The sequence below is a fragment of the Gopherus evgoodei genome, chromosome 5, assembly GCF_007399415.2.
Source record: "Gopherus evgoodei ecotype Sinaloan lineage chromosome 5, rGopEvg1_v1.p, whole genome shotgun sequence".
NCBI lineage: Eukaryota > Metazoa > Chordata > Testudines > Testudinidae > Gopherus > Gopherus evgoodei.
The window spans coordinates 68054878-68343235 of NC_044326.1; the positions used below are offsets into that span (position 1 = coordinate 68054878).

A 288358-nucleotide genomic window follows, 5' to 3' on the forward strand; every position below is an offset into this window, starting at 1 on the left:
ACCAATTTGGCCTAGTTTCTGATACACCAATTCTGATTTCTGGTTCCACATATTTCTTGTTTAACAGGCATGATCTTAATATAGTCCTTAAGTTATATCTGTAGGCCTTTTTGTTTGTACTGATTCAGTCTGTCTAACTCACTTTGGAAAAGGTACAACATTTGTTGTTTTAGGTTATTGTGACATTTTATGGACTTACAGTCACTTTCTACAGTTGAGCTCACAGCCTGGGTAAATTTGTAGGCTCAATTATTACAACAGGTCCCCCAGGTAGAGAAGTCTCAGAACGGCAGGAGGCAGAGAAATGTTACTGCTTGGTAAAGACAGTTAACAGGAAATGGATGGCAACTCTTTTATCTTAGAAGTGAAGAAAAAATAAGTAAAGTCTGGGTCTGAGCAGGCAGGGAGAGAATTTACATTTTTGTGTGCATTAAAGGTTGACTTTTCAATCTGAAATTATCATAAATACATTCACAGAGAGAAATTTAAAAGTCCAAAGACAGACTCTGGTGCAAACCTACTTTAGCAATGAGTATGTTATCAGTACAGTGGTATACAGAGATTGGTGAAATGTGCCTTGGAAATAAATAAGGTTCATATTCAAAACAAAAAGATGTGTCAGGAACTCAAGCTGTTGAGTTCTGTCTGCCACAAAATGCAAATAGCTATATGCTTTCAACCTTAATGAAGTGTGTGGTTCAAAATTTTGTGAAAACATAGACAAATGTCTCAAGTAATCTAACAAACAACTGGGAGGAAGATGGGTATGTTTAAGTTAGGGTGATATGAGCTAAAGCTGACACATAAATAAGTTGCAAATTTAACAATGTGCTTGTTTTGCATTTGTTCTGTTTTTATACTAGTTGCTTAATATTTTCTTCCAGCAGTTACTATTGCTTCATATGACTTTATAGATTATACCCGGGCAATAGTACAGGCTTGCAGATAGTACTCAGTATATTCTTTTCAGGAACCGGGTATAAATTTCCAGCAACGTGCAGCTTTGTATTAGCTGGTTTGCCCAGAGCCTAGCCTCTTCCATTGGTTGTGGTTATGAAACACTAATTTTCTTTTAGTAAGAAAACAAATGACTAATTAGCCACTCTTACTGCCTGAGCCAACACACCCGTGGTTTCTCACCGTTTAAGAGAAATATTTTTGTGGGAGCCATTTGTTGAAATACTGGCAGCATCTCACTCAATTCTTGGCTCTGTTCGTCCTGATCTAAATACAGAATACAAATTCTTTATTTATAAAAGAGAGCATTTTTTGTAACAATAGAGCAAACCTCCAATGTGCCTGATCATGTGTAACCTTACATTAAACTTCCATTCCTACAGAATGAAGAATTTTAAAGTCATGGTGTTGAGTTGTGCCAACTTTGAAAATAAAAAAGCATTACCATTACTCTCCATACAGGATTGAACTTGATGGAGAATCAGGAGTACGCCTTGGTGTTATAACCTTATTCCCAGATTTGGACCTTAGCGTCCAAAATTTGGGGGTTAGCATGAAAACCTCCAAGCTTAGTTACCAGCTTGGACCTGGTACCTGCTGCCACCACCCAAAAAATTAGAGTGTTTTGGGGCACTCTGGTCCCCCTGAAAAACCTTCCCTGGGGACCCCAAGACCCAAATCCCTTGAGTCTCACAACAAAGGGAAATAATCCTTTTTCCCTTCCCCCCTCCAGGTGCTCCTGGAGAGATACTCAGACACAAACTCTGTGAAACTACCCAGAGTGAGTCCCCCTCTCCGTTCCCAATCCTGGAACAAAAGCACTTTCCTCTTCACCCAGAGGAAATGCAAAATCAGGCTAGCAATCCAACACACAGCTCTCCCCTTGATTTCTTCCTCCCACCCATTCCCTGGTGAGTACAGACTCAATTTCCCTGAAGTAAAGAAAAACTCCAACAGGTCTTAAAAGAAAACTTTATATAAAAAAGAAAGAAAAAATACAAATGTTCTCTCTGTATTAAGATGATACAACACAGGGTCAATTGCTTAAAAGAATATTGAATAAACAGCCTTATTCAAAAAGAATACAAATTAAAGCACTCCAGCACTCATATTCATGCAAATACCAAAGAAAAGAAACCATAGAACTTACTATCTGATCTCTTTGTCCTTACACTTAGAAACAGAAGACTAGAAAGTAGAAAGTACTTCTCCAAAGCTCAGAGGAAACAGGCAGACAGACAAAAGACTCAGACACCCACTTCCCTCCACCCAAAGTTGAAAAAATCCGGTTTCCTGATTGGTTCTCTGGTCAGGTGTTTCAGGTGAAAGAGACATTAACCCTTAGCTATCTGTTTATGACACTTGGTAATACCAGAGATGGAACTTTCTTGCTGTTTTGCATGGGCTATTTATAATTTAATATAAAAAAATCACATGCAGAACAGAAATCCTTTATACAAAATCTATATCCAAATTGTAAGAAAATTCTTGATTACCTCACTTTTTGCTTAAGAAGCAAAACACATATCGTGAAATTCTGGCCTTACTGAAATCAGTGGGAGTTTTGCCACTGACTTTCAATACAGCCAGGATTTCACCAATTGTAATTTTTTTAAATCTGATTTTGATTACACCATAAAAACCTCAATATGTGTAGCGGTCTTCAAAGTACACCCCAAGTGGAAAATGTGCAATCTCCTTGACTTCAGTGGACTTACACAAGTGTAACCAATTGATTGAAACTTAGCAAATATTTCTCTTGATAAAGCATAACATAGAAGGTAGTCCTAACAGTGATGCACAATGTGGATTCTCATTCACCTTCAACTGTTTAGTTCTGAAGTGAAAGCAGTAATATCTCATTTTGATTACTAAAGGAATCAGATAAAACTCAATTACACAGAGAGCAGATCTGTTGAGTAGCATGGTGCCATTTTTGCCTAGTTATATTTCAGACTACTTTCACTGCATTTTAAATATCTGAACACTATTGATTATTGCAAATGATATTTCATCTTTAACAGAAAAAGAACCTTATCTCTTCCAGTATTTTTGGAAAGTTCATATTTCTCATAATTTAGTAGCTAGTTCCACAATTTAAAAAGAATAATCTCTTTTGACAACTAAACTAATTGTAACCATAAGGTTTGCTTATTTAAGCTTTAGTATTCTGGTAGCATGCCTGTGACTGATTGAGCAGCAGGACACCACTTGTATACAAGTTAAAATGTTCACCAGACATTAATGAAACTCAGCCCTGCCAATCTTATATTTAAACATAAGCCAAACTTAGTTGGCTACAATAACTTGTAGACCATCACAAAATACTTCCAAATAAAGGGCTGTTGCTTTTTCCCCCCTTTCAGGATATGTAGTTAATATGTAGCCATTTAAATGTATGTAAAAGTCAGAAACTGAAAATTTCTAAAATTAAAATGAGTAAAAATGTTCATAAAGTGTAAGTTTCCTGTAAGGGTATTAATGACAGCCTCTGGGATTTCAATAGATGTCTTACAGTCTCTTTTTTTTTTAATCTAGCTTTTGGAAACAATAACTATGACACTGATTTATTCAGTTCTATTGTGCTTGTCACACTTCAAAAAAAGACACTTTAGAATAAGATATTCTATTTAAGATACATTTAAACAAACCAGGGGGTAAAGCTGCCTGGGAAAATGGGATTTAAGTGTCTAGAAAACAAGATTAGCCTTCTCCACTTGATCTTTAGTGAAATAAAGTTGAACTGAGATGTTTCAAAGCTGACAGGTCCTAGTGCATTCCACTTTTTCTTTGCATTACTGAATCAGAGAGCAGAGGCTATAGGCTTTTGCTGCCCTTTTATTGTTGCTTGGTTCCGTTGAGCTGATTCCCATGTGACAACTTCTATTACGTAGCTCTATAGAGCAGCTAAGGCTTCACTAATAGCTCTGCACTTTATAATGGCTCTCTAGCCAATCCTATAGACTCCTTGTAGTTGTTGGATAGACTCAAATCTCTATGATTGATAGTATGTGGCATATGATACATTTTTTAAAAGGTTCAGTGAAGTAGGACAAACACTGTCACAAAACAGTTTAAGTACATACTCCATTTCAGTTGTTTGAACATCTTACAAGTACTACATCATGTAAAAGTTATAAAATGTGCAGGAAAAAATGGTAGACATCAATGTTGTTTTTACTGATTTTCATTATTGTCTTAAATTAAAACTTGGTGTGCCTTTATAGCAGATAATAAAAAAAAAGCAGCCTGGTGTGTGTTAGTGTCTAGTCATTTTTGTAATGCAGAGGACCTCAATTAAACACAGTATAGTAGATGAAAATATCAGTGTGGTTACTGAATTCACTGCAAGATTTTATAACTAAATTCAGAAAAAATACCTCTCCAATGAAATTTTGCTTCCGATGATTTAGTGACCAAAAGTACTTCAGCATTCCAAATGTATCCTGTAAACGTACAGTGCTTCGGGTGTACAATATCACAGTATCATTACCTTCATTTTTCTGCTCTGCTTTTATTTCAGCCTATCATCTTGTTTTCCTCTTTTTCTACAGTTGTGTACTGAAAGCATATTTTTCACCTTCCCCTCCCGCCCCCCACAAAAGTCTCCTGATGGATGGGTGTAGCCTTTGGTTTTCCAGTTGCACAAACTGATTGAAATAAAAGCTCAACGTTTGCAATAAGTCTGTATGTAGAAACAAATATAACATAACCAACATTTTCAAAATTGGATGTCAAAAGTTAGGCACCTAAATTCATATTTAGGCAGCTAAGTGCCCTGACTTTTTTTCAAATGTGCTTTTCAAATTTGAACTGTGGCACCTCTGAAAAATCAGGCCACTTATTTGCAAGGATAGTTGCAAATGCTTAAATTTTAGATTTAGATTGGAAACTGTTTCGGGCAGACAACCTGTTTACATGCTTGTGTGTGCTCAACCAATAATAATTAAAAAAAAAAGTACCCATGTTTGAAAATTGGTCTATAGCTATATTTTTGGCAGTGATGGAATATTGTTTTAGTGATGAGCAAATTAAAAATAATAATAATAATAATGTGTGTAAGTGTTTGCAGAATCTAGACCAAATATGACCACCACTTTTCATATTTAAAATCTAATTTTGCAATGAAACAGATGTATATGAATGTTATGCTCATAGTTATCTTTCAGTGGAAAAAAAGTTCAGTTATGTTCATAAATTCATGGGTGGAATACATCCTGCTCCACAGATCTTCAAATATCACTACCATAACTTCAATGAGGTGCGATTAGCAGCTCCCAGATCTTTAAAGAGGACAGTACTCTAAATGTCAACTGTCGGGGGAAAATGATGTGGTTTTCGTGTCAGCTATTTTTAACAGCTCTGGTGTCATCTTATTGAAATACTAGTCTTATTGAAATACCCTTCATATCTGCAATGAAATCATAGTTGTGAAATGTAGTTTTTTCTCTTTTCTATCTGACAAGGGTTTTGGCCATGTACATTAAATGTAATCTAATACAGCATGTTGTATGTTCTACTGTAAATATGATATTATAAAAAGATGTCTGTTTGGCAAACGTATTCCAGGAATTTTAAATGCTGCATAAAATGTTTATGTAGTTCTATAGAAATTCCACTCAAAAATCTTTCAAGACCCTTATGATTCCACAAACTCCAATAAGCCAGACATCCACATTATAAGTATTGTAAATGGATGTTCTAAACATTATGGGTATCTGTAGGTTGGGCTTTTAGCAGGCAGTAAAACCATAAAATGAAGTAGAAAAGAAGACTAATTGTTTCTTTGCCTGCCATAAAAAAAGACATGTAAAAATGTCATCTTTTTCCTTGACAGAACTGCTCCCTGTGTGTATTGCAAGTCATAGCTGCTCACTTTGACAAAAATATCTTTTTACTGTGTTTTACTCATGTTAGTCCTGCAGAAGATAGAGCCATGGGAGAATGAACTGGTCTTTTATGAGAGTCATGAATCATCAACAGAATTGTAGCAAAGTTCCACTTGCAAAATCTTTAGCAGGACTGATTCTTGGACTAGAAGTAGCCCAGCTTGACTTTTAGATTCCAGTCTAAGTTTACAGTGCTGGCAGTTAGAAAAGGCATATATTTTTCTTGTAAAATGAGAAACTTTGATCTGGAGTGACTGAGAAACAATAAACATGGGTCCAGGATGACATTTTTAAAGTGACTTTTTGGAGCATAATTATACTTTAAGGCCACTTTCTGTAGCATGAACTGTTGGATTCCCTAGGAGAAATTACTACACGATGCTCAACCCTTATCCATGTTCCATGGCCAAAAAAACCCCAAAAAACAAAAAAACAGCATTTTGGATTATACGTCTTTAAATTATAAATCATTGAGACCACATAAATACATTATAACAGAGAGGTTTTTTTTTAAGTTTTTTTTAAAAATCCATTCAAAGGTCAGTGTCCTTTCTTTCCTTTATTTATTTATTTTTTGGTAACATATCCCTCATCCTTCCTCGCCCCATCACCTTCTGATGCTAGATCAGTATCATGTCATATCTAAAATTTAACTTTGGGAGCTCTGTAAACCAGGTGTCACAGAGTGCAGGGAGTGAACCGGTGAACCTGCACTCTGATCACTTAGATGCTATTTAGTTCCCCTGAGGAAGCTGATTGGGGTAATTATCTAATCAGGATGGTGGGCATAAAGATCCAATTAGCCCATGAGCCCATAGCTGATAAAGAGGCACAAAAAAGGAAGTGCCGGGTGGGAGAGATGCCTCAGACAAGGGAGAATTCGATTCCCCTCAGGTCCTGATGAGAGAGCAAAAAGCACTGTAGATCTTATAACTAGACTGTTGCATGGGGAGTGTAGTGATATTGGTGGAGAGAACTTGAAATAAAAGGTCAGTGAGTGCACACCTGGTGGAGTTGGTGCAGTTTCTGAGGGAAGAAGACAGGAGTTACACCATGTCCTGTTAGACCAGGTGACTCTTAGGGCATTGTAAAATATGTATTAATTTACTAATAAATGTTAAACTGATCAGAATGAAGTCATTTCCTGCTGGTGACTGTACTGGTTATTAACCACTAGGAAAATAAAGTGCTGTAAACAAAACGCTGTATCCATAACAATGACCACTATTTAACTTTCCAGCCCATTAAAAGGTAATTATTTAATTTTCTTTATTACTCTTTGACACTTCCAAAGGTTTATAACAACAGACTCCACCTCAGGACCTCACCTCTGCCAACTCATCATTAACTGCCAAAAATGTCCTCCCTGTCGGTCATTGTTCCTTAAACAGATGATATTATTGTTAAAAAGGAGTAATACATCCAGCTGAGCTTCAAAATACTGATATGTTGTTTACATTCCTACTTTGATTTACAGTCCTGGAGCTTTAACATCCTACCTATCCTGTAGGAAGGATGTGATTTTTTTTTAGTAGAACTCAGTGCAATTTAACAGAATTCTCCCTATAGACTGGAAATTCGCTGCAGGAAAACTAGAAGTGCAGACTTCAGGATTGAATATTTGATGCATCAAGTGGAGATGCTATCTGGAACTCTCCCCTGTTTGGGACTAGATCAGAACATTCTCACTGATACAATACCCAATGACCTAGTGGAATCTTTTACTACTGCAATGGTCATCACTGCTAGCAGTGTTAGGCTCTAGTTGTGTTCAGATCTCCGCTTGGATATACATTTGTAACTGCCCTGTTTACAATGATCTAGACTTTGTACATTATTCCCAGGAATTTCTCTGAATTTGGATACACAAGAAGAATGTATATTCAAGGTTAAATCTGGATCTATTGAAATCAATGGCAAAACTCCCATTAATTTCAGTAGGGCCAGGATTTCACACTCTCTTGTCATCCACTCTAAAAACTGGTGCAATTGCTCCCACTGAAAAGTAAAGAGGAAACTATATTCACTCAGTCCATGAGGAAGGCCATACTACCATTTGTTGCAGTGGGCTTGATGTAAAGGATGCCCATCTTTGAGGTTTTGGCCCTTTAATGCCTCCAGAAATTTTAAATGTAAGGAAAAAACCAAACAAATACCGCTGCAGCCTGGAAAAATGGGAAATGATCAAGGAGGCGGGAATTTTCTCCCAATATTCACCTCAAAAAGAGGGATTTGGGGGACTGCAGAGTAGAAAAAGGATAAAACCCCTCTCCAAGTCTGTATATCCAGGGGATTTACAGGGTAGGAAGCCCAAGAGATCCATAAATGTAGGAACCATGTGGACCACTCCTGCCTTCCCATTGCTCTGCTTCCTGTGCCCCTACCTGTGGCACCAAAGCTCCTGTCCCTTGGCTGGGTTGCCCTGACCTGCTCATTAGTATTCAAAATGAGTTATATTTGTACAATGCCCAGCTCTATTTACCCTGCAAGTTTTGGGGATTTGGAGAAATGGAGTACGATGATGCCAATATGGAGAGATCTACCCTCAGTGTCCCTTCTGTGAATATTCATGGCAAGCATGCTTCAGACCAGGATAAGGGTATTGAAAGCTGGTTCCTGGTTAATATAGCTTTTAATGTAAACATAAATTATTTGAAAAAAAAATATATAATTTTGGACTATTTCTTTTGGACTATATTTTTTGTTGCTGCTATAATTGTCATGTTCTATGGGAGGCAGCAGATCATGTAGACAAGGAGAGATTCCATGACTTTTTCCAGTCACAGAATGGAGGATTAATGAATCACAGAAATTAATCCATTCACTGGTCAATGCATATTTGGTCTCTTGATTGCATTTTTATTGCTTTGTCCAGACTAGTTTAATTGTCCCATTCTGCAGCCTACTGCATCTCTCTCTCTCTCAGAAAATTTTTCCTTTTCTTCATTTGATCGTCTTACTTCCCATGAAATCTTCTTATACCACCATAAGGAACTCTTCTCTGTCCTTAGTGTTTCTAATCTACAAATAACAAGATGATTATTAGTCCCCCAGAATGATCAGAAATAAACCCCTTTGTATTTCTCTGTTCTCACTGAATCTCAAATCCTCTATTTAATATTAATTTTTCAAAATTTAGAGTTAATCAACATGTTGTTTACTTTAATTGCAAAACACTGATTAAGACAGTAAATAAAACTAGAATGGAGCCAGAACCTTGCAGCAACTCACTAGATATCTCCCAGGTTGATAACTTGCAATATATCATAATCCTTTATTTATGATCTAGTGGCCAGTTTTCAACTTTGTATAGTATATTTGCTGTATTATCTTCATCCACTGATTTGGTCATTCCTTCACTAAAATCTATCAAGTTTCTCTTTTGGCCTTTTTCATAGGAATTGTAGTTTATTGTGCCTTTATTTTCAGGTTTGTTTGAGTTTTTTAGGTACATGCCTATCTAAACAGAATGGAGTCAGAGAAAAATCTAAGCTATAAAAGGGTAAGTAACTCAACCAGCAGGTCCAAAAATTTGCTACCTTTGATTGGGTGCTACAATCAGACGTTCCTGTTGTTTGATGGGTAAGGGAATGACTAGCATAAGTGAACCTGGATAAAAATGTAGCTTCTAATACCAAGTTACCTGCTAGCTTCCACTGTGTGGAGCAAATGGTAGCAAAATGCGCCAAACTAGGGGCCAATCCCATGACTCTGCTACATTCTTTCCCTGACCTCCATATTTCATGACCACTCCTTCACAGCACTGAGACTCCGTGGCTGGGAGTGGGTGGAACGGAGAGAAGTCTGGATGCAGACACTGGATATGGCTTGCTTTCCATGGGTGTGGCAGATAATCTATTTGAAAACCCGCCCACATGTCACTGCTGCTTGGAACAATACTTAATTCTTCCTGGTTGCAACCCTCAGGTTCTCCAAGAGGCACTGCATGCAGACATGGGTTTGGAAGGGTATCAAGGCAACTGCTCTCTGGAAGCATCCTGACATTTGTGGGATTTCCATAGATTTCAGAGTCTGGAATCACTGTCATTTCCATGGGTGGAACAAATACTGCTCCAACTACTGAACTGGGATAGAAATTCAATGACCAGAAACTTTCTGAATTTCCAAATCCATGCATGGTAAAACCCACGTAATTGTAGCCCTTTGTTTGTTTTTAACACAAGCTGCCCTACTCCTTCAAAGAAGGGTAAAGGTTAAATATGCCCTGAAATATTTAATTGCCAGCTCTTTGTTTTGTCATGGTTGATAAACCAAAAGCTGATTTAGCTAAAATTACAATGTTTAGTTTTGCACCTTAGAAAAGGAGTTTACATCTAAGGTCAAGTGTTCAAGTCAACCTGAAAGAATGAGCAGGTTATAATACTCCTTGTGCTGTGAAAACATGAAGCTGACTAACTGTTGAAATGCTGAAACTTTCACCTCAAGTATGCGCTGCAGTAGTGTGTGTGCAGGACGAGGGAGTGGGAGGGACTTGACTTGCAGCTCTCTGTTTGACCTTGACTGCAAATGAACTGAAGTTCTGATTACCCCCCTCCCCCGCCCCCTTGACTGGCATTCAGCAGGGTTTTTTAATGAGGCCTCTGCAACACGGTTTTACCAGACAATGTGTCATGTGAAAGACACCCTAATAAACACAAAACCTGTTATACTTTAAGTTCTGTTCTGTAGCCTTCTATGCATTTTTATATCTAAAATGTAAATCCTGTCTGGCAGGAAAGAGAATAGCCTCCTTCATCCCATTCTTATAATCTAAGTAACTAATTTTCAAAGTATATTCCTAGGTAATGAGAGAGACTTCATTGTTGCCTTTTGGGGGAAAATTTCCAAATACAGGTATACACCTAAGTAAGGAAAGAAAAGGAGCAGTCTGGCATACATTTAACTTTCAATATTTTCTTTAGTTTAAAGGGCTTTGATTAATGCTTAGGCTCCTTTGAATATCCTAGCCTAAGAAAGCTAGGTGTTCAGCTCCTATTGAAATTCAATGGGATATAGGTGCCTAGCTCCCTTGGGCTGCTTTGAAGATCCTAGACTTAAATGGTGGACGGTAACAGTCTGAAAGAAACAGTAGTCTGTCACATTAAACAACACCCCTTACAGAATGGTCTGTACACAAGACTGCTGGACAAAGTTGTTAGAGGTGTCTTATTACTATGTATTTTTAAAATTGTGCATGTCTATAATTTATCAGGTGGCAAAACAGTGGTTCCAAAGAGCTGTACAGTAAATAACGTATGTATAACTTCAAAGACATGTCCGGGGTGTGCTGTGGGAAGGTGCAGCGCAGTAGAGCTCTACTCTGCCTAATCCTTCACTGGCATAAGACCAGTGGTGTAAGTTCGAGCTGCTCTCTTCTAGCTTTAGCTTGAACCTGGGCCACACAATTCAGAATCAGTGAGCCTCAACCAGCTCCGTGACAGCCTCACTACCACCACTGTGCTTGAGTGCAGCTCAGACGCAGCTGAGAATCCACTAGCATTTCAACCCACTGCCTCCCAAGACTAGCGCACATCTGCCTTTGACAATAACTATATTCACATATAGTAATGTTTACATCTTATCCCTCTGATGTAAGTGGCAAAGTCATAGGGAGAACTTACTGCATTCTGATTTTTTCAAAAATGATGCCAAATTATTAAACAGAAATCTTAAACTAAAGAAAAACCAGTATTGGAGAACCCAACAGTTAAAACAAGCACCATGACACACCGTAGAAGGAAAGTGGAATGAAAAAACAAAGGTAATCAGAGTTGCACCTACTCACATCAGGACTGAATTTGGCCATCTGTTGAACAATTATACAGGAATTTGTTTTCAGTTATTCTGGGGCTTGTTTTCCTCTGTTACATTCCAAATACATTTTATAAATGCTAGCAGGAAAAAGATTCTGAATGCATTCTCTCTCTCTCTCTCTCTCTCTCTCTCAGTAAATTGTCAGTTTGAAGAGTAACACACTGTTGGATATGTAATGTGATGTGTGCGGTAGTCATGTGCTATTGACTACTAATATTTTTCTGTTGATTTTGAAGTTATTTATATAACAACATGGCTTTGATTATACACAGACTGTACAGAATGTTCAGCTAAGGAGCAATACAAACTCAAGAGCAGTACTATTTATTGCTTAGACTTAAGGTTATGACTACAACCAGCATTACATGCAGAGATAGTCAGTTTAAAGGAAATCAACCCAATATTGCCCACATACCAATGCTTGTGCAAGGCTTATGACACCTTTAGAGAGAAGCTACATTAAAGGGAAGCCTCCACTCCTGTGGACAACTGAAGACAACCCAAGGCCAAAGACACAGCTCTGGGAAAATATGGGTATCAGTGTCTGCATTGCTGCCCTCCCCCAGGGATTCCAGCTCAGGAACAACTTTAAAGATTTGTAGTGGCCCCATGAGTGGAGACTACCCAAGTGTCCTACAGCATAAGTACTTCCCTTAATGCAGCTCAGTGGTTTGAGCATTGGCCTGCTAAACCCAGGGTTATGAGTTCAATCCTTCAGGGGGCCATTTGGGGATTGGTCCTGCTTTGAGCAGGGGGTTAGACTAGATGATCTCCTGAGGTCCCTTCCCACCCTAAGGATCTATGCTGGCCAGTGCTGCCTATTTGTGGGTTGCTCCAGTCCTTCAGTAAGGCAAGGATTCAGGTGCCTTTAGTCCTCTGACCCTCACCATTCACTGGGAATTTCCCCTGCAAGAGGTGTTTTGACAGCTTCAGAAAGAGGAAAACTAGGACTGAACTGAATCTAAAGAGAATGATGTAATTCAAAGCATCACTCACATCAAGGGCTTGCAGGATCAGAACCTTAATGATCATCACTGTGGTGATTTTAAACAAGTACAAGTTTCCAAAAGAAAACAAAAATAAATAAAATTCCCAGATATTATAGACCAAGTCATCAGTCTAAATATCTTAGATACCACTTCTGCAAAATAATTTTCTTTCTCATTGAATTAAAAGGCTCATTCATCCTGGCAATTTCTTCTTTAGAGGGGAGTAATGGATAAATCTACATTCTAGAGTCCATGACTAGCACAGATGCATAGTGCAGTTTCTCCCTGGGCATGATTTACTTCACACCATCCTCATCCAAAGCCCACTGAAGTCAGTAGAAGACTCCCAGTGACTTCAAAGGGTTTGAGATCAGGTCTCAAATGACTAGGCTCAGGATGCTAACTTGGAACAGGCAAGGCAACACTAAATACTGAGCCAGCCAAAAAAACTACCCTTTTAAATCAGAGAGCGTGAAGAATGAAAGAGAGTGCATTAAGCACACAAGCAGTAAAATGGTGCGGTACGTTTAAATACTTCCTTTCTATAAAATACACAAAAGAGATAATGGGGGAACAAAGAAGTACACACTGAACATCAGACTGCACCTTTAACTTTGCTGTTGTAACAGCATCTCAGGTGTTTTCCCCTGTGTAATAGGTATGTTTCTCAAAGTGGCAAAGAAGCACAGAGAAACATGAAAGGAAAGAATTTCATGTTTCTCTGTGCTTCTTTGCCCACTTTGGGGCATTCAAACACAAAGGGAAAGATACTGTGAAACGACAAGTAATTTTCAGTGTCTTGATTTTGGGGTGCCCAACTTGAGGTGCTTTTTAAAAAGGTCTTCCCCCCCTCTCAGAAGTTGGGTGCTCAGCACTTTCTGAAAATCAGGCTTCTTTGAGGCACCTCAAGATAGGCCTCTGAGAAAGGAGGCACTCAAAATCATTAACGACTTATGAAAATCTTGGCTAACATCCAGATTTTTTTTTTAAATGCTTTGCATAGACACAAAGGAAAAGAGTGGCTGGAGGGCGAGGGAAGAGAAGTGAGTCTTACAAAAACACTTTCACCTTTTGGAACAACTCCAGAAAAACACCCCAAGGTTCTTTTGATTTGCAGAGCTCAGGAATTGGACTGTCTGTTTTTTTGTTGAGCTGTACATTATATATAAACTAAATGAAACTTGCTACTGAGAAATAAAGATCTTGTGTATTAGAACAAAAGCAAAACAGCACTATTTGTCTTTTTTATCTCTTGGAAATACCTCTTAATTTATAAAATATGCGAGTCTATTCAGAGACAGCATGCAATTTAATTTTGAATCTAAATAAAAACTCAGTGACTAGTTGAGACTTAAACACAAGGAAAAATGAAAATCACAAAAGAAAATTTGACCACATAAGATTCTTAGTTCTATAAGTTCCAGAACCACAATCATAAAACCAAGTTATAATAACAAGCTACTGACTTTACTGCTACTGTTGTAGATAGACTTCCTCAAATCCCACCCTTTAAGCTCATGTTTCCTTATTGCAGTTCCCATATGACATTTCCTATCATTGAGGCATCCTGCTTCTGAAATGTGCATATGTTTCCACAACTGTTTTCTATCTCCATTCATTCAGATGGTACATGTGGACATATCAGGTATGTCTAGACACAGTAAGGGAATGTGCTTGACAGATGTACCTGGTATATTAAAACACCAAGATGGTTGACATTTGGGTGTTTTTAATACTTCTTAAAACAACACATTGAGAAAATTGCTTGAAATTGGTTCATATAAGATTCTGTTTGTTTGCTAATCATAGTTAGTATTGCAGCTACAGAGTAGTGGTGGGCAGACTGAAAAATGGCCATGTATACCTTCATTTATATCTTACTATATATTATATGAAACTCACTTCTGTATGGAAGGCCAGTACAAGGCCTATGTGCTATTAAGTCCAACTGAAGGCATTAAAAGAAATCAGCTACTGGCCTTGCACTGGTCCACTCTATAGGAGTGAAATTCATCCTTACTTACTATGCAGATATCCTACTAATGTTATAATATTTTTTTTTGCTTGATTGAGGGTGAGGGGAGGAGTAAATACTTTTAAATACTCAATAGCAACAAAAAATATTCAAAATAAGCAATTCTATGTTTTAAGATTTTGTGAATTTTCACGGCAGATTTAATGCCAGGCAAAAACAGGGTTATTCTGATGTTTACTAGACATCAGTATCTGTTGCCAGGTTTGGGCAAAAAGCCCATAGCCAAGATCCAAGTCCGACTTTCTTGACCAGCTCAAAGTAAACCAAATATCGATCACTGACTCTGAAATCTCTGGATACTTGGTTGTAATGCATCCTTCTCAGATGATAAGATGAAAAGATTTCCTTGGGTTTGCTGAAAATATAACTTTTTAATGGTTTTCGGTTATATTATTCATGCTATAGCATGATATATGATTGTACATAATACTGTATATAATTGTTAGCTAAAAAGGACAGTATTTTAAGATTTTCTTATTAATTTAGCTGTTTAAAAGTTTGTATGTTAACTTACAAATAACAGAAAATGGTCTCTAGTTCAGCTGAAAAAAATATAGCGTGAATTGAAAAAAGGTCTTGAGAAAGAACGGTTCAGCAGCCAGTCCAAATCACCTGTGGCGTATCTCATTATCTGCATAGAAAGGATACAAAGCAGGGGTTCTCAAACTGGGGGTTGGGACCCCTTAGGGGGTCACAAGGATATTACATGTGGGGTCGCGAGATGTCAGCCTCCACCCCAAACCCCGCTTTGCATCCATCATATATAATGGTGTTATAAATGAAAAACACTTTTTAATATATTTAAGGGGGGGAGGTCACACTCAGAGGCTTGTTGTGTGAAATGAGTCATCAGTACAAAAGTTTGAGAACTACTGATACAAAGCATCTACAGTTGGGGATGAGAAGACATGTAAGATTTAGAACTGGTGGACTCTGCAAGGTCCAGGAATTTTGGCCTCTATCTTGCACAGTTAAGCATGTGATTAACTTTACACTCTGAAGTCATCCCATTTAACTCAACTGTACTACTCACATGCATTAACTTAAGCACAAGTGTATGTCTTTGGAGGACTGGAGTCCTGATTGCAAAGTCAAAGTACAGACAGAGAATGAGACTGTAAAGGGAGCCGGGAAAATTCTAAAGCTGGGAACTTAGAATAACATGGGTTGTGTTGTGTCCTGACTTAGTTTTAGGGAATTAAGAGTTGGTCCTTGCCTGAGACTCAGAGATTGGAATAGCTGGATCTAAATATATGTCAACAAAGTAAATTTATGGTAACCATGGAAGGCCTGGTCTGTTCCCACATAAGTTATTATGATTTGGAACCCTGGAATTTTTAACTGTGTAAATTTCAGCTCTTTCCAATTATTAAAGCTCAAGTTTAAGGTACAGCTTGGGGGGAGGGAGGAAGGCGGAGGGCATTTGCTTTTATTAACAAAGGATGCTAGAACACTACTAGAAAATCCTTTACCTACAGATGGATTATATTTACATAAACATATTCCTTTCAATTATTTTCAAAACTTGTCATATGTCAGTAGCTCTTCAATAACACTGTTGACATCAAGGGAAAAGTAGTATGTAAGGAATACAACCCTTTCCTTTCACGCACCCAAGACTTAAGCAAAGTATGTATCACCTTACTTTCATTAGAAATGTGTGGTTTTAAAAAGGCATTATTTTTTAACCACAGCTTCAGTGAAATACAGTACCAATACCCTTCCGATTGAAGGCAGCTTCAGTTCAAGGATTGCTCCAATTGTGTCTGAGGAAGCACAGCACTGAAGTAAGATATTGGTGAGTGCCTCTTCTCAAGGTGGCAAAATCTTGCTTGGGCCATTGGTTTAAAAAGAAAAAAAAGAAAAACAAACAGCGCCCTCAATCCTCCTCATCTTACTTAGGCAAAAACGCCCAGTGACTCCTTTCTAATAATGGATCTGAAGTCAATGGGACTTTTGCCTAAGGCCTTCGGGATTTGTCAATTAGTGATGTAAACAACTCTATGCACTGACATGACTGCTGCTGAAGGCTGAATAAAATACAATACATAAACTTCCTAACAGTTTGGTCCTGCAGCCAGTGGTACTTTGGCCTATGAAGAAAGGTAGGGTTGAGGCTACAGTAGTGCGGGCTGTTTAATAGGTGTTTGCAAAGCGCTTTGAGATCCCGGCACGGGGCTTAGCAGCTGGCATCAGTTTGAGACTTAGCACCAGTTGTCCCCATGCAGTTGGCTTGGTCTGCGGATCAGAAAGGTGCGACACTGCCAGCCGCGTGAGGCAGGTCCCGGCTCCAGGCAGAGGCCGGCGCAGCGTGTGGCCCCATCTCGCCGGCTTGCCCGGAGCAGGAACGCGTCTCCCGTCTCACATTTCCTCAGCCTCGGGAACAGGCGTTGCACGGCGAGTGGCTACTTGTGGGAAGCGCAGGAGCCGGGGGGGCGGCCTCACACCCTTTCCTCCCCGCCCTCCCGCCGCCAGCCAGTCGCTCAGCCTCAGAAGCGCAGGCAGAGGGCGCCTGAGCCATGTCCGCCCCCTGCGGCCGCTCAGCTCCACGCGTTGGGGAGGCTCCCGCACCCCGGACCCCGCAGCTGCTGACAGGCGTCCTGCGAGCCAAGGCAGGAGACTGAGTAGAGCGGCTCTCTCCCCCCGCCCCGGCTTCGCCTAGTCCATGGGGCTGCGCTGCGTGTGTGCAGGCAGGGGGCTGGTGTGAGCAGCTGTGCTCTCCCTCGCCGCTCTGCCCTGCCTCACCTCCCTGCTCCAGCGCGAGCCCGGCTCGGATGTCCGGTTTCCTGGTGGCTTTTCACCTGGCAAACTCCAGCTAACTTCGGTGAGCAATTGCAAAGCGTCCGGGCACGTTGCGAGCTCCCTTGCAGGCAGCTGGTGCTGCTGCATCTTCTCCATCCCAGGGATTCTGCCGCCTTGGATATTGGGGGGAGGCAACCAACAAAGCCAAGGAGCCTCACGATTCCCCGTACACTCCTCAAGCTCCCCCCGCCCCGCCACGCCACGCACCCACCCTGCCATCCTTGCACAATGCACTTGCTGGGATTATTCTCTCTGATTTTCTATCTGGCTGCTGTTGCTCTGCTGCTGGGACCCAGGGAGCCGGCCACCGCCGCTGCCTATGAATCCGGGCAGGGCTACTACGAGGAGAAGCTCGATTTGGGGGAAGCAAAGGTAGGTGCAACTTCTGTGCCCTTGCCGCAGATGGGACACCCCTTTCTGAGGCATGTGACTCCTGGATCACTTTGTTTGCAAGTCCTTTTACGGGAGGGGAAAATATTTTAGGGAAATCTTCTAATGTTGTGGTTCTTCACTAGGCTTTTTGGGGCGGGGGAGGGTTTGAAATTTACAAATTGGTGGATTGTTGCAGGTGATAACAGATCTCTTTAAAATAAACGGAGACACCTGATATTAAGAATTAAACCCAGAGGCTCAGCTCACTTAATAAGTGAATGTAACAATCACACTTTTTATTGTTGCTTTTGTATATGGGCTGTACAGTGTCCTCAGTCGTGTATAGCGGAGAAGTATCCCCACTTCTTGCCCCCCAAGGAATTGACAATCTAGTTCAGTCACTAGCAAACCAAAATCTTCTGTTATGCAGTTGGCTTGGTGTTGGTAGTGAGGTGGATCACTGATATATTTGAGGTTTCTTCGTCAAGGGCAAAGCTGCAGGGTGCCATGTGGATTTGTGTCCTTGGAGTGGATGCATGTGGATTCTTGAAACTTTCTGATTTGGATCTGAGTAAAGTTTTTTGGGTGCATTTCGAGAAGCTGGTGTGTTTGGAAATCATATGATGGGAGGCAAATACCTAGGAATAATAACAAAACCTCATATTGTTTCTATCTTCTGGAGGTCTGTTTTGTAGTTTCTGAAATCTGTAATGATTTACTGAAGGACAACATGGTTTGCGACGGTGTAACTTGACCCTTGAATATGAAAGGTCTGCCCAGACATACAGTTAAAATTTCAGAGAAATTCTCGGTTTCCCCTGCAGAAGATCTTACATTTGTATTCATTTGTATTAGTATCTTCAGATCCTTAGAATGTAAGTACCTTGGAACTAGCATTATGTCTTCTATGTCTTGTGCAGCTAGCTCCCAGCATTCTGTCAATGCAGAAAAAGGACATACAATATATGATTGTGTAAGCATGTGACATTGCTATGAAGGCTTCAGTTTCTAAACTTTTTACTAGATTACCTTTAAGTAGTGCAGTGTTCAAGTTGTGACACACGTATCAATAGCAATAATGACACTATATTTTTAATTCATTCCAGTGTGGAAAACTAGACCAAAATATATTAGTTAACATACAGAATATATAACTTCACTTTGAAGTTTGTTGTTGTTTTTGATCTGTTTGACACAATTAGCTTTATTGAACATATACTCTAATACTGTTTATACAGGTTTAATAAGGTCATATCAGGCTTATAAAACATGTTACAGTGTTGACACAGAAAAAACATGGTTATGTATATTTGGTTTATAATGCATATTAGTTACTTACTAATATTATGTTCAAGCTCTAGACTCCATGTATTGCATGCATTCTTTGTTTTGCATTTCTAAATATATATCCTAAATTCTGTATGAAAGAAGTTACTGTGCATGCTGTACCACTTTAACGAAGTCTGGATGTTTTTATAACCCCTTGGAATTTAGAAATTTATATTCTTTTAATTTTAAATCCTAAAAATTAGTCAAACTCTATTATGAGCTAAATGCTTGTTAAATATTTTTAAATCCAAGTAATATGAACACAAATTCAATCAACTGGTTTTATCACTAACACTATTTCTAAAACTTTTTGATACAGGGGAAATGCAGTCCTTCCTAGTTAAACAGTATAAACCAGTTATTAGCTCAGAGTTGAATTGATTACCTCATGATAAACCCATGAAAGAACTTTATCATAGTTACATTGAAAATGCTGAAATAAGCATGTTGGTTTCTAAAAGTGCTGGAGCAACATACATCTGGTAGAAGAGTGAAGAAATACTCTTGAAAGTTGAATATTGCTATATGTATACATGCCCATGTTATAGGTTATCCATTCTATTTCTTACAAGTTTTAAAGTGATTTCAGAATCTTAAATAGTCACCATTGTGCTGCAGTTTGCAAAAGTACCAGGGCTTAGTGGAAAACTTGGAGCAATGAGGAAACTGAAGGAAGAAAGAATCAGAAATGGGAAGCGGGTAGGAAAGCAGGTGTCAGGTTGATCATATTAACAGCAAAGATTTTTGTATCTGACTAGAGGTGAGGGGTATAGGAATAGATGCTGTGTTTGTGCCTCGATCTTTAGGGTTTAATCTGGCAAGTTTTAGGCACCTTAGATGTTCTTACTCATGAGTAATCATGTTCATTTCAGTTGGACTACTCTGGTGAGAAAAGTCTGCAGGATTGGGTCCCCCATTAACTGTTTCTCCGTGTGAGATGAGAGAAGGTTTCAGTGAATCTGAAGGAATTAAAAAGAATACATAAATAAACTGTGCATAATTATTTCAAGGAAAATATGATTATGTTGTCATCATATGCGTTGTTTACTTTAACTTTCTCAACTCATGGAAAATGACTGCCTCTTGTCTTCATAGGTAATACTTAGTCCTGCCATGAGTGCAGGGGACTGGACTAGATGACCTCTCGAGATCCTTTCCAGTCCTATGATTCTATGATTTGTGTGGGTTAACTGAAATCATTTTAATTTTACATTACATATCCTTTACTATTACATAGGAAGTTGAGATGAGCACATAAACTACACCGTCTTTTTCAAAAACTTTTACTGTGATAGTTTTGTTCTCATTGATATAAAAGTATACAGAGGTCTATACTGTTTTCAATGTAGATGACAGTGAAAGTTGGAACTTGTCCTAGACATTTGCAGTTAACTGAATGTCAGTTATAGATAAATAAGTTATTTTTCATATATTGCTGCCTCAAGCACATGTGGTGCAGCAAGTAGACACTGATAAACTAGAGCAATAGTGTCCAACCTTTTCAGCCTGAGAGGACTGTACTTTTGAGACAGATTCTCTTAGCATCACAAAAACAGAATCAACCTGCAAGTCCCCTGCTACGGATTCCCCCCTCCCCTCCCCTGAAGGTGTAGAGCTAGTGTAACTAGCCTCTGTGCTTCCCTCTCCACAGCCCTGGCACAGGGGGAGCGACTGAGGGTATGTCTACACTACGGGATTATGCCGATTTTACATAAACCGGTTTTGTAAAACAGATTGTATAAAGTCGAGTGTGCACGCGGCCACACTAAGCACATTAATTTGGCGGTGTGCATCCAGGTACTGAGGCTAGCTTCGATTTCCGGAGCGTTGCACTGTGGGTAGCTATCCCATAGTTCCCGCGTTCTCCCCCGTCCATTGGAATTCTGGGTTGAGATCCCAATGCAAAAACAGTGTGGCGGGTGATTCTGGGTAAATGCCGTCACTCAATCCTTCCTCCGTGAAAGCAATAGCAGACAAGCATTTCACACCCTTTTTCCCTGGATTGCCCTGGCAGACGCCATAGCATGGCAACCATGGAGCCCATTTTGCCTTGTCACTGTCACTGTATGTGTATTGGATGCTGCTGACAGATGCAGTACTGCAGTGCTACATAGCAGCATCCATTTGCCTTTGCAAGGTAGCAGAGATGGTTACCATTCCTATTGCACCATCTGCCATTGTAAATTGGCGATGAAATGACGGTTATCAGTTGTTCTGAACCGTCTGCTGGTGTTATGGGTGCTCCTGGCTGGCCTCGCTGAGGTCGGCTGGGGGCTCATGGACAAAAATGGGAATGACTCCACGGGTCATTCCCTTCTTTATGTTTTGTCTAAAAATGGAGTCAGTCTTGCCTAGAATATGGGGCAAATGTACTAGAGAACCAGAGAGCACAGCCACTCCGAGTCAGAGCCCCAGAGATCCCGCAGAAATGATGATCTGCATGCCATTCTAGGGGGTGCTCCTGCAACAACCCCACCCATTGTTTCCCTCCTCCCCCAGTCCTCCTGGGCTACCGTGGCAGTGTCCCTCCATTTGTATGATGAAGTAATAAAGAATGCAGGAATAAGAAACACTGACTTGTTAGTGAGATAAAATGAGGGGGAGGAAGCCTCCAGCTGCTATGATAGTCCAGGCAGGACATTAAAGGGTGAGGGGGGAAGAGGAGCACAGCCTCCTGCTGCTATGATAGTCCAGGCAGTACAGAATCTTTTCTTTAGACATGAAAGGGGGGGGGCTGATAGAGCTCAGCTATGATGAGGATGTTTACCAACCATTCTATACCATCTGCTGGGAATGACCGGGAGTCATTTCCATTTTTACCCAGGCACCCCCGGCCGACCTCACCGAGGCCAGCCAGGAGCACTCATGGGATGATGATGATGATGATGGATAGCAGTCATATTGTACCGTCTGCCACCGGGAAGGGTATGCTGGTGTTCAGCGCTGCAGCACCGCGTCTACCAGCAGCATGCAGTAGACATAGGGTGACCTTGAAAAAAGGTGAGAAACGTTTTTTTTCCCTTTTCTTTCGGGGAGGGGAGGGTGTAAATTGACGACATATACCCTGAAACACCTGGGAAAATGTTTTTGACCCTTCAGGCATTGGGAGCTCAGCCAAGAATGCAAATGCTTTTCGGAGACCGTGGGGACTGTGGGATAGCTGGAGTCCTCAGTACCCCCTCCCTCCCTCCATGAGCGTCCATTTGATTCTTTGACTTTCCGTTACGCTTGTCACACAGCACTGTGCTGTGGACTCTGTATCATAGCCTGGAAATTTTTTCAAATGTTTTGGCATTTTGTCTTCTGTAACGGAGCTCTGATAAAACAGATTTGTCTCCCCAAACAGTGATCAGATCCAGTATCTCCTATACGGTCCATGCTGGAGCTCTTTTTGGATTTGGGACTGCATCGCCACCCGTCCTGATCAGAGCTCCACGCTGGGCAAACAGGAAATGAAATTCAAAAGTTCGTGGGGCTTTTCCTGTCTACCTGGCCAGTGCATCCAAGTTCAGATTGCTTTCCAGAGCAGTCACAATGGTGCACTGTGGGATACCACCCGGAGGCCAATACCGTCGATTTGCGGCCACACTAACCCTAATCCGACATGGCAATAGCAATTTCAGCGCTACTCCCCTTGTCGGGGAGGAGTACAGAAATCGGTTTAAAGTGCCCTTTATATCGATATAAAGGGCTTTGTTGTGTGGACGGGTGCAGGGTTAAATCGGTTTAACGCTGCTAAATTCGGTTTAAACGCATACTGTAGACCAGGCCTGAGGCATGTTATGCTTCAAGTAAACCACAGCTGACTCATGGTCCCTTGGGAACCACTGCCAGCTGGGATAAGCTAGAACAGCCACTAGACTGCTCTAGTGGCAGAAAATCAGGGAACTGTAACTGGTGATTGATTCTTAGTTTCTCCACTTTCCCTCTTTTGTGGGGCTGTGTGGGGAAGGCACACCATTCTTTGCTAAGTGCTGCCCTAGGTTAAGGCAAAACAAGTTTTCCTCCTATCCTACTTCTCCTGGGGCTCCCACAATCCTTTAGAGAAGCAGACAGTGGAGCAGCCTGTGCACCACTCCTCACTCCCCTGCGATCCAGCAGGCTGTCTACAGGGGAGCTGCTGAGCAGTAGTAGCAAGAAAGGGGCAGCTATTGCTCAGAGCCCTTTCAGATTACGTCAGAATTGATCCTGAAACATCAAAAAAAGTGGTGAGAGGCTGCTGGGAAGTCAGAACCCCTTACTACTTTCCAAGCTGATTCAAGTACTTCCGATTAAAATCACAGGCTCTGGCTCAGGAAACATATTTTCAATTCATAATCAAATAATTTTCTTTCTAACACAGGGACCACAATTTAGAGTCTTGATATTCAAAAGTGGCCCTGGCCTACAGGTGTCACACCATGGAGCAAAAGAGAGTTTAAAAAAAGAAAAAGAAAAGTCTCTTGGTGAAAAATATGATCTAAAACTGTAGAGAAAGAGGTATTGATAGAACTGAACTCTAGGGGTGTGTCTACACTACAAAATTAGGTTGATTTAATATGTCAGTTTTTTTAGAAATCGATTTGATACAGTTGATTGTGTCCCCATTAAGCGCGTTAAGTTGGCAGTGTGCGTCCACAGTATCAAGGCTAGCGTTGACTTTCGGAGATTGCACTGAGTAGCTATCCTACAGTTCCCGCAGTCTCCGCCACCCACTGGAATTCTGGGTTGAGCTCCCAATGCCTGATGGGGCAAAAACATTGTTGTGGGTAGTTCTGGGTACATGTCATCACACCTCTCCCTCCCCCGAAAGCAACGGCAAAAAATTGCTTCTCACCTTTTTTCCTGGGTTACTCATGCAGACGACATACCATGGCAAGCATGGAGCCCACTCAGCTCACTGTAACCGTATGTCTCCTGGGAGCTGCTGTCAGACACGGTACTGCAGTGCTATGCAGCAGCATCCCCTTGCCTTGCCTTGTGGATGGTAGACGGTGCAATACGACTGCTGTCATCGTTATCCCGTGGGTGCTCCTGGCTGACCTTGGTTAGGGTGGTCGGGGGCAGCTAGACAAAAACAGGAATGACTCCAGGTCATTCTCTTCTTTAAGTTTCATCTGATGGAGATTAGTCCTGCCTGGAATATCATGACAGCTGGAGGCTTCTGCCTCAGGCTGCTCTCCCAGTTGGCAGCACCGTGCGGTCACACCTACCGCAGCCTACCCCTTGCTGCCATGGCTCATGAAGCCTGGACAGTAGTAAGGAGCAGTTCAACTATAGGCTGAGCAAGTGCAGAATGGTGGTAGAATGTGTCTTTTTGGACATTTAAAAGCTCACTGGTGCAATTTACTGACTTAGTTAGAGCTCAGCAAAACCAATATTTCCATCGTTATTACTGCTTGCTGTGTGCTCCACAATATCTGTGAGAGTAAGGGGGAGAGGTTTATGGCAGGGTGGGAGGTTGAGACAAATCGCATGGCCGCTGATTACGCACAGCCCAACACCAGGACGGTTAGAAGAGCACAACAGGGCGCACTGTGCATCAGAGAAGCTTTGAAAACCAGTTTCATGACTGGCCAGGCTATGGTGTGACACTTCTGTTTGTTTCTCCTTGATAAAAACCCGCTCTCTTGGTTCACTCTACTTCCCTGTAAGGCAACTGAGACCTCCCTGCTTTGATCTCCACTTGCAGAGGCAATAAAGTCATTGTTGTTTCAAATTCATGCATTCTTAATTCATCACACAAATGAGGGGATAACTGCCAAGGTAGCCTGGAGGGGTGAGGGAGGAGGGAAGCACAGGAGTGGGGTAGATGTAGGGGCACCCCATAGAATGACATGCAGCTCATCATAGAAGCGGCATGTCTGGGGCTCTGACTCGGAGCAGTCTTAGGTCTCTCTGGTTCTTTGGTAGGCTTACCTGAGCTCCTTAAGTTTCACGCAGCACTGCTGCGGGTCCCTGTTATAACCTCTGTCCTTCATGCCCTTGGAGATTTTTTTTCAAATATTCCGGCATTTCGTCTTTTGGAACGGAGTTCAGATAGCACAGATTCGTCTCCCCATACAGCGATAAGATGCAGTACCTCCCATTTGGTCCATGCTGGAGCTCTTCTGCAATTCTGGGACTCCATGGTTACCTGTGCTGATGAGCTCTGCATGGTCACCTGTGCTGATCAGCTCGCTACGCTAGCCAAACAGGAAATGAAATTCAAAAGTTTGCGGGGCTTTTCCAGTTTACCTGGCCAGTGCATCTGAATTGAGAGTGCTGTCCAGAGCGGTCATAATGGAGCACTCTGGGATAGATCCCGGAAGTCAATACTATCAAATTGTGTCCACACTATCCCAAATTTGACCCAGCAGGGTCTATTTCAGTGCTAATCCCGTCGTCAGGGAAGAGTACAGAATTCGATTTTAAGAGCCTTTTAAGTCAATAAAAATGGCTTCATCATGTGGATGGGTGCAGTGTTAAATTGATCTAATGCTGCTAAATTCGACCTAAACTTGTAGTGTAGACCAGGGCTCAAAGTATGTCTACACTGGCAGAGTTACATTGCCGGCAATTACATCACTGCTCAGAGAGCACTGAAGGGAAACCACTGTTGTGTTCACACTGTCAGCTGCCTTTGCAATAGCATATTCGCACTTCTGGTACTTGCGTTGGTATTTGGAGCGGTGCACTCTGGGCAGCTATCCCACAGAGCATCTCTTCCTCTTCTGCCGCTAAGAGTTGTGGAAAGGCGGAGGGGGTTGTGGGGCTTCCTGGGTCTAGTCCCAATGCCCTGTGATGCGTTGCTTCGCATCCCAGCAATCCCTTTGCTTCCGTCCACATTTGGCGCCACCTTTCAACGGTTTGTGTACTGCACTCTCTGCGTCTTCGTTCTGCAGGAATGGATCCAGCACTGTTGACCAATATGCTGCTCGCTCTCACTAACACATCATGAGTGGCAGTGGAGTTATTCCTTAAACTACAAAGGCAAGAGGAGTTCAGCATTGATCTTGCCAAGCGTAGTAGTTATGACACGAGATTGTGGCATTCATGGAGAGGCTGACCATAGTGGAACGCCGCTTTTGGGCTCTGGAAACAAGCACTGTGTGGTGGGATCACATCGTCATGCACATCTGGGATGACTAGCAGTGGTTGCAGAACTTTTGGATGTGGAAAGCAATATTCATGGGACTGTGTGATGAGCTCACCCCAGCCCTGTGGCACAAGGACACAAGAATGAGAGCTCCCCTGTCGTTGGAGAAGCATGTGGCAATTGCACTGTGGAAGCTGGCTACCCCAGACTGCTACTGATCAGTTGCTAACCAGTTTGGAGTGGGAAAGTCGACTGTTGAACTCATGTTGACAGAAGTCTGCAGGGCCATTAATTGCATCCTGCTCTGAAAGACCATGACTCTGAGCAATGTGCGTGACATTGTGGTTGGCTTTGCACAAATGGGCTTTCCTAACTGCGGAGGGGTGATAGATGGCACGCATATTCCAATTCTGGCACCAGACCACTTAGCCACCGATTACATTAATCAGAAGGGTGTATTTCTCTATGATTTTCCAGATGCTTATGGATCACTGTGAGTGTTTCATGGACATTACCACAGGCTGGTCTGGAAAGGTGCATGACGCACATATCTTTTGGAATGCTAGCCTGTTCAGGAAATTGTAAGCAAAGACTTTCTTCCTGGATCAGAAGATCACTATAGGGGAAGTCGAAATGCCCATTCTGATCCTGGGAGACCCTGCTTACTCCTTAATGCCATGGCTTATGAAGCCATACATGGAGAACCTTGACAGCAGCAGGGAGCGGTTCAACAACAGGATGAGCAAGTGCAAAATGACTGAGTGTACTTTTGGCCGTTTAAAGGCTTGATGGCGCTGCCTATATGGGAGGCTGGACCTGATCGATGACCATATTCACATGCTTATCATCGTGTGCTGTATGCTCCATAATATCTGTGAAGGGAAGAGTGAAAGCTTCACTCAGGGCTGGACCGCTGAGGCTCAGTGCCTGGAGGCTGAATTTGAACAGCGAGAGACCAGGACTATTAGAGGAGTGCAGCATGGGGCCATAAGGATCAGGGATGCCTTGAGACAGCAATTTGAAGTTGAAAGCCACTAATATTTGTTGCTATGCTTGGGAGTGCAGTGCTTATAATGCCAGGCGGTGATTGTGATTGGTGCAAACTGTGTGCTGTGAAGGTTTAAGAAAATTGCCTGTTGCTTTGCAGGGCTCTGTTTGTTTGCTTTCAATTAATGGAATAAAGATTGCTTTAAAACAAAAACAATTCTTTTATTTAAAAACAACAACCAGAGGGAAGAGAGAAACAAAAAAACACATCTGCACCATGGGGGAAGGGAGCATCCCAGGAGGAGGTGGGGTCCCAGGATGGTTAAAGATTTGTGTATATGCGGGTATCTCATGCAACCTTGTCCTTTGGAGTACAGTGCAGCGGGTACTTTACTTCAGCAGGGCTAAACTGTAGAGGGACGGATGTGTTATAACACCAGGCCTGCTTCTGCATGTCTGCCCTGGCCTCCATGCTTAGATGCAAAGCCAGCACGTACACCGAGCTGTTTCCTGTTATTGTCTTTGCCAGTAAAGGCTGAGGGTTGACCATTCCAGTAAGGCTGAGGCTGAAGTTTGACCGCTCTGTTGCAACTTTACAGATACTTTACAGATATTTTGCAAACAGCTTGCAACAGAATATCCCCCGCTCTTTGGGGAAACTCGGCAAAACCCTATCTATAGTTAATTTTACCTTATTTGGTAGATGAGAAGCCCCATATAGCTGTCAGCGATTTCTTCACTAGATCTTGGGGGAGGGGGGGCGGGCGGCGTCACTTTGGGTATATGTGTCCTGCCCACAGTTTGGTAGGCAGAGAGGAGAACGCACCTGAGTCACTTGCACCCTGAGTGCACCCGTAACCGAGCCTGATCACCTCGAAGCCTCTCTCAGCTCTCGTGTTCCAGTGGAGCTTACGCGTCTGCCGGCCGTAATGTTTTTGCATTGATTTGTATTAGTAAGTATGCTTTGTAATTAATTACTTTTGGAAGTTAACAAGATTTTCTTTTGGGGTTAACTGTATATCGTGTCTTTCTTTGTATGAGTATATTGTGTGTTTCCTTGTATAAATAGAGTTGTTAGTCAATATTGTTTCTGTATCACTAATAAACCATTAAGGTAAAGCCATACGTCTCAGTGCCTGCACACTGTGCCACAACTGTTCCCCCTCTAAACATCCAAAAACGAACCTTTATCGTTTGGTCACCCCTGCAACCTGGTAGATAACAGGTGTGCATCTGACTACTTGGGTCCTCGCATACTATCGGGTGACTAACAGGATGTTGAGGGCAGTGGGTACTGGGAGTCCGCAGGGCTGGACTGTGATGTGGCAGGAGTGGAATACAGCGGGTACAGACTGGAGCCAGGAGGTTGATAAGAGTCTGTTGGTGGTGTCTGGATGGCACATGGGAAACGTTTAAGAGCCCCTTCGTGGCTTTGTTCTGGCGTGCCACATTCTCCTTTTGGTCCTTCTTCTCACTGTTCTGTCACTCCTTCAATTCTTGTTTTTCGGCCACAGAGTGCATCATTTCATCATGCAGAAAGTCCTCTTTAGTTTTTTGTGGCCGCTTTCTAATTCTGTGCAGCTGTTCAGCCGGCAATAACAAAAAGGGAGGCTGGGCTCCTAAGGTCATATCTGTAAAGCCAAAATGCAACGTTTTACAGAAGCAGTATTATTTGTAACACAGAGACCACTGATTCAGTGATTTAAAACACAGCCACTATTCACATACCTGTCACTAACTGGCTGACCCCAAGCAAGCACGTATGAACCATGAGACCCCCAAAATGGTGAGTAACCACAGGGACAGGGGACGTCAGTGTTCCAGGACCATACTGTACACTGGGCACGTGGTTCTTGGGGAGAGCCAGCACTGTGTGTGGGGTGGGGGCTTATAATCATTACTGTCCCCACATTTTCCCCAGGCTGTGTTCATTGTGGAAGATATCTCACTGCAGAGGGTGAGCAGGGAATCAAGAGAGGGTCTTCTACAAGACTGCCGCTTCCACCCTGGCCCTTATGCGGCTTGCCTATGTGCAGCAATGGTCACCTCTCCTCTCCCTTCCCCCCTCCTGCCCGTGATGACAGAGTGGTGCAGGAAAGTTACCCATAATGGGGCAAGAAACAAAGCAGCTCTGCCAAAGAACCTGCTGCAATAGATTGCCCAGTATCTCCATGAGAGTTTCATGGAGATTGCTGAGGTAGATTCCCGTGAAGTGAGGGAGTCAATCAACACCCTGTTCCACTGCTCAGATTAGGCATGTGGTGGTATGTACATCACACAGACACAAGCCTACTTTCTGCAATCCCCTGCCTCCAACAACTTGCTTCAGTGATTCCCAAATCAAAACCACTTACCAGGGGCCTCCTCTCCTGTTTGTGCTTCGCTAAGCTTTGCCAGCTGTGTCTAGCTAGCCTCCTCTGGGATAGAGAAGAGTTCTGGGCTGCATGCATCTCTGACCTCTGAGTTGGCCTCTGCCTCTGGGTCCCCCCTCCCACTCCAGATCCTCGTCCAAGATTTCCTCCTCCTGGCTTGGTCCACTCTCAACTGGCATGCGAGCCACTAAGTATCCACAGTGGACTATTCTCAGTGGAGGTGGAGTCACCATTGAGTATCACGTCCAGCTCTTTGTAGAACCGCCAGCTTGTGGGCGCAGCACCAGAGCAGCAGTTTGCCTCTCATGCCTTGTGACAGGCATTCTGCAGCTCCTTCACTTTAACCCTGTACTGCAGTGTGTCCCGATCATGGCCCCTTTCTGTCATGTATCGTGAAATCTGTCTGTAGGTATCATATTTCCTATAGCTGGAGCACAGCTGGGACTGGACAGCCTCCTCTCACCAAATGCTGATGAGGTCCAGCAGCTTGGCATTGCTCCAAGCAGGGGATTGCCAGGTCCATGGAGCAGGCATGGTCACCTGGAAAGATGCACTGAGACTACCGCACACATCACCGAGCAAACAGGAAGGGGACTTTCAAAATTCCCAAGGAATTTAAGGGGTGGGGCTCACAGTTGATCACCTGAGGGCAGGGCAGTAGAGTTCAAACCGATGACCAGAGAGGCAAGAACGGAACACCTCCCAGAGGCCAATTGCAGCTCTCTAATCGACTAGAGTGTCTACACTGACACCACAGCGTTGTAGCCTCAGCACAGAAAGCTGTATGCTTCTTGTTGGGGTGGGTTTTTTTTACTGTGCTGCAACTACGCAGTTTCTGTGCACTAAGTGGCTTGGCAGTGTGTACACCTTGGGAGTTACACTGCAGAAAGCTGCTTTACTGCACAGAAACTTGCCAGTGTAGACAAGGCCTAATAAAATAATACTTAGTTTATTGCAAATCCCATGAGACCAGATTCTCTTTACGTTAGAGCAACCCCATTGAAGCCACTGGAGTTGCAGTGGTGTAACTGAGAGGAAAATTTGACCCATGTATATTAATGTTACTTTCATTAAAGCAAATTTTGAAAATTTGCACTTGATTTTACTAGAACGGTTTTTGTAGTGTTTTCCGACTTCTCTGTATGTTATACCTGTTTTAGTTATTTTATGGCTTCTAGGTTTATCTGACAAAATCATTCCCATATGTTCTCTGAAACCTACAGTAAACTCTATTCACTGAAACAAAACCTATTGATACATACAGACTTGTTCTCCATCAACCATGCACTCATGGAATCCAGCAGATATTACTAGAGATTTTCTTTTTCAAAGAACTATAAGCATTCCATTTCCCATAGGAGTGAAGTAAACAAATGTGAGCTTTAGCAATTGACCTCTTCTTAGCAGAGGGGGAAACAGTTGACTAGCATCAAATGTCTTGAAACTTTGGCTTCCTACAGGAAGGAATACAATAGCACCTGTCAGGAAGATCTTGTGTGATTTTAATTTTATTACGGAATTACTCCTGTTCAGTACATAGCAAAAGAATCCATAATGTACAGTGAATCTATACTATACACACAAGAAGAAGGATAGAGAACCAAATTCTTCTTTAAAATTATACCTATTCAAATCCATTTCTATCTGCAAAATAAACAGGAAATACTACAATTTCAAAGCAAGAACACTATGACTGTGTTCTATGAGCATAAATACATAAAACTACACTATGATATTTGGTAAAATTAGATTCTGTGAAGGTGCTGAAATCAGTATGTGGGTGTTTTCTTTGTATAAGAAAAGGTTTAAAAAGGCTTTTTAAACTCTGTCCATTCTTGCAGTGTCATAATATAGTATGTTTCTAGGAATCAACCTGTGATGAGAACACTCCAAATCTAGTAATGCTGGTCTTGGGATACTTTCTGCAAATACGATGTAGGTTGACATAATTTGAATTTAGCTGGTAGCAAGTTAAAATGAATGTGTACTATGGCTGTCGATTAATCACAGTTAACTCACACAATTAACTAAAAAAAAATTGCAATTGAAAAAAATTAATCGTGATTAATTACAGTTTTAATCACAATGTTAAACAGAATACCATTTGAAATTTAGTAAATATTGTGGATGTTTTTCTACATTTTCAAATGTATTGATTTTAATTACAACACAGAATACAAAGTGTACAGTGCAGACCAACACATGTTCATTTTCATCATCTAAGTCAGATGTCACAAGCAGAAGGTTGATTTTATTTTTTGGTGGTTTGGGTTCTGTAGTTTCCTGCTTGGATCGTTATCGAGCAGAGAACCCATCATCAGCATGGACACGTCCTCTGGAATGGTGGTTTGAAGCATGAATGGATATATGAATCTTTAGCGCATCTGGCATGTAAATATCTTGCAATGCCAGCTACAGCAGTGCCATGTGAACACTTGTTCTCACTTTCAGGTGACATTGTAGACAAGAAGCAGGCAGCATTATCTCCTGCAAATGTAAACAAACTTGTTTGTCTGAGAGATTGGCTAACAAGAAGTGGACTAAGTAGACTTGTAGGCTCTAAAGCTTTACTTTGTTTTATTTTTGAATGTAGTTATTTTTTGTACATAACACTACATTTGTAAGTTGAACTTTAATGATAGAATGCACTACAGTACTTGCATTGTGAACTAAAAAATACTATTTTTTCAGTGCAAATATTTATTTTTATATAAATGTGAGCACTGTACACGTTGTATTCTGTGTTGTAATTGAAGTCAATATATTTGAAAATGTGGAAAACATCCAAAATGTTTATATAAATGGTATTCTGTTATTGTTTAACAGTGTGATAATCCCGATTAATATTTTTAATGACATGATTAAAAACATTAATCGTGATTCATCACTTGACAACCCTAATATGTATCATACACACCTTAACCATCCATACTTTTGAAGCGTTTAACTAAGTCCTAGCTTTTACCTGTGAATATTTAGCTCCCTTTGATTGTAACCACTCCTAGAAACTCTTAAGTCATATCTTCTTCTGTTTACGCATATCCCTTTATGCATGAATGAAAGTTCTTACAAAAGGCTCTGCAGCCACAACCACCACCATGTTGGTTGACAGTTCCAAAAGAGTGATATGACCGTTCCCCTTTCTTCGAAGAAGTCTGACTCTGGAAGTATGATGGTACATTCTCTCTTACTATTCCCAAGTCCCCCACATCCAGTCAAAGGGAAATGTTCTCTTGTCCTATCTCTGATTAAACCTCTTTCTAGTGTGGCAGCTCCACATGATGTAACCCCATCATTGCTATAGTTCTCTGTGGAGCTTTCACAGGGAAGAATCTAGAAAAGGATATGTGGAAGCCTGAACTGTCCTCTCCCTCACCTGCCTCTCCCCCTTCTCACTCCTATGACACATGAGCTTCCCACTGCCATCCTCAGATCCACAGGATGTAACCATGGAGGTACCGCATACTATTTTGCACTCCTTCCACTCTGGCCTAATCGGCCTTACTACTGAATTGGTCAGGTTGGGAAGAAGGGTTATCTGTATGGCACTAAGGGCCTGTACATACCTTACTCCTGCGTATAATGAGGGCAGTATTTGTCCATCTACCGATACAAGTCCCTCAGCTCTGAGATGAATTTTGCCCTTTAAATGTTTAAAAAAGTTTCACAACAGTTACGCAACAATTCTTAGCCTCATCCTTAGAGTGGAATAAATACATTCAAGTTTGTCACTTGTTGCCAATTCTAAAGTTCATACTCAAAGGTAGCAATACGATCTCTTTACCCAGACAGGATTAGATTGATAAAGTACAGGACATTCTCTCTCCCCGCCCCCAAGTCTCTTTTTGCCATGGAAAACTTGAGTTCCCTTTCTCTTGTCCTAGTTTTAATCCCAGTTGAGACAAATCTTTCCTAATAACAGCTTATCCTAAAGAGCTGCCAATTTACATATAACGCAAAGTAGCTTTAACTACTTCTAGTGCATGGTCAGGATTAAAAATAGTGTGGACAATGTGGATTTCAACTGCTATTTCACTCTATCCCTACTCCAGCTTTCTCTGGGTTTCTAATCTATGGGAAAAAATATAGATTTGGTGGCAATATATGCTATGCTACTTCTTTTTGTAAACTGCTTTATTGTTTATCTTTACACTTCAAAAGATCTAGCCAGGTTTCTTAGTCCAGACTGTAGTCATCAGACTCAAACCAGTGCTTCTTCAGGCACATAGAGGTAGCTTTATTTTCCTCGTGACTGTGATTTGATTTGATTTTTGTCAGCTGTATCTTGTCTTTGTTTATGCTATTTTTTAAATTTATCTTAACTTGTGCTTTGTGTCAGCATGACCTGATCAGCATTAGCGATGTATTATATAAGGTACGTTTTGAAGGCCCAATTCAATGCCCTTATTCAAGCAAAACTTAGTCCAACATTTTGTTTGAGTAAAGATTGCAGTTCATGGCTCTGTCCAGGTCTTGGTATGAGACTATATTCTCCTGTATGTCTTCTGAAACATAATTGCAATGCATATTGAGTAGCTCATTTCACAGGAGAATCAATGATGAACACCTGTACTTCTGAGGGCAGAATGAAGCTTCCCACAGTCCCCATTGGCCTGGGATGGCGAAACACGGCCAGTGGGAGCCATGGTTGGCCAAACCCGCCGATGCAGCAGGTAAACAAACTGGCCCAGCCCTCCAGGGTGCTTACTCTGGTGAGCCACGTGCCGGAGGTTGCCGACCCCTGGTTTAGATGTTAATTTGCAGTATTATTTCTATAGTACTTTATTTGCACTATTATCCTATTACTTTTATATTAAATGTATCCTTTTAATATTTTAATATTCATCATTTGGGAAAAATGCAGAAACAAAAACTCAAGCCTAGAAAGAAAATCCTTTTGACAGGAGTCGTTCTAAAGAAGAAATAAGTTTATGGAAGCAGAGTTTTTGTAAAAGCTATCTGAAGAGAATTGCTTCTCCTGAAAGAAGGGTAATTTCTTAATTTATCCATGAGAAAGTTGTGTGTGTGCTGGAATAGCTCAGTCTATATCTGGTTACTGTGCAGCCAAATCTTCGTTTATTTTAAAGTTATGTGAAGAGCCAGGTTGTAGCTGCCCCTGAATGGGCCCGGGGGTGGGAAGGATAAGTAGTTTCTAAACCTACCCACCCACCCCCGGGCACTCAGCAGTGGCCGAGAGATGTAGGCCTTGCTCCTTCCTAGCACTTTTTTTGGATGCTAGCTGACAAAAAGGGGATGGGAAGAGGTGGCCTGAGAGATGGGATCATGGCTTTGCTTTCTCTATGCACCACCCAGTGACAGGAGCCTGTATCATTCTGATCAGGAGCTGTGGAAATGATCTGGGTCTTTATTACAACTAATAAGAATCTTGTCAGTTTCACTCTGCTGCTGATTTGACCAGCAATAAAGGCACTTAGGATCCAGAAGAGAGGAGGACCTAAAAAAAACGGTGAAAGGGGGGAAAGGGATAGAGTGAAATAGCAAATATCTTCTTTTCCCAAGCATCCAGGAACAGAGTAGTAGGATAGTAAGAGAGTATTCTCTTGACGCTCACAACAGCCTCTCAGCAACAGGAACATTAGGGCCGGCCCACAACATTTTGGCACCTGAGGCGAGGAGCTCAAATGATGCCCCCATACCCTCTTGCTTGGGCCAAAACTTTGAAAGGTCTCAATTCTGCCTTCTTCCTGTCCTGTTCCTCTCATGATACTGCTACTTACCCCAATAAAGGAGAACTAACAACTTAAAATGCCTTATTCAAAAATTTTAAGTAACACTTAACTTTCAGATGCCTGAACTGCAAATGTTACTTTCCTTGTCTGCATAGTAAACACTGGCATTTTTAACTGTTTGAATAATCAAAGTGGTGCTTTCCGTGTCTTCTTGGCTGCAAAGATTTGAACTGCTTCCTGAAGGTCCACCAGTCTGGGCCAGCTCATGCTCTATTGAGATGGTTGCAGGGCCAACCAGCCACTCCTGTGTCATTGTGGAAGTGTAGATGTGTTTTTATTAACTTCAGCTTGGAGAAGTTGCGTTCTCTACTAGCAACTGTTACAGAAAGTGTTAGATGTATGCGCAGAGCAACAAAAGCATTTGGAAAGAGGGTCATCTTATTTGTGCACGTATATTCCAGAACAGCCTTTGAAGTTGATCCTGCTGAAATGTATCTTGAAAGGGCTTTAAGTTCATCACCTAAATCACTCGCATCAATATCACACATGTGTCAACACTGACTCTAGTGCCCTGCATTGCTGGTGTAGGTCTTCTTCAGGTATAGTGAGGAGTTTTGAAATATCATACAACATCCCAAATATATTGCTGTGTTCCTTGAGTTGCATGAAACTTTCTTCAGCTGACTGTATTGCACAATCTAGCACCTGGTTAAAGGATTCAACTTTGAATTGTTGTTTGGGGTCTCTTATGGGATTATCCCGTGCCTTATAATCAAAATGTCGTCTTCTTCGGTGACTCTCTTGAATGGGTGGGAAAATAGCTTCAGTGTGAAGTTCCTCTGCCAACTTCTGTACACTATTCAGAACATTTTGAAATCCCTCATCTGACTGGTAAAACTGTAGGTGTGACTTTGCTTTGTTCAATTGTTCCATTGCTCCAGATATATCAAGGTCAACACCTTGGAGTCTCTTGCTTACAACATTTATTTCAAACGGTATGTCATGCCATAACACTAAGCCACACAGAAATTGGAAGTTATGTATTTTTCTGGTGACTCCATTTCCCTCTGCCACTGTTCTCCCACGAACAGTTCCTGTCATAATATTATCCTCCATAATGGCAACTATGGCATCATCTATCTTCCCAATTTGATGTTTGATAGGCTTTATCGCCTATCCACTCAACTTTCCCATTGTGTGGCACTCAGTGGTTTCAGTGTCGGAGAGAATGTTCACAGATGTTGCTTCAAAATTTGCCATTGATAAGTTGATGCAGAGAAAAATATATAGATGCTTTGAATTACATTAAAAAATTGAGCAGCCTCACTAGAAGCTGATGCTGCATCACTGACCACCAAGTTCAATGAATGAGAACTCCATGGGACAAAAAAAGCTCAAGGGTTTAACTCTCAGATCCGTGTCTGCACTCCTCTGTTCTTTCCTCTCATGTTGGCACCATTATCGTAGCCCTGACCTCTCATGTTGGCTATCGCAATTCCTGTATCTTCCAGCTTTTTAAAAAGCACATTTGTCATACTAGCTCCTGTAGTATCATCAATGTCAATAAATTCTAGAAAATGCGCTCTGACAGTCACCATTGCAGGGACATTTTCACTAGGTTCTGTCGTTACAGAACGCACCATTAAAGTCATTTGATCCCTATGGCTGATGTCAGGTGTGCAATCCAGAATAATAAAGTAATATCTTGCTGACTCTAAATCTGCCACAATCTTCTGTTTGACTTCTGTTGCCAGTAACTGTATAATCTCCATTTTGAATTGTTTTTCCAAGGTAGTGGTTTGTGTACATTTCTTGGTTAGTGACTCATCCTGGAGTACAGCATCAAATTCAGCCATCAGCTCCACAATTTTAAGGCAATTTCCATTGTTTGGCACATACAGCTGATCTGAAGTGCCACGCAGTGCTAGGTTATAAATAGCAAACATTCTCACAAAGGCAATGAGCCTTTTCAGAACATTTTGCCAGTAAAGAGACTCTGATGCAATCTTCTCTTGATGCTGATCATCTATGATGGCCTTTAACTTTAGTCTCATCTCAAGCTCTTTCCACCTATGGAATGCTCTCTGGTGATTTGCTGCCTTCTCGTGGCATGCCAGATTTCTAGCCAGATTTTTCCAGTCCTTTGTTCCTGTAGAACCCAATGTGGCTGGAACATTAGACTGGAAGAGTTTGCAACAAAAACAGTATGCAGCATTCTAGGTTTTTGAGTACATAAGCCATGGCCTCTCCACTCTGTCACCATTGAGGATTTCATGCCAGCAATGTGTTGGATGGAAACTTCTATTTTCATTGTCTTTGGGGAACATGAAGTTTTTCACTTGCTGTGGCCCATGCAGTACAAGGATGTCCCTCAGGCTACTGCTCGGGTGGGTCAACAGTCCTGGATCATCTAGCCTTAAGGAACTAACTCAGCAGCAGCTGATTCTTGTGCTTCCACCACACTCTGATCTATACTTTTTCTTCAGGACTGTGCATGGTTACATCCATTTGAGATGGAGATATGAATGCTGCAGTAGCTGCTAGGTCACCTGCACTCTGACTAACTGGAAGATCTGGCATCTCCTCACCACTCAGTTCCTCACTGGGGCTGGAAGGCTCACTGTGAACATTTATGTCTATGTATCTCAGGAGAGCTTCCTGCTTAGATAGAAAAGCTTCATTTGCTTGCTTTCTTTTTCTGAATGCTGCCCCAGAGGGGCGTTTTCTTCTTTCACTCATGACTGCTGTTCTCTGCCAGCTATAGTGGCTCTCAACACTCAATTGAAGGGGACAAATAAGCAGGCTGGTAACAGGTCCTGAGAGAGGGAAGATATCAGCATCTTAAGGGCCTAACTAGCTCCTACTGCTTCAGTTGACAGCCTCTTCTCCTCAAGTGGGTTCAGAGAAGCAGCTGGAAACAGGAAGCTCCCTGAGAAGCTGGTGTTAATCTGTCCAGGCTCATGGGGGTGCTAGAGAGGTACATAAGAAGCTTCTCCTCCTCTCTCTTCCTGCAGCTCCTGTTGCTTTCTGTTATTCCCTCTCACCTTTTCTCCTGCCTGCCTGTTATGTCTCTTGTGCCCTCCTTCCTCCAACATAGCACTCCACCATCTCTGTGCATCTAGAGCAGAGAGAGTACATATGCACCAGCAGCAGACACAATTTTCTACACTCTGGGTCATAGTGGTGCCCCCGCCCCCAGTCTGGCACCTGAGGTGGCCGTCTCAGTTCGCCTCATGGTAATGCCAGCCCTGAGGAACAGGGTTGGAGGAGGGAGAGAGGAGTCTCCTCGCTCACATCAGAAAGGGATTGTAGAGGCAGGACCATTCCTAGAAAGGGAAGAAAGAGAGAAGCTATCTCTTACAGCAGCCAGGAGGTAAGGCATGGAGAGTCCCACATTAATTGGACAGAATTAGTAATAGCACAGAAGGTGGTGTCCTTGAGCAGGTATGAAGGAAAGCAACCTATTAGAAATACCAGAGGACATGGGGTTATGACAATGAGTGTATTTCTCATCAGGTCACTGCTTATATCCTAAACTCTAATGGCAGAAAGAGAGAAGATACATGTTTTTTCATATAAGCCTTTAGAGAATTGGTTTAGTACCTTCACTAGTTGGTGTCTGGTATTTGTTTCAAGCCCTGCAGTACTTTATTTGAGTGTGTAGTGAGGCGGCCTGGCTCCCAGCTGCTCCAGATGACGAAGAGCCCAGCCGGAGGCCGGACTGGGTGGAGCTAAAGAACTCTGAGCCCGCCCCGCAAAGGGTCAGGCGCCGACCCAGAACTATAAAGGTGAGCCCTCAGAGCTCAGTCAAGCCCCAGCAGCCGGAGCGAGCAGACGTCTCCCAGGGAGCTCGGGACTGGGAGACCCCTGTGACCCAGGGTAGCCACCCAGAGTGGCCCGAGCTCCCCCGTGCCCACTACCTAGAGGAGCTACTGGAGCTCCCCTGCGCTGGCTACCTGGAAGAGCAGCCTGAGCTCCCCAGTGCCTGCTACCTGGAGGAGCCGCTGGAGCTACTCTGGGCTGACTTTCCGGAGGAGTTGCTGGACCTACTACCCAGCCCTGGCCGGGACGAACCCATTCATCTGGACCCTGCAGAGGACGACCCCAGGATCAAGGTAAGCCCCGAGGGGGAGTCTGGAAGTAGCCTGGGGACAGTTGACCCTAGTCTGGCTGCAGCACAACCAGAGCCAATGTCAGTGTGTTGCGGCTAGGATCCCCACTGGCACAGCAGCAGGCGGCCTGCATGGGCAGGCCTGCGTCCCCCCTGTCACCCACTCACAGGTGGCAGTCTCCCCCTCGCCCCGACGCTCAGGCCAAGGAGCCTGTGCTTCTTACCATGCTCCATTAACAACGTGTTAACCCTTGAGGGCTCAGCCAAGTGCTAGTTCATTATTTAGCAGTAAGACATTCCCTGGGAAATATTCCACCCTCTGACTCCACCACCTCAACCAACCTACACAATCATCATTGCTGTGTACAGTATTAAATTATTTTAAAAAAATTTCCCTGGAACCTAAACCCTGCTATTTACATTAATTCTTACGGGGAAATTGGATTTGCTTAACATCATTTCCCTTAAAGTAGCATTTTTCAGGAACATAACTACAATGTTAAGCGAGGAGTTACTGTACCAGAAAACAATTGCCAGGTTAAAAAAATGTTCAAATTCTGAACATTTTGATTTTTGCTTTTGCTTTTATCCAGCACAGCTACTACTGTATAGTGGATACTGAAACAAATGGTGCTTCAGCTTGACTTTGCTGGTTTTGAACTAGTCACATTCCTTTTACACTGAAAAGGTCTATACTCTGTGTGTAATAAAATCAACATGATACGGTGGGGGTAATCTTAGTCTCGCGAGTTAGAGGATCCCATATTTTCTTAAGATCGACAAAAAAAATTGGTTTTGTTTTAACTCAGTCTTTGTGGCAATGTATTAATTTGTGCCACTATTTAGAATGTTCTGTACTAGAGTTTTGTAAATTGTACATAGAACAAGGATTTTGGATTCAAACCTTTTTTCTGTGAACATCATGTCTCCAATTAATTCCCCGCAACTGCCATTTTATTCCTGATAAATTCTCATGCTATTCATTCAGCAGTTGCTCATGCAAAGGTTTATCATGCTTTTAGACAATCTGTTCACGTGTTTTAACTTAACTGCCTCACAAGAGAGCTATAAAAAAGACTTTAATGGTGATGTCTAGTAAGGTGTGTTCATTAACTGTCTGGTATAATTTGGTTGGGGATTTCCCTTTCTCAATTTATAAATTTACAGTGTTGAGGGATTTAATATGTGAAAATGAAATCTTATTACCATGTTGATTTGATGGCCGATCTTATGGCAGAAATTCTAAAGCCAATGGCTGTGTGCTGTGCAGGAATCTTTGAAAGAGAGAAAAATAACAAACTAACATTTTTATAATCATTAACTTGCCAAAGCAGATTTTAAACTCCTTACTAGCCAGAGCTAGTAATATGCCAAATTCTTTTAAAAATCCACATTTTATGATGACCATTCTGAAATCGAAAAGCATTCCTGTTAGCAGAACCACCACAGTGGCTGCACAGACCTCTGGGGATAAGCATCCTGGTTGTCTCCATTAAGTGACAGAGCTGAATGTTTTACAGTGTGAGAAATTTAGTCTACATTTTGGATAAGGTTACTATGCTTAAGACCAGATTGTTGGTCCTTGTGGTCGCATAACTGGGTCTGCGAAGAACAAATGCAACATTTTCTCTGGTTGAGTTTCAGCCAGTTTTACTTAGGGGCTGTCTGCATATGGAAATTTACCAACATAATTATACATATTATAGTGTCGTAACTCCCCATGTGGACATCCTTATTCCAGCATAAGTGTGGCTTTGTTTAGTTTAATTTGTGTCACTTTGAAAGTGGTATAAACTAAACTGGAAAAAGGCACTAATTCTTGAATAAGACTGGGAACTTTGGGCTTGTATAGTCTTAAAACACTACAGCATAGATGCTGCCTACACCAATAAGAGGGATTCTCCTATCAGTGTAGGTAATCCACCTCCTTGAATAACGGTAGCTAGGTCGATGGAAGAATTCTTCTGATGGCCTAGCGCTATCTACACAGGGACTTAGGTTGACTTAATTACACTGCTCAGATGTGTGGATTTTGCTCAGATGTGTGGTAGTATAATGGCTGGTCTACACTAGTTATAACTATAGTGAAATAAGTATGCCAGTAAATTTCCTTGTGCAGACAAGCCCTTACTAAATTACGTTATGTTTGGGAATCTTTGGGTGCTTTAGCATTCTCTCCAATAGAATTTTCTCTATTCTCTCACTTCTATTTAATATGTATACATAGGATTTATTGAGAAAATAGGGGTTGCTTGTTGAATAAAATAAGTCTTTGTAGCCTCCAACGATATGAAATCAAATATGCCTTGGGAATTATCATTGTTTATGGTCTCTGCAAGGTGCCACAATGGATAAAAGTAGAGAGAGGGGAAGAGAAAGAAGACTTACATACAAATATACACTTACTTCCTATTTCAGTGTAATGGGGCATTCCCTTTATACTTTACCCTTTGTCGTCTTATATACTGATACAATCTGGTGTTAATAAATCACAGATCCTAGTAACTGCCATACTAGATCATACCATTGGTTTACCTCAGTGGTTCCCAAACTGGGGTTCGCAAAATGTTACAGGGGGATCTCGGGAGGAAAAAAAATTCTTAATGGCAGACAGAACTGTCCCTGGGGACCCTGGGCAGCACGGGGCCAGCGGCCTGAAGCCCCTGGACTTCCAAGAGCTAAGCAGGTCAAATCAAGCATATCTATCACACTGAGGAGATTTAAACTTTAAGACTCCTTATAAGAAATGGAAAGGGAGATGGATATTTTTTGCTGCATTTAAATAAGCAGCTAGTATTATTTTTAAAATTATTATGAAGAACAAGTTTAAGCTTTGTTGTAATGTTGTGCGTTGTTTGTCTGGACTGCTCAAGACCTGAATGCTTCTGTAGGAGGAACTCTTCGAGTTGGCTTCTTTAATACCTTCATGCTGTTTCACATCTGATACTCCTTGATGAAACATAGGAGCCTTGTCTTATAACAGGCTTATTCAAAGTGACACAAGCTACGAAAGTGAGATCTTGGAAGAGTGTTGCCGTTTTCATATTGTAATAAAATTATTGTAATGATAAATAATAATTAATAATAAATAGTGTGTAAAAAAAAAAAGTCATAAAAACAAATTTCCAACATCACTGCTTTTATAATTTATACTAGGGTAAAGGAGAAAATCCCTGAAAATATTCATTTTCAGAAGGGGGTTCGTGAGACTTGACATTTTAGTGAAAGGGGTTCACAGGTTGTTAAAGTTTGGGAACCTCTGGTTTAGCTAATCAGGTATCCTGCTTCCAGGAGTGATTCATGATGATTTATTAAGCTTCATGTTGGCTTCCTTGTAGTGAGTATTACTGTATGTGTGTGTGATTTGATTAATGACATACTTTTAATAAACAAGGATAATTACTGTAACAAAATCCATGCATAGTTTGTAAACATCTAAAAATAAGCTGACAATTACTACACCTTTCCTTTGAGCAATTATTGCTAATTATTTTAACATATGGGATGGGAGGTAATTGGCCAAAAAGTGTTTGTTTTATGTAAGAGTATTGGTGCATGAAAAGAATTCTAAAATGGAGGTGATCTACATTAAATTATTAAAATAATAATTATTGGTTACTTTTTATTTTCATCTCTGTTCCTGCTGTTTGAATTAAGCTTGTTCTCAATTAAGTGAATTCAGTAGCTGAGAATCCCCTCAACACTGTTCAGATCTATGAACTGTGTTGTGTCCTCATTTTACATGGATGATGTGGTCCCAAGGGCTAAGTTTTCCCTTGCACAAAAATTCCTTACATGAGAATGAAGAAGGTCCATAAGTTTCAACACGCAGAGGTTGAAGTTTTTTCCTCAACATTCCACCATCAGGATGAATAGGACCGATTTTTCCATATTAAACTAATTGCTAGTGCTGGTATATATTAAACCAGTTTCTGGTTCTGAGAATACCTCCACCATGTACATCTACCTTCCCTTCCTCCCTGGCAGTGCAGTGCATCAGATGCCTGTAACTCTCTGTCCTGCCACAGTAACCGCTGCAGTGAGCTAATTTTCTTGGAGCAACATTAATGATTGGGGTTTGTCTTCACTGAAATGGTCACAGCTGCAGCAGTGCAGCTCAGCACTGTAGCGCTTCAATATAGACTCTACCTATACTGAGAGGAGGGGTCAGGATAAGTAATCCATCTCCCCAAGAGGTGGTAGCTAGATTGACAGAAAAATTTGTCCATTGACCTAATGCTGCCTACACTGGCTCAGCCTAACTTTTTAGTACAGACCAGAACTTGATCAGTATCTGTAGTATCTGGAACGGAGCAGCCCACAGGAAAGGCAACTCATTGACTACACCCATCCTGTAATCTTTGCACAGTCTGATACGATAGAGTACTTCCCAAGAGGGCCTTATGAAAGATTGGGGGGCAGAGTGAAAGCATGCTGTGGATTAGGCCTGTCCTGCCAGGCCTAGAATGTCAGGTGGGGGCGCGGGATATTGTCTATGTGTAGTTATAACCAGGGCTTTGGAGCTGTGCTCCGGCTCTACTCCAGCTCCAGGCAAAAACCTGCAGCTCCACTGCTCTGGAGCTGCTCCGTCCTCCAGCTCTGGGCTCCACTCCAAAGCACTGGCTATAACGCCAGATTTTTTGTCCAGCAACAAAAAGTGATTGTGTAAATTTTCATGCTGTGGGGTCATTCTTCTGTGGAGCAATTCTTTCAGGTAAATTAAAATTCAAAATAGTTGCTGTTGTGATGGTCTAAGGCATTTCTCTGTATTCTGCTTGTTCTGTTTTGGACATTTGTGAGAGGTTGTTTATTTTTACTCGTTTTTTAGTTTGTCTGATGACTCTCACTTGGATTTATGTTTTATTTTGTCCTCTCTTGCCATAAGTCTGAACTGAGGATTTCTCTCAAATTCAAGCAAAAATTCTAATCGGTAATGCCGATCTAGTATACATACATACATATATATATATATGATCATATGGAATAGCATTAGCCTCATCCTCCACTATTGTTGTCTGTTGCTGCTGTTGAGTGACCATCTGTGTACATTGCTTGGTTCCTATCCATTTTTTAACATAGGGCTTTTTGTGTGTAATTTTCAGAATTTTTATAAAAGCAAACTGAAACAGTGTTTTTATCATGTGGTGGCATATTGACACTCACATGCGTCAGTAGCAGGGTTGGAACATTTAGATCCACTACACTGATATCTGCCACTTGAGCTGACAAAGTAACCGATAACAATAGTAGGTTGTCATCCTCTGTGTGGACCAGTGGGGGATGAGATACACACTTTGCCAGTAGTTTCACAGATATTTGCTGACAGCAGAAGAATGGTGAGACTCTGGGATCTTGGGTTCAATTCCAGACTCTAGTGGGCCCAGACAGTTGTACACATTCCCTCTAAGTGTAACCTCTTTTGCCTTGTCCACTATAACTTGTCCCAGTCCTGTCTCTTCTCCAAACTTTTTAAAATTCCAGTCCCATTCTCCTCATTTAGCCAGACCCAGTCTCCGCTTCTGTGGCTTTTCAGCCCAGTCCCATTCTCCTTGCCCAGCCAATCCTATTTCCACCACAATGGATTCCCAGTACCGGTTTCCTCCTCTTCCAGCTCCTCATCTTATTTGTCTGTCTCCACTCTGGCCTCCAGTTAGATGCCCAGACCCGATACAGCCTGCAGCATCCCAGGGATGCAATTGCAGAGAAAATCTTGCTTAGTCCCAGGCTTGAGCATGTTTATTGTGAATGGAATCTTCAGGGAATTTAATTGCTAAAATCTAAGTCAAACCTTAATTCAGCTTCCTTGTGTGTGTGTGTGTGTGTGTGTGTGTGTGTGTATATATATATATATATATATATATATATATATATATATATATATATATATATATATGTGTGTGTATGTATTACGATAGCATGTGATCATATGTTTGGAGGCTAAGTTTTCCACAGGACCCTGCCTCATTCAGGAGACGTTCTGCTCCCAGGCTGTTTGGGCATTTCCTAAACTATAAGTACCTGATTTTCCAACTTTTAATTAGTGGGTTTTTTAAATATACTATTATATATATTACTTCAACAATTCTGTTCAGTTGCAGTCACCACTGCTGAACTAGAAATTGCTGAAACAACTGTGCTTAACATAAAAAATGTCCCTGTGTCCTCAGACCAAGGATGAGAAGTTAAATGTTACAATCCTGCATAAAGTTACAGCCCCATTACTGAGAGATGAGTTACAAATAAGACAGTTTGAGGGAGGAGATGGAAAGGATAAGGAAAAGAGTGAGGAGAAAGAAAGTGAGAAGACAGGAGATCAGTGTATCTCTTGTCCTGCTTGCTGGAAGGAGGAGAGGAGCCACAGGATGAGGTATAATTAAAGGTCACAACTTTATTCCTAAATGTCTGGGAGTACCTGGCAGATACAATTGTACAGTGCAGATAATATATACTGGGGGTGCGGGAAGGCCTGGTCCCCAGCCAACCCATTCAGGAGCCCTGAATCTGTCCCCACGCCCCCATTTCCACTCCTTGAGAGCAGGAGTGGGAAAACTACGGCCCGCAGGCTGGATCTGGTTCCTCAGGGCTTTGGATACGGCCCGCGGGATTGCCCCCCATGGCGCAACGGGCCCCGCACCACTCTCAGCAGTGGCCGCCCCGACGTCTCTGCAGCCCCTAGACCCTTGCCTCCAGGCACCGCCCCCCCACAACTCCCATTGGCCGGGAACGGGGAACTGTGGCTAATGGTAGCTTCAGGGAAGGTAAGTGGAGGCACGGCAAGGGCAGCGCACACGGAGCCCTTCTTCTCCTTTCCCCCAAGGGCTGCAGTGCTTCCTGGAGCGGCGCAGGGCTGGGGAGGGCACAGGTAGGCAGGGACCCCGCTCTGGCCCTGGTGTGCGCCGCTGCCACCCTGGAGCCTGAACCCCTCCTGCACCCGGCCCCCCAACTCCCTGGCCTAAGCCCCCTGCTTGCACTGCACACCCTGCCTGCACTGAGCCCCCTGCCATACCCTCTCACACCCCAAGCCCCTGGCCTGGCCCTGCATACAATTTCCCTACCCAGATGAGGCCCTCGGACCAAAAAGTTTGCCCACCCCTGCTTTAGAGAATACCCCCTTTAAATCCTTTACAAGTCCATTTTATCTGACCATTGTATCCCTTCCTTACAGAGTACCTACACCAGACATCCACCCCAAGGAGGCACCAGCAGTTAGCTTGGCTGCCTCTCCCCCTTACTCAGCCAGGTTCCAGACATCTGCTGATGGCTTCTTTAATATTGGCCAAAAACATATCCGCTCCCAAGTCTGACAAGTGGACTGCCCTGGATAAGAAATTACAAGCCCCTCTGTGCCATCTATGAATTTGGCCACCTCCCTATTCACATTCCTCGTAGCTTTGTCATCCCATGGGTGATCAGCTGGTTTGGATGGCTAGAAGATTGAACTGACATTGCCTGAAATTAATGTGGCTGTTCTTGTTTAATAAATTTAGTATATATAGTGTTAGCTTACCTTTAGAAAACATCCTTGTATGTGTACTATCAGAAGAGTTGATAACAATACACCATTCTTCCTGTCATCGAGGCTCATAACTTGTGTGTCAACTTCGTTTCCTCTCTCTCATACCCCCACAGGCACTAAGATCATTTTCTAGTCCTTTGTGCCATGATCCTGCAAAGACTATAGCACATACATAATTTTACAAACATGACTAGTCCCATAGACTTCAATGGGATTACTCTTATATGTAATGTTATGCACATGCTTAATTCTTTGCAGGATTGAGACCTTATTGGATAAAGTCCCTAATCTATTTGCCCCATCAGTGTTACCAGCCTTGATGCTCCCTTTATCTTTTCTCTTTTTTTTTAATATCAACGGCTCCACTCTTTTTAATGAGAGGGGGAGACCCTTTTGCATAGAATGCCTGCCTTACCTCATTTAAATCCCCCATAATAACTCAATCAAGAGCATCCAGTGTTGCATGTCTTGTCTTTCAGTTTTTATATTTGTTTAAAAACTTCAAAACATTAACTGAGTTCATTTAATTGACTCTTAAATAGAAAAGTTACATTTAACTTGCCCAAGATTACACGTTAAGTAGTAGACCTGTGATTTGAAACTAAGTCTTCTGACTGCTAGTCCCGTGCTCAATTTACTAGTTGTCCTTGCAATAAAAAATTATTTGCAAAAAAAACCCTGACATGGTCTGTCTTCTGATTCTGTGAGGGAAGTCAACTACCACAAACTCATCAAATCACTAGAAGTAACATTTCGTAGTTAATTTCCATTTCAGAGCAAGTAGGAGTCAGAACATATTGGGCCAACTTCTCTTCTCTTTGGTCTTTTTTTTTGTTTTTGTTCTAAAAAACTAGTGACTATGAAATTAATATCAAATTTTATGGTGATGGAATAGCAGATATTTAAAAAATACATATGTTTTAAAAGGATCTAGGAAACTTTCCCCATTAGATTATAAGAACTTTAAGATAGACTGATTTTTGACCTTCAGACATTGACTGTGTTCCTCTTAATTGCTTGTGGAATCTGCACTGCAGCATAAGTAAAGAACACATTAGAGATCTTCTCACTAATTTGAATGACTTGGACTGCGCCCCCCCCCCAAGCACTCGTGGCCCCTGCCCAAGTTTTAGTCACAGGTATTTTTAGTAAAAGTCAAGGACAGGTCACAGGCAATGAATTTTTGTTTACTGCCGGTGATCTGTCCATGACTTTTACTAAAAATACCTGTGACTAAAACATAGTATTACACATGACAAATCCTGCATCTTGGAAGGAGTTAGAGTAAATGACCCTTGAGGTCCTGTCTAACCTCATGAATCTATAAAGATATTTTAAGGGTACAAAATATCATATTTTAATGTAAAATGTTCACATATCTGTTGTCTATTTTGCTTTTATCCTCTATGTGTGCATATTTAATATTAAAACTGAACTGCACACATTATAGTTTATTAACCTTACTTTTATTACTGGTCCAGTCCTGCCCCTGAAACTCCTGGAACTTAAACATCTGGTATATGTCCTTCATTGTCTACATTCTCTCAGGATACTCTTTCAAAATGCTTCATTAAAGGAAATATCAATTACAGGCATTTAGATTCAGCAAATATAATTATCAAGAACAATAAGCAGAGGTTAACTAAGAAATTAGTGGCAGTTGATGGTAGATGTTTAAATGACAAATCAGCATCCTACTTATTTTAACTCTTCCTGCGGTTAAGATTTCTATCAGTGTCGGAACACAGAAAGAAGTCTGGGTTCTCTTAAGTCTATTTCCTCTTATAAGGAGAGAACCCCAAGGAGTGTTAAACTCAGTCACTACCGGTGTACTGTACAAAGAAAATTGTTGATAGTTTGCTATAGTTACTTGCTAAGTATAGGGAGTAGTTGTCCATATGTGGTCAAACTTCATCTGTTACATTTTTCATAAAATATTATCTACATCTCATAGATCAGTGTTTTTCAAATGTGGGTCATGACCCAGTACCGGGTCGCAGCATGTAAGGCACTGGGTCGCTTTGCTCTGGTCAGCACCACCAACCGGGACATTAAAAGTCCCGTCGGTGGTAATGCCCAGCTAAGGCAGCCTAGTGCCTACCTTTTCTGACATCGTGCTGCGCCCAGGAAGTGGCCAGCAGCGGATCTGATTTTTTTTAGGCGGGGGGGGGCCTGCAGGGTTTCCGCGTGCTGCCCCTGCCTGAGCACTGGCTCTGCTCTCCCATTGGCCAGTTTCCGGCCAATGGGAGCTGGGGGGGGCAGTGCCTGCGGGCAAGAGTCGTGCGAAGCCACTTGTGTGCCTCCACCTAGGAGCCAGACCTGCTGCTGGCCACTTCCAAGGCACAGCATGGTCCGCAGTGCCAGGACAAGTGGGAAGCAGCTGTGCCTGCACCCTGGCTGCGCCACTGACTGGGATCCACTGAAGGAAAGTCCACACCACAATGCCCTGCTCTAGCCCTGAGCCTCCCCTAACCTGGAACCCCTTCCTGCACCGCAAACCCCCTCATCCCTGGCCCCACCCCAGAGCCTGCACCCCCAGCCCAGAGCCCTGACCCCCTCCTGTACCCTAATCACCTGCCCCAGCCTTGAGCCCCCCAAACTCAGAGCCCCTCCTGCACTCCAAACCCCTCATCTCTGGCCCCACCCCCGAGCCAGCACCCTCAGCCCAGAGCTTTGACCTCTTCCCGCACCCCAACCCTCTGCCCCAGTCCTGAGCCCCTCCCATACCCCAAACCCCTCATCCCCAGCTCCGTTGAGTCACGGGCATCAACAATTTCTTCAACTGGGTCCCCAGAAAAAAATTTGAAAACCACTGTCATTGATGATTCCATAATATGTACTTTCAGATAATATTTTTGAACATTATTTAGCCCCCACTATTATAGCATTTTTCCTTTCCAAATTACTTTAAAAAAGCTTCTTCTGGGAAGTAGGTAGGCAAAGATTCTTAATCCATAGGTGCATGCAAACTGCCTTTCTGAAATCATTCCCAGATACTCTGGTACAGAGGAAACATCATTCCCTGGGCAAGAGGAAAAGTTAGGTGGCTATGTACCTTTTGAGATGACACATGTACAACAGGAATGGGCCCTATTTGAATAATTTCTGTAAGAATTTAGGAGTATTTAGGATCTAGAGTTTCTAGGAGAAATTAATGAAAAGTCTTGTTTTTCTAGAAAATATGGCACATTCAGTTGTTTTCTCTGGGAAAAGGCTGCAGCTTTATTAGGAGACAAAACTGAAATGAGGTACTGAAAATACTTATCTGGATTTAAGATTGTAAATCAATAAGTGTCATTATCCACATCAAGGATGAAAATGTTGCTTCTGTGCCACACATTTCCCATCCTCACTGGGCATTGGAGGAAATCAGACTGGGTAAAATGTCTTCTTAGAACCCTGGGTATGATGGTTACCTTTTAAAGAGACTAGCCCAAGTATCAGAGCATGCTTACTTTTATGGCCTCTGTAATAAAGTACATTAGCATTTAATATGGCCTAATAATGGCAACAGAGAACAAAACTTTGAATAGAAGATACACATTGGATTTTGTTTGCCTGCCTTCTCATTTTGAATGTGCTTCGTGCTACAGAATGGGGAACAGTATCTTGGAAAGCCATGAGTGAAAAAGATTTAGGAGTCATAGTGAACAACTCAGCATGAACTTCCAGTGTGATGCTGTGGATGTATGAAGAGCGGAGTAGTGAGTAGGAACAGGGAAGTGATTTTTACCTCTATGTATAGCACTGATAAGAGTGATACTGGAATACTGTGTCAAGTTCTGGTGTGTGCATTTTTAAAAGGCTGTTGAAAAATTTGAGAGAGTACCAGAACTCATCCCAAAGATCAAGAGGTGACTTGATTACAATGTATAACTATCTTCATGGGAAGAAAATATCAGCTACCAAAAGGGTTCTTAAATACAGTTGAGAAAGGTGCCTAACAAAACAAATGGCTGGATGTTAAAGCCAGATACATTCACATTAGAAATACGGTATACATTTTTAATAATGAGGGTGATAATTTCAGTAGTTAAACTGCCAAGGAAAATGGTGGATTCTCCATCTCTTGAAGTTTTCAGTTTAAGATTGGATGCCTTTCAGAAGATGTGTGTAGTTGGAAGAGAGTCTGAGACATAAGCCCTTGAATTAGAAACCTGGTATGAGTCAGGAGCTGCTCACAGAATCTGGCAAGAACAGGGCTAATATTGCAAAAATACACATTCGTCAAAAGTGCTAGTTACAGAGCACTCATGCAAACACATCCCAATATCAAGTGGGTACCAGAACATTACAGTATGAAGGCTGGTACAAAAACATTCCCCAAGGATAACAGGAACACTCTGACCCTTCCTAAATGATAAGGTCAGAATAACAGTACATAATAGAGATATTTTGATCAAACCAACATGTACAAGGTAATGAGTAACAACTAGCCACGTCAAGGGGAAGTAACTACAGTAACTATGTCAGAGGGGCACTACTAACTTGTTTGTATCAGAGTATAAAGATATATCTCAAAGACAGTATCTTTGTCCAGCCTAGGGAGGAATGGAAAGTCCCGCCATTCACTGAGCTGGTCCATTGTTGTGGGCATACATGTATTAGTGGTCCAGTAGAGTCTGCGAGATACTAATACCGTGCTTTGTCGACATTAAACATGGCTTGGGTGCCTTCATCCTTAACAGATCTTGTGGGTCATTGAGTGGTTCACTCAAGCTATGCCATGCCAGCTGTCTGTGCAGAGCTGGAGTAGCACACAGAGGGAATACACTCACCCAGCCAAACATCTATCAACATCTAACCACAATGTGCTGTAGTCAAACACAAGTTATTAGCCTCAGTATAAGGGTATCTGAGTGAAATCCTATGACCTCTGATGTGCAGGACGTCAGACTAGATGATATAATTATCCTTTATGGCCTTAGAATATATAACTCTAACTTAGTTACTATTTTAAAGCTTTTCTCTGCAAATGTAAGGGTTAGAAACATACATTGGTCTTGTTTTTTAAAAAGGAAAGCTGAGATTCTTACGAAATCAGCTGTCTCCAAGAGCTGGGGCTTTAAGTAAAATAACTACTGTTTTGAGACTTGAGATAAAATCACAAGAGTTGGCAACATTAATAACAGTAAAATGTGTCGTTCAGTCATTTTTGCAGCAAAGTCCAGAACACAGGAGCATAAAAGACATATACTATACTTTAGTTTTTAGTTTTCTGAATCTAATCGTTCTTCTCAAATTCAGAGCAATCCAGAATATAATTTGCATATTAAAAATACATCATTTATTATTTTTGTGATTTGTTCTAACAGTATTAAAGACACACACAACTCTGAAAAACATAGCTTTTTAGTCAGCTAGGGCCAAATTCTCTTCTCACTCCATTGTACATCCAGATTAATTCCATTGAAGTCAATACTCACTTCATATTTACATTAGAATGAAAACAGAATTTGGTCCTTAATGTCTACATATAGGTTTCACACTCTGTTAACTTGTAGTGTTGAATGTGTACCAGACATATAATCAGAAAGGAAGCTGTTGCTCTTTATTTTATGGTAAGGATCAAGGGCCTGATCCTGCTGGAACAGGAAATGGGTCTAAATATAGTAAACCCAGTTGGGGTTGCAAGCTTGGATTTCCAGTTTAGAGCTACTTAAAGTTTTCAAACTGATTTGCCCATCTTTAAGGTTACCAGGCACTCCAGTAGCATGGGAACACTCAATTAGCCATGATGGGCACTGTATAAAAAACACAGATAAAGTTCATTTTATCTTGTCACATAGATTAAAAATTTCCAGATGTGTACATATTTGCACATGGAGCATAATGCAGACATATAAGGGTAGGAATATCCCTAAAATTGTATCAGCTTTTTCCTCTGTAGGTCAGGAAACAGGCCTCTGGTGGCAGAAAGTCTGGGATAGATTCAGTGTTAAGTTTCTCAGGAGAGACAGAACAGAAGATTCAGCCTCTGGAAAGGTGACTTTAAACTATTGTACTGTGCCTGCTTTGGATGTTGGTGTGGCCTACAGCATAAGTTAGAGCACCAGAATAGCTGTAGCTGTTATGGCCCCTGCCCCCCCCCCATCTTTGGCATGTGCCTAAACTGTGAGGGGCAGAGGAAGATAGAGGGAGGGAAGGAAAGTGCAGAGGTGGAGGCATCAGCCCTATCTGTGGCTAGGACAGGAGAATTCTCCCTAGTGCCATTGTGGCTTCTTTATGGTACCTATATCCCACTGGAGCAGCCTATAGAAGAGGCCAGAGCAGGGCCCGGAATCTAACTTTCCAGATGGAGGGGGTTGCAGCAGTACAAAGCACCCACAACTTCCTCTGCAAAGGATATTCAGTTAGAGACTGAGAAGTTGGCATTGCTGGCCAGGAGAAAACATGAGCAGACTGATGTGATTCAGCACAAACTTTTTTTTATTCAGTTAATTCAATTTAAATATTTTTCTTTTGTTTAGTTATGTTATGTGCATGCAGCACTGTTAATGACCACAGAAATTTGGCTCCAAAAAACATTTTTTATTTGCCTAAGTAGTAATCAACAAGATGTCAATGTTCCTCGCACTTTTTTGTAAAAATATATAAACTGTACAGTATGTTTTATGTGCAGAATATTTTGAAGTTGTAATAGAGATATCATAAAAACATTTATGGTTTAATGTATAGCCATATCTTGTAGGCTAAAATAGAGTAATATTGTCTTCACTTTGTAGATATTTTTGACCTTTAAATTAATATTTAGGTTAAAAATTTCAGAATGGCCTAAGTGTCTTGGGATCCTAAATCCTCACTGACTTTCCCTTCTGAAAATTTTTTTCCTAATTCTTTAATAATATGTACCAGCCAGCTGCAGCTGGATTAATATTGTACAAGCAAATTGAAATACTGTACAAATTAATGTCCATTTAGAATAGTACTTAACTGCCTGGGCATGACTTCAGTGTAGTACCGTGTTAATAAATGATTAATATATGTTTAAATGTGTAGCCATATATTGACAAATGAAAAGAGCAAAAATACTTGGTAATGTACAGTTAGAAATTGAGGAAAAGGGAGTTTCTCTTAAGCTGTTTGGAGCTATAGATTCAAATAGGATTCACAAACTCAGAGGAAAGAACATAGAACTATGTGGTTTGAATCTGTGATTCTGATCATGTAAGGAAGGGTATTTTCAATACCTCAGAAATTCATACATTGGCCTATTCTGTATATATGAAAAATTGGTTTTAAACAGAAGCCACAATGCATCTTGAACTATGGAGCTTCCTGTCCCCTATAGTTAGCCAATTCTGTAAATTTTGGGAAAGTTCATTACAGCTACTTGGACAAGGATCACAATGTGGAAATGAGCTGGTGTCTTAAGGTACTTAGCTGCCATGAACATTGGTGCCATATGAGGACCTAGATCAGGGATTGGCAACCTTTGGCATGCAGCCTGCCAGGGTAAGCACCTTGGCGGGCTGGGCTGGTTTGTTTACCTGCCATGTCTGTAGGTTCGTCTGATCGCGGCTCTCACTGGCTGCGGTTCGCTGCTCCAGGCCAATGGGGGCTGCAGGAAGCAGTGACCAGCATGTCCCTTGGCCCGCGCCACTTCCCACAGCCCACATTGGCCTGGAGCGGTGAATCGCGGCCAGTGAGAGATGCGATTGGCCATACCTGTGGATGCGGCAGGTAAACAAACCAGCCGGGCCTGCCAGGGTGCTTACCCTGGCAAGCCGCGTACCAAAGGTTGCCGATCCCTGACCTAGATAAATAAACTGAAGAAATATGCTCATATGCTCTGATCCTGCAATTGCCAATGAAAGTCATGAGTCTGCGAATATAAGTATATATATAACTAGTGGTGCCTAATGTTAAGCATGCAGGTTTGAATGTTTTGGCTTTGGGTCACAGCTAATGTGTACTTTCAGAATTACAGTAAAAAGGTTTATGTAAATACACAGTATGTCTAAATGTACATCTTTTGGTCTCTATATATTGATGTAGTACATAGAGATTGTGGGATTTTTGGCCTGATACAAAACCTACTTAAGTTAGTGAAAAACTTGCCTAGAGAAGTTGTGGAATCTCCATCGCTGGAGATATTTAAGAGTAGGTTAGATAAATGTCTATTAGGGATGGTTTAGACAGTATTTGGTCCTGCCATGAGGGCAGGGGACTGGACTCGATGATCTCTCGAGGTCCCTTCCAGTCCTAGAGTCTATGAGTCTATGAGTCTATGAGACTTCAATGGGCTTTGTGTTAGCTGCTCTGTGTGTGTGTGTGTGTGTGTGTAACTCTGATTAACTTTAATGAGAGAATACATGTGTGTTTCAACAGAACATAAAAATCACAAATTAAAATTAAAAAATTTTGCCAGCAAATTCTTTTATCATGACATCTGAGAGAAAATAAAAGGCTGAAATACAATAAAATTGTTAGACATTGCACACATACAGAGAGATGTGACCATGGAAGGTTTTGTGGGGGGTTGGTTTGTTTTAGCAGCCAATGTAATGTCTGCTTACAAGTGATGCAAAAACATATAGATGGAAATCCATCTTCCTAATGTCTTAGGAAATCTTTGGAAAGTGGAGGCTGTGTAAAATTCAGGGAACAGGATAAAACCTTCGTTCCGCAGGTCATTCAGACAAATTGGTTTGTATATGTTCAACTTTACAAAGCAGATTTTGTTACAGAATCTGCCTTCTGTGTTCAACTCCAAATTATTTTCCATACCTTTCTTATTGAAGATAAGTTTTTAAAAGACGTTCAGTATCCTGGACTTTTTTCCAGTCATGACTTTTATCTGCTTTCTCATTCATTAATGGACCTACTTTCTGTACAGTACAACTTTTTCTCGATCGACTTAATTTGTAAAAGCTCCTCTTAACTCCATTGGTTAGCCAAAAAGCAAAATAATGTTATCTTAATCTTATCCCTGCAAACCTTGAGTATTGCCATCCACTAGTGTTCAAAAATAATGAGCCAGGCCCAAAAAATCATGATTGGTGTGAAAATGAGATTTTATAAATGATGAGATTTTAAAATAATAAATGTTGAGTACTTTTTATTTGCCGTCTGTTATTGGAGCCTTTAGGGTTCAAGTTACCAAGTTTTTCTCTGCGACCATGAGGGTTAGAAACTTACTTTTTTGTTTAGTGAAAGCTGAAATTCTCATGTAATAACAAGATCCTAAAAACTGGAGCATCCTACTATCACAAAACTTGCAATAAAATGAGGAGAATTGGATACACTAATTATGATTCTGAGTGTTCTTGCTTGCTCTTCTCTCTCTTTTTCCATTTCTGTTATAGATATTCTTGTATCCTCAGATTTTTGAGCACCTCTTTCTGAAGCCACGTTGAGTCAGTCTATTTTGTCTCATCTTATCTACATACAGTAGAACCTCCAAGTTATGGACACCTTGGAAATGGAGGTTGTCCATATCTCTGAAATGTTCTGTAACTCTGAACAAGAGGTTATGGACTTCAGCTTTGGAGGGAGGGCTGTTTGCAGCTTCCGGGGATGGGGGGTTCTGTGCGTGGGGCTCAGGGCTTCTTCCCCTTGGGAGCACCTGGGCTCAGGGCTTTAGATCTGGGGGAGCGCTGGGGCTCAGGGTTTCAGCTCCATTCCTGGTTTCAGCCTCGCAGGGGGCACCGGGGCTCGGGAATGGGGCCATGGGGCTAAAGCCCTGAGACCCAGTGCTTCTGAGGGTCAGAAGCCCCAAGGGAGCCTCACCCCTCGTTGGCTGAAGCCCTGAGTTCCAGGGCTAACGCCTCGAGGCAGTACAGTATTTGCTGAGGGGGGCTGTGTGGTTTTTTGTGTGTGCGCTGCTGTCTAACTGATTACTTTCAGTTCCACAGGTGTCTGGTTGGCCAGTAAGTCTGTAACTCTGGCATTTGTATCTTTCAGGTTCTACTGTAGTTATTTATATGGCTCCCATCACCATAGCATCTGACTGTTTTGTTGTTTTGCATTTGTCTTTTTCAGATTAACTGTATTTTGTAACTAATGTACTGTGCAGATGCATTTTACATGTCTTCAAACATTCTGACAACTTTACATCTCCCTAAAGAATTTTTGTACTACGATCATATAAAGATTATTCATTAAAGGCTCAATCAAACTTCTGAGCTAGGTGCTGAGCATTTTCAACTCTTACAGACATCAGTGGGACTTGAACCTAAGGGGACACCAAGAGCCCTCAAGTTCTAGATTTGTCCTGAAATTGTGAAAATATGTGAAAATATTTTTCATGCGTTTTTCTGAAGTTTTACACCAACACAAACAAGCTTTTTAAAACAGTTCATCCTAAGGATATCCCTAGAAGCAAGTATTTCCACAGAATTTGATGTGCTGATCTGACTTGTGGAGGAGTACTAAAACAGCATCAAGGTTTTCAGCTTAATGGCATGATATTTTCCAAAGTCTAAAAGTCATCACTTCTGCCAAGCAAATGGCAGCAAAGAGGTGGCATAAATCATAGTCTGGTTGACTCAAATTTGTTTTCTTGGTAATAGAGATTTCCTTGCTTTGCAGTCAAAATGTATTGTCATGTCTCTATTTGAGTGCAATACAAAAAAAGATGAATACACATCAGTCAGCAGGTTATGGATATAGATCTTTAAAGAGAAATATTTTCAGTGTGAAAAATTTTTATTTTGGCAAATGTTTAAAGCTTCTCAATGTATATATTTTTGTACGTGTGTTTTATTCAGCACCCATAGTATCAGAAAGCGCAGTAACTGCCAAGAACTAATAAGTCTAACCCTTTTAAAATTTGTATTTTTGTTATGAGTGCAAGATCTCTCTGTTACTAAAATGAAAAATATTTATATATGTATTACAGTAGAGCCTAGAGACCCCAATAGAGATTGTGGTGCACACTATACCAACATATAGTAAGAAACAGACCCTGCCTCAAAGGGTTTACAGACTAAATAGACCAAATAGACCGCCGGGATCTGATTTGGATATGAATAGAGACCTCTTTAATGTCTTTAATGAAGTAAAAACAAAGGGGAAATGTGTGATTATGGGAGACTTCAACTTCCCGGATATAGACTGGAGGACGAGTGCTTGCGAGAGTAATAGGGGTCAGATTTTTCTGGATGTGATAGCGGATGGATTTCTTCATCAAGTAGTTGAAGTACCTACGAGAGGGGATGCCATTTTAGATTTGGTTTTCGTGAGCAGTGAGGACCTCGTAGAAGAAATGATGGTAGGGGATAACCTTGGTTTGAGTGATCATGAGCTGATTCAGTTCAAACTAGATGGAAGGATAAACAAATGTAGATCTCGGATTAGAGTTTTCGATTTCTCGAGGGCTAATTTTAAAGAGTTAAGGAAATTAGTTAGGGAAGTGGATTGGACGGAGGAACTTGCGGATTTAAATGCGGAGGAGGCCTGGAATTACTTTAAGTCGCAGCTGCGGAAATTGTCGGAAGCCTGCATCCCAAGAAAGGGGGAAAAAACCATGGGCAGGAGTTGTAGGCCAAGCTGGATGAGCAAGCAACTCAGAGAGGGGATTAGGAGAAAGCAGAAAACTTACAGGGAGTGGAAGAAAGGCGGGATTAGCAAGGGAAGCTACCTTGGTGAGGTCAGAACATGTAGGGATAAAGTGAGGAAGGCTAAAAGCCGCATTGAACTGGACCTTGCAAAGGGAATCAAAACCAATAGTAAAAGGTTCTACAGCCACATAAATAAGAAGAAAACAAAGAAAGAAGAAGTGGGGCCGCTATACACTGAGGATGGAATGGAGGTTAAGGACAACCTAGGCATGGCCCAATATCTAAATAAGTACTTTGCCTCAGTTTTTAATAAGACTAGTGAGGAGTTTAGCGATGATGGAGGGCTGATAAGCGGGAATGTGGATATGGAGGTGGATATTACCGCAACTGAGGTAGAGGCCAAACTTGAATAGCTTGATGGGACAAAATTGGAGGGCCCGGACAGTCTCCATCCGAGGATATTAAAGGAACTGGCGCGTGAAATTGCGAGCCCGTTAGCGAAAATTTTTAAGCAATCGATAAACTCAGGGGTTGTGCCGTACGACTGGAGGATTGCTAACGTAGTTCCTATTTTTAAGAAAGGGAATATAAGTGATCTGGGTAATTATAGGCCTGTTAGCTTGACGTCTGTAGTATGTAAGGTCTTGGAAAAAATTTTAAGGGAGAAAGTAGTCAAGGACATAGAGGTCAATGGTAATTGGGACGAATTGCAACATGGATTTACTAAAGGTAGATCGTGCCAAACCAATCTGATCTCCTTCTTTGAGAAGGTGACGGATTACTTAGATAAAGGAAATGCGGTAGATCTAATTTACCTCGATTTCAGTAAGGCGTTTGACACGGTTCCGCATGGGGAACTGTTAGTTAAATTGGAAAAGATGGGGATGAATATGAAGTTGTAAGGTGGATAAGGAACTGGTTAAAGGGGAGACTCCAGCGGGTCGTATTGAAGGGTGAACTGTCAGGCTGGAAGGAGGTTACTAGTGGAGTCCCTCAAGGATCGGTTTTGGGACCGATCTTATTTAACCTTTTTATTACTGACCTTGGCACAAAGAGTGGGAATGTGCTAATAAAGTTTGAGGATGACACAAAGTTGGGGGGTATTGCTAACACGGAGAAGGACAGGGATACTATTCAGGAAGATCTGGACCACCTTGTAATCTGGAGTAAGAGTAATAGGATGAAATACAATAGTGAAAAGTGCAAGGTCATGCACTTAGGGATTAATAATAAGAATTTTAGATATACGTTGGGGACGCATCAGTTGGAAGCGACAGAGGAGGAGAAGGACCTTGGGGTATTGGTCGATAGCAGGATGACTATGAGCCGCCAATGTGATACGGCTGTTAAAAAAGCAAATGCGATCTTAGGATGCATTAGGCGAGGTATTTCCAGCAAGGATAAGGAGGTGTTAGTACCGTTATATAAGGCGCTGGGAAGACCCCATCTGGAATATTGTGTGCAGTTCTGGTGTCCCATGTTCAAGAAGGATGAATTCAAACTGGAACAGGTCCAGAGACGGGCTACTAGGATGATCCGAGGAATGGAAAACCTGCCTTATGAAAGGAGACTCAAAGAGCTTGGCTTGTTTAGCCTGGCCAAAAGAAGGCTGCGGGGGGATATGCTTGCTCTATATAAATATATCAGGTGGGTTAAAGTTAGGGAGGGAGAGGAATTATTTAAGTTTAGTTCGAATGTAGGCACGAGGACGAATGGGTACAAACTGGATATTAGGAAGTTTAGACTTGAAATTAGACGAAGGTTTCTAACCATTAGGGGAGTGAAGTTTTGGAACACCCTTCCGAGGGAAGTAGTGGGGGCAAAAGACTTATCTGGCTTCAAGACTAAGCTTGATAAGTATATGGAGGGGATGTTATGATAGGATAGTTTAATTTGGGCAATTGATCTTGGATTATCACCAGATAAGTCTGCTCAGTGGTCTGCGGGGAGATGTTGGATGGGATGGGAACTGAGTTACTGCAGAGAATTCCTTCTTGGGTGCTGGCTGGTGAGTCTTGCCCATATGCTCAGGGTTTAGCTGATCGCCATATTTGGGGTCGGGAAGGAATTTTCCTCCAGGGCGGATTGGCAGGGGCCCTGGAGGTTTTTCGCCTTCCTCTGCAGCATGGGGCATGGGTCGCTTGCTGGTGGATTCTCTGCAGTTTGAGGTCTTCAAACCACTTTTGAGGATTTCAATAACTCAGTCCTGGATTAGGGGTTGTATAAAAGTGGATGGGTAGGGTTCTGTGGCCTGCCTTGTGCAGGAGGTCAGACTAGATGATCATATTGGTCCCTTCTGACCTATGAGTCTATGAGTCTAAATAGACAAATGTTGGGAGGTAAAACAGAGACAGAGAGCAACGTGTAAGTTTCTCAAGATGACGCAGCAGTTCAGTGTCAGAGCCAAGAATGGAATCCAAGTCTCCTAAGTTCCAGTACATTATCCACTGAACTAGAATCTCTTAAACAAAATAATTGATATTGTATAAAAAGATTATGTAAATAGGATTCAAATTAGCTTATTGATTATTATTATTTTTGGTACTGGCTAAAGCCCCAAAACTACACAATTAGACAGTTACTTATTTTTACACACTGATTATTCCCTTAAAAATACCTTCTGAGAGATACCATGGCCTGGAAAGGCTCACATATACTGGATGTGGATTGTCTAGAGACCAACGGAAAAAGAGAGGACATTTTGGGTAAGTAGCCTGAGTTTAAACTGACTTGGGGCCAGCTTTCTGCTCTAAAATGAATGTGACCTTCTGTCCAAGGCAGAGTTTCAATCCTTCCTGGGAAGAATTGGAAGGACTTCAACCTTCCACTTGAGGCCTTCTGATGGGTGACTTTTGGTAAGCTTTTAGCACTCACATAGGACCTTTTTAATTTTGTTTTGTGTTTTCTCTGCAATGCTTTCACCTTAAGAGTAAATGTGCTTGCTTATAAAGAGCTGTGGGGTAACAGCTGGCAATTACACTATTCATAAATAAGGCTAGGATTTTGTCAGGGTTATTTTTAGTAAAAGTCATGGACAGGTCACGGGCACTAAACAAAAATTCATGGAAGCCAGTGACCTGTCCCCGACTTTTACTAAAAATAACTGTAACAAATAACTGTGGCTCCAGGTGTCTCTGCTGCCCATGGTGGCTGAGAGCACCGAGGTCCCCCTCACACCCATTGCCTGCAGCTGTTTGGAGCTCCGGGGCCTGTCTGTGGTGGTTGGGAGCTATGGAGCTCCCGCTGGCTGACAGCTCCAACCCCAATGTTCCGGGGCTGAAGCGGAAAATATAACGATGGTCTCTGAAAGACATGGTTTCTGTGACTTCCATGACATAATCTTAGCACATGCTGGTTGGCTGGGAATATCACAGCATAGGCAGGAACTGTGAAGCCTGGAAAAATCACTCAGGAACGGGAGAGATCTTGGTCTCCACCCAAGGGAGGTGACAGTTGAGGAACCAGGAGTCTACAGTGGGTGCCCTTGGTGGACCGTAGAGGGAAAGTACAGATGTAGTTGTCCTGAACTATGACATAACTAACAGTGCATAAAATTAGGCATGTATGTAAACCTTTGTAGTATTGAGGCCTGTTTCTTTTCATGCATTTAAAATATTAACATTTGAATTCATTATGGCTCTAATTCAGCCAAGCATGTAAGTATGTGCTTAAGAGCTTTACTGAAGTTCATCCCCTTTCAGTAAGTGCCTAAAGTTAAGCATGAGCTTAAGTGCTTTGTGGTATTAGAGTCTATATGGTTTAGTCTGAATAAAAGGAAAATCATTTATTTTTATAAAATTGAAGTCAATTGCTTTACCTTATTAATCTCAGCCAGAACTGCACAGATGCTCTGGCCTTATTATAAGGACGAATTATCTTCAGAAGTCAAGTGTTTCTAAGCTTTATGTTAAAGATGTTTATTATAAGGTTAAAGTGTGATGGAGCTCAAATAGAGTATCATGAGTTAAGTTCAGGAATCATCTTACAGATCAAAGACTTAACATGAAGCTGAGATATTTCAGAATGTTTTGTTATAATAGGTCATAATAATGATAGAAAAATATTAATTAAATTCCAATTGGACTCGTGTGTCTCACTCTTGAAGCACTTTTGCTGTGGTTCAGACACTATGATTTAAAATGCTAAAAATGAACACATTATTGTTAAACACTAATTCAATCCTTTTTAAAAAAAATTATGAACTTATGTTGGAGGGGAAAGAAAGCTGTTAAATCCAGACTTCTTTACTCCTGTTTTAAACTACTAATCTGGAGTAAACAGTTAATTTGTTAATTTAAATGCCTGATGGTGAGTCTCACTTTCAGTGATTGACGGCTTTCACACACACACCCCCATGCCCTATCATTTGTGTGTGCTGGAACATTGATGTTGAAAAGGAAAAATAGGTATAGGTGTGATAGAACTTCCATAGAAGTCAGTGGGAACTTTTCAGTTGATTTCAATGCGAGTTAAATCAGTCCCTAAATTCTGTTTGTTTGGTTTTCTTTTTTTGTCAACCTTCTTAACTAGAAGCATTTTCAAAATCAGTGATAGGATTCCTCTGTTGATGGTAAGGTCTCTGTGAAAAAGAGACATGACTTAAAGCTGACAGCAAGAGAGTGGTGGCATTATTTCATACATACACGCAGAATTTCTATAATAAAAGAGAGGCATGGGCACTGGCTTTTAATCATTTAAACTTGATGGGACACAAATTTGGATTCTCTGTGATCTCTCTTCTGCAGTTTCTGTACTTAATTTAAATAGATATTCAGAATGAAGATTTTTTTTATCAATAGTTTTGGTTTTTCCCTTTGAAAAAAATACAGAGAGATAATCTGTGGTAACATGCCATTAGTATCCCATAGTTAAATTTCCTGAATAAGTACCAACAGCAATTGCAAATATGCTTATAATATTTTGTATACCCACATCCTCTGAACTTTAAATAAACTCAGGTAAACATCTTTTAACATTTTAAGGAAGCCCTAAGGCTGTTTTACTGATTTTTAGCATATGTCAATAATTGTAGTGGGCTTTCTTTTTTTAGAAACCTAGACCAAACAGCTGTAGAAAGTAGTTGTCATGCAACAAACTAAAGGATTTTTCAGTTTTGATGTATGTAGTATTATATAAAATGCATTATGTATACATAATTATATATGCTGAAAATCTAATACCTTTTTCTTCAATTGTTAGCTGACCTCTTCTACTGCAAGTCCTTCTCTAATCCATACAAGACTCCATAGCTCTCCAGCTGTATTGTTGTTCTTGGTGCAGGGACCTCCAGATATAAAACACAGAGGTAGCTGAGAAAGGATACCTGTGCTTAAATTGCACTGTGTACTCTTCCATATATAGATTTGGCATGTTCACAGCCTTCAGCTGATCTAAAAGAGCTATTGGTCATCTCCAGAACTTTTGCTTGTTGTCAGCTATCATGGGTAACTGTTGGCCAGCATGAGACTCATCTGTTTCTATAATCCAATACTATTTTTTTTATGTAGTAAAATGTGCTTTGTTCTGTCTTCTGATTTGTCTCAGCAGCTTTAATGAAATTTATATAGAGATGAAAAGTGTGGGTTTTTACTCTGTGTGATACTTTCAACATGTATTTTTGTACAGCATCATTGTAATGGGGCCAGCACCTACCTCTTGTGAGTGCCCCCTCTGGTTGGATGTGTCTGTGTTTTTTAAACCAGTCCAGCCCTGGCATGGGGCCGTATCTCCAGGGCTTCCTCCCTGGAGACACTATCTTCCTGCAGCCCTCCCCAGGCTCAGTCCCTACTAGGGATGTAAAATATTAAACGGTTAACCAGTAAGCATTAGTCTCTGATGTGTGAGCTATCTCCCTTTGTGGACATAAATACTGGGGAAAGAAAGAAGTCTAAGACTGAGAAACCTCTGAAATATTGTTGAGGTATTGGAGATGAGAATATTGATTCCTAAGAGGCACTTCTTATACCAACTTTCTGGGTGTGGATGTGGATGAAGATCCTGGAAAATGAGTGAGATGTATTTCGTTTTTTTTATTTCCAGTATGTAAGAAAGTAAGCAACTGCATGTTGGACCAATTTAAATTTGAGAGCACAAACAAGGGAATATTTTGGGAGATGAATAGTTAAAACATGATTTGATGTGGGCTGTGTTGTGGAGATATTAGGAATTGGGACATGTAGGAAGCAAAAGAGAGTTCAGAGTCAATGTGAACACTTAAGTCCTGCCAGTTGTGCTAAATCAAAAAGGGAGGCCAAAATAGTGGATGAATGATATTATCCTGGTGAAGCCAGGCAAAAAGAAGGTAAAATGGATGTAGATTTTCATGTCAACTGCATAGCAGTGAGAAGATTGAATTCAGACAGGAAATGGCCACTGGGGATGACACAGAGGAGCATGCCAGGGACTGAACTCTGAAGGACATTATATTCGTGGTCACTGATGGAAGAGGAATATTGCCATTGTAAATTGTGAGATTCTGTTGTTCTCCCACCCCACATATATATAGCAATTATATACTAGACACTGTGCAGATGTACAATAGTAGACAATACGGAGGAGGATCGGAATGCCATACAAGATGATCTTGTAAACTGGAGTAATAGAAATGGGATGAAATGCTGATAGTGCAAAATGCAAGGTCATGCATTTAGGGAGTAACCACAAGAATTTTTGCTATAAGATGGGGATGTATCACTTGGAAGTGACAGAAGAGCAGAAAGACCTGACTGTATTGGTTGATTATAGGATGTCTGTGAGCTGCCAGTGTAATGAGGTTGTGAAAAAAGGCTAATGCAATCCGAGGAGGCAGATAAGGTTTTTCCAGCAGAGAGAAGGAAGTGTTGGTACCATTATACAAAGCACTGGTGAGACTTCATCTGAAATACTATGCACAATTCTGGTCTCCCATGTTTTAAAAAAGATTAATTCAAACTAACAAGTGCAAAGAAGGGCTACTAAGATGATCTGAGGAATGGAAAACTGACTATATGAGGGAAGACTCAGGGTGCTTGGCTTGTCTAACCAAAAGATATGATTGCTCTCTAAAAATACATCAGGGAGAAACATCAGGGACGGAGAGGAGTTGGTTAAGTGCCAGTGTGGACGCAAGAACATCAGAGGAGTGAAGTTCTGGAACAGCCTTCCAAGGGGAGCAGAGGGGGGCAAGAAACCTAACTGGCTTCAACTGAGCTTGATAAATTTATGAAGGGGATCATATGATGAGACTGCCTATAATGGCGTGTAGCCAATCTGCAACTGCTAGCAGCAAATATCTTCATGGCTGGTGATGGAACACTAGTTGGGGAGGGCTCTGAATTACTACAGAGAATTCTTTCCCAGGTATCTGCCTGGTGGATCTTGCCCACATGTTTACGGTCTAACTTATTACCATATTTGGGGTCAGGAAGGAATTTTTACCACAGGTCAGACTGGCAGAGACCCTGCTGGTTTTTGCTGTCCTCTGCAGCCTGGAGCATGGTTTAAACTTGTAGGTTTAAACTAGTGTAAATGATTCTCTGTAACTTGCAGTCTTTAAATGATGATGACTTGAGGACTTCAGTAACTCACCCAGAGGTTATGGGTCTGTTACATGAGTGAATGGTTGAGGTTCTGTGGCCTGCAATGTGCAGGAGGTCAGACTAGATGATCATGATGGAGTCTGAGTCTATGAGCACCTACTACTATGATCTTACAATCAGAAAGGACAAGATCGGCAAAGTGTGGCAGAGAGTATTGTACAGGTAGGAAACTGAGATAGCAAGAAGTAAAATGACTTTGTAAGTCACACAAAGTCTGTAGAAGAGCCGGGAACTGGAGCAGCTCTCGAGTTCCACACTAGTGCTTTACCCTGAGATCATCCTTTCTGTGTCATTTCTATGTTAAATATGGTAAACATTGATCTCATGAAACATGCACAAAGCAACTAAAATGATTTCCGTTGATAATGACTGAAATGTACAGATAGGGAAACTAAGAAAAATGCTACTCAAGAACTTATTAGAGTTCGATTTAAGGATATTTACTACTACTACTTTATGTTTTGAGATGTGATGTTTACAATTTCTGTTTTAACAGTTAAAGCTTTGACTTTTTATATCTCAATGTCTATTTTCCTCAACTGTGAACATTTTAATAGATGAAAACAGAAAAGTTGCTTAAAATAAATATCAATATTGTCCATCAAAAATTATTTTTAAAGTTGAATTCTGCCAAGCCTATGTGTAAGACATACACAAAAAGGAACACAGAATATCAGAAAGAAAAGAGGAAATTTTATTGTATAAATGTCTATAATCTCGAGACCTACCTGTAAGAAAATATTTACACATGTTGTCTTTCCCAAATGTTTCTGCTAATAGTTGTGAATGAACATATTAATATTCTACACACACTGAAAGTAGAAACTCAAAGTTTAAGTTTTTCAGTGGTGATGTTCATGTTGTTTGTGAGAACCAGCTACTTCTAAGCCATATTTTAGTGAGATTTCAGTTTTTTTAAACTGATAGAAGTCCAAGGTTTTCAGTGCACACGTACCACATTATCATAAAATAATATAGCTCAGTACAGAAAATAAAGAAATTATAGCCAATCTTTGTCACATTTTGTAGAACAAATGTTTTTGGTTTTCCTCAGGAGATGCTTAAAGGTCATTTTAAATGAGAAATTTTTCTTTAAGAAAGATCACTAAACATTATTTAGCTTATCCTTTGACAGACATGCTTATCTCCGGGTGTACATATGACATGAAGACACCCTGTTTGGGGACATCTTTCATCCCTGATGTGGAGCATTACCACACATGGGCTGTGCTCTGGGTCACCTCGCTGAGCTGCTGCACAGGGAACTGGTAGCTCTGCACCAGTCTAGGTGGTGTCATCATGCAAGATAATTTTAGGGAAAAGCAGCAGGTCTGCATTTGTGCAGACCTAGGGCACCCATGCAATCAGTTCTGACTGCTCTTTCTGCCCATGGACAGGAAAATAAACCACTGGATGTGAAGATGGGATTATGCAGCAGCTCCTCACTTTGATTCTGAGCTTAGGCATTGTTCTCCATCTGCTTAGATTCAAAATACATTTATGCTGCTTCTTCAATTGCTTATCCATATGAGTGGTCCACTTCAAATGTGCATCCTCGTATACATGCTTATACATATTGCTTTATGTGTGGAGGGGATTTCATGCCTTGGGCTCTAATAACAAACTCTGCAAACTTAATTTGTATGATGTTACAAAGTTCATAATTTATATAAATATCCATTATGAGTGTGATCTTCTATAATTAAGGATTTTAGACTATCTCTGTTAATTGAGTTTATAACAGAGCTGTAAAAATAATGTAATATTATATACATAGTGTAATAGTCTTGAACCAACCTACAAGCATCTCTATTAGACTGATTTTTTACTGGAATACAAAAAAAAATGTTTGGTGGTTTAGAGAATATTTATGGACTTCTGTAGATTACAAATACTCATTATTAAAAAGGAGATTATGCTGGCTAGCCATATCTAATGTGGATTTAATGAAAAATCAGTCTATTGTATCTATTCTCATACATATCAAATGCAGTTTTGTTTTCCTTTTTTGTCTTTTTAATAAAACAGTTACACCTACCACATCTAAGTAAATTAAATGACAAAAAGTAGCAATTGTTTGAAATATTTATCCAGTTATGGTAGCAGGTGCGACACGCCATCCAGTTAGTTGGAGTTGTCTGCATATTTCAAAGCAGATTTGGGTCCAGTGAATCTGGTTTAAGCCTCAAAATCAAGGAAATTTAGTTAAAAGCCATATACCATATGTGATCAAAACTGTTTTTGGACAGCAGATCCAGGGCGATGGCTATGCTACAGAGCATGTAGTGGTACAGTTGAAGTGATGCGGCTCTGCCACTGTAGCACTGCTAGTGCAGACGCTCTAAGCCAAAGGAAGAGGATTCTCCCATCGACTTAATTATTCCAGCCCCCATGAGTAGACGTAGTTATGTTGGTGGGAGAAGCTCTCCTGCCAGCATAGCGCTGTCCACACCAGCGGTTAGGTCGCTGTTAGTTACATCACTCAGGAGGGTGGTTTAGTCACCCCTCTGAGCAACATCACTTATACCAGCGTAAGGTGTAGTGAGTACATAGGCTTCAAGTTTGTCAGTTGAGAGAACAAAGACCTTTGGCTGGATTGAAAAGGGTTTCCTCAAGGACAGCTGTCTGAGAGACTTCGGGGGAATAGACTGAGATCTGCAGGTTTGGGTTCTGGTGTACAATAGTCAAGCATGAGGACCTATTATTAGTATTATTAAATAAAACTTTTTTCTCAAATTATCCTTTTTCCTACTGTTAAGATTAAACAATACTTTGTTTTAAGAGGCTGTTTTGGGTCACCGTATTCACTGTTTGTCAAAAGCCCTGATGGGGAAGTATCACAGTATCATACCCAGTCAGACCTGCTGGGCAAGCACAAGTTGACACACAGGGTACTAGAGCCTCGGACCCTGTCTAAGGATGAGAGAATTACAGAATTCCACCCAATAAAAGGTAAGGGTACAAGGACTGCACCTGTGCAGATACGCTCAGAGGCACCAGAGAAAGGGTTGGAAGTACAGCTAGCTCTGGGATACTTCCTTCAATATGCCTTGGTTTCCCGCTAGCACTCATCACTAGAGCTGGTTTGGGATTTTCCATTAGAATGATTTTCTGACAGAAAATGTAGTTAGCCAAATCAAAATCTTATGCAGGAAAATTTCAATTTTGCTAAATGTTTCTCTCCAGAAAATCAAAAAGATATATTTTATTTAGGGTCAGTTTGATCCAAATCAGACTATTTTGTTTGTTAAATTGGCAAACATTTTGTTTCATATCAGTTCCACAAAACATTAAACCACACTTCTCTGTTAGCATGATGTTGTCTCATGAGATTTCTAGTTCGGACCCCTATGCTTTCTTATGGGCTAGGCTGTTTGGAGAACTACATCTCCCAGAATGCAACATGAATTTCCCTCTGACCAAGCTGTGTGGTGCATCAGGGAAAATGGGAGTCTGGTGAATAGGAGAGAGTTGGGGTATCAGGCTCTTGAACTCATAACAGTTGTAGTTTATGTGCCACAATTGGGAAATGCAGTTTAATGATGAACTGATTCTAAAGAAAGCATTTGGGTTCAGTTCAGCAAACTGAAACAAAACATTTTTGATTTTGATGATATAAAAATGTTTAATTTCAGTCAAAAATGTCTAAACAAAACATTTTGCCATTTCCAAATTGAAATTTGTGTCATGAAAAATTGCAGCTTTTTATCCCAATTCACAACCAGAACAGATGTTGAAACATCAGAATTTCTCACTGGATGGAAATTCCAAATTTCACTCAGCTCTACTCATCACCATAATATCTGAGCTTATTAAACAACTGAGAGTTAGGAAAGTATTATTGCTATTTTACAGATGGTGGTATTAAGGTATACAGAGGTTAGCTGGTTCCCCAAAATCACATAAGATATCTGTGGCAGATCCATGGATATAACATGGATCTTGTGAGTCCTAGGTTAGCACCTTAATCACAACAGTACCTTTCCTACTATATGCATATTTCCATTTCAAAGGAGTAAACAATCATACAGTTTATAGAACTTCCTCATTTTTATGGTATTATGTCAAGTATTTAATGTTATTTCAGTGCATACATTTTGTGCTCTGTTTTTAAAACATAAATTTGGCATTAGTCCATGATAAAGTATTGTTTTTCCTCTTTATTCAAATTGTAGTGCATTAACTTTAGCTATAAACTCATACTATGTTTGAGTAACACCTATAGTTATTCACAAATTTGAGTTTATTATTATATCGGCAATGGTCAACATATACAATTACTGCTAATATTAGTAAAAACAATATTTTGTTGTAACATGGCTATTTCCCTGTAAGGATAACTAGTTTAGAACTCCATAATTAAAAAAAGGAAATACAGTTTAAAGGTAGAGATGGATGTATTTCTGGGATATAAATTTTTTCAGCTGATCAGAAGAAAGTAGGCCAGATCTGAAGCCACACCAATTTGCATCCACTTGAAAAATTGGACTAACAATAAGGTTTTTTTATTATAGGAATCCAAGGAAGATTTATAACCATTTCTTTCCAAAATGATTGTTGTAATATCTTGAACATAGTATGTACCAGATGCTTCTTCCATTGAAATTAACAACAAAATTCCCATTTGATTTCACTGCTAGTAGGATTACAGCTGGTGTCTTTTTGAAGAGAGAACTTTTTAAACAGTTATGATGATGTAATAAAAATATATGGATTATGACCACATTGAGACAACATCATAATTATATGGTGCCAAAGTTTACTACAGTCTGACACAGTAACATCAGCTTTATTTGAGCTAATATCAGTCAATGTTTGCTTATTTATGTTTCTAGTTTAGAAATGCATATTTGCTATACTTTATTCATGGCTTCACACTACAGCTGCTACTGAAACAGACTGCAGATATGGCAAGTACAGCAACTTCTACTATGTTGTTATTGGTATTTTACTCTGTTGAATGGCTCAGAGATCAGTTTGTTCTTCCTTTCTGCTCCTCCCTGTTTTCGGGGCTCCTTGTTTGACTCCAGGTCTCAAATAAGGGATTTATGTTTCTAGCACAGAAAAGCAGTGATGTGATGGTAGTACCTTATAAATCTAATGAGCTGCATCCGAGAAACATTTCCGTCTCATAATCATGATTTATATCTGCCCTATTTAGCCCTTAAACGTATCTCATTTCCTTATTGTCTTTTCACTTTCTGTACCTAAATAACTATGCTGTTAAATTTCATGCATGGCTTAACAGGATCTAAAACCTTATGTATTTGCATAATGTAAGTAATTCGGATTATGTAACATGGAGGGAAAGTAAAGCAGAATTGAACCACTTATTCAGTATGCAGGGTCATGCAGTGCAACAAGCATATTTCTGCATCTGGTTAATAAATTCAGTAAGTAAGAATTTATCAGCATCTGTTATCTGCCTTTTTTGTTCCTCCAAATGAACAACTGGTGCATGGTGACCTTTGGTATTTTTTTTCGTGGTTGTTTGGAATTCTCACAGTGGTTTTACGCTTAGTTAGGATAAAATGCTGTTGCTGGCATACTCTTGTACATGCTTATATTTTAATCTGCTTCTTGAACTTGTTTTTTTTATGCATACTACAAAACCATACACATTGCTGTTCATAAAGGAGGACAAAGCTACTCTGTTCATGCATCGCAAAGCAACTTACTTAATACAGCACTTCAGTAAGGTTAGGCCCCAATTCTGTAAATGCTTATTGCCTTATCTTTACACATGAGTAGTCCCACTGAAGTCTCAACTGCAGAATCAACTGTGGGCCGCAAAGAACATACAAAACGTAGGCTTTGTGTAATGAAAAGTTGTCTTTGCCTGAAAATGTGATTTAATGGTTTATTTAAATATTGCTCCCTTCACAGTTCTTTAAGTTTACAATTAACATTTTTTTTTTCAATATGGAAAAATAAATGAATGCTCTTTCTTTTCTAGCTGGTAGAGTGTGTTTTGAAGTTCCTAGAAATAAGCAGTTAAAATATTTTTGGATTTGAGGGAACATAGTTAGCTTAAACTGTGTCTTCAAGCGTAGTACACTGTCTGTTCAGCTACTGATTTATTTTTTCAAGTAGAATACATCTTTTTGCTCATTTTAAAAGACTACTACTGGTGACAAGGCAGAGATGTAGGCAGTTCACAACATCTGGAAGTGAGCTAAAGCTTCATCATTGCATTTCCAAATTTGTGGTTTGCTGGAAATGTGCCTGTGGATTTTGCCCTGAAAACCATTGAAAAACCTTATGAAACAATGTGCCAAGTGCTTTACAGCGCTTCATCAGACATTAGTTATTTATAAATTACTATGATGTAAATATATTTTAGGCTACAGTGGCCTCTGGGTCCAATTTACATCCCATGTAATCCCATTGATGTCAATGGAATTGCACAGGACAAAGTCAGAGCAGAACTCGAATTGGAGGACCAGATCTCAGCTGCTACAAATGGTCATAGCTCTTTTAAAATCAATAGAATTATATTCACAATTGCCAGTGCAGAATTTTTCCTTATACTATGTTCTCCATTGCGTTTTCTGGTCCCCAAAAGTCTCCAGCAAGGGAACTTCTCTAGGGAGGTTACAGGTCAGTAGATCTCATTGTTAGAAATGTTGTCCTAATATTATATTAGTCTTGTTATAATGTTCAGTGTGATATGACCTAGTGTCTGAATATTGAAAGACGGATTCATGATAACTCAATAATGGAATGATTTGTATACTAAAACACACATCAAAAAAATAGAGCCAACCCGGACCCCCAGCCTGCTACCATGGATGTGCTTAACTTTAAGCATGTGGAATCTAATGCTTAAAGTTAGGCATGTGCATAAGCATTGGATTGTATTATACCATGTGAAGAAGCAGTAGCTATGTATAAGGCTATGCCCACACAGGGATAAAAAAAGCTAAGCTTGCGGGGCTCGGGCTCCGGGCCTGAGAAATTTCTTTGTAGGTGTTCTGGCTCAAGCTGGAGCCTGAGCTTTCGGACATTGTGAGGGTGGAGGGTCCAAGAGCTTGGGATCCAGCCCGAGCCTGAATATGTGCACAGCAATTTTTAGCTCCACAGCCTGCGCCCAGGGCAGCAGTTTCCACAGATCTTTTACCTCTGTGTAAACGTACCCTGAGAGGCCACATAACTTGCCTTTGCTGTTGCCTTTGCTAGACATGCACAGAGAAGATATTGCAGCATGAGTGATTCACAGATGGGTATTCAACATGTTTTTTCAAACCATATTATTTTGCAGTCTTGTCACTTAGTAGCTAATAATGCAAACTACTGAATGTAATAGATAAACCTGAATAAGTATCTTCCATGTCCCCTCCAAGGGCACCTCTGATCCCTAAGGGACTCCATCATCCTTGTTCCTTCCTCCTCCCTGACACCTTTAGGACCAATCAGCCCTGTGCTTATAGCGACCAGCGTTCCAGCTAGTGACTGGGTGTACAAAGGACTAACAACCTGATTACCACTTGGATATTACCAAACTGCTACAGCATCCACATAAAAATAAAGTTTTATTCCCTGGGCAAGAGAGGGATAAAATAAAAGTATACAGGAACAGGCAGTGGTCTTAGGGATGATAACTAAACAAGGCCCCAACCAATCTTGCAACAACTGATAGCCCACAACAAGATCAATATCATAAACTCTCACCTCTCCTCAGAGTCATAGTTTCAAGAGTTAACTGCACCTTCCCCTCACCTCCCTCCCCCATGTCTTCCTTGAGGGCACCCTTAGCTTTCACCTTTCCAGGCAGAGACCCGTATCTCTCTCCCATTCCAGACCAGGGGTTTAGGTTTACTGTCCTGCTGCACCTGACTCTCCTCAGCAGATGTGACCGGGATTCAGTACCTGTGATTATCCTCTGTCCAGGGGCTCTAATAGTGTACACCAGTTAGCAACCAGCCTTCACAAAGAAGCTGCATTTATTCTTAGGCTCTGGTAGGTGTCAGACTTTCAAACCTCCCAACTGGGTTTACCCTGTTGGTACAAATCCATGTCAATTTTCAGATCAAAAACAAGAACCCAGACTGGATAGTTCAAGCATTTCTTTATATGGCATGAATCTTTGATCTTACCTGCAGATGGGTAATAATCACCAGTCAAAGTCCCTTTCTTCAGGATTGAGGTTTTGGGTTTTTTTGTTTTGTTTCGCAGAGTTGTGGAATTTGCATTAACCATTCCCCAGGGATTCCCCCACTTAACACTTACTGTCCCAAAAATTCATGTTTGTCTGGCACATCCCAATATAGTCTTTTGAGTTCCTCATGCTTCCCAGGACTCACATCTATCACTATCCTCACGCAGAGCTAATCCGAGTGGAACCGGAGGTCAGGATGTGGGGCAGGCAGCTCAGTGTAGATGGCAGCTCTTGTGTCCAGCTGGATGGTGTCCACAGTAGAATCAAGCCCTGGCTTGCAGTTGAGGGGGCCTAGGTTTCTACTAGTTTTCAGCCCTTATTTGTGCCACAGTTCTTTGGAGCTTGGACTGTCTGTAGAGGAGCAGGGGGCTCTGGATCTGTGTCAGGACCTCTTGACTGGGAAAAATTGCTGCTCCTCCAGTTCTCCCAACAGAGTGAGTCAAAACAGCTGCTCCTCCCAAAGCTGCAGAGATCAACCCAGTAGTATAATTGAGGGTAAAAGTGAGTAAATGGAGTTTTCCCAATTCTCATTTAGGGAATATGGAGTTTAGTTTATCTTAGTTTACCCACTTGTTTTTTTAAAGCCTAGAACAGTTCATATGCAGGTAATAGTTCTACTGGTTTTAATCCATCGGTGGTACGAGGGAGACTGAAGACATGTCAAGAGTTCTCATTGGTAGATTTCCTAGTAAACAATATTTACTACAGAAAATAAAAAGCCCACTGTGGGCTATTGTCAAAATCCATTCACCTGCTGTTTAAATTACCATATGATTAGGATTTCTAATTTTTTGTTTTAACTGTAAACTCTGATAAAACACCCAGATAGGGAAAAACAGTGAAATTGGTGTTCATCTGGAAAACACCTGAAAAACATGGGAGATGGGTTACTTGTATCTAAGGCCTTGTCTACATGCAGAATAATGTGGACTTAGGGGTGAGGGGAAGAGGATTTCTGAAACTCAGTATTATGTTGCACATTAAGTGGTCTGCTCTGTGTAGACCCTGCTTGGTTCGCACCAAAGGTTTTCTAGTGTGCCTAATGTAGTGCTGTTTGAGAGACCCCTGAAAATGACCAAGTTTTGGACAACTACATAAAACTCAAAAATTGCTAACAAAATAAACTCAGAAAAATGAAATTAATAACCCCCCCAAAATAGAAATTCTACATATGATACAAATCAAGTACAGAATCTTTTTCTGTCATGGCTGTTTTTGTAATCAGGATGCCTCTTTTGAGCTCTATGGGTTTAAATTTACTGATCACTGCTATCTCATGTACATTTATATCAGTGTCTCTGATCACTATTTGGATACTATCTTGCTGCCTGAAGCACAGATATGGAAACATTTTTCACAGCCAGATTTTCACACTGCCTAAACAAACAAACCAGCAGAATAGTGAATAGGTTGCACAGCCATTATAGCATACTGAGATACACATGCTCCGTAGCGAGAAAGATAGGAATAGTATACTTTTATCTATTGATAAATTATGGTCAATTTTATATGATATTTCTCTGCTGCTTTTCATCGTATGTAACATGCAAAATCACAAAATTGAAGAGACCTCGTTCATAAAAGCATTTTACAGTTTTAGGATCTCAAAAGATAAAAATCCTAATCAGTATTCAGGTGTAAATCTTTTTTCTTGATAAATGACTGAGTCATTCACAAAACTCTTTCAGTATGAACTGATATAATAATAATTAAGGCCAGGACCCTGCAACTGTGTTCTTTAGCAGGGGAATTCTTATACAGTTGCACTCTATGAATGATCGGGTGTTTGTGAATGGATCGTGTTACAGAAATCAGATAAGTCATGATATGGTACATTAACTCTGAAATGATGATTTAAAGCAATTTATAGTTAGTAGTTTTACTGATCTACATTTTTAATATAACTTTTTAAAAACACTACATTGTGCAGATGAAGTATGCTTGTCTAACTTACATTTTTTAAAAAAAATCAAACTAATTTTGTGGTGGTAAATAATAAATATACTTTTTTTAAACACTCACATTTTCACTTTTGAAAATCAGTTTTCAAGCTTCCATAGGTCTGTAATTACATTGTTTCATTATTTTCATTTATATTCATACCAAAGTGTTTTAATATTATTATATATGATATTAATAACATTCCTTAAATGTGGACATTAGAGAGCTGATAGAGGATGAGAGGCACATGGGAGCTGAGAAAGTCTGAGAGTTGCTAATATTCAGCTTTTTCACCAGGCCAATTTTCATTACATTTCTGGTATTTTGCTTTAAATTTTTTCAATGGCAAAAGGCTAACTTTCTTACTGTAAACTATTTCACCTGTTAACACTCTTCCATATCACCCAGCAGAAAAAATAATTAAGGCCCATTCAGGATTGTCCTGGAGCTATGGATCCTGGAAGCCTTGGAATCCCCAACTTCAATGTAGTCTCAATGGCAGGGCTGCCCTGTAGTCATGGGCCCTGGGGGAGTCTGCTGGGCAGGGCTGCCCCAGAGTGGCAGACCCTGGTGCCCTGGCTCCCCAGCAACCCCATCAGGTGAGCTGCAGGAAACCAAGCAGCTTTCTGACTGAACCCTGCCTATTTTTTACTGGAAGTTCATCAAAACTTGTTTGTTTGTTTTTTGAGAAACATCTCAGTTACAACAAACCGCACTTTCCAATGTTTCATCACAAAGTTCTTGACCAGCTTTACTGAAAATGGATAATAGAGGCACAAGCAGAGGTGAAAGTAAGTCAGTACGCCCCGGTACGGCTTCCTCAGGAGGCAATTTAAATGCTAACATTTCAAAATTTCATTTTGTCACAGATCTGAACAAAAAGACTAACTTTTGAGATTCCCCTCAAAATGAAATTCTGAGCAATTTTGTTTCAGAAATATCTAAACAATCTTATCAAAGTGCTTCATTGTGTTAAGGTTGAAGTACTTCATTTAATTAAGGTTGAAGAGCTTTGTTTCAATTTTTATAATATATCATATATGTGATGTTTGCAAGGTTCATGCTCGTGCCTTTACTTTCCTAGAAATCTGCCATTCTCCCGTTCTTAGACCAGGTGCCAAGATACAGCACCTAGTGTACCAACCAGGCTTACCCCAACAGGGCTAACTGGGTTTAGATACCTGCAGTTCTTCCCATTGGGAGCTTGTGACCAGTGATGAATCACAAGACAACTTCTTAAAACAAAGTATTGTTTAATCATAACAACATGAACAAAGCATGACACAAAAGCTTTTAAACACAACAAAAGGCCTACACACAAGTCTATCTTATCTGGAGTCTAACCATCCTCTCAATAGGTCTAACTTGCCCCAGAACTTCAACCTCTAGAGTCTGGGTTCCCATTCTCTGGTCCTCTTTATCCAGTCTTATTGTTCTGTGTTTTCTGAGCCTAGTTAAACCAGTTCCGAGAGCTCAGCATGATCTTGGATGTGGCCCTTCAAAACAGAAGGCTCTTGAGTTATGACTTAAGTGTTTGCTAGGAAATGCATAGAAGGCACGACCCTCCTTTCTGGGTGCATTTCCTGACAACTCTCTGACAAGTTAACTCAGTATATGCATACAGTAAACATCCTTTCAACAATCAGACAAATAGATATATAATATTAACAGGTTATTATAGGCAGCTCAAAACTCATCATAATAAGACATACTACAATAGTTGAACCAATAAAGTGGAAGCAAAGTGCCTTGACTTTATCAAAAACAAAGTGCTTTGTTGAAGTTTTTAGTGATAAATTATCAAAATTGATAAAAAAACGATGATGGACTAGATTCAGCTCTGGGTTCTGCCAGTGTAACTCAGGAGCCAAAGATTCCCTAAAAGATTCCATTCACAATTTCTCCTGGCTTCTAGTCAGCAGAAATTCATCTTATATTTGATACCACTGATGCACTAGTCTATCCCAAACCACTTTTCAAAAATTAACATTATATTAATGAATGCTAATTATGAGCTAGCTTGTGAAGTTACCATGAGTTTTGAGTAAGGTGCAGCATATAGCTATGCTGACTCAGGTGCACAGCGGAAGGCAAATTGGTCCTTGGATCCCTCTTTCTCCAAGAGTCTCCCTTTACATCCAGTAAGTTGTACCAGCCCTTTACATGGCACAAGTTATTTTTTTCTTTGTACTGGCTAAGCTGTATTGATGGTATATTGGGGAGGCAGCGAAGGTTCTTCCAAGTTCTCATTCACATGTGCTGAAAGGGGACAGCAGACCTGTGGCAGCTTCTTTCTCCTTCACGTTGTGACATGCAATGTAGATAGCCTACACAAATGGAGTAAGGGGTTGGTACTTACTTCCCTGTCAGGTGCATAGTATGAACCACTGATTGACCCTCCTGAATGCATACAGATGAGATAGACTAATCCAGGAGTGGGCAAACTATGGCCTGGGGGCCGTATCCAGCCCTCCAGACATTTTAATCCAGCCCTCGAGCTCCCGCCAGGCAGTGAGATCCAGGGTGTGGATCCCACTGGCACCCCAGCTGGGGAGCAGGGTTGGGGGCTTGTCCTTCTCCGTGTGGCACCCAGAAGCAGAGGCATGTCCCCCCTCCAGCTGTTACACATAGGGTAAGCCAGGGGTCTCCACATGCTGCCCCCGCAGCTCCCATTGGCCAGGAACTGTGGCCAGTGGGAGCTGCAGGGATGGCACCTGTGGACAGGGCAGCGTGTAGAGTCGCCTGGCCGCGACTCCATGTAGGAGCCAGAGGGGGGACATACAGCTGCTTCTGGGGACTGCTTGAGGTAAGCGCCGCCCGAAGCCTCCACCCCAAGCCCTTTCCCCAGCCCTGATCCCCCTCCCACCCTCCGAATCCCTCCATCCCAGCCCGGAGCAACCTTCTGCACTCCCAACCCCTCAGTCCTAGCCCCACCCTAGAGCCTACACCTCCAGCCGGAGCCCTCCCCCTCCCCCTCCCCCGCACCCCACCCCTCTGCCCCAGCCCAGAGCCTCCTCCCACACCCTGAAATCCTCATTTCTGGCACCACCCCAGAGCCTGCACTCCCAGCCAGAGCCCATACCCCTCCTGCACCCCAACACCCAATTTTGTGAGCATTCATGGTCCACCATACAATTTCTATACCCAGATGTGGCCCTTGGGCCAAAAATTTGCCCACCCCTGGACTAATCAAACAACCAAGAGAGAAATTGAAATATATCATTCCAACTCAGACTTTTCCACTGTGCTTAGAACATTAGTTTAATGCAGTTAGTTACATTTTATAATTTGCCTTTAATCAAATTTCTTCTGCTTTTGTTTTGTGTTCCCTTCATTTGCAATATTCTCCTTAGATGCTTGAAATTAAAACTTCTTTCTCTGTTGCGTCACTGTATATGGAAAACTTACTTTTTTTTCCTTTTGCTTCAGTACATAGCTTATATTATTCACTTTTTTCTTGTCATCCACTTTAGTCTAGTTTGGGGTTTACGGTTAGATAGTTAACTTGTGTTTTTCCTCTACTGACTGGCTGTCTTTGCAGCATAAAGCAAAAATACTGCAGGGTCAAGGTATACACAGTGGTCTTTATTTTTTGTTTAATTTCTTTGCAGCAGATGGTAGATTTACAAAGTCAAAGGAGATCCAAATAATGTTCCTCATCATAACAATTTAGGGCAGGCCAAATTATCCCATCCCACCCCCAAAATTTTTGTTTTGTTTTTAACCAAGGAAAAACAACACTGCAGGATGGCAAGTACCCTGCTCTCTATGTCCACCACATTCTGTCTACATTCAAAATATCTTTTAATTATACCGATTTTAAACTAATGACGAAGCTTTTTATAAAGTGTTTGGGTAAGATCCCAATTTTTGACATCACAAATACTAAAGCTTTTCCAGCTTTTTATTTCTTAATGGAATCTTCAGTCAGAAGTAAAAAATTGAGGTATCAGTGGTATAGTCATGTGATTTGTTATTCAGTCCAGTGTGCTGCTTAAGAATACAATAGAGATTTTTTTTTAATAAGACTTTTAGCAAGTAGACTCAATCTTGGGCATTTGTATCAAAAAGAATCAGAGAATAACATTTTTTACTGGAACATCCATAGACACTCTTGAGATTTTAATAAGTATTTACATTTCTATTCTCAATTATCATTTGTAGGAAACTGCCTAGAATTATTTAAAGCAATTGTTTTGTTAATAAATTCACTGTGTTATAATTGGACCATTAACTTACTCTTTAGCTTTTCATGAATTTTTTTTAATTGGTGAATAATGTTTATCATTGAAATATTTGTTAGAATAGGCAATGTGACAAGGTAGGTGGTCTTCTAATTAATATTACAGTTCAGATCTGTAAACTATACAAGGATTGTTTAACAGTTCAGAATTCATGCCCTATTATGTTAAGACATTTGTTTAGGAATAAAGTTCAACATTTGCCTTGAAACCCAATTGCTGTCATTTCATGGTCTATGGAAATGATTTTTTTTTCAAGAATTGCTTTAAATGTATAATTAGTTGAAGTAATTTCTGTAACCTGCTGCTAAATATTTAGACTGTACCTTACTTCTGTTTGTGCAGAATTTTATAACTAGTACTGTAATTCTTAAACAGTTGCCAAAAAAGAAGATTTATTAGCAATATGAGGGACATTATAAACAATAATAAGCGAGATGTGTTTAAATAATAATGTCCATCATAAAAACATCCGAGTTATCAAAAATGCAACAACTGAGTTGAGTATAAAACTAAATGTTGTCTAAAACCAGGATTGAATTTTTCTTACGATAAACCTGTTTGAGTTTTTTCCTTCAAGTCTCAACCAAATTTCCTTTAGTTGCAGAATCATGTAAATAGTTATACAGTACATAGGGTTATCAAGTTGTTTAAAGTAGAATATTTCAGTGTAGCTTTTCAGATTAAGCTAAAAGTCCTAATTTTGATTTATTATTTTTGACCAAAGACACACACTTCAGGAATATTTTTTTTCAGAATATGCAACTACTAATTAATTCACCTGTTACATAAGCTTTTATGTAATAATTTTGCAACATTGACTGACTATAGATATAACACTCTACAGTTTCAACTTTGGAGAGGTACCAGCTAAACTATAGGTCGTGCTCTATCATAATCCATCTTTTGATGGATGGCCAGAACTTTTATTTTTAACCCTACTAATTACAGTCTGGCATATCTTCACATAGTACATAGTCTGTCCTGAAACAATATCCAAGAGTGAGCTGGCATGCAGATTGAAATAATAGAATTATCTCTTACATTTAGAGATTGCAAACACTTGAGTTAACTGTTGAGAACATTGATGGGAGAATCTGAAGGAGCATCTTGCATTGTGGTCACCTGTGTTGCAGCTGGTCAAATGATAATAGGTGATTCCAATTTTCAGCATATTAATGGTTCATTTCATGAGTATAGTTATTCACAACATTAATTTGTCTCCGTATTTGTTTGCTTTTAGCTGTGGAGCAGCTGGCAATTGCTAACAGAAATAATGATAGTATCAAGGGAATTCAACTAGGGATGGTAATATTGCAACATGAATACAAATAATAATAGTTTACTCTTGTATGCTGATTCTATTAGTCATTTCTGACAGTCGTAAAGAAAATACAAGCTGGATAACATTGCATGTTATTGAAAAGTGTTCAGAATTTAAACTAATAAAAGGAAATCCTAATTACTAAGGTTCTCTTAGGGCTTATCTACACAGCACTGGCAATGCACGCTAGAGGGGTGTGCTTTGCACAGTGCTCTAATGTGCTGCACTCTAATTGCCCTGTGTGTAGACCCTACTGGCGTGCTTTAAAAGGCACTTAGTTCACATTAACATAGTTGTAGCTGGACTATGTTAGGACTGCATTAACACAAACTAGGTATCTTTTAGAGCATACCAGGAGGGTCTACCCAGGTTAGAGTGCAGCATGTTAGTTAGCATGCCACACCATGTAGACAAACCCTTAATTTACAAGAGAATAAGATTTTATAAGCACAGCACTACAGTGATTCTCATCTTTCCTGTCTAGCAGAACTCTGAGAATGGTGATGGAATGTCCCTGACAGTTACATTGCTTTAAAACAGTGCAGATCACAAAGACCAGACAGAAGTGCCTAAGAGCTGGGACGAAACAGCTTCAGTCAGGGGGGTCAATATGGGAGGAACTTCCAGAGAGTTGAAACAAATCCAGAGACTGACCATCTTTAGGAAATGCTGCAGAACCTACCTTTTTTAATGAAGGCTTTTCAGCATGCCCAGAATGACACTCACAACACTGATACCCTTTCTACCTCCATCCGATAGACCCGGTCAACGAAACAGAAACTAACAGTAACAAAAAATTACCCCAAGCGGAGCTTTTACCCTGAGAAGGGAAAAGACGCAGAAATTCTGTGACATCCACTAGGGACTCTCTACTATTAATCAGTTTTACATGAGAGATGGTCAGATACTGCACTAATGGAGATGATATAAAACCATGAAATCTTAGGATTGTACTATCATTGCTTTCTTATGGGAAATCCCCTCTCATAGCCTCCAGCAAACAACTCAGAGAGGGGATTAGACAAAAGCAGAAAGCTTACAGGGAGTGGAAGAAAGGCAGGATCAGTAAGGAAAGCTACTTTGGTGAGGTCAGAACATGTAGGGATAAAGTGAGGAAGGCTAAAAGCCGCATTGAACTGGACCTTGCAAAGGGAATCAAAACCAATAGTAAAAGGTTCTACAGCCACATAAATAAGAAGAAAACAAAGAAAGAAGAAGTGGGGCCGCTATACACTGAGGATGGAATGGAGGTTAAGGATAACCTAGGCATGGCCCAACATCTAAACAAGTACTTTGCTTCAGTTTTTAATAAGACTAGTGAGGAACCTTGCGATGATGGAGGGATGATAAACGGGAATGTGGACATGGAAGTGGATATTACCGCAACTGAGGTAGAGGCCGTACTTGAACAGCTCGATGGGACGAAGTCGGAGGGCCCGGACAATCTCCATCCGAGGATATTAAAGGAACTGGCGCGTGAAATTGCGAGCCCATTAGCGAGAATTTTTAAGCAATCGATAAACTCGGGGGTTGTGCCGTATGACTGGAGGATTGCTAACGTAGTTCCTATTTTTAAGAAAGGGAATAAAAGTGATCCGGGTAATTATAGGCCTGTTAGCTTGACGTCTGTAGTATGCAAGGTCTTGGAAAAAATTTTAAGGGAGAAAGTAGTTAAGGACATAGAGGTCAATGGTAATTGGGACGAATTGCAACACGGATTTAGTAAAGGTAGATCGTGTCAAACCAATCTGATCTCCTTCTTTGAGAAGATGACGGATTACTTAGATAAAGGAAATGCGGTAGATATAATTTACCTAGATTTCAGTAAGGCATTCGACACGGTTCCGCAGGGGGAACTGTTAGTCAAATTGGAAAAGATGGGAATGAATATGAAAGTTGTAAGTTGGATAAGGAACTGGTTAAAGGGGAGACTCCAGAGGGTTGTATTGAAAGGTGAATTGTCAGGCTGGAAGGAGGTCACTAGTGGAGTCCCTCAAGGATCGGTTTTGGGACCGATCTTATTTAACCTTTTTATTACTGACCTTGGCACAAAGAGCGGGAATGTGCTAATAAAGTTTGCGGATGACACGAAGCTGGGGGGTATTGCTAACACGGAGAAGGACAGGGATACTATTCAGGAAGATCTGAACCACCTTGTAAACTGGAGTAATAGAAATAGGATGAAATACAATAGTGAAAAGTGCAAGGTTATGCATTTAGGAATTAATAATAAGAATTTTGGATATACGTTGGGGGCGCATCAGTTGGAAGCGACGGAGGAGGAGAAGGACCTTGGGGTACTGGTTGATAGCAGGATGACTATGAGTCGCCAATGTGATACGGCTGTTAAAAAAGCAAATGCGATTTTGGGATGCATCAGGCGGGGTATTTCCTGCAAGGATAAGGAGGTGTTAATACCGTTATACAAGGCGTTGGTGAGACCCCATCTGGAATACTGTGTGCAGTTCTGGTGTCCCATGTTCAAGAAGGATGAATTCAAACTGGAACAGGTTCAGAGACGGGCTACAAGGATGATCCGAGGAATGGAAAACCTGCCTTATGAAAGGAGACTCAAAGAGCTTGGCTTGTTTAGCCTGGCCAAAAGAAGGCTGCGGGGGGATATGCTTGCTCTATATAAATATATCAGGGGGGTTAACGTTAGGGAGGGAGAGGAATTATTTAAGTTTAGTACTAATGTAGGCACGAGGACGAATGGGTATAAACGGGATATTAGGAAGTTTAGACTTGAAATTAGACGAAGGTTTCTAACCATTAGGGGAGTGAAGTTCTGGAACAGTCTTCCGAGGGAAGTAGTGGGGGCAAAAGACTTTCCTGGCTTTAAGACAAAGCTTGATAAGTATATGGAGGGGATGTTATGATAGGATTGTTAATTTGGGCAATTGATCTTGGATTACCACCAGATAGGTCTGCTCAATGGTCTGCAGGGAGATGTTGGATGGAATGGGAACTGAGTTACTGCAGAGAATTCCTTCTTGGGTGCTGGCTGGTGACTCTTGCCCACATGCTCAGGGTTTAGCTGATCGCCATATTTGGGGTCGGGAAGGAATTTTCCTCCAGGGCGGATTGGCAAGGGCCCTGGAGGTTTTTCGCCTTCCCCTGCAGCGTGGGACACGGGTCGCTTGCTGGTGGTTTCTCTGCAGCTTGAGGTCTTCAAACCAATTTTGAGGATTTCAATAACTCGGTCCTGGGATAGGGGTTGTTATAAAATTGGATGGGTGGGGTTCTGTGGCCTGCCTTGTGCAGGAGGTCAGACTAGATGATCAGATTGGTCCCTTCTGACCTATGAGTCTATGAGTCTATAAGCTTTCTCCCGTGAGAATGTACGGATTAGCTAAGATCTAGGAAAATTAAAATTTTGTTTCCTTGAAATGTTTGGTCTCCTTTTTTTCCCCCTCGCTGTAACTAAGAGTCTCTCTGTCTCTGTAATCTAAAATTGTAGCAATACTGTAATTGTATTTTCTGGTGTAGCAGACCATTTGGCAGGACTATTATAGAATTTAGCTACTTCAGTTCATCTTGTGCTTCCAAATCAATATGGAAGGAATTCACTTCAGGACCTTTCTTTTTTGTAGGAATTCCAAGGGTTTAGGTATTTTCCACACACAGATTTGGTTTCTTATCTTTTTTTATAAGCCTGTCACATACTGTGCAGTATTTTACAAGAGTGGATTAAATTCTTCCACTCACTGTTTGCTCTCATTGTTCACATTATCCAGTCACCCTTCTATCTTGGTAACACATTCATCTAGAGAATTTATTCTTATAAATAAAATATCAAGTTTGTCTCCCATAAAAGACTTTGTGTGAGTCCATCTGTATTGGTAACTAATGATTCTCAAAGTTCTCAGAACTTTTCTTGTTTACTAAAGTAGAGGAGGGAAAAGATGGCTGCTGCAATGAGTCCTACATTAGAAAAAAACTGAAATAGATAGATTTCAAAGTGATTCACAAAGGAGGGGGGAAACTGAAGTACTGAGAAGTTAAGTTGCTTGCCCAAGATTACTTAATACACCTGCATGTGGGATATATACATACTTCTCTGTCAAAGTTATTTGATCCAAACATTCACCCTTAAAGCACTGTTGGATAATTAGAATAACATGAAGCAACAGAAAGCTATAACTTCAGACAGTACCTAAATTAAAATATTATAGGTGATAAAATGATTTATCGGTAAATATTGACAGAAAGCATAACTGTCAACAATAGATAAATAAACAAAAAAAGCTTACAATATGTCATTTTCAAAGACGTATTTTAAGTATGATTTCAATAAATCTGGTTTTGGTAAAATCTCAACCTACAATGTTGCATACAGGAGTACAAATTTAGTTCTCATTTAGTCAGTCTTAACTGCACAGTAAATTTAGATCAGATTTACACTGATGTAAATAGGAGTAGAATTTGTCTCAGGGTCATAAGCTGGGGGTCAGTGTTCTGAGGAGAACTGAGATCAGTCTGCATTCAAGCACTGTGACAACACTTCTTCAGTTTGTTAATACTTCTTTATATCACTTATATAGCTAAATTTAAAACAAATTCTGGTTTTGATGATTGATAATTTCCTATCCTCAGAATCAGACTACATCTAGACTGTGATGAAAACAGCACCGTATGAGAAAATAATACATAACTATAAAATAAACCAGATATCTTTCAAGGGCATTTGGATGCTATTATTGATAACATTCACAGACTATGATAACTCTTCCGTAGAGATGGCTGAAAATTTTCCAGTGGAACAGTTTGCTTTTAGGAAATGCCAATTTGAAATATTTAATGGGGACATATCTATTTTGTCAAAAATTTTGGTAGGAAATTATCAAAATATTTTGTTTTGATTTTATCATTTTGGGGGGGGGTGTGCGCGCGTGCCATTTAGGGATCTGGGGGAAAAATCTGGGGGATTGATCCTGCTTTGACAGGGGCGGCTCTAGACATTTTGCCGCCCCAAGCAGGGCAGCATGCCGATGGACCTCCCGCAGGCGTGCCTGTGGAGGGTCCGCTGGTCCCGCAGCTTTGGTGGACCACTGGAGCTGCGGGACCAGCGGACCCTCCGCAGGCATGCCTGCGAAAAGTCCACCAGAGCCGCCTGCCGCCCTCCAGGCGACCAGCAGAGCGCCACTCGCGGCATGCCGCCCCAAGCACGCGCTTGGCGGCCTGGAGCCGCCACTGTGCTTTGAGCAGGGGGTTGGACTAGATGACTTCCTGAGGTCCCTTGCAACCCTGATATTCTATTGCCGCGCGCGCGTGTGTGTGTGTGTGTGACAAAATTATTACATTTAAACAAAACATTTAACCTTATTGAAACAAAATGTTTAGGTCATTTCAATGTTGCCAAAACAAAATATTTCAGAACTTCCATTCTGCAGTAAATTAAAAAAATTCTAATATTTGTTCTTCTTAGGGACAAAAGAAATGTCAAAATATCAGAATTTTATGTGAAAGGAAAATTCTATTTCTCAACCAGCCGTATTCTTCAGATACTTAATTATGTAGAATAAGTAAAACATGTGGATAAATTAAATAACTGAGGATAGGATTAGTTTCGTGCAGGATTATCAGCTATCTCCTTGGTTTGTTTTAAATTAAAGCATTTGTGTACTTTTTCATTTAGAAATAAAACTTCTGCAGCCCTTTACATTTTGTTTTATCCTCCCTTTACATGATGTTATAGCCTTCTTCCTGTGTGTCAGACTTTCACTCTCTCTTTCTTCAGATCCCTTCTCAAATTCATTTATTTTGCTTTTCTTTCCACCTTTAACTTCTATTCATTTCCCTTTTCTCTCCCTCATTCTCAGTGTTTACAATATCAGAATGTATAAAGCTCATTTGCAGTATAATTCATATCATATCGTATTTATTTTATCCTTTTTTGACTTCCTTTTCTATCATTTCCTTTGTCTGTTTTCTGTTTTCTTGTTTGTCTAGTGTAGTTTAAAGCTTTTTGGTGCAGGGACAGTGGGTCTGGTACTGATCTCACTCATATCAGCTGTACAGTATAGTCCAATTGACTTCAGTAGTGTTATTCCTGATTTAAATTAGCATGAGACCTGAATCAGGGTCAGTGTCATCTTCCAATTTCTGTAAAGAACCATGCAAAATTACAGTGTTCTGTAAATATTTAAAATTAATAAAAAGGAGTTTTACAATTTTGGAAATCAGTTAAATTATACTAGTGCTAAACAGATGAGATCAAAATCAGGCGTATCATATTCAGATTGAATGTAAGTGGAATATAGCAAAGTTGATGTTTAATCATACTATATGGTTCAGATTTTTCTTCATTGGAATTATAATATTTTCATTTAATTGACATTAATCACATCAGTATCCTAGAGGAAGATACATATAAATTACAATAATTCTAAAAGATTATGCAAGAAAAATGTTTACGCGCAGCTTTCTTTAGCAATATTTCCACACTACCTATGTTTGCTTCCTTATGCTAAATTAATTACATGATTTTTTAATATATTTCGATTGGTCAATAAATGTGGTATACAAGTACATTAAAATGGATTGCTTTAGAGCCAGAATTTTCCTATTAAGAAAATCCTTTAAAATCTAATGTGCTGAAAACTATAATCACAGCAAATGCATTAATTATTATTATTGCATATTGAACCATCAGTTATGTGTAAGAGTCTCTGCCAAATATTAAGTATGTTGACCTTTGACATTAATAGAGAAGGATATAAGGGATACTTAAAATAAACTGTAAATGTAAAGAATAAGGAAACATTATAAACTTCATTTTATTCCTAGATGGTTTTTAACCTTCCAGATATTGTTTTTCTGTTAACTATAATTTTATGAAATACTTAACATACTACAGAGTTGGAATACCACATTATGAAATACATCTATTTTACAGAACAAAGTTTTCCAAAATTTATGTAATTATATAATAGCTTTGGAATAAGAAAATCAAGCCATATACTTCCTTGTTTCACAATGCCACTAAGATAACAGAGTGATAAGAACTATAGAAATATAGATAGGTAGGTCTGTAAGTAATTTAGTGTGTCGGATAGTTATTTACTACGTCCTTGTTACTTTATTTAGAAGGAGAGGATTTGTCACTTGATTCATTTAGGGCCCTTTTCTCCCATGCTCCTCAATAAACTGTGTAGATGAAAAGAAATGAAGTGAGTGTCTTCTTGTGGGATTTCCTGCTCACACTTCTGTCTTTTGAGGAGTTGTTCCACTCCACACAGTCATTCCTAACCTTGTAAAGATTGGTCAGTGAAAGAATTGTTCAGGCTTTTCCTCCAAAATGTAACCAACTCCTACTCAGTGTGATCACACAACTATGTCCAGGGTTGGCCTGAGTATTTTAGGACGGGTCAGTGAAATGTTTCCTTGGACTTAACTGACTCATTTACATAATAGAAGGAGAAAGGAAAGCATGGTGTATATAGGTAGCATTCTCCCCTCCTATCTAGAAGCTAGGGCTGGGCTCTACCCTCTGTTGCATGCAAGTGTCTCCCATTGAAATCAGCAGACTGCTTAATTAATCAGAAGTCACCGTCTGGCCCTCATTGTTTTAGAATTGCTATTATCTAAATAGCTTAATAATGTTATGTTGTTTTATGGCACCATAACAGTTGTCAGGTTTAATGCAATGGTTTTATTTTAAATTTAGGATTACATCCAAAAGTTCATTTGAGAATAACTAGCATGGTGTTAGTAATCAAATATTCAAACCGTAATCACTTCCAAACCTTGTTAATCTGATCTAGCATAACACTGTTAAATATAAGGGCTCTATTCATTAATTTACAGTACATTTCTATTCTTGTTTGGTTTCTTTTTGTTTTTTTCATGTTATGCTTTTCTGAACAGTTGTTACGATGTTGATTTTCATGAAGCCAAACAACTTAGAGATTTAAAAGTATCATTTCTGGTATGCACTATGCTACAAGCAGATGTACAACCAAAAGTAGAACAAGGAGCCTAGATTAAAAAAAGAGTAAGCTAGTTTGATTAGATTAATTAACCAAAACCACTATATGTAGTAGATTTTTGCAAATATCCAGACATCAGTTAGAACTGCTTTTACAGTTCTGGGTCTAAAGAATTCATTTATTTATTTATTTTTATACTGAGTACTTTTTCCTTTATCAGATGTTGCTGGCAATTTATTCCAGCACAAGGTTCCTTGGCCAACTCAATTACTGTTAGAAATGCAGTTAACACCCTCATTCAATCAAGTGGAAATTAAGATTTAGTTGTGTGGACAATTTGGCAGTAGTGTCTGTTGGATTTCTGCGCTGGAATTAAATTTCTACATAGGTCACTAATGCCTCTAATTGTCTCATTCAACCTGAACCAGTTATAAATACTTGCCTAATTTGCCACAGTTGAAAATTCATGCCTACAGGTTAATGATGACTACAGCAAGTAGAGGTCAACACATTTTGAAATACATTTGTAGACATATACTGGCAATAAATAGACAACTTTCCTTTTCTTTCTCCTCTAAATCTTTAATGGTGCTTAGGAGGGCTCTGGTTACAATTAGGGTGATCAGATGTCCCGATTTTATAGGGACAGTACTGATTTTTGGGTCTTTTTCTTATATAGGCTCCTATTACCCCCTACCTCCGTCCCGATTTTTCACACTTGCTGTCTGGTCACCCTAGTTGCAATACTTAGTACTACGTGTACCTTGCTATTCACTCTTGCTTCCATTCTTTCTTCCCTTGTCAGGCTGAAGAGAAGAAATAGCAAAAGCCCTCTAGTGACTGAATAGGCACCCTGCATTGTACTTATAAACCTGACTTAAAACATCAGTTGCTTTTAAGGGAAGTGTGTTCATTAATTAAGCTCAATAGCAAGTGATTGTTAAGAACAAAAATTGCGATTTTGTGATCATTCCAATTATTCACTTGTAACTAGGACAATTATAGGCCTAGTTTCATGGGTTATTTATAGAATAAACTAGGTATAGTGCATTAGAAAACTTTCCTCTGCTATACTGAAAATGATTAAATACTCCCTGTGAATCTATTTTAATCAGTCTCCTAGAATTTGAGCAGCTATAATGAAATAATCTTGTTGCACTTCCTTAGAAAACATCAAGATAGTTTTCTTCTCCACCAAGACTTCACTTTGCAGAAAATATGTGCTGTATCTTATAAATATATTGTGTTTTCCTTTTGCCCACATTTGAAAAAATGTGTTCATGCTTATTATGTTCTCCTCTAAATGAATACTTTAAATTGTAAACACTGTTACATTAACAGTACACATGGCCTTCTGGAAAATCCGTGAGGAAATGTGTTTTTAAAACAATATTTCACAACATTATCTTAGATCAGGACTTGAAAATTATACTTATCAGAAGTGAATATACAACTTTCTCTGACAAGTGGAGCTGGAATATTAAGCCATCAATTTCTGTAGATTTTAAGCTTCAGACACGCATTGCACGTCTAGCTCTTAACAGAATCATAGAAATGTAGGGCTGAAAGGGACCTCAAGAGGTCATCTAGTCCAGCCACCTGTGCTGCCGCAGGACCAAGTTACCTAGAACATCCCTGACAGGTATTTGTCATGGCTGCTCTTAAAAACAATTAAGAGGATTCCATAGCAGCTCTTGGATGCCTGTTCTAGTTCTTAACTACCCCTATAGTTAGAAATTTTCTCCGATATCTAACGTAAATTCCCTTGCCACAGATTAAGTCCGTTGCTTCTTGTCCTACCTTCAGTGAATTTGGAGAACAGTTGGTTACCATCCTCTTTATAAGAGTCTTGAAATATGTTAAAGGCTGTTATCAGGTTCCCCTTCAGGTTCTTTTCTGAGATGAACTTCTGAATGGGAGTGAACCAAGGTGATTTCCTCAGGGTATGTCTATGCTACAATCCTAAGTCAACTTACATTTGGTCGACTTACAACCACTACAGTAATTACTGCACTGGTGCATGTCTATGCTACCCTCCTGGGGTCATTTGTGTGTGTCCTCACCAGGAGCACTTCCACTGACTTAAGAGGGGCACTGCGGGAAGCTGAGAGCCCGGTCTCTCACTTCACTGGCAGCTCTATTACAAGATGAGAACAGTAGAGGAGATTTGCAAATGAAGAAATAATGTAATGTAAGGAGAATATGTTTGACTTTTTAACTGTTCTTAGTACTATTGCTTTTTTATAAATGCTTCTGATCTTATCACAAATAAATAAAACTTCAGCACTTTAAAATTTATGACCAAACACTTGTTTCTAAAGCCACCTCCTCAACTGTGTTGAATATCTGAAATATAATATCTCCAATCTCATTTGAAGATGAAGCTTTTTACTCAGTGGTATGGCCATGAAGAAATTCAATTTGCAACATAGATCTAAAATGCTATACAAGTGCCTAATTTATGACTTATCTCATAAGAAAAACGGTTTAGTAGAGTTTAAGGAAATCCACTTGTCTAGGTTACCAGAAGACTAAACATACTAGCTTGAGATCAGTACTGAAGATGAGGGATGGGGAACCTTAGCAGCATAGTCCAGGATCAACTTTCTGATGAGCAGCTCTTTTGATGGGAAGGGCAAGGATTCCTATTGAGGTGCTTGGCCTTGCACCCTAATTTCTGGCTACATCTTTCATATCAGCCTCTGGCTACTAGGTATCTGGTAAATTTGAAGCCCCCACCCTTTCACAACAAGGTTTTAGTTAGCTCCTTTTTGAATCCTTTGGTCTTTGGTGGTCTGTGAATGAACAAAATAATCTGTTTTGGCTCTGGTTTCTGCTGCTAGACTAGAGGTGGGCCAAACTATGGCCCGGGAGCTGCATCCGGACCTTCAGACATTTCAATCTGGCCCTCAAGCTTCCGCGAGGAAGCGGAGTCTGGGGCCTGTCCCGCTCCAGTGCTGCAGCCAGGGAGCGGGGTTGGCAGCTTGTCCCACTCTGCACATGCCATGGCTCTGCGTGGCTCCTGGATGCAGCTGCATGTCCTCCCTCTGTCTTCTACGCATAGGACCCTGCACGCAGGGGGCTCTGCACGCTGTCCCTGCTCCAAGTGCCACCCCGGCATCTTCCATTGGCCATGAACTACAGCCAATGGGAGCTGCAGGGGAGGTGCCTGCAGACAGGGCAGTGCATAGAGTCACCTGGCTGTGCCTCCACATAGGAGACAGAGGGGGGACATGCTGCTTCTTCCAGGCGCTGCTTTAAGTTAAGTGCCACCCGGAGGCTGCATCCCTGAACCCCTGCCATGCCCCAACCCCCTGCCCCAATCCTGATCCCTCCTCCTGCCCTCTGAACTCTTCAGTCCCAGCCTGGAGCACCCTCATGCACTCCCAACCCCTCATCCCCACCCCAGAGTTCGCAACCCCAGCAGGAGACCTCACATACACACCCACCCACACCGCTGCCCCAGCCCAGAACCCCTTCCCACACCCTGAACTCCTCATTTCTGGCCCCACCCCAGAGCCCGCACCCCCAGCCAAAGCCCTCACCCCCCCCACATCCCAACCCCCAGTTTCAAGAGCATTCATGGCCCCCATACAATTTCCATACCTAGATGTGGCCCTTGGGCCAAAAAATTTGCCCACCCCAGGCCAGACAAATGAATTTAGAAGACATTTTATTACCTGAGGCGACTTTTTCCGATTTGATGTTTGATGTAGTGCTTCCTGTTTCGTCTTGGTATATGATAGACGAAGTAATGGGAGAAAGTGGGGAGGAGGCGGGCTAGCACAGGGCTTGTAGTTTCATAGAGCCAAGTCTCCAGGATGCAGGCCATCTTGGGTACTTCATCACTGATTGTTTGTTGGTGACATCTTGTACTGATCATGAGAACATCATAACGCCCATACTGGGTCAGACCAATGGTCTATTCATCCCAGTATCCTGTTTTCTGACAGTAACCAGTGCCAGGTGCTTTGGTGGGAATGAACAAAACAGGCAATCATTAAGTGAGCCATCCCCTGTTGTCCACTCCCAGCTTCTGACAATCAGAGGCTAGGGATACCCAGAACATGGGGTTGTATCCCTGACCATCTTGGGTAATAGCCATTGATAGACATGTCGTCTATGAACTTCTCATTCCTTTTTGAACATCACTGTAGTTTTGGCCTTCACAACATCCGCTGGCAACAAATACCACAAATTGACTGTGTGTTGTGTGATAAAGTACTTCCTTTTGTTTTAAACCTACTGCCTATTAATTTCAGTGGCCCTCTGGTTCTGGTGTTATCGTGAAGGAGTGAATAACAGTTCCTTATTCACTTGCTCCACACCATTCATGATTTTATAGACCACTATCATATGCCTTCTTAGTTGTTTCTTTTCCAAGCTGAAAAGTTCCAGTCTTTTTAATCTCTCCTCATATGGAGTTGTTCCATACCCTTAATCATTTTTGTTGCCTTTCTGTGTACCTTTTCCAATTCTAATATATTTTTTTCAGATGGGGTGAACAGAACTGCACACAGGTGTGGGCATACCATAAATGTATATAGTGGCATTATGATATTTTCTGTCTTCTTATCTATCCTTTTCCTAATGGTTCTCAACATTGTTAGCTTTTTTTGACTGCTTCTGTACACTGAATGGATGTTTTCAGACAACTATCCACAATGAATCCAAGATCACTTTCTCGAGTGCTAACAGCTTATTTAGACACCATCATTTTTGTATGTATTGTTAGGATTATGTTTTCCAATGTGCATTACTTTGCATTTATCAACACTGAATTTCATCTGCCATTTTGTTTCCCAGTCACGCAGTTTTGCAAGATCCCTTTGTAACTCTTCACAGTCTGCTTTGGATTAAACTATCTTGAATAATTTTGTATTATCTGTAAATTTTGCCACCTCACTGTTTATCCCTCTTTCCAGATCACTTATGAATATATTGAATAGCAGTAGTCCCAGTACAGATCTCTGCAGGACACCACTATTTACCTCTGTCCATTCTGAAAACTGACCATTTAGTCTTATCCTTTTTTTCCTGTCTTTTAAAAAGTTTCTGATCCATGAGAGGACTTCTCCTCTTATCCCATGACTGCTTACTTTCGTTTAGAGCCTTTGATGAAAGACCTTGTCAAAAGCTTTTGGGAAATCCAAGTACACTATATCCAGTGGATCATCCTTGTCCACATATTTGTGTACCCCCTCAAAGAATTGTAACGGATACGTGAGGCATGATTTCCCTTTACAAAGCCTTGTTGACTTTCTTCCCCAACAAGTTGTGTTAATCTATGTGTCTGTTAATTCTGTTCTTTACTGTAGTTTCAACCAATTTGCCTGGTACTGAAGTTAGCCTTACCTGCCGTTAGTTGGCCTGATTGCCTCTGGACCCTTCTTTTAAAAATTGGTATCACATTTTCCGGTGAACTGGCTATCATCCAGATATCCTTCAGTCATCTGGTACAGAAGCTGATTGAAAAGTTACATGTCACTCATTGTTAGTAGTTCTACAATTTCATACTTGAGTTCCTTCAGAACAGCATCCATTTTATTTCAGGTAACTTTGGGTATGTCTATACTGCAGATACCCAAGGCTGTCCCACATCAGCTGACTTGGGCTCACACTAAGGAGCTGTTTAATTGCTAAGTAAACATTTGGGCTCAGTCTGGAGCCTGGACTCTAGGATCCTGCGAGGTCCAAAATGTCTACATTATAGGAGAAGCAGGGTCCCAACCCCTTTAAGGGCACTCAGGCTTCTCTGCTGCTCCTATGGGGCTGGTGGCATGTGGCAATTAGAGCTGGTCCCTGCTGCTGTGTCCCCGATGGAGGGAAGAAAGGGGGAGAATACGTCATATCTCTTGTAATGAAGAATAAATAAGATGAACATGTTATCGTTCATTCAGCTACAAAGGGTTTTTCAGTATAGATGAAATCTTTGTATCATTTGTATTTGTTCTGGTAGTAATTGTATAGGACAGTCTTGCCAACTCCAGTCATTCAAAAATCATGAGTCAGGCCTCCAAAAAAATCATAAGATTTTAAAAAAGGGTTCTTTTATTGGACTTCTTGATTTCTGAGCCCTTAGATTGTGCTCGTTTCTCTGCTGCCTGGAAGACTAGAAGCTTCTGTTTTGTTTTTAATGGAAGATGAGTTTGTCAGCTTCAGGACTTGGGGTTTTAAGTAAAGCAATAAATATTGCAAGACTGACAATAAAATCATGAGAGTTGGCAACATTGAGAGCAATATTTTGGAACTGTGCACAGAATAAAATATTTCTTATTATGTAATAGTTTTTATTTTGTTTACATATAGAAATTAATTCATGACTAAATCTTGCAACCAATTTATGTAAGCCATATTCATTGCTAAAATTAATACTACTTCTTGTCACAGACACCTAAAAGCATCCATATCAAAATATTTGAAAATTTAAAAATACACTATTGTGCAGATTAGGATAAAAAATAAATTTGACCTGCTTAAAATTGTTAGACTCTGATAAGCCTATATTATTTTTAAACCACCTGTTTTGTCACCAGTATTTTTTTTAATGTGGCCATTTCTTTCTGGGATACAGAAGACAATAGTTACTGTATGTGTATGTGTTTATATGTACAGAAGCAATAGTTAATGAATACTGCTTACGTTGTCTATAATATTGCCATTGAAAGGTCACACTCTGTCCATTCCTGCATGCACATGCATGAGGAGTTGTATCCCTTCTCTGCACTGGATATCCATACTGTGGGTAGTTGCATCTGGGGAGACAGCAACTTCCAGAGAACCATTATGTGTGGTTTTCTCCACCATCACTGCACATCTGGGTAAGAGTTGGCAGGGAATGGATGGAGTGTTAACCAGGTATTTTCTGCGTGATGTATGGTAGTGGGGTACATGTTCCACTGGCAACACAGGGGAATCACAAGGCAGAATGTAATTTATAGTCATCATCTCTTTCACAATCTGCATTTGAGACAATGGAAAACCACCCTGGCTCCTACATGGAGCTTGTGGCATAGTCATGATTGACCCTAAACAAGATTTTTTTTTTAAATACCTCTGTTCATATCTCATTTATATTTGAGATGGGAGAAACTGATATTTAACAAATAAAGAACTACAGTAAAGGGCTGGTCCTACAATAACTTATTACCAAATATAGTGCTTACTACTATGAATAGTTTCATTGGCTTAAATTGAACTATTCACAATAGTAAACACTATGCTCTATAGCGAGTGTCTTCAGGATTGGTCCCTAACAATGAACAAAATTATAAAAACAGTTTTCAAAAATTCTCTAATTTCATTTTCACCCATTTTTGCACTTTCATCATTTTTTGCTTTCATGAAATTTTGGGAAAACATGCACAATTTTACTTGATCTCATCCTTTTTAATGTTACATGATGATAGGCAATATGCATATAATTATAAACTCTGTCTGATTTTGTTTGAAAAAATAAAAATGTTATTTAAAAATCATTCGGTTATCCATAATACAAAATGTAGTACATCGCCTTTACCTCCAAATTGTATCGTGCAAGGGTTTACTTCTGCAACTCTTTTCTCACATGAATAATACTTATCTTGAGAAACATGTTTGAGTAAGAATTAGTGATGAGAGAAAGGCATTGCAGTATCAGATGTTACAGAACAACATCAGTGTAGACTTTTTCGCAAGAAGATTCTTAAGTGAGAGACTTGATTTTTACAAAAGCTTAGCTGGTTCAACAAACTAATTTACAGCAAAACTTATGCAATGCAGAAAGTAATTAATCTTGCATGTTTCTTTAACAGGCTCATGCAAGCAAAGAGCTGGAAGAGCAGTTGCGGTCTGTGTCCAGTGTGGATGAACTCATGACAGTACTTTACCCAGAGTACTGGAAAATGTTCAAATGTCAGTTGAGGAAAGGGGGCTGGCAACACAACAGGGAACACTCCAGCTTCGACACAAGATCAGATGATTCAGTAAAATTTGCAGCAGCACATTATAATGCAGAGATCTTGAAAAGTAAGTTCAGGAAATAAAAGGTGTACTAAATACTGTAAATCAAAATCTGAAGAAATGTCAGTTGTGTCAAAAACACTTTAAAATCTAAGCACTGAAAATAAAAACGGCTAAGGCCTTTGCTTTGTATTAATGCATAAGTTAGGACCTTTAAACCAGTGCGTAATTTGTAATTAAAGAGGTGCGAGGGCTCAGCAATTTTTCTTATTTTCATAACTGACGTGGCAAGTCCAGAGGTGCCAGGGCTATGAACTGCCAAAACTACAGGTGCCGAGGCTCAGCCCTGGCAAGCTCTGGCACAAATTAAGCACCGCTTTAGACACTTCCATAATGAAGGAAACTAATCCTTATGACTATTTTTTTTCTGATATATGTTCTGTGAACTCAGTGGGATGCACAAGGTGTACACTGATGCAGAAGGAAGTGTTTGCACCAGCAGATATTTGAAATTAAATCCAGAAGTCCTTAGCTGGAAAGAATATCTGCTACGCTGGGACTTTGAAGTCTTTGCAGGAAGTAAGAAGGCAGTAATAGGTGACTCCCAAAGAATATCCCCACTGAGGGGAGAAAAAAGAAAATATTTGTCCCCCCCACCGATTTTCTTCAATTAAGCAATAACTCAGAATAATGCATGCATTATTCAGCTATTGATGCATGCCTCAGGTGCACTGGGAGGCTCATGGCAAAGGATCTTCAACCATCTGGAGTAGCCAAGTAATGCACACCTTGGTGTGACTTATTTTGATTGTGTAAAGTATGTTTATAATATCACAACAGACCAATTGAAGCATTAATGAACGTTAACATAATTTTTTTATCATTCTGCCTGAAAATAAATTACTCCATGGTAGGGCTGTCAAACAATTTAAAAAATTAATCCCGCTGTGAAGCAATAATAGAATACCATTTATTTAAATATTTTTGGATGTTTTCTATATTTTCAAATATGTTGATTTCAATTACAACACAGAGTACAAACTGTATAGTGCTCACTTTATATTTAATTTTGATTACAAGTATTTGCACTGTAAAAAAAAAAGAAATAGTATTTTTCAGTTCACCTAATACAAATACTGTAGTGCGATCTCTTGTAAGTTGAACTTACAAATGCAGAATTATGTACAAAAAACCCTGCATTTTTTAATAAAACATTGTAAAATTTTAGAGCCTGAAGGCCACTCAGTCCTACTTCTTGTTCAGCCAATCGCTCAGACAAACAAGTTTGTTTACATTTGTAGGAGATAATGCTGCCCACATCTTATTTACAATGTCACCTGAAAGTGAGAACAGGCATTTGCATGGCACTTTTGTAGCATGACACTTCTGCAAGGTATTTTATGTGCCAGATATGCTAAACTTTTGTGTGCCCCTTCATGCTTCAGCCATCATTCTAGAGAACATGCTTCCATACTGATGACACTCATTTAAAAAAAAATGAGTAAATTTAAATTTGTGACTGAACTCCTTGGGGGAGAATTGTACGTCCCCTGCTCTGTTTTACCTGCATTCTTCCATGTTATAGCAGTCTCGGGATGATGACCCAGCATGTTGTGAAAGTTTTCTTAAAATGAACGCTTTCACTGCAGATTTGATAAAATACAAAGTAGGTTCCAATGTGAGATTTCTAAAGATAGCTACAGCACTCGACCCAAAGTTTAAGAATGTGAAGTGCCTTCCAAAATCTGAGAGGGACGAGGCGTGGAGCATGTTTTCAGAAGTCTTTAAAAGAGCAACACTCTGATGCGGAAACTACAGAACCTGAACCACCAAAAAAGAAAATCTGCAGGTGGCATCTGACTCATGATGATGAAATGAACATGCATAGGTCCACTCTGCTTTGGATTGTTATCGAGCAGAACCAGTCATCAGCATGGACATATGTTGCCTGGAATGGATGTTGAAGCATAAAGGGACATACGAATCTTTAGAGCATCTGACTTGTAAATATCTTGCAACGCCAACTACAATAGTGCCATGAGAATGCCTGTTCTCACTTTCAGGAGACACTGTAAATAAGAAGCAGGCAGCATTATCTCCTACAAATGTAAACAAACTTGTTTGTCTGAGCGATTGGCTGAATAAGAAGTAGGGCTGAGTGGACTTGCAGGCTCTAAAATTTAATGTCACTTTATTTTTTAGTACAGTTATGTAACAAAAAAATGTACATTTGTATGTTGCACTTTCATGACAAAGATTTCACTACAGTACTTGTATGAGGTGAATTGAAAAATACTATTTAGTTTGTCATTTTACAGTGCAAATATTTATAATAAAAAATAATATACACTTTGATTTCAGTTACAACATAGATGAAAATGTAAACAAACATCCAAAATATTTAAGAAATTTCAGTTGATATTCTATTGTTTAACAGTGCAGTTAAAACTGTTATTAATTGTGATTAATTTTTTTGATGTAATCGCATCAGTTAACTGCAATTAATCGACAGCCCTACTTTATAGATTTTTTTTTTTTGGTGGGAAGATGTAGAACTTATAAGAGGAAGAGTAAAATTTACAATAGAGTAGGTGGGTTTGAATTAAACTGTTACAGGAGGAATTGATTATATAACAGGTGTAATGTTAGTGCTTCTTTGAGCCAGAAAGCAGCCTAACAGAAGTTGGCTCCAAGACAGAGGAGCGGGGCTGTGGTGAGGGAAGTTGCATCACTTTTTAGTGATGAGGTCTCAGCTCTACACAATTGCAATTTAGCAGAAATGCCAAGCCAGAAAATCAATGTCTAAGGTCCTAGCCTAATTAGAATTTAAGTTTAATGAAGAAGGTATAAAACATTGCTCTGTAACTTGTTTTTTTGCTTGCATCAGAAAAGCATAGATAGAGCACCCTGTATTTAATGAACGTAAATGAACATCCAATTAAATATTTGTCACCTTAATAGTACAGGACACAAATCAAACATGCTTTTTAACATACAGTGTGGTCCAAATCCTGAAGTGTTTGTTACCTAAGGCCAGATGATTCTCCTCTGCAGATATTGCTACATAGGGATAGGAAACTCTACATGGAAATCTCTGAAATCTTTGGATATCCTGAGATCTGCCTAGACTTTGGAGATGTTTACTAGGATCCCAGTGGTTCCACTACAGCTCTGTCCCCACTGCGGCTCTGCTCCCTGGCAGCACTGCCATGGAATTCTGGAAAGTTACTGCAGAGAGAATTCAGTTTCTCTAAAGAAATGTGTATTTAATTGAATCACGAATCTAAATACACGAAGTCACATGCTAGTCTGATTCCAAACATAAGCAAGTTGCTGTTAATCTATGGTGCGGTGTTGTTCTTCTTTTAACTAGCTGCATTATAATGTATGAACTTCCCTATAACTTGGCAGGTATTGATAATGAATGGAGGAAAACTCAGTGCATGCCACGTGAGGTGTGTGTAGATGTGGGGAAAGAGTTTGGAGCAACAACAAACACCTTCTTTAAACCCCCATGTGTATCCATCTACAGATGTGGAGGTTGCTGTAATAGTGAGGGGCTGCAATGTATGAATATCAGCACAAGTTACGTCAGCAAAACGGTAGGTTCTTATTCCAGTTATATTCTGAGTTGTCTTTACATTTCAAGTAAATGGATAGTTGTGCATTTTAATGTATTGCTACATGAAAAACATATCCCAGAATCTACTTCTATTTCAATTTATTATTCATTTGAACACACATTGTTTCCAGAACTGCGTTACCTTTATATACCATGCAGCTAACAATAATTAAAGACATAAGGAGGGGGGAGACACTGTGCTAAAAAAAATTTAGGTTGCAAAGTCAAGCACTTGAAAGTTTTGAAATGCCAGATTTGCAATTGTCCATGCAACCTTAATCCTATTCTCAGGTGTGTCCCTGTATGAGATAGGAGTGCTGTAGAAAAAATAGTATGTGATCATCTCAATACATGCAAGAGGGCAGAAATGAAATTGCATGGACACAACTTTCAAGTGCTTAACTTTCCAACAGAAATGACATTTGTTTAACATAGTTGGGTTTTTACTTTTAATTTCTAGGGTTTTTAAAGGAAAAAAAGCTAAAATTAAATACTGTTATGTGCAATTATAACAATCACACATTCCGTCATTGAGCAGCATAGTTAAGCAGCCTCCCAAATAGTCATTCACTATTGTCACTGTCTGCGTTTTCCTTTGGTAGTCTGTTTTTTCCTCTCTCTTTTCTTGCTGGATGCTCTAAATGAAGATGATCTAATTTTAGTGTCAGTATAATTTCCTTTATCACCTAGTTCCCTTTTTGGTGAAATACTGCACAATTGGAGCCCCAACACAGCAGAAGCAGCTGTGCAGTGGCAGCTGATGCGAGTAGGATTCCTTACTATGAAACTGCTTAGTGTACCGCCCAGCTAAGGAAAGGATTAGGGAAGGGGAGAGAAGATGAGTCAGTGAAGAAAAGATAAATGTTCCTAATCTTATCCAGTCCTGAAAGCCATTTTTCAAACATACTCATCTGAAACTGCATCCTACCAAGGATTTCCAATGCAGAATGTGAGCTACTCTAGCGTTTTAGACAGCCACACTTGGATGGTACAAGTCAAACAGTTTAAAAAAAGAAAACAACTGTTATTTCAAAGCCACAGTTCTTCTAGCTGGTTGAGAGATACAAGTGATATATCTTCACCTTGCTATAACTTCAGAAACATGTGCTTCACTCTTTCAGTAGCTACTGTCTCAAATATGTACTTTTGTCAAGTCCTGCTTACCTGAATAAGAGCTTACCTAATGCAGATGTAGTCATGGCATATAGCTCAGATTTCCAGATTCAGGGTCAGATTCTCAGCTGCAATACATAGGCACCAGTCCATTGATGTCAGTGGAGATACATCAGTTTGACATCATTTATATTTCTGATACTGGTAGTGACCTCATTCTTCAAGATCTTAAGAAAGTAGTCTTTTAAGAGGTGATAAATGTCTTTGGAGGGAGCTGACATGAACAGTTAAGAAAATATCAGAACTAAAAACAGAAGGCTCTTGGGGGGTAGGCTCCCAAGAACTAAACAAAGCCTTGCTTAGACAAAAGAGGTAGCACTATATGGTGGTAGGTGGACCTGGGTTTTCTTTTTCTTTTTCTTTTTTTTTTGGTTACCTATTCCACAAAGCCAACGAACATCTTCATTTAGGTTCCTATCTTCCTCCTATTGAATGAAGTCATTGGCAAAATTCCTTAGAAATGGTACTGTGACTTCCAGAACCAGCGAGTTTCAGAAGACTTCCTTTTAAAGGGAGAGACCTTAACACAGCTTATTTTTTTTCATTTTTGCGCACTTGAAAATTATTGTATCAAAGCTATGCAGCCGTGGTTCAATATTGTTGTTATATTGCAATGGAATGAGCAAAGAGAACATCAGACAAAAGGATGTCGGGTCTAATTTCAAAGGACCACACTGTAAAATTTCAGATGCCAGTCTCATTTTTTTCACTCCTCTTTCCTTCTTAATGCTGGTGATGGTTAGCTGGAACTTGCTCGCTCTCGCAGCAAGCCTAGCAGTGTCTCTATTAAGTGTATATAGTTTTTTTTTTCTCATAGTTTAGAGTTAGTGTTAGTTGTAAGATGGTTAATAGCTGTTGGGGGGCTTCCCTCTCCTTGTAATTGTCATCCTGTCCTGGGGCATCCCTGGGTCCCCAGGGTTTAAACTCTGCGTGGACCGTGGGAAGTTTATGCTGAAGAGTGACCTGCAGTCTTCCTGCTTGAAGTGCCCTGGGAGAGCCACCAAAGGGACTAGCGCAGTATCTGCAAGGGGTTTCATCCCAGGACTCTTAAGGACAGAGAGCAGAGACTTAGAGTGCTCCTGATGGAGGCGGCCTTACGGCCACACTTGGATCCCGAGCCTGCCGACCTGGCACCCAGCACCTCATCCTCGGTGCGCAGCGCTCTGGCACCATTAGCAAGAGAGGATGCCCGGTCTAAGAACTCTAAGTCCTGGCATCAGAGACAATCGGGATGTAGAAAATCAGCCTCCATGCGGCACCGATCACCATCACCAGTGCCTGCGAAAAAGAAGAGGCCGGTGAGGAGCCAATCACTGCACCTTAAAAGGCCGGAGGTGTCCACAAGTGTGATGGAACAAGCTGTGCCACAGCCGCATCCTCCCAAGGTCCCGTTGTCTCCTGTCCCCGTGGGGGTGCAGTCATGTCCAGAGTTTTGGTCCCCGGACCGCAGCAAGGAAGCGTGCATCTCATCGACGCCGGAGGCGTTTGAGGCGGCCTCAGACTTATTAAGCCTCCCGGTACTGGCCTCCCCGCGCCAGAGGGAAGAGCCGCCAGGGACGGCCCGACCCCCAATCCAATCAAGGGGCAAGCCAGCCATGATGATGCCACAGTCCCCGCCCCACCCCGCTCAAGCAGTAACGGTGCAAAGAGAGCATTCCCCAGCCTTGCAGCACCACTCGCTGGCAACAATGGGTACTGCTCCTCTTCGGTCTTCGTATTCAGAAACCTCGGAGTCGGAGGTGGAATCCTACCGCTCCAGTAGATCAAGGAGCAGGAGGTCGGCTTCACAGGCAAGCCAACGACCTTACCTGGCACCGTGGCAGCAGCAGTGGCAACCGCCCTCCCAGTGGCCGTTCTGGACTCCCTGGGCCTACCATCAGTCCCTGGGATAGGTGCACGGTCCATGCTCCAGGTCTGCGTCTGTCTCCTCAATGTGGGTGGCTCCAGCACAAATGCCTCCACCACCAGCACCGCCGTCTGACAGGAGTGTGCCACAACAGAATCCAGCACTGCCTAGTCAGACTTCGCACTTAGGGGGGCCATGTTTTCAAAGCCACAGATACCGCCCAGCACACCTCGTCGTTCGGCATTGACCCCGGAACCAGTTGTGGTACCACATCCTACATCTGCACCAGCCACGCAACCAGAGTACCATGTGCTGCAGGACCCTACAGAGGCTGAGGGTAGTGAGGAAGGTCCCCTGCAAGTAATCTCCTCTTCCTCACCGGATGAGGCGGTCGCGGGTACTTCAGCAGCATCGGCTCTAGAGGACAACTGGGTGCTTCAGCAACTACTTAAATGTGCCACACAGAGCCTGGCGATCCAGGCGAAGGAGGTCGAGGTGGATGTAGATCCGATAGTGGACATCCTTCCTCCCTCGGGCCCATCTAGGGTCGCCCTGCCGTTGATCAAAACAATAGCTGACACATCCCGCATCCTTTGGCAGACACCAGTTTCTTTGGCCCCTAAGGACAAAAGGACAGAGAGGCACTACTTTGTACCCTCCAAGGGCCATGAGCACCTATACGCTCCCCTCCCCGGGACTGTCTGGTTGTAGATGTGGCCAACCAAAGGGAGCGTCAGGGGTTTCAAGGCTCTACACCAAAGAACAGGGAAGCCAAGAAGTTGGACCTCTTTGGTAGAAAGGTGTACTCAACAGGGGGTCTGCAACTACGCATAGCCAATCAACAGGCTATAGTGAACCAGTATGGCCATAACACTTGCTCAGCTTTGTCCAAGTTTGCTGAACTCCTTCTCCAGGAATTGCGAATGGAATTCTCCACTCGGGCGGAGGAGGGGAAACTGATTTCACGTGCATCCCTGCAAGCGGCCCTGAATGTGGTGGATACAGCCTCCCACCTGCTGGCCACTCAGCTGGTGATGCGGCGGGAGGTCCTGGCTTCAGGTCTCAGGTCTCTCCACATGAGGTCCAGCAGACCATTCAGGACCTCCCCTTTGAGGAGCCATAGCCTAAAGGACTCAAGGGCTACCTTACGCTCGCTGGGCCTGCACACTCCAGCCACCCAGCACAGGCAATTCAGGCACAGCCGGCCCCACAGCCATACCAGCCCCAGAACCACCCAGAGCCCTCACGTAGCTGGAGCAGAAGTGGCAGGAGGAGGCAACAACAGCCCTCCTACCAGTCAGGACTTTGGATCCTACCAATCCTACTTTTTCATCCCGTCTGTCCCCTTTCTATTGTGCCTGGTCCCAAATCACATTGGACAGTTGGGTGCTCTGCATGGTAGAGAGGGGATATTCTATCCAATTCTTCTCCCTCCCACCCCACCAGCCCCCCTCCCCATCCTTCTTCAGGGAGCCCTCTCATGAGCAACTTCTAATTTAGGAAGTGCAGTTCCTCCTCATTGTAGGGGCAGTGGAGGAAGTTACTCAGGGGCAGGGGGTTCTACTCCCGGTATTTCCTAATACTGAAGGCGAAAGGGGGCCTCAGACCTATTCTGGACTTGCGGCATCTAAACAAGTTTGTGGAGAAACTCAAGTTCCGTATGGTCTCCCTGTCCTCCATCGTTCCCTCCATGGATCCAGGAGACTGATACGCCACCCTTGACTTGAAGGACGCATATTTCTATATCGTGACAATCCCTTGACACAGATGTTACTTCAGATTCGTAGTGGGCAACACTCCAGTTCGCAGTCTTGCCTTTCGGCCTGTCAACAGCCCAAAGGGTCTTCGTAAAGTGCATGGCAGTCATAGCAGCCTTCCTGCGCAAGAACAAAATTCAAGTGGACGATTGGCTCATCAAGGGCCACTCCCAAGCATAGGTGGAGGCTCAGGTGGTCTTTATCAGACAGACCTTCGTCGAGCTCGGCCTCCTGCTGAACGAGGCCAAGTCTACCCTGTCTCGCATCCGGCGGATAGAGTTCATAGGGGCAGTTCTAGACTCGAGGCAAGCAGAGCGTACCTGCCAGAGTCCAGGTTTCGGTCCATGCCCGACATCATTCTCGGTCTCTGGCATTTCTCAACCACCACAGCAAGGAACTGCCTCAAGTTGCTGGGGCATATGGCTGCGTGCACTTATGTGATGAGCCATGCCAGGCTCAGGCTGCGCTCTCTTCAGTCCTGGTTAGTGACTGTGTTCCGACCAGCCAGGGATGTGCTGGACTCTGTGGTGATGCTTCCCCTAACGAAGTTAGATTCCCTCCGGTGGTGGCTCGACCCGCGGGAGGTCTGCATGGGAGTACCCTTCGCCAGCCCCCAGCCGTCCCTATCCTTGGTAGCAGACGTGCACCGCTCCCCCCCCCCCCCGATCCAACGCATCTGGAGAATCTTAGGACCCAAGGCATTTGGTCCCCAGAGGACCTCTCCTTGCACATCAATGTCAGGGAGCTATGGGTGGTGCGTCTCGCCTGCCTGACTTTCAGATTTCACTTGGCGGGCAGGTGTGTTGCAGTCCTCATGGACAATACTTCAGCAGTGTTCTATATCAACAAACAGGGTGCACGCTCCTCTCCCCTGTGCCAGGAAGCCCTCGCATTATGGGACTTTTGCATACAGAATGCAATTCATCTAATGGCATCCTACCTTCCAGGGGTGCAGAACAGCCTAGCGGACACTCTCAGCAACTCATTCCATGGTCACGAGTGGTCTCTTCGCCTGGACGTGGCATGTTCAACCTTCCGTCTCTGGGGCTATCCCCAGATAGACCTGTTTGCCTCACGGGACAACAGGAAGTGCCAACGGTTCTGCTCCCTCATGGGGTGCAGTCCAGGGTCTCTCACGGAGGCCTTCCTCCTCTCGTGGGAAGGTGGCCTGCCTTATGCCTTCCCTATGATTCTGATGGTCCACAGGGTACTCAAGATTCGCAGGGATCACGTTCGAGTCATACTGATAATGCCGGCATGGCTGTGCCAGCATTGATTCATGTCGGTACTGCAGACGTCTATACACGCGCCCCTTGCATTTCCCCTGCTCCCGGACCTGATCACACAGGATCGAGGCCATCTCCAGCACCTGAACCTGGAGTCGCTCCACCTCGCAGCCTGGATGCTCCATGGCTAAACCCAAATGCAATGCTCACAGCAGGTTAGACAAGTCCTCCTTGGTAGCAGGAAACCCTCCACCAGAACCACATACATGGCCAAGTGGAAACAGTTTCGCATCTGGGTAGAACAGCAGGGACAGGCCCCATTGCTCACCCCGATCCCACTCATCCTTGACTACCTACTTCATTTGAAACAGCAGGGTCTTTCCCTGTCTTCAGTTTGGGTCCACTTGGCGGCCATATCCGCGTTCCACCCAGGAGCTGACAGAGGTTCAGTCTTTGCAAACCCACTGGTTGGTCACTTCCTCAGGGGCCTAGATAGGCTTTTCCCACATACTCAACAACCTGTCCCAGCCTGGGACCTTAATTTGGTCCTTTCTGCCCTCACAGGGCCTCCCTTCGAATTCCTGGCTATGTGGTCATTACTGTATGTCTCCTATAAGGTCGCATTCCTTGTGGCTATCACCTCAGCCAGGAGGGTATCAGAGCTCAGAGCCCTGATGTCCGAACCTCCATACGCTGTTTTTCACAAAGACAAAGTCCAACTCAGGCCACACCTCGTGTTCCTTCCCAAGGTAGTCTCCTAATTCCACATGGGTCAGGACATTTTTCTCTCTGTGTTCTATCCTAAACCACACTCCTCCAGCATGGAGCGTAGGCTGCATTCCCTAGACATTCGCAGGACCCTGGCATTCTATATTGAAAGAACCAAACCGTTCAGGAAATCGATCCAACTCTTTGCTGCTGTGGCCAACAGGATGAAGGGGCTCCCTGTCTCATCACAGCGTATCTCCTCATGGATCATGGCCTGCATCCACGAATACTACGATCGGGCTAAGGTGCCTGCCCCGCCGATCACAGCCCACTCCACAAGGGCACAGGCCTCCTCCGCAGCGTTCCTGGCTCAGGTCCTGACACAGGAAATATGCAGAGCTGCTATGTGGTCTTCAATTCATACATTCACATCGCACTAGGCCAGAGACGATGCAGCCTGTGGCCGTGCAGTGCTCCAATCCACAGTGAACTCCGACCCCACCGCCTAAACTCAGGCTTGTGAGTCACCTGCTTGGAATGATCATGAATAATCACTCAAAAAAGAAAAAATGGTTACTCACCTTTTTGTAACTGTTGTTCTTCGAGATGTGTTGTTCATGTCCGTTCCAATACCCACTCTCCTGCCCCTCTGTTGGAGTGCCGGCAAGAAGGAATTGAGGGGGTGGAGGGTCGGCGGGCCCCCATACAGGGCGCCATGGAGGTGCCACTCCAGGGGGAGGACAGGCCGACCCTATGGTGCTGCTAGGGGGAAATCTACCGGCTGGCGTGTACGCAGCGCGCACACACTTGGTTTGAATGGACATGAACAACACATCTCAAAGAACAGCAGTTACAAAAAGATGAGTAACTGTTTTTTCTATTTGCTATACATTGTTTGATTTCCATAAAAGCTATCACACCAGTTGCCATAGTAGATCCCCATTGGTATTCCTGATGATAAACTAGCATTACCACTCAGGAAATGCGTGAGAAAACAGATTAGTCATACAGACCAATGCAAAATGAATTCCAGTGTTTAGGGCCAATAACTGGACACTGAAGACTAAAAGACAGCTAAAGATACGCATATGCTTTCCTGATATCACTTTCCCCACAAAAGTAATTGATGTAGTTGGCACAGGGAGATTATACAAATGGGAGGGGAGATGTACACAAAACAATTTTTTTATTCAGATGTGGTCCACAACATGAAAATGGGTGAGAGCCCCTGGACTAGGTAACTTAATACAGCAGACCTTTTCCTTCTCTGATTTCTGTCTTTCAGTAACATCTTAAGTTTGGTGGTGGTGGCTTGTCCAGTGAAGAAACTGACTTTGTATTAATTTATGCATTTTATAAAGTATTTATTTCCATAGCATCTGGGTGATGCAACAGCAATTAAATTGCTGTACTCCCTAGACTGAGATAGCAGAATCTGGTGGAAAAGGAACCAGTTCCTAGTTCTATGCTGCCTTCATCTCAGCTACAATGCTCATAAAGGCACTTCTTCAAGGAAGGTTGAGACCATGCCTTACTGACATCTTTCCCCATTTTGTGCCTTTGCTGGCAAGACCCACAGTTCTTGTTTTCTCTCTGATCATTGAAGTGGAAGTGAGCATAACGTTCTAAATCAGTTCATTTCATGACTACAGTAATAATCTCTCAAGGGAAAACATTTCTCAAAATAGTTTGAAATATGTTTTAGAGGAACTGTTCTCACAGGAAACATGCTACCAGCTTAAAATTGCTTGCAATATTTGAGATTTATATTGTGTTCATATGCACAGTTTGGAGATGTATGGGTCAGAAGAATGCTTGCGTCATTTATGAACTATGGGCCTGTTTTTCCCATGTATTTTTTTCTGTTTAATCTGACAAAAATAATGATTTAGGAAGTAATGTTAATATTGGCTGTTGTATCAATACAGAGTCAATAAGTTTTCTTTTGGTAATGTTAGTTTTCTTTTGATAATGTTTGATAATGTTAGTTTACAGTGTAAGATGATTTAAATTGCAGAAGGTGGCATAATAAAAGCTAATATATTAACAGAAGTTAAATGCATCATTTGACTTGATTTTTTTCACTGTTATCAGTTTATATATTACCCACAAAATTCAATGTAATTTTTCAAAAGAGAGGGATGTGACGTAAAGGCAATTTAGGTAATCATAAAAGGATGCACTATATTTCACCAGCTATCAAATTACAATTTATTTTCCTCATTTGTAGTGTAGAAAGGGTTTGGGTTGTTTTTTTTTCTTTTTTCTTTTTTTGAACCAAACAAACTTTTGTCCTCTTGCTGGAAAGCTTTCTAGCCAAATTCTACTCTCGGTTACACTGGAATACTTGGCCTGTACTTTACCCTATAGTGTCAGTTTAGGAAGTGTACAGATCACAAGTCATGGAAACCAAGAGTCAATTACTTGGCATGAAAGCTGCCAAAATAAACCACAGTACATCAGAAAAACATAGTACAGATAATACAAATTGGGATGTGGGGAGGCAAATTACATAAATATGGTGCTTCACGCAAGAGGGAAAGGATAAGTTTACACAAAGCATTGCCTTAAGGTGAGGTCCTCATCTGTTTGTATCAGAAATTACTGGTCATAATGTTAATTTGTATGTACCAGACAGAATGGCATTATCTCAAGGTAGTCTGTATATAAAGAATTGACCAGACAGTGACTCAGAAATACAAGATTTAAATAAAGATGGATGTGTAAAAAATATGTTAATCATTGCCTTTATTTGGATTTTGATAGCTTTTCTGGAGAGTTGGGGATTCTTTTTATTAATGTACTTTACCCTGCCCTACCTCAGCTGCACCTTCTCAAGAGATGCAGGTACAGAATCTACTCCCTTGTTTTCAAGGATTTCAAAAACTATACAGATAGGGGTAACCTGTGTTCCTTGAAAAGCATTTCTGTTATAATCACATGGATGGTTATACAGACTCTCTGATTATAGTCTTACCCTTGTTCTCATCCAAAAGTTCTTTATTGTAATTTCAGACCTGCAAGAGTTAAGTATTATTAAAAATAGTATGTCATTTGGTGACTCTGGACGTGTGTGTTGTGGCTTGATGTTGTCTTTTCATAGCTCTCCACATGCTTTACAAAAGAGACCAGTGTCATCATTCCAGTTTAACAGATGAGGAAACTGAGGCACAGAGCAGTGATGTGACTTGTCCAAGGTCACCAGGGGTATGTCTACACTGTAGCTGGGAGCGATCCTCCCATCTTGGGTAGATAAACTCTCACTAGCAGGGCTTGATCTATTGTTAGCAGGGCTCAAGCGATCGTGCTAAAAATAGCAGTGTGGACATTGCAGTTTAGGCTGGAGCTTTGGGCTCTGAAGCCCACCTGATCCCCAAGATTAGAGTTCTCAAGCTACAACATCACACTGCTATTTTTAGCATGTGTATGGGATGGGAGGCCGGTGTCTGCTGCAGTGTAGACATACCCTAACAGGCCAATAGCAGAGCTGGGAATAGAAATTAGGTCTCCTGAATCCCAGTTCAGTACTTTATCCACTAAGCCATACTATCTTGAATGATTGATAAAATGATGGTTTAAAAAGAGAAAAGTGTTTGTGTTTTTGTATCAGATACCTACAGGATCTGAGAATTCTGGAGGGTAAAACTTTTGAGTATATAGTAAAGTTTTTACTTTCATGTGTGAATTTATACTTTGGAAAAGTTTCTTCAGAGTCTTTTTGTACAGGATCATTCAGCCACACCTTGGTTTTGAACTTATTTGAGCTTTTAAATTAAATTAAATTGAACCATCCATATTTTTATGTTTGTATCTTTTAAAGTTAATAGGCCCAATTATGGCTTCTCCAATGCAAATGTGCAGGAAAGGAAAAGATGCAAGAATCCTCTTTCCAACTGTAAAACACACAGCAGAATCTGCCATAATTTGACTGCTTGCACTCCAGGAGTGCAAGGGTTAGGTGAAGGCAAACCAGTGCTGCCAGCTTTGGCTGTGAGGATTGCATTTGGGTTATGGCACAGAATACACATTACCAATTATGCTTGAGGTAAACATACTTGCTATTCAAATTAGAGCTATCTCCAAATTCTTTGAAAGAAATCTCTGATTTGTTTATCTGGTTGTTATGCTTTGGAAGTAAAGTGTAGTTTGACATATTCAGCTGTTCTGTTTATTTTCTTTACATATGTAAATAAGATAACAGAAGTTAAAGATGGAAGAGACTATGAAATCTATTCACTGCCATTGCAGGATATAGCAGATGTATCAAATATTAAACTTATTCTTCACTTGATCTCAATCAAGTGAGGGGGGAGAGGGATATCTCAGTGGTTTGATCATTGGTCTGCTAAACCCAGGGTTGTGAGTTCAGTCCTTGAGGGGGCCATTTAGGGATCTGGGGCAAATCTTTGTCTGGGGGTTGGGCTAGATGACATCCTGAGGTCCCTTCCAACTCTGATATTCTATGATTCTATGAAAAAGACCAGCATCTAGAGACCTCCTACTATTCACAGGAATTGATTTCAGTCAGTTGAATATACACCACTATGATGATGTATTCTTTAATTGTAGGCTTTAAAATAAGCATATGAGAATATAATATAACAAAAGACAAACATTGAAAATTAAGCCAGATATTTTTTGTCCAACTGTACATAAAGTACCAGCCTATCAAAAATACCAGAATAAATATGTTGTACCATCTATTAACTTTAAAAGCTTTTATACATATGCTTTGAGCCCAGATATTAAAATGGAGATTTTAATCTCAGATTTACAAAAATGGAGAAATATGGAAAATGGATAATATTATGAAATAGAGGATCCATTCTGTGCTATCCGCTTTTGTTTTATTAGCAATGATGTGGGTAGTATTTCAAAAGTGAGAGAACTCACATTCCAAGGCTTCCTGAAGCATGTCATAGGGCAAACCTCTCAAAATTGAAATGGTTCCTTTATGAATTTACATAAAATGTCTAACAGCACCTCATAGCAGCCTTGGGTGGCTTTTTATGAGCTTTAGCATGAGTGCTGTTCAGTCCTTTCTGTTGCATGTATTTCCAGTGATGTAAGACAGCTAAGAAGGAAGACCCAGCAGTTTAATTGAGGGAAAAGTTAGGTACCAGCTTAGTCCAGCATTCCAGTTACCTATTTCTTGACTCAGATATATTTAATAAACAGAAACAAAGGAAGCCAGATTCAAAAAAAAACAACAAATAAAGAAAGCAGAAACAAACCCAATTCGTACTTTCCTCCTTGTCGTGGTCTTTAGATTTTCATACAGGATATATCAACTTATTGTATATCTGAACATTCCTCTACAAAAAAAGAGGAGTCTCTCTCCTGTTTGACGGCATAAGTTCTAGGCTTGAATAGATTGGGACAGGTAAATATTCCCCCATGTTAAAGTTTTTTACAATCAAGAACTATTGGTATATTTGGAGGTGGGGGTGTGCGTACGCTCACGTGAGCATGTCACATTCAGGTATGTCCCACGCTGACAAGAAGATGGTAAGGAGAGCCTGTGGACCCAGTTAGCCCCACCACATACATCTACAGTAAATGTGAGGCACGGCAAGAGGAGCTAAAAGGAGGAGAACTTAATGCAGTTCAGGGCTGACAAGGAAGGAGAACAGCGGCAGCTTCTCTTGATGAGAGAGGAGCCTGATTGCAGGCCAGAGTGTGAGCTAGCTTGCCAGCAGGGTAAACCCCTGCCAGAAGGGACAGCCAGGCCCAGGGGGAACAGCTGAACATGTAGAGTATAGAGACAAGCCCTGAACAGAAGGAAGGGATCCCACCAAAAGCTTCTTGGATTCACCCTGTTTTGAATTGTGGTATTTTAGTTCCTGGTTTCCCTTAAATCTTAACATGCTCTAAAAGGTAGGACTGAAGTGTTCTTTGGCCACTACCTCGGACCTCCCACAGACAGCAATGTACTGACAGAGACCTGTACCTAGGGACGGCAACCCTGGTCAGCCAAATATAGATCTTTGTTCTTTATCTGGTAGAGTCCTGGATTAAATGACTCAATGATCTGCTCTGGTGTGACAGTCCCTATGTTTCACTTTTTTGTTTGTTTATATGTTTTAAAATATTTGGTTAAGTTTTTGTTGATTTTTGTACTCTTCTACCAGTTCTTTTGGCAATAATGACTGTAAAAATGAGAGACAATGAGGGTTTACTATAAACTACATTTGTACAGATCTTAGTTGTAAATTCTTGTAAATATAGCTATAAATATTGAGCATTTGTCTGGCACTTTTGAAAGCTTTCCATAATGATAATGAAATAATTTATCAATGGCTAATTCAGCTGATTTCCTAGAAATCTTAATATAGTCAGCCAGATAACATTTTATACACAGCTTTGTTTTCTATTTAAAAAATTAAGAGTCCTAGTGCTGAAACATTAGGATTTTATTTTTAAAAGGTGAAAAATTAAGTGTTATGACACACTATACGTGTTATCTTACACACATATTTGATTTGTAGTGGTGTGCAATAGGTATCTGGATTGAAAAAAACAATTTTGATAAGCAGTTATCAGCCAGTCTGTTTGCTTCCACCCAAAAATAATTAACATATATTATAAATTACAAAGACGAATGTGTATGGTTACTCATGAAAAGCTAGTTTATAGAAATCTTCTTAGAAATATTTAGACAATAAAGTTCAACAAAGTGCACATTATAATAATGTGTCTGTAAACAAAGCCTTCTTTTCAAAGTAAAACTTCATGCACTTAACATACCAAGAAAGTCAGCTATCTGATAATGAATGCTTCAAAGTACTATATCTAGTTGCTATTATTAACTATTTTATCTAAATGCTTTGAGAAGTAAAATATAAAAATAACACTTACTGTCTGAAGTATGCAAGATAGGAAAATGCAACCAGAAGAACAAATATCATTTTGGTGGTGAAACACATTTATCAGTAGTTTTACAAAACAGCAAGTTACATTTTATTCTAATTAAAATAAATTTGTTTATTGTACGTGATCTCTAGCTGGGAGCAGAAAAAAATGCTTGTCTCTATCAGCATCTGTACTGGAAAATGAGCAAACTTCTACCTTAAATATACACTGAAAAGAGAAAATAAATTTGAAAATAATTATTTTTATTATTTAAAAAATAATGGTCAGTCATGGAGACCTTCATTAGGAACTTTAAAGAAAAAATATATCCTTCTAGCTTACAGATGGAACTAAACTTTGAACTCACTTATACTATGCAACTCCCCCATGCATAGGAATTGAGGCAAAATTTGGACTATGTTTTCAATGTTATAAGCAGGATTTGGATTTTACTCAAATCAGAGACCTTGCTATTTTTTTTATTCTCCAGGACATCTCCAAGGCATCAGGGATGAGGAAATTATTTCATTTATGATAAAGTTGTACATGAATTTCATTAAGATACAGTATACGTAGTGCTGGTAGCAATGCCTGTTGTTACAACTTTGCCAAGATTAGGACAAGGAGCTTGTGGGTGGAGACTGGGACTGAAGGCTGGTTACAGGGAGGGAAACTGGGACTGACTGGGCCTAGGGTGACCAGACAGCAAATGTGAAAAATCAGGACTGAGGTGGGGGGTAATGGGAGCCTATATAAGAAAAAGACCCAAAAATCGGGTCTGTCCCTATAAAATCGGGATATCTGGTCACCCTAACTGGGCCTGAGAGCTGGGGAGGAATACAATAGAGACTGTGTGTCTGTAGGAGTGGGGAGATTGGGACTGGCTGGTCAGGGATGGGAGATAGATCTGATGAGGAATTATAATGAGTGGGACAAAACCTGGGACTGGCTGGGCAAAGAGACTGGGTGCAAGGGATGGAATTCTTGCCTGCAGAATCCAACTATATTAAATTTGGTCTTGATGTGGGGGTGGAGGGTCAATTTGGCCTTATGTGAATAAAATAAAAGTAACCTTTAGCTAAACAAGACAGTTCAGACAGTCTATCAGCTGCCTGACCTCTGGCCAGTCCCAGAGGTAATTTCATGTCCATGAGATAGCCAGCAGTAGTGCCAGAAAAGAAGCCAGCCAACGAGCTAGTCATAAATATATGCTGCATTTCTGCTTGGAAAATCCATACTAGAGATTGATAGCTGGCTGTTACACTGCCAAACATGCCCCAGAGTGGCCACAGATGTTGGGTTCATTGCTGGATCAGATGGAGTGCAAGGACTAACAGGAAATGAATTAAAGATGCAAACAAAAGAGAGGAGACATTACTAAGAGTCAAACCTTATTTAATTGAATTGATTCATAGCGAGAACAATGTGAGACCAGATCCTGCTTCCACTTCAGCTCCATTGATTTCATTGGTGCTGCTGTGAGCAGAATTTGGACCTTGATCTATTTTAAATTTTCAAAAATTAATACACAAAATAATTATTTGATTAAACACAATTTCCAGTACAGGTTGAACCTCTCTAATCCGGCACTCCCTGGTCCGGCCACATCTGTGGTCCAGCACAGGCACCAACTCCATGGGTGCTCCGGGGCTAGAGCACCCACAGGGAAAAATTAGTGGGAGCGGAGCATCCACCGGCACTAAACTCCCCTCTCTGCCCCCCTTCCCCCGCACTTCTTGTGCACTGGCAACCCCATGCTTACTATCTCCTCCTCCTCCCTCCCAGCACTTCCAGAGTGCCACAAACAGCTGATTCATGGCGTTCAAGCTCTGGGAGGACGGATGAGGACCTGGAGCTGGTGGCTGGGATCCCGGGTAGCAGTGGGGCCTCAGGGTGAGGGGCCATACTGGCCACAAAGCCTGGGGATGCTGCAGCACACACACACACACCTCCACCTCTACTTCCTGCGCCTAAGGAGACCCACTGGCACTCTGCATTCTCTGGTTTGGCGTCAGTCAGGTCCCAAGGGTGCCAGACTAAAGAGGGTTCAACCTGTAGTAATATTTCCTGTAGTAGTAGGTTATGCTTCAGAAATTTGATTATAATTAAGTGGTTGAATGACACGCTTCTAGAAGAAGAAATAGGTACAAATATGAACTCTTCCTGTATATTCAGAGCTCTTAGTAGCCTATTCTGACACAAATAGAGAGAGGAAGACAAAATATCTTCAGTAAGGCAGATGATGGTATCCCTTCCAGTCAGGAGAATTGGTGTTCTGTGTTTGGTTTTTTTACAGCCTGTGGCATTTAACAAAAACGAGGAATAGAAATTTAATAACTAATATAATATAGTTTGTGACATAGATTAGTATACTGTGTTATTTTGACTTTTCCTATGCATAGCATCTGCTTGTAGGTAATATGAAATACTCCGCTAAATTTTGTTTAGTTAATAGCAGTATACATTCGAGAGAGTTCACAGAAGTCAAAGGATTTAGTCTAGTTTTATACTGGTGTAACTGAGGCCTTGTTTACATGATAAAATGGTACTACTAATGACAACAGTTAACATTTGCTGCTGAACTGGTACTAAATATGGTTTAAATGTAAATGTAGACAAGGACAAACTGTATTCATCTCCATTTCAGCTAAATGTTGTTAAACCCTACTTTTAGATGTTTGCTGAGATGTGTTTTTTCCAGAGTGTTTACGCTGTTCCAGCAGCATGAATAGGGCAGAAGTAGCTCTTGGGGAATAATTGAGGCAGAGAGGATTTCTGCAGGTGGCCTAGTGCTGCAAGAATAGTCCTGTACTGCTCTCCCTAGCAATCCTGAGTGTAGTCTTGTTACCCAGGGTTTTCAGAACCTTTGCTTCTGAAAGCCTGTTTTTAAATTAACAATTATATGGTGTTTGTTTTATTAATTTAGGGTGGCTGAATGCACGTAATATGGTTGCAATTGGCTTCATTACATTCTGGGGTATACACACCCCTTAAATCCAAGGCAACAGTCTAATTTACATCATGGGTAGAAGTGGCAGCCAGATGGCCTAAAAATACAGGAGGTACAAAAATGTGTTGAACCCAACTTTGTCCCTCATCCTTGTGCCTGCATGAATCACAGCTTGGCTGCAGCCGAGACTTGGTCTCAGATATTAGAAATCAGATATTAAATAGTGTTCAGATAATAGATTTTGCCAGTTCTACCTATAGCACTGTTTCATTTAGGGCTTGGGGGTGGTGTGCATGTTCATAAATGAGAATAGGGAAAACAGAAAAATGTCTGTGTGATTGTAATATAAAATGAAGAAAACCTCCTTTGTCTTATTCCAAAAGTTCACATGTGTATAGGAGAGTCAATGTGATAAACCTGTTTTCACATCTGTAAATCCTTTTATGTCGTCCTTATTTTCATCCTGGCCTTTGTTTTTTGTGTGCACAACTTGGTGTACACAAGTGCTGGAATTTGCATCAAACCCACTGGGTTTCGTGTGTGAATTATATCACAGACACAAAGAGGAGCTAATATGTGTATGTATGTGTGTTTGTGCAAGCACATGCATAGGTCTTCTCGTGTGGCTCTATGTGCACAAATAAAAGTCACTTTTGAAAATTTGTTCCTTTGTGTCTATTAAACTAAAGCAAGCAAACTAATGAAAACCAAACATGAACAATCTTCCAACTAGTTTGCACATGTAGTGTATTGTAGCAAAAACAAATACCGTGGTCTGCGGTTGGTGAATGTCTTTTAGACAAATAAATAGGCACTTAGCACGATAGCCATATAAAAACGAGATTAGTTAAAAAACCTACATCTCTTCTTTATTTGTGTACTTACAATTACTTTTTACATGCTTTTTTTGGACGTGACATACTGGTAAGAATGTGTGTAGTCATGAATTTGACAGTACTGCTATAATAGGCAGGATAAGGAAGGGGCCAGCAGTGGATCGTAAGGCAAAGGGGATTATAAATCTAATAAAAAGTTGATAAGAAGCCTCCTTTTAGGGGTCTGTGTTGAACTCTTAGTGAAGACACAGGAGGTCTCTATGGTGATAACTATGCTTGAGAGAGGCAGACATCAGTTTAGAATTCATTTTAATAGCACGAATCTTTAAACTAAAAATGGACTTGTCCTTTGACTTGACCTATTCTGCTAATCCCTGTGTGAACCAAATCTTAGAGTTATTTTTCCCAACTGAAGCAAGAGTCTAAATGTTAATACAGTTTGGCTAGTTTGCACTGAATTAGATGACATCATTCTTCCTATGGCAGCTCCCTAGATAGATGACCATTTCGTCAGGTTGGACGATCAGTGAATCTGCTTTCTGATTGTTTGTTTATTTTTAATCCACAACAGTAGACAAATCTATTTACAATCTTTAGAAACTCTATTGCAAATGATCACTTCTCTAATAGAAAAAAAGAATCCCTTTGCTCATTCAGTCCTTGGTTTCTAATGAGACTGCCAACAAAAGGCCCCATTACTGCCAAATATCTTTAAAGGGACACTGTCATCAAAATTTGGACAAAATTCACATTGTAAAAACTAACTTCCTTAAAACCTGAGATCACTAGTACTATTTCTACAATTTTTAAATCATTAACTAACATCACGTTGAAGTGTTTGAAACATAAACACTGCAGCACTAACAGCCTGAAACTGAAATTGAATACACATAAAGGTTAACTGACATTACTGCATTTCACTAGCCAATCTAAGAGAAATGCAGGAAGTAAATACCATTATGCACCAGAAATAAGTAGTAAATTGAATTTTTAAAATTCTTAACTTTAAGGATGGCATTGTTACTATAATTAATGACCGTGTTTGTTTATAACAGATGTTTGAAGTTGAAAATGTCTAATAAATGGTAGAAAGCTGAACTTTGCTTTTCTTATTAATTTAATAAAACAGTATATTTCTAGGCTTACCTTAGACTGCTACTTAATAACATTAGTGAAGATAAAGCACAGGCTGTTTTATTTACTGCAACTTTACTCCCATTTTACATTGTATTGTTACGTACTTTGGAGTAGCACCAATGTTGTTACGCCAGCATAAAACATAAAAGCCGTGGAATCAAGCGCAGTTAATTTAGGAGCAGAATCAGACCTTTCCTGTGCTTGGAACTAGTTAATAAATTTTCCCTATTCTCCATATGTCTTAAGTGTTTTCAAACTTTAAAATAAAACCTGTAAATGTTAAGTGGTAACTACATTTCACATTACTTGTATGTTAGGAGTATAAAACAGTTTAACATAAAAGATCATAGGGTTAGCAAGTGTATGCCAGCACAGTGTTAATTCATTGTTACATTGCACAATCCCATCGGTGGAAACTATTGGAGTTTAAAAACTAAGGACCTAATGACTTCTCCTGATTTTATTCTGCATCCAGAGGAAAAGTCTTGGATTAGGTAATTGAAATGATTTTCCCTTCTTTCCTGTTATTCATCCCAACGTCACTCATTCCACCCTGTATCATTTTTAAGAGTCTTGCTCAGTATTGTTGCTTGTTTTACAGAAAAACAGAAATGTTTTGTGTCCAAGTGGGACATCAGGTTTTATTGTCCAATATTACTATAATCACAATAACAAATATGAATAATACAGATGGGACTTTAAAGGTTACCATAAAACCGATCCAAAGTGAACAACACTACCAAAAAAAAATCATGCTGCAGAACACAATAAATATGCTCCCTTCATACAGAAGTGTTTTGACTGAAATCCAGTATTACTGTTTTACACGTCTTTGTAATTGCATAGCCAATATTCCACATTGTAAAAGTACCACTTTTTAAACTATTCTTAATACACAACCTTTTGATGAGGATAGTACCTTGCAAATATTTATTTTTGATTTTAAAAATAGCAAGTCTGCAAATCATTTTCTCTGGAACAATGTGTTCTTCATACACTCTCTGCTTTTTAACTTTCTCCTTACCTCCCAAATACTCTAGTATGCAAATGATAGAGACGTGAAGGACTTTGTAATGCAGGAAAAAGTGCTATTTTAATGGAAGGTATAATTACCTAATTGTTATACTCATCAGGTGCATAATGGTAATTTTAAGTCATTAATACTGAATAGGGATGTAGAACAAGAATCAAGATTTTATCTTGTTTACATTTCATTTTGTACACACAGTTTTTCTTTTCAAGTATACTCTGATGTATAAGTGGTTCTTTTCTCTTTTGCCTTTCTGTAGTTATTTGAGATTACTGTGCCGCTGTCTCATGGCCCTAAACCTGTAACAGTCAGTTTTGCTAATCATACATCCTGCCGATGCATGTCTAAACTGGATGTTTACAGACAAGTTCATTCAATCATTAGACGTTCCTTGCCAGCGACGCAACCACAGTAAGTATATGAGTTGCATATTTCCTTATGCCTTATCATAAAGCCTGCGTACAGTAGCTTACTATTTGTTGTGGTAACTCAGGCAATAGAACTCGGTTACCTGTGAATACTAATATGCATTTCCCTGAAGAACAGCTTTAGGAAATATACTAATAAGGAAAATATATTGTTCTTCATTGTTATGCATGGGAGGAACCCTATTGGTGTTAGCACTGTACATTTAAGCAATGATGTAATCTAGGGGGCTGAACCAATTGTCATTCAAATCAAAGGGAGTTTTGCCATTGACTTCCATGTAGGGTGACCAGATGTCCCGATTTTATAGGGACGGTCCCTATTTTGGGTCTTTTTCTTATATAGGCGCCTATTGCCCTCCACCCTCATCCCGATTTTTCACATTTGCTGTCTGGTCACCCTACTTCCATGAGAGGAGGATTGCAGTGCAGTGTTGTAGTGCAGCTATTGATTTTTAAAATAAAACTGGTATATAAAATGACTGGATGTGATCAAATAATAAAGTATTGTACCACACAGTTTGGGTTATGACTAGTTCCTAATCAACCAAATCATGGACTTGCTTATTCATTTTAATAATCATTATAATTTTCTTTATAAAGCATTGAGCTGCAAAAGCAGTCAGGTTGCTGAACAACAGTCAAAACTATTTTTCATTCATTAGTAACAGAACAATCTACCTCATCAAAATTACAGACATGGTGGGTAAACAAAAACAAAACAATGAATTTCACTCACTTTTTTCTCAGGCAAACTCCCGCTGATTCCAGTGAGAGTTTGTCTAAGTGTAGACTGAGCATAGACCTCAGAATTTAGCAGAATACAATTGTTGTACCTGAAAACAGTGGTATCATGCTGATCAACTCCAGAAATGATTTGAACCATAAAAGGAATATAAAATAGCCTATTTAAGAAGAATTAAATAAAAAAGAACACAAAAACCAAGACACCCATTTAACATAGCTCTATAAGTACCAGTCAACGTTTCTATTACAACTTCTTGGTGTCTATGTTCCTTTGCTGTGATGCCTACAAAAAAATTGACCATGGGTAGGCTGCTGGCATGCTGAGACCACAGCCTCTTATGCTGACCAGTACTATCTCATTGTTTATTTGTATCCCCCCAAGTGGCTGTATCCATCTGTCATATCTTGCTTATACTTAGTTCATAAGCTCTTTGGGGCAAGGACTGTCTTTTTGTTTTGTGTTTGTACAGAGCTCAATGGAGTCCTGGTCCATGATTGAGGCTCTTGGTTGCTATGACAATACAAATTATTAATTATATAATTTGTGGATTATAAGGCCAGGAGGGACCACTGAGATCATCTAGTCTGACCTCCTGCATAACACAGGCCCTAGGACTTCCTGTTTGGATGTTTTTGTAAAAGATTATGCTCTAGAGTCTAGTTCAGTCTTGAATTAAAAATTGCAGTAATAGAGAATCCGACACAGTGCTTGGTAAATTGTCCCAATGACTGATTACCCTCACTGTTCAAAATATTGCTTGTTATTTCCAGTCTAAATTTCTCTAGCTTCAGCATCCAACCATTGGATCTTGTTATATACCTTTCTCTGCTAGATTAAAGAGCTATCTATTATCAAACTTCTGTTCCCTATGTAGGTACTTGCAGACTATGAGCAAATTATCCTTTAACCTCCTCTTTGATAAACTAATCAGATTTCGCTCTCTCACTAGGGATAAATCTACACTGCAGTTGAAGAAAGTGATTACATCTCAGGTAGATATATGCGCTAGCTTTAATCTAGCTAGCATAGCTAAAAATAGCAGTGAAGCCACACCGGTGCAGACTAGGAATGCAAGCACTTACCTAGGCTTCCAAGCGGGCTTGTACAGCCCATGCTGAAGTCCACACCGCATGGCTCCACTGCTGTTTTTAGCTGTGTTGGCTAAACTTAAGCTAGCATGGGTGAGTTGCAATCACACCTTTTATTGTAGTGTTTTCCAATTATTTAATCATTCTTGTGGCTCTTTTCTAAATCTTCTCCAGTTTGTCAACCTCTTTCTTGAATTCTAGACACAGTACTCCAGCAGCAATCGCACTACTGCCAAATAAAGAGGTGTATAAGCTCTGCTCTCACTTGATATTCCCCGGTTTATACATCCAAGGATCACATTGAGCCCAAAACCTTTTTCAGTATTGCTTCCCAGGATAGTCCCCCGTCCAGTAAGTATGGCCTATATTCTTTCAATCTAGATGTATGATTTTATATTTGACCATACTGAAACACACATTGTTTGCTTGGACCCAGCTTATCAGGTGATCCAGATGGCTCTGTATACATCACTTGTCCTCTTCGTTATTTATCACTTCCCCAATCTTTGTATCATCATCTTAATGATTTTGTTTTCTTCCAGGTAATTGATTATAAGTCTGAAATAGTGCAGGGCTAAGACCCAATCCCAACAGGACCTCCCAAACTACACTCACCTAATGATGATTCCTCATTCACAATTGCATTTTGATAGCTATCAGTTAGCCAGTTTTAATGTGTGTTATGTTGATTTTATATCATTCTAGTTTTTTTTATTCAAAGTGTTACAAGGTACCAAGTCAAATGCCTTTCAAAAGTTTAAGCATATTACATCATCACTGTTGTCTTTGTCAATCAAACTTGTAATTTCATAAAAATACCAAGTTAGCTTCACCAGATCTGTTTTTCATAAACTCATGTTGATTGTCATTAATTATTACATTGCTTTAATTCTTTATTAATCAAGTCCCATGTCAGCCATTCCATTATTTTGCCAAGGACGAGCTTATAATTACCTGGGTTATCCTGTTTAGCCTTTTTAAATATTCCATGAAGCAGTTGCTTTCTTCCAATCTTCTGGAACTTCCCCAAGACATATAGATAATCAACATTAATGGCCCAGAGAGCTCCTCAGCCAGCTCTTTTTAATGCTCTGATTAAAGTTATCTAAACCTGATGATTTAAAATTGTCTAACTTCAGCAGCTGTGTATAACATCCTTCTGAATTACTATTGGAATGGAAAGAGTTTCATCATCACCACATGAATACTTCATCTGGCTTTCCAATACAGAAGAGAAATATATATTGAACCCTTCTGCATTTTTATTAACAATTCTAGCATTTCCATCTAGTAATGGACTATACCATTGTTAGGATTACTTTTGTTCCTAATATTTTTTTTAAAACTCCTTCTTATTGTCCTTAACTCTGATGGTCAGTGATTTCACCTTGGATCTTTTTGCTTCTCTGATCAGTTTTCTACAGTTGCATTCTCTTAATTTATATTCATCATTAAGGCTAAGATTTTGCCAGGGATATTTTTTTAGTAAAAGTCGCGGACAGCTCACGGAGAAAACAGAAAAATTCGCAGAAGCTGTGACCTGTCCCTAGCTTTTACTAAAAATATCCCTGACAAAATGGGGATCTGTGGATCCCCACCCTATTTCAAGGGGGGCAGCTGCAGCAAATCTAGGAGCTTCCTGTAGCAGCTTGGGGCTTTCCTTGCAGCCTCCCACAGGGGCCAGGAGCTGCTGCAGCGCCAGGGAGCTTGGGGCTTCTCTCACTGCCTCCCACAGGGGCCAGGAGCTGCTGCAGCCCAAGGGAGCTCGGGGCTTCCCTCTCTGCCTCCCACTGGAGCCAGGAGCCGCTGCAGCCCAAGGGAGCTCGGGGCTTCCCTCCCTGCCTCCCACTGGGGCCAGGAGCCGCTGCAGCACCAGGGAGCTTGAGGCTTTCCTCACTGCCTCCCACTGGTTCACCCCCACAGCATCAACCCTGATGGCAGGGAGCTAAGGGGCGGTTTCCCTGCCACCACTCACTAGGAGCTGGGGGGGGTCCCCCACTTCCCCCAGTGGCAGGGAGATTGAGGGGTTTCCCTGACAGGGTCACCAGGGAGCTGTGGGAGCCACCAGAGGCAGTGAGGGTACCCCACAGCTTCCTGCCCCAGAAGGCAGCGGGGGACCCTGCCACTCCTGACCACCACGGCTGAAGTCACTGAAGCTGCTGGAAGTCACAGATTCCGTGACCTCCGTGACTAAATCACAGCCTTATTCATCACTATCAACTTCCTTTTCCTTCCACTTGTTATATATTATTTCTATAGCTACTTGCCTCTAAACTTTTTTTTTAAACCAGTGTAGCCTTCTTTCTTAGTTGTGGCTTTTTGGGTATCTAGTAAAATATTCTTAGAATTTAAACAGGAAAAAAAGTGAATGATAGTTGGGAATTGTCTTTCTCCTACTTGGTTTGGCTCCTGATTGTAATTGTGAGAGAGAGAGAGAGAGCGCGCGCGATGGATTACTAGTTTGGACTTGATTACGTTTGTTCTGTGCAAACAGATCAAAAGTCATGATCACTTGCACCTAAGCAAGCACTAAGTTATAGTTCTGTGATCAATCTCTGTGTCTCTCCAGCTGATATCCGATACAAAATTCCTCCATAATGGGTGCAATACTTTTTGAGATGGGAAATTGTTATCTATACATTTTAGAAATTCAGAGGATATTTTAGTGTTGGCAGAATGAGATCTCCAGGATGCATCACTTAGAATGAAGTCCATAATGATAACACATCTTTTTTTTTCCTTTACACATCATAGATAGGGGCTTGTTCCCTCTCATGAGTTGGTGGTCTGTAGGAGACACCAGCTAGTACTCATCTTGTGCTTTGTCTGATAAACACTGAAGTATTCAAGATCATTTGCTTCTGAGTTGTCTGCAACTCAAAACAGGTAATATCATTTATGACAGACTGACACCTCCTCCTCCCATTTTGCCAACTTGATCTTTCCTAAAGAGGTTATAGCTTTTGATTTTAACATGAAAATCACCACTAGGTTTCAATAATACCAACTTAGGTTACATAAGAATAGCCATACTGGATCAGACCAAAGGTCCATCTAGCCCAGTATCCTGTCTTTTGACAGTGGCCAATGCCAGTTGCCCCAGAAGGAATGAACAGAACAGGTATTCATCTGGTGATCTACTCCCTGTTACTCATTCCCAGCTTCTGGCAAACAGAGGCTAGGGACACCATCCCTGCCCATCTTGGCTAATAGCCACTGATGAACCTATCATCCATGAACTTATCTAGTTTTTTTTTTTTAACCCTGTAATAGTCTTGGCCTTCACAACATCCTTTGGCAAAGGGTTCCACGGGTTGACTGTGCGTTGTGTGAAGAAATACTTCCTTTTGTTTTAAACCTGCTGCCTATTAATTTAATTTGGTGACCCTTAATTCTTGTCTTCCTTATTTGCTTTCTCCACACCAATCATGATTTTATAGACCTCAATCATATTCCCCCTTAGTCATCTCTTTTCCAAGCTGAAAAGTCCCAGTCTTATTAATCTCTCTTCATGCAGAAGCCATTCCATACCCCTAATCATTTTGTTGCCCTTTTCTGAACTCTTTCCAATTCCAATATATCTTTTTTGAGATGGAGCGACCATATCTGAATGCAGTATTCAAGATGTGGGTGTTCCATGGATTTATATAGAGGCAATATATTTTTTGTCTTATTATCTATCCCTTTCTTAATGATTCCCAGAATTCACATTGAGTGAGTGGATGTTTTCAGAGAACTATCCACAGTGATTCCAAGGTCGCTTTTTTGAGTGGTAACAGCTAATTTAGACTATCATTTTATATGTATAGTTGGGATTCTGTTTTCCAATGTGCATTACTTTGCATTTATCTACACTGAATTTCATCTGCCATTTTGTTGACCAATCACTCAGTTTTGAGAGATCCTTTTGTAGCTCTTCACAGACTGCCTGGGACTTAACTATCTTGAGTGGTTTTGTATCATCTGCAAATTTTGCCACCTCAATGTTTACCCCTTTTTCCAGATCATTTATGAATATGTTGAATAAGATTGGTCCCCAGTACAGAGCCTGGAGGATACCACTAGGTTGAATTTATGCTCATAAATAATCTATTTAAATTTCTCTTGCTAATTACTGAGGGTCCTAGCATGGGTGGATAGGTAAGTAAGAATTCATTATTAAGAATAAAAATCCTTAATTACCTATCCGCCCATGCTAGGACCCTTCCTCTTCTTTTGGTGCCTTGATTAATTTTGTTATCAACATCCTGATCTTGTTCTAAATGAATGGTCATTAGCTCCTCCTTTTCATCCTCTCCTTTTGTTATTGGTTTATTTCTCTCCTGACTAATCCACCCATCCTGGCTCCTACAAGATTGGAATGGGTTTTAAAAAGCAGTTGGAAAAAAGAAGATAGCAATTTTTATTAATTTGGATGGGAGTTTTTCCTCATGCTGTGGAGGATGAGTGGGGGAGAGAGGACATGGAAGAAAGTACAAAGGTGCCTGAGGGAGAGGCAGACAAGCATCTGATCAAGCAGTATTGGCAAAGTGAAGGTGGGGATTCACACCTGGATAAACTAGTGGACGTGATAGGGTGGTGCTAAATGATGGGAGGCCCTAAAGACAAAGACAAGGAGTTTGTGTTCAGTGCAGTGGAGGAGGATGAGCCCACTGGAGGCTGGTGATGTGTTAGGATTGCTGAGCTAGGATGATGATCCTAGCAGCAGCATTTCTGAATGGACTTGCAGGAGCAATGAAGTTGGCATCAAGGTAAAAAAGAATGAGATAAATATTTGAGGGATGAGATGGTGAGCATGAACAAAGGCCCTGGCAGTCTTCATAGTTAGAAAAGTTGGAACATTACAATTATTATATAGGTAGAAACAGCAAGTAGTTGATACAACCTGTATAGGTGGATGTAGAGAGAGGCTAAATCTAAGATGGTGCCCAGAGTGCCTATGAAAATCTGCAAAGACAAAGAAATTGCAGGAGAGGGGAAGATCAAATTATGTGGTTGACAGTGATTTGTTTTTCTGTTGTAGACTGTATTTGTTGCAGGCATACTGGCAGAGTTCAGTCAACCATGACAAAGAGCCTGGCTGGCTCTGTTTCCTTTGTCTCACTCTTGCTCAGGCTCCGAATATTTGAGGGAGCAGCAGAGGCTATCTGTTGAACCATTAGAAGTGTCTCATATCATTGATCTCTGCAGTTTATTAAGGAGCAGTGCTGATAACATCCAAGGGAAACCCTGTCTTCTTTAGATGTAAAAATGGTGATTGAGAAGTGAGTGGTAGATTGGGGGCGAGGGGAGAATCAGACTGATTTAGCACTTGCTTGTAAGTAGAAAAACTGGTCTTGTGATATTTGAAGTTATGTTTCTCTCTAAAGCTATAATATTTGCTTTGTATCAAAATATCTTTTGATAGCAATATGCCTTATTAAAAACAAGCATGTATTATGTTGCAAAACATCTATGGTATTTTATAATTGATGACACCTGTGTTTCATTCTGCAAGCAGCTAATCATTAGAACTCACTCATTGTAGCTCCCTTTTACATAAGGAGTAATGTACATTTGAGAGTCAGAACCATGACCAGAACTACACTGGGAGAAGTGTCGCACTATCAGTAAACATACTTAAATGGGTTGAAGAAGGAAGATAATTAGGGCAGATCCCAGCCTGCACAAAGGGGTCTTGTAGCTTCCTTAAGCAGTTGACTGAGGATTTCTCTGGTGTGTGCAGGGATATACAGAGGTTTAGCTGGAGCATAATGTGCTTCTGTGATCCCTAGGAGCTAGTTACAAGTTGGTGCAACTTAGAGCTGCAACCTTTGTTCATATACCCTTGTCCAACAAGATGTGCTAAATGCAGCTCCTGAGCATGTATGGATAATGTCTTTAAATTATCAAGAACTGGAATTTGATTCCTTTTGGGATTTTATACAGGACACCATTAAGATGCTTTTTTGGGAGGAATTTATAGTCAAAGGCTGAATTGTCAAAGGAGTCAGGTGCTAAACTCCCAGCCAAAATGTAGGTCAATTCTCCATCTCACATGTTCAGTGAAGAAGCAAATCATACACTGGCTTAACTCTAATTTTCAGGAAATTTTGCATTACTGTACACTTCAGTATGAATAAAAGAATGGACTTGACTTCTCAAGCACTTTCTATTGAATATGTTGTCAGCCTATAGCCTTAGGTGCAGCAAAGAATTGAGCCCTGGGTGTTTTAATTTCTCAGAACAGAGGTGGTGTTTTATTATTTTATTATTAACTAAATATTTACAATTTGAACAATATTCTTTACTAGGTAATGAAAGTTTAGGAGAAGTCAGAGTTGGAGTCTCAAATCTGTTTCATACTTCCTATTTAAAGCTTAGAAAACAGCTTTCCACTCAGTATACAGAGCTTCTATTTTTGTTTTGAATTTTACTGAAACAGATACAACAATAATACACATCAATAGCAGTAGGTTTTTATATTCAGCGACACCTTCCCGAACCTCATTCTTATTTAGACACTTCTACTCTCATCCCCTAAGTCTTTTGCTATATTGGCTGTTTCAAGCTGTTTTCAAGATATTCATCCCCAAATATAAACATTTCTTTAGCTAATTTGGTTCATACTGTCCCATAATTGCCACTTACTTCAGGACGCTTTTTGTGAATATTTCTTGTGAAAAACTATGCTTTAGGCTGCATTTTTCTTCATATTGTGATTTTCCCAAGTTTCATAGTTTAGTCATTCTTATAAGTGGGTGTGTCTGCACTGCAGTCTGAAGTATGATTGTAGCTCAGGCAGACATAGCTGCTAAATAGTGTAGATGCGGTGGGCTGGGCTTCAGCACAGGCTGTACATGTATGCTGAGCACTCTGGGTCTGCATTCGCATCACTCGCCTCCACTGAAGCCCAAGCCCCCACATCTGCACTACTGTGCCAGTGTGGGTGTGTGTACCCAAGATGCAGGCAGACCCCCAGTTGCAGTGTAGACATAGCTGGTGGCATGAAAGCCCCTCTACAGCATAGTCTTGATACTTAATGCTGTCCAAAGGGGATCCATTTGTCCGTGACCCTGGAGACCATGTTCTTTGGACTCATTCCACCTGCATTGCAGGCCATTTCCATCTGTGGGCTATCACATTTTTCTCTTAAGTGATCAGATAAGTCATCTTAATAGTTCATCCTTGGCAGTTTGAAATAATGTCAAAGGGGAAATTTATTCTGTATTGTGGGCTTTCAAACTTAATGGTCACCAGAATTTACCATTTTCCAAAGTCTTTGATGTGTGGGCACTCAAACCCATGTACATCATTTCCAACCTTCATTAGGCATCATCCGAGAAGTGAATATCCCCTTCTGATTTCTTATACATTTTAAGCATTTCTTTTGTAAATTCCAAGGCCAGAAGGGACCACTGTGATCATCAAGTCAGGGCCCCCTATATAATGCAGGCCATAGAACTTCCATGAAATAAGTTCTAGAGCAGATCTTTTAGAAAAACATCCACTCTTGGTTTTAAAATGGTCAGTGATGGAGAATCCACCATGACTATTGGTAAATTGTTCCAATGATTAATTACTCTTATTTAAATAAGTACACCTTATTTCCAGTCTGAATTTGTCTAGCTTCAACATCCAGCCATAGGATCTTTCTCTGCTAGAGTGATCAGCCCATTATCAAATAGTTCTGCATGTAGATATTTCTAGATTGTAATCAAGTCACCTTTTAACCTACTCTTTGTGAAGCAAAATAAGAGTGAGCTCTTTGAGTCTATCACTATAAAGCATTGTAACAGGGTTCTAGCTGGGTCTAGGGATCAGCTCTCACCTGGTCTAGCATCCCCCTCTATCACTCCCTTTCCCCACAGTTCCTCTCATGCTCCAGGTCATTATATAGTTTTCCCCTTCTCAGGTAACGAATTCCCACTGGACAAACTGTCCATATGCTGTGTTCTATTCCAATTCACCAGATCCTGTGCCACTTTCCCAGTGACTGGCCAAGGAACCAAGGCCCTCCTTCTACACTGGGTTCCAGCCCAGAGACCCTATAACCAGCAGCCAAGAACTGCACAGTCCCACTCTTCTCTGCTGTTTTTCTTGGCTTCTTCCTACCCATTTCTCAGGTCTTCATTTCCCAATGTCTCTAGCTTGACCCTTTTTTGGGGGCTAGGATCCAAGGGCTCATTCTCCCCTGTAGGCTTCCTCTTCACCACCTCTCTGCTCCAGTCTCTCCCTGCACCTCCATACTGCTCTCAACTTCCAAGCTTTATACAAACCAGCCTGCTCCTGCCCAGCTAAACTTCATGGTTGGTTAAGCCTGGCTGTCCCTCCAGGTGCAGCCTGTCATCGGACTAATTAGCTCTTTTTTTTTTACCTACTCAGGCCTTGTGGCAGGTAGACACCCCTCACAGGCATGTTTTTCTAATACTTTACCCATTCTCGTGGCTCTTCTCTAAACCTTCTCCAATTTATCAACATTCTTCTTGAATTATGGGCATCAGAATTGGACAGTGTTCCAGCAGCAATTACACCAATACTAAATACAGAGGTAAAATAACCTCTCTACTCCTACTTGAGATTCCCCTATATATGCATCCAAAGCTCACAATAACTCTTACTGGTCACAGTACCATACTGGGAGTTCATGTTCTGCTGTTTATCCACCCTCTACCCCCCAAAAAAATCTTTTTTCAGAGTCATTGCTTCCTAGGATAGAGTACCCCATCCTGTAAGTATGGCCTATATTCTTTGTTCCTAAATGTGTACATTTACATTTAGTCTTTAAAAAAAAATTTGCTTGTTGTCAGTTTACCAAGTGATCCTTATCACACTGAAACAGTGACCTGTCCTCTTCATTATTTACCACTTCCTCAATTTTTGTATCCTCTGCAATCTTCATCAGTGATGTTTTTTTGTTTTCTTACAGGTCACTGATAAAAATGTTAAACTGTATAGGCCCAAGAACTGTTTCCTGCAAGACCCCACTGGACACACACCCACTTGATGGCTATTCCCCATTTACAGTTACATTTTAAAACCTATCAGTTAGCACAGACATTGAATGGATTAAAAACTGACATTTATATCATTCTATTCTTTTAATCAAAATGTCATGCTGTACCAAGTCAAATGCCTTACAGAAGTCTAAGTATATTACATCAACACTATAACTTTTATTCATCAGACTTGTAATCTCAAAAAAATCTAGTTAGTTTGATTTGCATTAATTACATTAGCCTTTAAACATATTAGAATATTACCATTTGTGTATATAATCCCAGAGTTTGGATTCTCTGGGAGTAACATAGGGCCACCTGGGTGGGGCGGGGGGGGAGACAAGTGGGGCAATTTGCCCTAGGCCCCGCAGGGGCCCCCACGAGAGCTTTTCGGGGCCCCTGGAGCAGGGTCCTTCACTTGCTCTGGGGACCCTGGAAAACTCTCATGGGGCCTGGGCCCCCGGAGCTTCTTCCGCTCCGGGTCTTCGGAAGCAATTCGGCAGCGGGGAGGTCCTTCCGCCCTGGGACTCGCCGCCAAAGTGCCCCGAAGACCTGCGGCGGGGGGTCCTTCTGCCCCGGGACCCACCACCAAAGTGCTGGGTCTTCGGCAGCGGGGGCACCCCAGGCCCCCTGAATCCTCTGGGTGGCCCTGCAATAACATGTTCAAATCTTTTTTGTCAATAGATCAGATACTTTTTGCTGTTTTGTCACAAGATCAGAATAGTCTTCTATGCAGAGAGACCAACTCTTTGTAAAAAGTGGTTGGAATTTGTTTTCCCCTATATCAGAAGTGGAGTTTATGTTGAGTAATCGTAGAAGTGCTGCCTTATCTTATAACTTGTAAGTGCTCCACTGACATTTTTGCCTCCTTAAAAAGCTGTGCTATTCTAATTATATCAGCCATTAGCAAATGCTGAATGAGCTTCATTTTATCTTTAGTGGTCTAATGACAAGTACTGAATGTGAAATATTTCAATTCAGTTTTGCAGCCTGTTGTTTAGGAAACCAAGAAAATGTTTTTCATTCTCAAATACATGAATATATTCTTTTACATTTTAAGAGGCCCAGTTCCCAATTTAAAACATCCTTTTCTGACTTAACAAATCTAGTTTTCTAAAGAAATTAGAGATGTCACAAAAATATCACAAATAGTCATGTATTTTCAGTTCAGGGATGGATTTCAATTCAAGGAAGTTTTCCAAAACAGAAAAACATTTCCAGCCTCAACTAGGATTAAGTGAATTCTGAACCTGTTAAAGACAGAGCTGGACCAGACTTGCTGAAAACTTTTCATCAGTCATTCCAGTGCTAATTACTCACACCTTTCTCTCTTAATACTATAATACTTTAAATGAGTCAAACTGTACTTGTCCTTGAACCTGTCTTCCCAATTGGCAGCCTTCTAGTGAAGCAGAGCATCATGACATTTTTATTACGTGTACTGCACTAAATCATAACTTATGTGTAGTAGTATATACATGCTTAGATGAAATTGGATCACAAAACGCAGTATGTTTTATAATCGGTTTTTCATATATGGAAAAGAGAATAACGTATAAAGTGCAATATGCTGGTGACAATGTGAATGAAATCAAAGCTTTCAACAGTTACATTTCTAACAGGAGAATGCCTGTCATCTTCTGTATTTTTATGCCAATAAACAAACAGTCTATGTCATCCATAGGTGTCACATGGCAAACAAAACTTGTCCAAAGAATCTTATCTGGAATAATCAGATTTGCAGATGTCTGGCGCAGCATGACTTCAGTTTCTCTTCCCATCATGGAGATACTGGTAAGCAGTTATATTTTATAGGATTAAATGTAGTTGTTCTATGCTGATTTACAGAAAAAGAAAACAATACACACCGTGCAAATTAAACAGTTTGAATCTTTGCAATTCTTTGTTTACAGAATGGCATTTTAGATTATTAACATGCATCCTGAGTGTTGGATTATATTTTCACTATTTTAAAATTGGATTTATCATAATTCCTTAATAAAAAAGTAATGTGTGGATTCCAAATTTTTTATGTTTGCTGTATTCCTAGACACTGCTGACGAATTCCATGATATCTGTGGACCTAACAAAGAGCTTGATGAAGAAACTTGTCAATGTGTCTGCAAAGGGGGTGTACGGCCTTCAAGCTGTGGACCCCAAAAAGAATTAGATAGAACATCCTGCCAGTGTACATGTAAAAACAAACTTTTGCCTAGTTCCTGTGGTCCCAACAAAGAATTTGATGAAGACAAGTGCCAGTGTGTATGTAGAAGAACCTGCCCCAAACATCAGCCACTAAATTCTGCAAAATGTATCTGTGAATGTATAGAATCTCCAAATAAATGCTTCTTAAAAGGAAAAAGGTTTCATCACCAGACATGCAGGTGAGTTAAATGACTAAAAGATTCTGTAATCCAATTGTTATAGCACTGGACAGGGACTAAAAATGTTGGATTACCTTTGCCATGTGTGAGAGTTTACGCCCCCGGTAGCAGGGCAGTATGGCCTAATGGCCAGAGTCTATAGACTCGCCCCTGGTTGCAGGGCAGTATGTCTCCCACTCCTCCGGGCCCTGGCCCGCGGCCCTAACAGCGACGTAGGACCTTGCCACTGGCTCAGTGGGGGAGTCCTACCGAAACACGCTGAGGCTTACCGGGGCAAAGTACCAATCCGTCACCCCCAACCCCAGGTCACTTCCTACCGGCTTGAGAGTTGGGGTCTCCCATGAGTCCTTAGGTTCTCCGTGGGTCTCTGGGTCACCTCCTCGGGCTCCTCCCAGAGTAGGGCTTCACGCCAGTCTGGAGAAGCTTCAGTTCCCAGCAACTGCCAGGCTGGTGGCTGGTTCTCGACAGGAGCTTCCCAGTTAGGTCCTTCCCCTGCAGCTGCCAGCCCAGACTGAGCCGAGTTCCCTCCTTTTATACTCCCTGAGCATTTGGAGCATGCCCAGTACGGCTGGAGCGGGACTTCTACCGTCACAGCTACAGGTCTGACACTGCTGGGGCTAGTGCGAGGTGGGGCTGCCCTGTCACACCATGGAATTACGTTATGACTGAGAACTTTATGGTTTGCCTATCTGTAAAAGGACAGTCTGAGAGTTAATGAGTATTTGAAAACCACATTGAGATTCTTGGATCCTATAGATGTTCACTGTGATTTCAGGTAGAGAAAACAACATGAATTGACACTCTTTTAGTAGGTCTTTTGGCTGAGACATACTGTAAAACCAAATTCTAGACTATTTGTGGTCCTTAAAAATCCCAGTGTACTTTTCACTAGAGCTGGAATATTCACAGTGTCCTAGCCAATATCCAGCCTATTTGCCCAAATTATCTTTTAAAACGTGATTCTGGTCAGCAAGCAGACTGTAAATTTGATGATGATCATGTTCATATTGCATACAAGATTTTTCTCTTGGCTAACCACTAAATTTGGAAATATTTCACAATTCTGAAAATAATTTTTTCTTCTGCTTCCTACATCATCACTATCAATTAAAGTGCAGTGATCTGTCATGTAATTTTGTTGAGGTAATTAATTATTGCAGGTGTATATATAAGGCACCTGTCACTATCGTATCTTGTTTGGCTGCTTTGCTGAAACACTCTTTAATTCTGCAGTGTTGAAAACGGTGAAGTCTTGTTTCTTTTTTGAGTGATTACACATGTGTATTCCACAGTAGATGTGCATGCTTGCCCTTTGCACCGGTACCGGAAGTTTTTCCCTTAGCAGTACCCATACTGAGGGAGCACCACTGCAACCCCTGGAGCTGCACGTCCCCCCCCCCACCCTCAGTTCCTTCTTGCCGCCACTGAAGGTGGTCAGAACTTTGTGCTTCAGCTCTGCTGCAGCCTTTCTGTTCCTTAGTCGTACCGTTCACTACAGTTAGCTGTTTTCAGCTGATTACAGTTAGCTACTGTTCACTACAGTTAACTGTTTTCAGTTGTTAGAGTGGGCTTGGTGCATGCCCCGTGCCCCAGGTTTCAAGTTGTGCAACTTCTGTCGCCATTCCATGCCAAGGAGTGATCTGCATGCTGAGTGTCTCCGCTGCTTGAGCGAAACTCATGTGAGTGAACGCTGCAAGATCTGAAGGTCATTCAAACCACAGACTAAGAAGGAGAGGGACATCAGGCTTCGAGCTCTCCTTATGAAATCAGCACTGGCCCCCAACTCCGGTGCATTGAGCAGACTTGGCGCCCGGCACAGCTCCCCCTCCAAGAAGCAAGGAAGGGGCTCCGCCTCATAGTGGCTCCAAGAGAAGGAAAGGGGAGAGGCTGGTCCCGAGTTGAGCAGCCCTCGGTCCCCCCGGGCCCAAAATCTTCGACTCATGCTGAGTGGAGCAGCCCGGCACCATCCACACATGCGTCTCCTGCGGCCAGGATGCCATTGACACCGGAGGCTCTACAGGCTGCACGAGACATTCTGAGCCTACCAGTACCCAAGGTGGCGCCAGTGATGGGCCCTCGGTCCCATGGCAAGCTGCCACTGGGTGATCGTCAGACCTCCCCAGCACTGCACAGCTCCCACTCCGAGGACTGCTCCCTCATTCGAAACACTGCGGCCAATCAACTCAAGCCCACCCTCGACACCAACCAGGCTAACCGGTTTGCCGCCCGGGCAGGACTCTTGGGGTCCCTCCATGCCATGCAGTAGTGGGCACAGGCACTGAGACAGGCGCTGGTGACGCTGCTTCTCCTCCTCCTCGCGGCGCAGTTACCATAGCCGATCTCAGCGCGACCAACGTCGATGCTTCCGCTCAAGTTCCCACTCTGCCAGACGTTGCACACGGGAGTCTCCCTGCGATTCTCCAACATCGGAGCATCAGAGCTCCCGGCACCGAGGCGAGTACCGAAGCAGCACTTCTGATGGGTACTGGTCCTTGACTCCGAGGTCCCAGTCCCGTGGAAGACGGCGTCGCAAGCACCATCTTTCCTACCGCTCCTATGGGACCGTGGGCTCGATGGTGACCTCAGCCTCGGCACCCAGCCCCCCATCTCCGGGCTGAGCCAAACCAGCCAGCGCCACCGGGCCCTCAACTTGGACAGTGGCAAGGGGCCCCGTGGCAGGTCATCGTGGCCACCAATGCCCACCCAGACAGGAACCCACCTCGGCCTAGGGACAAATTGGCAGGTCACGAGTTGACAGCCCTGTGCCCAGACTCCGACCTGGAGGTCAATCCCCTGGGCAAAAGGAGGCCCATGGCCCTGTGTCAGCTCTCTCTCCAGTGCCGGTTGACACCATAACAGCACTCCCGCCCTCTCTCTCGCAAGAGGATTTTAAGGTGCATCAAGACCTGATAAAGCGGGTGGCATCCAGCCTCCAACTGCAGACCGTAATGACGGAGAGCCCATCCAACTCCTTCTTAAATGTACTGTCTTCCTCGGCCCCGGGCCGCATGGCACTACCCCTCTACCAGGGGATAGCCAACATCTCCAACACCTTGTGGCAAACTCCTGTCTCCTTGGTGCGGATTTCCAAGAAGGCTGAGAGGAAGTACCTCGTGCCAACCAAGGCCTATTCTCACCCAGCACCTAACTCGCTAGTGGTGGAATCTGTGAACCACCAAGAGTGACATGGCCAGCCCACACCCACTCCCAAGAACAAAGACGCCTGAAGACTGGACTCCTTTGGTAAGAAATTTTATTCCTCTGAAAGTTTCCAGCTCAGGGTTGCCAATCATCAGGCCTTGCTGAGCTAGGATGACTTTAACCTATGGGCTTCCCTGCCAAAGTTCCAACCACTTATCCCAGAGCGGGAGAGAAAGGACTTTAAGGCTCTGGTGGATGAGGGGGTGACGGCAGCTAAAGCGGCCCTTCAGGCAGCATCGGACGTGGCCGCCCATTCGGTGGCGTCCGCGATATCTGTGCGCAAGGTGTCATGGCTCCTCCTGTCCAGGCTATCGGCGGAGGCCCAGTCCCTCATGCAGGACATGCCATTTGATGGAAAAGCTCTGTTCGCAGATCAGATAGACATCAGGCTGCACAGGATGAAAGATTCCCGTACCACTTTACATCCCTCCAGCTAAGGACAAGGCAAAACCGCAACCGTTGGCTCAACCAGCAAGGAGCAGATATAAACCCCCGGTACAAGAGGCCAAGAGACCAGAAGTTACAGTCCCGTTCTGCCCCGCAGCCAGGGCCCTCAAAGGGCAAGAGGCAGGGAAAGAGGCAGTTTTGACTATTTGCAGGGGGGCACCAGAGGGGAGGACCCCTCCCCATTAATAAAATTTGCGTTCTGCAACCAATTGTCTGCCTTCCACATGGCATGGTCCTGTATAACTTCAGACCAATGGATCCTCCACACCATTTCCAGGGGCTACACGCTGCAGTTCAGCTCACGCCCACCCAACCACCCCCCTCCCTGATGGGCCCAGGGGACCCAGAGCATGCCCACCTCCTAGGGCAGGAGGTGGAGTGAGTACCAGTAGAATTCCAGGGCAAGGGTTTTTACTCCCAATATTTCCTGATCCCAAAGGCAAAAGGGGACCTCAGGCCCATCCTGGACCTGCGGGATCTCAACCAGTTTCTGGTCCACTCCAAGTTTTGCATGATGTCCCTGGCCTCTGTTATCTTCTCCCTGGACCCAGGGGATTGGTACTCGGCCCTGGACTTTCAGGACGTGTATTCTCACATTCATATTTTTGAGGGGCACAGGCACTTCCTCTGCTTCCTAGTGGAGTTAGATCACTACCAGTTCACGGGCCTCCCGTTTGGCCTATCCACAGCGCCCAGGGTTTTCACAAATTTCATGGCTGTGGTGGCGGCCTACCTCAGACGGGAGGGGGTACAGATCTTTCCATACCTGGATGATTGGCTCTCAATGACAACTCTTGGTCCCAGGGGAACTGCTCCTGTCCACGTGTCGATCTTGGCCTAGTGGTGAACGAGACCAAGTCAAGGTTAGTTCCAGTGCAGTGCATAGAGTTCACTGGGGTGTTTCTGGACTCCTCAAGGGCCACAGCCTCTCTCCTGCTGAGCAGGTTCAAGGCCCTAAAAGATCTCATCACCTCAGTCACGGCTTTCCTGGTGACAATGGCAAGAGCGTGCTTTTGGATCCTAGGGCACATGGCGGCATGCACATAAGTGGTCTGCCCCACCAGGCTCTGGATGAGGCCCCGCCAGACTCTGTCTAGCCTCCCAGTTCTCCCAGACCTGGGATGGGCTAGATAAGGTTCTCACAGTGCCGTCCCCGATACTTACCTATCTACAATAGTGGTCTTACCTGCGCAATATGATGCAAGGGATTCCCTTTCAGGAGGTGACCCTATCTTTAGACCTGGTGTCCAATGCATCAGCCTGGGCTGGGGAGCTCACACAGGGAACATGCAAACCCAGGGGACGTGGTTGACCTCTGACTTGTCCCTCCACATAAATGTCAAGGCGCTCAGGGCGATATGGTTGGCATGTGTTGCCTTCAACATGCACCTTCACAGCAAAGTGGTCAGAGTCCTGACCGACAACAGCGCCGCGATGTACTACATCAACAGGTGAGGCGGGACTCGTTCCTCGGCCCTCTGCCAGGAAGCCCTGAGCCTATGGGAGTTTTGTATAGCCCACGATATCTCCCTGAGAGGATTCCACTTATCAGGCATCCGCAATACGCCAGCCGATCACCTCAGCAGGGTTTTCTCCCCCCCCCAGTACGAGTGGTCGCTCCATTTGGAGGTCACTCACCGTCTCTTCCAAGAGTGAGGAGCTCCCCAGGTTGACCTCTTCACAACCCGCCAGAACTGGCGTTGCCCTCGGTTGTTCTCCGGGGAGGAGTAGGGAGGGACGTGATCTCAGTTGCCTTCCTCCTGCAGTGATCGGGACAGCTTTTTTATGTTTTCCCACCATTTCCCCTCATCAGGAAAGTCCTGCAAAAAGTAAAGACAGATAAAGCGCATGTCATCCTTATGCCCCAACATGGCCCTGCCAACACTGGTACGGGACCCTCCTGCACCTCTTGGCAGCCCCTCTGAGGAGGCTGCCACTTCACTCGGACCTCCTCCATCCCAATCTGGCCACGCTCCACATGACAGCATGGCTGCTCAGTGGCTAGACGAGGAGGGGAGGTGTTCAGAGGAGGTCAGGCGGGTCCTCCTGGAAAGTAGGAAGCTGTCCACGTGCTGGACATACCTGGCAAAGTTGTCCAGATTCTCCAGGTGGGTGGGGGATTGGGGTGACTCCCCATTGTCCGCACCACTCCAGCTCAACCTTGAGTATCTTCTGTCCCTTAGGACCCAAGGGTTAGAACCTGCCTCTGTCAGGGTACACTTGGTGGCTGTATCAGCCTTCCACCCGCCAGTGCAAGGGCACTCTGTTTTCTCTCATTCTATGACCTCCCACTTCCTGAGGGGCCTTAAACATTCATTCCCGTATGCTAGACCCCCTGTGCCGCAATGGGACCTAAAGCTGGTGATGTCTCACCTCACGGGGCCTCCCTTTGAGTCCTGGGCTACATGTTCCTGGTCTCATCTCTCATGGAAGGTAGCCTTCCTTGTAGCAATCACTTCGGCCCATCGTGTCTCGGAACTCAGGGCCCTGACCTCGGAACCCCCATATACGGTCTTCCATAGGGATAAAGTCCAGCTTTGCCGTCATCCGGCATTTCTCCTGAAGATGGTCTCCACCTTCCATATGGAACAGAACATCTTTCTTCCCATGCTCTGTCCTAAGCCTTATTCCTCCAATGAGGAACACTGCCTTCACACGCTCAGTGTGCATAGGGCTCTGGCCTTTTATCTGAATCGGACGAAGCCGTTCAGGAAATCCTCGCAACTTTTTGTTCCCTCAGCCGAGCGTGTGAAGGTGCAATCAGTCTCCATCCAGCGTCTTTCCCGCTAGATCACCTTGTGCATTCGCACGTGCTATGATCTGGCAGGGGTTCCACCCCGCCACTGACCATCAGGGCGCACTCTATGAGGGCTCAGACCTCATTGGTTGCCTACGTAGCCCATGTCCCTATCCAGGACATCTATAGGGCAGCTACTTGGGCCTAAGTTCACAAGTTTACTTCGCATTATGCGATGGTCTCCCAAACTAGGAATGACACCAGGTTCGGCAGGGCGGTTCTGTATCCTGGGAACTCGTAACTCCTGCCCACCTCCAATACATATAGCTTGAAATCACCTACTGTGGAATACACATGAGCAATCACTCGAAGAAGAAAAGACAGTTACCTGTTCCGTAACAGGTGTTCTTCGAAATGTGTTGCTCATATCTGTTCCACGTTCCGCCCTCCTTCCCCTCTGTCGGAGTTGTCTGGCAAGAAGGAACCGAGGGTTGGGGGGAGCGCACAGCTCCCCTTACAGTGCGATATAGAGGTGCCTGTCCAGGGGTCACAGCGGTGCTCCCCCCGTACAGGTACTGCTAAGGGAAAAACTTTGGGCAGCGGTGCACGTGGCGAGCATGCACACCTACTGTGGAATAGACATAAGCAACACATCTCGAAGAACGCCCGTTATGGAACAGGTAAATGTCTTTGTTTTTAAGTAAAGCTAAGCAGATATAACTCAGATAACACTGCTTGGGGAAACAAGACCACAAAGTTCATTAATAGTAGTAATAATAGTAAATATTCATAGTATGAGATACATATTTGTTCAGTTACCTAAAACCATTGAAATGGTTACAAAATTAACATTGTAATTTATTTATAAATATTCTGGCAGCACCTAAAAGGCCCCAAACAGCACTGGCGGACATAGAACAGAATATGGATCCTGCCCTGAAGATTTTAATATCTAAAATGACAAGACACACAATCAAATATAGACAAACTTATTAAAATACAGTTCACATGGTACATCTCTACTCCCTCCATTTTATGTTCAGCAACAGCTCCTGGCCACTCCTTGTCCCTGACTTAATAGGAAATAAGGGCAATTACCACCAGGCATTTGGCACCCTGTAGGATGGGAGATAGAGGTCATCAGTGTCTAGTATAAATTCCTTCTGGGGTACAGTGCAAATTACACTTTTGAGTTGTGGTCCATGCACCACAGGAATAATGTTCACTGGTAAAAGATACATTTAGTGATCTTCTCCAGCCACAGAATGTGCCTCTTTAGTAGTGTTATGCACCAGAAAACAACATTAAAGGATTAAGGTTGGAAAGTCAAGTACTCAAAAGTTAGGAAATGCCAGAATTAAGTTTGCCTGTGCAACCCCTTTGTGCATGTGCATTATGATACAGTCTTTAATTGTAGAGTCACATACTGTATTTTCCAGAGGACTCCTGCCCTGTTCAGTGCACAAGCTGGACAGTGCTCAGTTAATGAGCAGCGATTTAATATTTTGTTTTCTTCCCATTGTCTAGTGCCTTATTTACTGCATACCATTCAAACTCTTCTCTGAAAACAGTTATTCACTTCCTCATGTACTTTTCTATGGTGTTCTTCACTATAGTATTCTAGTGCTTCTGAACATTTCTGTAAGGAGAGGAGCGGGAGGTGGTATCCCTACACTATCAGAGTCCCAATTACCAGTCTCTCTCCTCCACATCTGCAGTCCTTGTCACCTTGCCCAGCTAGTCCCAGTTCCCCACTCCTGGCTTCTCACCTGATATTTCTTTTCTCACCTCCACTCCCTGGCCCAGTCTCTTTGTCCAATCAGTCCCAGTTCTCCCCCCTACACCTCCTTGTCACATCTGTCTTCCTACCCCTCCCCAATCTCAGTATTCCCCCAGCCAACTGTCTCCCAGTATCCCTCTGTTTCCCTTCCCAGCTCTGTCCCCACCAGCTCCCAGTTCCTAATCTGCCTCTTTGCCCAACAAGTCCTATTTGCAGCCTCTTCCTCCCAGCTCCAGTCTCCTTGCCCACTCAGTCCCACCTTGCCTCCCCTCTCCAGTCCCAGTCTCACGAGATTCCTTGTCCCAATTTACTCCTTTCCCTTCCCCCTGCTTCAGCTTTGGGCCCCTCTGCACTTTAACCAGACCCCTCCTCTATGCTGCCTGGTACAGGAAATTTGGCTTCCTTCTCTTAATTCCACAGCTTAGGCCCAATCTCCCAGCTCAGAGAAGCTGGAAGCAGCATTTACAGGGAAAATCTGACTTTGCCCTTGTAAAAATGTAGACTGGAGCAGGCCTGGTCACTCTGTGGAGATGGTGGCACATGAGCAGTCTGGTCAGCACTGGCAGTTGTGAAAGGACCAAACATGCTCCATGAGGACAGAATCTTCTGAGATTTTAGTTGTGCTCTTCTGGCAAGACTCTACCTGCTATGATTTTTCTAAGGCTTGTAACTTGGAATGATATAGGCAGAATATAATGGGGATGGCAAAAGGCACATCCTTGACACAAGGTGATTCCCTTGGCAAATTGCTAGGACGGGTCGGCAACCTACGACACACGTGCCACCTTTGGGGCCACCGGAATGAGGTGGGGAGGGCTCATGGGGGGGGTTGTGCACCCTCCAGGGGAGTTCAGGGGACGGGAGGGGGGAACCTGGTCTGAGAAGCAGCCCCTGGGCATGGCTGGCCCCCAGGTCTATAAAGGCTCGCTGGGATTTGCCCCTCAATGAACCGAGGTGCAAAGGCGGGGGGAGGGAGCACAAGGTGGAAGTTTTGCCTAGGGCGCAAAATATCCTTGCACCAGCCCTGCCCCAGGGGGTGTGTGTACCCCAGGTTAAGAACCACTGCATTAAACTGATTAAGATCTGCATTTTAATTAAATTTTAAATGAAGTTTCTTAAACATTTAAAAAAACGTGTTTACTTTACATACAACAATAGTTTATAGACTTATAGAAAGAGACCTTCTAAAAACGTTAAAATGTATTACAGTCACGTGAAACCTTAAATTAGAGTGAATAAATGAAGACTCGGCGCACCACTTCTGAAAGGTTGCCGACCCATGTGCTAGGACCTGCTCCAAAGCATGGAGATATGTAGAGCTGCTTGAAAGAGAAGTCCCCAGAATTTTTTTTTTTAACGTGGGGAAAAGTTTTTTGCCTCTAGTCTCATTCTCAGAAATGGCTGAAGCATTTTGGCTGAATTTTTCTGAAAGAGTCAGGCTGAGGCAGACACTTGACACATAAAATCAGTCCAGATGGTTAAAGTTTGACAGAGTTATAAGCAACTGAAAGCACCATCTTAGAATGAGAAGTATTGCTCAACCTTAACAACAGGTAACAGTATCAACCCCATCTATAATTAACTGTTCTTCCCTCACACTCTTACCTATACAGAGTATCAGCATAGAGAGGTTCCCGTAGTTACGCCAGAAACCACATAGTTTAGACACTGCCAACAATGATGGTGTCCCTGCCCGCAGGTATATGGGATCTTGGGGAGCAATTACCACACAGGTGGGGAGCCAATTAATTTCTTTATTAAAGGAAAATGGAAGTGGTGGGAATTTAACAATGAAATACGATGAGATGGGGTGTATAGGGTGTTTACAATAGACAATGATGGAGGGGGTTCTTATTGAACAGTGTAGGGAGTGGGGTGCAGTAAGTCGGGTTCAGCACAATGGGATACAGTACAGTCAATAAGCAACTCAACTTTATATAGGAACAACTCTAGATACAGTGTGGAATGCAAAATGTACCAAAAAGAAATGCAAAGTAAAATGGTAGCTTCTATATGAAATGGTCAACAATCTCAGATAGAATGTATTAAGTGGTTAATAGCTATATATATATATATATATATAAGGTAACACAGTGGCATCAATGCAAATACAAAGTATATTAGAAAAGTGGAGGTGACCAATGGGGTGTTATAACCACAAGTAAGATGTGAATCACAGTGCAATGATACAATATGGGTGATAAGTGAAATTATGCAATGTAACAGCATAGAAGAAAATTAATGACTTAATTTGTGAGGTTGTAATAGCAGATAATCTGCAAGAGTGTACCTAAAGGCTGAGTCAAGAAACAGGAGTGGGGAGGGGAGTGAATGATCAGTGGCAACTGATGAGAGGAGAGTGCAGCTGCAAGCAGTGAGAGACTCTGAAGCCCTGCAGGGTGAAGCCCAGAGCAGTTTGCAGGAGCCTGCGGGCTGGACGTACGGGAGACAAGAGCAGCTGGAGCGCACTTAAGGGGAGTCTGGGAGCAGCAAGAGGGGAGGGCGCTGAACGTGCAAGCGATGGGAAGGCACGTGGAGAATGGGGGAGATGGCTGAGGGAAGAAACAGGTTGCAGCAGCGGAGAGCACTTCAGGGAAGTTGCGGAGCGAAGACAAACGGAGCAGTGTGATGGTGATCTTTGGTAGTGGAGGGGCAGCGGAGAAGCGGGAGCACGAACACAGGGGATACAGGGAGAGGCTGCAGAGAGGTGTAAGGAAGGGCTGGAGGGACACCCAAAAAAAAAGGGAGAGAAGCGGCAAAGGGTTTGGGAGGTTACACAGGGGGAGAAGCAGCAAGGGGTTACAACAGGGAGACAAGGAGAAGTACACAGAGGGGGAGATTGGAGCGGGGGAAAAACAGACACGGGAAAGTTCAGGGAGAGATTGGGACAGCGGGAAGACGAATTCAAACAGCAAAAACCTTATCTATCGTCTAACTTAATCAAATTTATATAAAATGACAAGCAGCTTATACAAAGTAACAAAACAGGTACAGAATACAACCAGGCAATGGCTTTTTTAAATCTATCTTAACCAACGACTAGGCAAAACAACAAATATCACAATTCTAAGCAAACTATAACAAGCAACTATAGCAAGGCTACAATCTTAGCAAACTATGACTTATTAAACTAAAAAGCAAAACCTATGGTGCTCCTTATGCTATGGGGAAGTCATAGAGGTCAGAGTAGTATGTGCCCAGGATACAGCTCCCAAGGAAGCCAAGGGATGGTGGCTGGTGCAGTGGATATGGCTGAAAGCAGTGAGCCCCGAAGCAAAGCCCACAGGAACAGAGCTTAGCGGCGGCACAAACTTATTTTTAGCGGCAAAGTGCCATGGAGTTTAAGAGAGGTTTTAAGACACAGACCAAGGTTTAGCTTGAGTCTGTGTGCTGGGGAAACAGAGCCAGCAGCTAAAATAATAAAATAAAAGTATAGAAAGTTTCACAGAGGGTTTCTTATCAGTCCCCAAGGTAGCAGCAAAGGCAGAAGCAGCAGCAACATCAGAAGAAGCAAGGAGGGCTCGGTATGGTCTTGATAATCAGGAGATCTCTCAGGCAGCAATTCGTTCTTCATGGGAGGGGAGTTTTTTTTTTTAAAAAAACGAGGGTACACTCAAAAATAAAACGAGAGCAGAGAAAGGACCCCCCAGAGCCCCTGGCTGATCAGACCAGGCAGCAATGCAGGAACCTTTCCGATGTTTGTTTTGAAAATGCCTGTTTTTAAAGGCAGACTCAGGCAGTTTCCCGCCAGTAATCCTGATAGGCTCCCTCTGTCACAGGGGAGGAGACACAGGGAAAAACTGCAGGTGAGCACAGAGACGTGCCTGGGCAGAGTCCTGTAGAATAGGTGTCAAAAGCACATGAGGCCTATGACTCATGCCCAGGATCTTAAAAACACATTAGGTCTTGCAGCTCTGGACATTGCCTACCCTACACAAAGCCCAGGTTTAACAAGGTGATAACAGGACCAACACTTTGAACAGGTCAGTGGTCCCAGTTAGCACGCAGCACAAGTGGCCATCCCTTTGAGAAGGGCAATGGCTCTTGGTAAACAACTTAAGGCGCCCTCCCTTTGAGAAAGGCAGTGGCCCTGGTAAACAACTTAACAGCCAGGGAGGGGCGGCCACAGGAGGAGAACAAAAACAAACTGGAGTATGGGGACAGCTGTAAGAAACAAAATGGAGTAGGGGGATAGCTGTAACAGACAGATGGAAGGGGTTTTTCCATTGGGGTAGGAACACTACATCACTAACCAATAGTAGCTACACCAATGGAAGAATTCTTCCATCCATATTGGAGGTTAGGTCACTATAGCTATATTGGTCACGGTTGTGGATTTTTCACACCCCTGACTGACTATGTTGGCCTAACTTTTAAGTGTAGACCAGGCCTAATGACAGATTGTTTTGATGAGAGCAGAGAGATCTGTGGGTCATATGAAAGCATCCAGATGGCAGTATCCAGTCTGTTTGACAACCCTTATCTACTTCTTTTTTTTATTTATGTTGCCTAACTGCTTTGCTAGAGTTAGGCATCCTGGGAAATACAACATCCAAATAGGTAAGTTTTTTGGCTTTGCCTTAAAGATCAATGCCTCAGATGGTATGACCTTCTAGTGGGATTCAGATAAAAGCTTTGAAATCTTTAAATGAAAGGCACTATAGAAGGACAAACATCATTGTAACATACAGCTCCGAAGGAAATTCTACATCCACTCCACCCCCATTTTTGTATCCACAGAAGATTAATTTTCCAAGTCCAAACTTACTCCTGATTCTTTTTTTGCTGGCACTATCAGGGATAGTATGCAGGAGAATAGGTGCATTTCTATCAAAGAGCCACATTATTTTGGTTAGGGGTCAGCTCTGCCTCTTTCTTGCTTCAGCAAGATATACAACACCTTTCCAACACTAACACCCCCACCCCAAACTGCAGGTGTTGTATATTTTATAAAATGTTTAGCATTAGGCAAAAAGGATCAATGTGATCTTTTACAGAAATTCCATGAAAGTTGTTACATTTTTCCAAGATAGCTCTAGAGTTTGTCCTAAGTGACATGATATAACATGAATCTTGGAATTACATAAAACCTGCTAATGAATCAGACCACTGTGACAAATTACATAGAAATATCTGAACAAGATATGGCTAGTCAATAACTACCATTACTGCAGGGTCTTCCTCATTCTTTACTGATTTCTTCATATTCATGTTCATTGGTTTAATTAATTGGCTTGCATTAATGTAACTGTAATCCAAGATCTCATTTTATAAACACATTACTGTAAAGTGGCAAGTCAATGTCCAAAATAAGCATGCGATGTGCTAAACCATCTGCAATGATAATTAGAGTACGCATAGTTTAAAAACAGAAAAAAATTGCCTGGGGAAGAGAATATTAAAAGTACCTCAATAGTATATCGTGTAGTATCTGTAAACAGAAATATATAGCAAGAATTATTACAATAGAACATTATACCAGTATGTTTCATAAAACAGAGACACATTATTTAAAGACAAGTTTAAAATATAACTGTTGAAACTTGAAACATATACTTTTCCCTCTTGAGTCGCTGCCAATGTCTGAAAAAGCCACAGACTAGTACTTTGTCTCCATTACACACCAGAGGTTATTTGGCATTGTTATTGTAAGGTTATTTTAGGTCAAACCGTTAAAAAAAAATGAGGTGGGGGGAGAGAAGCCAAGGAATTAGCTTTGTACAACTCCTTGTACAAACAAATATCCACTAATGAGGAACATCTTGTTTATAAATGTAATCTGTAGTTTAATGATCTATTTGCATTAAAGTTATTTCAGTTAATATTATTGTTATTGTTACCCTTTCTTCTCCTTTAAAATTTACCATACACTTATGGGCCTGGATCCTACAATAAAAATCACACAGTGCAATATGGCAAACAGACTCCCACTGAACTCACTGGGGATCTGTGGAAGTATATGGGTTTTCCCTGTGCAGTTCTCAGTGCAGGATCAGGGTCATAGTATAGAAAATCTATCTTTTCTATTATGCAAATAGCTGATAAATATACAGAAAAAAAGTAAGCATTCTGGCCTGTAACATCAACTCGTTAGGGAATGCTGGCTCAAGCTAGGAGACATTCAGTAGTGGCATTCTAAACAGGGTTGCCTACTAGAAAAAAATGTTAGAAGTATTTGCCAGAATAATATACCAACGTGTACTCTAGCTTAGAATGTAATTAGAGCTAGTAAGTATTTCAAGAGAGTATTAATGAATATTCATATGAATAAAACCACAGAGTCACCTCAGCAGTATTTGTAAGCCTATTTATTTGCTTTTCATTGCAAGACAGTTCACAGAAATGGAAGATAAGAAATATTCATGCACATATGTAATACGTTATATATCTTTATAGGATTTAAGTGTTCACTGGTATAAGTGCAGCATAATTGTACATAGTCAGATGTATATTTCTCTTTGATTCATGTGCCTGCCCCATTTTACCAATGGCTTTTTTGTTTCCTTCCTCCAGCTGCTACAGACCACCGTGTACAGTTAGAACGAAACGCTGTGAGCCTGGATTTTATTATAGTGAAGAAGTGTGTCGTTGCGTACCCACATATTGGAAAAGACCGCTTATTAATTAGTGAAGAAAGCACTACTTTTCATTTTGGTGTACATTTTTCCATTAAAAAAACAACTGCGTTAACATTGGAATTAACTGTGCACCAGAGACCCTGTGGGATTCACAGAGACAAACACATTGTGCTTTTCCCCCAAGAAATGTGGAAAGCACATGTAGACAATAATGGGGCTCATGTTGTGTAAAGAACTTACTAAGGACTTGTTTTCTGCCAATGACAAAACAGTCTTGGTTTTCCTCTTTGTGATTTTTTTTTAAAAGAGATAATGACTATATAATTTATTTCCACTAAAAACATTGTGCAGCATTCCTGTTTATAGCAGTAACAATTGTTAAAGCTCACTGTGATCAATATTTTTATATTATGCAAAATATGTTTAAATAAAATGAAAATTGTATTATATACTGGTGAGAATGTTTAATTGATTATTTTATGACCCAGTCTGTACAAACCAACCACAGCTCAACAACGTGAATGGTGGTTCTTAAAATAGTTTCTTGAAATCCAGAGCTAGAATTCCTATCCAATAAAAATAAGTGATTTTATGAAAGAAAGTGTAAGAAAGACAGCAGTGAACTTTTTGTATCTGCTTAAAATATCTAGGCTGAGCTATTAAAAAAAAGTTATATTTACAACATTTATGTCCAGTGATATTTTACTATGTAGACCAACTAGCTAAGCATGGGTGATATTTCATAAAAACTATTATGAGTCCTCTCTATTGCACAGGAACAAAGCTTGTTCAAAGGAGAGCAGCAGCTATTAGTAGTCACATACATGCATGCCAATATATATTCAAAATATTTTAAATGGTAAGTGTTTATGCAGGTATAATAATTAAAATCAAATTAAAATATTTACATATGGAAATATCAATTATGCTGTTTTATTTAGTTTTAAAGATTGTGCCCTAAAATTCAAAACAAAATAGTTTAAAATTATTTGATGTTTTACTATTTCATATTGTAAGCCAAATTATTATGATCTAAAGTCTCTTGTATGCCAGATGCTTTTAAGAGAAAATAAGGTATTTTTCTTTCCACTGGGTACCAGAAAAGACTTTCAACAAGCCAGTCTGGATTTACAAGGTAATCTCTGTACAAACAATTGTTACAGAGCATTTTTACATGGAAAGTCTCCAATCTAACATCTACAAACTCTAGAAAAAGAAGTAAGCTTTTAACTTGGATAAAATAATAATATGAATGAGATAGTCTAATTGTAATCAAGAAATCATTTCATTTCCACTTCTGGTTATGCATGCACTCAATATGTCTGAGATAGAGAAGTTTTCACTGGTAGCATCTGCTGGCCTGCATATGAGGCCCTACCCCACCTTAATGCTCCCTACTGAGGGTATAAAGGGTGCTGCTGGCCACCTGCCACTCCAGTTCCTTCTCTACCACTTAACCTTGAAAAAGGGTCTCTGAGCAGAGGGGAAGTAGGGCAGGTAGTAAAATATATAGACAACTCAAGTTACTGTACAAGGTAAGTAACTTCTTTCTTCAGGTGTTTGTCCCTATGTGAATTCCACTACTGGTGACTTCTAAGCAATAATTTCAGTCAGGAGATGGGTGCTTGGAGTACCCACAGCATCATTTGAAGCACATGCTTGTACTAATGTGTAGTGCTGAGAGAAGTTATTTTATAGAACCCTATGTTGCAGCTTTGCAGATATCTAGGATGGAGACATTATCGAGCACAGCCACAGATGCTGTCTGGAGTCTTTTTGAATGTGCCTCCACAAGAACTGAAACCTTATTTGGTTATGCATCCTGAAATCCATTTGGATAGTCTTTGGGTAGAAACAGCATTACCTTTCATTAAAAGAAATGAACAGTTTGGGAGACCGTCTGAACAGTTCAGCCTTGTCTAGATAGAAAGTCAATGCTCTTCATATATTTAACAAGTATAGCTTAAATTCTTGTCTGTTCTTATGTGATTTTGGATAAAACGCAGGAAGATGAATGACCTGATTCAAATAGAACCCAAAGACAACCTTCAGAATGAACTTAGGGTTGAGCCTCAAGGACACTTTATCATGATGAAAGACAGTATATGGTGGATCCACCATGAGACCTCTCTGATCAACAGCCCAGGGATGCACCGACACCTGAAATGGAGCACCCCCAGTGACATCACTTGAAGTAGTAGCATTCCCTTGCAGTGATGGAATTCGTTGAATCAAGACCAGATTCAATCTTCTGTGTCAGGGCTAAAACGGACTTTTGCTGTGTGTTAATCTGAGGCTGAGATGTTGAAAGACTCCTCACCATGTGTGTGTCCTCTTGTACACTCTGGTATTATTGACCATTGATGAGCCAGTTGTCCAGGTAAGCAAGACTGCAATGCCCTGAGGTCATAGATGGGCTACCACAACCATTAACACCTTATGAATACACTCGGTGCTGTCCAAATGGAAAAATTCTGTGTTGATGATGGTTTATACCTGCGACAAACATCAAGAATCCCCTGTATGTTGAATGAATGTCTTTATGAAAATAGCATTTTTTAGATCAAGAGTTGTAAACCAGTTGCCTTGATCCCTGGATGGAATTATTAAAGAGTGAGTGACCATCCTGAAGGTTAGATTTTGAATGTAAGAGTTTAGAAGCCTTAGGTCCAGGATAAGCCTTTTGTCTTTGGGATAAGGAACTATCTTGAATAGAAGCCTCTCTAGATGTGCTGAGTGGGGCCTGGTTCTGTAGCGCCTGGGTCGGGAAGTGATTCCACCTTTTGTATAAGAACCTTCTCTTGATGGCATGCTGGTTTTCCCCGTAGTATTTGACACCATCTGTGTCTTCAGTTTGGACAGAGTGCTGGCCCCTTAGCGGTACCATCTGTACTTCTCATCGCCAGGGACACGGCCTCCAAAGTTTTAGAGTGGGATGTAGATAGTCCTCTTCTCTTTGAAGACAACAATGACATGGTGGGAGATCTATCCTTAATATTTGGGAGTGGGGGATATCTAGATCCCATCTCCTCACTCTTTCCCAGCTTCTTACAGGAATCTAAGTGCTTGATGTTGAAGGCTCTGGAACCAACTGAAGCTGACCTCAGTAGGGCACTCCTGGACTCCTAAAGCCAATGTAGTGGGGGATCCCCTGGGTCTGAATCAGCCTTTACTTTTATGGTTCTGTCCACGGGGAACATTTTCAGACAGACCTCCCTCTCCTGACAGATCTCCCTCTCCTGTCTGGTCCATCACTAAAAGGAATGGCAGATGCTGCACTTGGAGGTGATGTGAGTCTCTCCAACGTAGTGTAAACAAGCATCATAGTTGTCACTGAAAGGCAGTGGCCTCAGACAGACCTCACATTTTTTTAAACCAGGGGTCTTGGGTGTAATCCACAGGCTCATGGTGGCAGGAAGCAGGAGGGAGACGGGATATAACCGCCATACCTGAGACTCCTCTACCAAACTAAACTATTTCTAATTAACTATGAAAAGGTTAAAACTATAGTAAACTACAATAACACTAAATACGTACAAGAAAAAAGGAGCTATCCAAGAGTACAGCTAGGTGTGGACATGAGCGCACTGTCTTCGGCCAAAGGTGTGAGAAGGAACTAGAGTGACAATTGGCCAGCAACAGACACGGCTACCAAAAACCTTTCAGTCTCAGGTTTGTTGACCACACGTGCTACCAAATATGGAATACACATAGGAACAAGCACTCCTTGAAATGATAATCTATCATGTAGCAATACATACATTTTACACTTAAATGGCTCCATTTCAGGTTGTTTCTTTTGTTGTTGTTGTTTTGTTTTGTTTGTGTGTTTTAATATTACGATCTCCATGTTCCTTAGAAAGTCAATGCATGTTTTTAAAATGTTACTGTACTTTCCCTAGACCATGGGATGCTCAGATATCAGAGTTCACAAAATGGAATGAAAGCACCTTGTACTCATTCAATCCATGGGGCAATATGAAGCTAGTGTAATATTTAGGCAAGAGGGATGATAGGTTGATGTTTCTTGGAAAAATGATAAGCTGTGGAATTTGTGAGTTCTAGTGTTCCCAAAGTTCTTCCTACGAGGCCAGCTGTAATCACCCAAATTGGATAGAAATCAAGCATACAAATACTAAGGAGATGAAGTAACATAATAAAACAATGAATCTCATCTCAGATTGAGGTGGAGAACCGTTGATGACAGATCAGCATCAAAGTGCACCCTTGATCCAGTATGACACACAACTTCCTGTCAATTGGACTAATGGTGATTTTAAGTCACCAAGGTCTAATTTGTCAAAGTCAATCACATCTAATGTAATTTTGATAATATAGGTATTGCTAAAAAAGTTGGAGAGAACTGGGTACCCATTTAGGAATATCAGGCAATCAGTCATACAGGCAGAAAATATCGTTAGAAATGAATTATGATGAAATACAATTTTACTTGACTGATTTGTGTAAAACAAAATTTTACACAGTGTTACAATATAAATTTCCCAGTTCTTATACAGGTCAAAAAAACTAGAATAGAGGCTGCGGTGAGCCAAAACGTAATAGATTTTAATTCTACCCTTGAGGTGAAATGTGATTATCATCAAAAGCTTGGAAATACGGAAGACGACAAAGCAGTGCCAGGAATTCCAACGATCAACTCTATATGGGTCATAACAGTCCCATTGTACACTGCTAAGGGATACCAGTAAAGAAGGTCAACTGAAATCATAGCTATACAAATACTCATTTTGCACATGAACAAGTGCAGCACTGTGAACATGTCAAAGCCAGATAAAAAGGTTTAACTAGAATAGTAATCAAGCAGACATTTTGAGTTCCAATTGGACATACTGTATATACAGTGATCACCATTTTCCAGTACATAGTCCTCACAGATTGGGAAAGTGAGAAAATGAGAATACAGAACTTTAAAACAAACATTAATAGTCAAAAATAAAACATTTATTGCAAGCAATTTTTCAAGTTGTTTAGCTTCTCAAATATATTGTGGTTCACTATCTGTGAGCAAGTGCCAAATCTCCTTTTCAACTAAAAATATTAAAATGCAGTTTTTAAAATTTTGACAAAAGCAAGGGCCTGATTTTTTAAAAGATCTGGCACCTAAATACATATATGCTTAATTTGCATGTGCAATTAGCATTACTATGTACACAAATTAGGTATTTGTATATGCAAATGAATAAGTGGCCATTCTCCCAGATATGCATATGTGCAGATAAATCAGCATTACTATGTTCTAGCACCAGAATGCAACTTTTGGAAGTCAGGTCCTAAATGTGTTTTTTTGTTTCAAACAAAATATTTTTTCATTTACTATAATTATAGGCTTGCAGTAATTACTTGAATTAGCATTAGCCTGCTGATCTCCATTCTTTCTTATAAATTGTAATTTCGTATATCCCAGTGTTTCAAGAGTTTACGGTAGCTGTTTACTTAAGGATGCAAAATTTGGAGTGTGTGCTTTTTTTGTTTTTGTTTTTAGTTGAGCGGCACAAGCTATATAAAAGTTGACATATTCCTCTTGCTGTGTGAAGGTGATATATATGGATTACAGTTGGCTTTCGTGCATTTTTTATAGCGTTGTTTAAATATAAACTATACATTCTAATCTTACTACTTACTGTTAAAAATGAAATGTGCAGTGTTCGGGGTGGACAGAGATGAGTTTGTAGGCCAATGCAGATTTTATTCCAAGTGGTTCAGCACCATCAAGCACAGGTCAGACTGTTTTGGCAACTCCAGGCCCAAACAAAAAGGTCACAACCATCTATGTAAAGTGTTTCCACACTAATGTCAAACATAGGCTAACTGAAAATGTTAAAATAGTGATGCAGACAGAAAAGTGATGGCGCTCAAGCACCAAACGATAAATTTGATTTATGGAAATAATGCTAAGGGAAAATGCAGCTTGGTTTAAGCTTATGTCACGTTACATCAGGAATGTACAGAGAATGAGAGTATAAGTTTCTACCTAGTGCAGCTATCATCATGCTGTGTAGACACCTGGAATTGTGAATAAACTTCTCTTCATGAGGAGACAGATTTTGTACAGTATCATGTGTCCTTAGCTCCTTTGTTGTCTACACATAGTTATGCTTATAAATTCATACTGAACAAACTGGTATATCAATTCCCTTATCTCCACATCAAAGAGCAGCATAAAAGCTTATGGTTCCCCTCTTGGATTATGTTACTTTGACTGGCCCTCCTTATATAACTTTTATTTTGGGGGCTTTTGATCCTCCAAATGATCTTTATGATTTTTCTAGCCTGTATTTTAGTGACAGCTTCAAGTGCCCTTCAACTCCATGTTTTCCTTTCCTCATTTTCATGGAGATTTGTCTTGTTTTGTTTCCAAAACAGGTATAATTAAGTGCAATAAATCATGTAACGGGACATTCTTTGCAAAGCCTTTACAATACACTTTCCCTTGCAGAGTTATTCATATAAGAGTTCATATAAGACCACTGTTTTCATACCTGTACCTAAATCTGAATAATTTGTGTGGCTACTGTGCTCTATAGACAGACTGGCCAGTCTTCCTGTCTAGAAACTATTATGGACATATTGCAGCATTTGGAGGAAGGAGAGGTTATTCCTAGCTGGGGAAGTTTGAAATCTATCAATTGAGATAAGGGTACATATATCTGAAGTAGCTCTTAGTTGTAGTAATTTACTACTTGACCTCAGTGAATCAACTGAAAAACTGCAGTAGTGCATAGAGGTTCCTTAATAATTTCCTATCTTCTTCTCCTCTATCTCGGATAACCTGCTGATAATCCAAAAGAATCTTCCACTGCCCAGCTGAATTTGCCAAAATCAGATTGGCTAGCTATAGAAATCCCGTCTATCACTTTCTTTGGATGCACAAAACGCTAATAAAAATAAATAAATTTAGTGCATGTGAAAGGCTCAAGTTTGACAACCCTGTAAGCTAGGGTTCTCTAAAGATGCAGGATGGGTTTAAAAAAAAACTGATAAAAATCAAGTTTTCTAGTTTTAAATTCTAATTTAGTTCATTGATAAACTTTTAAAGCTTCTCTATAATATCATGTATAGTGATTTATTTCATATGTATTCCTACCTCCAAATGTAGGAAATGGAATATGAACAATAGTGGTTACCAATCTGATTGTGGTATGACTCATAATATTTCAGTAATTTATCATAATAACGATGTATATTATTTTATCCAGTGCCTGAAGCTACAAAATGAACTTAAATTTAGCTTGGGGATATGTTAGAAAATTGCAGTGGTTTACAGTATATGAAAAGTTTTACATCATAAAACATAACGCTTTGCTGCTTGCATAAGCATTCATTTGGCAAACCTCTATGGAAATTTCTGTAAGTCATTTTATTGCACTATTACCTTGTTTCAGCATACAGTATTGCGCTATTGTCTTGTTTCAGCAAAGTACTCCCCATCTAAACCACAGTGTATATGTTCATATTTTTATTCTGGGTGAAAGTTCTGTATCCATTCTCGACACACACTGACCTTTCATCTCAATTTCAATAACATCTCTATTCCAGTTTCTACATTTGGATCAGCATCTATGGCCATGCCACATTGATTTGATAACTTTCTCAGTGTGTGTTAAATCATGCAAACAAACTAATTTTAAACAACATATGCACAAATTCCACTCTTTCCTCTTCTCTTCCCTTTGTCCCTTTGAATGAGATGACTCTCTAGTTGGATTGGATTTTTATATAAATCTAGATGGCCAAATTTCCATTTGTATCATCCTAGCGATGTGGAAAAGACACTAATCTGTTTCTATTCTTCATCTGTCTGCTGCCTTTGCCATCATTAATCACTAATCTTCTCTTACACTTCCTCTCTGCTCTAAGCTTCTATAACCAGAGCTTTCCAAGTTCCACTCCTAACTTTCTGACAGCACCTTCAGCATGTCCCCATCCTTCTCTCCTCGTATAAGGGTGAAGTTGACCTCTATACGGAGCACTGATCCCACTGAAGTCCTATTTTAACAGCTTGTGCTGGACTTCTGCTACGGGTGTATTTCATCCTAGATTAATTTATCCTGTCCCATGATTTCACTCATTCCTACTCTATAGATGATTCCCAAATCTCTCTCTCCAGCCCTGACCTCTCCCTCTTGTCCAGGGTTTACAACTTTAAAAGTCTTTCTCTTGGACATCTGGCCACTGTCTCAAATTCAGTTTTTCTGTAAGAGAGCATCTTGTCTCCTTTCAGTTGTCCCTCTTTCCTCTCCTTCTACCTTTCTCATATCAATGCTAACTTGCTTTAGTCTTGACTCCTCATTCTTCTTTTCTCCTTGCATCAAAGCTCTTGCTAAACCCTGTCATTTTTTCCTGCATATTATTACCAAAATCCACTCTATCCACCTGCTACCACCTGGGCAGCCATAAGCCACCCCCACACTGTGCACAGTCTAGCTTTAAGTGATTAGTAATAATTTAAACTGTATATAAAAGCAACATCTAAAAGTACTGGCTCAAAACCTCGCATTGTATATGTACAAAGCCCATCAGCCCCTACAGATACAGTGTATATGCAAAAATTAGTTTCTGCCTATGCAAACCTTGCAATCAAAAACCCTGCCCAAAAAATGGCTATGGAAAATGGCTCTGAAATATTAGAGGCCAGTTTATGACCTCTTTGAAGTTCAGGAGCTGAATCCTGCCTGGTGATGACCACTCTGGCGCCAATCCAGGATTGCACTTAAATAGTGCTACTGACTTCAATCATTCAAATCAGTTCCTTAAACTCAGACATTTTTGTTGCAGCAAATTATCTGTGTTTCTAAAACACCAAACATAAGTCTTTAATAACTTACATCACATGCTTTTTTTATCTTCAGAAAATTGAAGAAATCTCTCTGTTTAAAGGGACGTAACAGCAAAACCATACCAAATTGCTTTGCTGCTTAAAAATGCATACACCTGCAAAATTTGTCAATGTTTAACCCTCTTATATTACCATGCTAAACTGCAGAGTGCAACTTTGCTAACTCCACAAAGAGACAAATTTTGAATTTTTTTCTGAAATAAAACCAAGCTAATTACTTTTACTAAGATAAAATTTAGGAAGTAAAATATTGATTTCACTACTGTCTCCTGTACTATTATTAGGTTTCCCTGGTGAGAATAATAAATGAATAAGAGAATTAAATGGAGTTTAGGTACCTAGTAGAGTAAGTACCAAAAACGGAAGAACAAGGCATCCTGGGGTGCATTTTATATTAAGGCTAATAACTAACATTTCCCAAAAAAGCATATTTTATATAAGGAAAATAAGTTGTGTAGGGTAGCATCACTGTATGTTGGACACATTATAAATATGAAGAGATATTCTAATCACATTTCTATAATACTTCCATGTATTAGATCACTTTCAGTAGGCTATAGACAGCACTGTGATAGCAGAAAAACCAATATTGAAGGTAAATAGAAATAGATGAGATTTATCCTTGCCCTGATACACAAATAAATTCCATTAACATTATGCACACTTTGATGAAACAGTAAATAGATACCTCAAGGTCCCTGAAAATGCAGATTTGATAGCTCATTCATTCTCCAGCTACTGCAGGATAGTACCTCAGGACTGTCTTTCCCCTGAATAGAAATCTGATCTCATTTTTCCACCACATTCTCTTCCTTAGATCCCACTAACTATTATTTTTCTCTGCAGTAAAAGTTCCTCAAACTAATTTTGACAAATTTCAGACTCTAATTAAAAAAAAAAACCTTGTACATTTAGAACATACTAATGATGTACAAAAAACAAAACTGTAAGACTAATGATAGATCACAGCCTACCCTTTAAAGAATAGCAGCATTCAAACTTACCGATTCACCTAAAACAATATGCTTGTACTATGTAATTTAGAATTTATGGAAAACTTTTTATTAAATCTACAAATATTCAGATTTTGGATACCTCTGAGACTATTGCTATTGAGAATCTCTTAATTAAAAGTTCACTTTGTTTCTTTAAATATACTGGAACTATCTCCCGTACCCTTTTGCAAAATACTTCTATTATAACTTGTAGGATTGTAGTTGTTTTCACAACATAATAGAAGAAAAACTGAAATGCAGTTTTTTTCATAATATCTTTAACAACAACTCATAATCCCCATTAGAAAATTATTAGCATTGCCCACCTAAATTATTACATGGGTCCTGATCCTGCAATTCACTGCACAGGTGGCCTCCTGCGCTAATGGATTCTTATTGACTTAAATGAAACTCCACGCAAGTGCAGAAGTACGCTCATATGCTTCTAGTTGCAGGACCTGGGCCTAGGTTTCCCGGTCACTATCATTTCCCACCACACTTATTTTAATTAATGGCATGTATAATTTTTTCTCTGTTTTTACTTAATAATAAGAATTAATAAAAGACCTTATTTTGTATAAGTGATTAGCTGGATGCTGAAAGGTTGTCTCTATCCTTGCTCCCTGAATATCAATAACATCTTGTGATGGTTTATCTTTCTAGTTTTATTTTTAATGCCAATAATCTGTAAATTACACTACATATTAGCTACAAGATGCTTACTGTTTTTCATATACTTAGCTGTCTGTATGTGTTCATTTGTGTGGTCTTTTCAAACAGGAGATGATGTATTTATATTATTTACTTCTCCTGTGTGTGATTTATTGTTTCTTGCATTTTGTCCTTTGAAAGAATGTTGGGTTTTTTTCTGTTTCAAAGCTAACTGAAAAATATGAAAAACTAAGTCAGTTATATGATCAAATGAAAACAAACATGTTTAGCACAAGTAAATATGTTCTTATTGTATATTTAGTAAACATGCCTGCTCTAGCAACTGTACCCCAGGTAAAGAGGCTGGAGTGGCCTATAGATGTCCTAAAAACCCTGTTTGTGGCTGGGAGACAATTCTCCTAGTGCAGGGCTGAGGAAGACTGGTGTAAGGCTGCCTTCTGAAAATCCCTAAGAAGCCCAGGGTTAAGAGATCACACTGATCTCTTAAAACCAGTGTAACCCCACCCCCACTCTGGGAGCTGCAAATTCTGTGCTACGCCTCATGCATGAGTCACAATGAAGTTATTTGTCCAGCCTTAAGCAATTCAATGCCATGAAAATCTTTTGCAGAAGACAGCCTGATGTAAGGGTATCCTTTAATCCTTCTGAAGTGAGGAGTATATTGCTGAAGTTTCATTGTTTTATGATGTTGTAATTTAATGTGAAGAAATGGTGTAGTTGGCAGTTTTGAGCAGCAAGCAGAGCCCAAGTCAAGTAAACAAGAGAGATTTATGCATACTTACTAGTAATACAATCTGCAGGAGGAGAAGTGGTGCTGGAGAAAGGAAGGTTCCAGCAGAACAGAAACAAAATAGAGCAGCTATTAGCCATGCAAAGAGTAGCAAGGATGTATGGCTACAGCAATGGCTATTGGAGACCAAAATGTCGTCAAAACACTTCAAGTGAAGACTGTAAAAGTAAAACAAAGGAGCTTTCTTGATATAAATCAGTCTAGTAAGTTTCAAGTACTTGAAAGTATTTTGGGAAACCCTCCACCAACATGAAGCCAGATGGGAGCAGAGCAAGCGACTGTGAATGTGTGTACTGCAAAGTGAAAAGTATGCTAAGTGCCAATATACATGCACAGTGTTGGACCCAAAACAGGGTAAAGCATGTCCTCCTTAGAAGAATCTCTGCTGGCAAGTCCCACCCACAAATTAACTCTGGATCCAACATTTTCCTTACATTTGCATGACTGCTTGTTGTTTTTATTTAAAGCAACATTAAATTTCTATGTTATGCATATACACCATTTCCCTATAAGATAAGTTGTGAACATGCAAGAATTTTCCCAAGCAGGTTTAAGTATGTGAAAAAGTGGTTGTGAGGGAGAGAGTCACTGATGTGTATGCAGCCATGAAGTCAATGTAGTTGCATAGGTAGCTTAGAATATAACATATATAAATAAACCACATACAGTATTTCTAACTCACTGTGAAACATTTCTACTTTCATGAGAGTATGTGTAGTCATTTTGCTGCCACATCTATAATCCAGGATCAGTTCGAATGTGATTTAACCAACATTTATCAAGCATATGATGGCATCATTTAAATACAGTTGTATACTATGTTCATGACAGCAAGATCTGGCAAAAATCACCAACAATCCTACTCTATACAGGTTGTTCCAGCATGTTTGATTAATCAGAAGGGAGAAAGAGCAATATATTATCTCCAGTATAGAGTTCACTTATAGAATTAGACCCACAGGTACCTAATCCTAAACAGCAGCTGCTGGAAAAATGCCATTTCTCCAGAAGAGCTGACTTGGGTGACACTATCCATCTGCATCGTCTTTGAATTTAATTTTTACTACTATTTTTACACAAAATGAAATGTATTGGTCTCTACTGAAATTCTGGGCCACTGTTCAGGAAGATGAACAAAAGGAGCCCCTGCTGGTGGAGTTCAAAGCATATGTTGTGGGAAAGGACTTACAGGTGAAAGAGAGAGAGAGAGTTGGGAGAGCTTACAAAAAGCTGGCTGGTGAGCAAACTGTTCTTTAAAAGTTCTTCCTGCCCTAAGAGCCTATGGGGAGCTGATAAAAACACAATGGAATTTTTTTTTTAATTCAGATGTGGTACACAATTAAATTTCCACACTTGAAGTATTAACTAACCTTAAAACACATTTTACTGTAAATGGGACTCATTTAAAATGGTCTGGCTGAGGTCTCTGTTTCCCCTCAGATTGTCTTTTATATTTCCCACATCTGGAGCAGTGGTTTAACATCACTGAATGATATTTGGCAGCATAGGCTTTGATGGCAGCACTAATAAAGTGTGTCAAACTACAAAATGGTGAAAGCCTGGGCAGAATGAAGACCCAGGCTTTCCCAGTATTGTTGTATTGTAGGCTATCCTCGTCATGCCCCTAGCTGCTTGGTCATGTAGCAGATAGAACTCACTCATATTGAACGAGCTACTGAACTGAATACTTTAAAAATTAGCTGGCTACCATATTTGCTTTTTTGGGAAGCTCCGTTGAAATAGACGCTTTTGGACCTATAGCACATGCCATCATTTACACAACTGTGCAAACATTCCCAAAGGACTACGGAAGCCCACTAGCTTCTTAAGCAGCTAATGCTTCTGATCTTGTTCTCCTACTTTAAAAGAAGTAATTTCCTCTATGATAAACATTGCCAGATCCCTTCGGAAGCTACCAAAAGTAGCCTAGCAGCAAGCTAATGGGAAATGCCAATAGCCAGCCCTTTTCATTCACAGAACAATTGTTCCATGCTCCATTCCCCTGCCATGAGAGGCTGCAAAAGAAAACAGCAGAATTCAAAAGGCCTTCCTGGTTTAAGGTAGCTCAGAGAGAGACTAGCCTCTCTCCTCGTATTTTCATTGAAACCAGTAAGTGCAGAGCCAGGTGAAAGGTGATAGATAGATAAATATGTTTAACATGTAGTTTTTTAATCTATATTGATAACAGTGCTTTATATTACTACACTGGAAAGAATTTTGAATTCTAATTTACTTTTGGCTGTTTTTGTCATGTGGGCCTGATGCAACATCCATTACAGTCAAAGAGACCCTTTCCAATGATTTCTGCAGGTGCTGGATCAGGCTCTCTCAGTATGGTTAATTAAGTCAATTTCATTTTACTTTATAGTCAGGTTCACTTTCAGGTTTTCAAGGTCTGTGTACCCGAGCTTGCAATGCAATGCTTATCAATTTAAAAACTCATAGAAACATGTGTAATAGTTGTCCTACTGTCATTACAACATGGCTCTTGGGTTTCATACTTTTTTTTTGTTTTAATTTAAATTTTGGATTAAATTAAAAAATTTAAATTGACAGTGTCCCATTTATCCCCCCCCCCCCACCCATCCAAATGAAATTTGGTTCAGTTTAATTTTAACCAACCTGCACCACCGCTATCTACACTGTCTGTAATTAGCAATAGTGAAATTATAATCTATTCAGATCTCAAGATGATTTTGTAAATACCAGAATTTCTTGGGTAACTTTTGAATAAGATGACATTGTCCTGAATGTTGCTAGATGACAACTTCATACTGTTCAGCAGTTCCAGAGCTGTGGCAAATCCAAGAACAAATCTTGTTAGTCTACGTCATGTGAGTAGTTCCATTGTTAACTTTCACAGTGCTCTCCTAGAATAGATAAGATATGTTCCTTGGCCCTTTGACTAATGATTTTATTTGCATGAGATATTCATGACCTCCACAGAGCATTACAGGCAAAGGTACAACTTTTTGTATATTTGCTATAGTTTCATTAACTTGTAGGATAAATTTAATTTGTTAGAACTCAGCTACATTCATCAAGTAGGAATTCTGTTAGTTTTACATGATGTGCACTTTGTTCTTTAGCTGCACTTTGTTGGTTTATCTTATAGCTGTTGACATAGATAATCATTATTGAATATTATATATTTTCTTGAGACCAATGCATTTCCCATGAGAAAAGCATTACCTTGATTTTTAGTTTATGCATAATAATTAAAATGACTCAAGAATGCAAAACATTTTGAGTGGAACAATCTTATTACCTAAACACAAATGGAGTGAAATGTCCTAAAGACAGGAAAGTAACAGTATAAATTCGCCTCCATGTCCTTAACTCTGACTTTTCCTCAAACCTTTCAGAAAAAAAATTTGGAGTTCTAAATGGCAATGTGTTATAAAAATCAATATGAAGAGACTGTCTAGTGTTAACTGCAGGATTGTCATTGGTTCCACAGTAGAAACTCAGGGCAGAAACCTGAGAGGTTTCCCATTTAATGCTGTAATTCTTATTAGTCAAGCTACCTGCACATATTACCAAAGCCAACTTCTGCAGAAGTAAAATTCTTAAATAGAAAATTTATTTTACATTTTCTAAGGCTGTGAAACAAAATGTAAAAAGATGGTATTGTCAAATTCTGCTCCCATTCTCAAAGGAAAGTTAAGAGGAATGCAGCCCAGTGGCCCCAATTCTCCTTTCATGCTGGTGTAAATCAGGAGTAACTCCACTGAAGTCAATGGAATGACACTGACCTAAAAACAATGAGGAGAACAATTATAACATTAAGGCTATCTATTCATCCATGTTCTTGCATCACACCCATCACTGTAGTATCTCATCATTTGATTATTTCTACAAGAAACATGCAAGTTCTCACTTTCTCTTTTTCCATCCCTCTGCTGAACAAAAAACATTTGTGTACCATATCTTTTTAGCTTGGAATTCTTTGTTGTTCCCTATCTTCAGTTAGGGATAGTGTTGATTCTTTGAACATTAAGTAAACCACTTTGTTCATACAAGAGAATTTATTTAGCTGATGGGAGGACCATAGAAAATGCAAACTTTCCAAGCTATGCAAGAGTTGGGGATTTAGCTGTGCACAAGAACCCAAGTCTGCCTTTGACTGATCCTCAAACTGGGAATCTTAAAGCTGGTCTATGCTATCGACCAGTTAGGTCGATATAAGGCAGCTTATGACAACCTACTTATGTTAGTGTCTACAATGCAGCATTCCTCCTGCTGATGTAAGTGCCCTACTACACTGGCATAATAACTCCACCTCCACGAGAGGCATAAGGCTTAGTTCGATGTAGTTAGGGCGATGACATGTCTGCGTAGACCAGTGGTTCTTAAACTTTTGTACTGGTGACTCCTTTCACAGAGCAAGCCTTTGAATATGACCCTCCACCCCCTTATAAATTAAAAACACTTATTTTTTATATTTAATGCTATTATAAATGCTGGAGGTGAAGCGGGGTTTGGGGTGGAGGCTGACAGCTCACAACCCCCCATGTAATAACCTCATGACCCCCAGAGGGGTCCCAACCCCCAGTCTGAGAACCCCTGGCATAGACACTGTGTCCCTTACTTTAGCTGTTGACTGTCTTGTCAATGTCACAGAAGGAACTGTGAAACTGACAAGAAAGCTGGGCAGCTAGAGCCCAGCTGTCCAGGCTCCACTGGAGAGCTGGGCAGCTGGACCCTGCTCCCAACTGGAAGCAGAGGGAGAATGGACCTCACTCACAGCTGGGAGCCAGGGAGAGAAGCCATGATTCCCCAACCCCACCGCCCACACTCTACTGGGAGCTGGGCAGCCTTGCCAGTTTTGAGAAGCCAAAGCAGCCAGACCCCGCTCCCTGGGGCAAGAAGCCCCAAGCAGGTTCTCCTGAACTTCTGGTGGGAAATGGGGAACAAAGGGAAGGGGCAGCCCTCTTGGAGCCCTTAGCCTGTGAGGCAGCCGGGTTCCCAGCATAGTTGGGAGATTGCCAGCATAGTTGAGAGATTGTGTGCTCTGCTCCCCACACTGCCCCTCTTAGGTCAGTGGAAGTGCACCTGGTGAGGACACTCACCACTGACCCCAAGACGATAGTGTGGACATACACCACCGCAGTAATTAGGTCAACTTATGTTTCTAGTGCAGACATACCCTAAGCCTCAGTTTCTCTTCTGATTTCACAGGCCTCCAATGCTCTCATGGGTTTCTTTCCCACTACCTTGCCCTCATAAGCATCCCACCATGCTCACAATCTTTCAGTTACTACTACTAGAGGGTGATTTAGTAATGTACTAAGCATTGCTTCAGTTTTATGCTCAGCCTTGATTCTAGACATGGATCTATTGAATCAATATGAAAAAACAGGCTTATCTACCTAATTTTTAAAAAATGAATAAAGGCTGGCAAACTTGAGGGAGGGGGCAGGGAGGCAAATCCTGGTTCCACTGAAATCACTAGGAATTTTACAATTGATTTTAATGGCACAAGGATTTCTGGTGGGGGGCGGTTTCCCCAAACGCCATCAGATCTCTGCCTGTAATGCCTCCTTCCGAGGAATACTTAAATAATCTTTTGCACAGTAAAGTAAGCATAGCTGACTGACATGCTAGACGTATAGACATTGGGTTTGTTTAAGTACTTCCTGTCTGCTGTGGATGGCCTGCTAGAAAAATGATAGCTGGACTAAAGTCTGATTAAATTAGAAACAAAATATTCCTGTTGAAATTCCAGCTCAAGCTGTAAGCAAGTGACAAGCAAAAAGAGATCATAAAGTGCAAGAAGGATGAACTAGTTGGAGTGGAGAGGTCAGATCTTGCACGTATTTGGAACTTCCAGTCCTCTCATGTAGAAGATTGATGAAAATCTGGCTCAAAATGATCAGTTAGCTATTTAAGGAACTTTTCAAAAGTCTGAAAGCCTGACTGACTGAGGAACTGGTATTAGTTTCATAATGCATATTACATAAATGTCAAAGGTAAAGGCCCGAGGGAGTTAGCAAACTACTTTGAATTAAAAAAAAAGTCACAATATGTCTGATTTCAACTTCAGTAATATTCTTACACAATAGCAGTAAAATACCTTTTGATTACATGTTATTAAAACTTAAAATAAGAGGCCCTGTTTTTAACCACAAGTGAGTATTTATTAAGAAAAGCTGCATGTTTTGCTTTATACGTATTTATATGCTGAAAGTTCAGTTGATAAGATAATTTCCTTAACAAAATGCAGACAGTAATCAGAGGGATAGTCATTCCACACCACACTGAAAAAATAAGAACTGCTAAAATCTAAGTGTCAATTTTATAACAGTTCACAAGTCCCTTGAGAGGCTTCTTCAAAGTTTATTTGCTTTTGCTATGTCAAAGGGGAAAAAAAAAAAGGGAAAAGTACATGGTGATCTGAAAACACACACACACTTGGGGTGCACTAACAAGGATGGCTTGCTGTCACCAGGTAAGAAGAGCTGTGAGAAAACATTCTCCTCACCAAAATAACTGGCAAACAAAAACAATAAAATAAATAACACTTCTTCGGGCTCACAGTATAAAAGCCAACAGATTTTTTCCATCATCTAACTTATTTTTAAAGTGAAAGGTAGTTTATGCAGGTAGAGAGTTGTAATTTTCACACCAAAATACCCTGTACATAGAACATCTTGGCAGTTTGTTTTAAACTGTTTAACGATGGCTAGCCTCAAGACATAGTATATGAAGGATGCAATGGATTGGTACCTAAATGTGGCTTTAATAAAGTCCAAGTACAAAAAATAACATTTATACAACAGCATTAATAGCATATATTATACTTAAACGTGTAATTTGAGGTCAGCATATTAATTCCCTCTAACAGGTTAGAATCCAGAATTTGTCAACCTGAATATGGCGGGCTGTTTCCTTCATTCTCACAAGTAGAAGCATTCCTGAATGGCTTCCCAAGGGAAGTCATGTCATTTTTAAAAAGTTGCTACTGCACTACATTGGGATAGGTAGTAGCTAAAATATTCCAGATGTGCTGATGTCCCAGCACAAGCCAGGCAGACACCTATTTTTCCACAGTGAAGTGAGATGATCTCCTTATGTTTCCTAATGTCTAGTCAACATAACATTTTTACCTCCCATAGTAAAACTGTCACAAACAACACAATAGATATATTTAAAAAAAACAGTGCTTGCCAAATGAAACCACGTTGTTGCCTCCTATATTAGGTATATGGGAAACCTGTGTTTTTTGGGAAATGATTACTTTAATGGTGAACACTGTATCCACCACAAATGCTATGTTATAAAACTAATTATCTTGCTCTCTCTCTTGTAGCCTTCATTGATCAAACCCATTGCCAAAATATCCCAAACTAGAAGGAATTTGAAGAACATGGGCAATGGACAGAGTCATCACTTAGGCCAGGAGTCAGCAACCTTTCAGCAGTGGTGTGCAGTGTCTTAATTTATTCACTCTAATTTAAGGTTTCGAGTGCCAGTAATACATTGTAATGTTTTTAGAAGGTCTCTTTCTATAAGTCTATATAATATATAACTAACCTATTGTTGTATATAAAATAAATAAGGTTTTTAAAATGTTTAAGAAGCTTCATTTAAAATTAAATTAAAATGCTTACTGATAATGACCAGTTACAACAGTCGACAAATATGTGGCCACTGCAAATGCCATTGTTCAAAAATAGTTCATCAGTTAGAGCCCAGAAAAGGGAGCCCAGTTACAAGAGCCCAACAAAGAAAGCCTCTGTTGTTGAATTACATGTATCCATGCCCAAGCTTTCTAGTTATCATTTATGGCTTCTAAAATGCGAAGATTAGATGGCACAGAGATGATTTCATAAATGGATGTACATTCTCAAAACTAAACATAGGATTTTCCAGATTTTTCCAAATCCTACACAAGTGCAGCCTCTCTCCTACTGGGGTACCCATTTTATGTGTCTGTCTAATCTACCTAGACAGATGCCTTCACAAAGTAAAAGGACAGGCTTCATCTGATGCTGCCTTGGGATGTAAAGTCTCAGCAGCAGGCACATAAACAAGCCTTGCTTCCAATTTACAGAGTTCACATGGGAATTAATATTGATGTCTCTCATCTTTTGAAACTGAATCCAATGCTGCACAAAAAAGGGACTTCCTTATACCCTCAACAGTTTTCTAAAGAGAAAATATAATCTGGAACACTCCCAGAACTGGTTTCTATTAGAGCCTTTTCTTGTTCTATTCCTGAAAGGCCCTACATTGTTATTTCCCTATAAGAATGTTACCCTTTGCATGTTTTATGTACATTTCTGTTAATTGCTCCGTGAACAAAGTTTTGAAGTTTTCTTCAACTGCTGTATATAGTAGCTGAAGAACCTTCCAAGAAGAGATCCTAAAGAGAGATGCTCAGTGGAGATAAATTCAATGATGCTCTTTCTGCTTGCCTGTCTATAGATGGAAAGAACACCAGTTTGTCCAAGTTGTTGTCTCTGCTGAACAGAGGACCATTTGGCAGGTAGGGAATTCACTTTTCTCGGCTGAATTTCCCCTTCCCCCATATACCTTACTAAGAGGGGGCAAGCATCAAATAAATCTGTACTTAACTAAATTTTCCTTTAGATTATTTTTTTCTCTTTTTATGTTTGAATTATTCCTTTATTCTAATCACTTAAAATTTACTCTCAGAGTCTGCCAAATGTTGCATAATTATGTTAAAGATCTAATCTTCCTCCCATGTCAATGTAAATTACAGAAAACAAGGTTAAGCTTATCCTCTAGAGAGTTTTAACCACTAATTATGCAAAGAACATTTCAAAGTTTTCATATAACTTAAGATTAATTATAGGTCTAATACTATTTATAAATTTTCAACAAAGAACATAAATACAGATTTTTAACAACAGACACATTCAAAAGCAAAACAATAGCAAGAAATGGCTCCTTGCTCTTACATAAGCCTTTTTTCAAACTAGCAAAGGTGATTGTGATCAGTGTTCAAGGCAGCTCCTTTTAGGGTTTGATTCTGTGGGATGTTCAGCACCTCCTGAAGCATGTGGAGTGCCCTTAATGGCCAAGGACTTAAGCAGACTTCAGGGGGAGTTGAGGGCACTCAGTACCCTGCAAGATCATCCCTGGAGCCCTGATACCCAAGTCCAGTAATTCTGTTCTTAGGAAACAAATATAAAGTCTGATCCTCCACATCAATGGCAGTAGAATCTTAGTATGGTCTCTCTTGAGCCAGTTCTCTCCCTTTCCCACAATCTACTTTTTTCCAGGCTGGATAGCAGCTATGTATTCACAAGACGAATAGGGTAACTGATTACTGTCTATAGGCATCACTCTGGAACCTCTCCATTTAGAATTTCAAAACATGATATGAACTGGTAAGATTCACGGTTTTGGAAAAAGAACTTAGAAATGATATATTTCTAATTTCAAGGGTTCTTCAGAATAGATTTACCAAGGATTCTGATTACTTTGAAAACAAAATAAGAAAATGTAAGAATTCCAGACATGCCAAACCAAAACCACTATTTAAAAATAGGCTAAAAAATCATGTTCTTACTAAAAGGAAAGTTTACGTATTTTGTTGCTTGCAGTACAACATTTTCTCCAAAATGTTTTGGAGGGAACATCCCTATAAACAAAGGTTTGGATAATCAAGAAAACATGGGTACATGCTGCAGACCGTAACAGATTCAGATCAAAAGGAAATTTCAAAGATTTGCATTTCAAGCTGGAGAAAGAGAAGGGAATACTCTATTTTGGCCCAATATAATGGACTGCTTCACATTTATTTATGTATTCATTTTTTATTTATAAAATATGCTTCTCTACAATAAATAAAAATCTTAAGCAAACCCAATAGAAGGAAAAAAAAAGTCAAGCAGATTACAGAGACTCTTTCCTCACAAACTCCACATCTTCCATAGTCTCATCCCTGACCTGCTCAGAGAAAGATCTGCATGAATTCATTGATACGTCTTGCGCCATGCTTTTAAGATGACCAGAACTGCTCCTTGACTGGGACATCAGAACTTGAGTTCTAGAGTCCAGAACCCTCTACCAAGAACACTGCTTCCTTTCTCAGACTTTTTTTTTTTTTGCTCTGTCATAGACCGAGTTGATGGTAAGAAAGGCACTATGCCTGGTACCCAGGACTGAAACCAGATAGAAATGTATGGATCAAAACCTATTCGAATGAATTGTGTCCAGAAACAAGGAGATAGTGAAGCTTCTGAAGAGGTTATATGTTCTCTATAACTGACAGTGCAAAGCAAGCAAGAAGCACCATTAGCTGAAATTTCTGAGTGGGAATCAAATGTGGCCCCATGTTGAGCATATAGCAGTAATCTCGCTGGGAGATGATAAAAGTTGGATTACCAGGGCAAGACCCACATTGGACAGTGTATATGCAGTTACATAACTAAATGGAGATAGAAAAGCCTTTCTATCAAGCAATGCTACCATGGAGTTCAGGTACAGTCAGGGGTATAGAAGCCAACCACATATTATATTCACAATGGGTGAATGTACCCAGGGGAGGCTCTAGGCATTTTGCCACCCCAAGCACGGCAGGCAGGCTGCCTTCAGCAGCTTGCCTCCGGGAGGTCCCTTGTCTTGCGGATTCAGGGGTACGCCTGCGGGAGGTCCGCCGAAGCCGCAGGACCAGCGGACCCTTCGCAGGCAAGCTGCTGAAGGCAACCTGCCCGCTGCCCTCGCGGCGACCGGCAGAGTGCCCCCAGTGGCTTGCGGCCCCAAGCACACGGTTGGCGTGCTGGTGCCTGGAGCCGCCCCTGGATGTACACTCTCAATAATAGCAGTGCTGGCAACTCTCATGAGTCTGTGGTGAGTCTTGTGACATTTGTTGTTTTTCTTAATGCTTCAGTTCCTGGTATACTTCAATTCTATACAAATTTCAGCTTCTAGCCATCGTATCTGAAGAGAAAATCTTGAAAAGATGACCCAAGTGTACCTTAAAGGCTCAGGACCCAGAAGGCAAATTAGAAGAACCCAATTATTTAATTGCATGCTTTTTGGAATACTTGGAATTAGCATTATTATAATAGGAACATCAAAACCTGCCACTCTGCCCAAATGCTTTCTTCTCCTTACTGTCATAACTTCTACCTTGTCTGCACTGAACTTTAAAAAATCCAGGCTTCTCTCACTACTCCATACCTCCCCTCCACTAGCACAGCTGAACTTCTCCCTAACTCTGTACTGTTGTTACTGCCACTTGTCTATACCACTCTGTGTCTTGATACCACAACCTGCAATGTACCCATAGTCTTTCTTCCTCTGCCAGTAGTAGAGTGTGCTTTTAGGCTGTCTACCAAAGAGAGTCTGCATGTAATGTCACACAAGTTTCCCTGTTAGTGAAATAGCATTATCTCAGAAAGTTAGCTCAGTGAGGAAATTTCAAGTTCCAAATATTCACAATTCTCTCAAAACATGCAGCTACCATTTCTGGTAATTACTTGGCACAACTTCACCTTAGTAGAGTGAAGATAAGATCTGCATATGCAGGTTGTGTAGCAATTACCGTAAGGTAATACCCTTCTACACATAACTTCATTTAATATGAAAATAAATAGCAACAAAAGTTAACCCCTATACCAATCAATTTAGCCCTCAAAAAGTCCGCCCCCGAATTCACGTAGGATAGGTAGGAAACCTGCTTCTGCTGAACATACAGTTTCTTTCATTTCACTTAGGTGCAGAACACCAATGTTTTAATTATAACCAAAGTAAAAAAATAAAACACATCTAATATTGTGCCCTAGGTAACCAACACTATTTTTGCTGAGAACACGAAGGCCACACACAGATACACCAATGGACCTTGATAAGTAGTTTTCACTGTTGTAGCAGTGTTGGTCCAAGGAAATGAGCATGCCAAAGTTGGTTCTATAAAAGATATTACCTAACCCACCTTGCCTCTCTCCTGATAAGGAGTTTCAGTTCTTTTCAGAAAAAGGTAATTCATAAAGTGTTTCCCTGCTCATTTACTTCCCCAAGTACAGGCTTGTAGAGTGTTTATTTATACAATATACAATATATATAACTCGGTCACCCCAGCTGCATCTTTCCACGTAGCACTGTAAAACTACACAGCTACTTGTCCAAAACAGGAAACATGATGGCTTTGGATCAAAGCCCTGGTTTTCTTTCTAAAGTAGAAATGTAGGAAAATTACATGACATTAGATTTAGTTCATTAGTCTAACATTTGTGCAGCAGTCAACCTACCATGACAGTAGTCAGCGCAAAGGGCAGTGCCAAGTGATTGAAATCGCACTGGATGCTTATGCAAAAAAATTAATGTCTTCAATTAAGATTTTTCAAATCACTATTTAATTCAGATATAAAGCAAAACAGGAATAAGCTGAAAGCTTAGGGTTTACAGTCCTATTGTGCTATTCCCATTAACAGGAGTTGTATTATCCTTTATGGAAAATCTATTCTGCATTATATAATAAATACCAAGTTAATGACAGTATAACATATTCAATCTGGATTAGGGGCTATGTAATGGATACATTACATAGGGGTTGACAGTCAAAAGCTATGTGCTAATTATTTTATCTGCTTAACACTAACTTTCTTATTAAGTTGACTTTAGATGCATGTTTTGTATCTCTAGCACAGAGCTGCACTCAAAAGCATTTCTTAATGTTGGCATCCTGAACACTGATGGTGTGGTGTTTGTGAGTTTGTTCACTTCTGTCTCTACTCAAAACATTCATTGGTCACCATTACACAAACTGTATTTGCCAACAGTTACTGCACAGTCATAAATAAGTTACCACAGTTTTGTCCCATATTTGAAATAGGAAATAACTGTGTAATCTCAGATTCCACATTGTGGTAATTATTGGCAAATGCTGACTTCTTTCAATGATAAACCTGACTGGGTGATTCAGACAAAGCCAGATACATGCCAAGTAGCTACAGACAAGGACTTCTGATTTGTTATAGGAGGTCAAAATGAGTAGGAAGTCTAAATTAGACATCTAGTAAATCTAGTCATAAGATATTTCCTAATTTATTCATCTTTGCTGCTCTACTACAGAGTGTCCGAACTAATTCACAGACTTCATAGACAGTTCTTGAAGTGAGGAAAAAAAGGCAGTCGCAGAGGTTTGAGGGAAACCAGATGATGATCTTGCCACTGAAGATACTTTACTTTAAAAATTGACCTGCCTTATCAATTTCTGTTGCAATAAAATAGTTCCCTTGAACACTGATATATGGTAATTAAGTTCATGATCCTGTAAGAACTTACACATATGCTTAATTTTAAGTATGTAACTAGTAGCATTGTATCAATGGACTATTCACATGCTTAAAGTTAACCATGTGGACAAGTCTTTACAGGCTTTAGACCTAAAGTTGCATTCCTAATGTATTCCTGCCCAAAAGGGCAGAGTATCAAACTGTCCCATAAAGGTTACCAAGGTTCCTAATCACTAGGATTCTGAGAACTAACACTTGACATTAATTCAACTACCGCTACAATTCAAAAATCTGGAAAGGTAAAGCTGGTTTATTTCAATTATAACTGTAAAACCCAAAGATTCTTGGAACTAAGTCAGTAAGATTTAAAAAAATGATATGTAGTGATTTAATATATAGTCTTCCTTATGTCCTAGAAAAGTATATGATCTTTTCGTGGAATTAATGCTGGGGTCATAAAAGAACTACTTAGATTTCTTTTCTATGGGACTGGATTTGACATATTTACTGATTAAAGAAACAAAGCATGAAGTAAGCTTAAGCAGGTTCAGACTTCTTTTCATGTTTCAGCATATTTTCAGTGCTTCTCCCTATCCTCAATTGCCTTAGCTTCCTTTCCTGTCTTTCAAAACATCAATGTAAAAGGAAGTGGAGCTGTCACATTTCACCTGCAAAGCTGGAGTGTCAAAGTTAAGTACAAACATTTTTTATATCCAGTATTTTAAAAAAATAAAAAAAAAAAAAAGGTAAATGTTGGATGTCTGCCACTATTTATGAGCTACATGGAATGCTGTATTTCTTGGGTTCACTCTAAGAATATTTGCCAGGCTTGGGTACAGAATGAAAAGTTTTACAATTATAGTTTATTTCTCCTTATTTAGCACATACTTATTCCATGAGTCATTTGTAGTAACTGATGTGCTCTTGTTAATGTAGATAATGGATATCATAAAAAAACCCTGATATTTACCCTTTGGTAATTTATTTAGTGTTAGAGGATTGGCTTCCAGCAGCATAAAGAGACACAGCGTCTCAGTTGTTCTCTGCTGCGTAGGGGAGAGAATTCCATTTTGCCTTTCAGCCAAAGGGGCCTGGTTGACCAGAACCCCGTTGGCGACCGGTCCTTAAAGCAGAGAGCCTGTTGAAAGGATGGGATTAGGAAAGAAGCCAGCAACCCATCCAAGCAATCACCAATCACAAGCTGGACCTAACAGGGGGAGAAGGAGCCCCTAGAGTTTATAGTGGGATGGACAGGACAGTGTGCTGTCCTCACTTCTTAAGTTTTCAGTGCTCTTGAAAGATTTGAATACCTTGGGGACCTGCTTCACAAAATGAAAGATCTGCCTTAATAGTGAGTACTGTGGTTACTTCATTTAGTTAGGAAATGACTCTAGGGTGAGGAAAGTCCTGATCTGTGAGGGCCCTCTGCCAGCTGAAGGCTCACCTAGAACTGAAGGGATGTGTGGCATCACATTGCACACTGGCAACAGGACTGCCTTGTTCTTTTGATCATTTTACTGTTAAAAACTGGTATAGAGCAGCACAAAAAACAGTGTTCCTATAGACCATCTGTGTGCCACTGACCAGCCAAGAGCTGAATAAATTCTGGGGTTGCACCCACTTGCCTCCTTATTCTGTGTGGCATTTTGATTACCTTTACTTATTGGGATATTTTTATTTGAGGGAGAGTCTGATTATCATTGTGGGTTTAACTTGTCATTCATCTTTTCCCCTTGATTCTCCTGCCTCTTCCTTTTCTTTCAAGTCCTAGCTTTTCCATTTCTTTAATTAAACTTTGTCCTTTCCTCAACTGAAGTGTTTGCTCCTTTTTAAAACTAGTTGCTCCTGGATTGCTTTTAATTCTTAATGTCCTAGAGATTGTAGGGAAATTAATGTATTTTAATATATTCCCCTTGACACTAAGTGGAGGCACTGTGTACTGAGAATCTAGTTTAGTTCCAGTGATCAGTAAGGTAAGGGCTGAAATCTATCAGACCAATGAACCAAAAAACCCCAGTTTCCACTGTTCCTAAGGAGCAAGTAGTCTCTATGATGACGGGGTAGCAGTGGCGGTGACAGAGCAGTATAAAGGTAAAATGATTGCTTATCTCTTAATTTTAGTATAAAACACATCAGATTTTCATATTTATTTGACTTTTAAGTACCAGGTTATTCAAGTCCAGTCAACCTGTCTTGGTGTAGGACCCAAGAAGTTAGGGACAGCAATGGCTTTATACCACCTTTGTAATCCCTAAATCCTAGTTAGGAACTGGGCTACTCCAATGTATGCTGGCAGTTCATGATCCTCCAGGGGCTATTCACTAGAGCAAAAGACATACCATGCCCCCTACAATTGGAAACATGATCCTATGCAAGGGAGGAGCCCAGAGGGGATGGTGGAGATTTGTCCCCATTCCAAGATAGTCCCAAGATGCTGAGTTAGGGCTGCCTTCTGACTCCTTCCACAGCTACCACAGTGGAAAAGGGTCAGATTTGGAGCAAAGAATCAAGCCCTCTATCTGTGGAAGGAGACTGTTTCAGACATTCAGAAAACTATGCATTTCAGAAGTAGCTGTAGATTTTAACCGATTGCTTGAAGCACTAACAGCTGGATCATGGTCCATTTAAGTCAGTGGCAGATTTCCCACTGACTGCAATGGGATCAAGATTTTGCCTGGAAGAGCCTAATGAGCATCATATTCACTTTTAAATGTATAATTTATGTTACAATTCAAATGCTTGTAAAGATTCTGTTTTTTTAATAGAATATTTATCCAGACCTTAGCTCAGAGAACTGTTTATATGATCCCAGTAATGTCTTCCCTCCTTTCCAAGTTAAAATACCCCATATAAGAGCCAATAGTTTGAAATTGGGTGTGTTAAGTTAAGCACATAAATCCATGTTTACCATTAAGCACCTAAATATGGATTCAGATACCTAATTTGGGGCACCTGAGTTTGCCAAGTTTTGGCAAAGGTCTTTTCATCCTGTGACAAATTGTGTAAGATGGAACCTTTAGTACATTTTGATTTGATAGGACTTCCTTAGATAGTAGGATGCTACAAAAAAAATGCATGTGCCGATAAAAACACCAGAAATGTAGGAGAATTACAATTTTTTTTGAAGAACATTTTTGTCTTCGTATCAAAAGACAAGTATGGTCAATAGTTTAATAGCATATGCATTTTATGTGATGCTTTCAGCACTTCATATGGTTGTAAAATCCATTACACTAAGCAGCCAGCATGCCGTTTCCCCCCAAGGTTCTTCATCTTAACCAAGACAATTTTCTGGCATGTCTTATAATTGTGTTGGCTTTAGGCAGCTATAAATTTCATTCTGGGGTTTTTGTGATTTACTTTACAAGACGTTATGTACCCAAAGCTAAACACTGTCATGGCATTACTATTGCACAGTTTCTAGTTAGTAACACTGTGATAATGAGCTTTTTTTTTAATTCTAAGATACTTATATTTGATGGCCACTGACAGAAAGTGGTGTCTGTACTAGTCAAGTTGGCAGCATCGTAAGGGTGACCACTCTAGAAAGACCCTTCAAAACGAAGGTCCAGATTCAGTGGCTGCAGAGCATGCAGAAGTTCTTTGTAACCTGTTGAGCTGAGAAGCCACAGGCATTTTGTTCTGCTGCCCATCAGCACAGGGTCTGAGCACCATTCAGTAGTGCATTAAGTTACAGAATCTATCACACTTAATTCTTTCCTTCTTTCTCTCTCCCTCTCCCCGGGGGGGTGAACTGTCTGTGGATTTATATATTTTTCTTTTTTAATTGATGTGGAACCACCCCCTCTGAGAAACAAAATTTCAGCTTTAAGCAGCCACAGGCACCAAACACTGCCCTAAAGGTCAAATAGGTGACCCTGCTCCTTGCCCATAGGCCACTATTGTCTCGCTCTCCAAAACTAACCCTTCCTAGGGCACTTTAAACCTTTAAAGATCTGGGGGGCAGGCCCTTTCCCCACACTTAAAGGGAGCATGTGGAAATAAGGACTGAGATACTTTAAGTGCAGCTTTTCTCTGGCAAGAGGCCAGTTAGCTTGATTCTCTCCCCCCTCCCCACCCTCCACTCTCATTCCTAGAAGCTGGGTGTCTTTGAGGCAAAGTGATTGTGCAATGTTCTCTCTGTGTTCCTGTTCCAGTTACAGTGGAGCCCAGTACCTGCAGTAGCCTCTCTCTGCTAGGCTTTACTGGAACTCATTTTACTGACCGCAAAACAGAAAAGCCCAAAGCATTTCTTACAGAAAAGCTGCAAGAGGTGCTGGTCTCAAACAATATCCAAGAATCAATAAAAAACCCACTGGAAGATTGTGGGCCTCCTTCATTAACTTTGTTCCCTGTGACAGAAATTAAGGCGGGAGACTGGGATGGTGGAGTTCTTATTCAAACTACTTGAAGTATTTAAAATGTGGTTCAGGTAAAGTAGAAAGGAGGTGAGAAGATTCAGATTGATTGTAATTTGACTGACTTCACTATAGGTGCATGCGCTTATATCAGGTCTGAATTTGACTTTAACTCATCCTTAATTATCATATGGTATATATGAAATAAAATGTGTTCGGAAAAGTTCATAGACATTTAAAACAGCGGTGATCATTATAACCTAATTTGGAGAACTCCACAGGTGAAGGGAGAAAGGGCTCTTGGCATATTAGTAGTCATTAAATGCAGCCGAACAGTGTCACACAGCAATTCCAGTTTGGGATTGGAGCTTGGTCACAAGCTAGCAGAGGCTCAAGAGTGGAAGTTAATGTTCATTTTAGGGAATTCATCCTTGGATAAATAATAATGTTCTCCATTTATTTTGGCAGCTTCTTTAATATTCAATGGCAAGTGTGTAAACAAAGCTATGCTGAGATTAGAATAGTGACCACTCTAGCTAAAGTTGCAAACCAGTTTTCATTATAAATTGGTTTTCATCTCCTTGTAACTTGAAATATTGTTCTGAATTTTTCCATGTTTGGTGGGTTGGTAGAAAGTTTAAGACAAGTCCTTTGCTTAAAAAAAAACAACATACACACACACACACACTATTTTCAGCCCTGTTTTGCATAAGCCCAGCTCAAATCAGATTCTGAAATTGGCACAGATATAATCATCGCTGACGCCCTCTACTTGGTTTGAAAACAACTTGATTTTAAAAGGTAAAACATGGTCATTAAACTCCATACTGACCATGAGCAATAGAGATTTTCCTCTCTTGTGGACATAAACATGGATGTTCAGCTAGTGAAATGCACTCATGTTTGTCCAAGAAGCTTACAAAGTTTGATAACAAAAGAAACTGAGGCCCTGATCCTACAACTGACTCTGGTATGGGCCTGTGCCCTCATAGAACCAGATGAACATCACATCCTGAATTTGAAGCTCCGGAAGTCCATCCATGTGCTGGGCTAAAGAAAACCTGCTAGGGCAGAGAAGAGTTGCTGAAGAAGCAAGTTGTTGAGGGTACGTCTACATGGGAAGTGGAGGTGTGACTGCAGCATGAGAAGCATGTCTGAGCTAGCTTTAATCTAGCTAGTGTATACACCACTACAGGTGAAGCCATGGCAGCCTGGACTTGAGGGTGGAAGAGCCACCCACGTACCCAAGGTTCTGGGCGGGCTTGTAGAGCCCGTAAAGCTAAGCTAGCTCAGGTATGCCTGCATCTGCTGCAATCATACACCCAGACTGCAGCACAGATACACTCTGTGAGGGAGGGTTGGGTTGGAGGAAGAGATCTTAGATAAACAATGTCAACTCCACTGTGGTGGCTGTAGGCACTATTTTTATTCTATTTTTCTGTTTAATGAAAAAATATTTAGTAATTTTAATATACAGCGTAAGATGTGCAATGTGGCCAAATAAACTTCTGCATTTCTTTACTTTGTGCTTTAACTGTTCATCCTTAGCATTGCATTTTTCTTTATTCAATTATTCAGTTACACTATTTTGTTAGTTTATATTGTGACTAATAAGTATTTATATCCTGATACTAGTTAGGATCAATATATAGTAGCATATTCCCAGCTTAGTGAAGTCTTCAAAGTGTCAGCTATTCTTTCAAATTGCCAGTGATATGAATGTCTTACTTGTGGGACCATATTAAAAAATTATCACAGAATTAAAATATGGGGCAAGTTCTTATTTTATGCATATTCTCATATAAACCTTGAGATAGGTGGCTCTTTCTGCAACTGACTCTAAGATCCCATTCCCAACAACCTTTAAAGTACATTCCATCATTATTTGCATTGCCTGTTATACCCGAGAATGCATTTGATCTCAGACAATATGCAGCAGTTACTATTGTTCTATAAATTGCCTCTATTGGATTTTCTGTGTGAACATAGTCTGAAAAGTATGCTGGTTGAATCTCTGGTCAATTCAGTCATTCTGAAAAAGCTCATAAAATCCCAAGAGAGTTGCAAAGAACAATCAACCCCTGCATCAGGAAGTAAAGAGGAAGTGCCAACCCAGTGGAAAATTTATTTATTACATGTTTGAAGGCTGCTGAAATAACAAAAGTCTGACTTTACAGGCAAACAGGGCACACACAAAGGCAATAGGATTAATCTCACTTTAGGCCAGTGAACGGTATTCAAGTAAGCGTTAAAAGTATTTTTTTAAGTCACTCCCATAAAGTAAAAGGGAAAAAAAAGCAATGTGGTCATATAAATTAAACTAGGCATCAATGAGAAACTTTCCTTGACCTAGCTCCTTGCAGGAAATTGGCTAAATGTAGCCCCTTGGCGCCAAGCAGGTCAGGAGCTCTGCGTCACTGCTAATTCAGTTTTCGTGACCACACTGTGTCGGGAAATCCCGATTCCCAGTGTTGAAGTGTTAAAACAAGACTTTGAACTGTATGGGATGTGCATACTATATGCTAGACATGAATGAAATTTCATTTCCTCAGCCTTGAAAGCAGTATAATTTTTTTTAAATGTTCTACAAAATAATCATTACTCGATGTCTTGATCACTTTATTTTACAGAGCTTTATATAACTTTTCCTTTGTGGTGGAATACAGATTGAAATAAGAATACCCAATGCAATTCAAACTTGTGCTATTCTGGAATGGTAACTCATACAAAACTTTTTTAAAAAAGTTAAACTAAAATTTAGATAAAACCAAAACTGTGTGTTTGCAAATGACAATGGCTTTAAACAACAACAAAAGAATCTAATTCACAGACTTCTAAAGTCAGAAGGAACCATCATGATCATCGAATCTGATCTCTTGCAGAACACAGGTCAAAAATATCACATCCAGTAATTTCTTTACCAACCCCGTAACTTCTATTTGGGCTATAACATTTCTTTCTAAAAGACATTCAGTCCTGATCTGAAGAATTCTACTTCTGGAGAATCCACCACATCCCTAGATAAGTTGTCGCAACGGTTAAGTACCCTCACCGTTTAAAAATCTGCTCCATATAACATACACAAATAGCAACTGACATTGGCACAATGAATAAGGTGGTTATGTGCTGCACTATTGCCTGGGCTTTTTATTGCTCTTTGGTGGGTTATTTTTATGGACAGTTGAAGAATTAAGGCTTATCATGCTCCCAACTTAGTACCTAATTTAATACTCATGCTGCAGCATTCTGCATGAGCTTCAACTTCTGAATGGCTAGTTAATCTTGAAGTGACAAAGGCAGAGATAATTGTGGCAAGATCCACTTCACAGGGAAAAGATTGCCCTCTTCTCACCAAATGCAATTGGAAAAAAAAGACATCCTCACTACAACTGCTACCTGTATCCACAGGCAGCATGGAATTTGACAACACTACAAAGCTGTGCATCTGTTTTACAAATAGTGGTTACCTTCCCTTAGTGAGGAGTGCCAACATATGTCTCAACAACTCCTCCAGCTGTATCGCCCATTCCAACTCTGTTTTGTCTGGATAAAGTTGCAGCCAGCTAGCTCCCATCCAAGTCCAAGTTCTTTTGGAAAATGGACAAGCAGGGGTGTGTTAGGGGAAGAGAGGGAATGAGTCATGATGTTTGCATCTCTGGGCATTTGGCCCGCAGGCAGGCAGTTCTCTTCTGGGGTCACACTGGGTCTCTGTGGCTAGGGAAATCTGAGTTGGCATAATAAAAGGGGCATGCTCTGGGGCAAGCTGATGCCCCTCTCACAATCTTTGACAGCCAGGGCACAGATATTTAGGGCAGGTCCAGGATCTTTTCCCAGGGATATATCAAAATTTGTAGCCACATGTATAGTGGTGAGCTACAAGGCCAAAAGATATGTGAATTATCTAGAACAGGGAGTATCAATACTTACCCACCAAACATATTGAACAGGATAGCTGAATTATTCAGGGATGATGAGGGTATACCTCTCCACCTGGGGAGCATATACATATTGTTGGCCAGTGTTAAGGAGGGAATGGATCACTATTTAGAGATGGGGGAAGGCAGCCAAGTTAATTGCTGGTCCCTCCAGGGGGCAGGTGTTCAGATATTCGTTCCATGGGTGTAGATCAGTTCCCTGATAAACTAGGGGATGGATGCCTTCTCCAAAATCCACTTCCACCTCCAGAGACACTGGGGAATGGTTTGGGGTTCCAAATGTTTGGTACAGTGAAGAATCACCCTTTCCTCAGCCCCTTAACCCTTATAGGAGGGGAAGGCGGTGGAACCCAGTAACAAGGTGGGACCAGTTGTGGAGGTATGGTGGTCTGATGGCAGCCCTCCACTGAACAGAAGTGATTAAGGAAGGAATCATGACCTCCACTGAATAATTTATTACTGGGTAATTCCCAACTGAGTTTGTAAATAAAGTTGTGGCCTAATTAAACCACGTCACTTGTCTTCCTTCCACACATCCAGGACAATGGACAATTCTGCTCCAGCTGGGTCAGACATGGTAAAGAGTGTGCTAGGAGTTAGTGGCACACTGTGAAATCATTATAGTGCATGTCTCCTCCCAAACCTCTCAGAAGTTTCCTCTCTTGTTCAACCTGATACAATATAGATCCTGTGGTATCTTGCAGGAGAGAACCTTTATGACGCAAAACCAATTTTTTATAACTATCTTTTGGCTTTTAACAAGAAAATGAGTACTCCATGCACCTTTGTCAGAGACTGAAGTCAGTCAACAAATCTAACCGTTTACAGTATTAAGAACAAATCTAAAACACTCAGAACAGACAGACACTTAGCATGAAATCATGCTTCTATTGAAGTCAATTGAAATTACCATTGATTTCAGTGGAGCCAGGATTTCACCCTTTCAGTTTTGTCCATTAGTGGGACAAGAACATGAACTAATGCAACAAGCAGTTTCACCCATTCTTAGGTTGATAGATTTTCTTAATCCTACGGAGTCAAGGAATCAAAAGTATATTGACCACAGGGATCACATTACTTTTTCTCCAATAGTTGCAGCAACTTGCTGTTTGTTTCTGGGTGCAATGAAAGATGTTGATGTGCTATGAAGTCCTACGTGTTTTGGGTCCTCAGTGACTGCCTTGTTGCCTATGTACCACCACAGCACTTGAGGTTAGTGAGAAGCTTGAGCTATCAGGACCTTGATTTAACCAACTAAGATGTCAGCATAATTCTCAGCACAGCTGTTTCCAAATTTAGACACATGTACAAGATAAATATTAGCTAAAACAATGTTTTAAAAGACAGTCCATTGTCTGTTTCCTAACCCACAGCGGCACGTGGTACCCCAGTTAACCAGTACATAACAGGATCATCATTAAACCAACAGACACTGAATTAACTATTGCACAATCTCAAAACCAATCCCAGACTAGCCTGACATATACAATACTAAAGTCTGTTGCTCAGAGAAGTCCTGATGATACAGTTTAAACTACACCAATAATATTATAACTTTGCTAGTGTTTTTCTACTCGCCTCTTTCCCAATTTGATGTAGCACTTATGTGAGAAAAACAACCGGGAGAAAGCAAATGATCAGACATATTGTCATAACACCTCTGACAGGAAAAAAAAGTAATAAAGTGTGGCTGTGAAGAAAAAGATTCTTATAAGCACACCATGTTTCTGACAACCATAACATCTTATATACATCATTCTTCCCTTAAATTCATTCCCACGATCTCGAGGCAACAGATCTCGTCAAGACTGAGCAGTCCATATTCCAGTAACCTCAGGACTTTTCCTACACAAAATTATTGTATTATTGAACCACTGCAATCTTTTATCAGATGAAGACTGAACTAAGCTCATTTCTTTGACACTCCATACCAACTGTGCAGCTTACATTGTCACACACCTTTCTTCCAGAATAAGCTATAATGGAATTGTCTTCAATCTGCAGAAGATGTAAATATTCTCCTGACCGTTTGGGCTGCATGCTCTCTCTCACCTCCCTCAGCCCCTGCCCTGCACGGTTTCTCCACCTACCATTTACTTTTGGGAGACTGAAATTTCCACACACAGTGTTGAAGGTGCTGTTTACTTTCTCTATTCCAAGCTCGTGGCGAGGGGGAAATGGGGAATCTGTTTTTTTCCTTCTCCTCAGCACTGGGAAGGAGGAGATTGTTTATGCTTTCTCTCACTCACACACGGCTATTTCTTTAGCTATTCAACACAGCGAAAATCTGAATTTATGAACGATTTAATTCTAAACAGTGATTAGATATGAAACACGTTTTGAATCAGACCTATGTGTGTATGACTAAGTCAGCATCCCATGGCTGGGCAATGGCCTATGTGAAATTAGTGGCAATAATAGTTCAGTTCCTTTTGGATTGTTGTCTACCCTGACAAAACCCATCAACACAATTGGCATAACAACTGGAAGTCTCAACAGAGGTTTAGGGATGAATGGTGATAGAGACTACATTATGGGAGATATTGCTAATGCAATCAGGGTTGAGGCACTTAAATGCAGTGAAGCAGTCCACACTGCCTCTGTTATACCTAGGAGGCTTTCTACTTAGCTCCTTTCATCAATACTCGAGACACTTATTTAAAAAAAAAACATGTAAACAACTCTGCAATTACACAGATATGTCACCTGAGAAACTCCATCTCTCTTTAAAATTTCTTATCATACAATAAATAATTTTATAGCTGATTGATGCTGTAACAAACAGATTTTTCATAACTGGCTATAAGCTAATTTTAACAAGATTAATTATGCTGATCTGTTGTCATTGAAGCATTTATGGGAAGAAGATGGATAGCTTTGCTACAAATTGACATAACTGGATCTACTCACATATGCTGAAAGATCTCAGAAAGAGTGTTTGTCGTTTTAAAAATATTTGCCATGCCAATTGCCTCAAATTTAAAAAAAGAAAGAAAATCGGAAACCAGTGAAGATACTGCGTTTTTCCCTGCTTTGACAGTGAGAGGAATGCTGTGGGAGAAGTGAGTGAGAGCAATGTTGTAGGAGAAGCTTATAAGAATCTAAGTTAATTAGTTAAACATTTTGGAAGCAATTATTTGACATTTCTCAAGGTGGCAGACTGCTGTAGTCTCTCCCTTTGCTTAATAAATTAATTCTCCAGTAGGTAGCGTTTCGGGGAGAGAGAAGACTATACTGAATGTTACTTGTGCTTGCTTACTTGTGAAAATTAAGTATTGACACACAAAGTGTTCAATTGTGGCTTACAGGCATTGGCCCGTGTCCCCTGGAGAATCCAGAGGCACTGTGCCTCAGAAAGGAAGAATTCGTTTCAGAGCTTCCTGGGCTATAGAGGAGTACTATTGTTGATGGCAAGCATTTTGAACTTAGTGTGACAACTCATGTGAGCACACACTCACCAGTGTGAGCAAGGGATTCAAAGTGTAGCCTTCAGTCTCTCTGTATCTCAGGCCCCATCTGTAAAATGTAAATAATAATTCTTCCCCATTTCAGAACAGTTGACCTCAAAGTGACTTCTTGTCATTGTAACTCCTCACTAGTGTGAGGCTCAAAGTGACTTGCCCAAGGTCACAAAGCATGTGGTAGAACCAGGCACTGAAAACCTCTCTTCAGTCCCAGTCCACAGTTACCAAAGGACCATCCTTCCTCTGGTTAGCTGTGCAGAGCTGCCTACTGCTAAACTGTGACGCTAAAAACAAACAATTTAAAAGAAAGCCAGAGCTGTGGTGTGTTGTACACCAGAAACACACACTTTGGCAAATGAGCCCATTTACAAGATTTCCCTAGCTAACTGCTGTGGCCCTATAATATTTGTAATTAAATATGAAGCTGAAGTCTTCCAACATTCTCATTACATCAGCAGAGAAGGAAACAAATCAATTAAAGCACAGGACCTGCAGGAACCAAAAGCTATATTGTTGGAACCCTAATGTAGCTCTCAGAATCAGGACATCCTGGTGATTCTGGACAGGGTTTTGGTCAGGATGGAGTCTGAAATAAGGTGGTGAGGGGGGGGAATAAGATTAAGTAGAATCTCCCTCAGTACTTTACATTAAAGAAAATTGAACAGAAAAGCCCACAAAGAATTGGGCACATTTCCTATTTGGAACACTTATTGTAGTTTCTGGAAAACTCAAAGATCATTCCGAAATGCTTTTATATAAATATAAATGCTTTGATTGATAGAATATAAGTTGCAATGCCTTTCATCCGTAATTCTTGACAATGTTTCATTAGCATGAATTAAGCTTCACAACTTCCTGAAGAGGTAGGTTGTGTTTTTAACTCACAGATGATAAAAACTGAGCCACTGAAAGACGTTACATAACTAAGTTCACACTGGTGCATATGCTCACATGTGCACACACACTGACATACCACCAAGAGATAACTCCCATCAGATCAGGGCCCCACTGTATCAGGTCTTACAGAAACATACAGAAGATATGTCCTCTACCTCAAATAACTTGCAAGTTAAAAGAGAAGAGGGTGAGGGAGAGGGATACAATCAAAGATTAAATACTTTATTTGAGAAGCTGGTGCAAATTTCAGAAAATCCTAGGCAGTAGCACACAGTTTAGTCTTACAAACACACATTTCATAAAAACAAGCTTTTGGACTAATTGTGCAGTATTTAATGAGAGGATTAAATTAAGTTAAATAGTCAATACCAATGCGGAAAGCAAGGCAATGACAGAACCAACCAACTACAAACCAGAGGACAACCAGAAAACCCAAGGCAAATATCAGTTTAAATCTCCAGCCTCAAAATAATCAAAGGGGCCCTTATTATCATCCTGTTTAGGCCACAAATGTACGTTCCTTACAGAGTATTAATTCCATGCATTAGATCTATTTTGAGGCTTCTGGAAGAATCAGTTTGAAAACAAAGTATTAAAGCCTTGAATATATATCCATATTTCAAGATTGGTACTTGGGTCTCATCCAAAACTCACTTGTTATACAAACAATACAGTATGCGAAATTGATTTATATGGATTTTGACCCAGCCCTAACAAATGGCAGTGGTCATAGATTTTGGATAACAGCTACACATATTGTGAACTGGAATGTTGGAATTCTATTTGCTCCAGGACAGACTGAGCTTGTAAGAAGGAGTTAAGGAAGTTACAACTTTCTATTCCTGCCACACAGAAGACACATTGGCTGGGTACAGGAGAGTTGACAGTTTGAAATTACACTTTCCTCTACTCCAGACATTCAAGTGGACAAGCAAAGCATAGAACTGGGGCTGCTGTAGCAGTGACCAAGATAACAGGTTACTTCAACAAACAGCTGGAAACCAGTTTCTGAACAGACTGACATAGCAAGAGTTACTATTGTCTACAATAAACTATGCATAATTGTCATCTGCTGTTATGTATAAACAGGTGCATAGAAGACAAAGCAGGAGAAAAGGAAGAGAAAGATGGATTTTATCCACAGCTGGATAGCATTGTAGACAAAATTCCTGATCATGATATGGATGCAAAGGTTGGTAACAAACATGGTCAGCAAATGAATAGATGTTGGACTACACAGCATCAGGATGCCAAATTATAATGGGATATGGATGGTAGATTTTTCTGTGAGATTGACAACCGATTATTGGGGGTATTTGGTTTCCTCACAAAGACATGCACAAGATTACATGGAACTCGCCACATGGTCAAACAAAAAAAATCAGATTAACCATATCATCATCAGTAAAATGCTGGCCTGCCACTGTTAGATGTTTGAGTTTACAGAAGTGCTGAATGTGGCAGTAATTATGAACTACTAATTGGAAAGATTACTATTAAAGTCCAAGAAAAAGATGGATGCAACTGAAGCCAAATCTGAACTTGATAAGAATAGTTCTTTGAAGAAGGCATGCAATGTGAGGATGGCCTGAAATGCCCTCCAACCAATTTATGATGATGAAGAAATCTCACTACAGAGTGGATGGGAAATATTCAAGTGATACACTGTATAGTGAAGAAAATTACTGGAAAACATAAGCAAACAAGGAAAATCTGGCTAAAGAACATTACAGAAGAAGCCTAAACAAGCTAAATAGTCAGGGAGATGAAGTAGTAAAAACATTATGCAAAGCACTGAAAATCATAAAGACTGGACAAACAAAAGATTTGGAAAGAAGAGGTTTAACAACTAGAGGAGGCATCAAAAAGTAAGTCGTACGGAAACACAATCATGACAACGATGCAAGTGGTAAAAAGGCTACTGGTGAACTGACAAATATCGAATAAGTGTTGGAAGTATGGAAGTGTTTTGACAAAATGCTGAACCCTGCAGTTCATCCAGATGCACATATTTTAGACATGCTAGATGGCCAGGGCAGCTTGCAAGGCTGAATGGAAGCAGAAATAGAAACTGCAGTGAAGCACTTAAAAAGTGGGAAAGCTGCAGGGATAGACAGTATAAGCACTGAGATGCTAAAAGCTGGCAGGACAAGTGTTATCGAAGTATTAGGAAAAAATATACAAGAAGAGGTACCAGATGATTCGCTATAAGCAATAGTTGCACCAGTCTTGAAGAAAGGAGATCCTGCTGATCCAAACAAATAATTAGACATATAAATTTGTCAGAACTGGGAAAAATAATGATGAAAGTAATTGTCTACTAATTAAGGCCAGTTTTAGAGGAAGTTGTAGGCAAGGAATTGTATGGCTTCACACCAGGCTAAAGTTGCATTGACCAGATATTCATGCTCTGAAAACTGATGGAAAAAAAGTAAGAATGGAGATTAAAGATATTCACAGATTTCATTGACTTCCCAAAAGCGTTTGGAGAGAAGCATTTATGGAAAGTTGCAAAATCATATGTAATTCCAGATAAGATACTTGTAATTATAAAAGCTAAGCAGGAAGACAGCTGCAGTGCTGTAAAAATTGGTGGAAAATTAACTAACTATTTCAAGTCAAAGTTTGGCTTAAGACAAGAGGCATCATTTTTCCCCAGGTTCTTAAGCTGGACATTTAGAATGTTAGATAAGTTGAAGGGATATTTGATTATCTAGATTTAAGCTCGTATACTACTACAGATGACATTGTACAACTGGCAGACATGTCTGAAATAGTGATGATACTCCTTGCCACCTGGTGTAGTTGACTTGGACTTACAGTAAATGCCAAGTAGTTGCATCCTCGAAAAGGAACAATAGATAAAGTATTGAAATATAGCATCAGTAAAGTCATAGAAGAAATTGACTCTTATGTACATTAATATACATAATGTGTATTACATTACATTTGGTACCAAAGTGAAAATTTTTCAAACTAGTATTAGTCTGTGGTCTAGAAGCAGACACCTTAAATGAAACAAACATCAGAAGGCTGTAGACAGTAGAGATGAGAGTACTTCAAAAGATGTCAGGTTTAAAGTGGAATGATTTAAAGAAAAATGAAAAAAAATAGGAGACTATGATGTGAAGTCAGAGTATGGGATTGGCTCTAATCAACAAGATTAAGATGGTGGGGTCACTACAGAAGATAGGCCGATGATACAATGCTAAATAAAATAATGCAAACACAACCAAAGTCAGTCTGACCTAAATGCTGATCATTGACTTGATGGCAGGACATCATACACGGGAACATGACCAGGCAGGGTTTAATGAAGGAACAAACAATGGACAGGAATGAATGATGACACTGTACTGCATGTGCTGTACCCCATGTCCGTAAAGACGCTCTAGGATGAAAGAGAGACTTGGATCTCAAAGACTGCTTCTTTGGAAGAAATGATTTTAAAAATGAAATTATTTCCTGGCTTTTAATTTGGCTTAGGGAAACAGAGAAAAACTGATAAATTCTGCAAGCAGCTATTCTACATTCATATGATTGTTTTAATCATTTCATTAATTGATACAAAATCAACAGAGATCTGTTATTCTCTTTTGATTTCCTGAAGTACCTAGACACACTGGCCCAGATTCTCTGCTCTGCAGAGCTTCTACTTAGTGCAGCAGAATGCCACTTGGGACAGCTCTTTGACAGGGGAGCGTGTTATGACTCCGTCATTCCCACAGTAGATTTGTGCTGTGTGTTGGCTCCTGCTCTAGCATAGGTACAAATATTTTAAGGCAATACCAGCCACATTCTGTCTACCTCCACCATACCCTTTGACTGGAGCCAGGTTGAGATCATGCAAAAGTTGGTGCAGAGCCAATGTACCTAACAGAGCTCCATCACACTGGAGGTTCTCTTAGCCTGTCAGGTCTAGACATTTTCCAGCCCTCTGCAGCATAATGTGGCTAGTTTGCACTAGGGAATCTTGCTCTCTGAACCCCATTCTCCTCTCGAATAATATATCAATGTAAATGAGGGGTAACTTCAATGAAGTGAGTGGAGATACATCCGTATAAGTAAATGAGAGAAGAATACTTCATTCTTTTTTCATTATTCAATCTTCCAGTTACATATATTACCTCACCCACCTGGTCTCTCTAATATCCTGGGACCAGGATGGCTACAACACAACACAATACACACACTTGCACTGTAGCCATAAATGTAGTCAAGGTGCATACAACCTGTGAAAGGTGCCTTTGTGTGTCCAAACTGAAATACACATTTTCTAAATAATGGCAAACAGATACAAACACACATACCCCTCTCTCCCACCTCCTGCCATACCACACAAATTTACTCTCCTTTCAAGGTTGTATGGTTTTGGAGCCTAAACAGTTTGTCTCTCTTTAACTTGATTACCATCCTCAAGTGCTACCACACGTACCCTGGTGTGTCAGGCAAAAACACACATTGGGTGTTGTCCCATATCCCAAGGATGTTATTTTGAGGTGTCAACTTCCACTTTTTTATTTTTTTATTACTCCCCAGGGTTGCACTAATTTTGACAGCTGCTAAACTCATTTTCCTACAGTTTTAACTACTTTAAAAACAAAGAATCATCACAAAGGGCCAAATCCTGCATTTCTGAATATAGGCAGCAGGCTTTTCCCCAACGTTCCAAAATGTAACAGATCGTGGCAATGTCAGGGGCTTTATTTTGTTTGTTTCCCTCCAACAGGACAAACCAAAAGGGTCCAGTAGCTGCATTGAGCTTATCTTCTTCATTTGTTTTCTGCTACTTAGAAAACACTTACCTAAGTGGTGATTTTCATAACAGTTCATTCTGACCTGGGATATTTTTTATTTCCTTCCAATAAGCTACAGGCTAACTGGGTCGGTTAAATAAACCTCTTTAACTGTCATCCATTCTTCAAACCAAACACTTTCTGAGGTACCACGAGTCCAAGGCAATCTATAACATCTCAGCTTTTGTATTAGCAGGAACTCTTCTTTATGCTGTTATTTCCCCAGAAAGCATGTTATTCCTAGATGATCCCCAAATCTCGCCTGATCTGGGGCTTCCCAGCTGCCTTGTGCATAATGAAAATTTGAAGGCACGGAGGTGAAATTGAAATACACAGCAGCAATTAGCGTACTATAAAAAGTACTGCAAATGAGAAGGGCAGGGAGTTTGCCTTGCTGTGAAAGGATTACCTACCTCACTCTCCAGAATAGTGCTGCCATGGGGTAAGGTGTGCAGAACATTCCCCAAGATGACTCCTGCATGTATGTTGCGTAGGAACGATAGGCAAGACCCACTGAAAGACTGCATCTTCCCCATGACAGAAGGGAGAACCACTCCCCACTAAAGGTAAGGAGCAAGGAATGAGTATGGAAGAAGTTTTCTTTTGATTTCCACAAACGGAAGTCATCTTTTTTGTGTGTATAACTGCTGCAAGGAACAGAACTTCTTCACCAAGGCTGTAACGAGGGTGGGATGAGCAGGGCAAGCTGCCCAGGGCACACTGCCGCTGTAGGGGTGGAAAAATGGGGCAGAAGGACAGAGGCAATATATGGAGGGGCACTCAGAGTCACATGCCCCCCTCAGACTTCTGCCTTTCATTTAGCACAGGGGTTTTCAAATTGCCCCCTTAGTTTGAAAACCTCTGTGCTAAATGGAATGCAGAAATTGTGGGACACAAGTAGGAGCTTGCCAGGAGCTAACATGTCTAATTACAGCTCTGTTCTCCACATCTATACGTAACAGGCAAATGGCAATTACAAAATTTCACATCCATGAAGGGAAGATCTAGCTATTATATAGACTGAAAAGTGGGGAAAGACAGATGGGAATGAAGAAAAGTTTAAGTTTTCGTCAATGAAAAATATTGCAATTAGTTAGAAAAGTCAGGTACACCAACTGGCCAAGTCTCTTGATGCAGCAGATTCATACACAAATAAAGCAAGCACTCACTGATGTTGGCAGTGATGCGGGAGTAATTTCTTTTAAAGGATAAAATGTTCTTGAACAGGATTTCAGTGAACTAACCTGTGTCTACACCTGTGTCTACTAACCTGTGTCTAAATTTACAACTTTTGTTCTTGCGAAAGTGAACAAAGTTTCAGTTCTCCATTTATGTTTGAGTTTTCAATTGTATTTGAGCACATCTGAGGCTGTTGAAAGAGCACTGGACCTCATCCCTTTTCATGCTTCAGAGAGCACTAGGAGAAGAGGTTCTTTTGCACCGAAAGTTCTCTATCATGAGGATCCAAACTGGATTTTTGTCAGCTTGGAACAAAAGAATCCATAAGGTGCCCTTTGCCATGCTGTAACAGAATGCACTGAAAATGTGTAGTTTAGTATCCGCAATAATGGTTATATGCCACTGGTATCACATCACTATTCTATTTACATAGTAACTATGGACAATTTTGTATTTGGTAAATACTATAGCAGCTCTCACCATGTTTAACACCTTTCATCCAAGGATCTTAAACACTTTACAAAGGTGGGTAAGTAATATTCATTTTGACAGATGGGGAAGCAGGTACAGAGGCTAAGTTACTTCCCCAAGATCACACAGAAATCATTTGCAGAGTCCATCAAGGAGAAAATCCACACACACAAAATCAGGGATTAGTTACTGCTGTTGAGAGCAGCATTAATTCATCCTCCAATTTATATAACCCTACAGAACCACATGTCTAGATTTACACTTCAGTAACACCAATGTAACTAAGATCAAACTTATCGCATAGAGCATAGCTAGCAGCCCAGCAGGAAACAGACCTTATTTTATATGGAGCCTGAATAGATTACAGAGGGGAAAGTCTCTTCTTGCCTAACAGATTCATAGTAAATCCTGCTCCAAACCCTACAGAACCAGCATCTTTTTACTGCTTCCACTTCCATCCATTCCACATTCCTGATAGCCTCATCAGACAAGAGGGAGGCAATGCATCATACAAGTGACATGAAGAAAAGCTGCTGACTTTGATTTAATTTGCTTCTCTCCGCATATTTTAGTGGGGGAAGGACTGTGCACATCCTTAAGTAATTACATGCAGTAAATTCCAAAGTATCAACAGTCTAGTGTTGAAGACAGAAGTATGGCAACACCTATTTGGATATAACACAGTACCACCACTTACCATGTAGTTATTCCTCCTATACATATTAAGAGACAGATTTCCATTAGTTACCATGTAAGAAGGGCTATTTTTTCTGTGCTATAAAATTAGGTGATTCTGAGGTCTCAGTTTTGGGTGCCCAACTTCAGATACCTTAGAAGTGATGTTCAGAGGGTGGGTATTCAGCACTTTCTGAAATATCAGGCCCCTTTAAGAGGAGTCTTGAATTGGCCACACAAAAATGGAGACATCTAAAATCACTAGTCATTTTTTAAAATTTTGGCCTTTGGTTTTATATAGCACTTTTCAAGGTACCAGATTCACCCAGTCTAAGCATCTGCAATATAGTTCTTTGCAATTCTCTGCTTCAAACTGGTAGTCTAGTAACAGAAAACAAGTGCAAAAACCATTCTATACTCAGCCATAGCTCACACCCAAAAGTTTAAGTAACTTGGTAATAGTCCATATGTAGCTAGGTGGGAAGAAGACTTCTGATAGCAGAGAGCTCTTTAATTTAGCACACAAAGATCTAATGGATGGAAGCTAGATAGACTAGAAAGAAGGCAGTGCAGGTTATTAATCATTGGAACAACTTACCTAGGAGTGTGGGACATCAATTGAAGTCTTTAAATCAAAATTAGACATCTTTAACTCACCAAAAGTTATGGGCTTGAAGTGAGATTCATTTGTAAAAATTGTATGGCCTGCTATATAGGAGACTAGATAATCATAATGGTCCTTTCTAGGCTTGTAAAAGCAGCAAAGAATCCTGTGGCACCTTATAGACTAACAGACGTTTTGGAGCATGAGCTTTCGTGGGTGAATACCCACTTCCTCAGAATTCACCCACGAAAGCTCATGCTCCAAAACGTCTGTTAGTCTATAAGGTGCCACAGGATTCTTTGCTGCTTTTACAGATCCAGACTAACACGGCTACCCTCTGATACTTTCTAGGCTTAAAACTCTTTGGATTTATGAACTACCTAGACCACTAGAATCTGTTTTATTGGGAGACGGAGTGTTATCCAATGCGGAAGTTACCCTTTAATCTTATCAAAAAGTGATATGAATTCTTTAATTTCTACCTGGATAGTGACTGAAATGAGAGGAAGGGCTTTCAGATGAACACACTAGCATGCACCTCTAATAGCACTGCACTACCAGAACATCCCTGTTAAGGTACTACAGAGTCAACACTGAGTATCTGCTCAAGGTCTCGTTGAATCCAGCTGGTGTCTTTTAGCTTACGAAGTGGAATCTTACCAGCTGAACTACACTTTACTAACAAGTGTAATCTAGGATTTTTTAGATAATCTGATTGACTAGTGATTTTAGATGTCTCCATTTTTGTATGGCCAATTCAAGACTCCTCTTAAAGGGGCCTGATATTTCAGAAAGTGCTGAATACCCACCCTCTGAACATCACTTTTAAGGTATCTGAAGTTGGGCACCAAAACTGAGACCTCAGAATCACCTAATTTCATAGCACAGAATGGTTTTTGCACTTGCTTACTGTTACTGTCATCCAGAAAACAAGGGCATCATACAATCTGTGATCAAATACAGAGATAAAAAGATTCCGCATTAAAAAAATAAAACAAAATTTGCAGTCACCCTTTTAGCTTATTTTATTCCAGGCCTAAAACCAAGAATCAAAACGTTGAAATTGCATCTCGTTAAACATTACTTTATATTTTATTGAAGAAAACAACACTGCTCACTGGAATAAACAAATATCAATTATCAAAGCTTTTCAGCCCTTCACAGTTCTACATTGATTTATCAAGAACATCCGAAGAGTTGCATTATAACATCCTGCCCCTATAAAAATACTACAATATTCTAAAACCACCACCACATATCACTACCATGTCGTTATTATATAAAATGTAGATTTTTATATAACTGCAGAACATTCTACTATTTTTATTTGAACATGAAGCAGTAATCGAGATTTTATCTGGAAATTAAAATAATTTGTCCAATTTACCTCTTCAGGTCAGACCCATCTTTGAAATCAGAACTCCTTGTAACTACCTAGTCACAAGTGTCAAGATACACAATGGATTGTCAGTTGCATACAACTTTTGAAAGAACCAACAAGTTGTGCATTCTTGGACCTTTGCCACTTTAAAACTACAGTAAAAATTAAAGGATGGCTTTTCAAAATGTAATATTTTTATAGCAGATCATCATGGCAATGATAATAAATTGACACCCAGTATTATGACTTTAGCAGCAGCAAAAGGTCATAATTATAGAAATGTAGGGCTAGGAGGGACCTCAAGAGGTCATATAGTCCATCCCCTGCACTGAGGCAGGGCCAAGTATTCCCAGGCCATCCCTAATAGATGATTGTCTAATTTAAAAAAACAACAATAGGGCGGATTCCACAAGCTGCCTAGGCAGTGTTTAATTTGTGCCAGCGCTTGCTAGGGCTAAGCCCCAGCCCCTCTAGGCTTGTCAGTTCATAGCCCTGACACTGCTGCTTGCTGCATCAGTTATGATCGTAAAAAAAAATTGTATGAGCCCTGGCAACTCTTTCATCACATATTAAGTACTGTCCCTAGGTAACTTATTCCAGTGGTTAACTATCTTTACACTTAGAATTTTTTCCTAATATCTAACCTAAATTTCTCATGACACAAACTAAGCAGATTACTTCTTATCCTACCCTCAGTGAGTATGGAGAACAATTGATCACCATTCACAGCAAAAAAACAAAAGCAAAACAAAAAGCCACAAAACACTACTTTTTATTGTCATCTTTTGATCAAACTATTCTGTAAACTATAAAAAAATTACTCATCTGTAGAATATTATTTTACATCAGAACAGAGGATCTGTACTGTATGTCTGAAAGGTGCCATCCTTGGATCTCAATTTTTAACTCAAAGGGTGTCTTCTAAAAGGGCTTAATTTTTTTTTTAAAAGCGTAGTCCATTAAGTCTCATTTAAAGAGCGGTGTCAATGCTATCTGTGTAAGTGAAAAAAGCAGCCTGTTCTCTCTGGCTAAAGCAGTCTGTTTTCCGGAGCAGGAAATTAAAGAAAGGAGAGGGGAGAGCCTGCAGGTGAAGTGAAGGTGCTCTGATTTTCCCCTTCACCATCTACTTTAAAGTGTTACTTTAATATAATGATTTTCACACTGGTGCTAACCTAAGGAAGAGAACATTCATCTTAAGGACAATTTCCTTAACCAGTAATTTTCTGTATTCCACATGTAATCATTCAAAATTTATTTTGAATAGAGCTTTCTCCTTTATATAACTTGTTTTTCTCTTATTTGATCCTTCAAAAAAAAATTCTAATCCTTCTGCGTATATTCTTATGGTCTGTTTATATGGAAAGAATTGTACTGTCACAGACTTATGGTAATGAAGACTTCACAAGTGGATAAGAGAAGCTGATTGGGGAAATCAGCATCAATGTTTTTGATAATGAGAAACAGATATAATCTGATTGGCTGACTCAGCAGAAACAAACAGGTGCAGTCAAGTAAGCAATTTTCTTTAAAGAATAATGCATTAATATCTGATTCTAAACAAGTTAACATATGCAAAGGTGGCATAACTAAAAACAACCCTAGATTGGAACAGGTTTATGACCCTGGTGCGGAATCCTGCCTTTCCCTCTCTGTCCCCAAGCAACCTTGTAAGTCTCTCTCTCTCTCTGAACACCTGTGCAAATATTAGAAGAAGGTAAGCTGTTAACCTCTTGCTCACTATGCACCAGCTAACAATTCTCCAATCTGTTGAAGGAAGGAAAGAAAAGGACAAGGGATCTAAAGATGACATATACACTTTCCCCTTCTTCTGAAGCAGGGCAGTTCTGAAATCAATTGACCTCAGGTGGAATAAAGGCCTAAATAAAATGAAACTGTTCCCGTTTCATGGAATAACAGAAAACGAATGTGAAACAACACACACAACTTTGTTGGAACCAGATAACTGCTGAATAAACATTCTTCACTGCTTTGTAAACAGACAAAAATGTCACGTCAGTTTGCTGTAAACAGAGTGAAGACGAACACAAGACGAAAGCAGCATCTTTCCTACCAAGGGCTTTGTTGACATTTAGCAGAGTTAATTGTAACTATTTGCTAGTTTAAAAAGCATCTATTGCAGTTAGATTGCCCAAACCTGAAGACACTTCACAAAAACAGTCTACAGGCTTTTCTTCTAATTTGGTGCTATCATTTGAGAGATTCATGGCAAAAAAAAAAAAAAAAGTCAAAAAACGCAACTCAGTACATTTTTTAGGAAAACATTACAGGTCAAGTTCTGCCCTTTTGAAGGTCCTTATTTGTAAATGGAATACTTTTTTTCCACCCGAAAACAGCTAAGAACTGAAATACTGATGTTTTGTGCTTCACTCATCTACTTCCCCACCCCTTCAGTAAATTTTGTTTGGATTAGGAATTAAATTGGTCAGAGGGCATGTACTTGACTTATGAAGGGTGAAAAGGTTTAAGACTAGTGTTTGTTCAAAGGGACTTTTCTCCTGCACCCTTCTTTGCTTAGCTTTGATGAGATTTCTGTTATGGAGAGAGGAGTGCATTGCTCCTGTAAACTTAACATTCAATTTAAGCGATTTCTGTTTTGCTGTTGACTCTCAGGCATGGTGGTCTGAAAAAGAAATGAATGACTATAAAGGATCAAAACTGTTCCACAGAACTAAAGACTTCTTAATCCAGTCATAAATTATTTTTTATAAATCACTTAGTAGTTTGTAAAAGTTGGTGTCCCTCTGGCTGAGAGATTTATAAATATTTCACTTATAAATGGAAGATTAGTTTGTGTCAAAAGGTTCAGTTATGGTTTCTGTGGGAATTATGAGTCACATTTTGATCTCAGTTACACTGGTAAAATTTGAAGTAATTTTGTAAAATCTGCTCTTCATTGTTTAGTTTTTGATTTAACAGATGTAAGACTGACACACATTACATGGCCTGACTTTTAGCATTTCATAGTAATGGTGATCACTTTTGGCAGAGCGTATGTTTTGGTTCCCTTACCATTTTAAAGGGTGGTGCCCAAATATGCCTCTTACTCTTTTCTTGTCCCAGGTTTACAACGTCTGAGATTTTACATCCAGCAACAGGAAGATAGGGGGGGACTCAAATTAAGAAAAAAAATTGTTAAAATATTTAAAAATTTTTAACAATCCTTCTTGCTTTACTAGTGCAAATCTCTCAATGATTTCAGCAGGTTGTAGGGCTCAGTAAGGAGAACTGAATTGGAGCCTTATTTGGGGGTTATTTCATCCTCTGGTTCTCCTAGTGCATCTAATCTTTCTTTACCCATCTTCTAAAAGTTCTCTAGACTTGGGACAATCTTGAAATGTGGGTGCTGTACAACACTTCATAACTGACACTTGCAAAAGGGTCTGGAAATTCAGTCATGGCCCAGATTCTGAATACAGTTCCACCAGCTGACGTCCATGAAGCCACTGAAAATCCAGCTGACTTACATGGAGTTACTGCAGACATACTGTCAGAATTTGACTGATGGTAGAGATTTTACATGTAAAATCTCTACTACCATAAAACCTGTGAGAGATAATCTCGCAGCCATCTAACAGGGCACAGTGATAAACAAACAACAATTTAGGATAGCTAGTGATTATCTCCAATTGAAATAATATAGAATATAAGTATTCAGAATTTTATTACTCAAATTGCAAATTGGCCAGGAACTTTAACACCCACCTCTTATTAAAAAATAAGGTGCCAATTACTGATGAATATTGAGGACCTGAGTTTTACATCTAATCTCAAAGATGGCATCAAAAAAGAAATATCTATCTACGTACTAAGTCAATAATTTCTTTCTTTTATCATTCTCAGCCTGTACGAGAAATTGCTTGGTTAGTTTATAGCTTTTTGGTTTGCTTGCTTCTTTATGCCTGGTTTGAGCACAAGGCTTGTGTCTATTTATATCAAGAAACTATTGAAATGAATTTTGTGTTTGCTTCTGAAAGTGGTTAGTTCTGAGGACACAGTTTTGTCTTGTAGGCATTCGTTCCACAGTCTAGGTCCAGCTCCTGTGAAAGTTCTGTTTCCTGCATTCACAAGCCTCCCCAGATATCTGACAAGTTTATTGTTCCAGTGGAACACAACAACTGTCATGTGAGGTCACGACTGCAGAGGGAGAAGCAATATTTCAGTAGCGACTTACTGCAGGACCTTGAAAATCAGGACAAAGACTTTGAACTGGACCCTCTCCTTAATGGTGGGGGGGTAGTGTAGTGTGAGGCTCCATGGGATCTAGCAACCCTATGTTTCTAAACAGACTTAAAAAAAAACCAAAACAGATCTTCTCCTTCAGTGGGGCTTCATTACCAAAACATGAGTGACAATAATCAAAGCTAGGTATCATAAATGCTTTCTCAGGACTTTGTCCGATAGGATGATGTTCAAAATTCTGACCACCAAAGACAGCAGGCATATTTTGCTGCTAGGGCATTGAGCATTCCCATCTGTGGACTAATTTAGTCAGTGGTAGAGCAAGGATTAGAACTCAAACTTCCTGGTGGCCAATCCTGTGCTCATTCATCCAATCCACAGCACCTTTCACAAGGGCATCCTATAGACGTAGTAGAAAATATGTGCGAAAAGGACTGAGCCTCTACAGCAAAGGGCTTTTGAGTTGGAGCAACTGTTGCCCATAACTACTCTGGGGGTTTGGCCTGGGAGGAAGAACTTGAACCATTACAGGGTGTTTCTGTTCACTCCTGCAGCATCTTGGGCAATCGGGTGCTCAATGGCATCAAATGCCGCAGAGAGGTCAGCAAGAGGATTTTAGATGTACCTCACTTGTCAGGGACAGCAGGAGGTCAAACACCAACGCAACAAGCTTGACTAAGAAGGATCCAGAGTTCCAGCATCTAATGGGTCATTTGAGAAGGGGTGTTCGCTAGCTTCTCTAAACCAGTCAATCCAAGATCCACTGCAGAGACTGAGTGGGAAAATGAGTGAGATTTGTGTGTGCACAGCAAATACAAAACCTGACTGAGGTCTGAAGTATATAACTATGAAGGGAATAAAAAGAAATGTTACAGTACTTTCACCTTGTATCAAATGGAAAAACTAGAGTACATGTAAAGTTAAGAAAGGTCTCCACAGACTCTCTTTACACAGAGGAATATTTATGAAACAGACCAAAGTATGCAATATGGATTTTTCAAAATCATTTAAAGAAATTAGAATAATATTTGACACAAATCTATTATTCAGTACAATGGCTTAAGTTTGATTGCATGGTCCAGTGGTTTCTAGGCCCTTTTCTGTCTAATAAATTTACTCTGTAGCCATAAAACTGTAAAATGTAATGTGATCTTTCATCTGTGTAAACTGATAGCATCTTTCTCATCTGAAAATAGGTGTTCATTGTTTTAATTTCCTGTAGGAAATTAATTACATTTCCTCACTTTGGCATATTATGTTATGTAATGTAATAACTTTAAATAATGTAGGTGGGCTGGATTATCTATTTTTTCCCCCATCCACTAAGGTAAAATCTGCTTGGAGACATGCATTAACAAATGAAACTATACAGTAATTGGATAATCTACAACTACCTGGGGATAATATCCATTAAGAACCCAAATAGTGTGGGGATTGGATCTCTCTTCCTGACATATGGAAGTTTTCTGAATAGTTAATCATTTAATGATTTCTTTTCTTTGTTTAAAACAAAAACAAATCTAAGCATCCTTATGGGAACACTAAAGATGGGCCAAAAGCACTGATTAATCTACAAGTCTCACTTGCCAGACAGTATATACCATAGAAAGTTACCCATAACTAGCCACATTTCATTGCAAGGAACTGAAATCATGAAATGATTTTTGACTATTTCTTCAGTGCTATAGGCGTACAATTTTAATTTAAAAAACAATTTCAAGAGAAAAGTCCCCGATACTTAAGATTGGCAATTGTCTCTTGGGTGGTGCGGGAGCAATGAGTTCCCCACACAATCTCCTTGCTGCATTCCACTGGGGAGTCCCATTGTTACCCGCACAAAATCCCTCTTGTACACACACTCTAAGGCACCCAACTTTACCTTAAATTTCTTGCCCATACACTCTAGTACATCCCACCTCTACCTAGTTCCTGGGCTCAAGACATAACTCAGTTGATTTAGGCACCCCACCCTTTCCCAGTTCCTAGTGCTCAGGTGAAAGGTACCTATCTTACCCATCCATGGGATTCAGGCAAACACCATTCCCTGTTGACTCAGGGCTTAATCTTCTGTGGGTTTCTTTTACCAGTGAAAGAGACTTACACCAGTAATATTGTACTTAACCTCTATTTTATTACAATCACCAAAACAGAACACACACGCTAAGCATACAATACACTCACCACTCCCAATAAGGCAGATTAACTTTTCTTAATGGCCAGTCAGCATCTGGGGACTCCAACTTCTGCCACAGTTATGATGGCAAGGTGCTGAGGCCTGGGAGCTCTGATCTTGGGCCTGTGTCCTGGAGCTAGTTCCAAAGAACTACTTTTGGACCCCAGTTTATATAGAGAAACTTGAGTGTTACTTAGTTGTACGTTAACCAATCATTTTACAGAAATACTACTGAACAATTTTCTAAACCAATATAACATATAGTAAAACAATTCTTTAACCACTCATATCCCACCTCCATAGTTGATTTACACCTAGCAAATTAGTTATACAACAGGCAGAAACAATCAAAAAAACCAGACAGACCCACAGATAAACAATAGAGAAGTGGGGACCATAAAGACAAAACCATAAAGAAGTAAGATTTCACAACCACAACTATTAAGTGATTTCTTGCCAGACAGAATGCTAACAAAGTTTTCTTTACCATCTTAAGATCCGTTTCTTTATTGGTGATGGGGGTGCTATTAGGACACGATCGCCTTCTTAAAAGCACGATATTACATTATTAAATGTAATTAGATGGAACATGAAGATGTGACTTTCTGCTTCTCGGCTCATGGCTGCTGCTTTTAATATTGGCTGCAAAAAAAGGCCTCATGGCCTTACAATATAGATACAGGAAACCAACTTATCCTCACACCGTGACCGGCTGCATCAAGCTCCTGCCAGGGAGCCTGGCCCACATGAAACTGGAAACTCATGAAACGTGCTAGTAGTTCAGTACACATAGAATAACGTTGAACTGATTCAAAACAAAAACATTGTTTCAGAATGTTGAAGCAAAATATTCAAAAAGTTCCCATGTTGGAAATTATTAAAACATTTGCTCTGCAAAAAGTTTTGCTATTCTCTTTGTTTTGGTTTGGTTTGGTTTGGGCCTGTCTCAAATTGAGGATAAAAACAAAATGTTGAAATATTACCTGTCCCCTGGGCTGGAAACTGTCTTTTTTTAAATAATCTCTACCAAATAGTAGCAGATTTTTAATATGCTTTGAGGCTCCACGCTATTCATTTCCAATGTTCTTCTATTAGAATTTAAAGAAAACAACAGCTCAAACTGCAAATTATGTTAAACTTGTTAATGTTTAAGGAAGCCATTTACAATTTAGGGCTTGTCTACACACAAACTAGAAGGAACTAGCTAAACTCAAACTCATGCCTTATTTATTTACATTGATTCAGTCTGTGTGTGTGGACACATTTTGGATTCCAGTGTGTCCTACTGTGATAAACTGTGATCAACTTTGCATTTTTGCAGTCTTTCAACAGATACTGTTCAGACCTTTAGAAAAAAAATGTGCCTATTGAGATACAATGGGGATCAAAGTGGATATTGGGGGTGGAGGTGGAAAGAACAGATACCACAACATAGACCTGAAGGAACACACAGGAGGGAACTAGAAAGCTGCGAAGAAAGGGACAAAGGTTTTGATCTGTGAAGGCTAGTAACTGTATATTGTGCCCAGATCTTACTAACTGGAAAACCTTGGAGAACATGGCAGGATGTACTCAGTGTTGACGCTTTACTGATATGTCCAGTAATGATCTTAATTCTGGAAATGTTAGTAGTTAGGAAAACACAAACCATAGCAAAGATCTTAGGCGGGATGTTTACACTTAATGTGATCTTCTATCAACAGGTGTCAGTCTAACTAGGATTTATTATAGAACATTTAAATGAGGGAAGAAATGTATTTAAACATACATAACAACATATGGCTTGCTTAGGATAAATCAACTCACATAGTTCCTTTCCTTTGTACTAGGGAATGGGTTCAAACTGTTCAGGGATCCTGAGTCTGAATCTTGAACTGCCCTCCCCTCCCCCGACATCATGAATGGCCAGGGCTTCCAGCTGTTACAGATAATAGAATGGGACCACAGTGAAAATGCTCTATTGTTTATAAAGTAAATAAGTCATACACTGGACTCTGTGCAATATTTCAGCAGTATCTTCAGAGAGCCCCGCAATGATTTTTTTCTTTGAGGGGACCCATCTTCAATTCGCTGTTAGTAAAAAGCACAATTTCCCTACACATTGTATTAAAATGGGCCTAAATAGGTACTTTAATCAGACTTTAAGGAGGCTGCGAAAAGGAGCTGTATAATACATCATCTGCAGAGGGGTTTAATAGTGGTGCTGGACTCCCCCTCTCCTCATTCTGTCATTTCCAGCCCCTCTCCTCTACCTGCATGACTGTGTCACATCTCCAAGAAGGGTTTGGCCACTGGGTCTGTGCGCTGGGCATAGAGCTGTAGGTGGGAACCCAGAGGGGCTCTCTTCCCCCGTAGAGAGTCTAACTGTCCTAGAGTTATGCTACAATAAATGTGTAGTCTCTAAGGTGCCACAAGTACCCCTTATCTGTTCTAGGATTAGTCAATGTGATATATGCTACTGACCAGCCTTAGACTACAATATTCATATTTAGTTCTCGTTTTGGCATTCTGCCAAGACTTCCCTGACAACACAAATTGGTGATTTTCAAAAATGCACATCTTTGCCAAACCAGAACAGAATTCCATGGAAGACATAAAGGCACTTTTTAGTCCCAGGGCAAATAATCTATGTCCCTGCAGCAAATAATGAATGTGTGAGTGCTTCTAAAAGGTTGCAAATATATTTTGTAACTGAAAAAGTGTTGGGCAACCTGTAACAACATTACCGACAACAAACTATTCTCAGGTGATGAGAAAGAAAGATATACGCTTTTGTTGTACTTTCTAAGTTTTGTTCCCAATGACAACATTTCCAATTCAAGGGATGCTCTTATGATTACAACACTACCTACTGTATTTTAGTATGGTCTTGTGCTGTGTTAAGAGCCTCTCATTTCCCAGTGCCCTTGTGCTTGGCTTTGGTTTTAAAATGGACATCTGAGGTATCCAGGTCATTGTCTTTGTTCTCGCAGCAATAATTTTTACTTCTGCTGTAGCAGAGCAATCTCAGTTTCCCTACTTCAGAAGAAATCCACAGGAGAATTACTACTTTGTAATTGCTAGACCTACACTTTGCAGTACCATCATTTGTGCACAAATATTTCTACTATCCATATTCACACAGAAGGACAAAGAGAGGTTACAGAAATTGAAAAGTATGGAATGTGACAGGCTAAAAAAATTCTTGTGTAGTCCCCGTTCTCCCATATCCCATTTCTTTCTTATCTGTGTCCTGCTGAAGGTGAACTGTGATTACATAACAACTCTGGGGAATAAGATATAATCAGGCAACATTTTTCTCCACAAATATGGCTTAATCAGGAGGCTATTAGAAGTCCTTTATAAATGTACTGTAGTTAATCATTGGGCTATGTGGGTAAATTGACCTGGGAGTGCATTTATCACTTACTCTAATCATAAAAGTCATATGTGCAAGGGAGAAGACATACAGGCTGCATAGGGAATGCTGGTTATTTATGCTGTATGTAGACCGGGAAGGATGAGTGGGGGTGGAATGAAAGGAAAGGAAGAAACAGTTACTAAAACTAGCTCCTGCATTTTCTCACACATATGGGTTTAAAGCACAACTATACCACTCAATAACCTCAGTATTTGGAAAGATTTATTACTTGGTCGATTTGTTTTAAGAATCAAAAGAGTGAGAGGTAATAAGAGAATTAGGAGCTCGAGACCCTTCCAAGAATCCCACAACATATTTATATATTACATACAAAAAGTACATTAAGAACAACTTTAAGACTGCTTTCAATTCAAGCACTCAGAAGTTAAGAAATGCCAAAATTAAGGTTGTCCGTACAATCTCAATTTATCTTTCCTGTGCAGGTGCATTTTGATAGTCTCTAGCCGCATGATCACATATTTTTGCCACAACGCTCCTGACCTCATTCATTGCACAGGATGACTGGTGTACACTGAATGGGTTTTTAAGAACAAGACACAATATACTGTACATGGAAAGAACAGAAACATATTTTCAACTACTTTTAGGTAGAACTACTTGAAGTGGAGGAATACCAAGTTCTAGACAGGCCATTGCCCAAAGCTGGTCAGGCAACAACAGAGAGGTCATGGAATGATGTCCTTCCTTGGCGTATGAAATAATGGTATGAATTATTTAAAAATAATTTTCTTGCACTGTAATTGTTTATTTAAATGAAGCATCTGTCAACTGAATCCTTTAAAAGAAAAACCCACCCTAATCATCTATAACAGCTTTTTAAAATATGTCTACAGTAATATCTGACTTTTGGCAAGACACCAAATAGAAAGGCAGTGAATCAAAGGAAAACTGAAGTAAATGTATAATCAAAACTAAATCTAACAGCATTTTTATCATGCATAAATGAGATGCAAGCAGACAATAAGCCCTGGAGAACACATTTATCAAAAAGACAGAAAACTTAAACAGTGAAACAGACATCAAGTGTAAGATAACTCTAAATGTTATCTGTGACATTGTCATGTTAAAATGTCTCTCAAGTTAAAAGGAATTTCTATCCTCCAAGGAAGCTGCCTTCCTATTTGGTGTCATCATGGCGGGCATGGCTTAAAACCTATCCACAAAGCCATGACTCCAAAGACAGCTTGGCAGCTCACAAGCATGGTAGTTTCCAAGTGCACAGTATTATAGTAGTGGCATCTTTCATCATAGCCCAAACCAAAATTTCTCTTTGCTTAATTTTCTTTGATTTGCTTAATTTTCTTTGATTGCCTTGCTTGCATTTTTATGAATAATTTATCTTTAAATAACAAGATCCTATTTCCATTGAAATATATGTGGCATCCACCACTGCCTTTCCAAATAAATTAACAACCTAAGGACTAAAATAAAGTTTCAAGTGATACTGTATTTTTCTTGGGAAGCAATTAAAGAGTATTTTCATATTGGATTCAACCTTTTCCTCAAATTATATATCAGTTTGTCACAAAAATGATAGCTGGAGCCACTCACTAGCTCTTAAAATGGAAAGGAGATAGGCAGAGTTTAGTATTACACTGAAATAAAGAGCAACTATCACATGGCAGCAAACTTTATTACAACATTAAATATTGTAATCAAAACCTGATTTAACTGCCAATCCATTACTCTGCATTTTTTTCCAGTCATTGCTAATTATTACCAGAAATCCCTGAGTTAACACACAAAATACAGGACTCCAACTTCAGAGGCAAGTTAAGCACAGAGTCTCACCAGCTTGTAATCCTTTCAGTGCATAAGTTACACTAACATTGACTCTTTTAGACACATTCAAAATGTAATTTAACCATCACTTCTCAACTTGACCTAGTGCCTGTGATACACAGTGAAAAGTAGCAAAACATTTTTACAGTACGATCACTAATGGAAGAAAAGCTGCAGGCACTGTCGGAAAAAATAGCATAAAGCCTAATTCTGCTTTCCATCTCCCAGAGTGTCCATTCACATAGGAAAGTATGAGAACTTAGCTGGTGGTGCAAATACATATTATGACTATTAACCTTAAGGGCCTGAGCCTGCACTTACACAAGGTGTAAATTAGGTAAAGTAAAATGAAGAATACAGTGTAAGTCAGGAAGAATAATGACCTAAGAGTCCATCCTCTAATTATTCATCATAAACTGACCATTTACTCCAGTAATATCCAACCTATTGTTCCAGAATCCCATTCAGCTCAGAGGGGGTCTCATGGAGTCCATGGGTTTTATCAGAACTTTCTTCACTCTTCCAGATCTTAGCACTTATATAGAGGTAGGTTTCCAGATAATTCCTGCTTAGTATGGATTCAAACCTACAAGTTACCGTCATTAATCCTATGAGCCATCAAGTCCCCTAAACTAAGATGTTTAGTCCATTTTCTTGTGTATGTCCCCCGCTCCCGAGCAGGATACTGTATACCTTTCTATTTAACCCTAAAGCATTTACTCATGCAACAACTAGAACTACTCATCTGGGTGAGAGCTCCAGGAACAGGTCTTATGAGCAACTGCAGAGACCTGGGAGAAAGGTGGGAACGAAGAGCCCCATGGATACTGCCCAAATTCCTTACAGATGTCTCTTGTTCCTGCATATGCATGATGTATGCTTTATGATCTTCTGTCTTACAAGTTAATAAAACCAAGCATAGTGTCTTAGAGACAGGTTAGCTATGGTATCAACAAAAAAAATAAAGCACTAGAGGGAATTTACAGGAAAAATGCACTTAATTAAAGCATTCAGGATCATTCAAGCCAACCACCCAACCAGTATATTTTGGCAATAACGGTATTATTTTTTCCCTGCCCTTACCACATAATGTTTTCCCCTAAATCAATGCATTTTTTTTTACTGTGTATTTGGCTACATTGCTAAAAGATGGATCTGAGGTAGAGAGATCCAAAGTATCTTATCCAAATTATCTCATGTTGCTCTGAGCTATAGCTTTTCCATAAGCATCTCTTAATCATTACTAGCTATAACTTATATTGACCACTACATAGTAGATATTCAGAGGCTACACTGGTAAGTTCAGGACCGTAACTTCTACAGTATATTCTTCAGTACTCCAATGATTACTTGCTTTGTTGTATCTCTAAGTTGTTCATTCACACAGGATGCAATACAGCAATGGAAAAACAGATTAGTATTTAGCCCAAAATGTAAACAGTCCTTGTTACTTGAGTTGCATGAGATGGAGGGCATAGGTAGAATGTAGATGGGACAGTAGAGTGATGACTTCCCAAGTCATACTGGCTGCATAGGGTAGAATAAGTATGGATCTGACTCTAGATTGCAATAGGTCTTCCAGGTCAGTTATCTCAAGCGGACTAAGAGGTGGTATACTATATCTGTTTTATCACTTTCATATGATTTGCAATTTCCTGTTCACTACAGTGTTTCCTAAGTCATCTTCATGTACTCTGTTCAGTGAGCTGGATCAGTGTCTTTGGGTTTATTTTTCTGCAAATTAAACTGGGAGAGCAAAACCTTTTGAGAACGAGTGAAGTAACAACTAACTTTACTTTGTGAGCTGTCCCACTAATGACTACTCACAAAGTACTACTCATCATGAGTAAGGACGAGAAGAGGACTATCTCAGTAGGGGGTCTCCTTCAACAGCATCTGTCCATTTAAGAAACCTTTCTTCCAAGTTCAAAAGTGAAGTGTGTTATTCTCTCCCACTTGCTATTTCTACATGATTCACAGCCAAATAGCTATTTCCCTCCCACCCCCACCCCAGCAGCAATTCATGGGGCTTTCTGCAGCACAGTTCAAAGAAAGCAAAAGGAACCAAAAAAGAGTTGGCTTTCTCCAGTCAGTCCTCTCCAGTGAAAGTGTCAGCAGTTCTGGCCACGTCCAGGATCTTCTGTTCCTGACTCAACCCATTGCAGGGTCCTTCAGCTTCCTTGGGGATCTTAGGAAGAGCTTTCTCCCAACTTCCACGCACACAATATCACCAAACATTACTCTGAGGCCTAGAATATCTGATGAGTCTGTGTGAAGTCATGGAAAGAGCTACAAGAATGGCCAAGAGTCCTTTTTGTCTAGATTATCAACAGGTTCAATCACCACTGAGATTTATAGTCTATTACCGTCCAATTTTTAAGTTCTCAGCCATTTTTAGCTTTTTAATGCACATGACTTTATGAGTTACACCTGTGCAATAGCATGGACTTTCAGTTATTAGCACAAAAATAATAAATCTTACATACATTTCCCTGACTCAATTTCCACAGTACTCTACAGCATATTTTGGGCTGGGGTCAGGATCTGGGGCTGACCAGCACCTTTCTGTTGCAGTGCATCACTTCTGTGCTTAAATATTAAACCTTGTCCCCCAACTCTGCTACTCTAAACTTGGCCAGTCCATCCCATTCCTTTCTCCAGCCCAATTTCCTCTCTCCAAGATTTTCTAGTTTATATGTCCCACCACCCATTGTTCTGCTGTAACTTTCCACTGTTGCTAGACCTCCTACAGACCAAGCTGACTGAATTGGTTTTCCGACTCCAGCACCTTTCTTAGCATAACTATTGTGTGGTCAAACCAAAGTACTCCCCATTGTTCTCAGTCTGGGGAAGACATGACACAACCTAGTCAGCAATAGTGAAATCCACATAGAGGTTCATGATACAGCAATTTTTTATAGTAACAACTTCATAATATGAACCAGAATTCATAAGCTGCACATATAGATTTCCTAAATCATTACACAGGTGTAATATGTTTTTACTGGATCACTTTCCATAAGAGGTAGGCAGTCAATTTTAGCACCAATTTAAGCTTCCAAGTGTGCTTCACAGTTAGTTCCAGTTAGACTACGATGTAATAGTTTAGCAAAGAGGTATCAAAGAAGTGTGATTGTGGCAATGTCTGCCTCTGAAAGGAGCTGGCTAGCGGTGGGGGGCGGGGAGGTGAGTTATTTCTGACCATTGCTGTTACCTGGGAGCCACTGAAAGAGAGATTAATCTAGTATGACCCCAAGGTTGCAAATCAGTTTGACAACCTGCAGGCAGACATCAACTGAGGGAGCAGTCATAGATTTCAACAACTGATCAAAATACACTGCCCTTACCAGTCCCATCTGGACAGATACTTAACCAGATGGCATTTATCCAGGTCCTTATCTCTACCAAATAATTGGAAAGAAAGGAAACAGCTCCATCTGAATCAAATGAAAATAAGTCTTGAAATACACCAATGACACTAACCTATGCTAGTTCATGGATCTTCTGCAGCAGCTTCAGATACATGTTGAACAGGAGAGATAAGAGTGATCCTGGTACCACTCTGCAGCTGTGGGCTTAGGGAATGAAGAGTGACTGCCCGTAACTACCTTCTGAGAACTCTCGGATAAGGATGACTGGAACCACTTTATAATAATCCCATCTCTACCCCAACAGGTCTTAGAGTCATGTCAACAGCACTTCTTGGCCCATGATATTGAATGCTGGTAAACATCTATGAGTGATATACTAGCAAGGAGATTTCATTTCTCTGTTCATTGCACAAGGGGATACTAAACTGACCCCAGAGATTTCCATGTAGTCTCCACGTCTGAAGCCTAATTTATCAGGATCCAAAGAATCAAAGAATGTCAGGTGGAGTTGGCCTGCCACCATGTTTCTCAATCATGTTTACCATGAAAAAATAGATTAGCAATAGGCAACAGCTGCCAACAACATTTACTGGCAAGACAGTTTCTTGAGGAAAAACTACACCATTACCTATCTGCAGGTTGCTGACAAGTTGCCCTTCCTCGTGTCAGCTTTTATGATCCCCATTAACAACAGGCCCAGACATTCTCCACTGTTTTTCCACTAGCCACAAAAGGCTTGGATCCAAATTGTAATTGGTCAAGACAGTTTCACATAGAACATATAAAACCTCTAACTGGGCCTGGATGAAGCTTAGTAAAGGAATCTGTGATAATTCCCTCCTACCTTGAAATACTTCTATAGCACCAGAGATGCCATCCCAAATGCAATCTATCTTATTAGCGAAGTAGAGAAAGAGTAGTTGTATAGAATGAAAAATCATAGCAAATGGGAGTGGGGAGGCTGAATTGAAAAAAAAAAAAAAAAAAAAAGCAGAAGTGGATCTTCTTGTTCCATGACGCTCTCAAACAGAAAAAATGAACAAGCTTGAAAAAACACTGTGCAAGTCGCTTTTAAATACAGTTAATACTACAATATCATAGTCCTGGAAAAATATTTTCCACAAGCTTCAGTTGATTGCTGAATGCTGCTGTTTTGCAAGCTCAGACATGCATGCACACTTCTGACATTTCACCTACCATTTAAAAATTTGCACAGCACAACAAGTTTCTAATCTAAGATAAATTTTCATAGCTCAATACATGTCTTTTAAATACTTGTTGAGACTCAAATTAAAAGTACATAACATGGTTGTACAGACTTTATTCTGCGGGATAGAGGTTTTCATTACAGCATGAAAGTATAAGATTTACCATGCTACTGATCAACAGAGATTGAATTTTGAAATATGCTGGTTGTGTGAGCTTTCCCATATCAACTAAATCTGTGCTCAAAGTTTAAACAGTTCATAAGCACTACAGGCCAAATCTTCTAGCTTTATTCAGCTGAAAGACTCCAACTAAAGTCAATATGCAGTTTGCAGAAGTAAGAAATGCAGCTCTTATATATTCTTTTTTCTCAAAAACAGACAAAACATATTTCTGCTCTACAAAATAAATAATTATATATTTTGTCAAAGTTCACTGATTTAATACCCCCTATAGTTAGTGTTACAACCTGGATGAGCCCTGCCTCACTGCCACTCACCAGGTTGCTTTACCTGGATCTCACCTATCAGATGGATCCCACCTATCAGATGTACTCTTAGCATGGCTGGATTTGAGCAGAGTCTAGGAAAGGTCTCTGGCTCTTGGCATACTCTTGGACCACTGATCCTTCTTCTAGCTGCCCCTACCACCACAACCATCACCGCCCCCTCCCCTTAGAGAAATGAGACTCTTCCCTGAATTGCAATCCAAGATGGAGGCAAAAAGACAACAGTGCAGGCACATTAGTTTACACTTAAGATGGCAGTCACAAAACAAAAGAGTGTATAATTTGATACAGATGTGTACAGACACATTAATCTGTCATAATTATGTTGAATTATGTTTTGTCTGTAAGGAAAAAAAAAAGGTGCAACTACAAATACCATGAGTGTTGTAACTAGTAGTATCACTTCAGAAGTTTGAGATAATACAAAGTCTAATTTTTAGATCAGATGGAAGCCAGAACTCCTGGCTTATTATTAATAATAATATGGAAGTTTGTAGGAACCCCAGTGTGTTAGACACCATGCTAACTGCATCGGGGTGGCACTCAACTTTCACGAGCGCCCCCTTGGCTGAGTGAGGGTGCCTGCACTTTCTCTCTGCCTTGTAGTGAATCTTCAGCAATTCAAACCTTTGGCAAAATCTCACATAGTCTGTATGTGAAATAACAAATAGATAAACGCCTTCTGAGGTATAAGTCCAACAGGAGGCCTATCCCAGTACCCCTCAGTTGGTCTTCATGCAGCCCTTCTGGGCTAGTCTTCAAATAGTCCCTCAATCTTCAAACAGTCCCAGCCATTCTGGTGGTGAAGTGGTGCCCCCATGGCTCCCTCCCCAGAGACTCTTCACCCCTCTTGGCCTTTCTGGCCCCGGTTCTCCAGCTGGGCCACTGAACAGTTCATCTTCTGGAGGTGTATCACAGCTCAATATTCAGGCCACTTCCCCAGTGACTAATGGGGGGGGGGGGCATGGGCCATCCAACTCTGGGTCCCAGCCCAGAGAGCCTATAGATATCAGCCATCCACTGCATCTCTGTAACTAAATTATGTCTATGTTACAATTCCCTTGGCCACTTCCCCATGACCCCATCACATTCTTCACCCTTACACTTCAGGGTCAGTCTTGCTCCCCTGGTCCCTGCCAGCAACTGCTCTGCCCAAGGTCCTGCAGATCCTTCAGCCATCCAGGAGCACTCTCTTAACTCCTCTGGCTCCAGGCAGCAACTGCTCTGCTCTGCACTGCAGCTCCTTTTACACGGACCTGCTGGATCCAGATTGGCTGCTGCCTGCAGCCCCTCTCTGATTGGCTGCATCCCACACAGTCTCTCTAGGCTGCTTAGAAGACTGACTTCCACTGCTTCTTTCTGGGATGAGGAGTGTTAGGATCTTGAAGCATCCAGGAGGAGACCTCAAAGGACCTGATACACCCCATCAAACTGACAAATGGCAAAAGATAATAAGCTCTTTGGCACAGGGACTAAGTAGAAGATGAGAGACAGCAAATTAATACAACAGATATAGGGAGCACAGGGTAATAATGAGACCATTTATTTCAAATTAGAACACATTAAAAGAAGTACCCATCTATAGGCTCCAATTTCCCTGCCAATTTTTCAAAATTCCATAAACAGTACACAAAACAACTAGCTCGCCTCTTCTAGCAAGCTGCAAAACAAACTCAAATACTACCACCCTCATATATTGGCCTTTTTCTCAATCCCCTTACCCCTCTTCAAAGGCCAGGTAAAACAACTGGGACTTATGGTATCCCTGGCAAGTAGTCAAATCTGGACTACTTCAGACCAGAGGTATTCCAGAGTTCTGGGGCCCGTATGAGGAAAGTCTGAGCAGAAGCATCCTTTCTATTACTGTCAAGGATAGAGCTTGTTGGAAATGTATTTCTTTTTCTCTATGGAAAATTTCATTGTACACAAGGGGAAAAGGTTTGTTTTTGTTTGTAGCAGAAAATTTCAACTTTTCATCCAAAAAATGAAAATCATTTTCCCCCATTTTTCAGCAACTGAAAACTTTTACATTTTCAGATTTTAAGATGTAAAATTGAAACTGTTCAGGAATGCATACACGTCCTACAAAAAAATGTTCATTTTTGTAAAAAAAAGAGCACTAGAAACAAGTTTTTGTAGGAAATTTTGAACAACCCTTAATCAAAAGGAAACTCTCATCCATGTGACTTCTCACTGCAGTTGTAACAATCATGGGGAAAGAAGGGGATTCTCAGGTAGGTTGCTCCCAAGCCATTTTGGATTTTGTAGGTTAAAGTCAGCACCTTAGAAATCTAACCAGAAGCCCAAAGATTATCAAATCTAGGAGTACAACTGTTGTGTGCTCTCTATAGAATTACATACAAAATACTATGTTAAAAGAACATTATTTAAATAGAAAAGCACAGAGAAGTTAGAAAAAGCCAGAATTAAGCCCATGCAATAGCCCCAGCTCCTTACCCCAAACCTGCCTCCACTGGCTTCCAGTCCTTCTCACTCCCATTTCCTTCTCTCCCAACCACTCCGTCTGGCTTTGTCCATTTTGTCTCCCCTGCACCCTCACTAGCTCCCTGTTCCCCTAATGCCACTGTTTTCCCCAACTGTCTGTCACTCTCAGACTTGTCTTCGCCAGGCTCCTCACCCAGTCCCAGTCTGTCTCCCTCATTCTTGGCCCCAGCCTCCTTGCCTAGCCAGTCCCAGTTTCATTCTCTTATTACTCATCCAATCTGTCATCCTGATACAACAGATGTCAGGTTCATGCCAAAGCAAATTTTTTCCTCACAGGCATACACAGAAAGGATGAGGATGGGTGGAATTTCCAGGTGAATTCAAAGAAAGGTGGAGTTTCATGATATCAGTGGGTAAAGTGACTTCAGTGTCTGCGGGAGAGTTCAGTAACTGAAAACTTTGAGTCAAAATATTGTACTGAAAATTTTCAGATTTTTGAATTGTGTACTTTAAATGTTGGGAAATCCACTAGAATATGGTCAGGTGCCAGAGACACCAAATACATGCATTAATTAAATAATGCATTAGCTCTGTCTTCACTAGGTTGCTGTGAGACTGCCAATAGCAGGTCATCCATTTATCCTAATTCTCTGTTTGCACAATTTTACAAACTATATGTTTATTTCTCTATAATTTCTTTTATTTACTTATATACCTAAAAGATTTTTTTTTATTTCACAGCTTTCCCTTTCACAGGTCACTCACCTGATTATTTGTCCCCATCTACAATGTCTTCCACAAGTTAATTTTCACAACACTAACTACTACTCACAGCATCAAATTGTACTGAGATCTCCTTAGAGCTGGCTAGTCCCTTCCTCAGTATTGGTCAAGCCCTGCAAGCTGCGTCTTGGATGTGCTCAGCATTCTTAACTCTAGTTGATATCAGTGTAAGCTGAAGGTACAGTGCCACTTGGAAGATTGAGTCCTTGGGGAGCAATTCACAGCTAAGCTGCTAAATGCCTGACGTATCCTACAGCTACATTCAGCCAATCAGTTATAGAAGTCAATGTTGTTCAGTGCATAAAACGTTCATTTTGCGAACTTTGGCATGAATCATCAACCAAGGCACTGCATACACCCTTTTCCTTCTTTTTTGGCACAGCCCACCCCACCCTCTAATACCAGAGTAAGGACTTCACAATGGATTTTCAAACACCAAGCAAGATATACAGATACATAGAGCTATCTGTGTGTATTTATAATCATGTACAATTCTTAACCTTTTATTGGTTGAGGTTAGCACAACACCTGTTAGGGACTGTACCACTCAACCAAGTGCCACAATAGCTACACACAGCTGACAAATTACAGTTATATTTAGGAGAAATCCATAGCCCCATGCAATAATGGTTTTAAATAATCTTTAATGGACTGCAAATGTACAGCAGATTTTTAATTCACCATATATAATTCCAATGTTAAATTTGACATAGCATTGAGAAAATTTAAAAGTACAGACCTAGTTGCTGATCCCGATTAGAGTCAGTAATATGAAAGAAATCATTGATGACTTCCATGTAGCTGTAAAACTGTTACCAAAATTAATGCTTAAAAGCAGGATTATGCCCTTAAATACTCATTTGTGTTGTAACAATTTTCAGATAGAAACACCACACCAAGTTTTGGCTATTCTTATTAAGAAAACCAAATTGGGAATATGTAATATGTGTAGTGCTCAGTTTTCTTTCCTGAGGTACAGTCGTGGGTAAGCACTCTTAAAAGAATAGTCAGAGAAAAGACTTAAGTTTCCAGAATATTTTAAAGGTGTCTGTTTTTTTTTTAAAGTAAGCATGGTTCTGCTATTTTATTTATCAAAGTTAAGCTCTGGTTATACATTGAATTGCAGCTGATAGTCTATTAATAACAAGACAAAAAAATCAATACTATGGGAGTTTTTTATTATTCATGAAGGCTATGAAACTATAATGAAACTGAAGTAAAATTTATAGTTAAACAATCTTGAATTTAAGCGCATTTTTTTCTTTAGAGTCCTTTTCTAACACTGCTACTATTTTTATTTATGACCTGGGAAAAACTTTAGCTATGCTCCGAGAACTCCCAAAATCCTAAGCGACCTGCAAGCAAAGAAATTTTTATCAGTATATCTGGCATTGAAAAGGAAGTACCAGCCCATTGGACCACCACCTATTACTTGTTTGATAGCCATGAGTAAACGGATGAGCAATCAGACAATGGGCAAACATGATGGGGTCATCTTTGCTGTAGACCAGTGAAATCTGATAAAGCTCAAGATTTTACAGCCTTGACAATTAAGGCATTCAGGAAGTGAAGCACTGTTGAGGAGTTTTCCCTCCTTCAGCTTTTTGCAAAGTGACTTGAAATTTTAGATAAAACAGTCTTTATGGGTGCATAACTGGCTGGATAACCATACTCAGAGAGTAGTTGTTAATGGCTCCCAATCCTGCTGGAAAGGTATAACAAGTGGGGTTCCGCAGGGGTCTGTTTTGGGACCAGTTCTGTTCAATATCTTCATCAACGATTTAGATGTTGGCATAGAAAGTACGCTTATTAAGTTTGCGGACGATACCAAACTGGGAGGGATTGCAACTGCTCTGGAGGACAGAGTCAAAATTCAAAATGATCTGGACAAATTGGAGAAATGGTCTGAGGTAAACAGGATGAAGTTCAATAAAGATAAATGCAAAGTGCTCCACTTAGGAAGGAACAATCAGTTTCACACATACAGAATGGGAAGAGACTGTCTAGGAAGGAGTATGGCAGAAAGAGATCTAGGGGTCATAGTGGACCACAAGCTTAATATGAGTGAACAGTGTGATACTATTGCAAAAAAAGCAAACATGATTCTGGGATGCATTAACAGGTGTGTTGTAAACAAGACACGAGAAGTCATTCTTCCGCTTTACTCTGCGCTGGTTAGGCCTCAACTGGAGTATTGTGTCCAGTTCTGGGCACCGCATTTCAAGAAAGATGTGGAGAAATTGGAGAGGGTCCAGAGAAGAGCAACAAGAATGATTAAAGGTCTTGAGAACATGACCTATGAAGGAAGGCTGAAGGAATTGGGTTTGTTTAGTTTGGAAAAGAGAAGACTGAGAGGGGACCTGATAGCAGTTTTCAGGTATCTAAAAGGGTGTCATCAGGAGGAGGGAGAAAACTTGTTCACCTTGGCCTCCAATGGTAGAACAAGAAGCAATGGACTTAAACTGCAGCAAGGGAGATTTAGGTTGGACATTAGGAAAAAGTTCCTAACTGTCAGGGTAGTTAAACACTGGAATAGATTGCCTAGGGAAGTTGTAGAATCTCCATCGCTGGAGATATTTAAGAGTAGGTTAGATAAATGTCTATCAGGCATGGTCTAGACAGTATTTGGTCCTGCCATGAGGGCAGGGGACTGGACTCGATGACCTCTCGAGGTCCCTTCCAGTCCTAGAGTCTATGAGTCTATGAGTCTTTGGATAAATTCCCTTCAAACCGTAAGGACAAGAGAAGATTGATTAATACCATATATCCTGTTTCAGTCTAGGTCAGTTGTGGGCAACCAGCGGCAGGCCACAGTTTGTTTACATTGACTGTCCGCAAGCATGGCCGCCAGCAGCTTCCAGTGGCCATGTCTCTGCGGCCTACACCACTTCCTGCAGCTCCCATTGGCCGGGAACGATGAACCATGGCCACTGGGAGCTGCAGGCGGCCATGCCCGCGGATGATCAATGTAAACAAACAGTCTTGCAGCCTGCCAGTGGATTATCCTGATAGGTCACGTGCGACTCGCAGATCTCAGGTTGCTCACCGCTGGTCTAGGTTCACAAGTGAAACCCAAACTTCAATCCCTGAAAGTATAGATTTAGATTAATATAAAGGAATTGAATTCAGACCCTAGTCAACTTTGTTCTAGATATTGAATTTTGCTTACCTAACGATTAGGGATCTACCAAATTCACGGTCCATTTTGGTCAATTGTCATAGGATTCTGAATATCAAAAATTTCATGATTTCAGATATTTAAATCTGAAAATTCATGGTGTTGTAATTGTAGGGGTCCTGACCTAAAAAGTAGTTGGGGGGGTGTCACAAGGTTATTTTAGGGGGGGTTACAGTACTGCTACTCTTACTTCTGCGCTGCTGGTGGTGATGGTGTGGCCTTAGAGCTGAGTGGCCTGAGAGTGGCGGTTGCAGGCCAGAAGCCCAGCTCTGAAGGCAGAGCCACCTCCAGCAGCAGTGCAGAAGTAAGGGGTATGGTGTGATATTGCCACTCCTACTTCTGTGCTGCTGCTGGCAGGGTGCTGCCTTCAGAGCTAGACACCCTGCCAATAGCTGTCGCTTTCTGGCTGCCCAGCTCTGAAGGCAGCACAGAAGTAAGAGTGGCAATGCCATGAGCCCCTAAAATAACCTTGCAACCCCCCTAAACTCCCCTTTGGGTCAGAACTCCCAATTTGAGAAATGCTGGTCTCTCCCATGAAATTGGTTTAGTACAGGGTAAAAGCACATTAAACACCAGATTTCATGGGGGGACACCAGATTTCAGAGTCTGTGGCGCATTTTTCATGGCGGTGAATTTTGTAGGGCCCTACTAAAGAGTCTGCTCAGTCAGAAAAGTTAAATTACCCACTTCAGTACCAGTGGTGGTTTTCCAACAGGAAGTATCCCACTCAGAAAAATAAGATAAAATCAAAGTATAAAATGTCCCTTGTCCCAATTCTCTGTGCCATTCACAGCTATTAAACCACCAGCATAGTGCATTCATCTTCAATATGAAGGATTCATGTATGACAGTTACTCCAGTGCCCCAGACTATGTTAATGCACAGTTCTATAAGGGGCCCCAAAGTAGTAGTAGGAGGACTTGAGGAAGTCCCTATTTTTTGTGAAGTTATTTATCTATCACAGGAGAGCAGGGAGGGAACTTTTAAAAGAGCCCTTAGTGAATGAGTACATGGGCAGCTATGGCTGTAGTTGGAATTAAGGTGCCTCATGTATAATTCTGACCTGCAGACATCACTAACCAATGAAATGCCATCATCGTTTCTAATCTTAAAAGATTTTAATGTGACTATTAAAAGCATAAGTAGAGGGATATTACTACAACAGATCAACACTTAAAATAATCATTACACTTGGCCTGTCAATTTCAGTAATCAAAAGCCTATGTAAAATGAGCTAAAGTCTTTCTAAACACTGACCAATTACAATTTTGAAAAAATGAAACACCTGGATATACCTACAATGAAGACAGGACAAAACTGAAGCCTTTTATCTAAGCTCTCTGAACTTTGATTTGACATGGGTTCTATCTGAAGCACCACACTCTTTTTGATATTTGCCTGTTCAAACCTTAGCAATGAAATTTTCCAGCACCAGAACCTACCTACCTTAGCCCATGTAATAAGGTATTGGACTTAAATCTCCTAATGTACTATTCAGTACTAAAGGTCATTTCCTGGTCTCAGGGACACCTATGTAAATCTGAACTGATCCTTTTAGGTCAGTGGAAGTAGCGTTGGACACAGACCTTTTAAACATAAAAGGAAATGAGAAAACAAAGAGGGAAAGTTGACTTTTTACATAAATATTTCTATATGTTTAAGAAATTATCACTTGCCATTATTAAGTTGATAAATTACAATACCATTATTATTTTTGAAGCGTTGATGATGTATGTGGCACTGCACAAGGTATATAAGGACATTTCTTACCAAGCAGACTTTTTTTTGAAGCGTTGATGATGTATGTGGCACTGCACAAGGTATATAAGGACATTTCTTACCAAGCAGACTTTATAATTATCTAGTTATTAGACACAGTCAGTAATATTAAGACTGGGACAGAACTGTGTTCCAAAGTGTGAAAAGACAGACTGAAAATTTGGGATTGTCTCAGTTACCCTCTGTCTTGAATAATATAACTAAATCACAACATCTTTGTCACTTTGTCTTAAATTGTAACAAGTATAAATTTTTAGAAGTAATTGTTAATAGCATTAAGTTTAACAAAAGCAAGAATCTGATCTCCCTCACTGTGAGAACAGTATGTCTATAAAAACACAAAATGTATACTTTGCATTTATTTAATTTTCCAACAGAAATGAAGTCCTACAATAAGCCAATTCTACTCGACACCATAATCCACACTGGGTGTCTTAATGGCATGCCTTTTGTCCTTGATTTCAAATCAAAACAATTTTTTTGGTCTCTTCTTCAGGGAACTGTTACTTTAATGATATATATAAACATTCTCTTACAGTCACTGACAATACACTGGGCTAGTGCAATTTATCATCAGAGAAAAGAAAACTGACTGGGTATTATTTAAATGTGGGCATTATCTATTAAAGTGCAGTTCCAGGAGCAAGCTCAGATTAACAATAGAAAACAGGTCAATAAGATACAAGTTGTACTTTAAGCTGCTTTCCTGGAATTTGATATCTACAGTGATATGAATTCAGTTTACAGGCTCTATTTTTGGCACCATAGTGCCAGAGTTGAAGTCATCACTCTCTTAGTCAATAACTAGGAGAGTAACTTTTTTTTATTGTGTAATTATTTAGCAAACAAACTCAATAGCAACTAAAACATATAGGACATTTGGGACAACTTGAAACAGGAGTGGAGGGATAGCTTGGTGGTTTGAGCATTGGCCTACTAAACCCAGCGTTGAGAGTTCAATCCTTATGGGGCCATTTAGGGAACTGGGATAAAAATCTGTCTGAGGATTAGTCCTGCTTTGAGCAGAGAGGTAGACTAGATGATCTCCTGAGGTCCCTTACAACCCTTTGATTCTATATGGGACACATAGGACATTCATTACACCATGGAACTTTAATACTAAAGAACAAATTTAGCCTTGTAAACTACCTAAAATTAGTGCTCCCACTAAAGACAAAGTTGGTTGTAAAACTGGGATTACTCCCCCCCACATGCTTTTTTTAAAAACTTTTTCTCAAGTAATGACCAGCCTGTCTCATTAGCTGGAAGAGGTGAGTAAACAAGCAAGCAATATATTTCTACAGAGACTAGCCCACTACATTCTTTTCACCAGTACCCTACTGAGAGCCAGGGTACCTCATCATCTTCTTTATAAGTAAAGTGCATATGATAAGGAGATGTACACCAGCTTAACTAGGAAACTGTTGCTGTAAAGGTTCATGGGAATCACTTAAAGGAGCTCCCCTTCTAATACTCCCATGTCTCCCTTCCAGTCCTTCCAACTGCTGTATTGCTGTTGATGACAACAACATGAAAGTGATTACAATCCCAATCTACACACTTCTTACATCAGTAAACTCTACTGATAGCTTTAGCAACGGTGTATTAATGGAGTGCAAGGAGAAATAGCATCAACATGGAGCAACCAGAATCAACAAAGAATGGAGGACACCAAAGCATCAGCAAAGAAGGTTACTTGCATCAATAGAGAAGAGTATGGAATGAAGGAGCATCAACATGACGCACTGAAAATGCCTTACCGCAGAGAATCTTTCCTTGTAATATATAAGCACTCAGGCCAAAATTTTCAAACTGGGTGTCTAAATCCATATTTAGGCTGTTAAATAAGAGTGTTTTGATTTTAAAAGTTGCTGAACACCTGTATTTCTCTTTGGCTTCAGGGTGATTCATGGATGCTTGGCACTATCTCAGAAAAAAAACCCATCTATATTTAGGTGAATAAATATGGATTTAAAAGCCTAATTTTGGACACCCAAAGTTTGGTCTAAGTAAATATATCTACATCAAGTTGTCTAAAAGGTGCAGATATGGGCAAATATAATCCAAATTTCAACTTTAAGGAAAAGGAGGGTTTTTTAAAAAGAAGCTGAGAGAAAGAAATATCACAATAGGTCAAAGCAGCTGCTCAAGAAAGCAACAGAGCGTCAGGAAAAAAAGTCACTGCAGCTCTTCAGGGAGGACAGTATTGTTCTGCCTGTAATTGAAGAGAGAGAGAGAAAATGTGAGTGTTGAACAATATTGTAATGAAGGATGAAGTCTTTTCTCAAATATAAATATTTACCTCTCATTGCAGTCAATGGTGATTGCACATGTACATGCCTCTAGGAAGAATTTGGTTTTGCAATTTTAGATAGGTAGGTGTCAAAGGCATAAGAGCAAAGACAGCAGTCCTTTTAAAAAATTTATTCTATTCTCTCCTTAGGGATACAGATGACTCCTACTGTAGTTGTGCTGAGTAGTGAAAAAATAAACATGCATAGCCTATGTGATTTACTATGTTCTTCAGAGGCTGAAAAGTAATTTCATAACTAAACTTTGGGCTTGCTTTTTTTATCTAGTTATTCAGTTAAGCTGAATGGCAGATCTTCTGGACTAAATGAGCTAGTTTTTTTTCTCTCAATTGGACCACTGTAAATCTGGAGCAATACTACTGATGTTAATAAACTTGTCTATGCTAGGGATCTTTAAAAAAAATGCCACTATTGCCAGCAATATTGCGAGTCAATGTGGATGACCTCTGGCAGCCATTTTCAGCACCGAGCTGATTAGACTTGCCCTGAGCAGGTTAGGTGAGAGGTTGCTTACAATGCCAGCAGCAGCCATCCCACTCGAGGGCTTCCACCAGGCTTGCGCTGGTGGAGCTGAAGCAATCTAGAAACATCAGTTAAGGTTTTAAGGAGACATCCCTACCCCACAGTGGACATGAGTATTGTCTCATTATTTTGCTTGCTCACCATTATCCACTGTGCTTCAGAGGGGAGAGGCTATGTGTTCCATACTGGTAAACCCAGCTTCCTGTAGGCAGATAGCAGCAATAGCCAAGGCTTTGAGAAATCCCTGAAAATGCCTGTCACATTTCATAAACTGTTTAGTTTAATACAGAGGAAACTAGTGTTAGGGTGAATTCTGATGCTTCTTTTCTATCTATGCACTCAACACATACAGAGATCATGGTGTGATCGTTACTGCAGGGCTCAGGATAGCAGTCCTTCCTCAGGCAAAACTCCCATTGACGTTGGTGAGAGATTTGCTTGAGTAAAGAGTGAGCACAATGTGCTGATGAGGGCCCATAAGTATAGGGGAAAGTGTTTGATGATTAGGATATCCTGCCTCCTCCCTACCACGTAACTCTGACTACTTAAACAAATACAGTGTTGTGTGATTTACGCTCCTTAAGGTTAATGAGACTCCTTTTCATATTTCCTTTCAAATCAGAATAAGTGTTGCAATCATTTTTAAACGGACAGTTAAGGCCAGTTCATCTTAGAAACATAAAGCAAGCCAATTCTCCCCTTATAAGCTAAAATATGAGAATATTGGTAAATCATTTACTCCAAGAAGAGAGATATGAGGGTTTAATAATGCAAAGTGGTGGTGTACCCGGAGTATTATTGGATCCATTCAAAATAGTGCTTTAAAGACTCAGTTATAGACTGATGCACTGCATAAACAATCTCTGTGTTTGTCACATTGTGCTGTATCCACTGCGTTACCTCACATCCAGTATTTGCAATGAAAAGCGTATGCGCACATGTATGTGTGTGAAAGAGAGAGCGATAGGGAGCTTGTAATATAAACATGCAGTTCTTAAAAAAGAAGAAATATTTTAACAGAGGTGAAGTTGGCAATACTTAACATGCTTATGTCAGTTTGAAAATATTATTCATCAGCTTGGTTTAAGATCAGAGATTCCCACATTGGTTGTGTTGTGAACAGCCCCTAGAAAAGCAAAACAATGACTTGCTGGATGAAGTTTTAGGGATGGGTGTTGATGAAAAGGTTTCCTTGTATTATTTTCATTGTGTTTCCTGTTTGTCTCATCGCTGATTATTGAGTGGAGAGCCAGAAAATACACTGTATTTAAGAACATCTTGGGGAATTATTTCCTCTGAAATTGGAAGTTTCACCCCAAATTGCAATAATCACAAATTATTTGTAGTACTGTATCTGAGTGCCTCACTATCTTCAATGTATTTTTCCTCATAATACCCACTCAAAATTGTCTTCACTGCAATTGGTAACAAAATGGGCCTGGGACAGGGGACAGCACTAAAGGTTGTATTGTGACCTCCTTACTCATAGACTTTAAGGTCAGAAAGGGACCATTATGATCATCTAGTCTGACCTCCTGCACAATGCAGGCCACAGAATCTCACCCACCCACAACAGTGAGCAGTTATTTACCTCACCAGGGACTAGTCACGTGAGCAACTACTGCCCAATGTGATTTAGGAGCAGCATAATCTGGCCCTAAATAGCAGAAAAAAACACCAGTGTAAGTCTGTGACAATTTTTATTTTGTCTGTGGTCACTTGAAAAGGCTCAAATCAGTACTGGGCAGAACAGAGCTGCTAGATGAAACCACAACTAGTTCTGGCTAGAAATTTAATAAGTATTCCACAAGTATTTTGATACTTCAGAACATGGGCCTATGAGCCACCCATGGGCATTTCAGGTATTTTCATCTTCTGGCCTATAGCTATTAGCCATTTTTTAATATCCTCTGGGTATAAAACTGAGAATGTAGTGATTTTTATCATTGATTATTTCATTTTATCCATGCACAAGGTTAATGGGCCCATGATTATTCTGTATATTCATCAACAGCTTCTAATACCAATGACCATGATCTATAATCTACTACCCTATGGGTATTTGCTTGAGTAGTCAGAATGGATTTGCAATGGAATCACTTCTTCATCTTCAAATATGCCAAAAGGGGTAGTGCTGGGTCAACTGCTCATCATCCTTGAGGGCTCTTGCAGGTAAAGTTCTGTAAGTTTCCATGTGTATGGGAAGCCGCTAAGGGGGTATCGTGGAATGTTTTCGGCTGCAGCATCAATTATGCTAGTAAGACTCAGCTTTTTTTAAACCTAGATTCTACACTCCCACTGTCTAATTGAGATAGGAATCCTAATGTAAGCAAACAGGCTACCTCTCAACCCAGATAAGTTTGAAGGAATTCTTATTGGAGGGAGTTACATTCCATTTGAATGTGAGGGTGAGAAAGGGGTTTGCAATTCCTATTGAGGGTGTACTACATAATCACCTTTAACCAAAACGGTATGTAGCCTGAGAGTCCTCTATAACCTTTTCCCATGAGTCTTATGGCCTCAGATAGGGGTGGCCCTCTGTGTATTTTACCCAGTATGTTAAACAAGGAACTGTAACATTTCCTCTCAGATATAGACCTTGCAATGGTCTTCCATACTTTTGTGACAACAAACTCTCAGCTTACTTAAAAAGTCCTTCCAAGTTAAATTACTGTAATGAGTTCTGTTTAGGTCTATCCTTGAAGTCCATCAAGAAGCACCAGTGGGTTCAGAGTGCAGCTACCTACTTCTTAAGTGACGCAGATGGCTGCGAATGAATAACACCTGCATTTAAGTGTCAGAATTGGCCTCATTTTTATATCTGGAAGCAGTTTGTATTGCTAGTGATAATTTAGCCCCCTAAATTATCTGGAACCCAACCTGAAGCCAATTTCTGCAGTTAAGATCATCTGGAAGCCTTTTATGCTAAGTGCAGATGTTTTGAACACTCCAGGCCAGATCCTCTTTTCATTTAAACCAGGAATAACGTCACTGAATTCAATGAAATTATGCTACTGTAAAACTGGTGTAAGTGACAGGAGATTCAGACGGGCTTCTTTGAGTTGCAGACCCTCTTCTTTGGAATACATTTGTCTTTGTAGTCTATCAGAACCTAAGGCTAATGATTTCATGGCATGATGAAGGGCCCAATTTATTTAAGTTTGCAAAAAGGCTTACATAAATTGCTATTTTTATTTTTTAATGGAAACACCTAGACTGCCATGGTGATAGACACTATAGAAATTAATGAAATAATATCCTGTGACTGCCAGGTGAATCTTCGTTTACTGTCTACTCAGGAAGGGAATGGCAGAGTCTTGGTTGGGCATAGGAAAAGGTTAAAAAATGACCTCTTGATTGAAAATGTGGCTATATTCTCATACCCTGAAAGGAGACTGATCACAATAATTGTCCTGTGCTTGTATTTAAAAGCTCCTCTTCTCAAATCAAAGTTTTTAGCTGCAATGTCAAAAAGGGCTACAATACACTAGTTCAAGCAGAGTTTGGTTTCTATGTTTCGATGTTTATTGGTATCCAGGTTGTCATTTAAATCAGCTGCTTATGTTGTGAACCCATTTATTACTGTCAGGATAGCCATAATCAAAAGATGTAATGTGAATAAACATCAAAATAGATTATAAGTCATTCATCAGCCAAATAGAACTTCTATACAATAGAGGAATGTAATTGTTTAAAGGTCTGGTGTTGTGATTAGCTTGATTGTCTTTCTGCTTCACTTCAATAATTTATTATCTCAGTTTCAGATGAAATAAATCTGATGGGGAATAGGCATCCACTTCAACTGAGTTTGTTTTGGCATCGCATTCAACAAAAGAGAAGTTGATTTACCTGCTATAGGATCTATAGTAACTAGAATATATGCCACCATTCAGTCATTAAATCTCTGTCCAAAGCAATAATGTTTGCCTTTCATTACTTTATTAGGTTCTTAATTTTTCTGAGTATACTTTCTAATCCATTTCATAAATTTTTTTGTTAATACCAGTGGTAAACCAAAATTGCCTGAGAAGTCACCTAATTTCTGAGAACTCCTAGATGAGCAGCATATTCAGTTAGATCCTATCACACAAAGGAAGGATGGTTTCACTCGAGATTTGTTTTAAAAAGCAAAACTGCTGCTGCAGAGCAACAACTTGAATTTTGCAGGACTCATTAGCGTAGTGAAGAGGGGAGCTTAGATCTGACCTCACACTATCTTCCTTCTCCACACACAACTACAAACATGGGGAATAATGGTCTCAGTGGTAGTGCTGCTGAAAAGGATCTGGGGTTATAGTGGACCACAACTGAATAGAAACGGTCAATGTGATGCAGTTGCAAAAAAGGCTAATATGATTCTTGTGTATATTAACAGGAGTGTTGTATGTAAGACGTAGGGAGTAGTTGTCCTTCTCTACTCGGCACTGGTGAAGACCCAGCTGGAGTTCCGTGTCCAATTCTGGGCACCACAGTTTAGGAAGGATGCAGACAAATTGGAAAGAGTCCAGAGAAGAGCAACAAAAATAATAAAAGTTTATAAAACCAGACCTATGAGGAAAGGTTGAAAAAACTAGGCCTGTTTAGTCTTAATAAAAAGGAGAATGATGGGTGACCTGGTAATAGCCTTCCAATATGTTAAGGGCTGTTATAAAGATGGCATTGATCAATTGTTCTCTATGTCCACTGAAGGCAGAACAAGTAGCAATGGGTTTAATCTGAAGTGAGGGAGATATAAGTTAACTATTAGGAAAAACTTTCTAACTATGAGGGTAGTTAAGCTCTGGAATAGGCTTCCAAGAGAGGTCATGGAGTCCTCATCATTGGAAGTATTTAAAAAACAAGTTGGACAAACACCAGTCAGAGATGATTACTTGGTCCTGCGACACTGCAAGGTCTTTTCAAGTTCCCTTCCATCCCTACATTTCTATGATTCCTCTGTCACAGAAAGTAAGACAAATTCAATATCTGACTTTCTCTCTCTACCTACACCACTAAAACTCTTGTCCAAGTTCTAATCATCTCATTTCCAGACTACTGTGGCCTTCTCCTTTCCGACCTTTATGACTGCAACCTCACCCCTCTCAAACTCATCCAAAATACTGCGGCTAAGATCATCTTCCTGACCCATTACTCTGATTTTGTAACATTTCTTGTCTCTACCTATAAAGCTTTTTTTAAAAAATTAGGTTTACTTACCATCCTGGCAGACTGTTGTAAACTCGGGGAGTTGGTAGGTAAGATCCCATGGGAAGCAAGTCTAAGAGGAAAAACAGTTCAAGAGTTGTCAGTTTCTCAAAGAGACATTATTAAGGGCACAAGAGCAAACTGTCCCACTGCGTAGGAAAGATAGGAAGTATGGCAAGAGACCACCCTGACTTACCCAGAGGACAGGATTAAAATTCAAAATGATCTGGACAAACTAGAGAAATGGTCTGAAGTAAATAGGATAAAATTTAAATGAGGACAAATGCAACATACTCCACTTAGGAAGGAAATATCAGTTGCACACATACAAAACGGGAAATGACTGCCTAGGAAGGAGTACTGTGGAGAGGGATCTGGGGGTCATAGCAGATCACAAGCTTAATATGACTCAACAGCATAACACTATTGCAAAAAAAAGCATACATCAACCTATGATATATTAGCAGGCGTGTCTAAGCAAGACATTGTTGTAATTTCAGAACAGGGTGCTACAGTTGCATTCCTAAATCAATATTTACATGTTTAAATAGAAATGGTCTCATTTTCAAAATCGCTGAGTACCCACAAATTTCAATGAAAGTAATGGGAGTTACAGATGATCAGCCCCTTTGAAAACAAGGCAAAAGTTAGGTGCCTAAATATGGATATAGGAGTCTAACTTCTTAAATATTCAAATTCAAAAATCTTTGTCTAAATCTTCATTTAGGCAAAATGGGCCCAAAACTTACAGTTTATTTACTTTAATATAGGTAACAAAGCACCCTTATCTTAAAATTATATTCCCTCTTACACCTCCATCTATCTTCAGTGTGCAAGATATATTTTCTTTGTACAGTCACTGATGGCTCTTACATTACAAACAACATACATCACCATTTCTATCACCTCTGAATTTGACCTGTTTCTCCTGGAAGTCTTATACATACTTCAGGATGAAATTGGCACAACATGTTATTCTGAACACTTGTAAAGGTTTTTGGTTTTACTTGGGTTTTTGAGGGAGGCGCAGGCATAGCCTGTTTGCATATCTGCTATTTATAGACAATACTGACATAGTTAGAGCTAGTCTATGAAGCATTCCAAAATTAGATACTTTTCATGACCCCTAAACTTGAAACATACCTGCCAATTTCCAACAAGTCACTGTGAACTTTGTAAATAGACATATGAGTAGAAACATACGTTGTTGTTAAAGTATATATAGTATCTTCCAAAGAATACAAAGTAAGAATGCCTCACTACATATTTCAAAACAGCAGAACTCAGCATAGCCCACTCAGTTTAGGCATGATCTTGAAGATCTAGCAAGATAACCCTCTACTTTACGCCAAGGCTTGGACGACGGCTATGGCACTTATGTCTTATGTAGGGCCAAACAAGGAAGAGAGTGCTTGGGAGGGCTGTGCACCTGAAAAGCTCATTGTTTTTTTCTAACGGAAAAAAATCTTTACCTAGGTTGTCCTTAAAATCCTAAATCAATTCCTCATTTATGTGCTTTACAAAGCAAAGTTAGATCTCTTAAGTCATCTAGTCCATCTCCCTGCTGATGCAGAATGGTTTCCTTCACTATATTCTCTTATGCTATATTGCCCATTAATAAATGATCCAAAACAATGGCATTTCCACCACTTTCCAAGAAACAATTTCTCAGGCCTCATCATTTGTAAAAATTCACTGATATTTAGTCTGTTTTCCCTTTCTTAATTCCATACAAGTTACTCCAAGGTCTACTCCCTTGGACAACCATAAAAAATTTCCTCTTCTTCAGCTGGGTTTTCATCTTTCAGGTATTTGTAGAAACTTCTCTCTACATTCATCATTTGCTCACCTAAATATATTTAGATGTTTTTTCTTCCCTCTAAGTAAGACTTTCTTTCCACATAAGTCAAGATCTTTCTACATTTCTATTTCTCTGCTGAATTTCCTGCTATCTACATGTCTTTTTGATATGGATGTGCCCATAACTTAAGGCACTGTTCTAGGTGAATTTTCATCAGTCTTAAGGAGAGGAGCAGTCATCTCCCTGCTCAATGACATAATGTGGCCCACAGTAAAAAACACTGTTTGGGGTTTTGCCACAGTACCACATGGCAAGCTAATAACTATTTAAATGACAACCGCCATTAGTTTCCTTTCACAATTACTATTTTCTGGATATTTCCTTCTTCTAGAATATCTGAACTTCAAATTATTTTACTATATAGAAACTTACCACAAGTCTAAAATTAAAAGTTTTTTCAGTATATGCTGTAGAAATTAAAACAAGACATACTAGATCCCAAATACCAGTACTTCTGAATCACAGAAAGCAGAAAAATATGATTATGATCTGACAAGATGTACTTGATCAATGAGTCAAATTTAGTTCTGTCTGGTTATTTGTGTCCATTTACACCATCTTTTGGATCTCCAATTCTCAGTCAGATTCTTCTTACATAACCTAATTTTCCTGTATTTTGAGTCCTTATCTTCTCCTTTCTCATTCTGCTGCTAACACATCACCTTCAACTTTCCTGCCCCTGCTCCTGGCAAATGACTGTACAAAGATTTCTAAAACCTCTTACAGACCTCTCATTCTCCCTCAAATATGTCAATATTGATTTACTGGCATAGCCCTATTTAAGGCCATGAAGCGGATTTACACCGGCTGAGGATCTGCACAGTACGTGCTACTTAACAGATTTCCATTCTGAATAAAAGAAATTGGGAGTCAGTGTAATAATGATCCTCTTTTCTCTCAGCTAAAACTGATTCCAAGCTTTCTTTATATCCCTCTGAGTCTGACTGCCTTTTGGGGGTTTAGAGGAATTTATGAACAATACCACATATGTGCATGAGGCATTCATACACTCAGGGCCAGCTCCAGGCCCCAGCACACCAAGTGCATGCTTGGGGCGGCATACCACGGGAGGCGCTCTGCCGGTTGCCAGGAGGGCGGCAGGCGGCTCCGGTGGACCTCCCACAGGCGTCCCTGCAGAGGGTCCACTGGTCCTGCGGCTCCGGTGAAGCATCCGCAGACACGCCTGCGGGAGGTCCACCGGAGCCGTGGGACCAGCCGACCCTCTGCAGGGACGCCTGCGGAAGATCCACCGGAGCTGCGGGACTGGCGAGCTGCAGAGCGCCCCCCGCAGCGTGCCGCCATGCTTGGGGTGGCAAAATGGCTAGAGCTGGCCCTGTATACACTGTGCACCCTCTTTTTAAAACTGAAGAGGCTAGTGCTCCAAATCATAGTCTTTATTTTACCAGCAAACAATTTGAAAGATGGTGTTGTTTGTTCTGGTGGATAACTGTTCACCAAAGCTTACTGTGACACAAAGTAAAAGTACTTGGACACTCTTTATACAAATATAAATATGAAATTACTATTTTATTTCAATTACCCTTATCCATCCTCAGATCACATAACAGTGACAGAAGCCAATCCTAACCTTCCATTTTATCCTGCTAACTTCAGACAACAACCAGTATATAGCATCAGACATCGATAAATGTGTACAAAATATAAGTAAGCAATTATTCCAGGATATATTCCTAGACAAAAGTTAATTTAGGATGGCGTTAAGTACCAAAGTACATGCCATTAAGATAAAACACATTACAGGGATGTTGTAGTTGTCTGAAAATCATGCATTACGTACGCAGGAAGTTCAAACATTATAAGAAATGCTCAATTAACGAACACATACCACCATAGCTCTACCTCAGTGTGATGATATGCAAAAGCTATATAATTATGATTCAGATGTGTGTGGTCCCAGATTAGATTGAACTGATTTTTGAAGACTTACTTTCTCCCTCATAGTGTCACTATGTTGAGGTTGTTTGGGTGCCCTAACTACTCATTTTGACCTTATCATATTTGGATTTTTTTAGTGTAATCTTAACTCTAATAAAACACCTTATTTTGGTATAATTAGAACATTTATGTAATGTATTTTACCCTTAAATTATTGATACGTATTCTGAAACTTAACTCCATCTTTACATGGATTGATTCTTTTTTGGTCTAAGACACACACACTTTACACTCTTATTCTATTCCCTACTCTTTTCCTCCAGAGATAATGGATCAAAATTCTTCTCTCTGTTTCACAGCCCTTCTCAATGAAGTCTGTATTCCCCACTGAATATCTGCCCATCCAGGAGCCCACAGGATTTTCTTCTCAGGTTTCTTGTCACTACTACTTTGCTTTCCCACGTCCTGCATTCCAAAACAGTTTCCTGGATGTAACCTCATGTTTCTCATCAACAAAATGTATGGCCACAGGTGATATTTTGTCCTGTCTTTATATGGCACTTTTACGTTCTGTAATCCTTATTTTAAATGTGTGTTTAATTTCATCCGCCCACAACACTCCAGCAGAACGTTTAATCCCATAAATCACATTATTTATCACATGCAATTCTGTGCTTAATTTTCTACTTCTTCCCATTGCAAAAAGATGCCACCCTTTTGAGAGGTCACTTAAATTGCCTGGAATAAAATGGGAGTTTAAATAGATTTTCCTATTGTAACATTGTGGACTGAGGACAGTGATAGCTGAAATACTGCCATATAAATAAAAGTTAATCAGTTTTATAAAATGTTTGACTAGCAAGTTATCATCTTGCTTCTATTTTTGCATCTGCTATAGAACAATATTTTCCTCTTTTTGTTCCATTTTATCTAAATGGATCATACTACTCTAGAAAACCATGTGTCACATGAGTGGGCAAAACATGCTATAAACCAGCCTCTACAAAGCTAGTACTAAAAATAGTACTTTGCATTCTATAGCATGTTCCAGCCCAGAATCTCAACGTGCTTTAACAAGCCTTAATAAAGTAATCCTTATCAAGCATTAAGAAGTTAATCGCTTGTCATAAGAATGATTCATCTCCATTTTACAGACTAGGAAATTGAGTCACACAGAGGATAAATGACTTTCCAAGGGCACACGAGGAATGGAACCCTAGCATTCTGGTTTCCACTCCTGTGCCTTTTAAAAATGACCGCCCTTCCCCTATGTAATTTTTAAAAATTTAATTTAAAGTACCTATTGCCAGATAAAAAATATTGATACATTTAGATAGTAGCTTCATTGCACTTCTGTAAAGAATTGAATCATAGATTATGAGGGTTGGAAGGGACCTCAAGAGGTCATCTAGTCCAATCCCCTGTTGAATTCCATCACTTACGTAGCTTAGTTAGCCCTGTGAAGAAGAAGAGCAATTGAAGAAGATAATATATTATAAAAACTATATAAAAATATTTCAGTCATCTTAGAGAATCATAGAATTTGGATGGTGTGATGGGGCAAGGCCAGATGGTTACAGTAAAGTAGTGAGGAACAGGTATGTTAGCCCCAGGCTAAACAAATCCCTGGTACCATGGTAACCAAATGGCAGTTGCTCCAGGTTAATCCGAACACCTGGGGCCAATTAAGGTATTTCTAGAAGGCAGTGGAGATAGCTACATTGATTAAGACATTTGAAGCCAATCAAGGGCTGGCTGGAGCTAGTTAAAAGCCTCCCAGTTAGTCAGAGAGGTGCACGTGTGAGAGAGAGGTGCACGTGTGAGGAGCTGGGAGCAAGTGTGCAAGGAACTGAGAGTGAGGCCTGCTCTACACTACGCATTTAAACCGATTTTAATAGCGTTAAACGGATTTAACCCTGCACCCGTCCACACAACGAGGCCCTTTATATTGATATAAAGGGCTCTTAAAACCCGTTTCTGTACTACTCCCCAACAAGAGGAGCAGTGCTGAAATTGGTATTGCCATGTCAGACTAGGGTTAGTGTGGCCGCAAATTGACGGTATTGGCCTCTGGGCGGTATCCCACAGTGCACCCTTGTGACCGCTCTGGAAAGCGATCTGAACTCGGATGCACTGGCCAAGTAGACAGGAAAAGCTCCGCAAACTTTTGAATTGCATTTCCTGTTTGCCCGGCTTGGAGCTCTGATCAGCACAGGTGGCGATGCAGTCTCAAATCCAAAAAGAGCTCCAGCATGGACCGTACAGGAGATACTGGATCTGATCGCTGTATGGGGAGACAAATCTGTTCTATCAGAGCTCCGTTACAGAAGACGAAATGCCAAAGCATTTGAAAAAAATCTCCAGGCTATGATACAGAGTCCACAGCACAGTGATATGTGACAAGTGTAACGGAAAGCCAAAGAATCAAATGGACGCCGATGGAGGAAGGGAGGGGGGACTGAGGACTCCAGCTATCCCACAGTCCCCGCAATCTCCAAAAAGTATTTGCATTCTTGGCTGAGCTCCCAATGCCTGTAGGGTCAAACACATTATCCTGGGTGGCTCAGGGTATATCTCGTCAATTTACCCCCCCGTCCCCTCATGAAAGAAAAAGGGGAAAAATCGTTTCTTCACTTTTTTCAATGTCACCGTATGTCTACTGCATGCTGCTGGTAGACGCGGTGCTGCGGCACTGAACAGTAGCATCCTCTCTCCTCCCTTCCCCAATGGGGGAGGGTACAGTGCAGAAGGACTGGTAGCCATCCCCGTCATCAGCCCGTGAGTGCTACTGGCTGGCCTCAGGCGAGGTCGGCCGGGGGCGTCTGGGTAAAAATAGGAATGACTCCCGGTTATTCCCAGCAGATGGTACAGAACGGCTGGTAACCATCCTCATCATAGCAACTGGGGGCTGAGCTCCATCAGCCCCCCTCCTTTCATGTTTAAAGAAAAGATTCTGTACTGCCTGGACTATCATAGCAGTGGGATGCTGGGCTCCTCTCCCCCCCACCACCATTTAATGTCCTGCCTGGACTATCATAGCAGTGGGATGCTGGGCTCCTCTCCCCCCCCACCACCATTTAATGTCCTGCCTGGACTATCATAGCAGCTGGAGGCTGCCTCCCCCTCATTTTATCTCACTAAAAAGTCAGTGTTGCTTATTCCTGCATTCTTTATTACTTCATCACACAAATTGGGGGACACTGCCACGGTAGCCCAGGAGGGTTGGGGGAGGAGGGAAGCAACGAGTGGGGTTGTTGCAGAGGCACGCCCTAGAATGGCATGTAGCTGATCATTTCTGCAGGATATGACAGCGGCTGTGCTCTCTAGTACACTGGTTCTCTAGTACACTTGCCCCATATTCTAGGCAGGACTGACTCTATTTTTAGATACAACATAAAGGAAGGAATGACCCGGGGAGTCATTCCCATTTTTGTCTTTGCGCCCCTGGCCGACCTCAGCGAAGGTCAGCCAGGAGCACCCATGACAGCAGCAGACGGTACAGAACGACTGATAACCGTCATCTCATCGCCAATTTACAATGGCGCAGCAGACGGTACAGAATGACTGGTAACCGTCTCTGCTACCTTGCAAAGACAAATGAATGCTGCTGTGTAGCGCTGCAGTACCGCCTCTGTCAGCGGGATCCAGTACACATACAGTGACAGTGACAAAAGGCAAAACGGGCTCCATGGTTGCCATGCTGTGGCGTCTGCCAGGACAATCCAGAGGAAAAGGGCGTGAAATGATTGTCTGCTGTTGCTTTCACGGAGGAAGGAATGAGTGACGACATTTACCCAGAATCACCCGCGACACTGTTTTTGCACCATCATGCATTGGGATCTCAACCTAGAATTCCAATGGGCGGGGGAGACTGCGGGAACTATGGGATAGCTATGGGATAGCTACCCACAGTGCAATGCTCCAGAAATCGACACTAGCCTTGGTACATGGAAGCACACCACCAAATTATTGTGCTTTTTGTGTCCGCGTGCACTCAACTTTATACAATCTGTTTTACAAAACCAGTTTATGTAAAATCAGAATAATCCTGTAGTGTAGACGTACCCTGTGAGGGTGTGCTGCTGGAGGATTGAGGAGTACAAGCATTATCAGACACCAAGAGGAAGGTCCTGTGCTGAGGATAAAGAAGGTGTTTGGAGGAGGCCATGGGGAAGTAGCCCAGGGAGTTGTCAGCTGTCAGGCAGCTGTTACAGGACGCACTATAGACAGCTGCGATCCACAGGACCCTGGGCTGGAACCTGGAGTAGAGGGCAGGCCCGGGATCCCCCCAAACCTCCCAACTCCTGATCAGACACAGGAGGAGTTGACCCAGACAGTGGGTTCCATCAGAAGGGAAGATCACTGAGGTGAGCAAATCCGCCAATAAGCGCAGGACCCACCAAGTTAGAGGAGGAACTTTGTCACAGTGGATAAGGACCTACCATCAGATACAGTCTGTGGCAAATCAGGATTTCTTCCTGAAAATGTGAGCCTGTTAGGTATTAAACTGATTTCAATCTCCTATTCAAGTCAATATAATATGTCTAGGGTATTTAGATATTTGACTAAAAAATATTACCTTATATCATCTTAATTTAGAAATAGGCCAGCCAAGCATAGCTGAGAAACATTGCTTATCCCTAATTTTTTCATTATATTCTATCACAGTAATTTACAAAGTTTATGGACATGTTGCCCAGTCACTCAGGGCTTGATCCTATGCTCAGTGAAGTGAATGAAAAACTTCCAATAAATCGCAGTGGTATAGGATCAGGGATGCAGATATTAGATCCAAATCCCCAAATCTTCCCCCTTGTATTTTAAACTGTCAAAAGGAACAAAAGAGATGACTTTGGATGAGGGTGAAGAGGGAATGGTCAAACCCACTGCAGTGTTGCAGATAGAGAATCATTTAGTTACAAGATTTAGTGTTCCATCGTGGTATAAAGATGAAATATTAAAAGCCTCTTGGAAACACTTTGGGCTCAGTTCAACAACGAAAACTGATTTCTTTAGCAACATTCTTTTTTTTAAAAATAGGTTACATAAAAGTAATGAAGATTAAGAAAATGATCTTCATATTATCAAATACTACATTTTTCCCACGTTCAGTCACATTTTTTCCCATTAAACCAGAGTTTGGCATTGTGATTTGTCTTGAAGCAGTGCTTACGAAGATAATATTAAAAGTCTTAGTCTAACAAATGAGATTTCCTCTTATTGTGAAGAAGAGAACACTCCCTTTTAGTCACAATCAGTGGAGTGGGGGGATGGCGCACAGTTACAGGATTGTTTCTGCATTGTAGGTGTAACTGCCAAATTTGACGGTATTCAAATTCATCAAGTAATTACAGCATGTTTCCTTTCTTCACTCTTTTAAAACTTTGCATTTTTATGTGTGATGTACATTAATATAGAGGGGCAAATGCTAAAACATATTGTACCATTGGGTTAAACTGTAAATTTGACAAAGATAAAATACAAACACTATTTTGGTTTGTTGTTACAAGATTAAGATTGATTCTTATTTAAAAAAGAATTTAAATCCTCAAATACTTAATCTGATTCTACAGTACCAACTTGATATATAATTCATTTTTAAAAAATTGCATAGGCAGATACATTTTATGGTGATTGCTGTTCTCTACATATATATTGTCAGAACTGACTTTTCTATGACATGTTTCAGTTACATAAGGTAGTGGTCTAAATCTAGCTGCAAGAATAAAACTAGCTTATTACATACAAGGTAATTCACTGGTTTCAAAAAAAGTGCACCACTGATTTTAATAAGGTGCACTCTACTTAGATAAATAGATCTTCACTCTAACATGGCATACCACCTACTTCTTCCTGTTGAAAATGCTGAACTTAAGCATGTAAAAACCATTTAATGGCTAAATGAAAACCCAATACTCTAGTGCTCATTGAATAGGAGAGGTGGTGAAAAAGACCTGGTTCTGTGGCCATCTATTTAAATACACAGTGAATATTCAGCATAATTAGGCCCCTAAACATTTACAAGATATTTGAGTAACCCACTATTCAATGTATATTACATATCCTCCTTTGTGCTTGATCTCAGGAGGATGTGGCTACTACAGCTCACATTTAGGGATTGTAGTCCTTGAGTCCTAGTTCAAATAATAAAGGTTCATGATTTAGCTCTGGAGGCCTTCTAGTTCACTTTCCACTGATTACCAAGATGAGGGTCATTTCATTTGTTCATACTAGTAAATACAGTTTGTTGATAAGCAGCTGTTTCTAATACCTCGAGCTCCATTTCCTACAACTCCTATATCAGGGGGATACAGGTTTTTAAATACTGTAACATTTCCTTTATAACACAGTGTACCTATTTTTGTTTGCATCTTTTAAGAGGAAACCCACTTCTTTTTGGCCAACTGACATTTTACTTCACTCCTGAGCCAAATTCCTGTCTGGCTCCCATTCAGCAACCATCTTGTATTGTCAACCACACCTCTGGTCAATTAGAAGCCCAGTGATACTAAATGCATACGTAATTGGCCTATCTAAAAGCCCAGCTCTTACCTCATCTGCTAGTGCCAACTGCTGCTGGTAGGAGCCAAACACTCGCACAGCTCCCCTAGGCTTGGCTCTTGCAGCCACCCATTAGTGCTGGTTGTTAGGTAATACAGCAGTTAGAAGCATTTCTTCCCAAAAGGGCATCAGGGATAGACAGGAACAGCAATTCCCCAGTAACACAAGAGGATTAACTGTACAAGTAGCAACCTCAAGCCAGAGCAACAGGGAAACCAACAAGCCTGCCAATCCCAAGGGGGCAAAGAGGGCATTAGACATATTGCACTAAGAGCAAGCAAAGCCCATAAGAGCTTGAAAGCATCTAAGGGTATGTCTATATTAAGAAATTAGGTCAAATTTATATAAGTCGATCTTTAGAAAGTGATTTTATACAGTCGATCGTGTATGTCCCCACTAAGTGCAGTAGGTCAGCTGAGTGCACCCTCAATACCATGGCTAGCATCAACTCACGGAATGGTGCACTGTGGGTAGCTATCCCACAGTTCCCACAGTCTCTGCCGCCCACTGGAATTCTGGGTTAAGCTCCCAATGCCTGACGGGGCAAAAACATTGTCGTGGGGGGAGGGGTTGAGTACATGTTGTCAGTCACCCCTCCCTCCGGGAAAGCAATGGCAGACAATCATTTTGCACCTTTTTTCCATGCAGATGCCATACCACGGCAAGTTTGGAGCCCACTCAGCTCAGCTCAGCATCATCGCTGCTGTTGCGTCCTGGGTGCTGCTGGCAGCAGACGGTTCAGTAGGTCTGCAAACCATTGCCATCCACCACTTCTGCTGCAACTCTGGTCTCCTGGTGCCGTGAATCCACCTCGCAGGTCCTCTCATTGTTCGGTATAAATATATATTCTCGTGGCATCCATCATCATCCACCGCTTCCACTGCAACTCTGCTCTCCTGCAGACTCCACACCACAGCAAGCATGGAGCCCGCTCAGCTCACCGCTGCTGTTGTGAGCACTGTAAACACCTCGCGCATTATCCTGCAGTAAGTGCAGAACCTGCAAAAGCAGGCGAGGAGGCAACAACAGCGCGATCATGATAGTGATGAGGATATGGACATAGACTTCTCTCAAAGCATGGGCCCTGGCAATTTGGACATCCTGGTGTTAATGGGGCATGTGGTGGAACGCTGATTCTGGGACCGGGAAACAAGTACAGACTGGTGGGACCCCACAGTGCTGCGGATCTGGGATGATTCCCAGTGGCATGAAAACTTTCGCATGCATAAGGGCACTTCCATGGAACTTTGTGACTTGCTTTCCCCTGCCCTGAAGCACAAGAATATCAAGATGAGAGCAGCCCTCGCAGTTGAGAAGTGAGTGGCGATAACCCTCTGGAAGGTTGTAATGCTAGACAGCTACCGGTCAGTCAGGAATCTATTTAGAGTGGGTAAATCTACTGGGGGGCTGCTGTGATCCATGTAGCCAGTGCAATCACTGAGCTGCTGCTATCAAGGGTAGTGACTCTGGGAAATGTGCAGGTCATAGCGGATTGCTTTGCTGCAATGGGATTCCCTAACTGTGGTGAAGTGATAGACGGAATGCATATCCCTATCTTGGGACCGGATCACCTTGGCAGCCATTACATAAACCACAAGGGGTACTTTTCAGTGATGCTGCAAGCACTGGTGGATCACAAGGGACATTTCACCAACATCAACGTGGGATGGCTGAGAAAGGTACATGACACTCACAACTTCAGGAACTCTGGTCTATTTGAACAGCTGCAGGAAGAGACTTACTTCCCAGACCAGCAATAACCGTTGGGGATGTTGAAATGCCTATAAGTATCGGAGGGGTAGCCGTGTTAGTCTGGATCTGTAAAAGCAGCAAAGAATCCTGTGGCACCTTATAGACTAACAGACGTTTTGGAGCATGAGCTTTCGTGGGTGAATACCCACTTCCTCAGATGCATGTAGTGGAAATTTCCAGGGGCAGGTAAATATATGCTAGCAAGCAAGCTAGAGATAACGAGGTCAGTTCAATCAGGGAGGATAAGGCCCTGTTCTAGCAGTTGAGGTGTGAAAACCAAGAGAGGAGAAACTGATTCTGTAGTTGGCAAGCCATTCACAGTCTTTGTTCAATCCTGAGCTGATGGTGTCAAATTTGCAGATGAACTGAAGCTCAGCAGTTTCTCTTTGAAGTCTGGTCCTGAAGTTTTTTTGCTAATGTCTGAATGGCAATATACAAAAACCTGTAGGAGAGCACTTCAACCTCCCTGGCCACACTATGGCAGACCTTAAGGTGGCCATCCTGCAGCAAAAAAACTTCAGGACCAGACTTCAAAGAGAAACTGCTGAGCTTCAGTTCATCTGCAAATTTGACACCATCAGCTCAGGATTGAACAAAGACTGTGAATGGCTTGCCAACTACAGAACCAGTTTCTCCTCTCTTGGTTTTCACACCTCAATTGCTAGAACAGGGCCTTATCCTCCCTGATTGAACTGACCTCGTTATCTCGAGCTTGCTTGCTAGCATATATTTACCTGCCCCTGGAAATTTCCACTACATGCATCTGAGGAAGTGGGTATTCACCCACGAAAGCTCATGCTCCAAAACGTCTGTTAGTCTATGAAATGCCTATAGTTATCCTTGAGGACCCAGACTACCCCTTAATGCCATGGTTCACGAAGCCATACACAGGTAGCCTGGACAGTAGTAAGGAGCTGTTCAACTATAGGCTGAGCAAGGGCAGAATGGTGACAGAATGTGCATTTGGACATTTAAAAGTTTGCTGGCACAGTTTACTGACTCAGATGGATCTCAGCGAAATCAATATTCCAATTGTTATTACTACTTGCTGCATGATCTACAATATCTGTGAGAGTAAGGGGCAGATGTTTATGGCAGGGTGGGAGGTTGAGACAAATCACCTGGCCGCTGATTACATGCAGCCAGACACCAGGGCGATTAGAAGAGGACAGCAGGGCACGCTGCATATCCGAGAAGCTTTGAAAACCAGTTTCATGACTGACCAGGCTACAGTGTGACAATTCTGTTTGTTTCTCCTTGATGAAAACCCGTCCCCTTGATTCACTCTACTTCCCTGTAAGCCAACCACCCTCCTCACTTCAATCACTGCTTGCAGAGGCAATAAAGTCATTATTGTTTCATAATCAACCATTCTATATTAATTCATCACACAAATAGGAGGATAACTGCCAAGGCAGCCCAGAATGGGTGGGGGAGGAGGGAAGCATCAGGTGGGTTAGTGGATGAGGGGAGGAGGGAAGGACAAGGCCACACTGCTCTTCAAAACTTATTGAATGCCATCCTGCCTCCTCTCATCACGCTGATACCACCTCTCATCTTGCTTGTCCCTCCTGTCCTTGCATTCATTTTCTGCTTTCCTGGACTCTGACATTGTTTTCCTCCACATATTCTGCTGAGCTTTTTCAGTGGGGGAAGACTGCATGACCTCAGAGAACATTTCACTGCAAGTGCATTTTTATACCTTTTTGTCTGCGCTAGCCTCTGGGACGATGATGATAGGGGGAGCATTGAAACATTTGCAGCCGTGGGAGGAAAAAAAAGAGAGAGTAGAATTTTAAAAGACAGACATTTTAAAGAATAATGGGTAGACTTTCACGGTGAACCAAGCTGTTAACATTACATAGCATGTGTGCTTTCGGTACAAGGTCACATTTTGCCTCTTATATTGAGGGCCTGCCAGTTTGGTGCGAGAGATAATACATGCAGAACCAGGCAACAGAATTTGGCTTGCAGGCAGCCATGGTAAGCTACAGTCTTTCAGCTTCTTCAACCTTCATAACATGTGGAAATGGTTTCAAACAGCAGCACCCTCCTTTCCCATACCAAGCACCTGTTGGGTTGGCCATTTAAAAGGAGGGGCTGTACTGGTCGCGAATGCATCCCAAGTCCTCAGGGCAAATTAATCATTAAAAAAAACTTGCTTTTAAACCATGCATTATATTTACAAAGATACAATCACCAGAGGTGCCTTCTCCAGCCTCATGGTCTGTGATCCTGCCTTGGGAGGGTATTGGCTCCAGGGTGATAAACAGTTCCTGTCCAGGAGAATGGTTTCTCCGCTTATGTGCTATCCTCATCCTCCTCCACCTCCTCATCTTCCTCATCCCCAAAATCCTCATCCCTATTGCACAAGATTCCCCCCTTGCAAGTGTCCACGGACTGGAGTGGGGTAGTGGCAAGGGCACCCCCTAGAATTGCATGCAGCTCATCATAGAAGTGGTATCTCTGTGGCTCTGACCCGGAGTGGCCGTTTGCCTCTTTGGTAGGCTTGCCTGAGCTCCTTAATTTTCACGCGGCACTGCTGCGGGTCCCTGTTGTAGCCTCTGTCCATCATGCCTTTGGAGATTTTTTCAAATATTTTGGCATTTCATCTTTTGGAATAGAGTTCTGATAGCACGGATTCATCTCCCCAAACAGTGATCAGATGCAGTACCTCCTGTTCAGTCCATCCTGGAGCTCTTCTGCGATTCTGGGACTGCATGGTCACCTGTGCTGATGAGCTCGCCATGCTGGCCAAACAGGAAATGAAATTCAGAAGTTCCTGGGGCTTTTGCTGCTTACCTGGCTAGCACATCTGAGTTGAAAGGGCTGTCCAGAGCAGTCACAATGGAGCACTCTGGGATAGCTCCTGGAGGCCAATACTATTGAATTGCATCCACAGTACCCCAAATTTGAGCTGACTATGTCGATTTCAGTGCTAATCCCCTCATTGGGGAGGAGTACAGATATCAATTTTAAGAGCCCTTTAAGTAGACAAAAATGGTTTCGTCACATGAATGGGTGCAAGATTAAATTGATCTAATGCTGCTAAATTCGACCTAAACTCCTAGTGTAGACCAGAGTTAAGAATCACAAAGGGTGTGTCATGTTCAGCAGAGACCAGGGAGTATCAGAGCCTCAGCATGGAGGTGCTAAACCTGGGAGAGTGTCAAGGGGCATTGGGGCCTCACTGAGTGCAAGCCACACAGGAAAACAGATCTGGACCACACAACCTCAGTGGGAGACCAGGCTCCAACTGAGAAAGTATGGTTTTGGGTGGTTGTTATAACCCAGTTTTATTGTTTCATAATTTAATCCATTCCACTGGATGGAACAAAAGCATCAGCCCAGAAGAGTCCAAAGAGCAATGTAGGTAGTTGGGCAACAACAGTAGATAACCATTTCTCTTTTTTATTTGGCTAACTATGAGCCTGATCTAAAACCACCTGAAGTCAATTAAAAGATTCCCATTAACTTCAAGGGGCTTTGGCTCTGGCCCTACGAGTCTCATTTTAAATTAAAATTTTCCTCTTTAATTTTAGGGAGCCTAAACTACGCTGGTGTAACTGAAACATACAAAGTTTGGTTTATGAGCAGAGTTCAGAGCATCTCTCTACTTTTGTTTTTCCAATTCTAGCCCTATTTAAGACAGGCACACAGGAAATAGGATTTAATCTGCACAAAATTTAGCAGGATGTAGGATCTTGGTATGAACTAAGAATTAAGGAATGCACTTTGTTCAAACTTGTATGGCTTTTATATTTGATTTGTAGCTCATCTCAACATCTTTCTGTTGCGATAATAGAAAACATCAGCCCTCAATCCCCACATTAATATGTCTATGTTCCCATGGATGTCCCTGCTGCTAATGACTATAGCGTAGCATAAAAATCTGCTTCTGCATCTTGTCTGAAGCCTTTACGAAAATTAATAATTTTTCCAACAATACAGTTGTACATTAATTCTGTATATCTTTTGCTTTCAAAAAAAATCGTAAGATTCAAAATGTTTTGCATGTGTTAAGATAAAAAAAAATGTCCACATTAAAAAAAGACAAGCCCTGATTCTGAACTGTACTCCATCACTGCTCCCTGGTGCAGGGAAGATAGGAGGAATGTGGAAAAGTGGATTCAAGTCACCTTTATGCTCCCCCCCAATCCTACGTGAAACAATTGCTAGGCTGCATATTTAGAGAAGCCTCAGGGCTACTCTAACTTATCAGCTGCCAACAGCTCCTAATTGAAAATGTGTCTGAGACATGCATCACCATATTAAGTTTCAGGTGTTGCACACATAGTTGGTGATATGGGGTAAGATAAATATTTAAGTATTTTATACAAAGTGAAACATCGTTGTCAGGAGAGAAAGCGAGAGCAACTCACCCCAGAGTACCCATAGCCCATCATTAGGACACTCGCTAGGGAGGTGGGTATCTGCTTTAACATCAAGCAGAGGAGGGGATTTCATTCTGGGTCTCCGACATCCTGGGTGAGTATTCTATCCCCTGGTCTGCTGGATAAGAGGGGGAACACCACCATCACTGCCTCTATTTTGCGTGGGGCCTGATCCAATAGATACTCAGATCCATTCGGACTTTATGGTTCTAAGGCAGCCTCTGAGCTTCTACCAGATTGGACCCCATAGGCAAAGTAGACAAGGGAGCTCCTACTTTGTGATCCCACTGGGGCTTAGGCATGAGTTTGGTGGCAAGCTGCTCAAGCATATCAGGATTGAGGAGGCTATGCACATGCTCACCAGCAGAATTTTAGGTGCCTTGGGAATGTAGGTGCTTACAGGATTAGACATCAGCTGAGGAGGTGTTTTGTAAATGGCAATGGTGTCTACACTGAAGGGCTGCAACTGTGCCGCCGTAGCCATTTAGTGTAGACGTACCCTAACTGTTGGGCTCAGCAGCCTATAGTGGCAGTTTAGCATGCAAGTCTCTCTTGGGAATTGGGTTCCATTAAGTAATTACACTAATAATTCTGAAGAACATTGATGCCTGTGACTTGACAAAAACAACGTACCTTTCAGAATGGAAGTCTTTGATATAGTTGTGTATTATGAATATAAAAATATTTATAACAAAAACAGATAGATATTCTGCATGGTAACTGTACTTAATCTATGACATAAGTGAAATTAATTCTGTATGTAAGATCACTATTATGATTTATTCAGGGTGAATGATTCCTCAATTAATATCTCTATTACTTCACCACCAATTAATTTCATATATATCAACTCAAATTGACAGGCATTAGAAAAAAATTACTGTAAAAACACACAAAATTAAAAGTTTTAAAGAATATAAGTAACTGGATATAAAATTCGAAGGAATTAAGTACATAGAACAGTGGGAGAGGTGAGCCTGATTTGGATATAAATGGTAGCTAAAGCAGCATCCCAACATTGATGGAAGGTCTTATGAAAATGAGAGGTCAGAAAATGTACTGCTGCTTTGTGTTCAAAGTGTTTGTTAGCCAGCATGAAGTGAATTATAAAATATCTATGCTTGTTGTAACTAGAAGGGGTCACCCAGTGTCCAAGATTACTTTTTCAAAGTACTGTGTTCTGTACTATATGCAGATGTTTTAAAAAGATTTTAAAATTCATTGACTCAGATTTCTTTGTTACAGTACACTACATTGTCCGAGAGGGAAAAAACAGAATAAAAAATAAACACGTCAGCCTAAGAAATGAAATAGTAGTTCAATTTTTATCTAATGGGTGATAAAATTGGTATGAGAATAGTGAAATCAGTGGCTGGTCTTCACTACAGATGCTACCAACTTGATTTGCAAAAGGTACTGCAGTCCTCAACTTCTATTAACATCATTGGAAGCAGATGTTCAAGGCCTCAAAATATTGTATCACTAACAAAGTCAAAATGGCCTTGAATATTTTATGTAATTTTTTGCCATTGATTAAAAAAAAAAGTAGACAAAAATCTTCTATATTCAGGGCCCAACTCACTTAAAAAAAATGGGAAAAATACTTTCATCAATTCCAATTGATTTTTAAACTTACTGGAGCAAAGGCTATTTAAAGTAGAACAAGTATTGGTACTTCCATACTCCTCTTTCATAAACAATGGGAGAACACTTCCACGGCTCTGAAGGGAGAAGGGGAGAAGAGGCAGGGGTCTGAAGATTATAAAAAAGTCATACCAGACTAAGAGGACTGAAAGGCAAATGATGAAAGATTGCAGTAGCATAGGAGTAAGAGTCTTGCTCCCTCTTATTCTCCTGCATGGGTGTATAAAGTAAAGCCATAATCTAGCCCTTTGTAGCTGATCTCAGACGCAAACTCCAAGACTATCACTTGCTGAGCTGGAAAATATTAAGTAGTTTCATTTTAACTCCTTTCAACTGGCTAGTGAGCACATTAGAGAACATTTAGAAATCTGTGCCATCCTCAGGCTGGTAAAGAGCACACAGTCATTTTGCTCCTTGCCCAGCTTGGATGTTAAGTTTTTTTTCCCTTCTCAGTAGCCATCTCCTCTTGCCTCTATCTCTGAAAAGGCTAGTGGTCTTTTTTTTTTTAAGGTCATGTCCCCCACCTCTTGATGCCTGGGGTCTTCCCTTCAATTCTTTTGTACATTGGATTACACGTCTGTTTGCCTTCCTCTCCTCTGTTATATTATTGATCATACCAGATCACTACACTATCCAAACCCTAAGAAAAGGTCTATTATTTATATGTAAATACAACTGCATTAAATTCATTCCAGAATTAAATTACATCCAAATGTATTGAGCAAGTATATTACACTAAGAATTATTTATTTTGAAAACTTGGAGAATGCATTTCATAGCAAAAAGGAAAGCAAAAAAGTTGCTAATCAAAACCCAAATGTTTTGCACATCTCTTTACACTAGAAATGGTATAGACCTCCCTCAGACCTCTTAAAATCATAAAATCAGAGCCTCATATACTACTTCTCTTGGTCAATAGGCCAACATGAAATTGTAGCCTTCAAAAATAAATACAGAGAGTCATTCAGTTCCCCAGGCATGGACTAAATATTATAGATTGACAACATCCACTGTCATGTAATCATTCTACGGTTTTCAAGGAACCTTTGAAAAATCTCTGTGGCTGGACCAGATTCATACCACCATGTTCTTTCTTGGATATTTTGTCCAGAAGTCTATTGCACAGCTTTATGAAGCTTTGCAGTCAAGATTAATTTCATCTACAACCTCAAGAGACAAAGATTATCACTCTCATATCCCAAGAAATGTGAGCCAGAGGTAATACAAATATTTTATATCCATATAAAACAACATATTTGGCAATATTCCTAGCTTAATTTCTCTGCCATGACCATAGCCAAAACAAAGAGTAAGAGGACACATACGGCATTGTGTGGGAAAGGACTGGAGATTGGGGAAGGACAACATTTCACTAAACACAGTCCAGAAATTGCAACAAGACGGATAAATGACTAACTCCAAAATCGCTTGACTTTGGAATTATTGTGTCATACCAAAGTGAAATCTGATGTACAGAAACAAGATGGTGACTGTGCTTTGTATGCTGCCTGAGTATGAATCTTAATGACGTTCTGCATGTTAGTCTGAATACTGAGGGCTAAATTCTGCACTATATCATCAGAAACTATGATGGGGATGAATGAGAGCCACCTTTAATCCTCAAGAAACTACAGCCAAAAAATTTTTAAAAAGAGAAATAGATGGTGGGAACTCGGCATTAGAAGCAGGAAAATGTAAAGAGGTTAGGGAAAAGTGGAGACTGATAGGGAATGAATTATAATAAAGGTCAGAAACAGCAGTGTTGTTACAGGTGAATATATTTTCTCACTATGTGATGCTGAATTTAACAATAAAATGTATGAACAAATAATGATAACTAAGAGCTAGAACAAGACTGTCCCTTTGAGTAAGGTGTAGCACATAGCTCGCTACTGTCCCTGATCAGTAGTGAAAAACTATACTTGCATAATTATGCACTTTCTCACCTGTGATAACCAGCCAGTTGGGGAAGGTTGAACAAAGGCTCCATCCATTTCTCACCCTTATCTGTCCAATATCTATGGTGGGAAGGAGGAGGAGATGAGGGATACTGGGTACAAAGATCCCGCTCTCCAGCAACGTCTGCAAAGAGTGGGGAGGGGTGTCTGACTCTCCTTCACACCTGTGTAGGCTGCATAGGGCTGATGCACAATTTGGCACTTATATGTTTAATTACTACATACAAGGTAAATTCTATCTTTGATCTTTGTGCAAATCTGTCATTCACAACAAGGGGAGTTCTACTGTGAACTAAGGGTAGCCTAGAGGCTTCCTAACCTTATATCCCATCTCATAGACCACAAATACAAATTCAATGCATCCCTCAACACAGAACAAGACTGACACCCCACTCTACTCTTTTTAGACTATTAAGGGTCAGAATTCTCTAGACTTTAGTTCATTGTAATCCGATAGATCTATTTCTAGTAATAATGGATAATTAACCCTTAACAAAGACATATTCCATCAAAGGGTTCCAGTGACTTCATTAAACACAATATTAGAGTTAGTCATTTGTCACCAAAGCCCACTTTAGACATTCTTCATAATAAGGCATGGAAGGGTTAGATTTTTAATCAGTTAATGTCAATTTACCATGCACACATACACAAAAACTGATTAAAAGAAAATTCACAGATAGGCAAAATAATAAAAAGGCTGCTTGAGTACTTATTACATCCACAATCCAGTGATTTAGACTTTTGAATTAGGCTTGTTACAAATGGACTAGTGAATGAATAGTAAAAACAGGAATTATTTGTTGATTTAAGGATATTTACTTTGTATATTTTTACAAGAGATGTTGACAATTGTTTATAAAGCTTTGACTTCTTAAATCTCTCTGTCTACTGTCACTACTGATTATCTGACACTCCCCCATAGTTTCCCATAACTGAAAATTTAAGTGGATAAAAATCTAAAAAGAGCCTTAAAATAAACCTCTATATTATCAGTCAAAAATTATAAAAAAAATTCTGCCAAGCCTCTCCAATGTAGTACAACTGGTTTTGTATTTTCAATAATATGCAGTTAGAATATGTCAATTCTAGAGAATGCATCACATGTATACATTCCATATCCTTAAAAACAACAACAACCAACAACAACAACAACAACATTTAGCAAGGTCTTTAGAGGAGCTGAGCAGCTGCAATTCACTCTGTCTAATCCCACTGGCTTCAAACAGAATTACACAGGATGTAAATCAGGATAGAATTTAGCCCATCATCCTCAGAATATTTACTTTTGTGGCAGGTTCTTCTGAAGAACAATGGAAAACTACATGGCAGTGTCCACTGCATGGAGGCAGTTTTTCCACTAACTGTATATTCAAAGGTACTAATCTTTTTGAGAGAGCGGTTCAAATAGATTGACTTGTGGTCTTTGAAGATGCTTTCCATTGTTTTCTTTCCTATGATATATTGAATGGTTTGCATTTCTTCTTGGAAATAAGAACCTTTGAACATATAGTGTCTCTACTGTATGTCCTGACCTGAAAGTGTTTTTCCCCCAATGATTTTGGGTATTTTATATGTCAAAATTTACAACAGTCTAGATCCAAGCCATGGTAATTTTGTTCATAATGTTTAAATATTTAAAGTAAAGCTCAAATCACAAGTCAATGTTTAGGTATCTATTCGCAGTAATTTTTTTTCCAACTAGTGGTATCAGCTAGAGAGAACAGAGACTTTGAAACGCTTTTGAGCATGCTTAAACATTTCAGTGACACTCCAGGGTATCATTTTGATGCATATTAGTAGTCAAGTTACCATATGGGGCCAGATTTTGTCATTAGACAGCAAAAACCCAAAATGATACCTTAAGCTTGCTTAACTTTATTAATGTTCCCACACAATCATGTTAAAAAACTGATATCTGATCCAGACAACTGTACATTGGTATGTTTTGATCTATGATAGACAGACACTTCCCAAATGACAGCTCCTTCATGTACTAACAACTAAAAGGGAATTAAGAAGGAAATGGTTATTAAAATATCAAAGAAATATGCCTGGGATGATTGAAAGAAAGTGCGTGAAGCAAAGTTTTTTTTTATTTTTGTATTTATTTTGTTAGGGTCTATAACTGAACCAGGGTTTCTTTGACCTCAGAAACTGAACTCCCAGCTAGTGAAGACCAGGCATTGAATATACCACAGAAAAACATCATTAACTTTGAATTAAGACTGCTAAATTGCATTTCTATCAGTACAACAATAAAAATCCAGGAAAATACCAGTTAAGACAACATTCATATCCCCATAGAAGGAGCCGATGCTTCCATAGCCCAGCTGCAAGCTCCATGTCTTTGACAACTTAACCTGTGGTATCCCCCATCTCCCTCAATTAATGGCCATTCCCACCACATGCTAACTCAAGGAACCATGACAGGTAGCGAGGAATACTTCAAAGTTGCCAGAGATGTGGAGCTTGAACCTCTGCTCCAAGGGCAGCTGCTCCTTCTGATGAACCTCATAAGGTTTCCTTGAAAGGACCCCATTTTGACAGACAGGGTGAAGTCCATCTGACGGGGAGTGAGTTTCTCAGATTTAACAAGTGACAGAATTGGAGAGGGATGGCAAAATGCATTGATGGGGAGATTGGATGAAGCCTGAATGAGTTTTGAATAAATTCAAGTTCACAACAGGGCTAAGGAGCAGCATGGGGAGCACTGCTGGCAGAAGAGCTCTCCTTTGACTCTTCTGCACACTTGTCCTAACCCCTGGGATTTAGTCATGCCTTCCAAGCGCACCGCAAGCCCAACCGTCACAACACTTCTGTACTTCCCTTCCTGCACAAACTTCCCACCACTTGTTAGGCCTGTACTGCTCATTTGTATTCTGATGAGCTTCACTCCATCCAAGCAGATCCCATGTTGGGCACACATTCATTAGATAACAACTGTCTCTCTAGTGGACTTCCAAGCTCTGCATCTCCAGTAACTTTGGATTTAATTTCTCCTTCCCTCTTGCCTTGGGAGGGGATGAAATATTCACCTCCAAATTTGCAGACAGAGAGAACATTGAGGGCCAGGCAAAGAAGAGTTGAAGCCCAAGCTGACAGAGAAGTAGTCAGCTGCCTCCATTAAGGAAGCAACTAATTCTTATAGCATTTTAGAAAACCAGAAGCAGCTGACAAATCTGAGCAGCTCTGTCATCTTCTCCTGATGGAACTAAGTTAGTTATTCTCTTAATTCAGCATGTTTTTTAATTTAAGTTCAAAAAGCAAAAAAAAGTGTTCTATCCCTGAGATGATATAAATGTTTGTGTAATATTTTAGAACGGAAACAAGAGAAAACCTGTTTTACCACAGAATAAGAGATTATAGATGAAAAAGACTTGGAGTTATCTAATTCATCAGGACAAGGGGGAACATAGTGAACGTGTATAAAATGAACTGTGTAGGAAAGTAGGTCAGGAGATTTTCAAACATGTAACTCAAATGTGGAACTCATTGCCACAGGATATCTTTGAGGCAAAAAATTTAGCAACATTCAAAAGGGATACAGAATATCCAAAGTTATAACAGTTCATGTTAACCCATTCTAGAAGCAATATTAAGCCTCATGCTTCAAATTTATGACAAATCTCTAACTGCTAGGGATTAGGAGAATTTTTGCACCTTCCTCTGAAGGATCTATTGACATAGTCAAAGACAAGATACTGGATATGATGGACTATAGGTCTGATCCAATTCTTATGTTAGTGCAGAATTGTTTTGCATGGTACATGTGCCAGTGTTTTGCCCAGGCTAGTTTGTAAAAGAGGTTTCCACCACTTGCTTGAGAAGCAATCATTTTTCGCTCCCTTCTATAGTGTTACACACATACCCTAGAACTGCACAATGTAATGAACCTCACTGTTCACTCTGATAGTCACAATTCCCTTTCCCTATTTTCTTGGTCCTTCATCTCCCTTGGCTCTCCCAACACCACCAATCTCTTCAGCCCATTCATCATCTTCTCGCATCCTTTTCTTGTGTCTTCTATGCACAGGGAGCAGCCTGGAAAGACTTCTGTAACTTATTATGCCTAAACCACAAATTTGAAACCTAAAAAGGATCTATCTCAGTCTTAACAAAGTCAAAATTCCCACTAAATTCATACAAGTTTTATTTCCATACTAACAGCAAAAGCAAGTCCTAAATATGCAATGTTCATATTACACTACTAAAACATATGATTTCATGGCTAGAGCTACAGAGAGAAGAAATGGATAACAATGATTTAATCTCTTATTGCTTCGCTGCAAAATACAAAGACAGGCTTTTCAACCACTGTTGTACATAAGATTCTTTGAGAGGATTGGAAGCATGAAAACGTTGCTCGAAGAATCAAATTGTCAGATCACTTGTATGAAATACATCACAATCTTATTTCATCTCATGCATAAGATACATTGAACTAAATGGCAAATATGTTCTGACATGCTTCAGCTTTACAGTTAGTCATCCATTATGTCGACTAAATAGACAGAAACACTCCTCCTTTAGGGCTTTCATCAGCTAAGACTCCTGCTGTTTCCTTTGGAATCAGACTCAAAAGGCATCACTTGGCTCTCAACCCATAAGTATATGGGCTAATCCAATGTCCAACACGACAACACAAATCAAACAAACCCTACTGTCTCCACCATTGCTCTATGGTATTTCTCCAGTATTTTACTGATTAGAATCAGCAGATGCTCCACTTGCCCTCTGTTTCATGGTTAAACTGGGGCTGAATCCTATATCCAACTTGAAGGAGCTAGTTAGAAATTTTTGACAAATTAAAATCAGTGTCATCGGAAATAAAAAGGTCCTTTGAATTGGATAATACAGTAACATCCATACTGGTGTATTGTGATTTAAAGGGTTACACAGTAATCCTGTTGGCATCTGGTTTAAAGCAAAAAAGAACATAGGAGCCATGTATGATGTTAAATCAGTTTCAACAAAGATGTGCTGGAGTGGGGTTACCCTAAAATATTTATTTACACTGTAATTTACATTTTGTGACTCACTGATGTGCTTCACAGTATAATTTTTTTTCTATACTTATTCTTTGATGCCAGGGGACATCAGGAAAGAGATACCATTTGGGGAAGATGAGCTATTTGATTTAGAAGGAAGGTAGGTCAATCTCCAGTTTAGAAGATTGAATTTAGTGCCCCTTTTCTATTATAAAGTACACAGTATATAAACTGAAACATTTAGATGGTTGTGGTTAAAAGGATTAGACAATTCCGCATTCTGTGAATTAAGTCAATTGTTACCTCCAATTCTTACAACTGCCATTGCATTCTTAGAGTCTGTTAGCTCTTTTTCCATGAAAATTAAGAAACCTTTAAAATAAATCATTTTCCACATTTCATATACTCAGTGGTTGTGACTTGAGTTCTGATCCTGAAATTATAAAGTCCCTTTGTATTCCAGCATCTATAACACTAATTCTTGACAAAGAGAAATGCCAAAGAAGTTGCTGGGAAGGATGCATGTGTGCGGGGTAGGGGGAGGAATCTATATTAAAAACAAAATTAAATTAGCATTTGTGTTTCTGCTGACTCTTTCATACAGTTTAATATCCATTTAGATCAATTACCAATATAGAGCACACTATATTTCCGTGAGGAGAATGTGTTTGTCTGCACATCAAGAACTAAAGAAATGGGAATGTCCTGCATGTTGCTCTTAACCAGATAGGATTAGGTTGAGTCTTTCTTGTAGTAAAGTGTAGCTTGTACATTTACATGTATATAAAACTCTAATGTAGTTTGTGGACTATGTAGAACTTGAAAATGTTTTTTCCACTAGTGCTACATGCTGTGACTTGTTAATAAAAACTTCTTGACTACCAAAATGCAAACATTGAAAAAATGTGGGGAAATTGTCAAATATATAACTCAATGAAAATGATAGTTCCATAGTACTAGAATTTAAGTGCTTTAGACAATCTATTATGCTCATTAAAAACTGAACATATAGTATTTCTATCCCAGTGGAGGAGGGGTCAGTAGGAAGGGGTGATAAAGCTGTCTTTTCAATGACTAGTCCATTTAAAGGTTTAGAATTGTCACTTATTCCAAAACTTTCTTTCTTACAGATTGCTGTTTGGCAAAAAGCAGAGAGATGGAAAATATCCACTCACATTTAAATGGTCACACTTTTCTCTATGGTCATTGTGACAACATGGTACACTAATATTGTCTGTAATTTCAATATATTGGAGATTGAAGTATGTTTATGTTTTTATACAAACACTTGGTAGTTACTTTTTTATTTTATTTCACATTTTGTACTCATTGCATTAATTCATGAAAGAAAAAGTTAAAAATAGATCAATAATTCATAACATTTTGTGTAGATAAGTAATCAGAAACATCCTGGAGAGAAAAAATCTAAGCAAATCACAATTTTATAGAATTACTCTCAAAACACTAATTGCCGTTGCTCATATTTGCATAAAAATATTAACTAATTCACCTATATTTGGCAAGATACGTGATAGAAGCAAGAAAACCAAAAGAAGCACACACTGCCTTAAACAGGTTTACTATTTTTGTCACTCAACTGAGTGATTTTATATTATATATTAGTACTATTTACCTAAATTCAATAACCCTCACCAAACTATAACGACTGCTTCCTATCACAAGAGGATTTGAAAGTTACAATTACAGCACCAGTAAAAAAAAAAAAAAAGTTTGTCTATGGACTCAAAAGTACTCAGACTTCATTAGATACTCTAAAAATGTTTGCTATCTGGAGGAGAGGATTGGGCTTTCATAAGAAATTTAAGGAGAAAAAAAATTAGCTAGATCTTTCCTTCTCTCATTCCAAGGATTCCAAATGTCTCAAGCAGGATATATTATATTTTCATGGGTTGCTCAGCTCTCTGGCCCCCATCTAGCAAAACATTTCTACAAGCTGAGCAGCCTGAGGTGTGTCAGCTAAATATATGACCAATGAAATGGCCAAGAAAACACTCATCACCATTGGTTGGTCATCAGTGAAGAGCACTATAGTTCTGCTCCAAAGGCTCAATCCAACTCCTGTTCAAATAAATGGAAGTCTATCTATTACTTTAGTCCAAGTTGGATCAGGCCCTATTAGAGTAAGAGGAGCAAGCTGTTCTAGCAAATCAAGAGATGTGCCGGACTATATCCTTGCTAAAGAGAAAAGTTGTAAAAGCCATCATTCAGTTGACACCCCCACCCTCCGCCCTAAGTAGAGCAGTCAGATAGGAGAAGTGAAAGAACAACACCTTTACTTAGGAGAGAAAACATGGAGCTCTCTGTCTCAGGCAAGCTAGCTACCCCTTGAAAGCACTGCACAAAAGTTGCTGGGGAAATCTCTCTCCTTTTTGTTCTCAGCTACATCTCAGCTTATTTATTCCTGAAATACCTCAGTAGTTACAGGAATGTGTTGCACAGAGCACATCACCAATGCATGCATTTTATTTTCTTCACTCCTTGTTCCAAGCCTAAGCAGTGTGTGTAAAATGTCTCTGGGTCTCAAGATGTATGATTTACTATTTCATAGAGTTTGAACATACTGAACATAATCTATAATTTTTGTTTTTTATTTGAATATTTCCCTCTAACATTCCTATAACTAACAACTTCTGCTTATTTTTGCCTTATGATTTTAAATTACATTTTCTTCAATGTCCTTGTATACAGGAGATTGGGGCAAGGAATTAAATTGACTTTAATATTGCTGGCCTTTTTACACATGAAAATTAATGGTGTTACAGATGGAAAATGGTTGGTATTGAGGTTGTAATGTACAAGTATAGACACGTAGAAGAACAGATTCACCACTGGCACCCCCTTCTGACAGCCAAGCTTCTCGTAGCAGCTCTTCTGTGCCTAGTACACCCTGCTGGCAGCCTCACTTCTTGTGACTCAGCCCTCTGGCAGGTCACATTTTAGTTCCAGCCCTTCCAAATGGACAGACACACCAACAGAAAGAGTCCAATGTCTTACAAAAGGTCTGTGGCCCAGACTCCAGTGCCCCAGCCTTCCTTCAGGTTTTCAGTTGTCCTTATCCTCTTCTCAGAGGCCTCCTTCTAATTCCCCTAGTGGCTGGAAGGAGAACCCAGGCCCTTGTACTACACTGGGTTGCAGTCCAGGAACCTATAACCAGCAGCAAGGTCTGTCACCAGACTCCTGGTGCTGCCTAACTGAACTTCTTCCTATGGTAGCCTCTTTCAGGCCTTCTCTCCACAGCTCCCTACATTCACCTTTGTCTCAGAGCCAGAACACCCACGGCCCTCCGCTAGAATCTCCCAACAAAAACCCAAATTAAAGTACAAACAAAACCCATTCTGCCCTCCTTGGGCTTGACTTTTCATCCTCTGTTCTTCAACTGAATGCCCCCCCAGACTCTCTCTCTTTGGAAGACCAGCTCGTGCCCTATTATCAGAGCTCAACACCAAAGCCTGTCACCTCAGTGACTGCTCCATCGCTCTCCTGTCCTCTCTACTACTCACAGAAAATGATAGTTTCTTTTCCTGCAGCCTTCTCCTTATATTTTAAGGCTAGTAGTAGACTCACATTGTAAGTCTATAACCACCAGCTGTTGGATTTCATTATATATAGTTATAGTCTCTCTCTTTTCCCAGTATTTTTTACATTCTAATATTGCTTTCTTAAATGGTGCCCCATTTTCCTGTTGTTCATACTAGGTATTTTAGTGTAAACTTTGTCAATTTTGGGTGCCTGAGTTTGTCACATAAAATCCCCCATCAGTGTTACACTCCTAGAGGATATGATCAACTGTTTCTTTGACCTTGCAGGTCTCACCCAGACAATCTTTGTGTTTATTAATAAAAGCCAAGTTACTGTTTAAGCCACAGAGGGAGTGTCCAGCAAGTATTCGGAGTAGAGCTACTTTACTCTCTCTCAAGTTCTTGCAGGATATCATCATTTTCAATTCTAGGGCATACATCATGAAATCTTTTCCTCCTTGTTTCTTTTGTCCATGCTTCGTGCCACTCCCCTCTGAGTTGTTTTTAAAGTCCTGTTCACTTAGAGGGACCTCTACATCAATTTTTTTTTCATTTTACAACTTTCTGTTACTATGTATGCCACCTTGTTTCCTGTTACCCCAACATACACTGGGATCCATGTTATTTCAATGTTTACTCCCATCTGTACCAATTCTGTTAGTAACAATATTTCATTAATTGTATCATGTCTGCTATCTGAATTCCCATTTTGAGTGCCTGTAGCACTGATCGTGAATCTGACAAGATGACAATGGAGGCAGGTCACATATGCAGTATCCAATACAATTCAACATTATTCCATACTGGCTACAAAAGTTGATAATCTAATTAGTTTCTTTATTCCAAGTGTCGGAATGCTGTTCCCACTCCTCCGGTTGTCTCATCTTTATAGCCATGTATAATATTTGGCAATGTTTTCCCTATTTATCACATACATATTGATTTGTTATATTTAATACATTTAGCTGTTCCTTATATTTAATACATTTAGCTGTTCCTTTCCAGTTTTAATTTCAGTATGTAGTTCTGCATTTATATTGGCTGTGTGGCAGGGAGAAAGATATTCCATTTATAATGCATTTTGCAAGGATATATATGATAATTTCTTTTCTCTCCATTCCTTGGTCCATATTTTAATCCCATTAACACAAGATATGTTTGGCTTCCCCACCCCCTATGTTGTCCGCTGACTTTCCAGCATTCTCCACAAATTTGTTTAGTGTTTCCATCTTCCCTGTTTCCTATTACTTTTGCCCAGAAGGTAAAGTCCGATAATTTAATTCTTAATGCTACAGGCATTTCAGCAGCAGCTACCTGCGTTATACACAAAGGGGTCATGATAAAGGCACCACATGCAATGAATAATGTCTGCACTTCAGGTCTAGCTTCTGTAGTTTCATTTTTGGTCCTGAAATAAATGCTTGGCATCCATACTCAAAAAAACTGTTCTTATTAATGCTCTATTACCTGCATCCTGGCTGGTTCCATAAATACTTTTAAGTAGACTGATTTTACCTTCACATTCATCTACAATATTTTCAATGTGATTCTTTCATGTTAGCTTGTTATCAAATGTCACACCGAGGAATATGTAGTTGGCTATAGTTTTAGAATATTTGCTGTCTAGGTAACAGTCTGTTTTAGTTTTCCTTTTAGTGAATACGGTTCCTTCAGTTCTGAGAACTGAAAATTAGAAGCCCCATGTTTCCCCATTCCACATTTTTCCTAAGTGCTTCATTAATTCGCTTCTCAGCTATTTCCTGGTTTCTGACTTTAGTCCATATGGCACAGTCATCTGCCCAAAAAAAGGAAATGTCCATTCCTGCACTCATCCTTTTCAGGAAGTTGTTTGCCATTATGTTGAATAAGTTAGGGCTGATGATGCTCCCTTGTGGAGTGCCATCTGCAGCCTCCTCCTAATCTGTGCTTCCTTTCTTTATAATCATCACCTAGTTTCTTCCTCAGCTGAGCTTCATCTTTAATTAAAGCTGGCCCACCCAATAGGTGCAACCAGGTAGTATAACTGTCCTCTCACCCTTAACCCTTTGGTTGCCTGTGTTCAGTACACACCACATCACAAAGCACTGTGGCCTGATTTTATACTCTCACCAGTTTTATAACAGATATAACTCCAATGACTAATAGAAGTCCTCCTGATTTACACAAGTGTAAATTAGAGGAAACTTGGATCTTTTGTATGTTGCCAATTGACTAAACTATGTTCATTTGTATGTGCTGAACAAGGATGGTCCTTAATTTGTATACACATTTTTATTGTTTCTGCAGCTCATATTCTTGAATAGAAATGTCTATTTTCAAGGACTTTAGATTCTGGTACAGGAAATGAAGAATTGTAACAGTTTCTACATTTTTATATCTGTTCAATCTACATTTTTATATTAGAATTTTAACAACAATACTGGAAAATTTGATCATCTACATATATTCTATTTAATATTCATAGATTCATAGACTCTAGGACTAGAAGGGACCTCGAGAGGTCATCGAGTCCAGTCCCTGGCCCTCATGACAGGACCAAATACTGTCTAGACCATCCCTGATAGACATTTATCTAACCTACTCTTAAATATCTCCAGATGGAGATGGAGATTCCACAACCTCCCTAGGCAACTTATTCCAGTGTTTAACTACCCTGACAGTTAAGAACTTTTTCCTAATTTCCAACCTAAATCTCCCTTGCTGCAGTTTAAGCCCAGTGCTTCTTGTTCTATCATTAGAGGCTAAGGTGAACAAGTTTTCTCCCTCCTCCTGATGACACCCTTTTAGATACCTGAAAACTGCTATCATGTCCCCTCTCAGTCTTCTCTTTTCCAAACTAAATAAACCCAATTCTTTCAGCCTTCCTTCATAGGTCATGTTCTCAAGACCTTTCATCATTCCTGCTGCTCTTCTCCAGACCCTCTCCAATTTCTCCACATCTATCTTGAAATGCGGTGCCCAGAACTGGACACAATACTCCAGTTGAGGCCTAACCAGCGCAGAGTAGAGCGAAGAAGGACTTCTTGTGTCTTGTTTACAACACACCTGTTAATGCATCCCAGAATCATGTTTGCTTTTTTTGCAACAGTATCACACTTGTTGACTCATATTTACTTGTGGTCCACTATGACCCCTAGATCTCTTCGCCATACTCCCTCCTAGACAGTCTTCCCATTCTGTATGTGTGAAACGGAGTGTTCCTTCCTAAGTGGAGCACTTTGCATTTGTCTTTAGTGAACTTCATCCGGTTTACCTCAGACCATTTCTCCAATTTGTCTAGATCCTTTGAATTTTGACCCTGTCCTCCAAGCAGTTGCAATCCCTCCCAGTTTGGTATCATCTGCAACTTAATAAGTGTCTTTCTATGCCAACCTCTAAGTCGTTGATGAAGATATTGAACAGAGCTGGTCCCAAAAACCAGACCCCTGAGGAACCCACTTGTTATACCTTTCCAGCAGGATTGGGAGCCATTAATAACTACTCTCTGAGTACGGTTATCCAGCCAGTTATGCATGCACCTTATAGTAGCCCCATCTAAATAGTATTTGTCTAGTTTATCGATAAGGATATCATGCGAGACCATATCAAATGCCTTACTAAAGTCTGGGTATACCACATCCACCACTTCTCCCTTATCCACAAGGCTTGTTATCCTATCAAAGAAAGCTATCAGATTGGTTTGACATGATTTGTTCTTTACAAATCCATGCTGGCTAGTCCCTATCACCTTACCACCTTCCAAGTGTTTGCAGATGATTTCTTTAATTACTTGCTCCATTATCTTCCCTGGCACAGAAGTTAAACTAACTGGTCTGTAGTTTCCTGGGTTGTTTTTATTTCCCTTTTTATAGATGGGCACTATATTTGCCCCTTTCCAGTCTTCTGGAATCTCTCCCGTCTCCCATGACTTTCCAAAGATAATAGCTAGAGGCTCAGACACCTCCTCTATTAACTCCTTGAGTATTCTAGGATGCATTTCATCAGGCCCTGGTGACTTGCAGGCATCTAACTTTTCTAAGTGATTTTTAACTTGCTCTTTTTTTTATTTTATCTTCTAAACCTACCCCCTTCTCATAAGCATTCACTATGTTAGACATTCCTTCAGACTTCTCAGTAAAGACGAAACAAAGAAGTCATTAAGCATCTCTGCCATTTCCAAGTTTCCTGTTACTGTTTCTCCCTCCTCACTGAGCAATGGACCTACCCTGTCCTTGGTCTTCCTCTTGCTTCTAATGTATTGATAAAAAGTCTTCTTGTTTCCCTTTATTCCCATAGCTAGTTTGAGCTCATTTTGTGCCTTTGCCTTTCTAATCTTGCCCCTGCATACCTGTGTTATTTGCCTATATTCATCCTTTGTAATCTGACCTAGTTTCCATTTTTTATATGATTCCGTTTTATTTTGTAGGTCATGCAAGATCTCGTGGTTAAGTCAAGGTGGTCTTTTGCCACATTTTCTATCTTTCCTACCCATCGGAATAGCTTGCTTTTGGGCCCTTAATAGTGTCCCTTTGAAAAACTGCCAACTCTCCTCAGTTGTTTTTCCCCTCAGTCTTGATTCCCATGGGACCTTACCTATCAGCTCTCTGAGTTTACCAAAATCCGCCTTCCTGAAATCCATTGTCTCTATTTTGCTGTACTCCCTTCTATCCTTCCTTAGAATTGCAAACTCTATGATTTCATGATTAAAATGGTACTGAATATAATGGCGCTTATAGTGTGTATTCATTACCTCTTTGGTGTTTATTTTAAAATGTAAGGAAATATATAAATTAGAGTGACAGAGCACTTGCTGTTGCATCTTGATTACTCTTTTGTAATCATCAACATGTACTTTAAAAGTAGATAACAAGTCTCTTCAAAAGTATCCATTTACTAATATCTGCAATGGGGAGTTCTTCATAGAGTCAGTAGCAAGATATGCCTCTTTTAGTCTTGGTCACACCAGTTCTCTTCTGTTAGGCCATCTTGGGAATCATCCTTTGTTATAAGGAAAGTTAGCTAAAACTGCAGTTATCCCAGCTGGGATTTTAAAAAAGACAGACAGTGGCCTTGACTGAAACAGACTCCAGTGGAATGTTCTATTCTAATCAATCATAGAGTTTACTTTGTTTCAAATGACACTTGTATACTTTATCAAAGGAAGTGCTTATAGATATGCAATAATTTTTGTTTTAACATTTAGTGCCTTTAAAAAGTAAATGACTGGCAGCAGGAAAAAAGGAGATTGTACAAGCTTCCTGCCACAACCATAGCAATCCAAAATTGCTCCCAAATACAGAATGAAAATAATACCAGGAAAGCATATGCACCATACTAAATCCTGATCCAACTGAAGTCACTGAAGCAACTCTTCCATTGTTGGGCCCACGTTCCATTATGAGCTGAACTACTGTTCACTTCCATGAACAGGCCAAAGTCAGTCTTGGTATAAACCAGCACAATGGCACTGCAATCATAAGAACCACCATTGACCTTACTGGGTCAGACTAATCTAGCAGAGTATCCTGTCTTCCAACAATGGCCAATGCCAAGTGCTTCAGCAGGAATGAACAGAAGAGGGCAATTATCAAGTGATCCATCACCTGTCGTCCACTTCCAACAGTCAATGGCTAGAGACACCCAGAGCATGAGGTTACATCTCCAGCAATGAGTTCACAGGTTACTGAGCACTGAATGCTTTAAAACTGCTGCCTATTAATTCATTGAGTGACCTGGTTCTTGTGTTATGTGAAGGAGTAAATAACATTCCTTGTTCACTTTCTCTCACACCAGTCATGATTTTATAGACCTCTATCTTATTCCCATAGTCATCTCCCTTTTCTTTATACGGAGCTGTTCTAACCCTAATCATTTTTGTTGCCCTTCACTGTAACCTTTTCCAATTCTAATACATCTTCTTTGAGATGGGGAGTTGAGAAATGCATGAAGTATCAAGCTGTGGCAATACCATGGATTTATGCAGTGACTTATGATATTTACTGTCTTTTATCTATCCGTTTCCTAAGGGTTCCTAACGTTGTTAGCTTTTTTGATTGCGGCTTCACGTGGGACTGATTTTTTCAGACAACTGTCCACATGACTCCAAGAATCTCTTTCTTTAGTTACTTAAGTTATACTGTTTGAATCTGATTACTTGTTTTGGTCAGTTGGTTAATTTTTTTAAATGGATCAGTGACAGAGTCTATACGCCACATTTTACTGAAAGGCATGTGGAATCCAGCTGCAGAGAGCTTTTGGACTGCTGATGAACTAACATTCTTATAAGCAAGCACTTTTGATAGACAATGAGATACTTTGAAGATGAGGAAGAGATCTATCAGGGGATGTGCTGCCTCAAACCTGGACCTTCACAAAGAAACTGAAACAAGCTCTGTGCCAAACCGGATGGTAGACATCCGCCGGCAGAAAAAAAGAAAAAAAAAAACACAACCCAAAGATACAGAAAAGGACGGATGCATGTATAGTCACTGAATGTGCTGATGTACTGGGAAAAGGATATGCAATATCTGCAGACAGAACTCAGAGGAAATACACCTAACTGAAGGAACATGGCAAGGATATATTCTCCCCTTTACATTTTTCCCGTTGACTACAGAACCTTGTAGAACAAATCATAATAAATAATTTTATATCTGATTTGAAGACTCTGGCAATGAACAGACAAATCACATTATAGGTGAGTGATGAATCTCTCTATCTGAGTAGGCCTCAGGTGTTCTCTCAGACCCAATTTCTGAGCTAAACTAATTTTGTTTAACTTCCAGATATAAAATAAATGTGCAGAATCAAAAGGTGCTTCTGCTAAGCGTTAGGCCCCAAATAATACAGGACCACAGCTTATGTGTCTTTTTGGGTGACCTGAAGGAAAAAACATTAAATAATTTGGAATTAAAGTCAGTAGTAATCTGAAAGACTGTATAAAACTAACTTTTAAACAGGGCTGCTAGAACATTTTATATAATTGGAGTGCTAAAGAGCCATTGAACCAAACTGTAAATCCTATATAGAACAGAAACCACTTCAAGGCAAGGGGGTGTAGCAGCATCCCTAGTTCAGCACCTAGGACTTTTAGACTTATTACAGAAGCTACGTTTCAAAATTAGCTGGAGCAGAACTGGTAAGCACTTGAATCTGCAGCAGCCAATACATGAGGTTAAAAGGCAGGCTAAAGTTCATAGCACCTGGTGTAGGGTGGTGTTAAATGGCTTTTGTTACCTCCCTGTCCTTGGCCCCTGGAGTTATTTATAGAGCTGTGGGGAGGGAGAAACACACAGATTCTCTTTTCAGTGTCAGTTCTGGGGCGGGGGTATATTTTTAATCAAACATTTATTTTTTGGAATTGTCAGCAAATCAAAAAAGTTGGAAAAGTTTTGTTGCATGTTGAACAAATATTTTGTTTTGGGTATTTTAATAAAAGCAAAGGGAGTGAAAGGCTAGATCCATAAAAAATGGAGGCAGTAGCTAGTGGTGGTATCCCCAAAGAGCCAGGGGTTAAGACAGTCACCTAGTGAATATTTATTGAAGCAGCTCCTAGAACTCAGGCCTACCAGGAGAGTATAACAATCACAAGGTTAGAGAGTACTTCTCAGCTGGTCAAGTGACTATTTAAGCTTTATATACTAAGTGGAAAAGATAATAAGTGGAAGGAGGGATTAAGAGAGCCTACCCCAGAATACCCAATAGCCTGATTGTTAGGGCACTCACCAGGGAGAAGGAAGACCTGGGTTCAGGTCCTCTCTCCAGAATAGTCTCCCACAGCCTAACCACTGGGCTGTGTGTATAAGGTGAGCAACATCACCACCCTCTTCTTCCTCCCAAGGTGCCTAAATCTCCTTGTGAATATAGCCTGAAAAAATCAAAATGTTTCATTTTTATAATGTTGAAATGGTTCATTTTGACATTTTCAAAAGAGATCCGCTAACAACAGACTGTGTCTTAACTCCCCCTTTCCACAGAATCAAGAGATAAAATTCCCTTTTTTTGTCAACTCTCTTATGGCTAACACATTTCTCTTTGTTCACTTAATTACCACTTTAACTCTTATCTTGTAGGAGCTTTAGTGACTTCTCCCTGTCAATTTTGTCTGCCTGACTTGCACTGCCTGATGGACCTCCATCTTCTATGTCTCCATTCATCACACTTTTTTCTATACCATGTCCTCCTTGACTTCTTTGTAGAAACCATTTCTGACTAAATGCTCCTAAAATAGCATTTTCTCATATTTTAATACGTTTCTGAAGTGACTAGATGTTTACCTTATACTTGTGTTTGCACTCATAGCCAATGCCCTTATCCTGTCATTTTCTCTGACTTGTGCACAAATTCCATCCCTTCACACACCCTCCTTCTCCTAAGCTACTAGACTTCTGGTAACATTTCATTAGCAAGTAATCCTTAATTATATAAAGAACAAGCAGCTCTTGCTCTGTGTTAATATGCATAGCAGGTCATGTAAATTGTAGTTTCAGCAATGCCATCTATTAGAGAGCACACATCTAATACACAGATTACTCATTAATAAGCAGGTAGTTTTTAAAAGATAAGAGGCCAGGACTCACAAGTGATCATTTAAATATTTTCAAATAATAGTCCTTCTCCCACCAGCATATCTTGTCTGGCATCTATGGAAAAAGGAAAGTGTTCTTAGTACAGAATTTCCCAGTGCAACTGGCTAAAGTACAAAATACAGTTACTCCCAACATTCCCAGAACCAAGAAGTTTTGATGACAAGATCTTTAAAAGGAAAATGGTAAAACAAAAAACCCACAAATCTCTACTCTCTCTTTCCATAGGAATGGTGCCCGACTCTCTGTTTTGTACCACCAGCCTGTATGGTGATGTGGTAATGCAACCACACACGCCATCTGGATCCTGCTAAATGAGAAACAGGATTTGGTGGGAGGCAGAATAGGGGACATTCTGGAATGGAAAAAGGATTGACAACTACTACAGTAGCACATAGGTGGAGGACATCTGATCACTTTCATCTCCCTTACTCCATATTACTGTCCTGGCTAGGCTATTTCAGCTAGATTTATGGTGACCTGAGGCAGCATGCAGTAAGTCAAGATTTTATTATTTTTATTGCAAGCTTCAAATACTGCCCTAAACATTTATAAGCACATGTTGCATATCAATTTAAATCATGTGTACAGTACAGCACAGCAAAACACCAGCAATATTTTGCTGCTTTTTCCAGAACCCTTGGAACTCTTCAAGGCAGATGGATGAAGCATTCTGCTACAAGTATTGGGAGAACCCAAGTCCCCTAACCTCTCACTTGGGCTCATTGTGTTTTCCTTGGAAATTCCTTCTGGTACTACTTCATCCCTCTGTAAAATGAGTGTGACATATTTAACCACTTTTTAAGAAGTCGTATGAGATTCTTGGATGGATGTCACCATATGCTGTTTGTGCAAAATATTATATTTTCTGGATTAAAATCCATGCAAACTAGGACTTTTGGTACTATATAGAAAGCAATATAACATTTTATCATGTTTATCCTCACTTCCCTTATTTATTGGCTATATAAACTTTTTGTAAGTTTTCTTCTTGATATGTGCAGATAAATCAATCCATGTATAAAACCCCACAGTATTAAAGCCCACCATACTGTACAAGTGAAAGACTGAACAAAATATACTGGAATTTGTGGACTACCACATAAAGGATTTTCAGGATGAAGCACTATTAATCAGACACTAACCATTTTTTGGCTATGAGAAAGGGATTTTTCTTGAATACCTTCCCTTTTATAGCCCCCTTCTCTCCAACAGAGGAGAGCTATGATGAAAGCCATCACTCCACCATATCTAGCAATGGGAGAGCGTTTGAAAATGGGGCTTTTGGCAGGATCAAGTCAGGCCTCACAGCTAGTTGATGAAAAAAAAATCTCATTCTGTAAAACTGGATAACATTTATTTTAAAGAACAAAGCACACCCATTGTGAGCACGAGAAAGGAAAAGCTTACTTTCACATGTCACACATTCAAAAGAAAAACACAGCTGCATCTTCAGACTTTCTGCCATTTGAGCACATGCATCACTGCAGTCTTCCTGAAGACCTGACAGAAGGCTGAGGTGCAAATGTGCGGAAACCTTGTAAAGGTCCTGGAAGAAGTGCCTTTGCCCTGCTGTTCTCTGATTACATGTATTTCATAGATCTTGTCAGGGCCAAAAATGACCTAGGGTACTCAGAATGTTGAAAGCTTCCTTGCTTGTCTCATGCTGTGGTCACCAAAAGCACAGGTCATTTACAGGATGGGTAAAGAGGCCAACAAGAGATCTGCACTGGAGAAAGACTCATGTGGATAGAAATTATTTGAACTTGGGTGTTGTAGAACAAGGTGAAAGAGAATCTGCACTGGAGAATAGGCATATCCACAATGCCTGTGCTGATACTAGAATGAGGGACCTGTGGCCCAGCCAATCTGCATCTGTATCCTGTATGTTGCCTAAAGATTTTTTGCAAACAAGTTTGACTTACCTTGGGTTTGTAGTGGGGCAGCTGCCCCACTCCTTAAGAACAAGGGTTAAAGGCAGCCCTGGAAAGGGCTGTGGCTCTGAAAGGTTAGGCTGATTAGGGAAGCAGCCACAGTTGGGGCCACACCCCAATCAGGCCACAACTGGCCCTATAAAAGGGCTGTGAGGCAGTGCTGAGAGACTCCTCTCGAGCTTCTGAGAGAGAAGGACCTGGCTGCCTGGGAGCTGAGGCTGAGCAGTGCTGGAGAAGGGCAGAGGGAGCTGGGGAGCTCCAGCCTAGTTAAACCCCAGGATGCAGGCTTTGAAAAGGGCCTATAAAAAGGTACTGGAGCTGCAGAGAGGCAGCCCAGAGATAGGCAAGGGCAGCAGGTCCTAACCCCCCTTGCCAATGATGAGTGGTTTACAGACTGCAGTCTGCCCCAGTGAGTAGGGGCTGGATGGTGACTGGCAGTAGCCACTGAGACAAGGTGGGGATAGAGGGTTGGGGGTTCCTCTGGGTGAGGAGACCAAGATTGTTGGTTACTGCTAGGGCAGAACCCTGATGTAGAGGGGCACTGGGGTCCAGGAGGGACACCAGCCTGCAGAGGTCACTCCAGGCTGGAAAAGCTAATTCCCAGGACAACCAACAGGAGGTGCCATGCCAGTGAGTCATCACCCTGCCACAGTAACATTGGTCTCTGGTGGCATGCAAGTGCAATATTCCCAGGAATGAAAGGTTTGCCTGGAACGAGGTCACAAGACCACTTGAAATGCATGTGTCAAGGCAAAGCTAGTAGTAGAGCAACCTCAAAAGTAGATGGAACCGCTTGAGAGGGTCCATGCTGTCAGCACTCACAGGGCAGGCCGATTCCAAAAATTCTTAATGCATTCTCTACTAGTTCCTGTAGAGCCTGAACCACGTATGAAAGCTGCTCTTTTTTGGCAGAACCCCTGTGGGAGAGTAGCAATGCACAGCACAGTCCAGTCTGCATTCCCCAGCACCAGTGGGGATGAATCAAGCCCAACAACTGTTTTTTATTCAAAATTAAGGAATATAAACACAGGCTACAGAATGTATTTCAGGCCTGGAAACATTTTGGCTATACCTGTATTTAAAATTGGTTAATGTCTTCGCTGCAGCTGTCGTATAAGATATTGCATTTCAAAGCAGGCTAGATTTCTAAGAAAAAGTTATCCTCACTTGTCTTCTGCATGGGTGGTCCTTTACATCTTCAGACTGACATGCTGCGTCAATGTTAACAAGATTGTGTAATTTCTCCCACCCCCCACCAATATCAGCTGTGCCCTGCTATAAACATCAGATCATCAAAAACAGTGTGCACTGGGGCTGTAAGAGCCCTTTTAGCAGGGTGGTCCCCTACTCCTGCCCTGAAAGGCTTAAAACAGACCAGGAGAGGGCTGGGCTGGGGCAAGAAGCCTGTGCGGATTGGGGAAAGTAGGCTCAGCTGTGGCCATGCCCCAAATCAGGCCTAGCTGGCCCCTTTAAGAGGCTGTGAGCCAGAAGTCTCTCTGTTTGTAGAGGGAGATGAGCCTGGCTGCACGGAGCTAGAGACAAAGTACCTGAGTGGAGCAGGGCTGGGGACAGGCTGAGGAGCTCCAGCCTGGAAAGCCCCAGGCTGTGGCCTAGCATTCGGCTAATAGATACTAGGGGTTGCAGAGGGCAGCCTGGGGTAGGCCAAGGCAGCAGGTCCAAAACCCCACCCTTGCCAGTGATGAGTAAGCTGATACTGCAGTCTGCCCCAGGCATGGGAGCTAGATGATGACTGGCAGTAGCCTGATACTGAGGCAAGGTAGAGATAGTGGGTGGGGATTCCCTGGGGGAGGGGAGACACTAAGACTAAGGGGTTATTGCAAGGGGGCAGCACCCCAGTTAAAGAGGCACCGGGGTCCAGGGAGGGACCCAGGGGCTAGAGGACAAGTGGATCACCAGCCTGCAGAGGGCGCTCTGGAGGCTGGAGAGCTAATTCCCAGAAGTCACCAGCAGGAGGTGCCGCAGGGGTGAGTCCGCATGTCTACAGCCCTATATGTTATCAGGCTGCAATTCCAAATGCTAAATGAATAGTTTAAAGAATTGCAACATCTACATTTGTATACCGAAGAACTTTCTAAAAATGACAAAAAGCAGAAGGCCAGATACCAATCTCAGTTATGCTACTGAGTAACTTCATTGAAATTAATGGAATTACTACAGATTTCCATTAGTAAAAGTGAAATCAGAACCTGCCTTTGATTAACAATGATCTGCTGATATTTTCTTCAAGCTGATCACGAGAAAAATAAAATAATTGTGGAATTCCAAATTTGTCCCCTATGCATGACTAGTGGAAATTCCATCTACAGTGCTTCTTAATTTCTGTGTAAAATCATTTTTTTTTCATTCTGAAGTCTTAATTTTAATAGATGGGAAATTACATTCATCTCTTCCTACACTGGTCTTTTCAATTTACAAGAACAGTATTTACAGTTCAAAAGAATAGCAGGAAATGTCTAACAAACTTAACACTTGGTCTCTAGGAAACCAGAAGTATCATACTAAATCACTGAAAGCTGTTCCACTGCACCTTAACAGCAAAAGCATCTGAGCAAGCATGAGAAGCATTTCACTTTTCCATAGACATCAGTATTATGAACCAGTTAAATACAGACATTTAAAAACAAAAGATCAAGATTAGCCTGCTGTTGGTTAAATAAGCATAATGGAAAACTATTTAGGTTTAGATCTGTGGCTTTCCTTTGAAAAATTACTCTAAAAATAGCATTATGGGGCTCTGTTTTGTCATTTCTTAAAGCTTCTGTGTAAAGTGAGCACATTACATTTGATAAGTAGAATGATGGTCAGGAATGTTACATGTCAATGCTGCAAATTCAGCCTAGAATCTAAAAGCCAAACTGGCTTATTTTGTTCTCAAACATTATCAGTAATAATGCTTTTACGTGCCAAATATAGCTTATCCATTTTCTTCTGCTTCTGTCCTCAGCGACACAACACAGGTGTAACTGATTAGAACTAGATAACAAAAGTCATTTGAGTAAGAAGGAGAAATAAAATCTAGCACCCTTTAAATTAGCTGTGCAGGCTGTGCAGGGCTGGTAAACAGATCTGCCACTGGATGTATAAAGGAGCAGATCTGCTGAGCTGGGACATGCTATCTTGTGACAGGGGCACAGCTGCTTTATCCCCGCCTTCCACAAATGCTAACAGCTCTGAGACCACTTTCTTTGTAAATGCTGGTGTGTACTATATTTCAGGGTCTCAATCCCTCCACCAATACATATTAGTGCATTCACACCTTTGCACCATTTTCCAGCTGTCCAGCCCATTTTCCTGGGATGGTGTGGTTGAGTTGTCTCTACTCAGAGTTCCCATCCTCGGGTTCTCTCTGCCCTTCTCAAGCACTTTCTTCGTGTGCTCTTTTTAAGGCATTTGTCTGTTAATGGGCTAATTAGCTCATTACCAGGCCAAACTGGTGTTAGGAAGCTAATTGGGCAAACCCCTTGATAAATTAGACCTTTTCAGGGAAACCTAATTGGTTAGAACAGTGGCCAGAGTGCTGGCTCAAGTCCCAACTCTCAGCTCTCTATCTCATACCTCCCCCAATTTTCTAACAGAAGGCAGTTTGTTCCCTTTCACTCTCCCTTCTTTTCTGGAGGTTTTATTAAAGCAATGCCACTCCTCAAGGTGATCATCTTGGATCCTCCTATAAAGTCCATCCATTCTCCATCCACAAAAGTCACATTTTGTGGGAGGAGGTCACCCCTCTAGTTCTGTCTCAGCTCACAGGTCCTCACACCAAGGGCAGCCTGTCAAATTATTCTCCCTGCTTTCACCCTCTTTGTTTGATGTCAGGGTTTGCTCTTGTTCTTTTACCTCCTGAGTACCCTGGGTGCCTGCTCCTGTCACTCTACAGGCAAGAGGTCAGCTAACGGTTCAACCTCCGTGGACAAACTTGTGTTACCCTCACCCCTTGATCTTGTATTTTTTGTAGTCTCTTCCCCCTCAGTACCCTTGGGGGACTTCTGTCATCCTGCTCTCTACAGCTTGTAATTGTGTGTCTCAGTCTCTCCAGCCCCTCTGTGCTGGTCTCCTCTTTATCTTGCCCAAGGGAGCACTGTATAGCCCTTTCTACTTCCAACCACTACCCTATGCGTTTCCACCTAAACTTCCCTTTCACTACCCGGCACCTCTGCCATTAGGTAGAATTTATTGTCCTCATGTACACCATTCGATTTTGACAGTACCTCTGGGAAGTATCCAGTGGGCTTCACTAGATTAACAAACAGGCTGGAGACATCTCCACTAGCCCCTCTGGTACCTTCCCCTTACCACTGCTAAGATGGTAGGCGATTTCTTCCTTTTGTCTTCTGCCTAAAAGTCCTGGCCCAGCCACAACATTCTGCAAACCTACACATGATACTGTGTCCCCTTCATGGCCACATTGGAACACACTGTGGCCTGAGCCCCTGCCAGAGTTCTTTAGGACTGTTCCCTCTTCCTCTCAATGCCCTTTCCCACCATAGAGTCCCTGTCTTTTTTCCACAATCTGGTCCCTTAAACTGGGACCAACTCTGGGACCATCCACCTCTGCAAACTCCTGTTAAGTTAAACTGTGGCCCTCCAGATTAACAGCTGGTTCTGCCTGACTTGTACTTGAGTATGTTCAGGGAGACTCGGAAGAAACTATTCCAGGATCACAGAACCCATAATCTCCCCGACCATTTGTGCATCTGACCATAACCAACACACACCCAGTCTGTTAATTGCCGGTGAAATCCTCCATCCATTTTGCAGCTCTATATTTCGGACAGTATTTTAATGTGGACAGGCCCACTTGGTCCAAGACAGCTGCCTTACCATGTCAAAGCCTGCTCATCATTGACAGCCATATATTCTACTGTACATCCATGGTTAAATAGGGTGCCAGCTGAAAGACCCACATTGTTCTGTCCCAAGTACTCCCATTGACACACTTTTGAAAGTAACCAAAAGACATCATGGTTGTCTGCAAGTCCCAGCTTAGAGTGTCTTATCATCTGTGATTGGTATTTGTTCCATTGCAGGATTCTCCAAACTTTGCAGGAGTTGTTGCTGTACCTGGGCTTCCTCTCTTATAAATTCCTGCAGGCTCTTTTGCTGCTCAGCCTTCTAGGCAAGCAAGGACTACTTCTCTAGCATGTTGGGATTGTGGATGGTCTGCAGTCTTCAGTCTTTTTGCTGCTTGTAATGGGTGGTCACCCCACTGTGGCCCAGAAGGGGTTAAGCAGCCCTGGAGAGGGCTGCAGCTGGGAAAAGGTAGGATGATGGGGAAAGCAGCCACAGTTGTGGTCAGCTTAATCAGGCCCAGCTGGCCCTTACAAGAGGGCTGTGGGCCAGAAGCAAGCACAGACTCTCTCTCTAGCTCTCGAGAGAGCAGGAATCTGGCTGCCTGGGAAGATGAAGAGGGTACCTAGGGTGGAGCAGTGCTAGGGAAGGGCAGAGAGAGCTGTGGAGCTCCAGCCTAGAAAAACCTAGGCTGCAGGCCTTGAAAAGGCCTATGAAAGGTACTGGGCTGCAGAGATACAGCCCAGAGACAGGCAAAGTCAGCAGGTCCCAACCCCCTTGCTGATGAGTAGTTTACAGACTACAGTCTTCCCCAGGGAGCGGGACTAGATGATGACTGGCGGTAGCCACTGAGGCAAGTGGGTTTAGAGGGTTTGTGGTTCCTCAGGGAGGGGAGACCGAGAGTGTGGGGCTCTGCTGGGGTGGGGCGGAAACACAAGGGCCCGTGGCAGGCAAGACACCGGCCCACTCCCCCACACTGCGCTACCAACCATTGCAGTGTTCCCTCCATCATCTGGACTGTGAAACCACTACACCAGCTTCTCCATTCACATGAGTACAGGTGAGATCCCAGACAAGCCCCCGGGTATGACAGGGGCTCAGCTACCATACCACCACCTCTGCCTTGAACACAGATCGTCCTGAGACCTTCTTCCCAGCAAACATTAGCATGTACTCATTTACAGTGTCTCAATCCTGCCACCAATACATATTGATGCAGCTGCGCCTTTGCCCTCTTCTCCAGCTTTCTACCCTTCATGTGGGAGAGAGTGTAGGGGCAGGGGTTGAGGCATCTCTATGCTGAGAGCTCCCCTTATCAGGTTCCTAGTCCATCCATCTGTTGTACCTCCCTCCCGCTCCCCCCTTTCCTCCTTAAGTTACTTCCTTCCTTTGCTCTTTTTAAAAACCACTTGCCTGACAATGTGCTAATTATCTCGTTACCTTCCTAGCCTTGGTCGGGCCTAGGAGTCAGGCACACTCCTAGCCAATTAGACCTTCTCGAGGAATCTAATTGGTGATCATAGAGAACAGAGGTGCTGGCTCAAGCTCCATCTCACATCATTCAGTCACATATCGTTACATAGTCAAACCCAAACTAAAACTTCCCAACTCAAATTACAATACACATATTGGAAAGCTATATAAAAACTGCATACTTAATACACCTTCATTACTGCCATTTATATTCACAGGTAACAGTTTTGGATAGTATTCCATAAATGGTTAAGAAAAAGAATTAATTATAACAAAAGGTGGGCAAATACTCCCTCAATCAAAAGAACAATAGGATTACCACCTTCTCCTCTGTATGTCTTCCCAGCCCACTAGCCTTAATTTCAGCCAGACACTGGCAAAGCCAAATACCACCACGGTGCTCAGGTCTAGTGAAAGAGAGACCTACCACAGAATTAAGTATCATCAAAATATTGATGGCGCTACAGCTCAATTGCCTCTTCTAGCCCTTCGAGCATCACACCCACACTGAGAAGAGTTGACCTAGTGGTATCCATAAGAAAGTTCTTAATGCTGATGAGCAACCCTTACCTCTACAGCTCAGATTAAATAGAGTCCAAAGCATTTGCAATATCTCAGGGCCAACAGTATGACAAGTCTCATCTTCAATAGTCTTCCCTAAAAAGATTAGAGACAGGCAAAGACTGGCAACACTGACAGTTTCAAGTGTTTATCTATAAGAATCCAGTTTTATCCCTACTAGATTTAACAGCTATGTGAGACATCTTTTCCAAGTCCAGATTGCAAGTCATATCCAAGAGGTCCTGCAGAACTTCCAGAATCTCTGTGATCAAAACTGGCTGAGAAGAGGTTGTACTGGTTCCACAACACAGCTCTGTTACCATGCAAGCAGTCAAAATATTCCAAGTCTAATCAAACGTATTTGCAAAATACAAAAAAACAAATCCTTCAGCCAAAAATGTAAGGCTTTGTATCAGGTCTGTGTCCAGAGGTGCACATTCAGAACCTTGCAGATGCTGCTATGGTGGCAGTGAGACTTTTTCATTTCTATCACAGCCACAGCCTAACATTTGAAGTTTATGCCAGGAGTGATACAATTAAGAATGCATTTGCTGCCACTGGCACTAGCCTTCTCCCTTCACACTCCATGCCACTGAGAGCCTCCATCATAAAGTATGGTAGCCTGAGAGAATGGCAAAGAGGAGAAGAGCCGTTACAAGTGAACATGAGTGACTGTCAATTACATAAAATGGTTATTAGACCCTGGTTATTGGGCCTGTAAATCACCAAAAGAGTGGTAGGCTGGTTGAATAGCATTATCCTTCAGAGTTCTGAAATCCAACTGGGTAGACTAACAACAGAGGTCCCCTGCCTCACTGAGAGCCAGACTTCATACTGAATGAGAACAGTCAGCCCATGAGAAGGATGTAATCCTCATTGCCCAAATTGCTAATCCTGGCCCCAAAATAAAATCCACACTATGGCCACCTACAGAAATCACCCGGGATAGTCATACGGTTTTCAAGATTGTCACTGGAGAGGACTCATCATCCATCTGGATGTTAAAATAACCCAGGATGGTACGTCTTGATGACTAACACCAGCCAATTAACATTCAGACAGCTCAGCTAATGCCAGACGTACCTGGGTAACCTAGATACCACTACTACTCTATTTTGACTCTAGTACAGGATTCACACACGTCAAAGTTAACCAAATTTGGAGTGGAAGACACTGCAAAGGACAAATGTTACCAACAGAAGTACACTCCCTCTCAGAGGAGCCACAGAGTCGCCTTGAACAATGTCCATCTAGAGATGGCTGCTCTATTAGAGGCCCTGCAGCATCACACAGCCCAAAAGTTATTTGCTTTCTAAATGGCAATAACTCAGCATCATAAAAAAAACAAGCCTGTTTACTGCATACATCACTTAGCATAAAATACATTGTAAATGTAGGTAGAGATTATTAATCTGTAGGACACACATTATTGCCTCTTGACAAAATTCATAACGGATGGGACGTTAGTCAGTTGTATTTTTGGTGGTATCAACAGTTCAAAGATACTTACTGTCATTTCTTCTTCTAGGAAGCAGTTATTCTTTACATTACGGTATAATTCTTACCCCAAACAGCAACTTTCTTCTTCTCATAAATATGTACACTAATTAACACATTGTAGTAAAACAAAGGCATCCTTAGTTATTGTTCTTTCTAGAGGCATCAGGAAATGTCTTATCACCTCTAGGGTACATAATGAAATATAGCTAATTACAGTCTTCAAATGGTTTGTTATATTAGTAAATAAAATTCAAGTTTGTACTCAAAGATTATTCCTGATTAATGGTTCTTTTCTACGTGTAACTGTTTTTATGGAAATAGTGATTTCTTAAGTAAACCAGCAAATCCTGAGCTGGTTAACGGCTTTATTTAGTGTGGAGTAAAAAAGAAGGAAACTAAATCTTGTACCCAACCTTCACTTTGAAAAATAATGTATTATAGTAGTATTATGTATTGTAAAACTCTGCTAGCTTTCAATTAAATATTATATTGCACTAGAAAGAACAAAGGAACTCAGCCATCAATAAGTGGAAATATTCTTTATGATGCTTGTGATCTATATACGCTTGGTAGAGAACTAAATTTAATGGGATTTTGTATTTTTTTGGCTATGGGGAAAAATAACCTAGGGGAGCATTTATTTTATAACAATCCATACAGTAAGCTAAAATTTGATGTGTACAGCTTATTTGTTCAGTGTAATGTGACTCTGAAGCCAGTAAAGTTCATGCACACTGCATTATATTCATGTTTAACCAAGATATATAATAAATGCCACCTCACTCGTATATAAGGCTTTTCATCAGCAGATATCAAAGTGTTTACGAAGTAAGGTCAGTATCATTAACCACCCATTTTACAGATAGGGAATTATCTGTAATTATATTGTATATTATAATTGTTACAGATTATGGTATAACTTACTTATCACAGGTTTTTACAGTTTAGTTTTATGTAAAAGAAAAATCAATCACAAATGTGCACAGTAAAAAACGTAGAGAGATGGCAAATGTGTGATCCTCTAATATATATGGTCATCATTTTCAGAAGTGACTACTATATTTGGATATAAAACTTGACACTAAAGCTGGGTGGGAAACAGGAAACAGTTTTCCCATTTCAAGAAATTTGAGATTTTTGGGGAAAAAAAATCCCTTCTGATTTTGACAATACAATTCTCTCTCTCCCCTCAATTTTTTTCCCAAGACTGACCCTTTCCATTCAAAAGGATTCAGTTTAGAAAAATCAGTACTTTTTTAAATGGAAAAACGTTTTGTCAAAAAGATCTCAACCAGCTGTACCCAAGACACACTTCCTCTGGGGAAAGAGGATGAGGAACAAACACCACATGACGGGTGTATAGTCAAATCGAGTGCCTTCCAGGAGTGCACTAAGCAGATAGTGTGGTGATGAGCATGGCATAAGAACCTGAACAGAATAGACTAGACGCCCTCGGTCACCTTATCTGCGGAGATGCTGAGTACCCACAGCTCTCATTGATTCATTGGGGACAGCCCGTACTCAACACCTCCTAAACTTAGGTGTTGGATGTCTAAAGTTGGACACCCAAAAAACTGAGGCACTAAAATTTATGGCCAATTCTGAAAAGGTGTCTATATTACCCCCGCCCCCAGGTACATACATTTACCATCCTAAAATGTCAAAGAAGATGATAATTTCATATTCTACACTTTATTTCATTAAGCAGAACCAAAAGTGAGCAATAGGTACTGCTTGTTTGTGAAACTAGCTCACATCTGAAATCTGTGTCAAGGGAATTCTTTGTACACACAATCAGCTCTTAAAAGCTTCCTGCAATATTTGAGCAGGTTCCCACAGAAAGATTTAGGTCACTTCAGGAAACAAACAGAATTAAATGTTTCCACATTAGATTTGGACGAGTGTAGAAAGTCAAAACAGATGGCTTTAGGGGATATTTCCAAAGTGTGTAATACACACCATACCTACATATCAGCCAGAATAAATGGCAAAATAATGGAATAAATTCCCTTCCCGCTCTCTGCAAATGTGTATAGCTCCATAGGCTGAAACACTAGAATATTTCCTGAGGCTGGTTACCAGCAATGCTGCAAATCTGTGCTCCACAGAGTTCTCCTGCAGCTGTACATTAGATGTACTGGAGGTGAATGCACAGCCAGTGGATTTTCACATAGACTCTGAGCAGCAGAAGAAACCATGCATCAGCTTACCTGCTATACCACAACCTGAGGAGGAAATATGAAGACGAACCAGCTTCACAAACTGGGTTCTGACCCTCATTGTACCTCTCAAATGGTACAAAGGGGCCATACAAATGCCCAGTAGAGAATTCTCCTGTTAGAGGAGGAATTCCCTGCTGGTGAATCTGCATTTCCACTTGGTCCTGAATCTCCTCCTCTTCCTTGGTATGCTTCGGGTGGGAGGGGAAAGCAGCATTGTGGAGCTCTGTTTTGTCGCAGCAATCCCAAGGACCTTAAGCCAGTGGTATAACAAAGTTACTTGGCAGCAACTTTAAATTGGGGTGGTCAGCAAATAACCATACCCCTCAACCTTAAGGCCTACACATTTTTATAGATATTTTGACATACATCCAGAAAAGTGGCCCTTGCATGGGTGCACACCATCTCTTACATTCCACTGAAGTTGTGCAGGAAAAATTCTGTGGCACTTCTGTGAAATTAGTCAGTCCAGTTTCAAAATTAGATAATTTATATAATGTCTATAATACTAAACTATAATTTAGATTAGTTATTAGTGTACGTAAATAGGCAATTCTCATTTCCCAATGGTGATCCCAAGTACTGTAATCTAGAAAAGATTCAGCCATTTTAAGCCATTTAACTGTTGCTAACATTAACTCCAAGCCCATTAGAAATTTTTTAATGCCTAGAAATACCTCAGTTGTGGAGGTCTGCAAAGAGGGTACAGAATACTGGTTCGCAGGAGGGGCATTTTACTAATACACTCACATTTTCCCCATCCTGAATTCCACCACTTCATAATTTTGTCTGGCTGAAATGTTTTTAGCACTCAGATAATAAATCTTAATCAGATAAATGGCTTACATTGAGTAAATCTAAAGCTTATTGGCTGAATTCACTTGATGAATTAAACTGATAAATGAAAGGGAACAACAGAGCATTACAGATGGAGGAAAGAAAGGTAAGAATGCTAAAAGCGTAACACTGAGCTCCAAACCTTAGTGATCTTAAGGTCTCCTGCCCCAATGGACCAAATTTTGTTATATTGTTTTTAAAAACTGACCCAAAACAAATTGTGGAAGCATGTTGGAAATCCAGACATCTGAGACAAAAGACTGAGAATCAAAATGCAGCATAAGATCCATTTATGTCACTGATTAAGTGTGCTCACCCTTAGAGCACCTGGAGAATAACACAGTTGCTGGCCCTTGGAGCTTTTTTTATTTTATAGTGCTCTGATAGCATGGTGACAGATTACACAGGTAGCACTATCTTTGGTGGATTACCATGGATCATTTTTGCAGAAGTGTGATCTGAATGAAGACCGCTTGTGTTGTGCCCAAGGGGCAGAGGAGTTCCAGGCATAAAAGGGGAAGCATGGAAGAAGCCATGAAAAGAAGTGGGAAAAGGACAGGATGAGAGGTTTTGGCAGAATAAGATGACTGAGGTGGAGGAGTAGGAAAAACTGATATCAGAATCCTTTGGTAAGAGAATAAACTGAAACAAAAGTAGAAGCACAGCAGCACCTTCCTCCAAGAAGTGAAACAAAAAGATGCTGAAATGCTTTCCCCACAACTTCATTCCTTGTGTTCAAAGCCCGTTGCTGATTCACAATGGCCAATAATTATTGGCATCCAATGGCCAATAATTTTAAACATAAATTTATGATTATGAGGGACCATTTAAGTTGTCATCCACTGCCATATGGAATAGGTTAACAGGATCACCACTCTCTTTTGCAAGTAGTTTCCCACCTATGAATTAATCATGGCTTTACTTATGGTTGCCACCAATTTCTTGACACTCCATATTACATTGAACATTAAAGACATTTCATACAGCAGCTTTTTTTCCTTTGGCTTGCTTTCATCCTCAAGGACAGCATGCACCATGGCTGCAATAAGGCAATACATTGATACCATGTGCACTGTATGATGGCTTAATATTTGAAATAAACATTGCTGATATTTTTAGATAACTGTCAGACAATGGTTTCATGGTTATTTGGGAGATGACAGCACTTTTAAAATGAATAGTCTAAGGTACATGTTATGGCCTTACCCTGCAAGTGCTGCACAAATATTTGAGTGTCCATACTCAAAGGGCTCCAATTCAGGGATTAAAAGAACCAAATCAAATACTAGGCATCATTTTCATAAACACTGGAATTTTTGAAGTCCTTGTAAATTGACTACCTTTATGCATGCTGTTAAACAATTTCAAAGAAAACTGCTGTATTTAGAATAACGATCATCAGCTATAAGACTTTTAAGTAAAATATATAAGATAGGACTACCAGTAAGTTAATGAAAACAAGAACATGGCTACCGAACAGGTTCTTTCACAAATCTGGAGCACAAAATTTTTCATTGCAACAAAGGAAAACAACGTTCAGTTCTACTAAAAACACACATGAAGTTCGGCAGATTGCAAAGACAAGAACTCGGGTCTGGAAGAGTGGGAAATAAATGTACAGTGACAAAATGAATGGTATCCTGTTTTAACTGTTTTTATAAAAAGAGGATGCAACCTAATGCCAAATTCATAATACTTGAAAGACTCCTATAAAAATATTTGACAATTATAAAAATTCCAAGAAACAAATTAACTGCCTGACATCAGACACCTGTTTAATTTCAGTTTGTGACAAATACATACAACTGTTAATTGGAATACTATTACTACTGTAGGCTGTAATATATATACACACTATATGTACAGTATAGTAAACAATATAGATGCTTTAGCGTGAGACAGATTTATTTTAATACTGTGTATTATACATTACTAATATAATTAAGGATTGCTGCTAAGAAAGACAAATGTTCCATATATGGCTAATTTATAGCTGTGCAATCAGGATGGAATTCGCCCCAGTGAAGAAGGCCAGCATGGAGGTCTACATACCACTCAAGTCTCACTTAAACATTTAAAATTATTTTGAAGTAAATAAGGCATGGATTCACTCTCTCACACACACACACACCCCCTCCCAGAAAATTTCACTTATGTTTCCAAGGCTGTATAAAAAGTGTGAAATATTGTAATATTTGGCAAATAGTACATTTTCATGTAATTAAGGAGTGCATGTAATACATATACAAAAATATTTGAATGGGATATAGTTTATAAAGCATTTTCTTAATTAAAAGAATTATAGATATGTTATGTAAATTAATATATCAGATCAACGTACCTTACATCTAATGATGAAGAAGCAGCTGGTAGGGGCACAAATCCACCTTGCTATACTTGTAGAAAACTCTCAATAATTTCATTTGGAAATTTGTATTAGAGGAATGGATTTGCAAGGGGTCACAAGGTTATTTTAGGAGGGTCGCAGTCTTGCCACCCTTACTTCTCTACTGCCTTCTGAGTTGGGAAACTGGACAGCAGTGGCTGTTGGCTGGGCGCCCAGCTCTGAACAGAGCAGCTATGTAAGGGTGGCAATACCATACCATGTAGGGTGACCAGACAGCAAGTGTGAAAATTCAGGACAGAAGGCTGGGGGTAATAAGAGCCTATATAAGAAAAAGACCCACAAATCAGGACTGTCCCTATAAAAATCAAGACATCTGGCAACCCTAATACTATGCCACCCTTACTTCTGTGCTGCTGCCTTCAGAGTTGGGCAGCAGGAGGATGGAAGCTGCTGACTGAGGGCCCAACTCTGCAGGGAGCAGCACAGAAGAAAGGGTGGCAATACCATACACCATGCCATCCTTCCTTCTGCGCTGCTGCTGAGGTGGCTCTGCCTTCAGACCAGGCTCCCAGCCAGCAGCTGCCGCTCTCCAGATGCCCAGCTGAGAAGGCAGTGCCAATACCAGCAGCAGTGCAGAAGTTGGGGGTATTGCAGTACTGCTACCGTTACACCCCTAACTCCTTTTCTGGTCAGGACCCCTACAGTTACACCACCGTGAAATTTCACATTTAAATAGCTGAAATCATGAAATTTATGATTTTTTAAATCCTGTGACCATGAAATTGACCAAAATGGACCTTAAACGTCTCAAAATACTTTGTTTCATCTTGAGTGGTCTAGATTTAAATATAATAGAATTACAAGTTTATCATCAAGATATAATTTGGATAAAGAAAACCAAGAAAAGAACCAAAATAGCATATTAACAAGTCTATTCAAATATCTTTTTAAAGTCATACAGTCAAATTCAGTCCTCACATACAGAAATTTGACTCCTGTGAACTTCTGTGGAAGAGCTGAACTACACCCATAATGATTTTCTATGAATGATAACAGACAAGATCACAGCTGTAGCTTTGCCTCATCCTTGATTTTCCTGGGTTTTGTCTGCACCATGAAGTTTTTGCATTGTGAAAGGAGTTACACAGAGATAAAGCTAAATAAAAAGAATGGTTCAGAATACGTATCAATAAATCAAACCACATCCCCAGGTCCTACAATACATTCCACATAGAGACAGTGGTCCGTCCAGAGGGAACTCATTGCAGGATAAGGACCTAAATCATCAAAAACTAACTGCTAGGTAAGCTCCATAAATAATTTTCTAGTGTAAGGATTCCAAAAATTTTTAAAAGCCACAATACACCTAGAAGAACTTAGATTGTATATCAAATACACAAACTTCCCTTCTTTCCTTCTCCCTCCCACCCCCACCTTTGCCCAGCCAACTTTTTTTTCCTTTTTCTGCATACTGACAAAGAACATCATGTTCAGACCAAATGGCATATTTGAAGCTGTACAGTTCAAGAAGATAGCCGATTTCAACTATTCTTTTGTAACATTATCTTTTATACCAAATTACAGCTTGAACTAATTTGAAATGGCTGAGATATTAAAACAGGGAAAAAATTGATTTTATAATGCAAAGTCCGAGTCAACCTTAACTATAAGCAGCACTATCAGATATACTAAAGTGTGGTTATTTGAATTATATAATTTTTCTTATAGATGGCAAAGAAAGCGATTAGCTCAGAGGTGGAAAGATTAAAGTTTTATTCAAGACAAAATGACTGTCCCATTAGTCATCAATAAGTCTCATGGATACCTGCAAAGCCCAAAAATGCCATTCCCCGATACTGAAAGCTCGATCTTCAGCTACTTGTTTTTCATCTTCTTGTAAATATTTATGATGTCACCGTGGATTCTCCTATTATTTTACTACCAACTACATTGTAACCAATACCCCAAAATCTATTCTATATGCAAAAATCTTGGCTGTGATTTGTCAAGCATGTATTGTGTGAATTGGGCACCTCAAGAATAACTTGCTAAAAGAACATGTAGTATGCTGTTTTTCAGGGTTTTTCCTTGTATGATCTTCATGTTTTTGTGCCAACAGAAAAAAAAGTAGAATATGTAAGAATATAGCAAATACTTTAGAGGTGACAAGTCACATGGGAGATTAAAAAGATCCAAAGTGACAGAGCTGATCCTGAGGCACAGTTCTGCTTTCCCAGTTTTTTAAGGAGAAGTAATACTAAGACTTTAAAATCCATACACACACCAGAGATGGAGAGAGGAGGGGGGAAAACCACTCAGCTCTTGGGTCACATTGTCTAGACCAACTGAGTTAAAAGATTACAGAAGAACAACAGAACATTTGTTTTAAGTGTATGCATGAAGAACTGAAGCCCTCTCTGTAGGAAGGATTTAAGAAGCTAATTGACAGCTGACTTGAGCCTAAAAATAACTGCAAGACTACTAAATAATTTCATAAACAGCTTTGAACAGAACAATCTAATAATTAGGGTCTTTGTACAAACATTCTTAGCAGAGTTCAGCAGGTTTCTAACAGACACCACCGCTCCTCCAAACAATCATAATTTCCAAGCAACCAAATCAGAGTACATCATCAATTGCTTGAGATAAAGATGATAAAGTAAATTGTTTCCCACTTTGACACTACAGTCTGTCAGTTGTGCACATATACATTAGAAGTCATAATTTAGCTCTTGTATTTTGACCTTATTTGCCAGGATGATGATGATGATATCTCAGAAGTTAGAAGACTTTTCAAAGTTTACTAGCATGGAAAAAAATCTTCTTCGTTCAAGAGAAATTCTCTGGCATTGCTGAGTTGTTCAGAAGGGGACAAAGGGGAAACCGGGGAGAATTTACCAAAATGTACATAAAGCCTCATATTATTTAATATTTTGCCTGAAGTCCTATGACATTTGGGTCACGCAATGAGTTCTGAACAACATACATATGAAGGTGATAAGCTGCAATGTCAGTAAAAGTAAATAAACTAAATACCACCATACAAATGTGATTTGGCCATAAGAGAGATTAAACAGAGAGATTAAAAGGCATCAACAGAAATAGCACATCTATGAATGCCAACTGCAAACCCTGGATTTGCAAATGCAAATGACACGACAGACCTGAGCATACCCATTTTGCACACACAGATGGACTTCTGGAGGAGGGAATACTGAGGCCCCATGTCTGGCAGGATCAGGAAGTGGGCAGGCCCTGTCTATATGCAGACAGACAAGTCAAGTGATGCTGTGACAGCCTCTTCTGAATCTGTGGGCAGTAATAGCCAATGGGCCAGAGTGGGAAGCTGGATACAGCCTCTCAAGACAGAAGCTGTTGCTTCTATTCCTTTGGTGAGAAAGTTACAGCCGTTTACTCTGATTTACAATACCACTATATAACTTACATTTCCAGCTACATCCTCTCTGAATTTGGTCTTAGCTACAGATATATATTTCTTATCTTTTTCTAATCCTTTCCACCCAGAGAGACTGTACTCTTAAGTTGCCTCCACCATATTTGCTTAGTCACTCCTTCAATATCTCTGTGAAGCTCCTTATTCTCCCCGTTCCTGCTTTTTAAATGTTACTCCTTCGGGTTTCATTTGTGCCTGTTCACCCTTGGCCTCTGTCACCGGGTGCTTCTCATCCCCTCCCTCCATGCAGTACTATATCTGCAACTAGTTCCAGACTTCACTTTTCTGTGAACATTCGTGCCTGCAAAGTACATTTTTGCATCTCTAAATGTTGAAAGCTACCAGTTTTAATTGTCAATTCAAGTGTATATGCCACATGCCCATTGTGACTACAGTTCTATGTACAAGGGTGGCCTTCGGATCTGGAGAAGGGTCACTGAGAGGATTCCCTCCAGCACCCTCAAACATAACTGACTTATATACAACAGGAAGGGAAAAGGGGGAGAGTTTTCAAGCCACCGCCAGAATCCAGCTGCTGAAGAAATGGAGCCAGATGTCTGAGCAGGAGTCCCTGTGGCTGATCCACTAAGCCCCAGCAAAGGTGAGAGAGTATGTCTCAGCTCCAGGCTGTAACAGAGCTAATCTCCTGGCAACCCAAAGAGCACAGTTGGCCCTAACAGAAACTGTCTGATTGGCTGCTGGACTCTACAGTCAGATACTTAAGATCAGTAGCATGAGTTGTCACTGGACTGCTCAACGCATTCTAGCCTGTAGCTGCACTTGGTTCTGTCCCTGCCTCTAGCCTTGCTCCCAGCTACTTCCTGATCTCTGACTCTCAGCTCAAGCCCCAGCTCTGCCTGCTGACTATAACTCTGGCTAACCCTTCAACTTAGGCTTTGGTCTCTGACTCTCAGCTACAACCCTTGGCTTCACACATGGATCTGCACATCTGGATTCAGCTCCAATTGATGGGCCGGATTCTTGCTCCAACCAGTAGGCCACACTGCGCACAGCTTGAGCAGCCCAAAAGAATGAACAAGGGCAGTGAGTAGCTAAACAGCCCTTCAGACAGATTCCACAGAGGCAGTGGTGCCGGACACTGGGGGAAATCTTCCAGACCCTACAGGTCTAGCTTACAACCTTGCAAGTGCAAACTGCAGCCCTACAAGCTCAAGTTAGCCCCTGACCATAGCTGTCTCCCCTGCTTCTAGGGAGCTGGGGATTCCAGTGCTGATTAAGTCTGATGGGGACCATAACAAGTTTATGAAACCAGAGAACAAGTGCTGGCACGTGTTCATGCTTTGGCCCCAGTCATCCTCCACTGACCAGAGCCAAACAGGACTTACTTGTCTGCTAACTAGAGAGGCTAAGGGAACCAGGTCTTCAGCAGTACCTACATTGCTTTCTCAATTATAATCCAGATGACTGGGCCATCGTCCTGCCATATTCAGAGTTTGTGAACACACAGGCATCCCCACACACAGCCCATTCTATGCAAACTAAGTTTTCCACCCTCTACTTCCAGACTTCCAAGTCCCTGACACAGCAGACCTCGGTGCCCACCTTCATTGGGTCTATCAAGAGCCTACCAAACACTTTGAAGCCTCTCAGGTGGCATATAAACATCATACTGACTGAAAGTGCCAAGCCACACTGACCCTGTAGGAGATAAGACCCAACTGTCCTCTACACACTTCAAAATCCACACACCAAATTGGACTATCAGTATCTGGCCAGAACAAATTAGTCCTGTAGCAAATTAGGCTCTAGTTCCTGGAATCCTTGAAGGCCCACCCAGTTTTCCACATGCCCCTCTGAAACCTTACATGGAGAACTGCTTTTCCAGCTGTTCCATTCCACCAGCACCTCCCATAGATGTCCAGGGCCAAGAGGAGTACGAGGTCCAGGAAATTCTAGACTTCAAGTGAGTTTGACACAAACTATAATCTGGGGGACTGGGAGGGCTATGGACTGGAAGAGCAATCATGAGAGCCAGTCAACCATCCATGATCCAGAACTCGTATGTGCCTCCCATCAGAACTACCTCCTGAAACCAGGTCCTATGGCTCTTATAAGGTGGCCTTAAAGGGAGAGTACTATCAGGAACCAGCCTGCAGCATAGCCAGTCTCCTGGCCACCCAGCAAACACAGGGGGCCCTGACAGACGCTATCTCACTGTACCACCCGATTGGTTGCAGGAGTCTGCAAGCTGATACTTAAGCTCAATAGCAGCAGCAGCAGGCCAGTGGCTGTTCAACATATTCTAGCCTTCAGCTGCACTTGTTCCTGTCCCTGCCTTCACTGCCTTGCTCCTGCTCCAGCCCCAGCTCCTTCATGATCGGATTACGATTCCAGCTAACCCTTTGGCTTTGGTTTCTGACTCCCAGCTACAATCCTTGGCCTCACTTCTGGATCTGCCATATCTGGATTCTGCTATTACTGGTAGACCAATCTCTTGCTCCAACCTAGGGTGACCAGGTGTCCACATTTCAACCGGAACACCTGGTCGAAAAAGGGACCCTGGCCACTCCAGTCAGCACCGCCAACAGGGTCCTTTAAAAAAGTAAGCTAATGAACTGTAACATCTCCAAATGATGCAAGTAATTATCACCTCTACTTTACACATGAGGGAATGGAGAGAGGTTAAATGACTTGTTTAAAGTTACTGAGCAAGTCAGAGGCAGACCAGGATTAGAATATAGAGTCCTTTGATCTCAGTCCCAGGCTTATGTAGACAAATTAATAGTATTTTTCCCCTCTAGTAGCTGGGCCACATAAAAAAATATGAGTTTGGTACTGCTTCCAGCAAAGGGACTGAGTTATTAAAAGCCTTTAGATTGAGAGAGCATCAATTCCTGATAATCCATCCAGATGTTTATCATACTCAATCCATTAGAGTAAGAGTATGAGGGCACAGTGGAATTGTATACGTTTTTTAGATAAGAGTGGCTGAGTAGTATCATATATGCTACTATATCATATATAGAGGAGGTGGAATTGCAAGAAGCAGTTGCATTAGAAAGTGATGATTTGGCAAGACATGGGCAAGATTTAATGACACCCATGCTTGATGCCACCAGAACCATTTTGAACAAATCCTGTGTGGATTCCAGTCCCACAGGAACCTGTGATCTCTGCCTGAGTTTCACATTTTTTTTAAGAAATGACTTGATGAGAGCAGGAACTAGATTTTTCATTTCACAAATTCAAATTTCCTGTCCTAAAATGGATAAAACAAAAATAAATCCAAAGTTTCACACAAAATGAAATTAAAAGAAAAAAGTTTTAGGTTGAAACATTTTGAGGATAATTCCAGTATACTGAATAAAAGTAAAACAAGTCATTTTGAAACAGAAAACCAAAGTGTTTCAAAAAGATTTTGGTGTTATATCATCAAAATGTTTTTCATCTTCCCGCCTCCCAAGTTTTCCCCTTTCAAAGCAAACTTTTGTTAAATTAGACACCTTTCCAAAACATTTGGCTTTCAACAAACCTGCATTTTCTGGCAGAAAAATATTCCATCAGAAAATTTCCCACCACCTCTAATAAATCACACTGTAGACAGCAAGTGTTTACACACATGCACGCTTAGTTTAATTAGTTTCAGGGTGAAAACTATCATAACTCATTAATATGAAATGAACCCTTTTGAGACCCAGAACTCATAATTCATATCAGCCAAGATTCCTAAACTAAACAAAGTTTCCAAGAATCCAAATGCAGTCGGTGAGAAAGCAAGCATTACTTTACTAGGCTAAAGGGTCATTATAGTGACACTACCCTTAGGAATTATTGGATGACCTTTGCATGGTTGCATTAATCCACTGTATCCAGTTGCAGTTATTTAATAAACAAGGGATCTGCATCTATATGTG

The 288358-nt window shown here is 40.6% G+C and overlaps 1 protein-coding gene across 3 annotated transcripts; it reads left to right on the plus strand.

The window, feature by feature from the left end:
- Positions 1 to 16528: 16528 nt before the first annotated feature.
- VEGFC (vascular endothelial growth factor C) lies at positions 16529 to 149847 on the plus strand. 3 transcript variants are annotated; one of them, XM_030563708.1, is made up of 7 exons: positions 16529 to 17858; positions 97390 to 97603; positions 100949 to 101139; positions 120934 to 121085; positions 133598 to 133707; positions 133964 to 134297; positions 148976 to 149847. In XM_030563708.1, the coding sequence occupies exons 1-7, from the start codon at positions 17715 to 17717 to the stop codon at positions 149088 to 149090; spliced, it is 1260 nt and encodes a 419-aa protein (XP_030419568.1). In that variant the 5' UTR covers positions 16529 to 17714; the 3' UTR covers positions 149091 to 149847. The 3 variants fall into 3 exon arrangements, with proteins under 3 accessions (XP_030419568.1, XP_030419570.1, XP_030419569.1); XM_030563710.1 differs by lacking the exon at positions 16529 to 17858 and adding an exon at positions 27931 to 28184 and having other exon boundaries at positions 148976 to 149845; XM_030563709.1 differs by lacking the exon at positions 16529 to 17858 and adding an exon at positions 81434 to 81495 and having other exon boundaries at positions 148976 to 149845.
- Positions 149848 to 288358: the final 138511 nt, after the last annotated feature.

Excerpts from the sequence above, each read along its gene's own strand:
- VEGFC (XM_030563708.1), top strand. The coding sequence starts at position 17,715 with ATGCACTTGCTGGGATTATTCTCTCTGATTTTCTATCTGGCTGCTGTT. Across the intron at positions 17,859-97,389 it reads TCGATTTGGGGGAAGCAAAG|GCTCATGCAAGCAAAGAGCT; the intron begins GTAGGTGCAACT and ends TTTCTTTAACAG. Across the intron at positions 134,298-148,975 it reads TTTCATCACCAGACATGCAG|CTGCTACAGACCACCGTGTA; the intron begins GTGAGTTAAATG and ends TCCTTCCTCCAG.